Genomic DNA, 248,880 nt, shown 5'->3' with positions numbered 1-248,880 from the left:
GATGTGCAGCAACAAAGGGAATTCTGTGACTCAGCAAGAAAGACAAGAAGCAGGAATCCAGTAAATATGAGTCTTTAAGGATAATAGATTCCACTGTTCAGCTGTTCTTCTCAGGTTCCTTATCTAAAACCTCTGTGGCAGTCACTGAGGAGAGAGAATTCAGCCCACAGAGCCTCACAAGAGAAAAGGATGTACACTGTGAGCTCACTTTTCAACCACTCAACAATTATAAATGCCTTTTCTTGATCATTTAGATTAGAAATCAAGGGAACAAGACTTTCCTACCTGGCAGCAAGGTTCTGATTTACAGTATTTCTGCTTATGGAACCTATCTTTCCTGTTTAAGATTGTTCAAGTGTGTGTCAAGGTTAGTTTTCTGGGGCCAACAATGCGAAATTTGTGCTTGCATGATTTTGTGTGATTGTGAAATCCTCTTGCTGCTCTCAGAAACTGCAGCACAGGCAATCATTCCTGCTTTGTTCTGTCCCATTTAAGTGCCTGTGAAACACTCCACGAAATACAAATGCAGATCCCCCTGCTTCCTGCCTCACAGCAGCTTACAAAACTGATGGGGAATCTCTCCCCAACTCTGCTTTATTTTGGTTTTCCCACCCCCAGGCATCCTTTAAATGACGGCGAGTCTATCTTTCTCTGGGAAAGATAAGAATTCCTGCCTGCCTTGGTAAAGCTCAGCTTAGGGAGCAAAGCCCAGCACCAGCAAAGCCCCTGCAGTTTGCTGCCTCCACCTCCCAGAAGAACACGCCATCCACACACCCAGGAGGGGAAAACACGCCATCCACACACCCAGGAGGGGAGAACACGCCATCCACACACCCAGGAGGGGACAACACGCCATCCACACACCCAGGAGGGGACAACACGCCATCCACACACCCAGGAGGGGACAACACGCCATCCACACACCCAGGAGGGGACAACACGCCATCCACACACCCAGGAGGGACCAATCCTCCCCTTTTCCTCATGGTCAAAGAGGTTTTATGACAGCAGGAGCTGCTACCTGGGGCTTGAAGCAGCAGAACAACAATCCCAAGCTCAGATGGCTTTGGAGGCCACCACAATCCAGTGTTGTGTGTAAAATACAGGAAAGTCAGAGAAAACACAGACATGTTGAAATAAAACACCTTTTTCTAGAGTGAACAAGATAATTTTATCCAAGAGCTGAAGGAGGAGATCACTTATTGCAGTCTGGTGTCTGCAGAGAGCTACAGTTTCATCTGAATGGTGCTCTGGCACTCACATTTCAGCCCTCAGCAAGCACTCACAATTAACATAAAAAGGGGGCTACTCATGCATCAGCTTCTGTATTTGACTTGAAGAGGCAAGTGAATAAAACTAAATAAAGGTAAACTTTTAGACCAAGGGACTTAATGTGGTTTTGGAAACAGGGGATGGAAGTTTTAATTGCAGACAGAAGGGCTTTGAGATCATTGAGATGGCTTCCATCCGACACTAATGGCTGTGGTTTCCCAAATCAAAGCCCAGAATTTACAGCCAGGCTCAGCACCCACTTTGCTCAGATCCTTTTCTACCAGCAGTAATGACCACTAATGAAACAGCCAAAAGCCCAGGTGGCTCTCCTGCAAATGTACATTTCAGAGCCTGGAGACCTGATCCTGCAGCTGCCAGCTTCACCCTGGGAAAACCATTAGCAGCTGGCTTCACGTCTAGGAAAAGAAAATGAAATATGTTGCATTTTCACAGCCATCAATCAGCAGATGCAGTGCCAGGAAAGCTCCATAACGATGTAGATATCACCAACTGACTTTGCAAAAAAGAAAAAAAAGGTACTTTTCAGGGGGAAACATGCACAAAGAACCCAGTGGATGGTGTGAGTGCACACTTGTTTGTGTGGTGTGATCCCTTCCTTGTTTAGGAAGAGGGGACTGAGGTCAGAAAGGATCCCAAGGATGGCAGCAGCAGGGCACATTTCTCTTCAGCCCTCAGCTCCACCTCCCTGGAGCCATGGCAGGGGGCTCAGCCCCAACCTTACATGAGTAAATGAGTGTCTTTTCCTGCCCTGCTGAGCTTTCTATTATTCTCTGCAGAAGAAAGTTCTGAGAGCAGAAGACCTTAAAATGAAAAACTGGATGGGGCTTTATAGTTGCACAATGATGCAAGTAAACCCATAAATAAATATATTTTTTTAAAAAATCAATGAATAAAATGTCACTTTTGGCATTTGATTGGGTTTTCTTTTCCTTAATGTTCTGCAAAATGGCTGAAAATTATCAGCAGCATCATTGCTCCTGAGTGTTGTATTTCCAAATGTTTTTATGCTTTTACCCCTTTTTATTATCTTTGCCGTTTTCCTGAGAGAGAGACTGAAATGCCTGGCATGACTCACGCTGTGAGCAATCCTTCTGTGAGAACTGAATGAAAACAGGCTGATAACAAGGGTGATTTCATTAAAAAGAGCTCAGCCCGGTGACTGGTTACACAGGATGTTATTGAAATTATGCAAGCAGAACTCCAGCTCTGTCATATTGGTTTAGCTCATGCTCTCCAAGGCACGGGAGAAAGCACCTTTGTCAGTTCAGTGGAGAAAGGTTGGAGATGATTGAGGTAAAACAGCAGGAGGAGACCGATGTGATTAAGTCACACAGCCAACGGCCCATGTATAACACAGTCACGGAGGGGAAAGGAGAGGGCAAACTAAAATTAAGCCAAAAGGACACAGGAGACAAGAGGCTGCACACACAGGACATGGGGAGGATGTACAGTGAGCTGAGCTGGGCAGCAGGCAGGGTGCAGATTTTTCATGCCCTGTATTCAGATATTTCCTGTTAATATTGAGCTAACTCTGCACTATCTAATGCTGGAATGGACAGTCTGTTTAGCGAACATGCACGGAGAGAGGCATGTTGAATTAATTTTACAGTTATGGGCAGCAAGGTCAGATGACAGCCTGAGAGCAAAATCCCCAGCAGCCAGATTGGACAAGAGAATAAAAATAAGTACAAGGGGGAAAAAAAAGTATTTGAGAGAAAAGCAAGGTCAAGTCTGGACTCACTCTGGGGTTGTTCACACCTCTTCAGCAGAAAATAAAGTCTTAATTTTTGCTGCAGGTCACCAGGTAAGAACAGCCTTATTGCAGGAAATCCTGGCCGCTTCAGAGACAACATAAATAAAGTGAACTCACTTTAATTGGTTCCCTCTGGGTGGAACAGTGTGGATACAAGTCACAAAGGAGATGCTCAGTGAGACACAGGGCAGGCAGGGTACCAGCACTGAGGGCAGCAGCACCGCCTGGTGCAGTCACCCATCTCACACTGCAGCACAGGAAATGTCTACAGAAGCACGTGTGCACCAAGAGTTTAGTTATTATTCTGTCCTTTTCCAGTGGATAAGGATCCATGAAAGCCTGGAACAGCAACAGGTGCAAGTTACAATCCCAGGCAGGAGGGAAAGACCCAACTCCTTCCAAGGCAAGGAAGCACTCAGCGCCCTGCAGAACCTGACAGACACTGCCAGGGCAGAGCAAACATCTCCCCTTCCATCTCTGCACACCAGGTCACAGTGGGAGTGCTCCCCAGCCAGGGAAGCCCGAAGCTGCAGCTCTCTGCACCCCTGCAATCCACCCCTCCTGCCTGTGGATGTGAGCCAGCCTCTGTGGCATCCCCATGCCCTGATTTCCTCGAGGGCTGGTGCTGCCTGCAGCTCCCAGGATGGATGGCACTCCACTGCAGAGCAGTGAGCCACTATTTCATGTCACTCTCATTGTGAGCACACGGCTTTTATGTATGCATTGCTCTGAGTAGCAAAAAACAACCCCAAACATCTTGGAAATGGCCTTGATTTCCAGACTGGATTTTTGCTTCTTTATTATACTATCTAGGCACCTAATTTGCAGTCATTAATTTACTTTCATAGCCTTTGAAGGGTGAAGACAAAATAATATCAATGTTAAAGGCAAAGGAAAGCAGCACAGATCCATTAACAGGGAAGAGGAGCAAGTAATAGAAAGGGAATATAAATGCATTCAAAATCCTTTTTTGCTTCATTTTTCTCAGAGACATTTCATTACAATCAGATATTTAGCAGGTTATTTCAAGGCCTTAATAAGAACACAAGGCACAAAATAGAGAGAAAGAGCTAAAAATGGGTATACCACCATGAGTAAAAAACCAAATCATTAGAAACAAAAGTTGCCTTCAGAAAAGAACGCAGAACTTCTGACATCAAAAGGGCAAAACCAGTGGCAGAACCTCAGTGCTTAACAAGAAAAAGTGAAAAAAAAAAGATGGTTTGAGACACTACAAAGCAGCCAGACTGCCTCCATGCAGGTTCCTAATGATTTGCAACTTGCAGAGTTATTAGGAAAAATTAAGAATGGAATTTGTTACTGAGCATGGTGCACATAAAACACAGCAACTCATTAGACCTGTGCACATGGATCTGAGCAGCCACAGCTGGACTACTGTGACTAATTTTGATCACCCTCCTGAAATAAAGCTGGACAAATTAGAGGCAGTTCAGAAAGCGAGCTGCAATGCTAACAAGGGACCTGGAAATGTGACCTGAAAGGAAAGTGAGAAGGAAATAGGCTTACCTTAGAGAAGGAGCACTGGAAGGGGCTGTGTTTATTCTTCTTACACGTGGAGCAGAGAGGCAGCAGTGGGCTGCTCCTCACAGCCAAGGATGGAGGAGAAAGAGGGTTAGCCTTGATTTAAGTGGTGAGACACCTTTTCTGGGAGATCATTGTCCACAAAACGCCCTTCACCTGGGACTGGAGGTAGGGCAGACAAACCCCACAGGTGCATGGCTTAGCAACCTTAAATCCTCCCTCAGAATACAGGGAAGTAAGGAAAAAGCTGGTGTGGGCTATTAAGGGCCAATGGCACCATGTGAGCCAAGTCTCTTATCTTATAGCATTTCTGTGGGGTATCCTGCCTGCACCACCATCTCCAATTAACAACTTAATTGTTGCAGAGACAGGGAAATGGGGCTGAGGTGTCTGATCCCTGAACCCAGAGCTGCCCAAAGCAGAGGCAGCCACAGAGCTGCTCTTCCCTTTCATGAAAAGCACAGAGCCTTTTTTTCAATCTTTCACACTGAAATGAAACAAATTCTTTTGAAATGTTTAGTAAGAGCAAATAAAAAGAGAGGGGAAAGGAGACAGATCCTCTTCTCCTCCCCTTTCCCCACATCCACAACCCCTTAGCAGCTATGGGACCAGGAGACAGTGACATCAATTTGGGAAGTTTTGCTCAGGCAGAGCCCAAGCCCCTCGTTTTGTGGTTTCTCATGTGCTTTGATTATGCCAAAGGGCAGAGCTTCCTCCTTTTTCTCTTTTCCCTTTTTCCCCTCCAGCAATTCTGTACTAAAAACCACACAACAAAAACTTCAGTGGAGAAACACGCTCTGTGAAAATCTCCGCTGTGGCGAGTCAACATTTTCCAACAGACAAAAAAAAAAGATTTTCCTCAGAAGGCTCACAGCCAGCCCCAACATCAAGATTTCAGAGGCAGCTCAGCTTTAAGTGCCTCATATTTCTGCATATCAGGGTCGTCAGTCAGGCACCCAGGGCACGAGGAGCACAGAGTGATGATCACCTCTGACACGGCTGGAGTGACTTATCCAGCTCGGCACGGCCCCCATGGCAGCCCCATCCATCACCTCCCCGGGCCAGCATTCCTGGAGTCATTGTTTTTCCTCCAAAACATCAATACCAGCTAACATTTTTTAAACACTGTCATCCATTTCGGTCAATCTTGTTCTTCATAATTTCAGTTTCTCTCTGCTGGGAAATTGGAGTGTATTTCACAGTGTGAAGTGTCAGGAGAACAACTGCGCCGAGGAACAACTTCCTTTCCCCTGCCACTTATATTTGTTTGCTCCAGCAAAATGTCCACAATCACCCCAGCAAGAGATTAACTGTTCTGCTGCACCACCACAGCCTGAGCATCTCTTAGACATACTAAAAACCTCTACACTCAAAACCTCTGCATGACCAGAAATCAGATTTTTAGGTAGTTTGATCTTGCTACCCAGCCTTCTGCTGCTTTTTTTCTTCCTTCATAACATTGGATCACTCAGATAAAATCTTAATGGTGAAGCTTGGCTGGGTTCTCCATGCCATTGCCTCAGCTTATTTACATGCAATAATCTCCCCAAGAGCTTATACTTTTCACTTTTATCAGCCAAAAACGCATACTGGAATTAACACATCAGTATCTCACTCTATTTACTTGCAACTGAATCTAAATACTCAGGGGCAGGTTTTTAGCAGGGAGAGAGCAAAACCAGCACAGAAAATCCATGCCAAGCCCTAAAAAGACAGGGGTGTGAACAAGCCCCCCCTTGTTGCTGAGCAGCAGGGGACTGCTTGGAGCCCTCTCCTCAGAGGGACCTGCAGATATTCCCCCAGGGCAGCACTGGAGGCGCTAGAAAAATGAATTTGCAGCATGTTTTAGGGAATTTCTGGGAGCTGCTCAAGGAGAAAAGTCCTGCACCAAAACAACAAAGTAATGCTCTCTGCTAAGAGCACACACCCAGCAATTCAGCATCCCTGAGGTGATCTCAGGTGTGACCCACGGGACTGTGCACCCCTGGGGTTTGTTATTGCATGCAGGGGGGTTGAATGACCTTCCCCAGTCCTTTACTGCCCTGTTTGCTTTGACCTTCCATTGCAGTGCCCAAGTGTCCTGTGGTTCCTGCTCCTGGCTTGGCCTGGACCTCAGGGCAGCAGGGACAGGCAGTCTGTCCCCAGAGCATCCCTCTCTTTCTCCTTCTAGCGAGGTTTTCCCTTTTAGACAGGGATTTTTCCCCTCTCTCAGTGTAAGAGGTGCTAACTCAGCTGTAGTGTTAATTCTACCTGGGCCAGAAGAAGTGATTAATTGGTCTGTTTATTCTTTTTAATCTTGACGTTGTTAACAGGTCCAACTTCTGCTTGATCTGGCAGGAAAACATCAACACTTATTTTAGTTATTATACACATAAAATAACTATATAATATAGATATTTTACACCTGTCTTTTTAAAATGGTGAAAAACAGTCTCCTGCATATTTCATGTGCACACACATGTGATCACATGTCAGTTTTTACGTCCTCCTCTCAGGGGAAAGGGGATTTAGCTTAATGACTGTTTGCAGAGGCTTTTGCACAAAGAGCTGGACTGTCATTTCTCATGTAATCACAGCCAAAATAACCTGCTGTTGTAAGAAATCTTGGAAAGGACTGTGGTGAGGCAAAAATACTGCAAATCATTGTTGTCAATGAGATTTAATCTGTATAAAAATCTATGTCATTCTTGGCACATACCCACAAAGCTTATGTCCTAAGAAAAGGTATGCCTTGAAAGAGAAAAGGTAATTTTTGCTACCTTAGAAGAGCATTTTAAATGATGGGACACATTCCAAGAATATGTCTGAGAAGAGACTATGGAGACTGCAATCCTATGATCAGAGTGATAATGTTTTTGGTCCCTGATTAAAGGGAAAAATTCCACTTTGATGTGCTCTCTGTAGTCAGGAGTCATCATGAATAAGCAACAAATAGCAAGAAAGGAGTTTGAGAGAAGCACAGAAGTGAACTGGTTCTGGTGGCCTCCTGGAGTCAGACCTGCCCTGCATTGTCCATGTCAACACCAACAAATTTTCATTGTGACCATGAAGAATTGCAACCCAAAAGGTCCAAAACTGCAGCGAGGGCAGCTGTCTCTCAGGATGGATAAAGACTGCCGTGCCGTTGAAGAAATATGTAAAAATCTTGCAGGAGTATCTAGGGGAGGTGTTCATTTCGGTGCTTGATCACTCCTGTATGGGAGATAAATTAGAACTGGACATCCTTGCTAGAGGTGATTTGCATTTTGGACCTGGCTGTCCCACAGCCAGAATTATGATTAAAAAAAGAAAAGAAAAAAAAAAGAAAGAAAAAAAAAAGAGCTCATCCTACAAAGCAATTCATGATAAAGAAAACAAAAACACAGGGATAATGCTCCTTGAAGCGAACCCAACTCTGAGCAGCCTTGGGAGAGAAATTTGGGTTAACACAGGGTTAAAGTGGCATCAGTGACACTTTTCCCCTCGTCAGCAAGATCTATCATAATTTCATTTTGAATGTGACAAGCTATATAGCCTAGAGAAAAAGAGCTATATTTTTTTGAAAGTTTAATTTTTTTTCCTTTCAATGTCTTTGCAAACTAAATGCCTCAATGCCTCCTGCTTCCAAGATGTTTAATTTTATGTTGAAGAGGAGTTTAGCTTGAATTTCAATATTATCAATCATCCTTTGTGATTTTAAAGATTTTATTTCTCTGGGAAAATGGAGAGATTTTACTTTAGATTGAAAAAAAGTGACTTTTCCTCAGCGGACCAGAGAATTGCAAATCATCTGCACACTAAATCTTCTGTATGCTGGTAACATCTGTTCAACAGTTGCCTTTTTTCAAAATTTACAGCAGCACACCACGATAGCCATGCCTTTCTGTCCCTCCCACATGCAATCTTTCACTTTCTGCTTCGCTCTGGGTGCTGTCTGTACTTCTGTTATTGCAGCAGAAAAATGTAGAGCATTAACATCTGTTAATCCTTTTATACCTCACACGTTTGTCCAACTCTGCTTTTCATTGTGCCTTCATGTCTCTGGAACAGCCTCAAAATTCCAGATACAGCAAAATAATCCACAAGTGTGTCCTGGCCCTGTGGGGCTGCTGGAAGGCTGTTTTAGAATTAAGATAATTCAGTGGTTTGAATGTGTTTGCTGGATCCCTAGGAGCAAACTTTTACCCCCCTTTGCAGGGATCTAGCCATTCAGATCTTACTGATATCAAACCATGCTGCTGAATCTCCATGTCCTGTAAGGGAATAACCTGGATTTGAGTGCCTCTGCTTTGCACCAGACATTTATTTCAGCAAATAATGGAAAGGATGAAATGGAACTTGACTTTAGCCTGCACTGTGACTGTGGCATGACAGAGGAGGAGTGAGAGGCTAAGGAAAATCTAGCAAAGATCTTCACAGTAAATTTGGACCCTGGATTTTCTTCCACACACCATTTTAAAGCTTTTGTGGTTTGAAAATAGAATCCTAGAATGGCCTGAATTGGAAGGGACCCACAAGGATCATTGAGGGAGAGCTGAGACATCATCACAGAGAGCTGCAGCTCATGGCAAAAAAGTGAGTTTGCTTAAGTTACATGGGGTGAGAATGAGAGTCCAGCAAGGAGGCAGCAGAACATTTTGGTATTAGACCTGTAGGATTTCTTCAAGATTTATGCATTTCATAAACAGAATTGAATATGCATCAGTACAAAGAAAATTTCAGATAAGGATAGAATCACAGCATCACTAAGGTTGGGAAAAGCCTCTGAGATGACTGAGTCCAACCTTTGGCCAAACACCACCTTTTCAACTAGACCAGAGCACTGTGTGCCACATCCAGCCAATTCTTAAACACCTGCAGGGATGGTGACTCCAGCACTTCCCTGGGAAGTCCATTCCAATGCTTAACAACCTTTTCAGAGAATAAATTTTTCTGATTTCCAACCTGAACCTCCCCTGGCACAGCTTGAGGTTACATCCTTTTGTCATAAAACAACTCATAAAACACAACACAGAAATGACCAAAGCCTGACACTCACCACGTTTCACATAATCAAATTTTACAAGTTTCAAAAGCAACTCAGCAATGACTGCAAATTGCTAAAGAATAAAGTAGCAAAAGATAAATTGATTGCCTGCTGTTTCTTTGTGCATTAATTTGTGTTATGGCTTTCCAATCTGAAATTGCTTGAGCAGATTTTTGCCGATTGTTTTTTATTTTTAGCTCAAATTGCAGAAGAAATGAGTGTGGTAACCTAAACGCATCAAGTCTAATGAAGAATTGATCAATTGTCATGTTGTAGGGTTTTTCTGAGCACTGGTTTCTGGCCTATCTTCTCAGGATGAAAATTACAGTTATTAGCCAATTACCAACTAAGAATGCAAAACTGAGTCTTGTTTTGATAACAGAAAGATGGAAAAAAACCTGAAGTACTGCCTGTCTGTAATCACCTTGTCTACCCAGGGATGGAGATGCACAGATAACATTTTTGGTTGAATTATTCCCAAGCAAAAGAGTTGATGTCTGGTTGCTTCCTCCTTCAGTTCAGTAATGCTATTTTTTAAACCATGCATTTCAATAAAAGGCATAACTTTGTTTTATAATCCAAAAGCATGTTCTGGCTGTTATCAGGCAAGAAGGAGGTGGAAGAGTAGAATGAAAAGCTCAGCATGGAAATGGCTCCATGGAAATAAAAAAATTGCTGGGGCTCATCTCATCTGGAGAGAAGCTGTACTGCATTGTCAGTGTCTGAGGAGGAGAGTGGTTCCCATAGAGAATACTCCATCTGGGAACCTGATTTTCTTTTCTTTTCTTTCTAAAGAACAAAAAGTGCCAGTGCTATACTTCCTGCAAGAAATGCCATGTTGAGTGTGGTGGAAGAAATCCCCATCCCATTTCAACCCATCCCTGCATGGGAAACCCTCCCACAGCCCCATCAGCCATGGAGGGGCAGAGCTCATTTCTGCTCATTTCCTCCCTTCTGAGGACACAGACCTCCCCAGCACACTTTTAAGACAGCAGAAGCTTTAAAACACACAAACCTACACCGTGATCAAAGTCAATTCAGTGTAAATGAGAAGAAATCAGTGGGTTTGCCTTCTGCATGGCTGATCCTGATGGAGGCACAGCTGCCTGTAATGCACACCATATGGGGCAGAAATTGTCTCCTGTTCCCTCCTGTGCCTCCCCAGCCCCCGTGTCCCCCTGAGCCTGCAGATCTGTACCTGCAGCTCCGGCTGGGTGGCCACAGAAAGGTGTTTGGCTTTACATACCTGTAATTATGGAGATGTTTTTTCTCATTATGGTAATTAGGTCCCAAAAGGTTGCACAGGTAGCAGCTGTAAATGTGGTGAAGACTCAGCTGATACCAGCTGAGCTGCTTTTTCTTTTACATCAAAAAGCAGATTATAGTTTAAGAATTTATAGGTTCCTGAACCCTTGGTATTTTTATTGACGGTCCTACAACACCTGGTAACTAAGCAGAGATCTGTGGAGCAGCCAAAACAGAGATGATCCTAAACAAAAAAGGAAAATCAGTGCTTGTTAGAAGTGGGAACTAAATTCAACTAAATAAAAGTAGCAAATTATTTATCTGGAGGTTTTTGTATATAGGAACTGAAAGTCTTGCTGTTTCATGGCATTAATTGGCATTACCAGACCTGTCAGGTTCTAGACACACAACCAGGAATGAGATTCCCTGGAATACCATCATGGCTCAGGGAAAATGCTGGCTGGAACTGATACAATCCTGTTTCTATGGGAGGAAGGCACTGATTTATTTGAGGTTTGAAGATACCATGACTATATGTATGGAATCTGTGCCTTTTGAAAGCTGAAGAAACAAACACTTAGGATTGCTGAGAAATTTGGATTTTAGAAATCTATTAGGCTTAATGTCGCAATTCCATGGTTGGGAGTACACAGCTTTATCTTATCACAGTGGCCAGGCAGGCTGCTGGCTACTTCTAGCTGATGACCTTTTATTTCAATATTTTTTGAATCCATCCAGAGTGCTATAATGCATGAGAAGAACTTTTTGCCTCCACAGCAGGAGCTGCTATGTTCTTGAGCCTGTTTCATATCAAGTCTCCCCAAGTTTCACACAGCAGGCAGCCCACAAGGACAGGGTCAAAAAAACCCTAAATTTTGGTAGGATGGTGGAGAGGTCCTTCCAGGCTTGTGCATTAGCTGGGAAGTGGAGCATGTCTGTGTGCATTATTGCAGCACTGTAACAAATAAAGCCTTACTCCAAAGGCAAGAGGGAACGCCGCCATTCATCCTAAATGTCACAGCCCTGACAGAAAAGCCCATTATAAACAAGTGAGGAGCTGAAGCCACCCTTGTGCCAGTGAATGGGATGAATAGCAGCAATGAATAATAGCAAAACAATAGCAGGAAAAATTGCCTGGTCACCCTGCATCGGGCAGGAGCTAAATCACAGCCGGGACACGCGTGCGGGCCTGGGATTTGGCAGCGCCCGCTCTCGGAGTCCCTTATCTGCCCACCAGCCTTGCTGCAGCCTGCAAGCACTGGCAGCAGGGCAGTGGTGACACTTTCCCCAGCACAGTATCACCCACACACAGCACTGCATGGAGGAAGTGCAGGAAAATGTGGCCAAAATTCAGCATTGTCCATGGGAGCAGTCTGGAAAAACGTGTGGCTCGCAATGGTAATTAGCGAGCGTTGTGGCCGAGGCACAGAAACAACTCCAGCTCTCAAGGGGATAAACCATGGAAATCAAATTTCCATCTGAATAGAGCCCAGTGGCTTCTAAAAGCAAAACCTGTGGGTTTGTTTTTGCTGCTTCTATTTAGGAGAGCTACATTTGTGACTGTATGCTCAACTGAGATTAGGAGGTAAGAAAGACCCTTTTCATTTGATTTCACTTTTTCATTCTGAGGGATGAGAGCAAAATAGACCAATCAATAACAATAATTATAATTTTCTTTTTATTGATTGTTCAGAAGCCCTTAAAGACATCATCATTAACTTAGAGATAACTTGAGGAAATTTATGAGGTTTTGAAGTCTGTTGTGACACAGCAATAGAAAGTGATTTCTATATTCAGATTCTCAGCCCTCCTGGCTCTAGGGCTGAGCCAGAATGGATGAGGAGGAGACTTGGTCAAACAGAATAGAGCTATTGACACAATTTGGCTTTGCTGTTTTTTCTAACTGGCTCATTCAATAGATGAGGCTGCATTTTGCAAAGCAGGTGTACTGACTTCACCTGGCCTGTACAACTGCCCACTGCTATTTATCCATGTGAGGCTTCCTGTCCTTTTTGTGTCCACCACATGATCCATGAGCGATTTTCATCACACTGATGGGTGATGTCAGACAGTGACTCTTGGAGATTGAAACATTTTAAAGGAAAATTCTTCTGCTGGACAATTCTTGGCTCATTTACTTCAGTTGGCCACACATGCATTGCCCCTGAAAATAAAAAGTTCCTCCATCTTCTCTATTTATGGAGCACTGAAGAAAGTGCTGTCCATCCCATCTGCTGTGACAGTTCTCCAGACTCCACTGTAACCTGCCAGGAAGTTCCTCAGATTTTGCTCACACTCTTCACAGTGACCTCCTGTTCTCACCTATTTGGTCAGCCCCTCTTGACCCCTCCTCTGGCCCCACACAAAATGCTTCTCTGCCCGTCTCTGCCTCCTCCTGCGTGAGCTGTATGCAGCTCATTACTCTGCAGATTACTCAGAGGATACACAAACTGGAAGAAAAGCCTCACGTAATCAGTCCCTCCTTTTTAAACCACAAGTTAAAAATAGAAATGCAAGTCAAGATACGAGACACGAGCATGAATAAATAATTGTTTGCTCTGGAGCTGAGCGTTGGCCCTTGGTTTGTCAATAGTTTGTTGCTTTATTCCACAGAAGACCAGGATGACAAGTGACCTTGTTCCCAGACAAATGAAACTCAGATGCATTATAAAGCAACACCTTCAGATTGTAGGAGGGTTTTTTCTCAGATCTGCCTGTTATTCAGTACAAATAACATCTATTAAATGTCATATTCTTTTCAGCAGGTGCTCAGCCTCTTGCCTCTTTCTGGGTCAAAATTTCTATAATTACATTAATTTTGCACAATGGTTCATTTATCTCTATCAATTTTGCCTTATGAATGCTTTGTGGCTTGTTCAAGACCTGACCATTATGAGTGTGTGGTGTTTGTACAATGGGCTTCCTTATCATTTCAGTTCAGTAGGAGGTTCTTCTGCTTATGCAATCACTGAAAATAGCTTTATTTATTAGCTATCAAGGTATTTTAATATAGTTATTGTGTTTTATCTACCAGAGGAGCACTCACAGTTCAAGCATTTTAATGTAGTGATCACTGTCACATTCACAACAAATTTCTGCCTCTGAATATCATTAAGAATGAAAATTTCTGTCATCAGCAGGCAGAAGAATTGAAGCAAAATCTTTAAAGTATTGTGAAATAAGGCAGGAACTTTTATCTTGAATAAACTGCCAGATGTTCCTTAACTACAAATATCTATTAATAAATGTTTGTTCACCTGGAAGGTGCACCCACCAAAAGGAATTTTTAAATGTTGTCAGATCAGTTGCATTCTACTGTTATTTTGTACACATCCAGGAAAAGTGGGAAGAATTTCCCTTTTCCAACATTTGCCTTTCCTTCTCTGCATAAACTCTCTTTCAATGTGTGGTAAATCATAACATGGGGAAGTGATGGCACTGACGTGCTGAAAGCTTCAGAAACTCTTACCTGAGCTTTCCTACCTCACTGCAATCCAGCCCCTGAGCATGGAAGTGGCTGGCAATTAAAAAGTTTCCTTGTGTTTCTAAAAGAGAAAGAGAAGAAAGGGAACACATCCTTTGTCTGCAATTAATTTGGAGTTATGGATTATTAGCCTGAGCATTTCAGACTGATTTTTCCAAATGAAAATGTTTCATCATTTTCCTGTGAAGAGAAAGTCAAACATGCTGGAAGAGGTTCTGTTCCACTGTGGACTGTAAGAAACAAAAAGCAGAAATCTGAAAATCTGCCACAGAGGGAGAGATTTCAAAAATTTACTGTATGTCATACAAATATCAAAAATACAAGTACTCATACATCATTTGAAACAATTTTTTTTCATATATATGTATGCACATGAATTTTTGGGGGAAACTCCAGATTGAGTTCCCACAATATGGGAGATGATGGCAAGAAGGAAATCTGCATGTAGGGACACACCTTTCCTGGGCAAAGAGCAATCACAGCCAGTCACCAAATGCTGCTGTTGGCTGGCATTGCCTGCATCAGTCACTGCCTTCTCATTCACCCTCCACACAAAAGTTATTTTACAATTTGCCAGCTGTTTCCAGAGGCTTTAGAGTACCCTTTAGATATATTGTGTGGCTTTGCCCAGAGCAAACATGCACCTCAGGCTTGTGGACTATATTTCTTTCAGGGTTCCCTGGCTGCCATCACCTATTGATATTATTTGATTTGCAGCCTCTGTTCAAAGCAAACAAACAAAATCTTACAACTTCTTAAACCTTTCTCCACGTAAGCCACTGATATTTACTGGGAGCAAGAGGGACAGGTAAAGCTCTATTACAGTTGCACTCACCTGTCTTTAGAAATGAAAGCTAAGGTTTAGCAAGTTATTTCCTTATGGTTTTTCAGCCTGCCACTCTTAAGTTTCCTGGCTTTATCTCTGATACGGCTGATGCTTCTTCCCATGGCCATGAGCACCAGACAGGAGGGACAGACCCTCAGCAAATCCCTGGTGGTCCCAAAGCAGCATTTTTTCCACCAATACTTCTGCCCAAGGAGTGTACAGGTGACTCAGGTGTTTGCAGAGCTTGCAGCTACCAACCTGCTTGAAACAAGCTGCAGCCAGGGGTGTCTGAGGTGTTAAATGTGTGGGTGGGGGGCAGTATCCCAAAGTGTGAGGCATCCCAAAGTCATTCCCTAAAAACACCTTTCCAGATTCTTGTTTGACTGTCCCTGATCCAGCCCTGTGGAGTCTCACTGCCCCCTGGTACAACATGGCCAGCACAGAAGGGGTTTCCAGGCTATCCCCAGAACCTGCTGACACAAATTCTCTTCCTCCAGCTGTGATCACATCCATTTTTCCTTTAGCTGAGAGCCAACCCCCCATGCACAGCAGCGTATTCAGTTCAGATATCCACCCCCTGCTCATCTTCCATGGGACATTTCTGGATGTTTCTGCCTTCTGCAGGAGGCTCTCCTCTCCCCAGGAAGCCCAAGGCTGCCCCTCCTTTCCACACATTAACAGGTGGCTCTCAACATCCAGGCATTAACAGCAGCGATCCTCATGGCTTGGATGGAGACAGGCTTTTCCCCAGGGAAAACCTGCACCAGAGTTACTCAAATGTCATTCTCACTTAGCAAATACAGCAGGTATTGTTATTTGTTTGCTTTCAGTGCCAAAAAGGAGCTACTCAGTGTCTCTTTGCCACAACTTTCTGACAAAAAATTGTTACATTTAAAAAAAAAAGCTTTTAAGTCTAGTAAAGCAAACAAATCCTTATGTCTTAGCAACAGCTCCCTGCCTGTATTGAGTTGCTGGTAGCTCAAGAAGCAGCTCTTTGCAGGAGACTAAAGCACCAGGTACATACAGCATTTAATTCCAACAATTCTGGATAAAGAGAGACAAAATCTCACTGCAATGTTTAATTTATTCCTGAAGGAGAGCAGAATGGTCATCATGACCAGTTCCCTAAAAAACCATATTTTTTTCTTTTTTTATAGGCCCCTTAAATACAATAGTAGGAATAGAGCTGGATTAAATTTAATTTGTTAACTTAATAAAATAAATATTTCCTTTTTAAGACAAGCTAATCTGTGTAGCCCAGAGTAGCAGTGGTTCCATTCTGGGCATGAATGTGGACGTGAAGGGGGACAACTGGGATGTTGAGCACTTCATGACTGTCCATAAGCTTGGCACCTGCACCTGAATTAAAAATGAACAGGAAGGTTTCACCTGATTTGAATGATTTGACTGTACCTGCAGCCACCATGAGGTACCAGTGGACATCTCTCAGATGAAGAACAACAGGGCTCCGCTGTGCCTTCTTGTTGTTTTCTTTTAAATAACATTTTTATAACAAAGTCTGATTACAGTGATGCCTTTATTCATTTATTTCTGCGGGAAAGCCAGTGGTAATTAACTTGCACCACAGCCTGCAATTTGCATGTTAAAGTTTACAATCATCCTGTCACGGGGCTATAATAAGCACCACTTTACAGGGGGAACTCAGTAATTGAGGGTTTGTTTTGCTCACAGCTCGCTGCAAAACCTGGGTGAGGCTTTTTGTGCCACCGGCTCCGCGTGCCTGGGTCTGATCTGCGTCAGGCAGGGAACAAAATCCATCAGGCTGGCTCCAGGGGAGCTGACAGCAGATCAATTTGCCATCCTGCCTCCTCGGTGACAGCCTGCCAGCATAGCTAAACCCAGGCACAGGTACAGAAACACACTCTGGCTGTGAATTCAGGGGGAAATACACCTTCAGAGGTGGCTGTTTGAGCCAGGGCTCCTTTGGGACCAAACACGTGGCTTTTGTCCCAATTCCCATTAAATTTACTGGATGAGCACCCCTCTCCTCGGGGACCTTGCATGTCTCCCCCATGTGCTCCCCCTGGTTCCTCCCAGGCCATCTGCAGAGTTCAGCTCCTCTGGTGCTAATGGGAGAAAAGCCTTTCCTAAACTTCTGCAAACAAAACCACGCAAGGGATGAAAAATAATTAGCCATGTGTCAGTGTCTGATATATTTGCATTGTTTGGACAGGGTAGTTAATCACTGGTAAGACCACAACATGTGGTGTGAATTTGGATTATAACTAATACGTATCAAGCAGAAGGATATTAGTTACATCTAAAGGCACTATTTGATATTGTTATTATTGAGAAGTGAATGCAATTAATTATATTACAACGTCCTTGCAAGACTCCTGTGGCAATACCGTGCAAAAAGCTGTTTGCTTTTAGATTCCTTTTCCTTTGGTTCAGACAGGAACTAATTCAGGCAAGCAAAAGGCATCAGGAGCCAGGATTCTGTTCCCATTAACACTCCTGAAGCCCTGAGTGGTACTGGAGGGGTCAGCAAGGGCCTGCATTTTTTTAAGGAATTTTAAATATAGGGTAAACTTTTCATTTTTGTATAATAGTTGGTCTGCTGAAATGTCACTTCTTCCCTTGGGCTGGGAATTAGCAAAGGACAGTCTCCATGTGGTCTCCAGAAAGGACTTCTGAGGGAAGGAAATGGATCCCAGATTTAATTACAGGTGCAATATTTTCAAGTGCTCCCTCTCTGAAATGTCTCTTACCTATAGGAAAGAAAAGCTTAGGGCACTTCTTTTTTATTTAAAAGGACAATTGTATTAATTCAGCTGAATTTTGCATTGGAATTGCAATGGCTTTGACAGTTTAGTTCCCTGAAAATTGCAATAAAACCTTCGTTACGCTACATTTTGTCCCCATTTGTCTTGTATACCACTGCCTTGCCTTTGGCACAATCAAAATAATCTTTAAAAATACTGCCATAAATGGATTGGCTTTGACCTTCTGGGTATCTTGTCAATAAAATAAAAATGATAAATGTGTGTTCAGAGTGCCACTGGCGTAATATTAAAGCAGAGTTACAATCTGGAAAGTGACATTTGAAAAGTTAAGTTGTGGGGAGGGGTCTTATTCTCTGTCAAAGGTGCCACACAAATAATCTCTATTTACAGTAAAAAGAGGTGGTTTTCTAACTGCCAGGTTGTGGAATTCCTGTGATGTGGCCTCTGCCTCTTACATCATCATTAACAATTAAAGATTACTGCAGCAAGAAATTAGCTGAGCCTTCTGCTGCTGAGGCACAGGGCAGAGCAGCTGCACCTCGTCCCCTCCTGTGACCACTCTGCAGTGGTGAAAAGGGACCTGGCCTCATCAAGGAATGGCTCAGATAACCAAGAAAAGGCCATTTTTGCCACGTGATCAGCTCTTTGGAGATAAACAACTTCTAACAGAATCACCACAAAGCTTCTTTTTATTAGGTGAGAAGAAAAGAACTGAGTGTTTTGTAAAAAAGTCAAGAGATGTATGAAAATAAACAGGGCAGGCAGGTAAACAAACACACGTCAAGAGGCAGCAGGTTTGACTCACACTTTGAGATGCACACACACAAGCCCTGATGTGTTTGCCTCAAGTGAGTCTGACCTGTGGCTTCAATATTTGCAAGCCTAACTTGAGCTGATTTCTCAAATCCCTTTACTGTTGTTTTTATACCATTTCTTGCTTTTTTTGGCTTTTTTAACAGTTCTTTTTCTGAATCTCCTCAGCACCTATTTAAAAGCATGTGAAGTGCACTTTATACTTGAGCATCAATTTATATTACGACTAAATTTCTCATGCAAGTAGTAAATTAAATTAAAACCCTACATATTTTCAAAGGTCACAAGGCTTTGGAACCTGGAAACACTACTTGATTTCTGAGGAGCAGTGACTCAGATGTTAATCCCTAAAATTAGGCTGAAATCACGTTAAAAGGTGAACGAGTTGGGCCTTGATTCAGATATGATGAAAATCAAGATAACTAAAATCTTTATGTTACTAAGCTTGCACCTTTATATATTTAAATCTGGATTTGTTTGCTTGAAAATGAGCCCAATGCCAAAATGAATCAGAACATAAAAGCATATAGGATTTAGGTGTTGGATATTAAATATTTACAAATAACAGGATGGGACTGCTGGGAGACATTTCCATGAGCTTTATTGCTGTATCAGCCTCAGAACAGGGTGAGACAATTGAAAGATGGCAACAGCTCACGTCCTGCCAGCAGCAGCCAAAATTCTCTATGTTACGAGATCTTTTAAAAGTTTTTTAAATAACAGCAAATTGTTAAGAGTTTACAGACATCTGCATAAACCAATCATTAAAACCACACATATACCCTATATCTAAACAGCAGGTGCTTGTTTCATATTTTTCACTATTCAGAAACTTTTATACTCTTCTATAAACAAAGCATGGAGCCTTATTATTTAACTTTTTTATTATCTTGCTTAAGATATTTTTCTACTTGCTAAGGCCTCCTCTACACAGCACAAGAACACAGTCTTATGTCCTTAACCTGGTATCGTTTGGGCTCTAGGCCTTACAAACCGATTGAATGATGGTAATAACGGTAATTATAGTAATTAATGACGTTAATAACGGCAACAGCAATAAAACCGACAGTGACAAAGCCACCATCACCACCATCAAAACCAACAACACTGCTGTCATGAATGAGTCAGAGACCAGGATCCCAAAGGAACAGCAATATTCAGCCAGGCTAGGAAATATTCCAACATAAAACCAGGTGTTTTCCAGCTCTACTGAGAGATTTTTAGGAAACCGTGTCTGTCACCTCAAGCTGTGTTTGTTCCAAGTGACTTTTCCAAATATGGCTTTAAACATGGATTCTGCAACCTGACCCTTTTCCCACATAAATTATCATGAGGTTTCTTCTGCTGATGAAATCAGAAGAGAGAAATCAGAAAAATAATATTTAAAGCGATCTTTGAGGAAACTGAAGGAAAAGTTGAATCTTTTTCTTGGATCTTTTTCTGCATTGAGTCCTTTCTTGCACTCTTTACTTTCATAAGTATGCTAATGGTTTTGTGGAGCAAAAAACCCTCCACCGCATAAAACTACTCTGTAAAAGAGACAAAGCAATAATTATCTGGTTTTATGTGCATTTAATATGTATGACAATAGTGTTCAACTTGCTATCATTGTTGCCAGAGCAACTTGAGCCCCTCACTAAAGTCATTGCCACCTCAAATATCCCAGCTGCAGGAGGTTAGCATAATTTCAGGCATAAAGTTAAACAAAATTATTCAGAAAATAATAAACTAATTACCATAAATTACTTAAAAGATGAAATATTCAACCTAGAGTGCCAAGACGTTTGGTATTGGGTGATTCTACCCTAGCTGGAGAACCCTCTCAAAATTAGCAAAAATCTTTTGTATCCATTCAAACTGGACCTTTGAACTCATCACAGCTGAAATTTATCTTAATAATTTACCATTTAATGAAATGTTAAGCGACAGTTGTTTTTTCTGAAGAATTTCTAACACTTTGTGTATATAAACTATAAATCTTACTAACATGAATAAATTGGCAGTATTATTATAGAAAGATTAATTGCATGGCATCCTCAAATATCCCAATGCACCATGAACTTTTCCAGGTTGCCCTATAAGCATACATACATATTCTGTAATATTATTTAATTTTTCATTGTATTTCAGCAATTTTGAGTATGTAGCAATGCTCAAATGCATAAGATTGCTTTCTCACAATGCATGCTTTGTTTCTTTTAATCTCTTCTCTGGAGTTTTTCGTTCAGGTTTGTGAAGGTTTATTCATTAGTTTAGTTTCTTATCTTGTAACATAATTCTTGCCATTGGTTTCTTCATTATCCTCTGAATGACAGTAAATCTCTGCTTTGCCATGCTGATGAAGGATTACATCTGTTAGATGTCAAAACTGGAAGAATACGCTTCTCTTAGATCTTCACCTTCTAAATCTGCCTTTACATTCTATCTCTTCCACTTAATTAAATCACTGTTTGATTTGGTCTTCCATTTAATTTCAGCAAAACCTCTGGAACAAAATAATTTAAATTAATAACTGTGCAGTTTCCACTCCTTAATAAGCAGTTATTATTGGACATTCCGGTCTGGCTGGAGCGAGCTGATTTTAATTAAAAAAGTCAAAGACAAAACCCTGAACAGACAGAAGAGAAAAGAGACCAAATAAAGCCTGACAATAGGGCTGCAGAATTAAAAAGTACATTACTCCAGCACCTTGTAAAATATATGCCTGGTGTTATCATGTTGATGCTGGCCAGATACAATTAGCTGCTTATCAATGGATGAGATTAACTTCTTAATTCCAAGCGCTGCTAGGTTAGGATTGCTGTCACCCAGCTGGGCTCAGGAGGGATTTGAGCTGTGATGGAGATTTGGAGGTCCTGCCCAGTGTGGGGGAGAAATGTGGGAGGACAAATGGCACGTGCTGGGGGACACGAGGAGGGGAGCTCCCCCAGCCTGCCTCCCAAGGCCTGTGCTCCGAATCTTGCCACGAAATAAACCTCCACAACAAAAATATGTCCCTGCCTGAATGTTGTCCCATAACCATAGGGAGGTTTATATTCAACAGGGAGGAGAAGCAGATCACACACAGGGGTGTGAGAGCCCCAGATTGCAACTGTGCCAATGCTCAGGGCACAGCAAACTCTGCAATGAAAAACCAGCAGCAGCTCTTAAGGAGCTGCTTCTCATCCCTTCATTTAATAGAAAAAGGAGGGGAAAAGGAGAAAAAACAGAAGAAAATGCCACAAGCTGCAAAGGGGGAAAAAAAAGAAGAAAAACCCAAAAGCTTTTATGTCAGAGAAAGTGAAAATATTAATTGCGTTCCTGAACTTGCCATCCCTTGAATCCAACTGCTGTCCATCGCCTGATTCCTCCAGTGGCAAAGTGGTTTTGATTGAAAGAGCTTTCCAATTTAGGCTTTGCCTGCTGAATTTCTCAGGGCAGGTAACAAATGATCCTGACCTTCCTCCCTCTATTTCTTCCCTGCCTTTCCCCCGTGCTCCCGAAGGAGGCACAGCAATTACCGGATCCTGGACATGCACTCCTGGCCACAGCCACTTCCCTGTCCAAAAATAGATTGTAGTAGAAGTCCAAGAAAAATTTGCAAATTTTGGATCCTCAGGTATTGAGGCTGCTGCTACAGATCATGGTTTGTTCTTCAAGAACTGCCAAATTTTCTGTGAAAGGCAAAACCATGACATGAATAAAAAGATAGTGTAGCTTTTACTAAGATTAAGGCAGTATATTAAGAAGCAAGAAACAATGCACAGACATGGCCAGACCATAGTAAAATGACCTTCAGAGGAAGAACAAAAGATGGAAAAATTAAAGCTCAGTGGAAAACCTATTAAAAATACAGAGAAACACTTAACAGCCAGTATGGGAAAATATATATCAAATACAGAAATTCCAGCTTTTGAATTAAAACAACACAGGGTATACACGTACATCTGGATACATCTACATGTGGGCAAGCCCCATGGGGGGCACAAACACTAAAAAGAAATGTGAGGGAACATCATACACTAATGTTATTGAGGATCTGCTCCATAGTCAGATAAAAGATCAATCTGTGGATTACAGCAGAGCCGTGCATGCTGCTGCCTGTAATAGAAATTCAAATGCCACACCAAGCTCACAGCAAAGCCAGAAATGGGCTGAAAATTCTCTTCTTCCTGTGGAGAAGCTCCACTGGCTGCAGGTGCTTGTCCTCACCAGCAGCTGAATGTCTTTTTCTGGAGGGAATGGCAGGAAAGGGGAATAATTTCATTTTTGCACATTAACAGCAACCCCTGGTTCAGAGACATCTGTGTTCAGACATGAATTGTTCAATTTTCTTGTGAGGGCAAGAGGAGGGGACGATCCTGATCTCTTCTTTGTGGTGACAGTGACAGGACCTGAGGGAATGGCTCAAAATTGTGTCAGGGGAGGTTTAGGTTGGATATTAGAACAAGGTCTTTCCCCCAGAGGTGGTTGGGCACTGAATAGGAGCCCCAGGGAAGTGGTCACAGCTTCAAGAACTCCAAGAAAGTGATCCACAGATCTCAGCAGAACTCAAGAAGTGTTTGAACAGTGCTCTCAGGCCCTTGGTGTGACTCTCGGGGTTGTCCTGTGCACAGCTAGGATTTGGACTTGATGATCCTTGTGGGTCCCTTCCAACTCCACAGCTTCTGTGATTTTGTGATTTAAATTAATTTCTCTCCCATGAGCCAGCTCCATAACTGCAATTTTTGGCACACACAGTTCTGTAGCAAGCTTTTCTACAGGCTACTCATGGATGTGAGACTCTGGGAAATGCCCAGTCATACCTGCCTGTGATGGAGTATCAAGATAAATTCCAACACCCTTCTTCAAAAATTTCATCCTCTAAATGAACAAACCCCTCTCCAAATCTGAGTATGCTCTACAGTCATGTACAACTGTCAATGTGCACGTGTAAATGAAGGACATGTTATGCAGTAAGGGTTAGTATTTCTCAATAGTTTCATTTTTAGCAATATAGGTTCAATTTTGTGCATGTATACTAGGATCAAACATAGGTTTAAATGTTAATCTTTGGTGTATAAAACAAGGTCATGTTAAAGTGTGTCAAATCTAACCTGGTCATGATGCTTAATATGTCAGTCCCTAGAGAAGAAGAATTATTTTTCCATACTTATTTTCATTTCCTCCTCTTTAACTTCTTCTAGAACATTTTATACTCACAATCAAGGCACAGTACCTCAGCTGCATACCATTAATTTTTTTTTTTCAATTATTATTTTGCTTTGAATCCAGCCCCACTTTGATTTGCAATTGTTCTATGAATTTAAAAGCAAGTGACACTTTCAAGGTATTATTTCATCTGTAATTCTTTCTTGAACATATAAGTGAATATTCCAAATCATAATGGTAGGTATGAAGAGCCTTTGTTTTTCCTGTTTGTTTTTCAGACATGCAAAAGCCCTTCTGTAGAAATTACAATTACAGCCTTTATTGTTCAGAGGCATGTGCTTAAAAGAAAAACAAGACAGGCACCGGTTTAATTGCTACTACAGATATTCCTGACGTAAACTGATTTCTGTGGAGTTTGGCCCCAGACTGAAATAAAAAAACCCAAAAAACAAAAAACACAAACTTATTTACTTTAACTAACTACAAAGAAATAATAAAAAAAAGCTAAAGTAAACTTTTGAGTGGTTAACAGATGCAAAATCACAATGCTTTAACTGCCAAGCAGCAGCACACCAAAAAGCCTTCCATCTCCATCCAACTAAAACAATGCATTCCTCACATATGGTGCTACTTATTTTTAACAGCATAATTTCAGCAATACCCAAGTGACAAGAACAATTGAGCTTGATTTCTTTGTGCAGTTATGAAGAACCTCAGTGTTCAATCAATCAAACTGGTTGATACTCCAAACCCCAAGCAAATGGAAGGAGACATCATTGGATTAAATAATAAGGGCTTGTTCCTTTCTTTTGGCAATTTTTTTTTATTGCTTATGTTTTCTAAATGGGATTATTTAAATTATTATCTGGTGCCTAATTAGGAATCAAAAATAGTGAATGCTTACCTGCCACATAGAGGTGTTGCAAAGATTAGTTGGGTAAGGTTTATAAAATGCTTTGAAGATTAAAAACACTACTTGATTACAATACGATGAAGTATGGAAAGATACTAAAGAAGGCTGTGAACAGCCTAAAGTGTCCCTTTTGTGTTGGAGAAGTTCTCCTTTGTGCAAGCTGTGCCATGGGTGCCTAAACCTGAGGAGTTTGCTCTCCTATAGAGGCAGATGTGTAATTCCTCACTTTTGGAGATGCTGCTGGGTGGGGGTGTGAGACTCCCACGTCTCTCCAATTCCCTTAGAGCAGCAGTGACTGGAGGCACTGCAGGTAAATGCTCTGTCTTAAATGCCAATCATTTGCTGCCTCTGTATTCAATTTTCTGGTTACTCTTCCAAATGACAGCTACAAAATTCAATGCAAATTATGCCACAGTGGGGACTTGAAAATTTTGGCTTTTTGAAGCTTCTTCTCCTAGATTGTTCTTCTAAGTTTCTTTGACTTTTTTTCCCCCCTTCTTTCCTGTTCTTATCTCTACTATGAATATGCATTTGCCCTTGCCTTCCCAGATCTGTCTTCTAATTCACAGAGGCCTCATGCAGCAAATCCTTTTGGCTAGTGTGGCAACTTGCCTGACTCAGAAGGACCACATGCAGCTCACAAGAGAAAATAAATTCACGTGTGTCATAGAGCTGCCAGGAAAACAGAAATACTTGATTTATACCAAAATCCTTCTTTGGCCAGCCTGTAATCCTGTCTTACAGTTTGGTACAATGACTTGCTGTCTCACAGTCTGATTTTTTTACCCTCCTAGGGGTTGGTCATTGCTTGCAGTCTGTGTCTGTTACATAACAAACTGTCTCGCTCAAGAGGTTTCAGTGCAAGGGTGGCCAGGGCAGCAGCAGGAGATCCCAGTGGGGGTTTATCAGAAAGCTGCACGCTGATGTCAGCAATGCTAATCCACACTTTCTCCAGCACTGAAATGGCTCATGGACTTCTGGTGAGGATAAAAACAGAGGGGGACAATCACCATCCTCTTATTCCAGCATTTCAGTTTTCCTCCGTGTGTTAACAAGAGCTCCAGGCCCATTTTTATGTATGGATAACTTTCTGTCTTTTTTCACAGGATGCACTCACATCTATTTATCTGCATGGCCCCCAGCACAGCAGAGAGATGGGTGTCTCATTAATGAAATTTATCTTCCCAGCACTGCTGCAAGGCACCAAAGTGCTATCACCATCTCAGCCACCTCCACCTCTGGCTGAGAGATAAGGAAGTGAGGTACACAGAGAGTCAGTGGTTTGTTATTTGCCCAAGGTCAAGCAGCCAGGGAAACTGAGGCACTGTGTGTGCCTGGCCAGAGGCAGCCCAGCAGCTGCACTCCCAGTGGAGCAGCGCTGACGTGTTGGCACCACTCACATTGGTAAAGGCAGCATCGGATGGATGCTACAGCTCATTTTCAGCAGCAGAAGTTCTTTTACAGAGAATTGTAAGAGTATTTTTTCAGTTGGGATGGGTAGTGCTGTGTCTCCTCACCAAACCATTTCCTACAAGACTCCCTGAGTTTACACACATCCATTGAAATCCAGTGCTCACTCATCCCTGCTGCTCTGCTCCCCATAACTAATTCTTCCCAGCTTGTGTGGTTCCAAACACCTCCAAGGTGAACTCACTGATACCTGCACTTTAGTGTAATTTCAAAAAGAATGTTCCACTCCAGCAATCTTTGCTCACCCATGCAGAGGCACTGAAGTTTGCAGTTTCCTTGTGTAAGAGGAAATTCAGGTTGCAGGTATCACATCCAGAGGAGTATGGAGCAGAGACACTGAGTTCCAGTTTCCATCCTTCTCTCTTCTCCCATGCTGCTTCTCTAGATGTTTTTCCACTCTCCCAGGTCATTACAAGTGTATGCTCATAAACTTGCTTTGGAAACATGTTTCTTCACACCACATCTTGCAGTCTAGGTCAGAAGTTCACCAGGACGCAACAAACTCCCATCATCTGTATTTTTACCAACACAGAAAACACCTATGTCCCTTACAGCTGTAACTAAACAAACAGAACAAACCTCTTAAAAGTTACACACAACGTGGCTTTTCAAGAAAGGAAGGGAAGGGATTGGTCTAAAATTCCACCTAGAAGAATTTTTATGTTGGTCCCCTCTTGTCCTTTGCACAGTGCTGGAGGGCTGCTCCTCCCCAGGGAGCTGCTGCACTGTGCGAGCTCCAGTGCCACCTGCAAGGCCACCAGGACACCAGCCAGGGAAGGCAGGGTCAGCCTCTCTGCTTGGCTGCTGCCACTTTTCAGGGAAAAAAAACCAACAACCTTGGACAATTTCAGTGGTGTCTCTCTGGAATCCTTGCTTCCAGAAGCCTGACAATAACTAGCTCCAAATGGAAATCAGACTGTCACATCACATTGTTGGTTATTTTTCAACTATCCTTGCTTTCCTGTGTGTGCACCCCTTCTCCCCTGGTGCTGCTTTCTGGCTTGAGTAGCTCCCAGGTACAACTCAAACTGCAGGAGGGCACTGGTGCATGACTTAATAAATTTATCCTTTGACTTTCACCTCTTCCCCTGCTGTCACAAATAACTTTCGATCTCGAAAGTGAAGCAGCAAACCGGGACCAGTGGGAAAAAATGGTGGGTTTGGGTTGTTTGTTTTATTTTCCCCAATGTGATTTATAGCCAAACACTCACTGGGAGGAATCACGTTCCCCAAGCTGGACTTGTGGAGAGGGTTCACTGTCACTGCCTGAAGAAACACAAATTGACGGCAGCAGTCACGCTGTGCTGAATATGACTGATATCTGAGAGCAAATTATTGTCAGTGTTTGGTAATAATTTCCAAACTCTAGCTCAAATATCTCTGTGCTTTGCATATTGGCAAATGCTAGGTAATGGTGCAGAAAAATGAGTCACCATTGTAATTGGCTTTGTATATTTAATAAGGCCCTGATTACACCTAATCTCCTCACTGAGGTGCTTAAATTAAAGACAGCTTTAGAGAACCATGTTCCTCCAGTCAGGGGAGAGAGCCTGACAGGTACAGAGGGCAGCTCAGATCTGAGACTCCTGAACACACACCCCTAAGTTGGGAAATGGAAATCAGTCTCTCCTGGCCATGACTCAACATGCTGCCATTTAAATCATTTAGAACCAATGTCTTCTGCTTTGGGATTTCCTGTGTTTGGGGTATTCAGGGAAATTGTTAATAGATAAAAGCCTGAAAGCAAAAATAAAATTTAAAAAAAATTAGAAGTTAAGTCATAAATATCCTGCACATGTTTTATCCATTCTTCATATTCTCATCAAGAATGAGGGAGAGGTACAGGCCTCACAAACATGTCCAGTGTGTGCTGGAAGGGCAGGAGCTGTCAGGAGCAGGGCAGCAGGTGATCTAGCCTGCTTTCATGCTCTCATCTTCTTCATGCAAACCAAGCAAAACCAGGGGAAAATACTTTGGAATTCTGTTATTGTGCTCTTCAAGCATTTTATCTGTATAGAGCCATCTCTCAAAGAGCAAGACATTTTCATCCCCACCTGCAAGGCTTTGTCACTGAGCCTCCAGGTTCACCACACTCAGGCTCTTGGGTTTCAGTGATCTCCACGGGGTCTTACCGCACGGTTCCTTTTGTGTGCACCTCAGATGAACAAATGCGGGACACAAGCCCCAGTGTGGCTGTCACTGAGGTCTGAACCCCTGCCAGCTCCTGGGGAGAGCAAGAGGCTGACGGGCTGTGCCACCTGGCAGGCCTTCGGGGGCACCAGGGACTGCTGCCTGTTCCGCATCCCCATCGCCGTCAGGAACTGCGGCGCCTTCTTCGTGTATCACCTGCAGCCCGCTCCAGGATGCATGGGCTACTGTGCAGAAGGTGAGCCCCAGCAAAGCATTTATCAATAAGATTGCTTATGCCTCTCAGGCTGGGTGTTCAAAGGCCCTGGTGTTGCGATGTACATCTCGGTGACCTTGCGAGTCAAGCGTCACTCCCGCCGAGGCGCAGAGCGTGTAGAAAATAAATCAGTGGCAGTCCAAGGTGTTCCTGAAGAATAGCTCCTGTTACCAGTGCAAAATGTAATCTGGTGTGTATTGCTGGAGTGTTCTTTGCTTGGTTACAGCTCACATGTAACCTTTCCCACTGTCTTTGGCTCCACTTTGGCTTGAAGTTGCAAAGCGAGTGAGCAGAGGCTGTACCCAGGCACTGTATCCAGGATACTGTCTCTAGGGCCTCTTCTCATCTTTAATAATCCAGTATCCCCCCTCAAAAAGGGAATTCTGAACCTCTGCAAGGAAAAAAAAAACCCAAACTAAATTGATAACATCTTTTTCATGACATTTATATAATTGTTCTCTTCAGAAATAATTTTCAGCCTGCTACGAGCGATGTAACCCCTGTTCGGTAGCTAGGAAACAAAGGGAGAGCAGAAAGCAATTGCTCATTCAGTTAAACCTCTGAACTTTGGAGCATGGCCAGGTGCATATAGATTTCATCAGAAAACATGCTTCTTTCTCAAAATGAAAAAATTACCTTTATACTTTCCCTTTAGTGTTCTTGGACAGAAACAACAACACTCAGAAACTAGGGTTATCAGCTTTTCAATCGGGCAAAATCCAAGCTAAATTAATTTTAAAGGGAAAGATAAATATTTTCTTATCTTTATCAATATTTTAACATTTGTACTTGAAGAAGAGGAAGGAAGAAAGGCTCAAAGAATATGAGATTAATTCACTATTTGAAATAAAAAAAATCCATTAAAATAAATGAAACCCATTCTTACTCAGAAATTACTTTTTAACTGAATAGAGTCATTTTTCAGTTTAAGCTTAGCTTTTTTATAAACTATAAGATTTCCACTACTCTTGTTCAAAGAATTTTTTTGCCAGTTCATTTTGGGTGAATAATTTTGTCCTATTTGATGATTCATACCTGTTCAGTGATGTAAAGCTGCCTGCATTTGTAATTAAATAAAGCTCATCCCTTCCCATGTATCCCAATCTCATTTTCAGTGAGGTCGAGCCTTCACAGTCTTTAATTTCTTGCATTTGGCATGTTTCTGCAGTCACATGCATTGAACAGAAAACACCCAAAGCTGGAATTTTTTTACCTCACTGGCTTAAATTCAGCTGTAAATGTTGCACCCCAGGAGGCTCAGCTGGGTCCAGCTGGCATGGCCGGGGCTTTGTGTCAGGGTCAATTCCCCAGCCCCTTCTGCTGGAGGTTCAGGAGCAGGGCACCAGTCAGCGCTTCTGAGCTGCAAAACAAAATGAATTTCAAACTCCAGAACTTGGCAGAAAGGACACAGCTGGGAAAAGCAGCGTTCGTTCTTGCAATTCCACTCACATCCTCCCGTGAGCTGATCACCTAACTCTGTCCTTCTGGGATGATTTCCTGCACACAGCCGTGATGTGAGCCACAGTTTGAGGCAGCTGCTCTAAGAGACGAAATAGAAAATGGTATAAACAACTGGTCTTTATTCATCTTTTAAGTAACTTGTTTCTTTTTCTTACCTCTTGCTGATTTCTCTGGACAGATGTTAACACGTTGGTTCTCTGTTCTGCTGGAACAGCTTCATATTTTATTCTCTTGGGTTCCCACATATTATATTTTCTACACTCCTCCAAAAAAGTTACTTAATTTATCCTTTCAAAGCATCTGAACCAACTTCATGTTTTGTTTGAGTCTGGGTCTCTAGAGATGAAAAACATGCCCTTACACCATTATACCTCTCTTTGTTTCTACTTTCTAGGTGAGTTTAACAGGAAGAAAGGTTTCAGACTTTATTACTTGTTGGAGCCCACAGAAAGCAAGCTATATTTTTAGAGCAATGGCATTATTCTGGGCAGAGGGAGACTATATTGAGCAGACCTAGCCTAGATACATCCTCAAGCAGCCTGGAAAGGATCTTCACCATAAGGCAATAGGGGCTGGCTGCTTTCTGGGAGTCAGTTTACCTCTGCAACATAATTTCTCTTATCTCTTCTGTGCTTATTGCAGCACTTGGATCAAAAGGCTGTGCTCCAGGGAAACGCAAAGCTGATGACCTTTGCCAGAGTAATTAATTTGTATTAATCTGAGTGCTTCATTTAAATAATGTTTCTCTCACTGCAAAATAATAAAAAGAAAATGCATTCAAAACCAGCGGGTCAGATGGTGTAACAGCAATAGGTAGTCAGTACACAATTAGATATTTTTGCATTTCACATGAAACACACCTTCTTGCTTGCACGGTTACTAATTAAACCCCAGGAACATAAAATGTTGTGCTTCTCTCCATGTTTAATCACACTGACTTCTTGTTAGGTGAACACGTGCAACATCAAAACAGCATTTTGTGCCTCATCCCTCTTTTGCTTTCCTCCTCCAGACAAGCTCACGGTCCTGGCTCTGCGTCCGGCCATCACCCCCGAGCTGGTGCAAGGCCGGCTCCGCCTGAGGTGCAGCTTCAGCCCCCGTTCCCCGGAGCCCCCCGGGCAGTACAGGGTGCTCTGGTCCCGCCTCTCCAGCGCTGGGAAGAGGGAGCAGATCCACCAGGAGACAACCCCACGGCCCTTCTCCCACGTGGAGATGGACGGCGCCAACCTGCGCTTGGGAGACACGGTAACCACGGGTCACACACCCACAGGGCATCAAACCCTCCTCCTGAATCTTTGTGGTGTTTTTATTAGGGCTGCTCCTCACTCCCCGTGCTTAGGGCTACTGCCCAAAAGAGACCTGAAAGTGTTTCACGACGAGATTATTCAATAATGTTAACCCGGTTCAGGACCTGTAACATTTCTTTGAATTGCAGTGAGCTCTTGGTAGGTATTTTACCACATTCTAAAGGCAAATTGAATATTTGCAGTTACATTACACCTTGAATGCTGTGAGGTTTGTATAAGTGGTGGGTACATGTGCCTGAGCCAATTTTTGCTTAGTACTTTTTGTATCTTGCGGCAGTGAGATTTTGCAGCAGAGGCAAGCTCAGCTGCATGCACTCAGTAATTTTTATATCCATGGATCAGAGACACAATAACATCTTTTCACAGAAAAAAAAATGGTACATTTTAAAATAGAGAGAGATTCATTTTATGGGATTTTTTTCACATTGTTCTGCCTCTCTGATTCCAAATTCCTGGTTCAATAGCATACTGAAAGACAGAGTTCATTACAAAACAATCTTTAAGAAGTATATTTGATGGCTTACACAGCAACAATGATCTGCTCTCAACAACAACAACAAAACAGAAACCAATACAGACAGGAAAAAAATTGGCTTGTGTATGAATTCATAGCCTTTTATGGTACAGAAACAAGATTCTTAAAGTTAAATTAGGTTCATAACTTTTATAGGCAGAGGGACATTAGTGATGCTACAGCAAACAAAGAATAAATAGGGATAACGGCTTGCTGTTAAAAGTAGGTTGGAAACAGTCTTGGCATTTTGCAGCTCCTCTTTGAGATCATAGAATCACAGAATACCAGCCCAAACAGAGGGTTCAAGGTTCATCTGGTCTAAATTTTCTTGGCAAAAGCACAGTCTAGACAAGATAGCCCAGCACCCTTTCCTGCTGAACCCAAAGTGTCCAGTGTTGGGAAATCCACCACTGCTGAGATTATTCCAATGGATAAGGGTCCTCATTGTGAAAAAAATCCTTTTTGTGTTGAATCTGAGTTTTGCCTCATCTTTTCCATTGTGATACTTGTGAAAAGGACCCTCCATCTTCTTTATATCCACTCTTTAAAAACTGGAACATGGTGATGAGGTTTCCCCTAAGCCCTCTTCTATCAAGGTTGAATGAACGCAGTTCACTCAACCTTTCATCACATGGCAGCTTCCCAGGCCCTGGCTCCTCTTTGTGGCCTTTCTCTGGCCCCTCTCCAGCCTGCCCAGATGTTTTTGTGTTGTGACCCAAAGTGAAAAGAGCATTCCAGATGTGGCCTGAGAAATGCTGACCGAGGTGATGATTTCTTTAGCCCTGTTCAGAATCTGACTGATGGTGCCCTCACATGTTATAACTCAAGGCAGATAATTCTGCCAGTTTAAAACAATTTTGTGCTATGAGAAGATATTGTCATCAAAATAATTTTGCTTGCAATCACTTCAAATCTTGTTTTAACAATCCTGAGGGATTCAGAGAAAATATGTTTCTGTTAAAAAGTAGCATTGCCAAATCTTTATAAGACTATTTGATTGTATTAAGTTTCCAGTGAGCCCTTCTTTGTCCTCTGCTGAAACTACGTGTTTAATTTAGTGGGTTTAGTGAGACTAAAGTGTTCTCTTCTTTGTTAGGCTTCTTTAAAGGTCTTCATGCCCTATTTTAGTAATTATAATTATCCATAAATCATCATGGGTGAAAACCAAGCTATGAAGCTTCAGCTGTAACAGAGAATTCAGTTTTACAAAATAAAGATTTTAAGAAAGCATTTCACTGTGTTTGCCATCCCAGTCTGGGTGTCTAACGGAATTCAAAAAGAAGAAGACTCTCACCACCAGTAGAGCAAATCTGAAGAAATTTGGCATTTGTAGAGAAAAGGTGATGCCAATAAAAGGAGAATCAAACCCTGGGCATCAAACTCTGCCACACAGACGCAGTGGGTAACTCTCACCTGCCCAAGAATGATGCAGGTGGAAGAATATTCTCTCAGGCAGCATTAAAGGGAGGCCAGACTCACACTGAAAAAAGCTATATGAGAGAGGAGACAGAAAATCAGGAGCATTCCCCTTCCCCATGCAGAGCCTAGTGGTAGCATCCCCAAGGCTGTGCACTGCCAGGGTGCACAAGAGGCATTAAAGGCAGAATTTGTCCCCCAGGACAGAGAATTTGCAGCATTTTGAAAACTACTTGTCTTTCTTGAACCTTTTCAGCTGATTATTTCTACCTGCACAATAACCTGCATTTGGTTCCACACATTCATGGCCTGAAATCAGCATCTTCTCTGTTCTTTTCTGGACAAAAAACTACAGCCAAGCAAGACAATTTTTTTTTACATCACTTTTTGGGTGGTTGATGTGAATCCATTCTTTGTCTGTAAAAAAGTCTCCAGGTAATAGGTCAGTCACATAATGGAATAGCTATTGATATATTTTAATACACAGTCAAACCTTAGAGAAGAGTTGAGATTTACCAGCCAACATTCCTGAACTTGTATCGACTAAACAGCCAGTTATTTTTTAATAGCCATCATGTGTCCTTTCTTCCCCCCGTCTTTGGGTTCCAATTTTGTTATTTCAGACAGTAATGCTGGCAGCCTAATGTTCATGAAACTATTGCAGTCTTAAATAAATCTATAACATGCCACTATTTCTCTATAAGCTCTGAAAGAAGCCTACTCCATCTGATATGAAAATCCTGGCATTCCTAAACCTTATTTATGTGATAGTGACAGAGGTCATTTCATTCCTCGAGGCACAGCCATCTATAAATTATAGCAGCACACTGTGAGTAATGAGTTATGCTAAGAAAGAAAGGTGTTTAGAAGAAAACTGTGCAGATTTTGCTCAGCACAGCAATCCAAAAGTTCACATGGTGAGGAGCAATTGTCACCCTACATAAACCACGGTGCTCGTTGCAAAATAAGAAAGTTTAAGCAAAACCAGCCTTTCTGAGCTCTGTGACAGAAGTGGCTCCTTTGCGTGGCACTCTGCAACAGAGGAGATTTTGCCCCAGCCAAAAACATAGCAAATTATCACCTCAATATATAAAATAACAATTTTTTCTCTCACAAGGGAAAAAACATGAAATTTCATAGAGCGGTTTGGATTGGAAGGGACCCCAAAGATCATCCGGTTCCAACCCCCTTCCATGGGCAGGGGCACCTTCTGCTAGGCCAGGTTGGTCCAAACTGGTCTTACCTCCAGTGATGAGGCAAGAGGTCTCACAGTCCTGTTGTTCTTGGTGCTGAAGAAAGCCAAATCTTGCAGAGCACTTACAATTCAGCTCCCAAGGAAGTAGGATTTTTGTCTGATCCTTAAAGCCAGTGCTTTAAGAGATGTCCCAGCTCAGCTCAGGTGAGAGAAGCAGCTCATACTAGATGATGGATCCACTGCATTTATTGCACTTAGACAGAAAATCCTGGGCATGTGGTGCATAAATGTTAAATAATGTTAGGTCGATACCTATGGAAATACTCAAGTGCTTAGAAGGCCATCATGAGGATTTGCCCCTTCTCCTCTCCCAGAAAGAGTAAGGTCCCATCTCACAGACCCCCAGTCAGCATTGACACTCAGCATCTCCCCTTTGGGGCACTTCATGCCCGTGGCTCAGCTCTCACTGACTCAGACTGTCACTGCCCAGTCCAGAGGTCTGCACCAGCACCTGGACTCCAAAGTGACAAAGTGGCATTTCTGCAACTTAAGAACTAATCCTCTCCCAGCCACTGGATTTGTCAAAATCAACAGGAATAGGAAGACCTGCCTGTTTGTAGGTCACAGCTGAGTTTTCAATTTCTTCCTCAACCTTCAGGTAGAAAATGAGAAGCATCCCCTCAGAAACAGAACTCTGGGTGAACTTGAACAGACATTTTAAAGCAGAAAGGGTCAGAGAGTTGATGAGCAAAACTCTGCAGATGATAAAACACCTTACTACTACCCTGGGAAAATTTCCTTCCTTAGCAGAATAATGACCTAGAGTCAGCTTCCACACACTGCCTGGCCACTTGACAAGTGGGAAGAGCTGCCTTGCTCCTGCACAGCCAGCAGCAAAGTGAGCAGAGCTGGGCTACCCGCAGTGCCAGGTCACACAGCTGCACCTGCTCCCTCCTTTGCACAGCCAACAGCCCCTCACAGGCAGTGATTTGTGTTCTAAAGCTGGAAGGTCTAGTTCATTAATTAAATCAAAGACAGATTCTCCCTGCTCTCCCCTTCCTGGTAACCCTTCTGGAAAGCCTGCCCAGAGACTTTGTTCCTACCCCTCTCTGCAAATACCTACAGCCAGACCATTTTCTTGAGCTAATGAGACCTATTTTTCTTTTCTTCTGGCTTCCCTGCAAATGTCATCCCTCAGTTCTGCTCATCCTTTGCTCTTTTCATCAAGGCTGTAAACCACAGCTCCCTCCCACACCCGCTCCCAGCTCCCACAGTGGTGACTCCAGGTTTTTCTGACCCTAGCCCATTAGTGTTTAATGGAGAAGGCAATGGAAGCTGCAGTGCCCTGACAGACACCAGGAGATACTTTTCACCTGGCATGGAATTCCTCCTCCTTCCCTCCAGGAGTGTCACCTGGGGCTCTGAGCCCTGCAGCCCCAGCCTGCTCTCTGACACGGGGGATGCCCCTGCAGGAGGCTGGATCCAGCCCCAGAGCTAACAACCAACCTCACACCAGGCTCCTGCACCTCCAGCAGCACCCAGATCTCCCTGCTGGGGGAATGGCAGCAGTAGGAACCCCTAAATGTTTCCTCTTGTTGAGAAGGGAGCTTCCCACAGCTGCCTTTGCCAACTGAACCCCTTGTGTGAGCACAGGGCTGATGCAGAGGGGACAGGGCAAAGCTGGATCTGCTGGCAAACGTCCCCTCCATGCCCCGGCCTGGACTCCCCACATCCAGAAATAGTTAGGGGAAAAGGTGGAATTGAAGACACTATTATCATCAAAATAAGTAGAAACAAATGATTTGGAGGAAACTTGAATTCTGAAAGCTATAGGGGAAAAGAGCAAGTTATCAGGGAGAAATTTTCTGGAGATGGTGACAGGTCCTAGGATTAAAATGTTCCTCTAAATTGTTTCACAGAACTAGCTGACCCTACCAAACTAATGGCTGAGTTCTGCTTTTAGCTAAAGAAGCTGCTCATGGGGTTCATGTCAAAATGGGTACAACTCTGTTTGAGTCCATGGGAGGGGGAAATCTGCTCCACAATAAACAAGGAGAGACACTTCTCAGCTAAAAGACCCTTTTTTGAGAAGAGTTTTGTGCCTACAAGAAGATTTCTGCACTATAGGAAGTTTTGCCAGCACACAGGAAAAATAAAACATCCCATGTTAAGAAACAATCCAGTCATCCTGTCCAAGGGCCCCTGTCCCTTTAAAAGAGATGATGAAAAAATAGAATTTGACTTTTTTTTTTTTAACAGATCCAATGAGTTTGTGGAAAAATACTTCCTAACTTGTCACGGCCATCAGCATACTGCTGTCAGTGGTGCTTTTATCTCTTTGCTTTAAAAAGGCTGCATCCTGAGATGGGTGTAGGGGGGGAAGAGAAAAAGAGAAAGAAAAAGTTGATTACTGAAGTGCAGAAAAAAAGGGTTAGTATTTAGCTGAAGGCAAAAAAACCCTCCTCCTTGGAGTGACTATCATAATTATGTGACAAACTGTCAACCTGTAGCTCAGCAGCTGATGAACATATCTGCTGACTGTGAGGTGTGCACCCAACAAGGAAGAGGCAATACGAGGGAAGGAATGGTATAAAAGACAGAAATGAAACCTAAATTGTGCTGGCTGTCCATACATTTTGGATTTTTAAAGTTTGTGCTGACCTCCAAAAGCACTGAAGACTGAGCTGGGATGGACTGACAGTCCACAGATATCTCAGGGTATCATTAGGGAGTAAATTTTTATTAGAGTGCTTGGTGCTTTATCAATAAAATATACCTCTAAAATATATATGAGAGGGCATACAAGGAGGCTGGGTGCTGATGCTTGCCAGAATATCACTGTGGGGAAGATCACCAGGCAATGCCTCTGTCAATGCTGGGCATCCCCGTGCCTGTCCCTGCTGCCTCCCTGGCACACACACTGCTCGTGCTGTGCTCACAGGGAGTCTCAGTGTGAACAGCTCTGGTGAAAAGCACTGAAGCCAAAAGTGCAAACAGCCCAGTGAGTGCAAACAACCATCTGCAATGTGGGTGCCTGTGATGTGCTCAGTGAGCTCTGCACGGGGGTCAGTGCTGGTTATTTTCCAGTAGGGGGAATATGAATTATCTGAATTATTTCTCTGTTTCTATTTCTCTGTTGTCACCGCCTTGTCAGATCCTGATTTTGCAGACTCTCCCTGTGGCAGCAGCAGGAGAAGCTGCAGGAGCATGATCAACACTCACTTGCTGCCTTCCTAGCAGAAGAAGTGTTTTGAAAAGTCTGTAGGCTGAACACGAGCCTTAAGGGAAGGATTGGAGATAATAAATATCTAATGATAACAGGGGCTTATTACCTTGAGGAGACAACAACTTGCTCTCCTTCAGAGGCAAACTGGATAACTATGAAATATCTGAGGAATTTAACTGTAAAGTATCTCTGAGAGGTGAGATCCGTGCCTGTTTTCCCCCAGTACACCCAGTAAAACCTCAAGGCTTCCATCTTGTTAATGTAACAAATGACACCATTTTCACTGGGCCCAACTGTCTGGAGCTGTCTGCCAGAGACCGAGAAAAATTGTGGAGGTAAAAACATCCCAAAAGGCACATAAGCCTGGGACTGAGCTGAACTGGAAATAATCCACTTGAAGAGCACAGAAAACACTTGTTTTTCCCCACAGCCCTACAAACAACCCTGTATCGCTGGTGGGGAATTTCCACCGTGCACAAATGAGGTAGGGAAGAAGATTCTTCAGTTTGGAGCAAACTCATGACTTGATGGTAACGAGGAGGGATTTTTAGGGTGCTAAATGAAATTTTGCAGGCTGTTATGCAGCTTGTGCCCATATCACTACATGAATCTGGGCATATCCTGGTGTGGAACCTGCTTTGCAGCCAGTGGTCATGAGGGTCGTGCCTGAGCCAGCAGGTGAGAGCTACAAGCATCAGCATGGCCAGTGAGTGATGCTGGAAAATCTATCCAGAGGTTTTTGTTATAATGGAAAATAAATTGGATTGGTCCAGTTCTTCCTCGTGGGTTAGTTGAGGCTTAAAAAAGGCAGCAACTATAAATATGTCCTCTGAGTAACTGGAATTTGATTTAATATGTCACAATCTGTTACTCCATTTCCAAGAAGACTAAAAAAAATATTCAGAACTACAGTTTCCGAGTCTATTGTCATTTGCTTTAAGGAAAATTTCTGCCTTTTAATCTTATGATCTTAGAAATGATTTTTGCAATTTGGTTTTTCTGAAACCAATGAAACATTAAGTTGGCAGATGGTGTGCGGGCTCAGCAGAGATAAAAGTTGTGTGGCTGTGCTAAGAATACAACATAAGTGTCCTGGCACATTGTGTTCGGGGGAGTTTTTGTTTGGGTGAATTTTCTTTTTTTTAAATACAATATAAACCCTATAGGCACATCTGCATCATCTTTTATATAACAATAAGGGAAAAAAAGGAGCTTCTCTTATTGCTGACACAGTTTCTGGGATTGGATGACTGTCAAACTAATTTAAATTTTAAAATAAAATGCTTACAAACGTGGTACAGAGAGAAGATACTTGATCCAGTGGACAGGCTGGAGACAGGGATCCCAAGAGCAAATGTCTGAATTCTGACAGTAACACCTATGAACAATTCTTCCTTAGTAAAAGGAGTTAAAATGACAAACCAAAGTGTTTAAAAACTGCAGAAGAAAATACATTGTAAGCATAAAGCGTTATTAATTTATGACAAAAGTCATATTTCTTTGCTTATTAAATGCATCAAAAATTCTTCCAAATCTCAAAATTTACACATAAATATTCTCAAAGCCTAAATCCCCAAAATATAATTCAGCAGTAGAATGAAAGCTTAAAAACTCTGAGCAACAGGACGATGCATAATTATATGAATGCTATTAAGAAATGCTCTAGCATGTGCTGTTTATTTATTTCTTACAGGTCTTTTGCACTGTCACAGCTTTTAGGAGGGGCCCTCCTGAGCAGCAGTCACTGCCTGAGGACAGCCAAGGTTTCTATGCTGGGATTAAGGTAATGCCCACGGCCCTGAGTCACTGACTTGGGAATATTTGAAAATCATGGTGAGGAAACAAGTCCTGATCATCACAAGCAGTTCTGCTTCCATGTTCATTTTGAGAAAATGGCTTTCAGTTTGTGTGTAAAACACCCTGAAGCACCCACTGGCACCGTGGGCATGTGTGGACACTGATGTGCCACGGAGCAGGAGCAAAGCTACGTGTCCTTGTAAATGTGCCCTGAGCAGCTCTGGGGGTTTTATGTGATGGGAGGACACACCCACAAACCTGCAAGGATGCACACTTCTGTTGGAACTAAACCTGAACAAAGGGAAGGCAAAATATGGGGGTTTTTACCCATCATCTTGTTACGGTCAGGCATTACAAAAGAGAAGCAGCCGTAGATAAATTCACACTGAGTGCAAGGACCAGGTCTAACCCCACTCAAGGGTCAGGCTGTCAGCCTGGCAGCCCAGGAGATTTTGGGATCTCCTGAGTATCTGAGTTTCATGCCTCCATGAAAGGGGTTTCAAAAATCAGGCAGCCCATTCTGTGTGGTGTGTGAAGAACAGTTTCTGAGGATTTTTTTTTAAAGACAGAATTTTCCAGGGAGTGGAAATTCCCATTTCTGACTAGTCCTGAGTACTGTTCCTGCTCTTTTCCCAGGACAACGAGCAGACAGAAAAGGCACAACCCAAGCTCTCTCCCTGGGGCAGGGGTCTCCAAACCTGTAATATTTTATGAACAGAGCAATTCTTCTTCCTGCCATAGCAGGGAAGGGGAATTGGTCAAAAATTGCAAGTATTTTGCACCTGGTGCAAACTACATAGAGTCCATGACCGTGAGGTTATCCCAGACTTTATGCCATGGTACTTCTCCTTTGAACCAGGAGTATTTAAAAATGAAATAATTCTACAGTATTATTCTCAGGCTCAATAAAAGCCAGCTTTCAGATTTGGAGATGAGAAGCAATTACACATTATATGTGGGTACTGAAAATATTTTCTTAATTGCCAAAACTGTTAAAGTATGTTAAGAGCAATTTTAGCTTATAAAGTTGAAGATCACTATTGCAAAATTTAATATTATTAGGGAGATTATGATAAAGATTATTATTATTTTGCAGGTAATTATATATCTTAATAACTGATTAAAACCACTTAAGACTTCATAGATGTCAGCATTGCCTGAATAATCTGTCATTTCTCTTGCCTGTCAAAATGATCTAAAAATTGTTTTCTTTTTTCCAGTTTTCACCAGAGTCACTAGAAATTGCAGAGGATGGCAAGGAGCACGTTTTGACTGTCCTGAGCACAGTACCCATTGCATGTCCTGGGCAGGACGATTCCTGTAAAATTACTTTGCAACTAAGTACTGAGGACCTGGGTAAGAGTTTTAAATACTGACATCAAATCAATGTGATTATTTTATCCAGTATTTAAGTTACCATGAATTCTAATAGAAAATATAATATCTAAATAATACCAAAGGGCAGAAGCCATAAAATCAGCCAACTAGGCCATATTTTTATCTGCAAAATAAAACAGCTGATAATACCTGACAGGTTTTTGAGAAAAAAAAAAACCTCATAGCCATAAATCTGACTAGCAATAACCTAAATAGTAGTCTGTTGAGATTTATGGATGAAATAACTGAGAGTAAAAGAACTTATTTTAAATTCCAGGAGTGTAAAATTCCATTTTAAGGGTTTTTTTTTTGTAGCAGGAATGTTCTTAGGTAGAATAATTTCATTAATTATCAATAAAAAGCTCCCCTGCAGATTTATTATTCAGTAAATGCATAGTGAAGCCTTTTTCCTTTCTTTTGCTGGCTTATAGTTTTTGTCTAACTTAATGTAGAAGGAAAAATCATTCTTGTGCTTATGTATTATTCTCTTTCTAAACATTTAGGGTATTTTTTATTTTATTAACTTGAAAACATTGACAATGTCACTGAGAAAACTCTTGCCCTTTTATTCAGTAAATGCTGTCTTCAGGTCAGTCAGCTGGAATACCCTTCCTGCCTAAGGGTGGCATGAAGGTATTTACTTTGCATTTGCACTAAATAAAACACCCAAGCCTGTTTCTAACAAGTCACTTCTTTCTCTCCCGTAAGAGACTCAGTGAGAAAAATGTTTAGAGATAAGATTACAGCTGCAATTTCTCTACCCACAAAAAGCCAGCTCTAAAAATTGTTGGCAAAGCCCAGATATTTTTCCCTTTTTAATTCCCTTTCCTGGCTCTCCTCACCATCAGCCAAGTGCTTAGACAGAAGAAAGAAAAATAATTTAAATGACATCATAACACAATGATCTTAAACTGAGCAGCACCTTATGGTTCCAGCAGCTGTGTTGGCTCTGGTACGTGGAGTACTTTGCATTTCTGCATGGCTCAGTGCTGCTCTGCTCTGCACATGGCTCTGGGCTTGGAGTTGTGCTGCTCCATCGGAAAAACATCCTCTGAGCTCCTGGGAAAGGATTTCCCTGGGCAGCAGGGCAGAGGAGAGGCTGCCTCACTCTGAGGGATTGGGGGATTGGGGTTGGTGTGTGCTGGGACATCCCCACACACCCCCAGCAACTCAGACACCGACTGCCCTGAGGATCAGACAGGAATTAGTCCCAGCCAAGGCCGTGTGTTTAACTCTCATTTTCTTAGCATGGATCAAAGCTTTCAGAATCTCCCTGATGTTGAGAGTGTGGGCCAGGAGCTGTGCAGTGGGGGAGGCTGAGCTCAGCACATCGGGCTGAGGCTGACCCCTCAGCAAGGTCTCCTCCAGTCCCACACTGTGCACTTGACTGGAAGAAAGAGAGGATACAAGACTTGCAGAAGCAATCCTATTTTCAAGCTGTCAATGGGCTTGATGTGTTGGTGCCAAGAGGTGCCAGGAGGAAGGCACAACTCGTCCAATTAACTCAAATTTGAAGGAAGTTGTCAGTGAAGTGGAAAATCTCTGTTACTTTCCATCAACTCATTTCTGCAGCTTAAACTAAAGGCAGCTCTCGCCCGTGGTTGCTCCATCCTGAGGCTATTTCCTCAGAGGACACTGGGCTCTTATCTATTGAGCTATCTATATGTACTTAAGGCTGAGGATCTGCTGCTGGGTGTCTGCACAGCCACGTTTGCTCTGAGCCTTTATTGTCTTTAGGGTCCATTAGTTTATCTGAAGGAACACTGCGGGCTTCTGAAAAATGTGTGCTGGCCACAGTGCTGGAAATTAAAAATAAAAACCATTTTAGCTGCGATTCATTTATACCGAATAAATTAACTGACAAGCTCCTTGTCGGACTGAATCCATATAACTACACTGTTGTGCTAATTACGTAGGGAATAAGTGATAAGAAAGCTAATTACAAGCACAGAAATATCTCTCCAAGTTCAGACAATATCATAATGAATGCCAAGGCACAGCAGAGCCACTGGAGTTCGGCTCCTGTTAAGTTTATCGCTACTATTTTGACAAGATGATTTTCTTTGATTTTAAACTTTTGTTCTGGGCTGTGAGCACAGCTCATGGGGCTGGAATGGCAATAACTATTCCTCATGGAACCCTCCAATTTAATTGAATCAAGAACCTTGAAAATGAGCCAGGACTTTTCTATAAGATGTGAGGTGAGACAGCCTTTAAGGATTTGATATGAGAGATAAAATGTCATTAATATCTGTAGGTTTTAGTTCAGTTTCCACAGTACTGCACAGGGTTAATTTACATTATATTTGATGAGATTTTTCCATAAGGAATAAGACACTAATTATTTGATTGTGTTAGAAATACATCTTAAAATACTTTAATGCCATCTCTATAAATTATCAAACAATTGTACAAATGGGAAGAATGGTACGAAAATCATGTATTTTAATATCAGAAAATCACTTATTTTCATCTCAGATTAATTTTATGGCCACCATTTCTAAAACTTTATTCTTATCTGATGATAATTAGTGATCTGGGACAGAAAACTAAGTATTCTTCAAGAAACCCTGTAAGTCCTGAAATCAGCAGTTAGATTCTGACTGGCTTCAGTGGGACCAGTTTCATTTTCTATCAGCCAAAGGATTCATGAGAGCTTGAGTGGCTTCTCGAGAAGAAAATGCACCCTGTATTTAGTGCAGACCAGATGGCTCAGAACTAAATGCTATCGTAATTCAGTATGTGGAAGGGAAAACACACCTATGGAAATAAAAATTCAGGTTTGCCCTTTATCTGAGACCTCAGCAGAAAGGGTCAGGACCTGAGAGAAGAGGACACTGCCGTTCTGGCTGTGTGTAGAGGTCTCTTTAGGAAAGATGATGTGCAGTGCCATTGTCACACTGATTTTGTCACCACACATCATTTCTCTACCCACCACAGATGCTGACATAGCCAGTATCTCCACAGCTTATTATTTTTCCTCACTTTTTAGTGAATTTACCACAACATTTCTGTGAAGGAAACGAATAAAACTACCATCATTTTACAGACTGGGAAGCAAAACACCATAACCTAACTAAAGCCAAAATATACAAAAATAGACCTGCTACATTTGCCTTGCTGTTGTGGATCCATAGTTCACCAAAAACTTGCTCAAGAACCCTCCCTTTTCACACAAAAACACCTGTTTATTTTAAATTAAATAACTCCCAACAGAGACCTCCTTATACTCCAGACCGTGAAAGAGAAATGTTTTCCAGAAACACAGATTCATCTCTTTCTTGGTCATGAGAACTACTTGTCTTCATTCCCTGGGCATGGACCCGTAAAGATAGCACTGTCATCCCAGAAATATTAGCACCTGTGGAAAAACAGACACCACGGAGTTTTTAGAAAATTTTAGGGATAAAAAAACAGCGTAGAGAAGAGTGCAGAGGGATGCCAGGTTCAGTCAGTCACAACTGCCTTCGTGCAAAGCCCATCTGGTTCCAAGGACGCGTGTGCCGGAATGAGAAGCACAAACACAACGTTTGTGTTGAGCAGAGCACAGGGTTTGTGTTCCCTTGTCAGACTCTGTGCTGGTGCTCACTGCAGGCAGCCGGGTGCCAGGGCCCCCAGACATCGCCCTCTCGGCCTGCCGGGTGTCTCTGAGGCCAGGGCCCTGCTCGGGGAGCAGCTGTGCAGCAGCCACGGTGACAGTGACAGCGGTGACAGACTTTGCGCAGGACGGGAGCCGCGCCAGCCGCCTCCGTGCCCGGCCGCTCGCGCCGGGGGATTGGCTCTGGAGGGCTCACACGCCCAGGGATGTGAAGGTAAGGTCCTGAAATCAGGGGGAAAATGTGGGAAATTGAAATGAGAGGCTTTTCTTTTCTTTTTCTCTTTCCTTTTTTTTTTCTCTTTTTTTACTTTTTTTATTCTTTTTTTTCTAAAGAAAATAAAATTTTAGAGATGGTTGTCATAATGGTTTGGGTTGGAAGGGACCTTAAAGACCATCCAGATCCACTCCCTGCCATGGGCAGTGACACTTTCCACTGTCCCAGGTTGCTCCAAGCCTCATCCAACCTGGCCTTGAACACTTCCAGGGAAGGGGCAGTCACACTTCTCTGAGCAACCTGTGCCAGGGCCTTACCACCCCCAAACTAAAGAATTTTTTCCTAATATCTGATATAACCATGAGCTCTGTCAGCAGAGTAAAGCAAAACAGTCGCTTTATGCACCAAGAAAATTAACATGGAATTCCTTGAGCTTTGACAGAATTACATTTTACAGCACATCAGTAAGGACAAGAGCTGGAATACAGAGGTAGCCAGGAGTGCTTCTGTCCTCTGGAAAAGGAGAGAGGGAACATGGGTTAGGGAACAAGCACCTTCTTGAGAAGGAGGGAGAGGAAACCGAGGATTTGGAGAACATTTCTGAAAAAGCAGAGGAAAGGCAGAGCCTCAGAAAGGAGAGAGCAGAAGGGGATTCAGCAGTGCCATGTTCAATTTGTGACTGTGTCACGAATTTCCAGGAAACCTTTGATAACACACATGGCTGCTCTGTTTCTTCATCCTAAAATGTCCAAAATAAAAATAATGAGCAGTCAGGAAGGCAAGCCACACTTTCCCTCTAGAAAGCCTGGCCAAAGAAAAGTGGTGAACAAGGACCAGCCCTTTGCCTGTGAAGCTATTTCAGGCCTGCAGGTGGGAGGTTTGAGAGCTGTAATCCCACTGCCCCAGAGAATTAACCAGAGCACAGATCTGGCTGAGCTGAATTTCTCAGAGCAGGGGCACATCGAAGCTGGCATATCTTAAGTAACTGAAAACAGATATGCCCCCCAGTGAAATCCACAAATTGCCTGCCCTATTTTTTATGGGTTTTGTCATGAGAGAATGAGATTAAACAGGACCAAAAAGAATTTTTGTCTTCAAAGGTAAAATGCCTAGCATGGATGTATAACATTTCATCTCCAGAACTGGCTTCTTTTAAACTTTTTAAAGATTCTTAAACCAGAAATTACAGCTAATTCAGCATAGTGCACTCACACACTCCTATTTTTGGTTGAAATTACAAATGCTTTCATTAAAATATGAAGATATCAAGTGTGAAATTGAATTAATCAATTTTAATAATAAATTCCATTTATCTTAATTAAAACTTGATCTATGGAAACATAATAGACAATACCTTCCCTCCCCACTATTTTCCCATTGCTGCTTTGTAGTTAATTAGAGGTCTTAATGTTCTTACAACATAGCAAGAAAAAGTCCATGTATTAAAATCCACATAATCTTTAACGCTTCTGGCTTGTTCAGACATTTTTGATTTATCTGAAAACTTAACAGCAACGGTGGGCAGAGCATCCTGTATCTAGATATCCATAAACAGGATATTCTCAGCAAACTACTCCTGCCTGCAACCAGGAATTGTGTATTCTGCTGACATCATGCAAGAAAGCAGAGCAGGAAGGGCCACATGGACTTGTTTGTGCTAAATTTTACTTAGGGAGTGTGAGGCTGTGGAGAAAACGGAAAAATTCTGAAACGCTTGATATCACACAGTAAATTCAAAGGATACAACTGATCCCAGATCAAAAAGTTGTTCAAAGAGGGGCTCATTTTTTCACTCCTCAAAACCATCATTCTAAAAGTGTGGTGTGCCAGACACAGTGGGCATCTAAGTGTTCCTGTGTCATGGTTAAGGGGCATTTTGAAATACAGATGATGAATTTCTGCAGGTGAGGAACGTTGTCAGGTTCTATCTTCACCCTCTAATTCATTTATTTCATTTCACCCCTGTTCCCAAAAGCCAAGTTCTGCTTTGCCTCTGAAAGGCTGCACAGGGATATAGCAGCCATCCTTCTTCCCCGCTCCGTGGATCCTGGTAGAACTAACTCAAGTGCACCTCTGGACTCCTCATGGGCAAGGAGGGGGCAAAGAATTAACAGCCCTGGCCACGAAATCAGTCTGTCAGGATGGGTAATGGAAAACCATAACCCTCCATCACTGCCACCAGTATGACTGGGAGCTCTTTATATCACAAATCACCACACAACCCAGTCCTGAATTTTTGGGAAGTGGACAGCAGAGCACTCAGCCATTCAAAAACACCCTTTTGTGCAGAGCTGGCCCAACAGGGCCTGAGATTCAGGTGTTACAGCTCCAGAGCCCTGCCTCTGGCTGCTGCAGGCACATCTGCTCCCTGCAGGGCTCTCACAGCTCCTCTGTGCTCCAGCTGGTGCCCAAAGAATCAAGGGCTGATGCAGGTGAAGATCTCTGTAGTAGCTGCAGTAGATCCTTCCCTGTTTCACCCACATACTTAAAGCAGTGTGAGCTTCCTCATCAATATCTGATCAATATCCACATCAAAGAGATAAATCAGGCATTCAGATGCCACAACAGGAAATCTGAGGTCAGATTAGGGGACAGGCAGCCACCACTAAAACATGCTAATGTTACTTAATCACAGCATACCTTTTTAGCATACTTCAGGCATTAAAATTAGTACAATTTAATGAGCACTCTATTCTCGTGGTAATTTCAGTGAATGATCTTCTCCTCAGCAGAAAGTTTTTTTAGTAAAAAAACTTCATCTTTTACCAGATAAGGGAACACATTACATCAGATGAACAGGAACACTTTGAATTCCTTTATTTGCTATGATTATACTCTGTTGTTTGAAAGCAAAGCCTATTTTGTCCCCATCTGCAATCATATTTCAGAAGTCAGACTGTAGTTTGTACTTAACCCACGAATCCTAATGTTTTGTGAAGAACAGTAATGAAGAAAAACTGCTGTGTAGACTGTATTCATTACACATTTCATTTTAACCAGGTCACAGTCCGAGACCTCCCAACAGGGAACTGCTACTCTTTCACTGATCCACACATTATCACATTTGATGGATGGTGAGTATTCCACTTTGAAATAATTTGGCTCAATTACTGCAGTTATCAGTTTCTGGATGTGGCATGCATTTGGGTTTACATTAGAATATCAAAAAAGCATTGAACAAGCTTGCTTACAATGAGGAATGTACTCCTTCAACAGCACACGTGGTTTTCTTCCAGCTGTGTACTCCTTTTAACAATAGGACTAGAAACTGATTAATCTTTGAGAAGCAATGGGTTGGAGTCTGAATAATTTTTACCAGACAAAGGTGAGGTTCCAAAATGTTCTTCAAATAGAACCATCACTAGTGGTTTTGAGAGGGTGCCTACACCATGTGTCATAGTGTTAGTGCCACCCCAGTGCCACCCAAGTGACACTTTATGGCACCAGAGCAGCACAGCACACAGGGGCAGCCTGGTCCTTCCCAGGAGTTTAGCAACATCAGGTGCAAAGTCACTCATCAGCAGGATGCTCTTGATTTCTTCTACTTCCAGAGCTGGTTTGTGTCCAGCTGGAGTTGACAATCATAAACACAACCAAGAAACCCCATAAAGATGGCTCTAATGTCTCAGATAAAAGGTCCAGAAATTATAAGTGTCAAATATCATAGAAGAATGCAAAACTAAAATTGTACACCCTCCCTTAGTGTCCAAATGTTCTTCTGGATTACCCAGCAATAAGCAGCTTAAAGAGTTACTGAGCCAAAGTGGTGCCTTTGTGTTTGACAGCCTGAACTGTACAGAACTTTTCTACATTTACCTCCCCTAATCATTCATGAATCTATTTATCCCAGCTAATGGGTATCACTGAAAGTTTTAAAGCTGGCACATTTGATGCAGTGTGGCAAACCTTTCACAGGACATTCCAAGTTTGTCATTCCACTGTTAACCTCCTGCTGGCACAGGGAGTGACTCTGGGTGCACAGCATCCACAAGGGCTTGGCAGGTGTGAATTTCTGCTGTCCTGAAATCCCAGTTTCAGTCCAACATGCTCTGGTGGTGCCATCTGAAATGATGTCAAAGCTGGAGAAATCTGCTGATGAAATGTGAGTAAGAAAGGCAGTGACTCCATTAAAGGTTACACATCTGCTTCTAACAAAGGTTTCACATAAATTGGGCAGTCTGAGACAGGAGATTAGCTCTGCCTATCCCTGGTTTCCCAATCCCCCTTCTGCTTTGCTGAACAGCATTTAAATGTGGTCAGGAACTTGTTTCATACAAGTTTGGGTGCTTTTCTTGCTTTGGAAGCTTCATTAGAGCTGCAAGAGGTTCACAGATATTCCCATGCCTCATGTAGCTGCAATTATTTCAACTCTGGGATATTAAACCAGATCAGAGTATTATTTCAAACCTCTCTATACATTTATATTCTAAAATACTCCCTTTTGATTAAGGGCTGGGAGCAGACAGTGATCTGTCAGACTGTTGTGTTTAGGGAGTTATAAATAGCTGAAAAATACCTCTTTGAATAGGGACACTCTTCCAGCCATGTAGCACATTTTTACATTGCTTCCGTGGAAATAAAAGGTCTAAAACTAAATAAAGCAATTTTATTTGAATAACTCATTTTTTAATCCTATTGTTGATAGCACACAGAAATGCTTCTAAGCAATTTATGTTCTATTTTGGCACAGGGAGTTTGGAAAAACCCATCCTTCTGTGTCATCCTGCCTCAGACACACACAGACTTGAAAGAGGAAAAACCCAGGAGCAGCTTGGCCCCTCAGAAACTGCAGGTTTTTCCTTGTGGACAGACATTCATCACTGCTGTCCAGTGCAGCTTTAAATGAGCCACGCTGATGGGGCTTTGTCCATCTCAATAACTAGGTTATTTCCCTAAGATGTATCACTTCTTGATATTCAGCCAACTTTCTTACCCATCATTTCACAGTCCCATTACTCCTACTTATATTCCCATTTATTACTGTAAATAATTTCTCTTTCAATTATTATAATGATTAGGCTATGTTATTACACATCAGTTAAGCAACTTCTCTGACTGCCTATCCAAAAAAAATTTTACCACGTTAGCAAATGGTTTTAAAACTCTGCATTTAAGGAGTGAGGAATGCAATTCCTGCTTCTGTCCTGTTACAAAACTATTATCTGAAGGCAAAGGCTGACACAGATCTGGAAGTGAAGCATTCCCATTTTTTCATGGAAGAGAATGTGGTAGGAAAAGTGTATTTGAAATAAGAACCTTTTTGTGGTTTCAAAATTTAAATGAAAATCATAAAAAATGGAAAATTTAACTTCAATAAAAATAATTATTTGAATAGATTTGGAAGATTGAAAAATGGTGTAAAAATCAAAAGACTGAATTCTTATTGGCTGTAAAATTTTCTTACTGAAATGGCCACTCACAATGTATTTTTGAACTTCCATTGTGCTGTTTCCAATGTTTCTATTCTGACATAGTGAGCTCACATTACATCTGAGGTAGTTAGATATTCATTAGACGACTGAAATACCCAACTCCCACTCCTTAATAACACTCTCCTTTGCTCTGCCTCCTGCTAATATATGTCTGCAGGAATATTTATCTTGTAATCTTTTCATTCTTTTCACCAAAGTCTGTGACTGAAAATCAAAGAAGAATGTGTCATATTTTACAGCATAAGCACAATCAATTTGTGTATATTGGAGCGTAGATGTGAAATAACGTTAATTATACCAGCTAAAATCCAGAGAGAGCACTTCCTTTTATAGCAAAGTACCTTCTAAATTAAACAAATGTGAAAGCCTGGTAAAGCAAAAGTATAGCCCTCATTACTGGTTATGGCACATTATAAATATAAAAGCTTTTCATGCCATAAATTGCAGATTCTTAAATATGAAGTACTAGCTTAAAACTAAATATGCAGAAAATCCTTTTAGGGCAAAGTAAAAAAGGGAATATTTTTTGATTGGGGAACTATATACATCATTTATGTTACTTTGCATTTTACCTTACCAAAAAAAAAAAAAAAAAGAAAAAGGTTAAAAGATTTTTCATATTTCTCAAAAGTTTACACTAATCCATATAATCCCATCAATATTATCACCAAGGAAATGGCACCATTTGTTGGTTGGCTTTAGTGACTTTCATCACAGGAGCCCACAGCTAAGTCCTGGGCAGGAGGAGCCCTGCCAGGTGCTGGGGCTTTGATAGTCTGCAGCAGTTTAGTTGTCCCCAGGCATGCAGTGCCTGCTGAATATAACCCAACATCTGCTCTGAACAACGTGCTGGGATGAACACTCTGAAAGCAGAGAATGTCCTTCAGCATCACCCAGCTCTTCATAGGGTCAAGCCTACCACGAAATAGTTCTTAGTAGCAAGGAAAGAAGGATCCTGAAGGGTCATGTCAACAAATCAAATCGTTTGGTGGCAAAGCTGTGGTGGAAATGACCACAAAAAACATTGAATTATTACAAAGGTGCAGCGCAGCTTGGTGAAGAGGAAGTGCAGGGTGAGTTAGTTGAACATTACTAGGTAGTAGTTGTTTACATATGTCTATACCCCCTCAGTCCTTCTTTTATGATTTACCAACAGAAATTATTCCTATAGAATCTCACTGCCCTAAACAAACACTCAGGAGTGTTTTATAATTATTGGATAAAGAGCATAACTCGATATGTGACTTCGTACCAGGACAAGAACTTCCTTCTGCCCTTGGAAAACAATCTCAGCACACGGAGGGGGAGGGAGGAACCCCTTTTCACCCAGTCTGTCCTTGCTGCAGACTACCAGGGAAGCAGGATGGGGAAGTGCTCTGTGGAGGGAGATTTAGACACAAAGAGTGGTGCCCGGTCCACAAGGAAGAAGCAGAATTCCCTCAGGCAAGAGCTGCTCTAAGTCTGCTTCAGGCAACCTCTCCAACCTTGTCCAAAGAATCATTATCACAATTACAGTTGTATAAACACCGCAAAAGTTTACCTGACTACATCCAATTATCCATTCTGAAAGCTCTAATTTGGGCACGGTGCATGTTCGTTATGTGCTGCGCAATCTTCGCCATGACTTAATTGAAGGACTCGGAGTGACTTCCAGGAGGGTTGGACTGCATCCACTGTCAATGATTATTAAACAATAAATAGCTCCCCTGACTGCAATGGCACTTATATGCACATGCAAAACCAGCCCTCTTTACCAGACAGAGATGATTAGCCTGGGTACAGCCGACCTGATGCCTTAGTTCCCATCATCTCCTTCAACACCCTTCCTTCTACGCTGATCCTATGGAAGGAAACTGTGGAAGGTGCTCTCCTAAAATATCCTCTCTCCTCTTTCTCCACCACAAACACGTCCAAATGGAACAAGTACTTGATGTTTAAGGAGATTATCTGGGTTTTATACTGTCCTTAGCTCTGATCAATCTTGGCAGCAGCATCTATGCACTGTGCTGCAGGATTTATGTATCTGCTTAGAAAATAGGATGAGACAGAACCATTCAAAATCTTATCACTTTATGGCCAACCTGATTAAGTCTTTCCAGATGAAAGATAAAGTCAGATGTGTTTTCTATCAGTGAAAACAAGCTGGAGTTTAAATTTTTTACTGCATTTTAAACTACAAAGTTATCTATAGTTTTTACTCTGAAGAGGAACAAAACGTAGAAATATACATGTGAAAAAGTCACAGCTCTCAAGCCATTTGTTCCTCTGCATCAAAGAAACATTAATGGCTTGAAAAAATGTGGATGTTTGTACGGCACTGCTTAAAAAATAATCCTGTTATTTAGAAGCATTTTATACATTCCTTTTTATGTTTTACGTCTTGTAGAAAGAATAAAGCTTATTATTATAAGCTTATAGTTTAGTTTCCATATTACTTAATTTCATAAAAATCATGTTTAAAACTAATCACAGTGCCTTAAAAGAAAGCAGAATAATCCATTGTTTTTAAAGACAAAAGCTGTTGGCTTATAAGAAGAAAATATCAACAACATATATTAAGTATATGGCTACTATTTCCTTTTATATAATACAATAGAGTGAGAATGAGACAAGTTTATGGAGTGAGAGCACAAACAACAAGCAGAGGAGGGTCCACTCACAGGCCTCTGTTGTGGAAACCCCAGCGATTACAGATGGTTCATGTGGAGGGCAAACACCTGCAAAGTTATTAAAGTTATCGTGCTCTTGGCCTCACCCAGATGGAGCAGGGACTTGCCTTACACAAAAGGATGAAAGTCCTAAATTGTCCTCCGTGCTGGCTTGTGCTGGTTGCCAATCCATTGAGTGTGAAAGTTGTGCTTGCGGCAAACTCATTGAGGGGGAAGAACAAACTTCATTTTAGCAGGCTTTCAGTAGAATCCAGATTTCCACAGGAAGCTGATACGTAGCCACAGCCAGACTTGTAAAATTTGGTGACTAGTCACAGAAGAGGTTATTTGAGCACTGATGTCCCTTTGAAGAACATCGCACTCTAAGAGCATCCGGTTAGAACCAAAATATATTTAAGACCCAGAGGCAGGAAACTTCTTCCCATTTGCTTTATATCAAATGTTTACCCTTTTTATCCATGCCCATTGCCATGGCAGCAGCTGGGACATGGGACACAACTCCTGCTTTTCACAGGAATTCTTAGGCACTTCCAGCTAAGAACTGCTGCTGCATTCCCTTGGATACACAGCCAGAGAAACTCTTCCCCATGTGTGGATGGCTCCCTCTTCCAAGGCCAACCACCACGCTGCTGTAATTAGGGAGTTCTCCTGCACGGGTGCCAACAAACACCCAGCACGGGTGCATGCTGAGGGTCTCTAACCCTCTCTGTTTCTGTTTCTTTGGGGCTGTTTAGGCGCTATGACAGCCATAAAGTCGGGACGTTCGTGCTGTGCCGCAGCGACTCGCGCGCGTTCGAGGTGCACGTCCGGCAGCGGGGCTGCGGCGGCCACCGCTCCAACACCGCCTGCAACTGCGGCGTGGCTGCACGGGAGGAGGGTGACACCGTGCTGCTGGACACCTGCAATGGACACTTTCAGGACAGCAGGCCCCAGCTGACCATCAAAAGCACCGAGGCGTCACCACGAGTCAAGATCCTGAAGTCTTACGGAGGCAGGAAAATAACAGTATGTGTCTTGATGGTTTGTCACTATGAGATCTTCCTAGTTAGCTGAGTGTTCATACTAAAGTAGAAGTGTGCACCTTCTCACGCTCATTCATGTAAACAGGAGATCGTGTTTTGTAAATATTGCCATTGTTTTGAATACTTTCTCCAAGAGAAGGGGAAGTTGAATGACAGCCTCCTTGACCAATGTAGGTGAGAGGTGGCAATGCCACTCTCCAGTCCATGATCACTTTGCTAGAAGTATATAATAGAAAGTAATAAACAAAACAGGAGGGTTTCTCCGCTGCTACTCTGATCTCCCCAAACTCCAGACTCTGTGTGTCTTTCTAGCGAGACTCACAGTGACAATGGTTGAGCGCTTTTGTGCTGACTGTGCTTTGAAAACACACATTTAATATTTCTGGCTTATCAATGAAGTTGCTAAGAAAATATCTGAAGCCATAAGAGCACCTGCAGCCAAACATATCACAAAACAAGAGCCAGGGAAGTAACTGGTTAAAGTGTTGGTGTAACAAACTGTAAAACAAAACAAAACAAAAACCTCTGGAAATTTCTTGGCGACACAGCAGAGCTCTGATAGCACTACTTACTCTCTGCAGCACGGCAGCCCTCTCCCTGTTTGCTTATGCCAGGCACTATCCAACCACATCACATAAAGCAAATTTCTTTGCAGAGCTCAAGATATAAATATTCAAGGAAAGATCGCAGGTAGCAGAATAATGGAGTTTTTCAGTGGAGCAGTAAGACACTATTAGTCAGATCCAGAGAGCCCCCAAAAGCTATGAAAATGGGTTGTAAATGTGCAACATTTGTTGTAACATAAAGCATTTGCCTAAACAAATATATGGCCACAATTTACTTTGTATAAGTATCGTTTATCCACACTAATCCACTGAAATCACTGGAAAAATAAGAGCAGGCTGCACCAGGGGTTTTGGTGAGAAAAAGAGCCACAAATTATGGCCAAGAAGATAATTTTATCCTAGAGTTGTATCATCAAGATTTATTGCCATGAAATGTTTTGGATGAAGGTCGGTCCACAGCAGAGCCAGAATGACGCAGGAAGTGCCTGTGCTTGGCTCTCCTTGTGATCTCACTTGGAATAGATCTCAGGAAGGTAGTAATTGAAAGTCTGTTAATTATAGAATAGAGAAAAAGCAGGAATCAAGCTGTCATTTCACTTTGCAACTGAATGCAATATAATTACTGTTTTATTACTGGGATAATCTTAGCAAGGAATCCCTATTCTCATTTACACCTGAGGTAAAACTCAGGGAAACAAATCAGGGCAGGGTGGGGACACGATATAGGAATCCTGCTGTGATGTGAGTGGGAGCCTACAGGAACTGTGCAGCTGTGAGCAGGATCCCTGAGCACTCCTCCGAGTGGTGTGCATCCCAATTCTCCCAGCACTTGCCATCATTTTCCTCCTGCAGCTCAGGAACTGGCTCCCACTGTCTCCCACAACGTTCCAGGCAGGTTGGAATGGGGTTAGGTCATGCTAAAGTGGCAGCTTCCAGCAGCCAGTCACTAAATAACTCTGCAAACTGAGGGCTCAAAAAACCTTCTTTGAAGGCTCAATTAGCAGCACTAAATCCAGGTGAGATGCATTGCCCAGGGCAGCAGGAAAGGAGAGGGTTAGAGCCCTCCAAACTCGCAAAATAAATTCACACCTGGAAATATTAATCTGGACAGCACAGAAAAGTGAACAGCTCATACAGTGCTGACTGCAAGGGTTCTTCACACAGCCCTCTAGAAAAAGCCTGAAGTAATGGGGAATTAAAATGGGTGGAATTATAATTCAGTGAAGCCAAACTCTGAGTAAACTCTGAATTCAAGCAGAAGAATAAAAATGTGAGCTTGTTACTCCTTACAGCTATGAGTAGATTTGATAGGGAGGAACTTAAAGAGACCAGAAAATCCCCACCCAAAAGAAAGAAAAACAAAGGACATTATTTGGATGAATAAATTATATTTAGGCAGGGACCACTTAAAAAAGGAAAATAATTATTTCAAAACTATTATAATGAGGGGTTTGCAACTCTAATGTTTTTTTTATGATTAACTGAAAATGTTTAATTTTGGATAAAAAGAAAGTATTAAGGTGACTTATCAGGATAGCATGTTCTGCTCCCTCTACAGGCCCTGATAATTTTCAAATAATTTTCTTTTTACCTGTAAAAGCAAAACAAATTAAAAAAATACATTTCAGTTGAAAAGATATTTTCTTTTTGCTTTTTTTCCCTTTTATTATTTGGTTAGTAAACCAATCTGAAAAATCCATTATTCACACAGTTACTTCTTGTTTTGAACCCTGCCAGGTTTTCTTTCCTTTTTAAAGGTCAGTGTAATCCTACCACTAGTCCTTTAATGAGAAAATTGCTTTATCCACTTTAAAACACAATCATTTTCTGAATAATCCAGCTTTAGAAAATGAAATGATTGTTCAGAAGGAAGAAAGATGTTTCTCAATCTTGGCAGTTTCTCTAAAATAGTTATTATTATAAAATTACTAATATAAAAGACACAGGGGTGGCCTTATTGTCATGGAAGTCGCTTCAAAAATTAGCTGGTAACTTACCACTGGGAAAACTTCGGTGGATGCAAATAGTAATTTAAGAAGAAAGTACTCACGCAGTTATATATTTATGTAATGCTATCAGATATTAATGCCATGGAATCTGAAAGCAAGCTAAATAATGGCATAAATAAATATTTATAGTGTTTCTAAGTGATCTTAAATTACCTCTGCCATCACTAACATCCTGCTTTGATATTTTCATTTATGGAAAGAGATGTTTTTTATCGCATAAAAAGCTTGGTAAGAGCTTCAATTCACTGGGGCTTTTTTTTTTTTTTTTTTTTCCTGCCTCTTCAGATCCTGTTCCCTTCGGGAGCGTTTGTCCGAGCGGACCTGAGCGCGTGGGGAATGGGTGTGACAGTGAGGACACCGGGCAGGGACTTCAACAGCACCCGCGGGTTGTGCGGCCTCTTTGACGGGACCGCTCACAACGACCTCGGCAACGCGCCCGAGGAAGACTTCATAGAGCAGTGGAGGTACAAAGCCAGAGACATCCCACCAGGAGAGGCTCCTAGCACTGTTTTAAACAGCCTTGGCGGGTTTATTTCATTGCAGACTCCCCTAAAGAACTGACAGAGAGATGTGCTTCACCCAAGGGAGAAGCCTGAAGACCCATCTCCATCCCAGCAGCACAGGGGCTTAATTTTCAGTCAGCACAAAACACATCAGTAGTTACCAAGAGAGAAGTTTTATATTCACAAGTGATGTCATGTTAGCAGCTGTGATAAGATCCCTCTCAGCTATTAAAAAAAAATACAGTTCTCACCCACACTTGAAAACGTAGACAGCTGACAATAGGGATTAATTAAGGGGTTCATATTTCTCTTGTTCTTTTATTCCTGAACACTAATTACAATATGTGAGTATAGATTAAATGTTACATTTTGACAAAGTCTGGTAATGTATGTACCATGCTAAAACTTTATGTCAAGTCTACTAACGATGACAGTGAGTTCTGCAAACTTGTATTTTTTGGGGCAGATGGTCTGCAAACAGAGCCAGGAGTTTGACTTCTCCCTGTCACAGTCCCTGTCTCTATGCCTACTCTGTCTCTGCCCCTATCCCACATTTTAATCCCTGTTGCTGAACTTCAAACATGCCTAATAGGTGTTCCTAAAACCAAAGTGGGATTGCTTGTGTAGCCTGGTTTGTGAAGTCAGGAAAAAGAAGGCAAAACTCTGTAACATAGCACTTAATCTGTACATGGGTGCTCAGCACAACCCTATGGGAACAATGAATTTTTAGACTTCTTACACTTCAGAAAATAAAGACCTCAGTGGGCCTAGGTAACAGCTTTGTAATGTCAATTTTGGCCTGTCATTATAAATTCTACCATTTAGAATTCAGCAACCATCATTCACATCCTAAAAATGTGGTGATCAGTCAGAGATTGCTTCTGGGAAGGCAGATGGAGAATTAACTTGGTGTAAGAACCAACCAAAAAAAGGGCTAAAAAGGTCCTGAGGACAATTTGGTTGAAAGAGCTGAAGCCAAAGCGCAGTGCAAAGGAATTTACTCACAAAACACTGAGGAGTTTTCTAGGGTAATATGATGGAGATGCTTCAGGGAAGGCAGAAGCTCCAGCTGAGTGAGAAGGGCAGGAGGGGTGTTGAGTTTCATCCTGCAGTACTCCCAAGGATGGATTCTCAAGGACCCCTCAGAACATGATTAGAAAAACAAGCCAATAAAGAAACTAATTCAGCTCCAGAGGAGCTTCTCCTTCTCCGATCCACTCACAGAGAAACGGCCCAGTAAAAAACAAAAGGTAGAGGGTGATTTTTCTGCTGCTGTTTTTAATTTCATTTTCAATAACCGTGAAAGTGTGCTAGGTTTTCTCCAGCACCTGAAGCTAGTCTGAGCGCCCACCATCTGGCAGTTCAGAGCTTTCCCTGGCTCCCACCTCTCTCAAGCAGCTGCAGGGCTCTGCATGCACAGATCATTTTTACACGCCAGCTTTCCCACACAACTTTTAAACAATAAAACAACATCAGAGCTTCCCAGACACTAAACAGCAACCAGAGAAGAGATTAATTTTAAAACATGTGATTTAAGCAGGCAAAATAAAATTTTCAAACATTTAAACGTATACCAAGAAACCAACAGAAATGCTGTTAAATTCTGCACATTTTCTTTATAATAGCATCCAACTCAATTTGAAAAACTTTAGTTCTTCGCGGATTATGATGAGTGGCTCAGAGGAATGATATTCTGGTCATGTCATGCAGGGGACAGAGGGCACATGTGAGCTCACTGAGGAGCTGCTGGTATGTGCCTGGCTGTGAGGAATGATGGGGTTTCCATTCTTTCCACACTTTCCACACTATTATTTCCCCTGTTCATTGCCAGGGGCTGACCAAAAGGAGGTAATTGGTTTCATGTAGGATTAACAGAGGGTTTTGTTTCAGTAAGATATCAAGGCAAAAGAGTTTCATTCTACTGAAATTTTTACTTGTGTGTTAAGTTTCTGTCCTGATTCTGGACCAGTTTATGTGGTTGATTTATTGTTTTTAATAAATAAATTATATTTACAATAGGCTCTAGTTTATGTAGTATTATATCAAAGGAGGATCTGCTGCTGCCTTAGTCTAGGTTTGAATTTACTTGATGCTGAGTCAGGGAAGCTTCAGGGACAGATAACCCCTCTGTTAGAACCAGAGGAATGGAGCGTGAAGGACACTCATTCAGACACTAAAATGTGTTGTCTAAAGGACAAGTCTCTCCATCATCAAAAATGCTATATTTTCCTAGACTACAGGGAAGTGCAGAACAGCCTGTGCATTTCCATGAGCATGAAAACCACCCTTTTGTCTCATACTGACTCCTGCTGAGCCCACACTTTGGGCAAAACGGTTCCATAAATGTTTGTGCTTGTGTTTCACGAGGAGAAATAGGTTCATTTTGCCAGTGTCACCGAGGCGTTCTATTTAAAAGTTATGATTGTGTCAATGATCCAAATAGCAATATAGATATGCCATTTTAAATGTATTTTTAAAAAATTGGATAAAGGCAATGATGGTTTCCAACAAGAGTATCTAGTGTTTGGCTGCAATATGTTGGCAAATGCTTTCACTTTCCTGAAACCCCGGCATTCTGGCTGCAAGACAAAATTAATGCCAAAATAATTTAAATTTTTGTTGCTATTTCAAATTTGTCTGGTAATGACACAGGCTGCCAAATATTGAGACGAGAAACATATCCTTTTCTATGAAGCTCTTTTGTGCTGCACAAATAAGATCAATAAGAGAGATGAGATTTCTGAAGAAACTTGAATCATCACTGTTTATTCAAACTGAAGTCTCTAGAAGTTCATCCATCATTAAAGACTAAATTTAAAAGGGAGAAGAGAATCATCTCAGCTTATATGAGAGCCTAGCCCTATGATCAATAAAAAACTGCTTTGTGTTGAAAGAAAAAAAATCAAAGAAAATGCTAGTAGAAGTAAAACATGAAATACAGTATGAAAAAAAAAATGGGGGAAGGCATTTAAAAGAAAAAAGTTAGCAATCTACATCTTAGAGGAAACTGTTGATAAGGAGAGAAAAGGCCCACAGATAAAAATTATTTTCATAATATAGTATTTGAAACAAATACAAATTTTTAGTCATTCTCCAAGAGTTAGCTGGATCACTCAGGGACAAATCCAAGGCCTTATTTCATGTATAATACACAAAAGGCAACCTCAGAGGAAGTCCTGCAAAGAGAGGTCAAGCAGTTAGGCAATGCTCCAGCAAACCACTTAAACATCTGGTACTCAAAAGTCTCCACGAAGTGCTAGAAAACACACAGGACAACTCGAGAAGGGCAGTGTAAAGGTGACTACAGAAAACAAAGATTAAACTTAAGCATTTTCTCAAGTTCTTTTGTAGATTTGAATTTATGGTTGCCCTAGCCTCGCCGAAGGACAGTTTCCTTGTATGATAGACTAATTTGTTGAAAGTTTTCTCCTTCTAATCCCTTTCTATTTTTAAATCAGAATTCCTCCAGGGAAGAGTTTATTTGACAAGACTCCAGCACCCTCTGAGAGGAAGCAAAGGAAAAGTTTCTGCAGGTGCCAGAAGGGGAACACCAAGCCTGTGCCCGTGGTAAACACAAAAAATGCCTTTCAGAGTCCTTCCCCTCAGCCCTCTGGTTGCTACCATGACCATGTGGATCACAGCTCTGCAATCCCATACCTGGATGTTACATCTGAATTTGTCACTCACACAGAAACAGAATCAACTTTGAGAAAGGATGAGAAACTACCGACCATGACTTTTGGTCAAAGATATTTTTCTAAATCAGTCCAAAAGCGAAAAAGCCCTGAGGTTCCACTAAAGCCCTTCCCACACAATGTTTCCATGAACAGCAACAGTTCCATTGACTCTACCAAACCAACAGGAGACCTAAGAAAAGCGAAAAGGCAAGACAAGTATTATGAATACTTATCCTTTCACCCATTGCATGGCCCAGCCCAGAGAGATTCAAAGAGCTTTGCATATTTTTTCCCCGAGGACTACTTTGAAGGAGTTCAGATGAAATTTCCACTGTCATGGCCCACTCCCAATGGCCTGACTGCCACCAAAGCTCAGGAGATTTGCCACCAAGTTCTTGCAAACTCCACCATTGGCTTGGCGTGTAAAGACCTCCTGGCAAAATACCTGGATGAGGCAATTGATATTTGCCTTTTGGACCTGCAGCTCAAAGATGACGTGGCTTGGGTGAGGGCACTGACAGCCCTTTTGGAGAATGAGTGTGAAAGGAGAGTGCTGGGGAACGGGAAGGGAGAGCTCCACATTGGAAACCAGCCTTCTGCTGCCCGGGAGGAAATCCTCGCTGCTCTCCGGTGCCCCGCGCTGTGCAGCGGCCGCGGACACTGCACGGAACGGGGCTGCCAGTGCCGTGAAGGCCACGGCTCCTACGACTGCAGCACTGCCAAAAGTAAGTAAAGCATTCTTTCCATACTGGAATTATTAGGTAGAACATCTGCACGGAGTTGTTTGTTCTCCAAGCAGTGTTACCAGTAAGGTATTTGATGAATTAGTAATCAGGTTTTGACCTTGAAGGGCCGATCAAAATATCTGGTTGGCTGGTCCTTCACTTTTTTGCCTCAGTAACTTTTTAAAAATGGATTTTACAAGCCCCTTAGCAAATTGGTTTTGCAGAAGTGATTTTCTTTACATCTGATCTATCACTGGCATGCTGACAAGCGGGCTTCTCACAAAAAAAAAAAGAAGAGCGTCCTGCTCACCTTGTGGTCAATATTCATGTAAACAGTGTAGAGATACATCTTTCTCTTTTTTTCCTGGTCAACAGAGAGTAAAGTTTGAACATTAATTTCAAACACTGTACTAGTAACAAAACAAAATTAAAAGTGACAAAATGAACAAGTAACCCTGCCAAAACCATCAAATAGCTACAGGACATACTCGAACCTGCAGACCTGATTGTGCACATATTCCTGAATTACGTTTAGGCAGAAGACTGTCCCACTGGGTTTGCTTCTCCTTTACAGCTCAGCCTCTCAAAGGGTGACTCCACGTGCAGGGTGAGTGCTGAGAGTGCTTTGAATCAAGCTTAAGGAGCCAGAGCATTTCAGCTAAGCTGAAATGATGAGGTGTGCACTCTTGAGCCATCCCAAATGTGGGGGAAAGCCTTTCTCTGTCATACACAGGCTGGTCTGTATTTAGGACAGGTAAAGGTTACATCCAGGGTCAGTCACCAAGGCTTAGCTGAGACATCCAAATCTCCAGCCAGCCCCAGGAGCCCATGGCACATCTGATACCCCGATGCATTTATTGTCAGCGATGGTATCACCAGCGTTCCTCACATTAAATGTGACTTTCATGGGTTTAAAGCAGTTAAAACATACCCTGACATCTGGGGTTTTTGTTAATGACAGACTAAAATTCGCAGAATAACTTCCCAAATATGGAGGAATTAATTCTCTTTCACGTACAGAATAACTGACACCAAGGACTGAAAAGTGAGTTGAGCAATTTTGAAGCTATTGTCCAACACACAATTCAATGTTTAACTTCATTTCTCTGTGATACAGAGGGGTTAGGGGGCTTGCTTAGGCCAGATTTTAAAATTTTTGTTTTTCTGTGGCTGAATCCTCTCAGATTAGAGAAAAATAGCTTCAATATGACCTTTCAAGTAAAAGCTAATGGCACCTTGTCTTCTTGCTGTGACATCAAATAGAAACAAGGACAGAGAGCAGAGCTCAGCCTGAGATTGCACAGGGAGGTGAGAACTGGAAAACAAACACACATCAGCTGTGGCAAACACCCCCAAAGTCAGCGCCTTCCTCTGCCCCAGCTGCTTTCTCTGTCTCCTGCTGCCTTTGCATTGTACACTTCTAAGGTTCAGCTGCACGGGGTGCTGGGCTATCTTGTCTACACAATGCTTTTTCCTGAGTTAGAGAAAAATTGAGAAAACCCAGAAAAATTAAAACCAAGGTAACAACTGGAATGCTTAATTTTCAGGATATTCTCCCTTGTCTTTGGTATCAATTCAGAGAAGCTAGGAGAAAACTTCACACAATAAATTTGTTTCAACATTAACTATGGAGGGGAAAAAGTACTGCCACAGTCGAGTGAATTAATGGAATGAACTGCAATGAGGTCCATTCTTAAAGATTGTTTATGAATCTATTTATTAGTGACTTAGAATATTTTTCTATATCTACAAAAATAGAGAAGCTGTTTATATATATATTTATACATATATATATATATATGTGTGTGTGTGTAAAAATAGATATAAAATTACCTGATCTTGTGGATGCAATATAAAGCAGATCTATACATACAGTCAGAAGTCAGATCCTCTATAAGGAGAAATAAAATCTTAGTTCTGGCATGCCAATCACCCTGACATTATAATACTTAGAAAAGTTCATCTAGATGATTTGGTACAGTGAATCAAGACAAGCCTCCATGGGAGCTTCACCTTTAGCTCTTCCTGATTTTTGAATTTCATTCAGACAATGTTTGCTTGTTTTTGCATTTCACATGCAGAAATGTTCTACATAGACAGCACAGAATCATTTAGATTGGAAAGGACCTGGGAGATTGAGGAATCCAGCCCTTAACCCAGCAGTGCCATCTTCACCACTAAACCATGTCCCCAAGTGTCACACCTTAGGTGGTTCTTTGAACACTTACAGGCATGGTGACTGCACCACTTCCCTGGGCTGCCTGACCACCTTTTCAGTGAATACATTTTCCCTAATGTCCAATCTAAACATCTCTTGTTGATGACAGCAACAAGATCCTCTTATCCTTTTGCTTTTTACCTGGGAGGAGAGACCAATTCCCACCCAGTACAACCTCTTTCCCAGGTAGTGCAGTGAGGAATAAAGTCCCCCCTGAGCCTCCTTTTCTCCAGGCTAAACACCCCCAGGGCTGTTTCCCTACATATCCCAAGGTACAGGTGGGATGGGACACCTCTTTCCAGGGAAAAGCCCAGCAGTTCCACACAGCACCATCAGCCTCTCAAATGTCACTTCAAAGGACTGGAAGTGCTCAGCACCGAGGTCTTGCTGGCATCACTAAAGCCTGGCTTTCACACCAGAACAGGTTATTAGAGAAGAAGAATTAAGACCAATCTCAGAAATAAATCAATCTCAGAATCTCAGATCAATCTCAGAAATAAAGCTGTTCAAGCCAGAGTAGCTTGAGCCCCGTCACTAAGAGCTCAGGAATCCTGGCCTGGCTGGCAGGAAATCAGCACTGTGCAAGCACAGGCGGGATAAGCCCCTGGGCTTTGTGACTAATAAGCAGAGGTTCTGCAGGAAGGGAAAGAAAGGAGGAGAAATTAAGAATTGAATTAGGTTCCTGCAGGACATATAAAAGTGCTGTCTCTTTCACTTTCTTTTCAAAAAGTCAGGAGAGAAGAAACAGGAGAATATGTGTTGATCTCAGAAATGCTGAGTTTTAAGTGCTATTGCTAGGGAAAAGTTATTTTCCAGGAGAAGCTACATGAGTAATGAAGGAGAAGGCAACTCCTTTTGCTGGCTATATATTTTCCCATCAGTTCCGAAACAAATCTCCGTCTAATTTTCTCGGGCTGGAATTATAGATGTGAATTAAAACTCCCCCAAGGAGGCCATCAACATAATTCAAATATCTTTTTCAAGGTCACCCAACCTCAGTTACTCTGTCAGTACATAACAATATATTCTGCCACTGGTTTTGGCCAGCAAACACACAAAAACACGGCCCTGCAGTACTTTTTAGGAATCCGAATACAGGCCATAATATATTTGGAGTAATTTTAAATGAAAACACAATTAAAGAGAGAAGACGTGAAGTGTGGCTTGCAGACAGGCTTACTCCTCTGCTGTGCCTGACTCCAACAGGAGCAGTCCAGGTGGTCAGAGCTATAATTATCCTCACATGAAAATCGCTATTTGGAGTTGAAAGGCACCTCTGAAATCTGGCAGCACTCCAGAAGCTTCCAATTTCTTAATGTTGCTTAACATTTTATAACCCCCACCCCCCCCAACACCTGTATAAGGTGCTTAAAATGTCATTACCACCTGTAATTAAAGGCAGAATCCAATTACAGCAGATAGCAAATCAGGTTGGTGCTCTACCATTTGTATATATTGACCATGTTGCTTATTAAAAAAAATCAAGACTAGTAAAGCACACATAGAGCAATGTAATATGCAGATTGTATGAAGCTCTGAAGAGCAATTACAAGATAAAAGGTAATGAGGAATAATAAGGACAAATTAGTTTCAGTGAAGTAATGACACTCGAAGTTTAAATTTCTATGTGGAAAGTTCTGGGGAGAAAAATATTAACCAGCAAAGAAATCAAAGTGAGCAAAAAAGGATGGTGAGAAGATGAGATGGGAACACTGACCTACCACACTCACAGATACCCCATTTTTGTATCAATACATTTCATTGGTGTTATTAAGAGTGACTGTGAACCCAACTGCATTTTCAGAGCTGTGAACCACAACCACACAGGTCCCCCAGACCCATCTGCCACAGCAGCTACATCAAATACACCCTGTTATTTTTAGAGTGGTTATATAGACCTTCCTGAATTCAGCAGTCTGCTCTGGGCCCCGTTCATGTGCTGTGATTAAAGAATATGAATTACAGCATACTTTTTTTTTAAAATATATATATAATGAGCAAAAGTATGAGGTCAGCCATTGCAGTTCCTCAGGCTGGGTCTTCCAATGGAAAATGTCTCTCCCCCTTGGAAGAATAAGCTCAGAGTTTTGATCAGACCAGCAATGCAAGGTCAGGTACACATTACAGAAATCTCACTCTTTATGTAATTATGATCTATTTTTAAGCTTAATTCTCATTTTCAAAGACATCGAATGAGGAAGATATTAAAGGAAAATACATTTTTTCAGGATTCCCAGTTGAAAGGGGACAGCATATTTCAGTTGCCTACATCAAACTCCAATCTGCTTTGGAGACTTTGTATGGGAGGATACTGACTGAAATAAATACTTTTCTCCCACTTGAATCAATTCAGTGATCTTTAAATTCCAGATCATAATGATTATAAAAGGGCTGTTAGGAAGTCAACTAAATGAATACTTTTTGACATTTTCAATATGTGTTTTGCTGATGTGATGCAGAGGGAGCCATCAGGGGGTACTGGCTCAATAGATGCTGTCCTTGCATAAATTAGACTACACAAAGTAAAAAATGCATCTTAGACTTCTCAAAGGAAATATAATCCATTTCCCAAATCTCCAGGATATCTACAATGAAAATATTACTCACTGTGTGTAAGGCTGGTGTTCTCTGTGGCTGGGACCAGCTTGTGGTGACCAGACCTTCAAGGGAGAATTCCATTTAATAGCACCACAAGGGCCCCACAAACAGAGTTATCAGAAACTGTGACCCTTTCCACAGGAATGGATCATTTTTTCAAATCGTTTGGGTTATTAAACAGAGAAAAATCAACCAAGATTTTTGTTATTATGGCAAAACATGTTCTATGGCAGAGAGGATGCAGTACACTTTAGCAATTCCGTTGATTTTTCAAAACTGTATTTCATAAGAAGAGTCAAATGTGCGTGTGAGAACAGCAAAAACCATGTCACCGTTTTAAACTTTTCTCACTAAACAGAGTACTATTGCTATTAAAAAAAAAGTTAAATTGCATTATTCCCTAAACAGCTCTTCTTCTTTTCAAGTAGTAAGTCATTAGTATTAATTCTACTCTTCATTATAATAATTCCATTGACTCTGGTGGACTTTGTATAAACAAAGTCACAGTTCCTATCACTTTGATGGAGTTAAACTGTCAAGACAAAAACCAGGTCTCTTTTACACAAACGTTCTTTTCTTTTTCCCTTTTTCTCATGCTAATTGTTGACTTTTACATTCCACAACATTGAATTTTCCTGTCTATCCAGCTCAGGGAGGTTTCACACTTTCCACTGCCTGTAGCCTCCCCTCCCATGTGTACAGGTTCACTTGACAGCAGATGGGTGTGAGGCAGAGTTCTTGTGCTAAAGTTTAGAAGCTGGGGCATCAGTTTCCATCAAATACATTTTTCCTCAGTAATGAATTCTGCAAGGCAGGGAACATTTCGAGCAGATCTCTATGTACCATTGCAGTATAAACCACAATTTAATACACAGCTCCCATCCCACTGGGATTGTGTTCTTTACAGTGGGCTTAAAGATTTTAAGGATATATTCTTATTTCCTTTAAGCTGACATTAAAGAAGTCTAAGATATCAATACTCCATAAAAGAGGTTCTATACAACTTGAAAATGAAAACTTTTCTTTTGAGACCTGTTATCTCCACTTACTATGAATTTTTTCCCTAAGCTTACCAAATAATATTGAAAAGTAGATAAAGAATAAATATGAAGATACATATTATGCAATTCAAGATTACATTGTGTTCAGTTAGTCAGCTTTTTCCCAGTTAAAACAATTTATGATTTAATACTGAAAGAACAGTGGGGAAAATATTTTTAAATGTTTATTTACAAAACACACTTTCCTTCTCCCAGCCATCTACAGAGGAGTGCTCCTCATCATCACTGAGGTCTTGGCACAGGTTGCCAAGAAAAGCTGTGGATCTCCCATCCCTGGAAGTGTTCAAGGCCAGGTTGGATGGGGCTTGGAGCATCCTACATGAATAAAATTATTCTATAGTGTCTTCAGGTCTGGACCATAAAAATTTACACAAATATATTCTTCTCAGGCTAAAAACAGAGCTATATTAGCAGACATCATTAAAAAAGTATAATGATTAAATATCAAGCTTTGAGAATACTTGTCAAAACATCAATATTTGAACACAGGACTTGTCACCTTTTGAAAACAACACTCTTGATCTTTAAGAGGACTGAACGCCTCCAACCACAAAAGTTTTAGTAAGAACTACAACATTTAGAAAAGAAAAATAGTTTAGAATCAAAAGAGAAAAAAGCATGAACTGTAACTACCACTGATGCATCCTCACTGACACCCACACACTCTTCTTGGAGAAACATTTTTCTCAGTCACATCAAACATATTTGTGGGCAATTCTTAGGGACTGGGAACTTCTTGCTAGTTTTGAAGCCTTTCTTCTTTTCACAGCAGTTTTACTTTAGTTTTTGCTGGTGCAAATGCAATGAACAAGCATCTGAAAAGGCAAACATCAATACCAGCTTTAATCTACTGTTTTAAGTCCCAGCTTTTCCATTCGAGGCACAGACCTGGCTGAGCAGGAAGGGACTATTAGCTTTATAGTTACAAAGTCAATAGAAAATGAATTTTAAAAGGATATCAAATCCTCATGATGAGGGGCATGGAAGGTTGCATGCTCAGTGATCCATACTATTCCTGCAAACCAGATCAGGGAGATTAGTGTTTTCTGCAGATTAATGTATTTGCTTTAACACAAAGCAATGAAAACAGTCCAGTGAAACATGTAGCTAAACAAAAACATTTTCTGAAGAACATAGAATTAAATTGCTAGAAAAGTTTAAAGAATTATAAGTCTGATTCAAACTGACCAAAGCCAGACACCCCAGAAGCACACCTATAACTCCTTAACATCAAGCTGTTTACAGGTACCGCAGGAAATTTCAGCCTTAAATCTTGTTAAATCCAAAGGAAAACAAAAAGCCCTGAAAAAACAACTTTCTTCTGCAAATACTCACAATGCACATACAAGATAAACAACAAATTCACAACAGTCTATAAACTAGAATTAAAACTTGAAAACCATTCAAAGGGCTGCTTTAAGTTGACAAAAGCTAAAAATTCAGAACAAACCTTTAAGGCTTTTACATGATATTTTATGTTGTGTAAAGAACCCACAATCCTCCAGATACAGAACATTCAACCAATTGTGAACAAAACCCTGAGCGTAATAACCAGATTTAATCTAATCCAGCAACTTTAAACATGAGCAAATTACTAAAACCAACTAATTGGCACTAGAGTGGACATAAGGACCAAGATGACACCACAATGATGCTTTTTTGTGGCATCACTGCACTCACTCATAGGAAACCTCAAGATGCTGTCAGGGGTTCTGCCCTAAAGTGCCACTGAGAGACAAAAATTGAGACCTGCTTTGGTGTGCCAGTGAGCACCATGAATGCACAACCAGAACCTTACATGAGGTCACCTCTCCAGGCCATCTGGAAAAGAAAAAATATTCTGTAGTCAACAGCACAATCCTCTTCTTTTCTATTGCTGAAGTACATTGCTAGCCAGCCCTTTAAAAATAGAAGGATTAAATAAACCTAAAATGTCATAGTGAGATATCTAAAGCAAAAAATAATCTACCATATTGTTACAGCACACAGATGCTTTCAGTATGAAACTGAGCCAGGCCATTTCTCACATGCAGAGAGTTCTTGCAAAATGGTTTTCCCCCACACCCTCCCAGGGCTCGTTTCTGCAATCCATACTGGATACCAGAGACCCTCAAAGCAGAAATCCAGATTCACTCCATGCCAGCAAAAGGTCACAGATCTAGAGGTTGGTACTATGGAAACAGAGTTGTTTAGCTTGGAAAAAATCCCTAAGGTTGGTGAGTCCAACTGTTAACCCAGCAACACCAAGCCCAGCACTAAACCCTGTCCACACGTGCCACATCTACACAGCTTTTAAATACCCCCAGGGATGGTGACTCCACCACTTCCCTGGGAAGCCCATTCCAGTGCCTGACCACCCTTTAAATGCAGAAAGTTTTCATAATATTCCATCTAAACCTCCCCTGCTGCACTTTGAGTCCATTTTCTCTTCTCCTGTCACTTGCTAGTTGGGATAAGAGACCAACCCACACTTTGCCACAACCTCCTCTCTGGGAGGTGTAGAGGGATGGTCCCCATGAGCCCCCTTTTCTCCAGACTAAACACCCCCAGCTCCTTCAATTGCTCTGAAACTCTGAGACTAGATTAGGAAGCAGAGAAAAACACAGTTTTCATTTAGAAGCCAGGGAGGTCACTGATGTGCCAGACTTTGGCAAAGAGCATATGGCTGCTGATAGTTTTTTCTTAGGGAGGATTATCAAATGAGCTTTGGGTCATGGATAGCACGAGTTCCAGCATAATGCATTTGATGACAGTATCTTTGAATACCAAAATAATGTTATATACAAAATAAATACAATATTTGTGCAAACATTTGAATGGAGGCAGACTCAGACTTGCTCTGTCCTGGATGTAGAGTTAATCAAGCATCAATTTGCTTTGATACAGAACCCTCATACCTATGGTAGCTGCAGGTTCATTTCCACACCAGGAAGCTCTGGCATGGAAAATTCTTCAATTAGCTACCTGATTCCAAGGAAGGGGCAACTGGACATCATGGGTCATTTACTTTTGCACTTCAGCAAAGATTTAACCCAACCCAGCATTTATGATCAGGTTCTTGAATTGCTTTTCATGGCTTAGATTTTCATCCCCTTTAAGAAAAGCAGGGCATTTCCCTTCCTTCTCTTTATTCAAAAATTCTTGCTGGTTTCAATTTCAGGTGTGCTGCTCCAGCCCAAAGCCTCATGTATAGTTTTCAAGCATAGCATGAGGAAAGTTTATTTGTGGTGCAATATTTTTCTAATCAAGTGTGTAAATCCAACATGAACCATTTCAATCCATCAGTAAGACTTCAATAAGTGTAGTTTTCTAATATTCTTGATTTTGTGTCAATTTTCTTCATTTTACTTCTGCAACAGTGCATATTATTTACATAATGCACTACAAAAAATACCTGTAAAACCAACCATGTATTTATGTGGGGGTGGGGGGTTCAGTCTATTATTCAGCCTGTGCTCCTTGTCAGGTTTGATTCATGTAAATGATTACAGAATGAAACTGCACCGTCAGCAACTCTGAATTTACTGTTCTTTTCTGGAAAATCCTGCTGGAGAGGGGAGGAGAAGGAAGGGAAGGCAGGGGAGGTGCTGTGCCTTGAGGGGGCCACAACACCAGCATTGCAAACCAAAGAGGAGAGATCCCTTATTCTGCCACCTGAGGTCTGGAGGCCTTTGAGATTCCACCTTCAACTCCAGACCCTTCTCTCCATTTTATCTCAAGACAGTTTCATTAAAACACAAGATTTTTTTTTTTACTTTTTCCCCCCCAATGTTCCCTGCTGTTCATCACTGTCCCAGTGCAGTGTTCTGCCAGGTGATAGATGCAATTTTTTTGCATTTACTTGCTGTGTATACAGATGGGCACTGGAAATGCAGTGGGATGGCCATGCCTGAGCCCGTGGATGTGAACACACAGCTCCTTAAATCCTCCTCTATGACTGCTGCTCCCTGTCACACCTCTGAGCCCCAGGTGCCACCCTGAGCTTCAGTTTTTAATCTACTAGTAAAAGTCAAAGCACATTTTTGGCCTATAGGCCATACAAAGAAAAGAAGGAGGATGTTCTGCCCTGGATTTTGTTGTATTTTGACATTCACACTCCCTAAACATAAATTATTCATGTTCAAATATATCATGCTTTTTACAAGCTCCTGCCAGGAACTGGCTGATTACCTACAGATTTCTCTCCTCTCTAACTTGCCCCTGTACAGACATCAGACATCCACCCCAGGTCTCCACAGCCTTTGCTTGCTCTGCATATCCGCACTTTTGCCCTCACTCTCATCTTTGTGATGTTTCCCAGCTCTTTTTATTGCTCCTGTCCTTTTTCCCTCCATTCTTTAGCTGAACTGCTTGCAGCTCTTTTACTGAGATTTTTTGGATTCTCCAGTATTTCCTTCTGATGTCAGCACCTCTCTGGACTTACCAACCAGCCCTGCACGACCACGGAGCACTGAACACACCTTGATCCCTGTACCCCCAGCAAGAACAGGGTCTGGATGTTTGAGTGCCCAGCTGACGACTGCCAGGAGACTTTTCCAAAGCCAGTGGCATGGAGATTCCACCTCCCCTGCTTGGTTGAAACTGGCTAATATGCAACAACACTAGAAGGGAGAGGGGAAGGCAGAAACTCTCATTAAAACCAAATGCCTAAAATTCCTACCCCCATTACACGTGACAGCTAATTTTAAAAAACATATAAAAATAACAATCCCTGTCAATATTTATGTACTACTGTCTGTCTAAAAGCTGAACTCTAGTACCCATTTCTTTTAAAAAGAGACATTATAATTACTTTTCCATCAGACTTCAAGTTGGTAAGACGCTGATGGTTTTAGTTGTTGCTAAGTAGTATTTGAATTAAGGACAGGACTTTCCAGGTTCTCATGCCCTGCCAGTGAGTAGTCTGGGGATGCACAGAGAGCTGGGAGGGGACCCCAGCATGACAGCTGACCCCCACTGACCAAAAGGATATCCCATTCCATATGGCATCACTCTCAGTACAGAAATTGGGGTGAAAGCTGGCCGGGGATCACTGCTCAGGTACTGCTGGGCAGCCCTTGGCAAGCAGTGAGCAATTACACTGTGCATCACTTGTATATTCTAAATATTTTACCATGATTATTATCATTACTGCATTTTCTTCCTTTTGTCTCCCACTGAGCTGCCCTTAAGTCAACTCACACATTTTCTCATTCCATTTTGATTATCTCCCTGATCCTGCCAGGAGGGACAGCGAGCATGTGCCTGTGTGATATTCAGCTCCTGGCTGGGGTTAAACCTGACCAAGAATGGTTTGAGAGAAATAAATACAAAATGCTGAGCTGATTCTGTAAGGCACTGGGCAAAGCACTGGGGCTGGGTAATCTTGCCCTGACCCTGACACTGGAGCGTGGCCATAACGATGTAAGGAAAGCCTTGGGGAAGTGCAGGGGTTTAATCAACAAGCAACTGAGCTGGGAGAGCTTTCGTGGAACAGGAAGGGCTGCAGGAGCTCATTCCTGTGCCCCACTCCCTCCCAGGCTCTGAGATTCTACTTCACCCACAGAAGCCTGAAAATCTGCAGTGATAATGAAAACATTAATGCAATCCAAGCTACCTCAGTACTAGTGGGGCTAACTATTAAAATCTCATGAAAAACATAATGAAGCATTTTTTTTTTAACATTTTATGCACTAACCACAGAAGGCGGCAATTTATCAAAACCAGTCACCACATCTGACTAATAGTTTTGTACATTACAGGAATCCACCAGTAACTGATGAAAGCTGATAAGCTGTAAACGATTTCTCTTCTTGTAAATATTGCAAAGTGTCCAGCAGTGTTGGTAATACTGCTGCAATAAAATCAATTAAAAAAAAATGAAAGAAAAGCTAAAAGCATTTCAGAAGTGCAGGGGGAAAAAAAGTCTTCTCATTATTTTTCATGCTTATGTTGCTTTCCTTCCTTCTTTTCTCTGGAAAAACACGAGTCATGCAGCTCTGTTGTTACAGGCTGCAATCTGGTGGGATGGCAGTGTTTAAACAGCATTTTTCCTAATTACAGCCCAAATGGCAGAGCCCTAAAGGAACAGCGCTGTGCTGGGGAAAGTTATCAACTCTGCTCAGGGCATTTTGCCCCTCAAATCAGAGCTGAACTAAGCTACCATTAAAATATTAGGTGATGGAGAGCTTCTGTTTTAGCCAAGCTGCATCTCAGAGAAAATTGATGGGCAATATTGCTTTGCCAGGGCAGTGGTGATGGGGCAGGGAAGAGGAAGCTAAGCAGGGATAACAACTGGGGCTCCACTCTGCTGGTGAGCAACATCTCCCAGGGCTCCTGGTCATGCCCTGCTATTAAGTGTTGCTCAGGAGACAAAAAGAAAATGTTCTGCTTTGTGTTACTTGTCATCAGAGTGGCTTCTCCTGACCACTAGATCCACAAACAGTATAAGTGAAAATATGTAGCCATGATCCCAACCAACTGATATTATTTATATATGATATCGGAGCCATTCTGAGTGTTGTGCTACCCAAGGGCTGGTGCAAATATCTACCAAATTATAATTTTTCTTAATTAAAGATGTGAATTCTGACATCCAATGGACTTGCATTTCTCCTCTGTAGAAATAATGTGAAAGCAATGAGCAATTTTAAAAGGTGAATACTCAAACTACAACAGAACCCAAATGAAACTTTACCTGAGAACCATAAAACATTTTAACAACAGTTATGGGTCAGCCTTGTAAGAGGGCCAGCACAGGCTGTACATCACTTAAGCTCTACTTAAAACCTCAGTGTAGGATTTAAGTGAAACTTGGCTGGTGCATGACCTTTGTGCTGACACAGTACAGAGCTGAGTGCTACCATTAACGATTTAACCCTCTCAAGAAAGCTTTACTTTGAGGGGTAAAACTGCCAAAACTTGAGGGGAAACAAACAAACAAACAAACAGCAAAACAAAAACACAGGAGTGGCTTTTACCCTGCTTTTTAACACTCCCGGGATCTTGGTGGCATGGTCATCTCTTGTTCCCATGTTTTTCTATGCTTTGGGATGAGGCCTTGTCCTCTCAGCTGTGCTCCCATGCTGTTGCCTGGGTCAGCAGAAGTGTTACCCCCTCACCTGGGTCAGCAGAAGTACTGCCACTGGATACTTAGGTCAACAGAGGTTTTACCCCTGGAGACCTTTCAACACGAAGCCACAGCTTCAGTGAATGGATTCAGGAGCTAATACATCTTGCAGCACTGGGTGCACAGGACAATATTTAATGGAGGTTTGCTGCTTCCCCTTCTATCAACTGCTGCTTCTCTGCTCAAGAGAAATCCACAGGGAGGAAAGGAAGACCCTAAGGAGAAGTATTAAACCACAACAACCAGGAACAACTACAGCAAAATCTCTGGAGAAGCAGAACAGAACAGCGTGTGAGTGCTGCTCTCTAAAGCTTTGTATCTGTCTCACCCTTGCAGAGCAAGCTCTGGAAATCACGGGCTTGGAGAACGGGGGCCTCTGTGATGTCCGTGCCTCGGACTGCAGCAGGATCCGCGTGTTTGGCCTCGGATTCAAGGAGTCTCCCAGCCTGCACTGCCAGCTCACCAGGTTAATCGTAAGCAGCCTCTTGTTGGTTCCTAAAATATTGATGATACAGTCAAACTTTGATATGTTTATATAGAAATCCTTTGCTCTGATCTGTGCTATCTTCCCCCACTGCTTCAGCAGGTTACAAGCACCTTCCAAATGCAATGCCAATGTGTTTGCTACAACTGAGGGGAGATGAAGAGGCTGAGACCTTTCCAGGACTGGTTCCCTGGAAATGCACAGCCATGAGTGCTTGTTCATTATCTCTGTGGAGTTTTGTTTGACTCCTGTTTGGTTCAGCTGCTCTGTAGTCCACTGAAGCCTGAAATCACAATATTATTTCTCATTTAGTGCATCTGGAATCACTATACTTGATTGTTTTCCTAAACACATTTAAATGCTAAATTTTGTGGTTGAATATAGGATTTCCTCAGCAGAGTAACAGAGGCTCTTATTTGAATTTCCTTAGTCATACTTCAACACCAAATCTGGAGTTTTGATGAGCATCAAACCCATCTCTTATGCTAGCACTGTAATTTTATCATAAACAACTATACACAGGCAACACTGCAACTGAGTTATTTGGTGGATCAGCATCCTTAGATATGGAATGTTTGATTAAACTCATAAATCCACCTCAGAACAGACACTCAGCCTGACTCCCAGTCGGTGCTGGCACACTCACAAGGCACAGATGAGCTTTGCTGTGCCCCCTTAGGGCTCCGTAGGCTCCTACCAAGCTGGAATGTTTTGTGCAGCTGATCAGGAGGAGCAGCTGACATCACCTTCAAGGAGCCACGAGCTGGCTGCTGAGCTCCAGGAGAAACACAAAGTTACTCCATTACATCATCCTATCTTATCCCAGCTGCTCATCCCAAGAGCAGACCACAGCACTTCCTAAATCAATGGACCACCTGCATGCCTAGCTGAGCGTGGCTTCCCCTTTACTGTAGCTATAGTAACAGCATGTTTCCTTTTAAATACACCACCTAGGAAGGCCTTATATTATTGATTAGAAATATAAACATACATTGACAACGGGAATCTCTTTATGAGCCTTCAGTTTCCGCACTCCCCCTCTGTTTTTACTGTAGCATCTCGATGGCAAATGGATATCAAGAGAACAAGAAAGCACAAGAGCAGATTTTCTGAGCTCTGAGGCTGTTGAGTGTCAGATCCCACTCCTGAGCATCACGGAGGCCGTGCACTTCGTGGCCGGTGACGAGCCGTTCGCAAGATGGCAAGTGAAAGTAGGAATTTTATTATGTTTCTAAAAAACCTTTTAGAAAGAGAAAATCAGTTGTCATGGTAAATTAAAATGCAAAGCACAATTTGCTTCCTTTCAGAAATGAAAATGCCTGTAGAAATACTCACACTAATGTCATGTAGAGAAAAGAAAAAAACACCCCACCAACCAAAACAATGAGCTAAGCCCAAGTGTCTCTGCGGCCAATCCAAAAGGGCAAATTACAACCACTTCTAGAGGTAATCACCTGAGATTGATGCAGTTGTGCTAATCAATTGTTAATCATTAGTACTCCATTTCTGAAAACACCAGCTCAAACTCCTGATTAGGCAGCAAGTGTCAGAGAGCTTTGACTCCCTGGATGTGTGAGCAGTGCGTGCACAGGGTGGCTGCTGGGCAGGCTGGAGCTGGGATGTCACAGCCATGGTCTGAATGGCTGCAGGAAGAAGCATCTATCTGCTTGTTCTGGGTTCTCTGCTGCAGTTTCAGCCCCTTTTTTTCACAAAATGGCACCTATTTTCTAAATATTACTGACCCTACATGCCTGCTGCCCTTGCTCTCACTCTAGGCCTGGATGGTTATTTTCTGCAGATCAGTTGTTTTTTCCAGGACTGAGATCTTTTAAAGGCCCTGAAGCTGAGAAGAATATATTGCCATTGTAGGGAGACTGCAGATGTGCTCTGAAAATTGAATCATGCAAAATGAAACACGTAAAACACTCCTCTCACCACAGTGTCACTGCCTGTCCTGCACCCTGCAGCCACCTGCACCCCAGCTGGGGACACGTGCTGCCACTGCGCTCGGGGAAACAGAAAAATGTTTGGCAGGGAATATATTCTAGGCAGTCATTTATTTTAAAAAGATAGGGATTTGGGAGTTTAGAACACTAGGGTAAAACCCTGTGGGTGCAGAACCTGACTATTTCCTGTTGGGGTGGACCTTGAACCTTCCTTGTGGCACACACCAGGGCTGAACCCGGAGGGAAGGTCCTCTGCTCAGGGCTCCAAAATTTCTCAAAAAAGGTATTGAACTCTGCCAGCTGTAAGATAAAATGCTGCCTCATGGTGGAAGGATCTCAGAGGGAGACACCCTGGGCATTCCTGGCCTAAGAGGACAGCTAAAATCCTGGTATGTGCACAGGAAAGTTTCTCCAGTGCTCCCAGGACAGTGTCCTCACAGCACAGGTCACAATTCTGATTGCATTCAAGTGCTTCCTTTCAGCCCTGAGGAGGTCTGCACAATTTTCCTCATTCTTTCCCCTCAAATACAGCTACAAAAACTCTTTCCATGCACTAAAGTTCCAGAAAATCTCTGCACCTGTAAGCTTCCTGCCCTTTCCCTCTCCTTCAAACCCTGCAGAGGAACCAGGCTGACGGCTGCGCAGCGAATGCTCAATTAAATCATCTCAGTCTGCACGTGAATCTGGTAGTCCTGTGGATCTTTTGATGAACAAATTGGGAAGGCAGAGCCCAGTGCTCAGTTTCAAAGGCAGCTGGCCTTACATGGCAGCACAGAGTACAAAATCATAGAGCTTTTCAAGATAAAAAATTACTTTCAATTAATTCCACAGGTGTTCAAAAATTCATGTTCCAGAAAATTCCTCTTAAGACTTACTGCAGCTCATAAGACTTATTGATGATCTGGGTTGTGTATCTATGTATCTGCTTTTCAAAACATAGCTAAAAGATTTTTCAGAATGCAAAAGTCAACACGAGTCTTTCTGGAAATATCACTGCTCAATATTTTTAGAATCTCTCCCCCTTCCCAAATCAAATTTCAAAGGAATCAGAAAAAATTCGCTACAGCTTTTTTCACTACCAGCATTGGGGGAGGAGGAGCTCTTCTCAGTGCTCTTTCATTTAATCTCCTCTCGTATTCAAGTTTCAGATTTTGCCCATTGTTTCCATGACATGCTGCTGAATGCAGATAAGAAAGCACATGTGGCTACACCAGGGTGTTTGGCATAATTAATTGAGATATCAAAATACAAACCCATGCTTGGGCAGCAGATGACTTGATCTGTCCAGGCAGATGCCTGGGTGAAGAGGTGAAGGAGCTTGGCAGGCACTTATCTAATTTGGGAAGCAGCTCTCATCCTTTTCATTAAGTTATTGTTGCTGTATTTGTCTAGAATAGGAAAAAATCACAAAAAAATCAGCAAGGAAAAAACTGAATTTGAACTCACCACAGTTTTACACCTTTCATTGGTTTTTTTTGGAAAGTTTCATACAATGTCTACATAGGTAGAGTGATGCTAATAGCCAAGATCATTTCATGATGGATTAAAAACCTGAGGCAGAAACAAAAGAATTCCTGATCATCCTTTGCATTTATGCAGAAGCAGCTCCTTCTTTCCACATGATACCTATGCCCAAGCAAACAAGGCCCAACTCTAAGTGGGATTTTTGCCTCTTAAGGTCCAAACAAATTGAAGGTTTGCTCAGCTTAGTTCTCATCAAAATGTTTGTTCCACATCACTTAAGATGACTAATGAAAAAGCAATTAAAATAACTATAAACCAGCCCAATTCTAAAAGAGACTGAAATAGATGTTTATAATAGAATGTAGAAAAAAATACAGATTTAAAAAATAGTCAAATTACAGGAATTACATTTCACTCACAATGCTCACTTCAGACAGAACAATTAGTACAATTTTACAGCTTTTTTTATTTTCCCCTGTCTAGCCGTTTTTTCACCCATTATCAGTGCATCAGTATTGAGACAACATTGGACACTCTGGTAAAATAATTAAATTAATTTAAATTTAAATTGCATTAGGAATAATAAATTCTTATTGGAAGTCTTGCTGCCAGAATCTTTCAGTGAAGAGTAGGTCTACAGGGGAATCACTTATTTCAGTTTTTTCTCAAAATGAAGGAGAAATTCTTTATTTCTTTCAAAAGCATTTTTACCTGTAGTACAACACACTATAGTCTAAAAGTCTAATATTTTCCTTAAACTGATGAATTTTTCTAGATCAATGGATTTTACTGATTTTTTTTCAACCAATTTTTATGGTGCAAAGAAGCTGTTTCACCTCCACAAGTTGAAATTGTGCATATCCATGAATCCTGCCTGTTCCTCTCCTTGTGGAGGTTTCTGCAGACACAAACACTCAGCTCTCAGAGCATTTTGAGTTGTGAACCATCCCATGTGACTTTGAGGGAGAATCTGCTCTATTATCTTCCATGAACTTTCAACCAATTCATGATAATTGCTGCTTTTTATGAAACTTAGTGATTTTTGCTCTCTGTATACTTCTGTTTATCTTGGTTCAATTTAGCTTAACATTATTTCTGTGAACTGAAAGAGTTTATTGATTGATGAAAAACTTTATGGCCTCAATCTTGTAAAAATCCCCGGCACAGGGACTGAGGATGTTTCAGCTTTGTGGTCTCAGGAGAGAAGGAGGAGGGCTGGGGATTGGTTTTTGATAGCAAGAAAACACAGGAGTACCTGATGAATCCAAAGCAAACCCTGTTAGATTTGCTAAACAGCAGCTTTATTTTGACTGTAAGAAGACAAAACCTGAAAAATACCTGACAAAATGGCTTTGCTTTCCTGCTGGTTGTCACCAGTGTCTACAGCGTGGCCTTCCCCAGGGTTTGGGTGCTCTTTAAGGTTCACACCACTCAAGACATCTCACAAAGCATTCTCAAAAGCTAACCACTTATCCACACTTCTCTGGTATCTCTTCCTTTTTACTGTGGAAAAATTTAAATATAAATATACTCAACTCTTCTGTATTGTTTAGGCATTCTTTCATAAAAAAAGGGCATGTTCAAGGCTTTCTGAATTATCCACATGTACCCATTATGAGCTGAGACAGGTGACTGCTGTAATGTACCTTCCCCAGAAATGAGACTGTTTCCTTCTCATATTGTCCATCCTTGAATATTTTATAAGGTTAATTTCAAATAAACCTGTATAATACACATTCTTCTCTTTTTTTAAAATTTCTTTTTTCACTTTCAGGCCAAGAATTTTACTTACTGATTTGCTATTAGTAAAAAAAGTGGTTCTGGGTTCCAGCCAAAAATGTTAATTGTGTTTCACTACCCCTTGAAATCCCCCTTGAAGTACTTGAGTACAGCTCCCATAAGGGTATCAGGAAAAAAAAAAAAAAAAGAACCTTCAGGATAAAACCTAATAAGAATCAGAAAGCTGAATGCCAGCTGAGCCAAAAGATCTTTTGGTTATTAATGAAGAGTTTCCAGTTTGGAGCATTAAGCAATTTGTTAGCTCGCAGAGCCACTCACAAGTGGTTTAATTTATCTTGCTGGCACGCATCCAGTTCAGGGGGCAGTGGTATATGCTCCACGATGAGCAGACAGTCTCCATATGGAACATTATTACTTATAAAGATGATTTTTGTATCATTTAGATCACTAACGATGGCTTCCAGTACAGTAATTCCCGAGTGCTGACCCTGTACGACGCGGCCTGCCAGGTCTGCCAATTCCATCCGACCGGACTTTGTAAATTAAAGGTAATTTAAAGATCATAAAGGTTTAATACGGATCGTTCATCTCTTCCTTAGCCCTCTCCCTCCCTCTGATGTGCTGTGTGTAATAACTGCTCTGGAAGGGGAAAACCTATTTCACAGATCAGCTGCACAGCCCAACACTTTGCTATTCTCTTTCACAGCCTCACGTCTGTGATATTTTATTTCTTTTTCATATTTACGTGGGGCATGAACACCTGACAGAGCATGCTTTATGATGAACCCTCCTCACACAAACACCTCAGGAAAGCCCATGGCTGGCAATATTTATCCTTTGCAGCTGTTAGTGCTAGTAAATAAGTGAGGAGCCTGCCCTGAGAGGCTTAACTTCACTTCTGAAGTGTCTCTGCTATTTTCCCTCTCCCAGCCTGTTTGGGGAGGGTGTATCATTTCTATTCCCATTTTCTGCCTCAGCAAAAGGCACACAAAGATGCATGTTATACAGTTTTTGTCATGTGAGAACACCCTTGAGAGAACATAAACCATTCTTGCTTGCATTAAACACTGCTAAGTACAAACATATAGTATTTTGACAGTTTCAAAACCGTAACCAAAACTCTAGAGCTACAGTTTAAACTGCCAATGTGTTAGAACCTGCCTGCAGAGCACTATAACTCTCTGTTTTCCTGTGGAATCATTGGTGTAACATCCCTTAAAAAGATCTTCCCTTCCCTTTTTTCCAGGGATCTGCATTAAGCAAATTACCTGGTTTGCAGTGGGGCCTCAAAAAGAATTTGGAGGGTATTAGGTGGGCTATTTGAATGTGCTGATCCTGCTTCCCTGCCCTGAGGCAAGTATGAATTAATAGGAAGCCACCAGTCTGCTTTTTTATAAAATGAAGATTAATCAGGTACATCTTAACTCATTTGCCTCACTGTTCTCATTAATGCTAATGAGAAAATACAGTTTTGAAACCTGCACTGATTGTGAGCACATACCAGTTACCAACATTTTTTAAAAGTTCACTTATTTTTCAAGTAAGTGCATGAACAGAAGTTACTTTATAGGCCTGTCTGGTGGTTTGGCCCTGACTGGATGTCCAAAGTCCCTGTCACTGCCCTCAGAGACATAAGGGCAGGGAAACCCAAAACAGCCCAACTGAGGGCAAAACCACTTTTGTTTCAGATTAAAATAATTGTGTCAGAATCATTTCACTTAAAGCTAAGGTGAGGGCTTTTTTGTCAAAGGCTTTCCTTATTCTTACGTTTTTGGATCTCAGAAATGTTTTTGGTCTCTCAATATGGTGCTCCCTAGGGATTACAGTCATTTCTATTCTAAGATGCTTCAAGGGAATATTTCAGCTAGGCTTCCAACTGCATCAGACCACAGCCTAATTACCCCTTCTACATTACTCTGCAACACCTAAATTGCTTTCAGAAAAGGTGTTTCAATTAGGGGACACTTTATATCAGCCCATTTCACATTCTGTGTTCTTTTATGGAGCCCATTCTGTACCACATTGTATCACGTCAGAAAAAAAGCATCTTTTTTTTTCTCATCAGAGCATCAATCCCTTGAAAAGAGCAATGTAATAAAATCTAATTAACATCCAGGTTTTAATGCTGGAGATCTGTCATGTTCTATCATGTTGTGGTCATTATGAGAATGCTTTTTGTTTCTCTACCTTACCCATTACCCTAAAGTGGTATTATTTAAAATATTGACTAATGCAGTTTACAAAAGAAGTTTGGGACACCAATAAAGCAGCAGACAGAAAACACAGGGCTAGTAACAGGACACATATCAGTCTCAGAAAAACAAAGGAAGGAAAAGGAAAAATGTGTTTGGTAGCTTGTCTGTCCTGCTGTCCCACTGGCAAGGATACCCCTCGTGTTCCCAGAAGTATTCCGTGTTTTTCAAGGAATCTGCATGGTCAGGTAAAGTCCCACCTGCCTGTAGCTCAACAGTGGCTACAAGGCCTAACTCATCTCCAGGACCTTTCCATGAGATTGATCTTTAACTACAGCTGTTAATTATGTCCCTGTGCTCCCTTCTTAGATAACTCAAATGCCTTCAACTCACGTGGCCTCTCTGGCCCTGGTGGGGTCCCCAGCTGGGAGAGCAGCAGCTCACCCAAAGGCTGCTGTGCCCACAGAGCATCCCCTCACAAGGGTCTTTTGGGATGTTCTGCTCCACCAGGGCTCCCTGGATGTGCTCAGCTCTTACTTACAGCTCCCTCATGGCAGCCTCAACTCTAAAGCACTTCTTTATTCTGCTTTTATAGCATTGTTTTTGCAAATGTTGATGAAGAGCAGCATTCCAACATTTCAAATGGAGCTTTTGTCTAGTTTGGGGTTTTGTGAGTCTCGTGGAGTTTGCTTTCCATGGATAATGGATACTCATCATATCAACAGTCACAGCTGGGAATAGTGACCACATACACCCCATGAGTGTGGAAAGGGGAAAAGAGTCACATTCTGCTGCATCCATCACCCATCTGTGACAAAGCAACACCCCACTGCCTAAGCTAAAACATTTAAAGCTACAAGGATCCCAAGCTGGAACTGGAAAACTTCCACAGTTTCCTCGCTGTAAACAGAAAGCTCCAACATTTAAATTGTTGCTGTTTCCTTGTTTCAAGACAACTGAATTTCTGGTTATATCCAGAAATTATTAATTGCTAATTTCTTATCTTTCTTATTACATTTTTTTCATTGACTTCACCTCTCACCCATTTTTATTTCCTTTTTTTGGCAGGAAAATACATGCAACATAGATGGACTTTGCTATGGTGAAGGAGAGTCAAGCCCTACAAGCCCTTGTCTTCTCTGTGAACCTGGCATCTCTAAGTTCACCTGGTCCATTAATGAAAGTAAGACAGGAGATTCTTTTCTAGAATTTAGAAGCACTTATCTGGGAATTTATGACTCATTTTGTTAAATTTGTCCTTCTTCCATTTAGCTAACCTGAGTCTCTCCTGTGCACTGTACGTGGACAGTTTGCAGTGGGAATCACTGGGTACATCAGAAATGCAGACTCCACTGCATGCACTGTGCACCTTGTTCTGTCTGAAACCTGATAAATCTCAGATTAAGAAATGAAAAAAATGCCTGAAAATTAAAATTTGATATGCCAGTGTCCCATGCAGTGCCCAAGTCTGTCAGCTAAAGGTGATGAACCCTAAATATCTCTGTCAGCATCTCGCAGGTACAAATCCTTATGGAGGCAATTTGGGGAAAATACTGTTTTTAAAACACTAGCGTATATTTCTGGTGTCTGGAAGAATTGCTTCCTTTAGCTGAGCCAAATCCTATGAAATGCCCCATAACAGGGCTTGGCTTGGCAGGGAGTCCAAGTGATAGGGATCAGCCACTCATTACCTTCACTGCCACAGAGCCCAAAGGCTCATTGTGCAGCCCCTCGAGGCAGGGGTCGTGGAGAAGGCTGCCTTTTGAAGCATCTCCTCAAGGATGAAGAATAAATCATAGGTTTTTCATGGGCACATGCCCAGTGTAAACAACCACCATTGCTCACCCCACACTTTACAGACAATCGGTGTTTCCAGCAGCATCATCCCCACAGCCCAGCTCCTCCCTTAATGAGCATGGTTGCATCTGGTCAGTCTAAAGATTATATTACTGTTTTTATGTAAATCCATGTGGTGCTTCTAGAAAGAGTTTCTCTGCATTTTAGGCGTTGTAAACACAAGCACATTACAGAAAGGTGTGTGAGTCACAGAACCAGCCTGCTTCCCTCGTTTGCAGGTTTATAACTTCCCAAAAGTTGGCCAACTAAAAATCCATTTGGATGTCGCTTGGATGAGTAGTTACAATGCCTAAGGGTGAGTCAGATCTGGAAGAGAGCCTGCACACTTGAAAACTGTATGTTTTCCCCCAGAAAAAAAATTAAGTCCAATGAGGGCTATTACCTGTGACTCACAAACCTTTCCTCCTTTCTGTCATAGAATCATAGAATGACAAAGTTTAGAAGGGTTTGAAATGAGCCTCAAAGATCATCTGGTCCCACCTCCTGCCATGGGCAGGGACACCTTCCACTAGAGCAGGTTGCTCAGAGCCACATCCAGCCTGGCCTTCCATCGTGTTGGCCAGAGCAGCAGCATCCCTAGGGATGAGCTGATCCTGAGTATTGCACAGACAGACTCATAACTAATACCAAGAGAGCTCAATTTCAAAATTCAGGAAATGGTTTATAAAGTAAAAACTGCATTTGTTTTGAAATTTATAAAACTAGAAGGGATTTGGGAACTCTGAAACATATCATGGTTCACTTTAAAATGATGTCAAAATTTAAAAATGTTTAGAAGAAAGGATATGTCAGACCTGTTTTCAAAAGTGTGAGAACTTCTTTGAAAGTTCTGCAGTAATATGGGAAGTGTATATATGTATTTACTGGATGGCAAGCAGATCTCTGTAGGATTAGAAACACTCCTCCACAGACTCCTTTCAGAACATCTGATTTTATGTTATTTTGTGCCTACCACTTCCACTTACCATCCATTCAGTTAACACCTTTGTGTTTATCCATAAATGCATACCCTGCATCAATATTTCATTGATTACTTTGGGCACAACTTTTATGGGCTCCATGGCTTTAGTGTTTGGGAAATAAAAGGTAAATGAATAGATGGAAGCTTTCAACAGTTATGCCAGGACAATCTGCTGGACAAGCATTTTAGAAAGCTCTCATAGCACAGCAGCAATAAAGGAGACACATATTTAAATAATTACATTTAAGCTGTGCTATGGAAAGCTAAGTTGGATAAAAATTATATGCACCACAAAAAGACCCCTAATGATGATTTCCCATGAGCATAATGCAGGGAGTCCTTACGAGAACACGTATATAGTTCATAATGTTAGAGCATGGCTTGAAATTAATCCTGGGTATTAGAAATGTACTTTAAGTTAAACATAACTATGGTCAAATTACATTGTGAGAAGATTCCTTTAAATATCAATACCTGTCAATTTGCACTACTGGCTAAAGAGGAAAGATGTCTTGAGACTGAGGAGGTTTAGGACATGGAGATGAAATTCCTGGCCCTGAAAAGAGCTCCTGTCACCTCAGGGTACTCATCTGATCTTACTTCTCCTTGGTTTCTAATTATAAAATGTAATCATTTTCTATACCTTTTCCTCCTTACCTGTGTACATTGAAAGTACATTCAGGTAGCATTTCTCTTCTGCTGTTAAATAGCCTTGTAAAATTAGGGGGTTTTATCTTCATTAAGGAAATACTGACGGTAAACAGCAGCCCTAGAAACAACAGTGCCAGTGGTGACATGATGCACACCACTGTCTCTGGGGATGGCCAGTCCCAGCATCACTGATGGATCTCTGCTGGCACTGAAAAGTCCTTTGTTCCTGATGAACTGTCCAACTGAATTCACTCACACTGCTCATTTAATTGCTCCTCATGGGTAAAGGCAGGAGACTCTAGTCCATGGAAGAGTTACAATTTATTTTTCCTTCTGGTTTGCCTGCCCAATTCGTCATTCAACATTGTGGGATTTATTTTACTTATTTTTAAATGGATGGATGGTAGGTAGATTAAATATGTATATAAGTATCAGAAATATAACTAATTACAATTTTAGGAAGAACTGGGACTAGGGGGAGGTTATAGAAATCATGCATTTAGTCCCATGTATCAGATCATCAAAGTGCAGGATGGAAGAAAAATTCAACATAGGGCACAAAAAAAGGGTAAGGAAAAAGGTATTCTTTTTTGTAAAGCTACTGGCTGCCTCTGACACCCACATCTCTTCCTCCACCAGCCTCTGGGTATGATCTGAATGTTTTCTTTGAGAGCGTTCCTTCAAAGACCCGCTCTGAGAATCTTCATGTGGGAGAAACCGGTGTTTATGTAATCATGCTTTCATTTTTGCTGTTTAGACAACCTGCCTCCTGTGTTCCAGGCCCCCTCCAGCCAGCTGCTGACATTTCTTGGTGAGAATTTTGTTTACCAGCTAATGGCAGTGGATCCAGAAGGGTCAGCTGTGCTTTTCATCTTGGAGGCTGGGCCACGGGGTGCCAGGCTCTCTCCTGCTGGCCTTCTCCTCTGGAAAGTGGACTCAGAAGAAACTCAGATCTTTGAATTCACTGTGGCAGACGAGTGCAATGCACAGAGCAGATACTCTATTGAGGTAAGGGAAAGAACACTTGAAAGGAAAAGCAAAACAAACCTGTTTGTCATGTCAATGCAACAGTGCAATTGTCATCACAGCTAATAATTAGTTACTGTCTCGAAAAGCAAGGCTTCAGCTATTTCCTTGTAAGTGTATCATATCCAGCACAGCAATAATGATCAATTAATGGAATAAATATCTCTGAGAACATAGAAACTATATATACAGGGAACAAGAGAGAGTGCTATTGATTGCTGTTTGAAAGAACATTCTTGCAGAGCCTTTTAATGGTTCATTAATCTGCTTTAAAATTCACATTCTGCATCTGGATTGCACAAAAAAAAGCATATAACATAAAAGACCAGGCTTTAGCTATAAAAGGGAGATTATAACTCATTCTCAATGATATTTTTAGAGGATGTGTTGCTCCTATGTCATTACTCCACACTCTAAGTTTCTTGGCAGAGCTTGTGCATGGCTTTGTCTTTATTGTATAGGCTAACATTAATCCTCTGATCAGATGAGCTAATAAAGCAGAATGCAGACTCTTGATATAAGAACAGTTTTGTGAAGAAAAGATTTTTATTCCCAGAGATTCCTATTTTTACTCATTCAAACCTCAAAATACCAATCTGCTGAACCCACACAGCAGAGGGGAAACTGTAGCCTAGATATGGCTTTAATGGAAATATTTCAAACTAGACCCGTGTTATCTGGGGGAGATAATGCAGAGCTTTGAATCTGTAGAAATGCAGTTCTTGTACATACATAAAATATAACCATGGATCTCCCCTCCCTGAAGAGAGAGACCAGATAAGGAATGCCACAGTCATGTTCCTGCCTGGGAGCCATTTGTAATGTGAAAGAGGAAGGTGGGCAGGCAGGCAAAGAGAAAAGATTTCTCCTTTCTTCTTTGAAGAATAAGGAACAAATTCTGCCCTCAGATATGATGTGAAATCTGCTGTTATAGCAAATAAAGTTGGGTTTTTTTCCTTATAAGAAGTCAGAATGTGCCCCTAAATGATGAAAAAAGAAATCCCTTTGAAATCGAGCTCTCAGTCAAATAAATAAGTACAGTGAGTATAAGACCATCTATCTAGACAAAGGAAATTGGTTAGAAATAGGTCTCCATAATACTGGATAACATGTTTACAGTACAAATCTCTCCCTTCCTAAAGGGTAACCATACACCTCCCAGGCGTGATTATTCAGAACCTTACCACAATTCCCTTTTGCCTTCCCCAGGTCGGAGTGAAGCCCTGCAGCTGCCTCAGCGGTGGCACATGTGTCACCAATATTAAATACCCTCCAGGCCTGGGTGAATACCTGTGCTTGTGTCCAAATGGATTTGATGGAGAATTCTGCCAGGAAGACCTCAGGGACTGCAAATCAAACCCCTGTGGCAGCGGAACCTGTGTGGACAGCGTGGAGAGCTACTTTTGTAAATGCCCCCCTGGTTTGGGAGGTAACACCTCTCTGCTGGCACCTCTGGTTTAACTGCAGTGAGCTGCAGGATTTTTTGAGTGTAGCATGACCACAATATCTGCCAAATGGGCTGCAAACATAACCCTGCTCTTCTGCTGCCATGGCTTAGCTGTAGACATAGAGAGATGAACTCTCTTTATCTAATGATAAGGAAAAATGACCTAAAGCTCTGTTGTGCTGAAATGATCACTCAAGGATGATGCGAACCTCCCAGATCTCTGATGCTTCCTCTTCATTTCCCACGGATTTTTCTACCCATGAGATGAGTTAGGACAGACTGGGTGAAAGAGAGAAAAGGCAAAGATCCAGGGCCCTTTCGCACTCAACAGGATTTCAGTTAATTAAGCTGAGGAAAGAAGTAGGATTAAATGAGGTTTCTCAGGTTTAGGAAGAAGTAGATGTAGAAAACATGGGCAAATAAATTTTCCTTTAGTCCTGCTTGAAGCTTCATTAAATTTAAGCATTAGAAAATCACAAGCCCAGTGAGTTGTCAGACACAATGATGAAACAAAATCTAGCCCCTGAAACTCTTCAAGGCTGGTGCTCTGGTTTCAAAATTCTATCCAAGCCAAAACAGAACAGCTGGCCAAAATGTGATTTTAAGAAATTAAGGGAAGAAAAATGATCACTTAACCCCTGCTCTGTTCACATTCTTGAGACCCATAATGTTGGCTGCTGCCAGAGTTATAGGTTTGAAAAATAAAGTAGAAGTAACATCAAATGCATATAATTATTACTGCTTCTTGTGCATAAATAAAGAAAACCCCTCATTTTTAAACAAAAGCAGTGAACAGATTTTATTCAGTGGGCAAGGTACCCTTCCTGCCTGTCAGCAGCTCGTGAAACCTTTATTGCTTTGGTCATGTGGGACTGCAAGCCCAGATTTCATTTCTATAAAATTCTAGCAGAAATGAAAAATAAAAATCATTCCAAAGTCCATAAAAATGGCCTAAAAGATCTGTGACACCTAATCTGTGTTGACTCCAGGTAATGCTACCTAATGGCCAAAGCCTGCTGCTATCCAAAGTTTTTACACCACCAGACTCCACTGAGGCAAGAACACACAAGCCTAAGCATGGAGAATAAAGCTCTAATGTAGAAGTTTGATCAAAATATAAAAATCCCTAAGCCAACCAAACATATGCAGAATGTCTTTAATCCCCTGGAAAGAACATTCCTATGAGCACAGGAAAATTTGGGAACTTTTTATGGTGTAATTTATGGAGATATACAATGAGAAAAAAGTTTTGATTACCTGTAAGAAGTTGGATTAAATGAATAAAATCAATATAATTCCATGAGTTAATAACTTCAGTGGACCTGCTGACTGGAGAGATAAGGGCACACAGCATCTTGACGGCCAGAGAAAAAACAGATTTTCCTGCAACTTTATTCTTGCAAGTTAACAGTGCAAGGGTTTTGCTGTTCTTCCCTGTTCTTTCCAAAATGTCAAAACACATGCAACAAAATAAAATAAAATAAAATATGATTGAGTGAAAAAAGAATACATCTCAAAGTTTTAATAGCAGGTGAAAAATTATAAACAAGTAGAGCTGCAAGCCAGCTGGGAAGCAGATGATTTTACTTCAGGGCAGGTTCAGTGACAACAATAAAAGCTCATTCTTGATGCTATGTTTATGCCTCAATTCCCCAGAAAACCATCAATAATCTAATGAGAAGGCAACGTTATGCAGCTCAAGTGACAGCACCACTTCACCATCACATCTTTACAAATGACAGCAAACAGGCAGTAGAAACAAGAGGGGAACTTGTGAGAGCTTCCCAAACACCCCTGCAAGGGAAGCAGCAGCTCAGGCACATCAGTGTGAGGGTAAAATGTAAGAATGGGAACAAGGCAGGGAGAAAAGCCAGTAGAAAATCTGAGAAGGCTGACTCCAGAATTATTACTGGAATCTGAGTGTTCAAAGTTCATTCATTTTTCATCTGCACTGACAACAAGATAACAAGGATCCCTGATGTTTATTCTTTTGGCCACAGAAAGCAAGAATATCACCCACCTGAGAACAGAACTCATCCTTGAAAACCTGAAAACCATCCCAATCACAAAATCATTATTTCTTTCCCCATATACCAGAGATTAGTGCAAAGTTGGGGGTGGGATGGGGAGCAAGATGGAATGATAATTTCATTTCATATTTCAGGAAACTGAAGAAACTCACAGGATTTTTTTATGGTTTCTAATAACCGTAGAGACCCTAAATGAGATTTTTCTGTTCCCTTAGAGCCAGCTTAATGTGAACACAGTCAAAAAATCTTTCTTTGCATCTACAGGTGGTCGGCTCCTATGGAGGCATAAAAGGACTTTATTTTCTCAAACAACTTCCCATGCAGGGATGGAGGAACACAGCTGGCACACAGACAGATGGTTCAGCCTAGGAATTTGATGAACTTCTATTCCTATTATTTTTATTTGTACTGTAGCAGTGCCAAGACAGTTGAGACTCCCCTGTGCTACAGAGCACAAGAGGTTGTGTAAACAGAATAATTGACACTTCTTGGTGCAGACAGTTTCCTGTCCATTTCTGCTGCTTCTTCAGCATCATTCAGCCAAATGTTTGTCTTTGCAAACATTTCTCCTTGGATTCATCAGGATTATCATTATTTCCAAACTGGTCAGGCATTGTTTAAAATCAAATCTCTCTGTGTGAAAAGCAGCGTTTGCAGAGTTTCACCTTTATATCATAAAAATCAGCCAAGCAGCCAAGTTTCATGATTTATCTTGTTACTTACAGTATTCCTTTGATTTCTGTAATTCCCTTTTCTTTGAGGTTTGAAAGACAGCCCTTTGCAGTGAAAATAGAGTATTTAAAGGTGAGAAGGAGAGTATGAGAGGACCAGGGGAGAAGTGATTGTTGTTACTGAAATTGGGAACTTTGATCCTACTCTCATTATTTATGGTAGCATGTTTAGCCTTTGTATGATACTCAGAGAAAGAAAGCAATTACTAATCTAATCAGAGGGCTACTCATTCAATATTTTCCATGTGATGTCTAATAATTTCCCAATGCATCACCAGAAATCAGCATCAGAAAAAAGCTGCCTGATGCCAGGAATGTGATAATTGAGTAGTGAAATATAAGCAGACAGCCAAAATTTAACAAGGGAAGGAAAAAGGTAAGCCTAGCCCTGCGACACTGTGTGATGTCCAGTTTCAATAAATGAAGCAAGAAGCATGAAAACCATAACAAATTAGCTTGAGATGGCACAGGAAAAGGAATGTGGCTTTTGTGCTGCTGTTCTTTTTTCCTCAAGAAGAAGCAGGCATGGGAAGGTGATGGCACTGGCTTTTTAGGCAGCTCAATCTAGAAAGAGACTTCAATTTGAGTTTTCTACACTGAAATGCTATTTTAACTTGAAAGGACCAGTGGAAGCTGTCTGCAATGCTGAAGCAATGAGAGATTATGTTGTAGGAGATGAATAATAATGCTCTGTTTTTATCATCCTGCAATTCATTCCTCTGTGACAAATTCCTTTTTTAAAGGAAAAAAAAGAAGATTCCCTTCTCTTAGACCTTTTGTCACAATAAAGCTGGTTATCTGATATGGATCAAACCTTTCTGCACCTGATGCTATGTCTTGGGGCATGTCCCTGGATTCTCCAGAAGCTATCCCAATCTTCTTGTATATTCCTACAGGGATAAAGGGATTGCCTTAATAACTAGCCCAGTGGTCTGGGCTAGTGTGTGACTGCCCTCATCCTGTCCATCCTGTGAGCAGCTGTAGCCAAGCAAGTTTGCCCAAGTGCACAGAGAGCAGCACCTGGAGCTTGGAGGAGTTTTCAACAACATTATACTTGATTACTCATTGCTGTTCAGACAGTAATTTTATCTTTTGGGTCACCCTCCCCTAGAGGTATTCATTAAATCACTCAATTTTGTGAATTTGAATAGAAGTTAAGGGATTTTTATGGGATCTAAAATCAGCAATAGTCAAGTGATATTGTTCATGATTCAGACCCTGTGGCAGCCTGTCCTCTGAATACCAGTTCTGTGGCTCAGTGACACTTTCAGAATGTTTCTTCAAATTTTGAGTTTAAATAGAAAAACTTGGGTTGTTTTAAAAACTCTGATCATTTTGCAAGGTTTACCTCCAACCAGACTCTACCAGGCTAGTTCACAGTTATGTGAGGTTCACACAGAAACAGAAAGTACAACAGAGGTCAGTGATGGCTCCTCATATCCTAAAGCCAAAATGGTAAAATTCACGGGGTTCTTCAGTACATGACAAAGATCTCGCATTAACAGAATGTGACAACAAAAGCAGCAGCAAAGATGTGAAATGCAGGGACAATATTAATTTCATTTATGTGCATTTTTATTTAACATGCCCAGCTTTCCATGAGCAGGAGTCTCAAATTCAGCACTTCTGGTGCCAATAACGATGGTAATAAACAGTGTGATAAAAGCAGGTTTAAGTGAGACAGTGGGGAATTTGGCTGGAACATGAGTGACATACCCTGTAATGAGTTTGCAGCTGAGAAGTGAGCCTTTGTCTGCTTCAACATTTGAGCTGAACTATAAACAGGGAACCTTTCCTGATTATTAACTTCTCCTTTGCTTTGCCACAGGGCTTACTTGTCAGGAAGACAAGAATGAATGTGAAGAGAGCCTTTGTTTTCCTGGAGTGTCTTGTATGAATACCTTTGGATCTTATGTGTGTGGAATTTGCCCCACTGGGATGGAGGGAAATGGTAAAACTTGCAAAGTGTTTTACATGATTTATTTTAATAGATTAGGGGAAGGGTGGGGGGAAATGGGTTCAGTTCTACTACTATTATCCCTAATTGAGTATTTTGCCACTCATTTCAAGTACAGAACCTTAAATGTACAAACCAGACTATTGTCATGTTATATTTATGGGGATATTTGCAAATTGCTCTGCTACTTTTCATTTTGGTTGATAACAAACCCCACAGCATACAAAAAAGTACTTTACAGATAGATAATCTGCCAAGGACACTCTGCACATTCTCCACTATTTCACTCCTGAATACACATCCATGAGTGAGTATTTGGGGGGCACCTCCAGGGCTGATTTTGTTTTGGTAGGAGAGTAAGGGAAAGGTCAATGTGCAAATCCTTTCCATGCTTTCACCTCTTTCCAAGGTGTGTTTTCATTAGAGGACACAGCCCAGATATGCTTGGCATGAAGTCATTCCTCAGATCCCAGCTAGTGAAGAAAAGGGCCATGAACAGTTTTAGAACTGCTCAATATTTGCTTTTAGAGAACAGAGTCTTAACTGGGGAGCCTACGGTGATTTTGTCCTCTGAGACCTTCCCAGTGCACTTGACATGACTCAAACACTCTGCTTGTTTCAGTCACATAGACAAAAGCCTTCTCCAAAACATTTTTTTTTTTTAACCAGAAGGAGATAAATCAACACTTGAAGACTTTTTAACTTGTTTGTTGGTATTTCCAAAGAAATCTAAGAAGTGAAAGATAGAGATATTTATTGTGCAGCCATTGACGTTTCCTCATCTTGACTACAAAAAGGAAAAAAAAAATCCATTGTAAACAGACTGAGTGGTAACTGCAGGACCCTGGCACCAGCAGCACTGCCTTTGCCAGATGTACCAAACATCCCTTCAATGATATTGCCAAACATCTGTATATCAAGTTTTCTGTGCTGTATCATTTGGCCACATTGGTTATTTCAAAGTGATTCTGCATCTGCTTCACAAATGCATATTTTAGTGGTTAATTTGACCTGCAAAGGAAAGATGTACCAAATAATGTGCTTTTGAAAAATATAATATTTCTTACTTTGCATTTTTTAATTACAGAAAAAAAATCTGTTTCTGAAATGCACATTTATTAGAATGAATAAACCTGAGGGCTTATCTGTTCACCCAGGATAGGATAGACATTATTATTTTTAGCTCTGATTCAGAGACTTAACATTCCTGCTCATACTTCTCTTGCTTAAGTGAGTATTAAGGGAAGGAGGACTGAGTAATTCTATAGCTCCTAAAGTGAGCAACAGCTCACTGCATTGTTTGATATATATATATATATATAAAGTCAGAGTTTCAGGTTCTATTAAGAGTAGAGAATATTCAAGAGACCCAAGGCAACAATTGTTTAACTTGCAGTACTATCCATGTAGATTTTACCCCTAATTCATTACCTTAAAATTATGCAGAAAATGGGATATTTCGGAGTCTCCTCACTGCATCCACATGCACTTTTTACAGGTATTTTGACATACACAAAGCTGGCAGCACAAACACTCAGCAGAGTTTCAGAGAGAAGGAGAGGCTTTCAAGGAGAGGCAAAGCTCAGGCAGAGCACAGCTCCCAGGGTGAGGAGCAGCATCCCCATCCAAGGAGCAGTGCTGTCAAACACTGCTTGACCTGAGGCTTTCCAAGAGCCCTGAGCCCAGTGTAAGACCACAGTGCATGTTAAGACTCCCAGACAAGCAAAGTTCAGAAAGCTTGGGCATAATAATTTTTCCTATACTTGGTTCAAGCTTTGCTGCATGTCAGCAGCTGGACCCACCTGATCTGTCTTTATTTGCTTGTTGGCTTCCAGAGTAAATTTGTGTCAGGTTACCTGATTTGCTGCTGCTGTGGCTTTTTATCATCAATCACAGCCCAGTTCTAGCATCTTGTTTCTTGTCTCTGTGATATTTTCCACAGCTGTGCTTGCTGCTGACGTTACAGAAGCTTTAAGCAATGGCAAAGGTGAATGGAACAGGACTAAGGTTAAGCAGCCACTGCAATCCTTAGAGGCCCAGGATTCTCCTGTAATTAAGAATTTTAACATAAGTGATAGACACGGTAGGTATACAAGGATATGAAATCTTTTTCATTTGGGGCAGTTTATGTATTCAGAAATCATTAATTTTAACACTTTAACAGTAAATACAAACTGGTGGTTTATAACACAAGAAAATTTGAGTTAGAAAAAAACACTCTTAATAAATCAGACTGTGGAATGCTGCTAAACAATTTGACATGGAAGGGAGACATTACAACAACATTCAGGCTTAATTAGAAATCACACCACTTCTGAGGTAGGACAAAACCACTCTTAATTGTAGTGATCAATGGAAAGCAAGTTGATAAAAGTGCCAGCTTATGCCAGTTTGCCATGACCAAGTGGTGCTGGTGTTTTATTTCAGTATTTAATGGGCAGCCACCAAATTGCACTGAGATTTAAGCATAAGTGAAGATCAGCTCGAGGAATGAACTTGCCTGTGGCAGTAACTTTTCCCAGAGGAGCAGCACTCTCTGACATGGGTCTGCACCTGCACAATGCTTGTGTTGGTCCTGCTCTAATGAGTGGTGCATTTTTAATTGATTTTCCAATGAAAGCAGGCAGCAAAAAACTGAGATTGGTCATATCTGTTGTGTTGAGGCATACATAAAATAAAAGGGTTTTTTTTCCTTACCCTCATTTTTTTCAATATCTGAACTAGGCCAGCCAACCCCTAAGCAGAATTTGCCTCCTGCAGTATCTTATCTCATGATGCTGTAGGTAAAATGCAAGAATAATGCAGAAAACACTCGAGAATAATGATGGAGACCTCACTGGAAGCAATTAAAAAAGATCTACAATCATCATTAAGATTGTATTCATCATCTGTTCTCTGTCTTGACACTATTAAATACTTCACAGGCAGTTCATATACACTTGCCATTCAGTGACATCATAAGTGGTAAAATATTATATACTACCAGAGTGTTAAATTTTGCACATAGTTCTAGGATAATTAAAGAAGTTTTCTGTAATACAAGGTTTGACACATTAAGGATGATTTCCAGATCAGAAACATATGTACTTCACAGTGTAATTTTGAAAGTAGGGTATAGGTGCTGTAATGTTTGATCATTACCTTCCAATTATAGAAGACCAAAAGATGTCAAATAATACCTTTTCTCACTCAGTTAATCTTTCACTTACACTGAAAATTACAGTTTCTATATTTTACATGATAAACGCCAAACAACTTCGAGTAATAAACCTGAGAACACGTAATTAGAGGACTAATAAATCTTGCTTTAATGAGAAACAGCTGTTCTGCTACACTGTGCCTACAGGACATTCTCATGCTTGGCTCAAGGTTTGGGAACACTTTGCATTAATTAGAACTTAAAAGAACAAAAGCAGTTATAAAGCTTTAACCAGGCTCAGGCAGCCACTGTTAAATGTTAGATAAGGGTTTCATCTGATAAAGTTTGAGTGAGATGCTGGGAGTGCCTTGTTTTTGGCCGTGCAGTGCCCGTGCCAGCCGTGCCCAGCTGTGCCCACAGGCCGTGTTTCCCCGGGGTGCCCTGCGTTGACCGGAGGCCGCCTCACCTGGGCTACGTCTGCGGCCGCTGCCCGGCGGGGCTGCTCGGGAATGGACGAACCTGCACCAGAGCCCCCCGACCAGGTATGTAGGAAACACTGAAAGGAAAAGGATCTGTAGGGGCTGAAAAAGCAGGCCTCAGTCCTGTCACCATGAGGTCCTCCTGGTTTTCTGAGCGTTCGTATTAAAGTAGAAGTTTTAGCCTTCTCACGCTCTCTCATGCAAACAGGAGATTGTGAATTGTAAATATTACCATTGTTTTCACATTCCTCTCCAAGGAGAGGAGAGGTTGTGTGACAGTCCCTTTGACCAATGTGGTTGAGAGGTGGGAATACCATCCTCCAATCCATGGTCACCTTTGAAAAATTATATAATAAGAAGTAATAAACAAAGGGCAGAGATTTTTCTCTGCTGCCGCTGCTCTCCCAAATTCTGACTCCATGTGTTGAGGGTGGTGAACAGCGACACAGACAAAGCTGAGAACTCAGAATCTGCTATGACTGGAAAGTTTGAAACTAGGAATGATACAGTAGTTTGTACCTCAGCAAACAAAGACTGAGATTCTAAGTTTGGCCTGAATAAATCTTAACACTGCAGAAATATACGCCTAACAAGATGGTAGAAGATCTTAAGCTTAATAAAGGCATTGTGTATTGTTAATAGAAAGGCATACAAGCCAGCATTGTTTGAAGCAGGTGTACCTGTGCTGTAATTGATTGGCTGAAACAACTGTCTGTAAGCTTTAGCAAGATGCTATTGGCTGGAAAGTTTTTAAGATGCTCTGTAACAAAGAAATTTGCGGCTGCAGCTGGCAGGCTGTGAGCTCTTGCTTTTTCCCAATTGTCTCAACCCCTGTAATGAGAGTGATGCTTCATTAAAGATTGAGAACAGCTACCCCAGCAGTCCCATCCTGTTCCTGCCCTTGCCAACAGACAGGTACCTTCTATTATTTTGAATTTTAAAAGGTTTCTCATTGAAAGGCTGTGAGAGCGTGTGAGCTAGCATGGCATTACAACACACTGCACTCTGGAACCAAATACTGACGGCTGTGTTCTGTCACTCGTACCTGAGGAGCAGCTGGCAGGATTTATTTCAGGAATACTTGGCTCCAGGAGTTGAAATCCAATAGATGAACCACCTCCTTTGCTACTAGGGGGAATTCTTCATGTCAGGACTTGTTCAGTGGCATGAATCACCACGTCTGTATTTCTGCCACAGCACTGGCACAGGAAGGCAGGGCTCGTTTCCTCCTCAGTAAGATCAGAACATGACACATGCCAGTATCACTCAGCCCTGGTCTCCTAATTCTTCTGCTGCAAGGCATCTGCTCTGCAAGGTGACCTGTGAAGACAATAATAAACAAAGTTTTGTGCAAGAACTGCTGTACCACCGGCTAAAGGCAACAGATAATTAAAGAATTTCTATAGTATTGTTCATAGCCTGAGCAGTAATCCTCCTTGGGGAGCTCTGAAAATCAGCTCCCTTTAATCTCTGAGGGCTGAAGAGAAGGCCTCATTAAAGGAGGTCTTCTGCTGAGGTGAAAGAAAAGCTGGGTCCTGACCTCAGGCACAAAGTGGCAATGGCACAGCAACCACTGTGCTGTGATCCTGCTCTCCCTCAATGATATTCCCAAAATTCAATGTATGGTTCTACATATAGGGACAGTCTGGATGATTGTCCCCTTTTTACTGCACAGACTGCACTGCCAGGAGTAGTCATGTTTATTCCTTAATAACAGTAGTTGCCAGGTTGGATTCCTTGAAATCTTTTTCGTAAGTATTCAAGACAGAGTGAGAAACCTGTCAAATTGTTCCCTGACCTCCCATACTTGACCAGCCCCCCTTCACTTCCCATTCTGTATCCAAATCAATGATTGTTACCTTGGTGTTGTATTTTAACACACTCTATCAAAGTGGAAGCAATTTTACTGCTTACTGTAGGTATCATCCAATCTCTTGGAACTATAAATTGATTTTAGCCAGTTCTCAGAATCTAAAGGTCACAAAAATAAACTCAACATGTTTCTCTCCCCAGCAATGAGTATGTACAAAGTATTACTTAGTCTGCCAGCACCACTAAGCCAGCTATTGACTCTTCTATAACTTGGGGAAGCTGTAAAAGTGGTTGAGGAAGAAAAAAAATCATTGTGCATATAAATAACTTTTCTGTTATTGCCCAAAGCTGCGCCTTGTCATTAACGGGATAATGGGATCCACATTGTGCACCCCAAAGGTCCTTTAAATGCTGCTGAGTAGAACAGGCATTCTACAGCTGCAGGTATTGGTACAGTAAATCAGGCACACTTACTGTGCTTATATAAACATTAACCAATAAATTTGTCTGTATTCTAGAAAGGGGAATGCAGGGAGAAGCTGCCATTTGCTGTGATTCATACCTGTCATCTACAACTCCAGGCAAAGATTTAAGAAATATCCCAGGTATCAGGATCTGAAACAAGTACATGCTTCCTTCAAAAGTGAGCTGTGTATCAGAGGCAGGGGGATTGTTTCACATTTTTCTCTTGAACGTGCAAATCCTGAGCCAGGATTTCATGCTGCAAATGATGCCAGCTTGAACTCTTCAGGAAGGGAATGAAGAGGAATTATTTTTTTTGTTCCAACAGAATCTTATATTCACTCCTGTGAATTATATCACAATACGAGAGATGAGAATCTTGTGCCTCAAGGTTAAATGAGAGTAGTCATTTGTTTTAATACTTAAAAATGAAAGCAATAGTTGCAGCTGTGTGAGTGTCCTAATTTATGGCCAAAATGGTGGGTTTAACTTTCCTTCCCAAGTGCTTGCCAGTAGAAGTATTGTATATCATTGATGATAAAAGATATCAGACGAAAAAGAATTAACTCTCAATTAAATTCACGTACAGCTGTGGATTATGATTTTTGTGAAATCCTCCCTGTTGGAATAATAACTTCTCTCCCTTGTAACTTATGCCATCAAATGAAACAGAACAAATCCTCTTCAGCTTGCTACAGTGCTCGTGAAGGTACTGAGATTATGTGCCACTTCTTTCCAACTCTAGTAATTTTAATCTAAAAATACTCCTGCTAATCCCTATTTTGTACTTTTATTGGCTGCTTTTGACATGAAATTATACTCAATTGCAGTGATTTAAGGATTAAAGGATTTCTTCACACTGAAACCACAAAAATTACCCAATGCCTTTGTAGGCTACCGAGGAGAAAAATATTCCAGAAGAAAATTGTTTCCTAAGTCAGTGTTTGATGAGCTGCACCCAAAAAGTCCTTCAGTTTTGATTTATAATCAACAAAGTACCATTTCCTCAGCATTGATATGTGATGGGTATTCATCTCTTGAAGTGCTTGACTTACTGCAAACTATGTAACTCTAAAAATAAGTTTCTGAGCTACATTTATCTGCTCTAAAAATGCAGGGCCTCATTCTGTTCTCACTTACATATTTTACCTGGTTTATATCTGTAGTTTGTACCACTTTAAACTGACCAGACTGGGTTGCCATTTTTCTTGAAATACAGCAGAACAGTCTTAAGGAAAAGCCAGTATGGAATTTCACATTAAAAAGGATTTTTTTTTTTAACAGATTCTCCTATCAGAAACAAAAAGCTATTCCTGCCCCTTTCAGACCCATAAAACAGGTATCCCACACTTATTTTAAAATTTACTAGTAGGGTCAAAAGTCCCTTAAGTCTGCTGGCATTGCAATAAAGAGGAAAGCCTAAAGAATTTAAATCTGTCCAGGCTTCCCTGGGCACATTTCTCTTTTGTATAAAATATCTGTTGCTTTTTTTCTAGAAGAGGCAGATCTATTAAATCAAACCACCCAGTATCATTGGTCATATTTTTGGCACAAAGAAAATGAATATATCCTAATGGGGCTGCTGGTGATGTTCCTGCCTGCTGCAATATCAGTTCTCGTCAGGCGCTGTGGGTATTTCTCCAGACTGGTTTCATCACTCACAGTCACACAGATACCCATCTGTTTGCACTTTCTTTAGCAGGTTAGAGAGGTTGGTGTCACCACAAAGGATTTATTTCTTAACTATTAGTAAATCAGCAATTTTACTGGACAAAGCAGTGCCATATCCATCACCCATAAAAAATTGTTTGTTCAGAGCCAGCTCTTTCTGCCTCTCCTGGTTTAGGCAGCTGAAGATAAGGGAGAGGGTGATTTTATGATCTCTGTAATCGAGTTCTGCTTTCCCATTCAGAACACCACTGCAGGATCTCCTGTCATAGCAGTTAATTTGCAGCATTGTAGACATTTGGCACTTGCTATACTTTTGCATGTGCAGCTATTTGTTATGTTTACGTGCTCTGTGCTTCACACTCCTCCAGTATCTGCACTGTGCATCTGAATTCACTTTGATTTTACATCAGAGAGACCTCTGTCACCTTCTCATTTGCACCACTGTCAGATCGACATCAAGGTGTGGATTTAAAAGGAGAATAAAAGATTTCAAAGTAAAGGAATGTGTGTGTCTTTAAACACATACTGCTCATCAAACACCAGAGGAACATATTAACTCTAAGTTTTGCATTCTTAAATTTTAACTTGGAAATCACTTCTGTCATTATTAACACTCATCATCAATCACTATCCATGAAAAATAAATATCTCCAGTAAGAGCTTTGGTCACTAACCCAAGGTTTCATGTCTGGAGCTAACTGCACGAGTGGGGACTTCTTACTGCCTGGAACCAATCAAATGATTTAGTTTCAAGAGATGACTGAAGAATGTAATAGATTCCTTTCATCTTTTATCTAACAGAATTGATGAATTTGCATTAAAAAGATCAAGGCCCAGATTCCAGTCTCACTTACCCCAGCGTAAATCATAAGTGACTCCACTGAACGAGCATTACCCTAATGGACTGAGCTGAGCACAGTTCCTGGAAGACACAAAAAAACCCTGTTAAGGCCAGCCCATCACACACAGGATTTTTAAATACGAGATCTGTGTGTACCAGTAGGTGCAGATAAAAGGCAAGCACTGCTCAGCATTCAGAGAGTGCTTTGCAAAGAGTAACTAACCCATCCTGACATGGTTTATGCAATGAGTTACGAAGCCTAAGTGAAGGCAGAGGTGTAGATGCTGCAGCCATGAGCTGCCATGAGCCTGAGACCCTTGCAAAGAGGAAACAGAAACACCAAACAGTAAAGGACACTCTGCTTTGCCTCTATGTGGTAACAGCTCTCAGCTCTGCCTCCAAAGTGAGTGCCTTCCCAGTTTGGAGTGCGTTCCAAAACTGGGAAGTGTTGAATGTCACTGGCTTCCAGCTCCTACTGACTCAGGCCACAGAAACTGTCCACAATTCGTCTTTGGAATGCACGGCGGGAGCTGCTGATCCCTTTCACAAACACTGGTTCAGTGTATCTCAGGACAAAATGCACATTTTTTTCAGGTGGACCACTTATGATACAATGATGTCTCCTTCAAGGGATATGTGATGAAATGGCAGCTGAAATGGGGTTAGAAGTGCCACACAAAGACATTCCACATAAATTTGGTCTTATGAAAGAGTCAGTTTTGCAAATGGCATACCACTAATCTTCACATGAGGCCTGGATCAGCCTGGCATTTTGGACATAAGCTCTGACCCTTTCCTGCCCTCTGAGTCTGTAATTGCCAGCAGAAATCCACTCCTGTACTTGTCAAGACAGAAAGGGAAACGGAGAGAGTCCTTCTGATGTCTTTCTCCTCCTTAAGGATACCTCATAAAATATTAAGTATTTTCAGAAAAATACCAAGAGACCTGTACAGTATATGCTATGACCCAAACATAACAACCAAAGTAGGCACAGTGGGAAGAATATGTTTAGATAATTTAGAAGATAAATGGTCTCCAGCTTCACTGATCCATACACTCTGTCAATCCAGAACTTGTTAAGTGCTTCCAATACAGATGATATATTTAGGAAATGATGTAGCTCAGCAATAGAAGACCAATGAAGCCCAAGCCATAAAACCACTAGGGAAGAGGACTCAGCTCTATGCCATGAATAATATTTACATTCAATCAGAATATCAAGCACAGATTACATTTCTCTCCTATCAAGAATGTGCCACCTTTTGCTTAAGCAATCACTGGGCCATCATGACTTTTAAGTGATAATAACAACTCAGTCTCCAACAAATAATCTGCACAGGATACAGGCTCAGTAGTTTTTTACATTGACAGAGCAGAGCAAGATTATCTTCTCTTAGAATTTCCAGGCTCATTGAATCATCCAGCTATAATAGCACACAGCTTTTAAAGGGAGCCAACCCTGTTTGCACAAATTTGACAAGATTGCTGTTTTGTTAAAGGCACTTAAAGGCCCCTTTAGAACTGGAAGTAACTCAGACTGGACCAATATCCTGGCCCCATTAAAGCAACACAAGAGTCTGTCCACTAAGGGATAAAGCAAAGAAGGATTTGAAGAGAAAGGGCTTGTGACCAACAGAAAACACAACACAGTACAGGAGGGTGAAAATAAGTGTGAAATATACCTTTTTATCATGGTCAGGACAAATTTAGGACCAGTTCCTAAACACCTTGCTGGTTTTGAACAGGTATATAAAAGTAACATCCACTTCACAATATTTCTTGCAGAACCAGGGGATGTCCACTGCCAAATCCTGTGAATTTTGCCCCAAATATTACACATCACATGAATAGGGTAGGTTCATTCCTGAAGGGAAACAGCAACAGCCTATAGCTAACACAAAGCAACTGATCCTCTGGGATGGAGGAGAAAATCATTGCCCATGCTGATAATAGATTTAGAATTTCAGAGAATCAGAATAACAATGTTGGACAGGACCTCAAAAGATATCTGGTCCAACCTTTGTTTTCTCAAAAAGAACTCGCTAAGTTCCTCTGTGCCATGCCATCTGAAAACTTATTATTGTAATTCCTTGCCTTCTGTTTTCTAAATTGAGAAGAAAGTATAGGTACTTGTCAACCTAATCAGTTGAAATTGTGGAGAATTCCATAAAATCATGATTTCACTGAGAGTATTTATACATGTCAACATGATTCTTAAACAGATGCATTACTGGTTCCCAATAAGGTATAGTTTGTTTTGTGTCTTGGCTTTCATATGTAAAATAACTCATTTTTTTATATGTTTACAGCCCAAAACAACATAATTATTGGTTTAGACCATTTATTTCTTGAATTGAATAAAATAAGTATTTCAGTAATTTATTCTTTGTTATTTCTTTGCTGAAATGCTTTGAACTATTTCAGCTATTTTTTCTTTGAATAAATATTATGTCTTTCCTTTTGAAGAAATGAACTTTCTTTATAATCTATTATTACTCTTCTAAAGGGTTCTACATAGATATTTCAGAGAATTAGACAGGGATGCTTCAGAAAAGATCTGCCTTAATTTAGCTTATTTTGTACATATCTATCAACCTGTTCATGCCATGAGAGAGCCTGAAGACCCATGAGGCATCAGCAGATAAGAACACAGTTTCTATTAATTTTTCCATCTATCTCAGTTCTGAGAACTAAAATATACTGTCAATTCTTGAATAGAAAATATAATTTGATTCCATGAACTCTATCTTAACACCATCTTTGTAGCTGCTAAAATAATGCAGTTTCAGGCTCCAATAATTGGAGGAGGCAGAACACAAAAGAGGAGAGGTAAGAGTTCAGACCTGAGAGATGGACAAGGGATAATGAAAGGAAGGGTGATAAAACAGCTGCGAGGGGATTAAGTGGGTGATCCAGGGTGGTTTGAAACACAACCACAATTCTCCTCCGCTTCCTGTTTTCTTGGCTGGGTATTCAGAGAAAAGCACAGGAAGAGCACTTCTGAAAACAGCAGCAGAGAAGGGGAAAGACCTGAGGAATATAAAAGCACGGAAGGAGATCTGGCAACAAAGCAGAGAGAGGAGCACGGCTCTGTGCGAGGGGGGAGAGCACATCAAACGTTCTGCGTGTTTCCCAACCCACATGAGGGAAGTTTTCAATTAAACCTTGAAATAAACTGGAAGGTAGAAGATGTGTTTGAGAAAATATTGCTTGTAAAAACATAGCAGGTTTATAAACCTCCATAGGCAGTCCAAAAAAAGAAAAGATACCGATAAAGGAAATGGTTGGTAGAGAAGGGAAAAAAAGAATCCATGTGTGGGGAGCATGCTCTTATCTTTGCAATCAGTAATTCTTACCCCATTTTAAAAACCCTGTCTCTGGTGACCCTGATGGTAAAATTTATATTGAAAATGTACAGAAGAAAATCACAAAAGAAATAAAGAAAACCCCCCAACAAACAGAGTCTGAAAACCAAATGCTCAAAACACATTATTTTCCTCGAAAGCCATTTTTCTGTCATTGTGTTAATCACCTTCCTGCACTTTGCCTGTTTATGATGCCTTGTCCCAAGAACCTTACTTGGAAAGCAGATCCACATAAAAGGGGGAAATATAAAGTATTAGGATAAATTTCATTTTTAAAGTTGTTTTATCAGTTTCAGACTCGAGTGTCATTCTAGGACTCCTGCTCATGGCCTAATAGTACTCTTACTACCCAAGAGACCAAAAAAGGAGCTGATCATTTAAATCCATGAGAATTCTGGCTTAAATGAATATAAACTATGGCAGTATCAGTGCCCCACCTCTTCTTAGTTTTTCTGTCAGGTAATCTTCATAATTACTCTTTAATCGTCACATTATCTTAAATGTCAGGAAAGGGTTTTTTTGTTTCTTAAACTCTAAATCAAAATGCTTTCTATTGATAATGTTTTACAAATAGAAAAATATTCTCTACAAAAAAGGAGCTTTACATTAGCAAAACCTTTCTAACAATTGTTTTGTATTTGTTCAGTATGAACGGGATAATCTTTATGTATTCCTTGACATATCCTAAATAAGACTGAAAACTTTGTCAAATAGTCAATAATATCATTTGTATTTTCATGAACTGTTTCTTTCCTGGCCAGCCATCTCAGAATCCCCATTTTCTTTAAAGACAGCAGTTAACGAATTGAGATGTCAATTATATTGTTGTGAAAACCTTGAAGCAAATGAACTGCACAGTGATGCAAAAATTATAAATGACCTTTAAGGTGACATAGCCAAATTCACTACCTCACACTCAGGTAATATTTTCTTGTATACTCACATAGGTTCCAACACCCCAGAATTGGAAAAGGACCTCCTTGAGAGCAGGGTCCAGAGCCCCTTCCATTTGTGGGAATCATTTACCCTGGACACAGAAAGACTCACAAACAAGTCTGAGTGGGTTAGCTGACTGAAGACCCCAGGTTTTCTACTCCCCAAAAAGTGTTGTGTTAGGGCAGAATGAGTTGGTATTTCATTGACACAAGACAAATTTGCCTTGCAAATTCTGAAAGGTGCTAGAGAATTGTGTATGTGCAGCTGCAGCCACATTGGCAAACAGAGTCTGAGGCAGAGGAGTTGTTCTAATCAGAAGTGGCTGAGTGATGCAGAGCCCACGGACTGTTCCCTGTTGCTCATGATTTTGGTAGGTGAAGGGGAAGAAAATTGCTCACTAGACAGCAACATCGGTGGCACAATCTCATTTTCTATCAGGCTGAAAGAGCTCAGGGACAGTGAACTAGACGTTCACCTTTTAATTTCATCATTAAAGCATCAAGTGAGTAAATTTACCCGTCACAGAAGTGGTGGTTTGAGAGCACAAGGACTGAATATCCTGTACAGATGGAGAGAGAGTCGTGTGACTGCTTTGCCCTGTGCTGAGCTGTGTGGATGTGAGGCATGCCAGGTTTACAACACATTTGACTTTCCACTTTTTTTTACATGAAAAATTACATAAAAGATTATTAGGTCAACAATTAAGCTTCTATCTAAATTTACACTACACTAATATCCCAGTCAATGAGCCTTTAAAATGCTTTTGATGCTACAAAAATAATCCTGGAAGTAACTTTCTGTAAAACTTGGGAGGTTGAAGAGGTATTTCACTTAAAGGTGGTGAGGAATTTATTCTGGGAGTTACTGCTTGTGATTGTAGGAGAAGGGATATGGTGACTGGGAATTCCATCCAGCATCTAATGTGGGGAACTTCTGGATGCTTAAGTGGAAGGAAGGCAGAATCAAAACTATATTATTGAATATTTAGGAGAGGGAAGACATTGGGGTATGACTGGTTGGCAAAACAAGATATTTAGGAATTAAAGACACTCTGAGAAGAAAGTAATACCAGAACATAATAATATAAAAAATGAAACTAAGAATTGATGAAAAAAACATAATTTCTCTGGAGCATCCTATTGACAGCTGCTCTTGTTTCCCTTTCCTCACTCAGTAAATATAGCAAAAATATTAACATGGAAACATACAGAGGGAAATGGGAATATCCTTAGCACTTTGGTAACAAGACTTCTTAGACCAGTGTAATTTTTCTGTTCTCTCTTGACATTTTAAATAAGATTTATGTGCTGGTAGATATTTCAAATTTTAAATGATGACCCACACAGTGTAATATGTCAAAAGAGCATTTCTCTGCCAACATTCTTCTGAATGAGAAATGGGCTGGACAGCAGGTACTACTAAATGTTAATAGCTCTAAAACTACACAAATTGTAAATTTATTGAATTGTGTTAATAATGAATCCTTTAACTGTTCTCAGAATTCTGAAGGAGCTGCAGCTCGAGCAGAATTAAAGGTACCCATAATCCTCTGAAGAGACAGGCAGAAGTGGCCACAGCCAGAGGAGTTTTTTCAGGAGAAGGAGCCAATCTTCACCTGAAGAGTAAACTGGTTTGGGGCATTTTATTAGATTAAAAGAGAAGCCCTTGAGATTACATGGTGATGCTCAAGTCATTACATAAATAAAAAGTTACACTCCTATTTAAAACCCAAAAGGTGAGTTTCTAACTCTGATAGCTGCAAAGAGAAGCATGCCAATGGAAAGGTGATAAATACTGATATCTGCAGGCAGCTTAAGCAAGGGTTTGCAGTGTCAGGTGCCAGTTTTGGTCAGGATGGGGCTGTCTCCAAGGCACACGGCTTGGGAAGAACAGTGTGAAGGTGTGTAAGTCTAAGCCCAGCAAAGACATGGGGCAACAGTACCAAGGAATATGGTAACCAGCCTGGTGCACCCTGTTCTAGGCAGGGTGTGAAATGTGTGCTGCTTCACAGGGAGCAGAAATAGTTGGGGTCAGAAGGGGACATGACTTCTCTTAATTCAAGTTTGGATCTGATCTTTTTCTGAAAGACTGTAAAAGTAAAAAAACCTCCAGCCAAATAAATCATAAACTCAGAAGAGAAAAAATATATTGGATTTCTTTTGCTGTTTCACAACGCTGATATCTCACCCTGGGTTTAAGAGATGTCGAGTACCTTCTCTGTGAATGGCTGTTTTCACCAGCTCTAGTAACTTTTATTCCCTCAGGAATGACCTCGATCCTCTTCAACCACAGATTTGCTGTGCCTTAGCAACACCGTGATGGCACTGGAGAACCAGGGGCTGGTTGTGATTTGTGAGTTTAGTGTGAAGCCCTGGGAGAACCAGAGGCTGGAGGGTCACAGCCTGGGGGACTCCTGCACCACGAGGATGGAAAGTGTCCTGGTGTCGAGTTGGATGAGGGATGCTAAATGTGTGTCTCAGAAATTTGCTCTCTGTCACCCTTGCTCTAATCTTCCCCAGACAGGGGACAACAGAGGAATCTCTCTTTTTGGGACCTGATCCATACAGGAATGATGCTCTCTTATAGTGGGGCACTCCATCAATAAGAACAGAGGTCCTGCCATGCACAGCTGGAGCAGAGCAGCAGCATCTCCGTCTCTTATCTACTTCTGTGAAAAATAAACTCAATTATCCTACTGCTGCACATTTCCCCATTAGTATGGGCAGAAATAGTGACAGGTAGTGAAAAGGTGGGTTTGTTCCATCCCATAACCTTGAGCACTTTGTCCTGTTGGGCTTTTTTTGGTGATTTCACCTAATTCAATATGCAATCATATGCTGGCATAGCAGGGAAAAACAGATTCATACACTCACAGTTTGCATTGATAATGGGTTATACATTTGAAGATATTGATCAACAGCAAGGAAAATAAATTGAAGTAATGCAGGATTTGAGAAAGCTGCTGACTACAGACAACTTAGTCTGCATTCTTTTGGTTTGCTTTCTTTGTTTTAGCTTATTTAGATACTTGGAAGGCCATAGAAAGACATTTTCAGATATTCCAGAAAAAACCTATCGTGTTCTTATCTGAACTAAATTGCACACTATCAATATAAGCAAAAATCTGAAACAATGAAAGCTGAGAGGACACTCTGGTCAACACCCTTGAATGACATCAACAACTTATGAAGTTTAGTCACCTCTAGAGAGTGGCTGAAGGACTTTTATCAGTCCCTCATATCATAATGAATAACCAACACAAATGTGGCACTACTCTTCATTGGTGGTATTTGAGATGTAAAAGTTACCTTACCACAGAAATACTCCAAAAAGATGCTGCCCCATACAGGGAAAGATGAAGTTTATTTGAAGGATGGGTATCTCACCTCTATCATCTGTTAAAGAAATAAAAGATTTCCCTTTCTCAGGTAGTCAGTATGATCCCCTTACTAGTTACTCAAATTTAATTGAGAGGAAAACCCATTTAATTATGACACAGTGGAAGGAGCTCAAAGCTATAATCAGGGCTCATTTTGGAAATTTGTCAGAGAGGTCATTCAGCCCTTCACTGTCATTCCTGTTGATTTCTGGTCCCTGAATCAAATTTTCCAGGGACTATAATGATCATCCACTACTGATAATTTTCTGTGGAGATATTTCTTTCATCTTTCTCTCATTCATTCATTTTTAAAAATCCTTTGACTTCTCCCATCCTCACTTGCTCTTTTTGCTGACATCCTCCTGCTTCATCATCTCTCTTCTTCCATTCTGTGTCCCCCATCATTCACAGCCTTACTTTGGATATTGAAATCCATGTATTTGCCTTCTGCTCCACTAAATACCATGTATTTACCTGCTGATGGCCACAGCTCGATCCAGTACCGTTGTAAATCTCCAAAGTATTGTGCTCCAGGGCAATAGAAACTCATCAGCTGCCAGCAGAATGACACTATTTATCAGCCAAATAAACACTACTTTGGCTGCCAGGATTTACTTTGCTCCAGTCAATGCCCTAACTTTCATCTGACCCTTGCCAAGCATCCGAATCTCTTTCCTTGCTAACTATGGTTAAGATCTCCATCAATGGGAATTTTTAGAAAGTGATTAATATTTATATTTAAAAGAAAGAGGTGCATCCTGCATGGGGTTAACCCCAGAACCAAGCGAGGTTTTTTGTTCAGGATCCAATATATTCCATATCCTACAGAGTGAGTGTGCCAGAACTGGTTAAAAATAGCCTCTTCCATTCATTAGCGTCAGCAGATGGCCATTAATCTTCCTGAAAGTATTGATTCAAACTACTCGTCTCCACTTTCAAGGCCCTTCACAGAGTCCCCTCTGCCCATCTATCATCCCTCCTTACACAGCTGAAAAGGTGGCTGGCTTTGGGACAGTGGGTGACAGTAACAAACCAGCCACCTCCCTCACACGCTGCCCCTCGTGTCTGGAGGGAGCTGGACACAGCGCCAGCAAAGCTCTTCCATCTGTCTCCTTTAAAAGCTTTCCTAAAACTCCCCTCTGCCATCAGGGCTACAGAAGCAGTCCAGGGTCACCCTCTGGTGTGATGGCACTGGAGCCTCTCCATGTTGACACTGTGTGTTTCTCCATCTCCAGCATCTGTCTGTGCCAAACTGCAGTGTTGTGTCTCCTTGGCTCAAAGAGCTGGAATGAAAACTCTCTGGCAGGTAATAAGAAGCAAATCTTGGCTCAGGAGGTCAAGAACTGGAAGATTCACCACAAAAAAAACCAAAAAAAAAAACCAAACAAAACAAAACCAAAAAAAAAAAAAAAAAAAAAAAAAAAAAAAAAAAAAAAAAAAAGGTGCACAGTACCAAAACCTCAAGGACTAGTGTAAACCAGAACATCTAAACCAGCATGGGAAGTTTTTGCTTGGGTGCAATTTAACCCCTGCATGCCAGCCCAGTGCTGCAACTCAAATGCCTGACCTTCCCTTGAAAAATATATTTCGTTCATGAATGCCACCCTTCCAGTGTCATCACTGCAGTTCCCTGTGCATCAGGGCTGCTGTCACCCACAGCAGACAGCCCCATGTAATTTCTAAGACACTTGGCATAAACCTCCCTGTAGCATATTTGATAATTAACTCTTTTACTTCTAGAACTGATGTTTTGATGTTTACTCCAAACCCAAAGGTTCACTGTGGTCCTTTCAACTCCAGACCAGCAAATTTAACTAATATATATATATATCTTCCTTTTGCCCTAGTTTCAAGGCCTTTCCAAAGCCATGTGGATTTTCCTGGAGGAAATATTGAAGATGCTAGAGGCTCTCACAAAGAAGACATATCTAAGATATCAAGAAATGTATTTTCCCTTCTTTCCCATCCCAAAATTCCAAGACAAGATATTACATTCCTTCTGGAAAGAAACCCCACAGTCATTCACATTCCATCCCTTGCAATGGAAAAGAAGACTTCCCAAGCTCAGACATTGCCAGAAAAACAACCTGACATGGAGTTCACAGCAGGTGAGAAACAACCTTTTCCTGAGAAAGGAAGTGACACACTCACACCCCTTCTGCATGAGGAGCCAGAGCCCAGAGCCCCAGCTGTGACCTCCCACCCTGCTCCCCCTTTGAAGCAGCACAAAGAAACTACAGCACAGACTGTTCCTCCTCATCCCAACACCAACGCAGGTTCATTCTCTGCAAGGTCCCAGACTCCTTCCAGGCATGGTTATTCTCCCAGGAAATGGGCCAGTCGAGTGGCAGTCTGGAGGAATAAACCAGCCCAGGGTTTCCCAACAGAGCAGCCCGGAGCATCTCCTTTGGCAATGCACTTCTCCATCCCTCACGGCTGGTTAAATCCTTCCCTGGATGCTGCACCCCCGAGCGTTGGTGCCCCAGCAGGGTCTGCCCCCAGAGCAAGGCTTGCAGCACCCACCACAGCGGGCAGGAACTTGTTCAGCAGAGCCAGGGCTGGTGTGGAGCTGCCAAAATCCAGCGGTGGGGCGCACCACAAAGCGCTGTGCGCTGATCTGCCGTGTTTCACTGGTGTCCCGTGCCAGCCAGCTGAAGATGGAGAGTTTAAATGTGGCCCTTGTCCCCCTGGCTACAGCAGTGATGGAATTACGTGTGAAGGTAAGGGAGAAAATCCTCTCTAAAATGCTCTTATAAATCCAAGTCTAATAATTCTCCAAAGCCAAAAAAAAAAAAAAAAAATTTGGAGATTTTTGTGGTTGGGACCATTCTGTTTTCAAAACCAATTATATTTCAAAATAACAAATAAAACCTATAACTTTGAAACAGCTCTTTCTGCTTACAAAAAAATGACATATTTATTTGATACCATCCAATCTATTAAAACCAGGGACAGATTGTGATCTTGCTTAATGCCAGATTCATTCTACGAAAGTCATCACATTCAGAACCATATAAAATTTCTGTGAGAAAGAGTAAAATTGATTCTACTTCTCTATACAACACATTCTAGGAAAAATTAATTTTTCTAATATCTTAAAAAATACTTGTAAATATCTATCTAATATCTTAAATATGAAACTGAACTTGTCATCTGAAATGTGTAGCACCAGAAGGGCTTTCACAATATTTTGAGTTATTTATCAGGCACTTGAGAATCCCTCCATAAAACAATAGGATTATGCACTTTGTTGAAGCCATGAATTCCCTGACTTTGCTATCATTAATCACACCTTTTGCTGACATCCCTCTGATAAGCTGATATCTTAACCGGCCTTCCACCACACAAAGCAAAAGTATTTGTATCATTCATTCCCCTCTCTCTCTTGTCTGGTCTCTCATCCTTCATGCACAGAGCAGTGAGCGCTGCTGGAGATACAGTACAAAATGTACAAGGAAAGGTTACTGTAATCTTGGACACTCCATTTTTTTGCCTATTTGCACATTTCTGAAATGCCCCCCTAAAGGATTTGGAGTTACTTGGCACAAAGGAGTTTGTCTTTAACTTCTGTTTTAGACCTAGAGGTGGAAAAACACCAAACAGGTTCTGGTACTGGGAAGCTCAAAGCAAGTCTGGCCACAGAAAGGCCATGCCCACATAGATATGAATATTTACAGTATGGACATAAGGCTGCTGTGTGCTTAGTAGACCCATCAGTATAGTCCTTAAAACAAAAATCTACCTTAAAATAAATCTGCCTCTGCCTTTTCTTGCAAGATATTTTCATCAGTTACTGGTATTACTGAAAATCTCCCCGGAGAGTCCTTAGGATGAAATACTTTATTACCAACATCACTCTGCATCTTGGGGCTTGATGACACGATGAACAAACATCTTTTTTTTTGTCTCTTGTCACTGAGCATGACACCTGACTCAATAATTAGCCTGTCCCTTCCCTTTTCTTCTCCATCCTGAGCCCACCCTCCTGCACACCTGTGCCCTGGAGCAGAGCCAGCGCTGTGAACAGCGCCCATTGTGCCTCCAGCCGTGGATGTCTCTTCCCATGTCAGATGAAGGTGATTCATCACGACAAAAGAGGCTGAAAAATGAGGGTAATTTCTTGGATTAAGGCCTGTCACAACCTCAGCTATCAGCACCTTGCGATGCCCACACTACACCAACTCCCCTCAAGGCAGCAGTGCCCTCTGAGAACAGAGGCACAAATATTGGGCAAAAAATCAAAGCTTAGATGAGACCAACATTTGAAAAATCTCCAGGCTTCAACGTAACATCCTTGGCAAGTGAGCAAAAATGTCAAGAGACTCAGATGCTATTGATAGTTGTCACCATCTTATTTCATATCAAAATTTGAGATAAAAGAACCAGCCCGCTGATAGCAAGTTTTAATACCTTTAGATCTTCAGGGGATGTGACCTTTGTTTAATAAGAATGTCTGAAAATAATCTAAAATAAGGAGTACTTTACAAAGTGGTATGTATGTTATGATAGAATACAATTTATTTTTTTCCAAATATGCAGATTCAAAACCAGGCTTGGAGGACTAGTAGGAAAAAACCACAAGCAGCATCCTGAAAACTAATATCTTTCCTAAAGTATACCATAACACATTTTATATTCTTAATATTATTATCCCTCTGGACAAGCCCCTCAGTCTCCCTGTCACAGTTCAGTTGGAAGTCCTCTCCCTCTGCTTTGTCACCCTGCACTGGGGGTCACAGACTCACAGGATCACAGGATGGGAGAAACCCCTGGGGACCATCAGGTGTAACCTCCTACCTTCTCTTGGAAGAACACAGCTAAATGTCACTGTGTTTGGCTCTTATCAGACATCTAATCTGAGATACTTTCAGATTATTTTAGCAATTTCCATTTAGATCATTCCCTTTGCTACTGACATCTGTTTTGTCTGTCAGAAGTAGAACCCTGCTTTTGCTCGTCCTGCTTTCATGTAATAAGAATTACAGATTATTTTCCTTTTGTTAGCAGTTATGTACTCTGCAGGTGAGGGGAGATGAAACAGTTCCTCAAGGCTCCACAGCTCTTTCTCCTTCCTGCACAAAGGCAATAAAACCTTTATTAGTAGCCTAATGTTAAAACTTCCCAGGCAAACAGGCCAGCTTTAAAAGCTTCGTTTCAGAGCAGTATTTTGGAGACAGTCAGCATCACCTATACAAAAATAAAAAATAAGTAGGGGAGGTAAGGCCTGCTGTAATCCACTGGATTCTCCCCATTTCCTCCTGCAGAAGATGCTCTCTGGCATTTATGGAGTAAGCTTAGCCAAGCATTCCTCCGGTGCTGAGGGAGGTTGCTAAATACCTAATTTTCACTCTGAGTGCCATTTCCAAGCATATATGCAATAAAAACCAAAGCATTGTCACAGTCTCCTTCAAGCACTTTTCGGGACAGCACAAATCACCTGCCAAAGAGCACTGCAAGAGCTTTACACATTTCAGTTCCATGTGCCAGGTGAATAAAAAGCTAGCCCTGTAATAATGAAGGACGAGCCCAAACAGGATTGCCACCAGAGCGTTTATGACATTTTGTTTGGTGTGTTACAAGTGGCCCCTGTGCTGCAGTGATTTGTAACATTTGGGGCTAACACTCTGAGACATTTGTTAGTGTTAGTAGTCATGCTAGAGCAGGTCCTTGTCACCCTGCCTCTGTTCCCCTCTCTACCACTGTGCACAGGTCATCACTTGCAAAGACACTGCATCCACTGGACAATTAAAAGGGAAACATGCTGTAATTTCTCTGGGCTCAGCTCATTCCCCAGTGCCCCATATGGCACTGCCTGAGAGCAGCTGTTGTACTCCTGGAGCTCCTTAGGGTGCCCTAAGGTGGAACACTTCCTTTCCATTTGATAACAGGATCGAATTTAATGAAAAATTCTGCTTTGGGTGTCATTGTTGGGCTTCTTTCTGAGAAACTGATGAAACATAAGAACTTAAACCAAATTTCTGGTCATCCCTTTTTTTTCTTGTTTTCCTGACTCCAAACTCCTCTGATAGGGAGTGTCTGGTAACTAAAACTGTACATTGAAAAGTCAGTCTCCATTTCATAGACTACAGACAATTATTTAAAACCATTTTGGATTAGGTTGACAGTTAAGAGCTGGTATCTTTCTGGTATTTCATCAGTCATAAAAGAGCCCCAGCATTCCTGTGAAAGATAAAGGGATAATACTTTAGAAAAATATTCCTAGGATGAAGTCAGGAACAGTCTGGAATAATCAGAAAAAAAAAAAAGTCTGGAATATTTCATTGGCTTTGTATAGCATTTTCTAAGAGAAGGGGAAGTCTAGAACAGTGGGAAGTCTAGAACAGTGGGAAGTCTAGAACAGTGGAGTTGTGTTTTCTGCTCAAGAGTTAAAAACACAGCATTGCCTTGACATTACAAAATCACTTTTCAAACCAACATATTTTCAAAATAGCAAGAGAGATGGAGTAGTTGGGACAGCATTATAACTTCACCATGTACAGCTGCATGAAATGAGGAAAAAAAATTGGGTAGCTCACTTTTTTTTTTTTTTTTTTTTTTTTTTTTTGATATTTTACACCCAAAAAGATCATATCAAACCAGAAGTCCTTTCCCTATCTCCAAGAGTTGCCAACTGCATTTGTCTGGCAATAAGTGGGAAAGATATAGGGATACTGTCTGGAATAACATCTCAGCAGTTATGGATCATGTGCTCCAAAACACCAAGGTGATGCCTTAGAACTTCATCCTGTTCACCATTTCCAGGTCACATCTGATGTCACAGTTTTCTATCCTTGTCATATTTTCCCCAAGGACCTTGTTCTTTGTACAAAAGCTGTTCTATAACTTTGTTTATTTATCCTTGCATCTTTTTCTGCATCTTTTCCACTTTTATCGTAGCTTTTCTGAGCTGAGGCACCAGACCTGCCCATGGTATTTAAGATGGAGCTCACCATGGACACTGGCCATAATGAAGTCTGGCATTTTGTGCTCTGCTCCTTTCTTAACAATTCCTACCCAAACAATTATTGGGTTTTTTTGGCTGCAGATGAGCACTCAGCTGCCATTTCACAAAACAAAATGCATTGGTACAACCTAACCAGCACTGGTGTCTGCATTTGTATTCCCAATTTATTCAGTTAAGTTTCTCTTGCTAATTCTCTGATTGCTATGATGGACATTTCCCTCACAAGCAGGCTCCAGACTGCTGGACTATTTAAATATGCAATGAGTTCATTTAATTGCAGTAGCACATGCTTTAATCCTATGCTTCATTTCATTTATCTGTGTATCTTACATGCAAAAGAAATGCTCCAGTCCTCAGCTTTCCAACAGGAAAAACAACAACCTAGGAACTTTCTTTTCCTTTTTTTCACCCACCCTCATGCTGAACACATTAAAACTTCATCTGCACATTTAGGAAGTTAGGCTAATGTATCTTTGAAAGGAAATAAATAATGTACAATGGAACAAGGTAGACTATGCTCCCCTTCAGTGAAGTCTGTCCTGATCTGACTTTGTGCAGAATTCTAAGCAGGAAAAGCTCTCACAGCTCCAAGCCTGGCTTTACTTGCACAGCCCAGGGCCTCACGTGTGGATGGCACTGGGAATTCCTCACTGTGGAGATGCCAAGCAATAACTCTGTCCTGGAAGACATTTGCTGATTAGGCTATGGAAAATCAGGGAAACTACACAGCATCTTGTATTCCTGAGTGCCCCTGAAGTTATTGCAGAGAAACTTATAAAAACTGTATGATCTCATTTTAATGGCAAATAGAAGTTTGGGGATATTTCCCAAAAAGCCTTTTCAAAGAAAACAATAATGCACTTCTCCATTTCCACCTCCAGATTTTAAATTGTAAACATAAACATACGTACACTTGACAGCAAGATTGACCATTTGCAGCAATGTTTTCCTCTTTGCTGTTATTTTTTCCTATCTAAAAATGCTTAGTATAAAAACACTGAAATACCTTCCTATAATTTAGCAAATGCTCGTGGAAAAAATATTCATTTCAGAAGATGAAAGATAGAAGTTTGGGGAAAGAATTTGACATAAGCAGTATATTTCTATTACAGTGGGAAATGTCTTTTAAGTGAATATTACTCTCACTCTTACAGAGAAGACAGCATTCAGTTTTTATCTTTTGCTATTCACCAGTAATAGAACAGTTTTAAACACGTTACTATTAAATGTCACCGTAAGAGCTAAATGTTTTAATATCCAAAATACCATGTTCTTGCCTGACAGTTCAGATGCATCTCAGGATGTGCAAAGGGCAGATGGAAAGTGTTCTATTCACACGGACACGCTTGCTTTGAGTGCTGCACACAAACCACGCTGAAATAAAGCGTAATGTGCTTGAATGTCACCGTGCTTGGCACAGCACTGAGGCACCTGGGGGCTGCATCCATCACCCTACAGGAAAGGCAATCACACTTCATGTACTTTAAAAAGAGTGGTACATTTCCCCCCAGGTTTTGTAACCCCCTTACCTCCACACAGGCATTATTGACCAATTCTACCTGCTTTAATTTCTAATTGGAAAGAAATCACTATCCCAGGTTGCTCCAAACCCCATCCAACCCGACCTTGGACACTTCCAAGGATGGAGCAGCCACAGCTTCTCTGGGCAACCTGTGCCAATGTCTTACCTTTGTCACAGCTAATAATTTCTTCCTAATACCTTATCTAAACTATCTAAACCTACTTAGTTGTCAAAAAAAGATGATTTGGGTTTAACCCTTCTTTTTTTTTTTTTTTTTTTTTTTTTTTTTAATTGCACAGATGTATACTGTGGAATTTCAGCTAAGCACATGTTGATTTGCAAATGTCTAAACCTTATAGCTCATCCCATTAAAACTAAATTTACCTTAATGACGTTCTCAGCATATACAGTATGGGTCTAAAATACACCTTGTAACTTTTTTATTCTCAGGAAGGTCAAATCCTAAAGTTATATAATGCAGCAGTGAAAATTTCACCATTAAATACCAAATACATTTCTTCAATGCAATCTTTGTCAAAATGGCTTATTTAAAAGCCCCTTCTTGGAGTTCGTCTTTTTTACTGCAATTAGAAAATATGTGAAGAATTTCATTATATTTTTGGATGGCAAAGTTCATATCCCATGGCTTGGTGACAATCACAAGAGGTGAGGAGGTGTTCAACACAATAACTGCATTTAAATTATGTGGCACCCAAAGAGTTACTCCTTCATTTAGCTTTCCATTTCCACAGCCCCTTTTCCAGCTTTAAGAACAAAATGTGGTGCATTAAGGTTCTCTTCCTTTTAACAATACTTAAAATGAAAGATGCTTTGTTTCAGGTCTCGTTAGCTTCATTTTGCCTTTTCCTTGGAATAACCTTGCTTAGCTTCATATCCTTCATAAAAGACAAAACTCTGTCAGCGAAGTGAGCCAAAGTACAACATTTTTCTCTGTATTCACTTCCCACACACAAGGGAAGATATTTTTCATTCTGCTATGTGAGGTGTCTTTTTTTTTTCCTGAGGCACTCATTTCTTGCTCTGCTCCCTCCACAGAGCTTCTCCTTTGAGTGTCAGTGGTCATTCCTGTCCCTTCTGTGACTGTTTTGTCCCTTCAGTGATCATTCTGTCCCTCCAATGATCTTCCTCCTCCTCTTTCGAGTTTGCCATGCGCAATTACCTCTTATTAGAGGGTTACAAACAGAACTGTAAGATACCTGCTTTAGATCTTAGGTGTAAGGGTCCATAATTTCCAGGTTCACTGTACAATAAAGGTTTTAGATTCAAAATTATCAACATTTGAAAAACAAGCATGCCTTCAGCAAATAGCCTGTTTCAGGAGTCCTCCCCACACTCATCCTCTCTCTTCCACAGAATTACATTGCATGCGGCAACAAGTCAAGAAATCTTTATCTAATTTGCTGCTTTGTCTGCAGAGCTCATGCTACTCATTAAATATTAACATTTTTGCTTAAATGTTTGCCATTTTGCTGACAAATCCACACACAACTCTTTTCTACAAGGAACACCTGATCTCTGCCTTATTGTGAGTTCTGATACCTGTTAAGCCTTACTGATCATCCACAAGGCAAATTTGTAGAGAGGGATGGGCAAGGTCTTGAGTTGTACCTGCATTTGCACTTCATCCATCACCAGCCCTCAAAATATCTACTTAAAAATGTGCATGCTCCGAAGTTAAATATGATTATGTTAAAACCATTCCCTTGCAGACTTTATACAACTGCTCATTAGTGCTGTATTGCTAATGTGATACCTACTGCTATCCTGCAGTGTTTCCCTCAGCCAAATTACTCACTGGATTAATAAAATGGGATGGGGAAAGAGGTAACCTGTGCTGTGCTCGTAACCACAGAGAATGCAATATTTGAAGTGTATTTTTTCCCTCATGTTTCACTCTTGCAGCGCAGTGTGAGCCGCCCTGTGAGCATGGAGGAACTTGCCTGCCTCAGAACACCTGCTCCTGTGCTTATGGATTTGTAGGGCCTCGATGTGAAACAAGTATGTACGAACTCACTCAGGCTTTCTTCATTAGCAATTAGCAGAAGTTACAAGAGAAAAAAAAAAGCTTTTTTCTTTTTTTTGCCTATATTTCCTCTTAAAGTGATTATTGAATACAAAGGATAACACATTGAAGTAATACAGTGGCTATTTCAGAGGATATATTTACCAGCAGCATTGTTGTATTATGTAAAAATATGCACATCTAAATCAACGTTTGCTTCGTAAAATTCCTTCTTGAAAAATAAACAAAAAGAAGAAAAAAAAAGGTGCATGTTATTTACAGTAATATTTATGAAATTGAAGATTGTGAGTGAATGTAGTAATGCTAATTTTGAGAACACAAAATACCAGCCATACCTATTAGGAGTAATGCTACTCTGCAATACAAGTATAAAAAGAGGTTGAATACAGAGAATATCTGAAAATCAGCCTTCAAACCCTTCTGTATCAGCAAAACACTCTCATTTCCACCATTACTGACCTTGCTGCTTATTTAAATATCAGGTTGCCCTTGAGAGGAATATAATTTTATCTATGATCCAAGTAGCTGGAATACTTAAAAAGCACAGAATTTTATGTGTATACCTTCTAATAGAGAAAGTAAATCAAGGAAAGGGACAGATTCCACCCTCAGTTTACCTCCTGGACTAGCACTATCCATTGTTGGCTGTAATAGAGCAGCTTTAGGATGTGCAGTGGTGGTAGTGATAAGGGATTTTGATCTTTTGTGTGTTTTCCAGTGGTGTGCAACAGGCACTGTCACAACGGGGGTGTGTGTGTGTCACCAGATGAGTGCCAGTGCAGGCGTGGGTGGAGCAGCCCCTCCTGTGACACAGGTGAGTGCCTGGCAAGGACTGACCCTGCCCTTTGCTGCCCAAAACCCCTCTGGTTCCCCACAGCTCAGAACTCAAACTGGGAATTGCTGCTGAAAGAATTAAAGCCTAAGAAGAGGAGACCAAGCACAGGGCAAAACCTCAGAAGGCCTGGAGTTTATGTAACTATTCATAAGTTTAGATGTTTATGTAAGTGTGCCTAAGTTTAGATGTTTACCTACATCTCAAGGTTTTATAGAGGGAACCTACAAACGAATTCTTTTTGCAGCTTTCTAAGCTTGTGTGATTCTGGAGCTACTTCTTAGCATGCTGTGCTGCCAGAATTCACACTGCTCCTCCTGCCTGCATCTCTCACTTGCAGAGCACCTACAAAAAGCATCCACAGAAGTGTGGGAGCTCAGGAAAAAAGCCACCTCCACCCATCAGTACAAAATGACAAGGTGTAGACTGGAACTAGGTACTTATTTCTAGTCAGGGCTCAAAGTTTTAAACAGACACAGCTCAGACTCCCCTCTCAGGAGCAAAGTCCTAAAAGCTGGGGTGGATATTTTCTCCAAAGGCACAGAAACTACAGCACTCACCTGGGACATGCAAAAGAGTGAAATATTAAAACCTGAATAAACTACCTGAATTAGTGCCAGACCTCAAGGCTCCAGAGGCAGTCTGCCTCTGCCACGGTGAATATTAAATGACTGACACCTTCAGCCTACATTCCCTTTCCTGGAAGGTGAGAGATGTCATTTTAACCTCCATCTCCTGGAGACTGCTCTTCCTGTAAGTGTTAAAATGACAGACCTACTGAGGACACATAAATCAGCCCAGCTGTGATCCACAGGAAATGACTGGGATTGTCACTGCTGGTCTGGTTCCCACTAGCTCCTCTTTTTCTTCTCACGGAGTTCTGCAATTTCATTTTGGGGTGGCTTTAAGCAGAACCATTGCAAGAGAAGGACAGAAAATAAGCAAAAGTAGTAGTAACTTCCAGCAGCAGGATTTTTTTGTCTGCTGACAGTTTTGGTGAAAGGCTGCCAGACTCACCTCTCTGGCACTGTTTTGTGTGAACTGCACAGAATATTTTGTGGGCACTGCTGGGGTTTCCCACCTCAAGCGTTATAATAGGAATCTTGGGAAGAATACAGGTATAAAAATGAAAAAAAAGAGGAGTTTACCACTGGAAATATAAACATTGACAGACTGACAAGATTATGGACATCTATGAACTATCCAGGACAATGAGAGGACTAAACCAAATTCCCCTTGAGCAATGAATTAAATTCATTTTGACTAAATAAGTGGCTGCTCCTTAGTCAGAAAAACCTCTCATCTAGACTACAATTTCACTTTTTTTTCTCTTTCCAAATTGACATTTTATTTCTTCTTTAGTGCATCTGAAACATTTTAGTGACCCTTAATTTATTTAAGCTCAAATGCATTTAATTTATTTAATGGGCTATTCTGCAAGATACCAAAAGACAAAGAGAATAGAAGGAAAAAGGCTGGTTTAAAGTGTCACTCTGCTTTACAATGAAAACCTTATCAGATTCCTTGTTCTTCACACACTGACTTCCCATCTAAATCAATTTGAAATTCAAATAGTTTGGGTTTTTTAACAGTCTGGTTCTTGCCACATAGAAATATGCAAGACAGTTTTTAATTCCTAATGCCTGTTGTATCATCTAGAGTAATAACAGATACATAAAGAGGCAAAGGGAGCTCAGCCAGTGGCTTTGTTGGTGATGAATGAGCCAATGTGTTGTGGGAACTGGCATTTAAATGAGGCAGAACAAACAGGTTTTTTGGTGCACACCTATTCAAGTCCACGGAAATGCCACAGTGCTCTGCTGAATTCAGACAAAGCAGCAAACAATTAATAGCTCATCTCCAGGTTATCCAGGGCGTATTTCATTTGACTACATTTACTACCTTGGGATCGTGCTTGGTGAGAATACTGGAATAGAAATAAATGAACTGTGTGAATCAAAGGAATACCTCTGAAATAAATTAAATTATTACATTAAATTATAGTCTATTTCATCTGCCAAGCTATGCTAAAACACCACTGAAATGCTCCCACTGTGTCGACCATGAATAAATGTTGCAGCACAACTGACCTGCAAGGGTTGCATTAAACTTTCCACAGTATCACTAGAAATATTAATTGTAATGACACGTGCAGCAGTAAAAGAGTGCCTGCTCCAAAAAGTTCATTATCAGAGATTCATAAAGTTATGTTCTATTCCCATCCAGCTGTGTGCAATCCTGTGTGCCTGAATGGGGGAGTCTGTGTACGGCCAAACGTGTGCTCGTGTCCTTCTGGTTTCTACGGGCCACAGTGCCAGAGAGGTAAGAAAGTTCTATTTATCATCTTGATAGAGGGCCCAGGCTCAAAATATAAATATCATCTATAATATTACCTGCCCCCACATGAAATATATCCAGAGACTCTCCTTGTCATAACTATGTGTGCTCCTTTGTTGTTATAGCCTGTCATAAATCCACATTTTATTGTTCCTGTTGGTATTGGGAAGAAGTAAGAACTTATTGGTGGCATCATTAATGGTAACTAAATAATTACTTGAAAACTACCTGAGCCAGTGATATCATTAATTAGCAACTATTCAATTAACTGTTAAAGCATGGCAGTGCTTTGCTCAGTTTGGTACCCTGTGGTGTGTACTATACTGTGTTTCAGAGCCAGGTGATAATTTACCTTCAAATGGGGCTCACAGTGTCACCTACTTGACCATCCTTAAGTATTGTGGATGGGAGACTTCTGTAGGACTTCATCAGATCCTTGCTCAAAAATAGGATCCAATATTGCTCTGATTGAGCAGGGCCTGATTTTGAATCCCTGTCCTAGCTGTAAACTGAGGCTAACACTCCTGGGCTTCTCACTCCCTCTGTGCTGCAGAAGTCAAATTATTGAATCCTTTAATGACCCAGTATCTACGGCAGAACACACAAGAAAGAGAACTTGGGGCTCAAGCATCTGGAATACCCCTGTGCTAAGACCACTCCCTTTTCTTTTTTCAGTATGTGATATTTCAGTATGTAGTAGGATCTAGTAACTCCTCCTGAATCTGGCAATATAAATGCACTCTTACCAAAACTACTTCAACATTAAAATTCTTTGCTCTTTCTCTTTTGTTTCCCTGAGCCTCCTAAATGAATGTGATCCTGATGTATATTTTTGCAAGTGAAACATTCACACAGAAAAATCTAATTGCAAATGGAGCTTGCTGGAAACTCTTTGTTTTCATGATGTTGGGAGTTAAGGAGAGTGAAAATGATACAGACTGTAACGTGATGATTTTGTTCTTGAACACAGAAGGTGATTTTCATCATCTAGGTGATTTGAAATTTTTGCTCTTAAGTGTTCTGGTTTAGACAGAGCTAAAACTTGAAAATAAGTATCCACATTGATGGGATCTGAAATTGATAGGAGTATATAATGGAGGGATGCTGAAGGAAAGCAAAGCCCTTCCTTCTGCTTCCTTGAGAAAGGGGGAAGAAACAGCACCAAGGCCAAGCTAGCAAATGTCAAACACCGATCATGGGGAGAAGCCCTTGAGGAAGCTCTTTGACAGAGACTTTAAAATCTGACACCATTGGGAATATTCTGACTGCAAGTATCTAAGAGACCCTTGGGTGCTTGGAATCATGTTCCACATTTTTCCACAAACCACACAGAATCAGAGTCTCCATTCAGGATCACCCTTTGGGGAGACACCTTCCCTACCCCAGCTTAAAAAATACCTCTGCGAGCTGCTCTCCCAACAGAGGCACCTGAATAAGGAGCCTGTGTTTTGGCAGTGTTGATCCCCCACGTGATTTTGGCTCACAGAACATTTCCTTTCCTTGCCCCAGCTGTTTGCATTCCCCCCTGTAAGAACGGTGGTCACTGTGTCCGGACCAATGTCTGCTCCTGTGCCGAGGGCTACACTGGAAGGAGGTGCCAGAAAAGTGAGTTACACCTTTCCCTTTTTTTCCCAACAATTCTCTGACTCCTAAACAGCTTTTCTCCTTTTTGCGCATGTTCCACAGAACATTTAGCCTGTATTTATGCTGGGATCAACTATACTTCTATCAGAGCCCATAAAGCTCAATGTTATACTCAAAACCAACTTGTTAATTAGAATAAGTCAAGTCGAAGTTAGGAGGAGAATATTTGGCTGGAATCCTCTCTAAATATTTCATGCATTCAAAATGAGTAACATTCATTTTTGGAGATTAATTAATTATTTTGCATGGAAGATTTTCTGGGGGAAAAAATTAAAGCCAAAGGCCAAGAAGCTGACTAAGATCCTTAAAAATATTAGAACCTTGAAGTTCCAGCTTAATTAAGGTAATTGGTTAACAGCATTTCATTCCTGAATTTTTTCTTGTCACTGAAAATTCCCTTTCCACATTACCATTAGTATTAATATTTGATTCTTCAATTCTTCTGGGGAAAAAGGTTATTTTGGCTCCTTTACAGACTCAATTGCTCAACAATATTTGTCATCCAGGGACTTTAGGATATGTATGTTAAAACTTTCTCTTTTTTTTAATATTATTTCTTAATCAGTTTGAAATTGGCAAGAGGGGAGCTGTGAAAACAACCATTCTTGGCAGGAAGAATCTGTACATTTCCAGAGCATTTTATGTCTCTCACACACAGAGGAAAAAAAGCCAGTAAAAAATTCCCTGCAGCAACAAAAGCCCTCTCATTCCCCACACTGCCGCCCTCCCCTCCTTCAGCAGGGAGGGTCGTGACGCACAGTGCACAATTGAATAGTCTGCTCTGGCAGGAATGTGCTGGAGGGAGAAAAAAGGAGCAAAGAACCTTATGTTTGGCATCCTGTTTTTGAGGTTAGAGAACATTAGAAAAGTGCTGTTTCCAGCTTTAAACACTCTGCCACATCTCCAGGCAGATCAAAGGGAAGCGCGCTGATGATGATGCAGCCGAGCGAAGCGCTCCCTGCAATCCTCCAAACTCCACCAACTCACAGCAGGTTTCTTTCCACCTTCCAAAAGCTTCTGAGGTTTTGTTGTCCATCTTGGTGTAACCTTTTGCAAAAATGTTTTTTGAGATGATGAAAACATTTCTGTTCTGTCTGATCCAAGCCTTCATTCTATTTCAATAACTGCTATTTTGTCTTGTTTGTTTAGCCTAGCATTATAAAAATTTAAATAAGGGGCCTGTGAGTGTGATGAATGAAGAGAAAATTAAGTGGGAGGAAAACACTACTTTTTCCTGATTATTACTGGCCACTGGCCATTGGTAAAAAATGTTGAGTAATGCTTCTTTTTTCTTGCCTAAAATCAAGAGCCTGTGGGACAAGTAACAAGATCCAGCAGAAGAAGTCCTTAATTCATAAGATTTTATAACAAGCTGTTTCTTACTGTTGTTATATAAAACAGCTTCTCTCTCCTCTGGCAGAGGTTCCAGATTTTGCAGCTCCTCTGGAGCAGAAGCCTGCAGAAGTCAGCCTGAGAGCAGAAGTCATTCTCAGCTGACCTTTGCAAACTTTCCTCCACAGAAAATGGAGAAAACCAGTGCTCCCAGCAGTGGGAGGCTGCTCTCTGTCCCATAAACCTCTCAGAGTTCAAATGCACAACAAATCTCATTTTGCCTTTTTTAGGCATGATTTCACATGATTTTTCATCAGGCATGGACTAATTGGGGGATATGTGGCATACACTGAAAGGCTGGAAGTGTAAACACAGGCACGTGTTCCTAACTCACACACAAATGACAAATGAAAAAGAGGAGAATAAATCCCTGGTGTGCAGAATTCCTACTACACAACCCCTTTTTTTCTTAAATAAAACATGTAAAAACTACCATAATATCCATTTGAATTCCAAAAAGAGCTGAGTATCATGCAGCTCAGACTGCAGTGTCACTAGCAGTAAACGTACCTGTATTTATACATCTATCAAGTTAATTTTGATAATCCTGAGGCTTCCTGGGGACTGTGCAGAGGTGAGAGAGCCCCATGGGCTGCGTGCCTGAGTGCTCAGAGATCCAGCTGGGAGTGCAGTGCTTCTGCTGACCTTCTTGGGAAGGGTATGGCAAGAAGGAATCAGGGGAAAACAGTAGATTTCTGCTTTACAGAGGGGGGTTTTTTTCTGCATTTGAGCATCTTTTATGGCTTTAAACCTGACTTTAAGAACTCCATGTAAGGTAGCTGAGCTCCGAGTTACACAGAACATTTCAGCTTGCACAGGGTTGTAAAATCCAACAAAGAGTGAGGAAAAAAATACACATACCATGATAGCAAAGCTGTGATCAGATGTGAAGTTTACTGCAAGTTTAACACTGCATCATGTCTCATTTCCATGTCAGCAGGATAATGTCAGAGAGACTGCTAAAGGTGAACCTGTGCCCAAACCACAGCTCAGTGGTGTCCCCTGTTGCTGCCAGGTGACCTCACACTGAGAAATGCATGGGTGGCTTAGCCACAACGATGGATGTGACAATTCTGAGAAAAAAATCCTTTTGAAGGACTTTATTTCAGTTGTTCTTTGCACTCTGAAAATGAAAATGCTGTGTCCTTATGCACTTTTACACTTCTAGTTTCAAACACTTCTGACAGCAAATCAGCTTTGCTATGTACTTACATTGAGTCTATAATCTTAGAAATTTGGGGTGGATTATTGCCTGACTAATAAAACCAAGAAAGAGTGAGTAAGCTTAACACTAATACAGACAAATTGCCAGATTATTCAATGTTATCATTGTTTGATACGTTGATATTGTTTCCACTGCTTTTAGACATTTCTCTTGCCTTCTTAACAACTCACCTGCATGGACAGAGGAAGAAAAGCTTCTATTTAATTTCGGCAGCTTCAGATTCTCAATTGAAGGAGATAATAAAGCCACACAATCTATGTGTGGTTATTTTTGAACTGAACCTAAACAGGCTATTGGTTTGTTTTAAATGCATAGAACCATGGCTTAAAATTTTCACATTCATCCCTGTACAGTTTGGAACTTCTTCCTTATGATTTTTCATCCCTGCACAGTTTGGAATTTCTAATACTGTCTGCATGACAGCCAGAAACATTCAGGACAGAGTGGTGGCACCACGTCTTTTCTACTCAGGCTCGCTCTCCTTTGCTTCCTGAGTGCGTGGGGAAAGGCATTCAGCCTGAAAGTTTGTGTTTGGTGTCTAAATAAACATCACTCCAAACCCCCAAAAAGTGTAAATCAGCAAGGTCTGACTGGCTGCCAGCTGCAATAAGTGCCTGGTGATCATGCAAAGCAGACACCCACGGCCCGGGCGCGCGGGTGGCAGCGCTGACAGGGAAATGTGTGGTTGTGCCTCAGCAATCTACAGCCTCGTATCCTCCTTGAGAAGGATTGTTTCCAGGATAATCAGTCTTGTTGAGAGGGAAGAGGCAAATGCTGGCAGCACCTCAAAATAAAATATATTTCTGGATCAACTTTGCATCCAACAAACACACTCGGGCGCTAAAGAAAAATTGTTTGTGCAGTGGTTTGCGTTCCCTTTTGAAAAACACAGGTTTAAAAATCCTGGGATGTCACTGCTTTTCAGGAGGCTTTAAAGCAGGGTTCTGACTGATATTTACTGCATCCTTACAAAAATTATAAACAAAGACAACACAGTAGGTTTCCTTTATTTACTACATGTATTTTCACAGGACTGCTCTAAAAACAACCCTTAAAAATGAAAGCCCATAAAAGTTGAGTTGTCTTATGAAAGTTTGGAATAAAGAAAAGGGGGGAAGAAGAGGGATTCACGGGACCACGTTTATCCTTTCCCTTGCTGTCTCCTTCCTGTGAGTGCATCTCTGAGCGAAAAAAGGCGAGCCACAGCTCCCTCTGGAGCTCATCAGCAAGCAGAGGTCACGGCAAGCAGCATCCTCGTCCTGCCTTTTCCCGCACACCAGGCACACCTGGAGCTGAGCTCAGCCCCTCTTTTGGCATTTCCTCCTGGCCATGCAACACAGCCAGAGACCTGGGGTTTGGTCCCCGTTTAAAACAGAGAACAACTTTCTGTGTGCATCTGTTTTTTCGGACTCAGTCCTGATGGCTTTGTATCACATAAATCACCACACCGACGCTGGGGCTTTGCAGATTGGATCTCAGAGTTAGGAGATAACTATTTCTCCATTTCAGTAATTCCTGCAGCCAGGATTTATAGCCAATTCACAGTGTGCAATATAACTCACAGTCATTCCTCCAGCTCTGCTTGCTCCTCTTTCCCTCCTCCTTTCTTTTCCCTTCCCGGTAGCATGAGGACTTTCTTTGCATGAGAGCTAGAGGCAAACTAATTGGAAATGTGAACACTGGGCTTCAAAGGCAGCTTTTTGCTAAGCAATGTCATATTGTGAAAGTCAGTGATTTCCCACATTCCAGCCTTCCCATGTAATGTTTCTGTACATTACTGCCTCGCCAGCTGCATAAGCAGGAAGTTTTACTGCTCAACAAATCAGACTCCCACCGAGTTGTCATCTTGACACTGTGTGATATATTCTCTGGAATGTCTTCACTGAGTAGCCAGATTGACTTAAGCTATCAAAAATCAGCCAGTTTGCAAGCCAAAGGTCCAGCAAAACCTCCCACACAAACAAGCAGGGAACAAACCACATATCTCATCCAAATGGATGGAGGAATCATTCACATCAGACTTGCTTTCCATATGGCAAGGATGTGCTGAAAAGCAACAAGTGTTTGTCTAAGATTCCTGGATGGCAAATATGCCTGAACAGTGGGTGTTTGGAAGTAAATGAGCAGCTGCTTATAGCAAACAGACCCGTAACTTCCTGTTCAAAGCATTATCTGTGCAACAAAATTTCAAAGGTTTGCAGGCTGGCTTGTCCCTTGGGTGGTGCCCAGTCTGGAGACACAGGAAAAGGAAACACTGGTCTCAATCCTTGATTTTCCAGTCTGTGTCACAGAACAGGTTCATATTAGATGTCATCTTCCTCCCCTGGGCAGGAAATGCAATGGAGGATGAACAGGAAAAATAAAATTAAAAAATAAAATAAAAAATAAAAAAAAATAGAAAAGGGTACTGCTGTCTTTCCTACTCAACAGAACAAAATGTGATCCGTGCATTTTGCCTGGGGGGAACAGGGAGAGCTGTGACTTCCCAACAGGGGACACTGACTCAGGGCACAACCTGGTTTTTGGTCTGCTCTCAGAGCAGAGCTCCTCACTGCTCACTCTTAGTAAGGATTTGTGACAAAACCATTAGTCGGCCTTTCTTAAAAAATAATTTTTTTTCATATATATGTAGCTGATGCATTTATTTTAATAAAGGGTTTGAGCACATGCATCTGTCTAAATTTATTTTTCAAGAAGGGAACAAGAATACATCTGGGTAGGAACTGAATATATTTCCTAAATAAGCCCAAAAGCCTTATTAAATTTTTTATTCATTCCATAAGCAGAACATTCCCAGACTAAAGCATGAATTTTACTACAGTAGAACACCTAAATTTTAATATTCTTTACCTGTATCTTATGCACAGAAGAAATGTGCCAGATCTGCTGCCGTATGTAAAAGCATGCCTAAAGCAAAAGAAAAAGGATTCCTGAATTACTTCATCTCTCTTTGCAGTGGGCTTTTGTATGAGAATAAGTGGGTTTTGCCCACTAATTGATTTAAGAAACAACATTTTGGGGGTCTATTTTTTGATTAAAATATTTTTTAAATGTCTCTTACAAAAGGAGCAATGGATCTATCACTTGAAAAGCCCAGAGGACAGATGGTCATGGAGATTAATGTTGTCTGTTTATCCACAAAAAGACACAGGCAAGACAATCCTCTCCAGCACTGATTTCCATGTAAGCTCAAGATTATTTCCGAGGCAGATAAGAACAGGGTGATGAACGGATCAGTGCAGTGCCAGTGCAGGCAGCACTCCTATTCCAAACTTCCTGACCAGGTCCTTGTTTTTGGCTGGGTTGTCAGCCAGACCACTGCAGCCCATGGCTGCTCTCCTTGTCTTGAGACTGGAATCTCCCTTTTCTCTTGCATAGATAAAAATGAACCAAGTGGCACCAAGCACAGGCAGTGCCTTAGCCAGGGTAAGGGGAATGTGCCCAAATGGCCAAATTGCAGGTCATCCTCAAGCACAGAGCTGCAAAAACACAGGACAAACTGTGTGTATGAGTCCTCTTTCACTTCTCATTCAGGCATGACAAGAAAGCAGCTCAACAGAACAATTTATACATGGGCTGGAGTGGTTCACTGACCTAATAAAACACAGAGCATTCTTCAATGAAGAGAAAACGTTACCAAACTCAAGCCCCTAACAAGTTGGGAATATGACTTGTGCTGAGAGTATACTTTGCAATTCCCCACATTAATTATACACTAACTGTTGCAAAGATGAGAATAAAGCAGAGCTGTAGTCTTTTTCAAATTAATAGTGTTGAAATCAGACTAAAACCAGCCCGTAAATGAGACAAAGGATTTACTAATGATCTCAAAATCTCACAGTTCCTAGCAGAATATTCCCCAAACATCCAAACGTGCACCTACACGTGCTTATTTTGTTTATGGTGGTTTCATTGTGGAAGATGCTGAAGAATTCCACAGCTATCCCGACATGATGCTATTGCATGTGCAGAGTTTCACCTGGCAACAGACAATAGGCAAAATTAAGATCATGAAAACAAGAGGGAGAGACATTTCAGTCCAAGGAGAGTGAGGAGTCCCCTGCCTGTACTGCAGTGACAATCCCCCACTGGTTTCCTGATGTTTAGGAGCCTTGCCTACCACTCACTCCCAGGGAATCTTTGGGAGGTACAGATGGAGAGATCAGGATCCTCCTTGGCTGACAGAAAATGTTATCAGCTGCTGAGAGCAATGTGAGAGCAAACAGGAATGCAGTGCATCACACACTGACTCTAGGAGTGCAGTCTAAAAGCTCAGTAGTTTTTTCCATATAGTAGTAATTATTTTTCTCATTTTTACTGAACTAATAACTAAATTAGATTTATTTCCTGCTTTAATATCTCTAAAAGGCCCCATAAGTATATCAGAGTACACATCAGAATGAAGACCTAGACATAATTAGGCAAAGCACTGACATTGCACTGCTATCTATATGGTTTATAATTTTTCTGACCATTTTTTCTTCTGAAATGTGTGCTAGGTCATGCAAACTAACTCTTATTGCTAGAGCTCTGTGGTAAAGTGAATATATTAGAAATGCAAACTGTCACCACAACCATCACAATTACATTTACAGCTCCCTCTGTGTCTTGTAGTAATTTGTTCTCCCGCACTGCATCCCTCAGAGGTTTCTACGAGATTATTTTTTTACTATTGAGAAAGGTAATTTATTGAAGAAGTGCTTTGCATCTCCGCCAGAGGTACGTGAAGCGAGAAATAGGGATGAGCAAACCTCAAAATGATTGGTAGTTTGATATGGATAAGGATCCAAATTTTAGAGCATTGCACAAAATTTGCAATTCTGTTACATGACAAGTATTCTTTCTCCCTAAAATTTAATCTGTGGCTATAATTACTGGCATTCAGTGGATCACACATCTGAGGTTACTCAGAAAGAGCTTGCAGAGAAAGTTATTTCTTTATTTACAAACCCAAATCAACACAGATGAGAAATTTCAGATAAAATCAAGCTGTGGAGAAACATATGTGCCTAAAACTCAGCATGGGCAAAACTATTTCCTCACTGCCCTTGGAAGCAGAAAAAAAAAAGGGGACTAGAGATTGCTGGTGTCCCGAATCCATAACGTGTTTTTCAGAGCTGTGTGCATTTGGGACCTTCACAGCAGCAGATATATTGGTACATCCATCTCGCTAATGATCTGTTGAGCATCAGTTATACCCTCTAAAGGGGTGAATGACATTTTTTACCTCCACTGGTTTCTGCCAGTAGAATCCAAACAATGGTGCCCTTTGCTAGAAACATCTTTTTTGGCCAGAACACACCCATTTGGGGATTTTTTTAATTTTTTATTTTAGAGGATTGGAGATCACTCAGCAAGATGAAATCTTTATTTGGAGCCTAGAAGCATCCAAGCAGTTGTTCTCTTTCTGCAGTCAGGATAATGTTTCATCTGAGCAGTGCTGCCTGGGTGCATAATGCACCCAGAGAGATGGAGAACCTTCTTCCAGTCCATCAATTGAACTGTGTTATTTTGTGAAACTGCTGGTCTGACCTTCCAGTTCGTGTCCTGTGAAAAGGATCAGCAACCTCCCTACACTTTAAGGCTGTAGTGTCATGATTGTGCCATTCCTGGCACAGAGCTTCTCCACATTCATTTTGTTTGATCAATAGGTGATACATTTTATCTACAAACACTTGAAAGGGCTAGAAGTGCAAGCTTTAACACAAAATCCACTTCTTTCCCATTTGCTGGCTTCATTTTTGTCCACAGCTCAACTTCTGTCAGCTGTATTTGCCTGACAAGACCAGTCAGTGATATTTTTAAATCTATCCCATGCTCTGTGTTCGTACTGGGTTGTATCTCCCCAGCTACAGCTCTTTGCTTTTGAGAACGTCACACCAGATCAAGGTAACCACCAAGCAGCAAGAAGGAAATAAACATTAAAACAACATGTACCCACCGAAAAAAAACCCAAAAAAACAAACCTGAGACTGCCCAAACTCCCTGCTCTACAAGTTGAAATATGCATTGGACCCACAGAGAAGTCATCAGTTCAAAACCAACACCAGCCAGAAATAAAAGCAGTGCCTGTGAATCACCCAGAAGTGTCAGCACAGGGATGGTGACTTAAGGAATAAGTTGAAGTATGTATCTACCAGTGGGTGTTCCTTTGGCTGTGTTTCTGTGTTCTTTGTCAGCAAGATACAGCCTGATGCATTGCCTTAGCTGGCCCACACAGATGTTACTGCTCGAGGCTATTTTCTCTCTTCCATCCAAAGGCAGGATGCACCCAGAAGCAGGTCAATTTACTCAGCTTCTGCAGTAAAAAAAAAAAAAAAAAAAAAAAACAAAAAACCAACAAAAAAACCCACAACTATTTTGAAAACTACATCTTCTAATCAGCACTGCAGCATGATGCACTGTCTCCCTGTTGCCTCATCAGAGCCATGGCCCATGGCTCAGGATATGTGACGACAGGTAATTTTTGATTCAGAAAGATCCAGTCTCTGCAGTCTCATGGCCAGGAAAGGGCATGGATGTCTCAGTTCCTGAAACATTGCAGGGGATCTCTTTCTTCTAAGATTGCAGGGCCATGGTGTAATATTCCATCTCTTTTTTCTTTTGACTTTATGAAGGTGACAGTATGTCTTATTTGAACAAAATAAAAGCTTTTCACTACTTATTATGTCCTTCCAGTGAGAAAAGGTGTAATGAGGTCTTTTTGTCTAAAGGTGGCTTAGGTTAAACGAGGAAAGTTTTTGCCTGATAATCCCCAGAAGCAGTGGAAGTCTGGAGGACATGTCTGGCCGTTTCTGATCCCTGGTCAGCACATGCTGCTGGTTAATATCTGACTCTTCAATAGAGTCAGTTCTAGCATCCACAGCCCAGCAAAGCATGTCCAGTGCTTAACTTCATCCCAGTCCCCTCCGGCTTTGTATAACTGGGATATTTTGCTCAATACTGTGTACATCTTAGTAGGAATGTTACTGCAGATCAATGGGAACAAAGGCAGGCAGCAGAAGTCACTGAAATTGTGGCTGTCCATGGCTGGTGGTACTTACATCAGGAGGACAGGCTTCACTTCACACACAACATTTAATAATCTCCAGAAATATTTATTTTACAGATAAATTCCTTGCTTTGGCTGCTAAAACAGAAGGTCTGACTACCTTAAGGATTTTAGGGCTGAAGCTTTTGGTATGGAGCTTCGTGGAGGTTGATAAAAAGAGTTGCAAGAAGCACTTCACTGGGTCAAGTGAGCCTAGAGGGGATAAGCTATGAAAAGGGTCACAGGAAATTTTAAGTGATTGTAAGGTCAAAATGCATTAAAGCCATCAAAGAGAAATAGCTGCTGCATTAAACAGAAAAGTCAGCAAGTTGTGAATGCCTTTCAGTGTGTGGGAGGACTGTGCACATTTTATGTGATGTTCTGTGCAACACCTGTGTTTTATCTTAACACCTGCAGCTGCTTGTTACCTTATCAAAATCACCCCTCATCTGAAACACAACACAGAGCCACGCTTCTTCTTCAACCTGCATTACCACCCTCAGCAGAGGCTTGCCTTATCTAACCCTCAATTCAGGGGAACATGAGATCGTGGAAGTGCTTCCAAGCTGAGAATGGTAGCCTTGCAAAATTGTGGCACATTACAGACTCGAGTAACCATTGCATATGAAATCCTGTGCTTTGGTTCTTGCTGAGGAGCATGGAAATGACAGCACTGGCAGCCAGGGAATGATGAAGAGAGAGACTCACTGACTGCACCCAGGAGCTGTGGATAGCACAGGAGTCCCCCTGGTCCCACTGGTATATCCTACCTAACTGCAACAGAGGGAAGACACAAATGTGTTTATATCCATGGCATTAGGACTAGTCCCCAAGAGAGATGGAAAAGTTATCAAACCACTGCTGTCTCTGGGTCAAGATGCCACGGCTTTCTTAAAAGGAGGGAAGAAAAAAAAAAGTGACTCTTTTCAAAGTCATGCCAGTACCTGGGAGGATTGCAATAATTTGATTTGCTCTCCTAGTGTCTGATAATTTATTTAGTTTTCCTGTGAGAGGCTTGAACATTTTTGTTTGCTATTTTGAAATTGGAACTCGTCCACAGAGGCCAAGGAGTGGGACTAGAAAGGATCCGAACTAGTTATCATTAACAAATGTTGAAATCTGCCTGATGGGTATTGAGATGGAGTTGTGTTTAAGAAAGTTAAAGAAAGGGAGGACAAGGTGAAGATGTCAGGAAGGAAAAGAGGAGAGATAACACTGCATGCATTTACCTAAAGGTGCTTGTGAATTCCTTGGCAAAAACAGAGTTTCTTCCCCAAAGGGCAGGCAGGCAGAAGTGCTCCTCCAGTTCAGAACGGGTTTGGTACTGAACCATCATGAACTGTAAGGATAAATCCTTTGGATTTATCTCTGAAGTCAGAGATGCCATAATTAATGAAGGCAGTTCATGCTATATTTTTATAGCTACTTGATTATTTGTAAGGCAACTGAACAAACATAAGGGAGAAATGGAAAGCTGAAAGTCAGTTTGAACGTATGTGTTTTATTCAGATCAAGACTGGACCCCACCTGTTGCTGAAATCTTTGCTGGATTACTAATCTGACTCCCTGCAGCTGAGTCTGCTGTCAGGACAAAAAGAATAAAAAACAATAGGAATGTTATTGTTTGTGCAAGGTTAAAAATACACAGAAGATGGAAGCAACAAATGAAAGAAAAAAGGTGAACCTTTTCTTGATTTTACTTTCTAAGAGGTGATGGGAAGATGTCCAAATTTCATATGATCTCAAAACAAAATCTATAGATTTTCAACTGATTTTAGGAGAGCAGGTTACTGCTGGGGACACTGTGGTCCATGAATATCAAAACCACTAAATGATTTTAAATCTAGAACAAACTTTATATTTTGGGCTCATCTTTTCTAAATTCTGAATATCTGAGCTGTTTTGAAAATGAAATATGAAGTCAAATACAACACAACATAAGACTGCGGATCAAAAATCTCTTATTGGAGATGTGAGATCAGAAGGGAAAGAAAAAGGAAGAGGGAAAACAAGAGATTAAATGATTTCAGAGTTATGGATGCCATGACCCTTTGAACTCATCTAGGTTTTAACCAGTGGTGGCAGCATTTTTGTAACAGCTCAGCAAGAACTGTGGATCCCTGTTAGCCTCAGCAAGCAGAGGCCAAGATTGCAGCATGGATCAGGAGAGGTGGAGAAAGAAGGAAATGGAGGATGACAGCTTGAGGGCTGGGGTCCAAGCAGCCCCTACAATCATGGCCATGTCTGCCCTGCCTAAGGGCAGGTCACGCTGCTGAGGGATCCAGGAGGCTTGGCACACAACGAAATGCAAATGTAGCAGCCAAGCAAGAGCAGCAATACAGCTCTAAAAGCTGCCAGGGCAGCAGCATCTGGGCTGAAGGCAGAGACCAGCACACAAAGTGCCACAAAAGCAATATCTCACTACATCAGATGAATAATTAGGGAACCTAAATCTACCTACTTAAAAATGCCTGATCGTCCCTGAGAGAGGAACAAAAGGTTATCCTCTCATCAAATAAAAGCTGCAGCACTTTTGCATGCTGTCTTTTAGTAATCATCCCTATTTTGAGGCTCTTTTCAGGATTCCAGCTCCTACAGTAGAGGTCTGAGGGGGACTGTGGTCACTCAGGGTCCTGTAGGCAGTGACACCTCAGCAGGCAGGATTGTCGCAGCATTGGCGATCGCGTTCTGCTCCTGCTGCCGATGTGCTGAAAGGCAGCACAGCCTCGGGGCTGATGGAGGCACTGCCGTGGTTGAGCTGTCACCCCTCGAGTCCCTGCTGAGGAGGCGAGGGGTGTCCCACAGCCACCCATCCCTGCAGGCAGGGAGGAACGACACCGAGTACCACGGATGGGAAGGAGTCACTGGCAGTTCCACCGTGCCTGTAAAGTTCTGGATATGGCAGGAGCCTTCGGGCATAAATGTGAGCTCACACCTTGACTGCCAAACTCCTCCTGACTTGGCTCTCCTACCCCAGTCCAGCCGCTTGCTGTGTTACATGGCTTTTTGTACTCCACCCAATTATCCAATGCCTCCTTCCATGTAAGATGCAAATCATTCCCACTCCACCACACTGGCACTGCCATGTTTCTGAATTACCCTGCCTCTGATGGGTGCTTCCCACATTTACCTTAGCAGGCAGGGAGAGAAGAGACAAGAGGAATTTGGGTACCTGCTATGGCATCTCCCTACATCACAGCACTCTGGGACTGCAGATATTCGAATTCCCAGAAATGTGAGATTTTAATGCTGGATGTTCTAAAACAGCACTGATAAATACAGCTTAATCAGTCAGAGACACAAAAACCAGCTATTCTATTTTTAATGAAATCAACAAAAAAAACCCCATCTGGCTTCTTGTGTTTGAAAGAACAACTCAGCTCTCACATCTTATTTGCACAAAAGAATAAAGTAAAAAGGTAAGTACTTTAACAGGTAATGGTTCAAAAGTGCAATGGAAGAATAGATTTTTCAGGATTTATGCTTGGTTGAATGCAAAATCATACCCAAAACCGTGCGAAAACAATCCATCCTCATCAAGGCTTTTCTTATCCAAATGGACATCTGAGAACGTGAAGGAGGAATTTTGCCATATGGAAGTGAAAGCTCTAACAATCTAAGCCTGTCCACTTGCTTTTCTGAGAATCTTTGTAATCAGCCCCTCTGCTCTTGCTGGTGAGGCAGTTCTTACTAGAACTTCCACTAAAGAGTTCCAACACATAGCACGGCATTTCCCGTAAGGATTTATGGGACCTATCAAACCTCTGTGTTTCACATCCTCAATTCCAAATTACTTTTTTTTAAATTACAAGCCAGCTAACCTTCTGCAGCCTCCATGACAGTCCTCCCTCATTTCCCAGCTCCCACGTTCTTCCTTTGCTGTGTTCCTGCAGGTGTTTGTGATCTCACGTGCATGAACGGGGGGAAATGTGTCCGCCCAAATGTCTGTGACTGTCCCTCTGGCTGGAGGGGAAAGCACTGCAGCAAACGTAAGCACCTCTGCTCCCATCCCAAACTGCTCCCATCACATTAATTAGTCCAGTCGACACCAATTTGCAATCCTTTAATACTAAAAGCCGACATAGAATCTGGTTTGCTGCTTCAGCAGTTTGAGGAAAAGCAGTTTTAAGTACAGGTAATACAAAATGCTATAAACACTTGATGCTTGCAAAGGAGAAAAAGCAGTGTGGGGGAACCCTGGTTCTGCTTCATGCAGCTCTGTTATACATCTTGTTATGGAAATTCATTTTTATAGTATTAAACTTGAAACATTGATTTTATGTTTTACCAGCTTCACATATTTTGTTATATTCTTCAGAGAAATGTCATGTATTTCAAAGTACAGAACCATCTAAAGCCTGCTCTAAAGCTTTCCAAACTGATGTAGTGTCAAGGTCATTGGTGCATAATTTGAGAATGACGTGTTCTTACTCTGTAACTCTGACTACAGTTACATAAAAATGTAATTAAAAAAAACCCCCTCTCACCCCAAAATATTTTCAAGGAATATTCTTCCGTACATGGCTATTCATTACCATGAAGTTGACAGATAAACTGAATAAATTTATAATCAAGATGACATACTGTATGCAAACCAGATTAAAATGTTGGCTTTTTACCCTTTGGGTCCTGCTAGTAAATATGATTTCAGAACCAGAGTGAATTTATAATAATAATAATAATTTATTCAGAAATAATGAAGGAAGGGTCTCTCATGCATAAACACCAGATCACTCTTTCAGGATCTCTGAACAAATAGCATAGGCAAAATATTAAACTTTACTATGGAGATATCTGGTTTTTACATGGAACACGTAGTAGGCATAGAACGTGCATGAATGCATCATAGAGAGATTATTCTTAGCTGATGATGAGCTAACCATTAGAAATGCCAAGTCTCCCGGCAGACAGTTATCAAAGATAAATTTCTTTAGAAGAAAATAGCCAAGAATACTGATGATGTGAGGAACAGAACGCACCCATTCCTTTGGAAGTCGGCCATATGGACTGAAGCCCAGCAGGTCACCTCAGACAGCTCCTGAGCACACAGCTCCATCACGTACATCCTCTCTCTTGTTCCATGTCGTTCTGTTCAGCTGCCTGCCTGCAGAAATGTCTCAATGGAGGGGAGTGCGTCGGCCCCAACACCTGCGAGTGCTCCGGAGGATGGGTGGGAACGCTGTGCCAGACCCGTGAGTGCTCCCTCAATTACTTTGTAGCCACTGCAGATTTTTACACGTGGGGTTTTCTGCTGTGTGTATACTGTGTTAGGTTTATGCTTGGACTCAATCATCTTAAAGGTCATTTCCAGCCTAAAAGATTCCATGATTCTATTACGTGTAAAAGTCAACTATAACATGATTAGCACCTAAATTCTTCCTCTTGTTTGTCAGAATTGTCCTATGCTGCCAGTAAAACTGGTACTTTCAAAGACATTTCCAGACTCAACATAAGAGGCCTGACTCATCTTTTTCTCACATGGAAGCTGACATCAACCTGCCAGGCAAAATAAGTACTTTTAAATTAAATAATCTGAAATACAAGGTAAAAAAGAGAGGTCAAGGAGAAAAGGAAATGGAGTACCCATTCTCTATACCCAAGTGGCATTAAGTACAGAAATTCTGTGTGTCTGCTGACCTTAGAGCCTGACCCTCTAAGTTCTACTTGTTCAGACTGACCAAGGTGACTGGAAGTATTTGCATTTGTGGGGATTGGAAGACCTGCAATGGGAAGAGATCTGTTATTGCCAATTACATCCAGGGTCACTTCAGTTTGTGTCTGCCATTAGCTTTACAGCAAAAGGGTATGAGGAAAATATCAAGGCATTATCCCCTTTAAAGGGCATTATCTCCTTTATCTTCCTTTCTCCTCACACTCACAGAGCATAATTACTTATGAAAATCTTCTGTCAGCTAACTCCCAATGGCTTTGTAATTGTTTCTTTGTGCCAGCTGCCTTCTAGTTCAAACATGAGAATGTTTAAAGTTATTGATGGCATATTCTTGACTCACTTTATAAAATAAATAAACAAATTGTGCTCACTCCTGTGAAAGGCAAGTAAGACTAACATTAACAATTTCTGCTGTCCTGTGCAGGCACACAAGCCCAGGAAATTTTTTATAGATTTATCCAAACTTTGAAACTCTGCTCCAAATCCCTTCATTTGCTAGTCATTCTGGTTTTACTATTTCTTCCCATAGTGGGAGGTCAAATCTTTTTTTTTTTGTCCAAAAGGATCTGGCTGAAACTCCCAGGTCCCACAGCAACTCCAAATTTCTGGTTTTTTGAAGAGAAAGAGAGAACACTATTGTCAGAGAGCAGATGGTGAGGTCTCACTATGTTGCTCCAGGGTATTCACAGTGAGGCAGGGACAAAGCAAGGGAACAGGAAAGTTTTCATCCTCACAGATGTCAGGTGTAAGTTTTGCATAGAAGTGTAACCCTGAAAGTAAGTCGTGTTTCGTGTTTTAATAGGAGGCTATTCCCTCAAACCCTGGACTCAGTGAAACAAATACATTTATCTGTCTAAAGGTGAAAAGCCTCCTGAGTGCCTCCCTTGCTCACCTTCTCCTCAGCTCTGGCAGAGCCTCTCCAGCTGCAGCAGCACCGAGGGCTGACTCCAACCCCTGGTTTCCCTTTTTGTTGCTCTTGTACTGCTTTGGCCTCTGTCCCATCTCCCAGCAGCACAGGGACAGTGGGCCAAACCCACGGGGTCTTCCAGGACCTGTGAGCTTCTGGCAAAAAGATCTTTAGTTCATCACTCCATTCCCCTGTGCAAAACTGCTTTGTCACATTTAAGCTCCTGAGGTTTCCCTGAGCTCAGCACCCCCATCTTGCTTGGATGTGGATTCGCAAATTCTGTGTTCCACTGTTGTATGAATGAAACAAATTGAATTCCACCTAGATTTGCACTACTTTAACTACAGACCTTGGCTATTAAACTCAACAACAGAGCAAAACACTCACATTGTAAGATAAGAAAGTAGTAGCTGCCACATATTTTTCATTATATGAAAATATTATTTCAGATTTATATTCATTCTATGGCATTATATTAAGTCAAAACCACATTTTGTTATACTATAGTTGAATATAGTAATTCATACTATGTATTAATTCTATGTTTTTATATGATTATTCTCAATTGTTTCCATTTTGTTAATCTCAATAGTTTCCATTTCATAATGCAAATATTCCAATTCCACTCTACAAGTAACAGTTCAGAGGCTAGGGTTTTTCAACAGTCATTCTGTAATCCAGCATCCATTAGGGCAGGATTGTTTCTCAGGGGCTTTTTCAAGGGTAGGAGATGATTAGATAATCCCAGCTTCATTCTTTGTTTTCAGCCTGTGAATTCACTCAACTGCCTTTATTGGGATGGTGGTGGTGGAAATGCAGATACAGGTTTCATCTACACCCTGAATCTCATTTTTTCCTCACTGACTTCCTAACATATGGAGGATGGTAACTAAACCACAGGACAAACAGAGACTTCCACTTCTATTTTCTGGACATTTCCCAGATGGAACAGATTGTTGCAAGTCCTTTTTACTGAGATAGCCAGAGCAGGTCCTTAAGCCAATGAAAGGGACAATGGATAAATACTAAGAAATCATCTTGGACATCTACTTGGACATCTACATTTTGACTTATCTTTCATAAGAAGTCACAGATCAACTCCAGCTTTTCAGTTTCTAACTCACAAAGGCCTGAGCCCACATGGACCATTCACAAAGATGTTTGGAGGCAGCAGCTGCCACAATAATTCCTCTCTAAACACTTCCTTGCTTCTGTCTTCTCCTAAACCAGAAAAGGCAAAACATTCTCCACTTTTAGGTCTCTAACTATTTACAGCCTCAAATTCTGATGTCTCAGGTTTTCTTGTCACCTTTCACCAGGAACAAAGACATAGATCTTTATCACAAGTGATAACCCAAAAGACTTCAACATTTCAGCAGACAAACTCATTGACAGTACTAGAACAGAGCTTCCATTCTGCTGAAATTATGACTGGCAATGTCTAAGGCAGAATAATTTCATGTCCAAAATATTTTGAAAATGCCACAGAGAGCTAGAATGGGCTGTAATATCAGAGGTATGCACTGTATGTTAAGGAGATTATAACTAAGTTGGAACAGCTCTGCTACATTTTGGAGATGGAAAGGCAAAACCTCTGCCTCTTTTGCAATGATGCACAATGGAATTGCACATCCATGTCCTGCAGTGAATTATGATTCCTTAACGCTGCAATCATTCAAACTCACTTCGACATTCCAGAGCCATCTGTGCAGGAAAGTTTATTTACAGTTTCACTGGTCCGTGGCTGCAACTAGAGAACTTGGCAAGAGCAAAGAGACTTTCAGTAGACATTGATAATGGATAAAACACAATAGCCCTCTTTATCAGACTGTAAATAAAGAGGTCAGTCAAAAGAGTAGTTTTCTTCCCCATTCATCTGTAACTGAACAGAACAGCTTCTGAAAGAGAATCGATAAAATAGGTCATTTGTCCCAACAAATAAGGTGTATGGTGGAATACACACGTTACCCTTGATAAATACCTATGACTTTGAGGGGCATAGTTTAAGGAAAAATGGTCAATTTTCAGACTGTACTGCAAATGTAGGGAAATGACCTTTTGGAAAAACAAGTTAAAAAACTAATTTGAAATATTCAATTCGTCTGAACTATAGAAAAGAGCAACTTTATAGATGAGGGTTCTTCCATTAGAAGCTTTTTGGTCTAACTTTTTTTTTAGCTTTCATGACTGCAAAAATATCCAAAACCTTGCCTTTCTAAAAAGAAAGAAATGGTATCCCAGGGTCACCACGTTTTCTCATCAGTGATTTCCTCCCTATTCCGTATTAGACACGCAGTTTAAAGCTCCATGCTCTAAAGGCAAGGCTTCCCCTTGCCACCTGTGCTGCTAACTCACATTTCTCTTTTTCTTGGGCTCAGAAAGAAACATTGGGCCAAAGAAATGAGCATCTGGCAGCAGAATCTGATCACCCTGACAGACACACCCAAAATACAACCCCGTCAAGTCAGAAGGCCTCTGCCCAGGGGTACAGGTCTGTTGTTTAAGGCTCTGAATGCAGGATCTAGGTATAATTCTAACAATTAATTATAAAGTATAAGAAGGTTATAGTTGTGAAGGATATTCATCATTAAAATTCATGCTGCTGTCTTCTGTTCTAATATTATTGAACCCATACTGGCTCCTCATTGCCCTTCAGAATAACTTCTCTTTATTTGCATGTTATAAGTGTCAAGCTTATGGCTTTATAATTTCCTCAATATTCTTCCCATTCTCTCTCTCTGCCTGGAACAACATCCCAGGCAGGATTTCTTCAAGCTTTCCTCTGTAACCCTTCCAAACCTTAAAAAAGGCAAATAATTTTGAAAAGAATGTCATTCGCATGCAAATTATAGCTCTGTTCTTTTAAAATGCAGGGATAAAACTCTTTCTGTAATTGGCATTTATTGATTATAATTTTAACATAAGCTTAGCTTGTTAAATGACTTTTCTGAATCTGTACAGGATAATGCATACATAGCTGGTGTCATTTTTAGTGTTTAGTGGCTTAGCATCCCTTGTAAATACATTTATGAAATATTCATTTGAACTTCAGCTCTGTTATTATCCTCTGTGATGTCAATTCCAATTTTCCTCCAAAATGTTTTTAACTTTTCTCCTAACTGAGCTCTTGTTTTTCTGAGCCCTACAGAAAGAAGATGGGGGGTGAACAGAGAGAGATAGACAGGAAGAAAATGGAAAAAGGATGGAAACAGGAGTAAATATTTTCCCTTTTTAAAATTTATTTGCATCCACTGAGAATCAGGGAAACCACAGACAGAAAAAAAATCCTAGTACCTTATCTGATGCCTATGTGTACCAGAACACCCCTAGATGCTATAGGGATGTGCAGAAAATGCACTTCTCTTTGCATTACCTGTTCCTATTTTATCCACCACCAAGAGGAAAGGAAGACCAGCTTCCATTTTTCTCCAGCCCATATTTATATCAAACAAATAATTGAAATATACACGGTTCTTTCTCTAATAATATTATCACACACAGTTCTCTCTCTTCCTGCTTACCATACAGTGGAACAAAACTTGCTTGGGCACAAGGAGCCTTTTCTGCTGACAATGCAATCCCTGTTGGGAAATGGTTTTGTTCCAGTGAGCAAAACTCTAAGAATTTTCCAATTGTAAATCTGTCCTTTCAAGGTTCATGGAGGAGCTGGAGCAGCACTCCAGAGATTATAAGCTCCCTCTTCTAGCTTGAGTGTGATTTCATTCCTCCTCTGCCCCCTCCACACCCAGAGTTCAAACTTGCCTCTTGCCCTCTCAGAAAAAGGAGAAATTCTGAGGTTTGCGGTTCAGACTACCAACAAAACCAAGTTTCTTCCTTAAAATTAGTTTCAAGAAAACTGCACTTTTACCTCTTCAAAGTGGCAGGAATACATCAACAAGCTCATAGGCCAGGAAGGCAAGTTCCTAGCTCCAGGTCACAGGAGTCCTACAGCAGCTAGCCACTGACACAGGTGGCTTTTCCAAGGGAGCACCTGAAGGTCACCAGCACACGCAGGTCTGTGTGTGTTCCCATTCTGGACATGGCCTGGGCCCGTGGTTTTCACACACCATGAGCTCTCACTACCTGATTATAAAAATAATTTTGCCAAGCTGGTTACAGTGTGTCCTCTTTCAGGTGTGTAGAGTGGCAGCAAGTCTGGTTCTTTGCTTCTCTGCCCCATAGCTGTGAGGTTTGTTATTGATATTTAGATTTTAATATTCCTCACTCTGTCAAAACCTCAGCCTCCTCTCTGGTAGAGCAAACCCAATACAAATTCCAGTGATTCCAATTCCAATGATGCCATTCCAAGGTCATTATAACAGTTACTATAACTCTGGGAATCACTTTTGGATGCCTTAGGGCCCCAAAATATGTGTCCTAAAGAAGTTCGCCCTGGTCCATCTCGGAGATTTCAGATCTCAACACAAAGACTTTGCACAAACTTAAATCTGTGTCAGAATCAGAACCTAAGTGCAACAAACTGAAATTGTGGAATTTGATCCTTCAGCCTTTTAATTTTTTAAGTTGATTTTCTGCTAGAAGAAGAATAAGCTCTCATGGGAAAGCAGCAATTTCATTCAAATCTGATGGAACATCCTGCTCCTTTATGAAGGAGATTGGTCACAGACTTGTGTCTACTTTATTTTCAGCTCTGTCTCAATGGTGCATGGTTGGCAGCTTCCTGTACTCCTCTGCCACACAAGAAAATGTAAGAAAACACTTGTTGAGTCACATCTGACCAGTTTTTAAGGCATTCAGTTTGACTGCCTGTAACTAGGATACAATATTCTGGCAATATTTATAGAAGGTTTAGCTCATGAGATCTAATTAAAACACTGTGACATGTGTGTTCTTCTTGAATTGGTGCCCTCTGAATTGGCTGTTCTTTTTCCTCTATGCCAAAACAATGTCATAACAATGGAAACTGCTAATGAGGATGAAAAACCAGCTGAAATTTGACTAATTGCTTTTTTCTCTCTTAAAAAAGAATAAAACACTGATTCTTTTATTAACAGAATATCTTCAAATTGATGGGCCTTTATAAATGCAGTGACACTCTAGATAAAACATTTCTCTGATTTTTTTTTCCTTGGGATAAGTAGTTCATTGCTGATTCTCTATGACCATGAAATCACATATTCTTATTTGGTTTCCAGAGGTGTAAAGTGTGAAGTTCGCCAAATTCCCCTATTTATTTATTTATTGTGATAGCACCACCTTTGGGAGTACATATTTAACATATTCTTTCATCTCAGCTCGAGGTCAGCTCTTTTAACAGCTGGTATTTATTTTAACTGGAACAAAAGAAAATCAATTTTGGCACAAATCTTGCCCAACCATCAATGCCCAGAATATATCCCAGCTTTCAATATTAGGCCATGTACTGATCCATTTCCAGCTTAGCCAAGGTCATTACGTTGTCAATCTTCTCTTCCCCCCATCATTGGGGAAAAAAAGGAAAAACTAAAAATTGTAAACATAACACAGAGGCATGAGAAGCCTATGACAAAACATTTTTAATTTTCAATATTTCTAAATATTCACATTCATGATCATGAGACTTAGAATAAATTCTAAAGAACTTTATCTCTCATTTGTAGCACTTTGTGAGCAAAAGTGTCAGTTTGGAAGCAAATGCATCAGACCAAATGTCTGTGCTTGCAGAAGTGCCTGTGCTGGTTCAGCATGGGAGAAGAAGGTGAGGCCCAAACCCACTGATCCTTATGGAAACAACAAAAAACACCAGATGTAACTGAAATAGTCTACAGGTAAATGAATAAAGCCTTGTCAACCTTATGGAAGATGAAAATAAGGTCATAGAATATTTGAAAGGAAGTTTAATGCCTACTCAGCTGGAAACTAGGCCTGTATTCAAATCCTAGCTATTTTTTTCCCTTTTTTATTCCTTACCCTCAATAAGGCGTGTCTGACCAGAGTGGTTTGCAAGGCTGCAGCACATCTGGCAGCTGGGCCTGACCTGAGCATCACAGCAGGGCAGGTCTTTGAGTCCAGCTCATGCCCTGCACCACCACTAAGACAAACCAGTTTGGGGTTTTTTCAGGCACAGGCATTGCCCATACCACAAACAATATTCCTGTCAGATGTGCTGGCTGGCCCAACCTCCAGCTCTCAAAACTGGAGGCTGCCCCATCATTTACCTGCACAGGAAGGTCAGGGGTAAAAATCGATGTGTTTTCATTTCAATTACATAACATATTAAGGGAAATCATGAAATGCTATTCAGCTAGTCACTTAATTTTGTTAATGATAATTAGAATTTAATATCTCAATTAAAGTTCTGTATAGACTTTTTTAACAAGTACATTCTCCTACTAAACTACAGCTCCTACATCAATACTGAAATCATCTGATGGAGATGAGTAAGTGATGTAATTTTCTATATACAATAAAATCGATTCAACAGGTTGGCCATAGCCTAGGAGAGTGAGGTGCATATTTTCTCAAAAAATTAATGGAAAAAGTCTAAATGAAGGCAGGGATATGACAAGATAAACTGGAATTATCCTCTGCAGGTGCTTCCATTTAGGAAACTTCCCTTGCTAGGTCAAGAGTTGATCTTTTGGATCCATCAGACCAAGATTACCAGGACTGTTCTAAAGAATTATTCTAGTTATGAATGTGCAAAGTATGATATTTGTCATTTCACAAATGAAGTGGAAGTCTATTACACTTAGAAGAAAATATTAAATAATAATAATAAAAAAGAAAATCGAGCTTCCTTTTCCATATGAGTAGTCTGTTACACACTAAATCAGTCCTAACAGAAAAATAAAGTAGAAAAATTTGCAAATTAAGTATGTCCAAAATGCCAAGTCACCAGTGACAAGTACAAACACAAGTGTCTCTCTAGCAATGATTCATCTCATGGTTTTTAAGACTGTTTGAAGCACTCTTCATTTTCAGGGCTTATTCTGCAGAAATCCTGATTGGCTGCTCTGATATGGACATGTATTGCTTTGATGTGAAGAAGGAAATATTCTGAATAAAAGGGACTTAACAGGTTTCCTTCAGTCTGTGAGCCTTGCTGAAAGCTAAATTCAGTTAGTAATTAAAATTATGGATTTCATGGAGTCTAATATAAATTACATGGCTTCTGTTATATGAAAGCAAATGAGCTACTCCTCCAAAAAGTCAAAATTAGGAGAGATATGGAAATGAAAAGCTAACTTACTAGCATGGATTACAGTAAACTGTACACATACCCATATTTCTGTAAAGAACCAGGGATGAGAAGCCTCCCAAGAGTTCATTTATCAGACTGGATTGGGTGTAAGTGAACAATCTGTATAAGCTTTAATCAACTTCTCCAAGCCTGTCATTCATGGAAACCTCACAGTTTATCAGAGGAATTGTTCAAGTATTAACTGCATTATTAGAGCACAGGTTTGACTTTCCTAACACTGAACGTAAAGTCTGCTGTGAGTAAAACTGATAATTCTTGGTGCCACCCTGGTGGGTGCAGGGAAAATTTAGCTCAGGTCTGTCAGTGGCAGCCTTTACACTTGTGAAGGAAACTCGAGTCTGGTCCCTGATTTTATCCCATTTTCCTGAGCCAAACCAACCAAGTTACAAACCCTGTTCTCTGTCTAAACTCCAGTTTCCCCATGTCCTTCCTGGTGTGCTGTGGCTGCGTCCAGCCCCAGCAGCTGCCTCCCCAAGTGGCTCCTGTCTCTGATTTATACATTTAAAGGAAGAAATTTACATTTTTCTGCACAAGTCCTCTCTTTCCCACAGCTCTGACACCTCATCTCTTATTTCCCATTTGGCATTAGTGCAGTTGAATTTTCCTCTGGTGCCGTTGACTTTTCCTCTGAAAGCACCATCTTTATCATTTTCACTTAATTTTGTCTTATGGATTTCAAGCTGTTTCACCCATTAATCAAAAAGATTTTTAATACTAAGCCTGCTTGCACTGCCTCCAAGTGTGACATTGTTCAAAAATGTGACATCTCATTGCCTGAGACATTAAGGAAAGCGATGAATAGCAGAATTCAGGACTACAGACTATTGATAAAATGATTCCTTGATAATGTTTTCTCAAACAGGCCTTGCTCCTTACTGATTTATTATGAATCATACTTACTGGCATGACTGTCTGAGTCATATCAGAAGTCTCCCTAAAGTGAAAAACATCTGTTCTTTGTGGGCAGAGTGACTTCTTCCCTCACTAAGCTTGAGGAGCTTATAAATTGATTGTTTAATAATTTATGTTAGCATCTCCCCAGATACCAACTTAGTCTGAATCTTTGGCTGTCATTCCTCTTTTTTCTCATCTAAAGATATGTACTATGCTTCTTGGGACTATTTATACCCTTTGGGAGTTCTCAAAGCAAATCACTGCTGGTTTAGAAACGGCATCTTTACATAACTCTGAGGATCTCTTGACCTGGAAAAGCTGCTTCATGTAAAGACCCTCTTAATTGCTGAGATGTTCCATATGGGGAATTAGCACACAGCAGATAGTGTGCCATAAATGCAAATCCCACTTTATTGCCCAGCCATTTAACCTTGTAAACAGACCTTAAATCTGACTTTTCAAATCTAAATACTCAGTTCCTTCCCTGTTCTCCCTTGCATTCATGTTCCCTTGCTAATTCTGATCATGTCAAACCTTTTGTCACATCCAACCCTTCTGTGAAGAGTGAAGAAGAGGCACTGAGCACATCAGCCTTGCCTGTGCCATCTGCAACCTTCTCTCCTCCCTGCTGGATTTACCACTGCCTTTTGCTGTGGGAGTTAAAACTCAGGCTTTGCTCTGTTTCTGTTATGAATCTTTGAATAATGGGAACAATACAGCAGCAGTGACACGTAAAATTTCTCAAAAAACACCTGGATTAAATTGGAGAGGAGCAGCCTCTTCCCTCCCTCCAGCAGCAGCTGACAAGGGATGCTCTAGGTGACTGCACCTGAAGTTAACTGGGGAAAAGAATGCAAGGTAATTGCTTCTTATCCAGTTTAGGACACTGATTTCCTCCTTTAAACTTAATTTTTGGTCTTCAACTTATTCTCATAAAATTAAAGTTAAACATTCATTTTCAGCATTATTTTTTCAGAGTACAGACTGAAAACACTAAGGAAATAGAATCATGGACTCACAGAATGGTTCAGGTTGGAAGGGACCTTAAAGATCACCTAGTTCCATCCTCCCTGTTCTTTTTTTTTTCTTTCCTTTGCACCAACCATCTGCAGGGCAAGAATTATTTACTGTGGAAATACTGAAAATGTCACAAATTCAGTCAAATTGTCTGATGTGAATAGAAGCAGAGAGCTGGAAAAAAATAAACCTCACTGAAGAACTGTTTTTTTCTTTTTTTTCCCACAAAGTAAATAGTGCCTGGAGTCTGGGTTTGCCAGTGTATTTGGAAAAGCTGGATGGCCCATATTTGTTTAATCAAGTTACTCCCCTTTCTCTGCTGTAATCTTATCATTGTTCCCATTCGTGCAGTTAAGATTCCTGGAGGAACAATACACATTTCCCTAAATTATTCATCATCTACATCCTATTTCTCACATTTATATTGCCAATTGATTTGCAATTCATTCTGTGACATTTTTGGTTTACTTTGTTTTGGACTTCTGCTAAACAAAGCCTGCCAACAGCATTCCTCAGAAGGCTAATGAACTTGCTAGAATAGCAATCACTCTCTTAGAAACCTTGTGCGTATTTTTAATTTGTATTGACTCTGAGAGATCCAGATAATTTAGAAAGTTCCATGGCAGACATGAAGACAAATGCTCGTGCTGACTTTTACATTCAAACCTGCCATCCGAGCACATTTGTTCAGGGCTGCAAGGGGTGACCCAAACAAACCAGGCTAAACAAACCTCGTTTCCAATGGGAGCACAGTTTAAAACTTTGGCATGAGTCCCAACAGAGACTGGGACAATCTCTGCATCGTTTGTACAACAGGGAATTCTGTGGGAAGTTGAAACTGATATTGTATCTGTTGTCCTAACTGATACCATCACGCTTTCCCTGTTGTTTTTGCCTTCCGAAATGGATTAAAGTAATAGCATTAATTAAGCCAACAGAATTAATTTAAGCTAAACAGTGTTATCTAGTTAGATATAAATGGTACATAATACTACATTACAAGCTATCATGATGGTGTATTTCCCCAACAAGAATTTAAATATTAATGTGCTAAACTTGTCCATCTCATGAATATTTATTCTAAGGGAGAAAGGTATTGAGAAGTATGGCCTGTTGCAGAAAACAACTGCAATTAGTTAATTTAATATTAATTAATTAAATTTAATGAAAAATATTTTAATTTAAATTTAGTTTCATTAATCCTTATTAATACTAATTAACAAAGGGTAAAGAAGTTATAGAAATTATTTTTAACTTTGGAATTTACCAGTGAATGGAACAGTAACTGGCCATCTATTCCCCAGGAATGAACCCAGTGAGCAGCTCCCAAAGATTAAACTCACTATTGATTTCAGTACAGCCTGAAAATACCCAGTGTCTTTAATAAACTATTTCTCATATTAAGGCACTCCTTTGCTGCAGCTAGTGACCTTCACATCACTATTACTTACTTCATTTATACATTAAGAGACATTAAACCACAAATCAAGGGTGCTCAAGTTATCCAAGCTGCATTCAGCATCAGTCAATGCACAGGTCGGTCATCTGTGGAGTTTTCTTAAAATACAGCTTGTCTCTTTGTAAATTATTTGACAATTAAACAGAAGTAATACAAGATTAGAAAGGGAAACTCAAATACAAGCAGCATCGAGTTGCACATGTCTGCTGGTCAGACTGTGCATATATATACATATATTTATAAACACACATATAAACTTACACATAAAAATATGCACATCCAAAATCCAGACAGACATTTCAGTACAAATGTGTATATACATATACGGAAATATGTAATATGACACGGATATGCACACAAATTTTTATTCCACCTCAATAAACATATATCACTCTTCAAGGTGTTACACACTTTTTTCTTTTTCAAATCCTTAATCTAATTGAACCTGTCTAAATCCCAGTAGGCATTGTAGGAGTCCTTTAATATAAAATAAATGTGTCACGTACTATTCAAAAATAGTGCCTGGATCCAAAAGTAAAGAAGGGTATTTTAGAGTCAAACTGGGAAGAAAAATGTGGATACATGATGCTAATATCAAGGTTAACCTGTCATATCAAATACAGATATATCAAGATTAAGAAACACCTTTCTTCTTGTCCTGAAGAATAAAATAACATCAACCTCTTTATGTGCTTTGTCATAGAGATTTCTATAAAAATGCCCTTCAGAACGGGTTCTTAAATGTATATGCTAGCATAAAATAAAGCTTTTCATATCGTCTATTATCTTGCTTTGGGATAAAGCAAATTCGCTCATGTATTTAAAATGGGATGATATTCATGGACAACTTCTGCTGTATGAAAATGGGATAAGTGCCCTGAAACGCTTTCAGGCAAGAAGCCAACAATCTCCCTGCCTCATACAGAAGTGGCAGAGTGATTTTTTTTTTTTTAAGGCGCACCTGCTTTAGATGAAAGAAATTGAATTCCAACTCCATAACTGTCAAGCGCCACAGCAAATAATAGAGCCTAAGCGGAATGATTCCAGCAATATTGCTATTTTCCTGTTGGGGCGATGGAGCAGAAACCAGCCTCAGCTCGGCGATAGCACTTTACCTGCACGCTCTGGGAGCAGTTCCATTCATCATCCCACTGCTTAAGCCCTTTCAAACACATGCTCTTCATTCCTGGGTTAATAAAACCTTTGGTTAGCTAAGTCAAAAGTGTTGGGAGGGAAAAAAAAGGTGGATTGTGATTTTGCCAGAATTACATAAATTCCAAAGAAAATACAGCAACTACAATAAATCATTTGAGCACTTGCATGTAATGTTTCTTACATGACACCCCATGCATAAGGCTGTTTATTCTGCTGTGCCATAAGTACATAATTTCTTTTTTGCAGCTCCCAATGGGCTAAAGAGAACAGCAGGACAATGAAGACAATCATTTGGGTATTGATAACCCGACCAAGCACATTTTTGTTTGGGAAGATGCAGTGTGAAGAAATTGCTAGTTCTCTCCCTTTTACCCTTGTATAATCACAGAATAAAGGAAAAAGCCCAAATCTTTTTCTTATGTCAGTAAACCAACATTCATTTTCAACTCTATGACAAGACTCAAATTTATGATCTGCAGCTGCAGTGACACCGTCACCACTGCTCCTGACAAGATTTTACAACGGTACTGACCACTTATAATGAAAGTTTAGTACCATGTTATTCTGCTTTCATTAATATATGATAGTGCAGATGAATTCCCTCTTTTTTTTTTTATTTTTTAATAAATATGTATGTTTACCCACAGTCTAGACAAAAATTAATAAATACGATCCTGATTTTACTGAGATATTTCAGTGACTACCAGTGAAAAGACCCCCATCATGTTTAATTAACACAAACTCAGAGTCTTTCTGCTGAGTAGAAGCAGCAGAAAGACACTGAGCTCTTTCAGCTCTTTCTGCTAAAGCCAAATTTTTTCATTTTCTGAGATCTTAGAGTGTCAGCATTTATTTGGGGAGGTATCAATGCAACACCTGAGGAAACAAAGGCTTTTCCTGGGTCACTCAACCATTGATATCCTAAGGACACATAAATCCCAGTAGAAAAACAGTCTAAATCCCTGGAAGCATTTTAGAAAACCATCCTTCTGATCATACAATTGGGAAAATCTAGGTGGGCTCAAAAATTTGCAGCTTAATCTGCAAAACTCAGATTTACAGAAACCTACCATTGTCTCACCCACACCTGGCCATGTGTTTCATCACAAGCAGAGGTACTGATGTGGAAAAATGTGGGAGAGGAGAAGGGAGTGTGAAGAAGGGAACAAAAACATCAAGTATAAATTCAACTGGAAAAAAAATGAGTCCTAAACAGCCACCTTGAATAAATCAGGTTCAGTGAGGTAAATCCTAAACATCCTGGGTATCCACCCTCTCCTTTTGTTTGTCTCACTGGAAGGATTAGGGCAAATATCGACTGAAATCTTGGATGCCTTGATTGAGGAATGCAGGAGTTTGGATACTCCCTCATTCTTCCTGAAGAAATGCAGGGGAACAATGATACAAGCAAGGATTTTTTGATTCAACTGTAACAGTAACTAGGTGTAATATTTGATCTGACCCTTGTGTCAATTTATAAGGAAAAAAAGCCTGACTGTGACATGCTTGAATACTTCAAATTAAGTGTTTTTAAAAAGCTTGGAAAAACTGTAGCAACTACAATTCACTGAAACACTTATGCTTCCTTTCACTCTGCTTCCAAGAGTAGCATTTTTGCCCCACATTTAACTAATAAAGCAAATTGGTTTTAAATCTATTTATTCTGCTCCCCAATAGATGATTTTCTGTTCTTTATTTTGTACATTTCATTTTATGTTACCAACTGCTCCAGCATAAAAAGTATCCCAAATGCAAACGATTAAAAAAGCAAATTACGCTTGACACTCCTTGAAAGTTTCCTACAAACACTTAGACAAAGGACCAGACTTCAAAACCCCTTCCTATATTTTACTAATACACACTGATCTAGACCTCAATCAGTAATGTTAATATGAAGTGAAGCTTTTTAGCCATTCCAGGAAGACGTTAATGCTAAAAGAGAACACTGGCACCCGATGTGTATCTACAAGATTAAATTTAGGGTGGCAATTACACCTTTCTTCAAGTACAGTCCCAATCAATAAAAAAGATTTCTATTACTTTGCCTCCCTGCCTACCAGAGACAATGCTAATGATCAAAACTGCGTGCCAAGATTGGATTTGAAAATCTAAACCAGCTTTCCACGCCTTGCAGTCTCTCACTGTATTTCTAGAAGGGACAATTTGAGACAACCTTCATCCCCATCTATTTTTAGACAATTCAGAAATGGTTTTGGGTCACTGAGGGTTGTTCATGGTGGTTAGAAAAGAAACAATTGCTAATAAACAGCAACACTCGAGCTCCAGTATCTGATACCAAACTATGGGTAACCCACAGTTGCTGTGGCTCACAGGCCATGTCAGCGTACCTCTCCTTTCTGAAGGATGAATTTGATCCTTTTCTCACAGTCTCTTCAGCATTTAACTGATTTGTTTCCCTTGATTGTTCAATGTACTTTGCTAGAAACTTCCTAGATATGACAACTGCTTTACTCCCTGATTATGTTTTAAACAATCAGATAAGAGAAAAATTCTTCTTTAGAATTTTGTACGTTTTACACCTTATTGAAAGCTACCTAATAAGGACATTTTCTTGAGAAAAAAAATAAAAGGTCTTATTTTCCTAAACCTTGTCTTATAAGCCACTAATTCTGTTATGTGTCAAAAAAATACAGCAAGGGGCTAAAGGCAGAAGCCTTAGTAACTGCATTCTATCAAAAAATTGTACCAGCTCAGTACAGTTACTTGAAGTTATGAGTTACTTAGTTTTAACTTCCAATTGTCATTATGACTTCCAATATTCTTTGTCTGCTGAAGACTTGTTTCAAAATCCTATTAAACCCAGAATAAATAGGGTACAATAAATCATTATCTCTTTTTATGGGAATAGCAAACAGAACCATTAGGAAGAAGAGCTTTTTTGCTTAATATAAACCTTTTTATGAGCACAGTAATTGATAGTTTTAACTCATGGCTTATAATATTCATTCATGTAGATGTTTAAACATTAAGTCACTGCCTCTATTCTTTTAGCATTTTCTTAGGGTTTGTGTTGTTTTCAAGGCAAAAAGTGGCCCCCACACTTTTTCTTCCTAGAAAGCAGGAGACTGCAAAATTTATAAAGAAGTTATTTTGGGGGGCCTACTTGGCCACTATTAACCTTTGCCAAAAAATGGGACAGGTAACAAGCTCCATTGAATGTGGGTATGTGTGCACACATGTGCATCACCAGACACATCAGATCAAAACCTCAGCTCAAAGTAGACATTGCTTTGAAGAAAAAAAAAAAAAAAAAAAAAAAAGGAAAATAGCCATGTTATTCAGCATTTCAGAAGGGAAAGTACCATTTAATTTTAAAAGGGTTTTTTCCTGTCATGTTATGAAGTGGCAATTAAGTTTAAAGATGTGCATGTTCTCCCTGTAGAATAGATAGATACATCTCCACTCTTTTTAAAATAAGCAGTTTTGCATCAGAAAGGTCCCACTTTCGAATGCCTGCAGATCTCATTCATTGATTTAATCACAAATAAACACAACAGCAGAACCCACTAATTCTGACTGAGACCACCCCTAGGGAGAGGAGCATGATATGGTCTCTGTGTATTTAATGCTCAGCCTTCCTGCCAGAAAACCCTGTTCCCCATGGTCCCTGACATGGATTGACACGAGGAAAATTTGGGGCTCATTTCAAGCTGATGACAACTTGAGAGGATCTGCCAAGTCATATACCACATCCTAAATAAGAAAGACTTTGAAATACTACATATACATATACATAAACAAAGGAACATGGAATTATGCATAGAATTGTTTTCCTTTTTAATTATGTAACTACAAAAGCTGTAGCTGATGATATGCTCTGTGGACCTTATACTACATCTTTATGCTCAATTAATTTTTTAACATTAATATCATTTGGGGAAGGAGCAGGACTTACCAGAATGTACAAAATATGCACAACAATATGTATCTCCAAGATTACTGCTCATACTTGGGCAAACTAATTCATGCTCAGGAGCTCTAGGTAGGAGCTGCCACATGCAAAATTAATGATCATTATTCAGAAAAAGTTGTCACTGTGCTTGAGAACAGGAGCTCAGGGGCAGGTTTGGACAGGAAGGAGATCTCTGCTTTTCAGGACACAGACATTCCTCTGTCCTCTATATTGCTGCCTATCTATTTCTGCTGAGGTTTGGGAGATTTTATCCAGTTTCTCCCAGGAAGAGGAACACACAGATGCTCTGTGCAGTTCTTTTATAAAAGCTCCAGGCCCTGCACTGTCAGCAGAGGTGCAGGAGCTCCTCCTGCAGAGGTGAAGTGTGGCTCCAGCAGCCCAGCCGTGCCTGTCTTCTCTCCATGCCCACTCCTATATCCAAGAGGATGTGTTCTGTCTCTGCTCCTAAAATAAGACACAAATTGCCTTTCTTTTCTGCCTCTGCCTGAGTCCCAGGCAACTCAGTTCCAAATTGACATCTTAGTTGACCTCTTTGGAGTTCAAAGAATTACATCTTTCTCTCTCTTCTCTGTGTCAGAGCCAGTTCTGTTATTACTTTCCAGTTTGACAGGTAACTCAACATCTTCCCAAACTCTGCAGCTAACCTGGCTTGGTTAAGCTTCTCTATTAAAACTGGAAAGTGACTCCAAGGAAAAACCCTAGCTTGACAAACTCTCAGTCTGAACCAGAAAGAAATTTTATCCTGAGGATCATAATTTTGTCAAATTTCTTTTGTCCTAACTTTGCTCTTGAATTTTTATTCTGTCATGACAGTGTTTTGGGTGGAATCAGCCAATTTCCAGATGATTTCTTTGCCCCCTGGCTGGATTTCTTTTCCCTTTGTTTAGAAATAATTTGAATCTAGACATGCAGCTTGCTGGCATTTGTACTGCATCAGGAAGATGGGAATAACTTACAATGAGTTTACTAAGGGAACACAGAGACTTTTAATCAGTTTGCCTTACAGCCATGGGAAGAAAGAAACCTGCTCCTGATTTGCTCTCAAGTCCCTGCCTTTCTCCTTTCTTTTTTTTTTTCCCTGAAGCAGCTTTCAGCATGCATTACCCATGACTGATTTATTAGATTGTCAGTGCTGTTAGAGTCCATGTCAGGTGTACGACAGATTTGTCATAAGGGTGCAGCAAACCCAGATTACCCTGTTCAAAAGCTGCATGCCTTCCTATACTCTGTGTCAAGCTTCTGAGAAGCAACAAAGGGTTTGTCACTAACATGAATGTCTCAGAGAATGAAGATCCAAACCTTTGTGATTATCTAGCCTGTTTATTTCACATTTTAACTAAGTCTGCTGGACTGAAATAGAATTTCAAGGTGCACAAGATGAAGCAGCCTATCTGTTTAATACCACAAGCCACTATCAACCTCATATGTTCATTTGCCCTTTAATACAGGGACCATTTCAAAATCTTTCTCCTGCTATTAAAACACTTTTAAAAGCTTATGCCCTTATAAACCAAGCAATCATTTTCCCCTCGACAGCTACGACCTGCCATCACTTTACCAGACCAAATTACTGAAGAAGATCGGAGGTTCATGAAGGCAAGAGGCAGAGATTTCCTTCAGGAGATAAAAATGACCAAAGTTCTATTCACATACAAAAGGAAATTCAAACCTGTTTCTAGTCACTATTTCTTCACACAGAACAAAAACTATTTTTGCAACTTCTACTTGGAAACACCTGAGAATAAAGATACAAGTCCAGGCATAAGAAATGAGCTAAATAAAATTGTTTTAGACTGTAGCTGGAAATATCAATAAGGAAGAGCATCAGTTATTTAAATTATGCAAGGTTTAGGACATTATAAATTTAAAAAATGGAATAAGTAGGATGGTATCTGAACAAGACGAGCAGGATTAACAATGTCATAAGGATATACAGACATTGCAAAGTAATCCCAGAATACTAATTTGCCTTTCCTTAAAAATATCCAGAATAGGAGGAGATAAATGAATTCAAAATAAACAGAGGAAAGCCAGGCCTAATCTCTCAAGGTAACAAAAGCTGAAGGTGAAATTTTTGGGTCACAAGGGCTGGGGAAAAAAAACAAACAAACACACACACATCAACAAAACACTGGGAAACATTACAGCAGCAGTTAAAAAAAGCTGGGAGTAGACAGGATCTGAATTAGAAATTATTATATTAAAGACTACCTGGATTAGAAAAGAAAGTTAAAGAATGTTTACATGAAATAGAAGGAAACTATTCAAGGATTACAGTCGAAACAGCAAGAACATTTACATGTGAAGAGTCTTTAAAGTGTGTCTTGTAAAGAAAATGAACACTCCCTTTTCATGAGGAGTCGTTTGAAAAGACAGGAGGTGATGGGTACAAGTTAATCCTGGGAGATTCTGATTAGAGATATGAGGAAAATATTTCACAATGAAAACAATCAGGTATTTGAATGATATCCCCAGGCAAGGGGTAGATTCCCTCATATTGGACACTTTTAAGATCCATCTGGACATGGTGCATATGTGCAACACTACTCAAAAGTCATAACTCTTTCAAAGTCTATGATCAGTTTAAGGGCACAGAGCAGCATGAAGACAAGATAAAACTATAACAAATGAAAATCAAGGCAAATGTTTCCAAGGCCTGGCTGCCACTGTTCAGTACACAGCTCAGCTGCAACAAACTTTAGCAAGCAAATTTTAAACAGATTTTAATAGCTAAGTTATAGCATGAATCTAAATGCACTTGTACACTCATCTCAGTTAATCAGCAATCTGCAAACTAATAAATATTCCGTAGACGGGGAAAAAATGTCCCTGTCCTTAAAAAGAAAAGTTTTGTGCCAGCAGCCCAGTACCACAAAGTGCTTCCAATACTTGTGTGGTGTTTTGTGCCCATGAAAAGAAGTCTTAGTCTGCAATTTTAATACTTTACTGAGAGTACAGAACTGCAATCTGTTACTGCCTGAGTGCTGGAGAGTGCTTTGCCTGGATGCTCTAGGCTAAGTCCTGTCCTTGGGTGCAAGGGCACAGCAAAATGCATCTGTGTACTTGAGGGCTAAATTTAGATGAAGGAGACAAGGCCACATGAGATAGAGTTTCATTTTGGATCATTTCATGCTTGGATTTGCAGTCAGTAGCTTTAAATTTTCCTGGTTAAGAGAGGGCACCTGCACTACATTTGGTTTTATCCAAGTTAGGGGTGCTCACAGATTTGTAGTACCCTGCTGAAGTAGCTCTTACCTGAACAAAGTTTGTATAAAATTAATAGCAGAATTGAGGGGGGAGGACTTAAAACAGATTAGGCATGGGTTTAGAAAGTTTTCTGGCTAATTTTGAGGTTGAACTCACAGACCTTATGTGAATAAAGCTCCCTGTAGTTTCTCCACAAGCTTTCCAACACCACTTTATCTCTGCTGGATTTCCAGCTACAGATTCTCTTGCCCCAGGAAGAATCTGCAGAATTCTCTCTTTATCTCTCAGCGGAGGTGGGTCACACCAAGCAAACATTCAATGTGCATGCATTGACCCACCCAAAAACCATCCACATTTCCTCCTTGGAACACACAGGGAACAGGAGCTATCCCATGTCCCAGCTCAAGAGCTGCAGTGAACTAATAGGGCACTGAACCCTCACAAAAAAAAACTTCTTTGACTTCAAAGGTTAGTTCTTTATAGAACTCAAAACCCACATAACTGAAATCTGGAGAAAAGAAGAGCTTGTAACTAAGTTCTATGCTGTAACAGGAAAATAAAAGCCTGAAATTATTTGCAAATTAGAAAGATGTCTAGTAGGCACTGGGATTTGAAACCATTCCTCAGTGTATCTTTATTGAAAAGCATATTGTCATTGTTTAATATGTCATACAAACTAATCAGAGATTACTTTACGTTAACAAAATTACAGCAAGAGTTACTGAAGACAAAAGCCAAAACATTATTAAATAATACACTTCCATTAAAAATTATAAAATGATTGTTTACTTCTCTTTGATAGGAGTAACTACTAGGGAACACAAATCCAACAGGACATTTATTGAGCACAATGCACTTAGGTTTTAATTAGCAGTTTATACGTAAAATAATGTATAACTCAAGGAGACAGAATCAGACCAAGACTGGCTGTTAGATTTTTGAAAAATTAATTTAATATTCCTGGGTCTCATCATTATTTTATAAAATTACCACCAAGATAATGAAAATATTTACATTTTATCTTTCCAATCAGGCAAACAATTTCTAGTGAGGAAAATATGCCTGCTCAGAGCAGCAAAACTTTGAATGGACTTGGATGAGAATATATAATGAAAAGGAGGGGGAAATCGCATAGTCCATCTCTAAAAGTAGAAGAATAAATAATTTTTTTCAGCCAATCTGAGATCTCAAAATATAAAGCCTGATACATGGGTAAAATTACTCATTTCCTATTTTTGTGTTTGTATTATCACTAACTGCATCTCAGTTGCTATTTCCATGCTTTTATAAACTGTTCATATAAGCAGAAAAAAGCTAGAACTATAGTTTGGGGCTCAGGAAGGGATTAACAGTTAAAATTGGAGTTAACCAGTACTTTATAACAAAGAGAGGAATTATTTCTGAAAAATCTTTTAGGTTGTCACCAGATACAGGGCACAACCAGTGGAGCCTCACTGGCAAAATGTGCCCACACCGGTGCTGTGAACCACCAGGAGCTCCTCAAATTTGCTCCCTCCTCTCCCCACTGCAAATCCAGCTGGACCAAATCCTTTCCTCAACTGATTTAAGGAAAGAATTCTGACACGGCTACAAAAGGCTTTGAAGTCCAGGCACACAGCTTTCCACAGAAAACTATTTGTTGGACATGAATTCTTCTTAATAAATTCATTTTGACTATTATTCATGTTATTGTTAGTGTGTCCTCTGTACATATAGACAAAAACCTCTCCATCAACCTGCTCCTCTTTTTTCCCTTCCTTCCTTTAAGTAGCTCTCGTTGCAACTCAAAGCCCTAAAGACAGAAGATACTCCTTATCTTTGGTTTCAAAATAGAAGTATGATGGATATTCTGACAGAAATGAGAATAGACATTAGGCTATAATAATCCTGTGCTCTCAAATAACTTAAGGCACTAGTTCAGCTTCACTCATTCAGCAACACAAAATATTATTTATTGGCTTTTAAAGAAAAATATGGTAGCTCTTCATGGCAAATTCATCCTCGTTCTTAAACATATGTTATCAGTGCTTAGACGGGAGCTGTAAGCATAGGTTCTAAAATAGTCCTGCAAAGACATTAACTTCGAAAAATTGAAGGCAAAACTGATGGAATTCACTTTGCTCCCATTTTGACAGTCAGAGAGTCATGGAATTACAGCATCACAGAATGGTTTGGGTTAGGAGGGACCTTAAAGCTCATCCTGTTCTGCCCCTGCCATGGGCAGAGACACCTTCCACTATCCCAGGTTGCTCCAAGCCCCATCCAACCTGGCCTTGGACACTTCCAGGGATGGGCACCCTGTGCTGGGACCTCACCACCCTCACAGCAGAGAATTTATTCATAATGTCAGATCCAAACCCACTCTGTCTCAGTTTAAAGCCATTCTTCCTTGTCCCTTCTCCTCAGGGCTGCTCTCAATCCATCCTCCTCCCAGCCACTCCTTGTGTTTGTGATTTTCCTGACAGAGGTGCATGACGTTCCACTTGGCCCTGTTGACATTCAAGATGCACACAGTGCATCACAGATCTTGAGGGAGCTCTCAAGATCCCTCTGGATGCCATCCCTCCCTTCCTGAGGCCTGACCACACCACACAGCTCAGTGCTGTGAGCAAATTTGTCTGCAGTGCTGTCCCAGTAGCACATTGCCCATACTTCCAGCAAAATGTCTAAAACACAAGTGGAGGCACAGAAAAGTGATGGGGAAAGGCAGCACTCACTCAGGCTGCTCTCCTCCCACACATCCCCTGCCACTGCACACACACAGCACAGGCTGCAGACATGTGGGACAACTCACAGCCCGAAATTGGAGCATTTTTAATCCTCCAGACACTGTAATAGAGGTCAAATACCATTTACAGTGTTTAATATTTTATTTTTAGGAAGACTGATGACATTACACTCATTGGATATTTATGAAGAGACAGTAGTCTCATTTTCATGGGTAGCAAACTCTGCAGACAGAAAGGTTCACACAGAACCCAGCTGTTGGTGAGCTGCATTGGGAATTTTTTGCTATCTTGCACATACTACCCACAACACTGACATTCTTGCAACTGCCAAGCCTTTTTTTGAGCAAAGCAGCCTGTTTGGCTGGTGATTTCATAGAGCAGAAGGCATTCTGAGAAAAGAGAGGCAGGGAGCGTTCAGGAGCACAGGTTCATTAAGTCATTGCAGCACAACTTAATTTGGCTGTGGGATGTTATTTTCAATGGAGACTCTGGTTTGTGCTAACACAGTTCTACAGGAGGCCTAATCAGAGAAGTCTGATGTATTTAGTGGGAGCAAAGGGAGAAGGGCCTCACTGTGTCCTGTGAGGCCTCAGCTGCCAGGACTGCATTTTGTGGGAGCAGAAAAGTCTTTAGGTTTTTCTCCAACTTCCCAAAATGCTGGAATCCCTCAAGGTCCTGGAACACAGCTGCAGGAGCAGCAAGGGCAAACTGCTTCTGGCAAAGGTTGGGACATTGGGATGGCTAAAAGGTCGTGCAGAAGCATTCTGCATGGCAAGAATAACCTCACAAAGAGTCAGTCTGTGTCTGCAAAGCCACTGTGGATGCTCGGGAAGCAGCAGGTCCCATAAACCCTTTATTCCCCACCCCAGGCACCCACACAGTGGGATTGCCAGATAATGTCCCTGATCCTGCAATGGCACCAGGAGAATGAGGACTGCAAGTGCAACAGGCTCTACCAATATCTTCTGTAGCCACGCTCAAAGGCTGGTTTCTCCTAAAACCAGGCCATTTATCTTTAACAATTTCTGTGTCAGGCTGTCGTTGTCAGATAATGCCAGACCAATATTTGTCCTGTAAACCTTGACAAAATCTCAGAAATGGAGTGATATGGGCTTTAATTGCAAGGACACACTTTTTGTAGGATCCTGCTTGATCCAGTGCACTATAGCATACAGGAAGGGGTCAGACCCGGATTGCACACAGTGCCACAAATCTGGCATTTCTCACCTCTCAGCACAGAGCAGATTTCCTTCTCTTTGCTCAGGCACCATCCCTGATTAAATACTGATAACTAAAAGAAACTGGCACTAACTCTATCAGCAGGATGAGAAAAGATTGTGGAAATAACCTCCTCTGGAGATATTGGGGGGTGAGAATGAAATGTAGATAAAGCAAACAAGGAAGAGGTGAGGAACATTACAAACTTCAGTGCCTTCAGGCTTCACTTAGAAATATATAAATAAAATATAGAGTTATGATGATCAGGCTGGAATAATAAAGTGTTATTTACTAATCTTTTGAATTTTAAGTGCAGCTATCGGCTCCACACAAGCAGGACTTGTTACCTTTTAGCATCCCCTAGAGACATTCAGCCACCTTGACTGTTTTCTGTTCCATTAAATCACAGGAAGAGTTTTCCCATTAGCTGGGATATTTGATAGAAGTTTTTCCCCTTAAAAATAAAGTCAATTTTACAAGCAAGGAAAGCTTTAAGAGTGAGGTGGCCTTTTACCAGTTTAGTACATAACTTTCATTAACTGAACTTCATCTATTATGTGAAAGAAACCAGTTAAATATAGATAGATAGATAGATAGATAGATAGATAGATAGATAGATAGATAACTTATAAAATTTAAGTTCTAGAGCTATGCTGGTTAAAATCTAATTATTTTCTAATAGTTGGACAACTTTATTATTTTAAAAGTAAAAGATTATGTTGAAGGTAAATACTGTTGCCATGACAGCATTCAGTGTTCATCTCACAGGATATGCATGCCACAATAATGAATACTTGTTCAATTTACTGATTATATTCACATTAAAATACCTCCTTTTATTTCTAAATAATTTTTATAGGCTGAACAATCTATTCCACTATTGTTATCTTTTGCAAAGTTGATCTGCAACAAACTACTTCTTTTAAGTTTAAAAGCAAGAATTAAGGGGAAAGGTTTAAATAAATGATATTTCAGGTGGTAGCTTACCAAAAAGAATTATTATTATTATTATTATTATTATTATTTCTTCTTTTAATCCTACTGTGTTTCAAATTGATGAAAACACTTTTAATTCTACTTTAGATGACATCTACATAGATAATGAGTTCACACATCTTTTAACTTCTCTAAGTGCCACTTGCTTTCTACCTGAGCTGAAGAAAAGAGGTATCAGTAAACCCTGAGTTCATGGCAACTTAGTGTGGTTTTTATGTCTAATATAACAGAAAGAGAAGATTCCACTGATATATAAAATTCACTAATCCTCCAAAACTTTTTCACCTGGAAGTTGGCAACTAGTATCAATGTTAAAATAAAACACTATAATGCAGCAATAGTCTGAAATATCAAAAAATACATGTAACAAAGCTTACTCTTCTCCCAAAGTATTAGAAAATTTTTACCTCTAAAACAGAAAAAATCCTATAGGTTTATTTCTCTAATATTTCTCATCTTTGTGAACGTTGGTTTAGCTCCACTGGTTTGGAGCAAATTGAAGTCTGGAACTTCACAAAGCTCCAATAAAATTCATAATGTTCAATTTCCCCCTTTCTGAAGCTCTGTGTCCATTACCATAATGGACTTAAATACCTATCACTCAATTTTCAAACTACGTGTTGAATACACAGAACAGACACACATTAAACACAGGTACAGGCTTATGACAAACAATTCAGGAAAAAATGTGCTAAAAGCATTCTGAAATCTGCTGGTATTGCCATTATTAACATACCTCACAGCTACAAGATGCTTTTCCACTTATATTTTAATATAAATGTTCTGACCTTGGATAAATAAATAAACAAATATAACTTTAGTAAGGTTGGTTTATTTTATTATGAATCTTAAGGCGCTTACAGATAGACCATGAAAATACACTCTAGTTACAGCACTTTTTAAAAATGTAGGCTGTGACATATTCTCCAACCATTCTGGGGAAAGCAGTAACAATTATGAACAAGCCCCTTGAGGTTATAAACAGATTTTCCATAAACTATCATCTCTTCCCAGCTATTATACTAATTTCCTTCTTACTGCCACCACCAGCTTCACCAATAATAACTTTTCAGCCTATTTATGCAATAGCTAAGTAATACTCCATGTAGCTGAATATTTATTTATTTCTGAGAGATCAAGCTCAAGGCTCAGCTGAAGGAACCTATTGGAAAACACTCTTGAAGTGGATGCATTCTTCTACTTGGCCTTCTAATAGAGAATTTTATGCATTAGTGACCTTCTGACAATATCTTGCTTGCACCAAGGGTCAGAAAGTGATTGTTTTGTTGATATTTAAGTTGTTCTCCTCCAAATTTTTTTTTCTTTTCTATTTGAAGATTATCATCCATTCTTCCATTTCCCAATATATGTGGTTAGGTTTTGTTTACCACAGGAAGGAGCAGATCACATTGTAGGAATGAGTTGGCAGTTCATAGTTTTTGGAAGATCCTGCCAGACAGAACTGAGTCAGAAAGACTCTGTTAAGTCTGTGTGAGACTGTGTTTAGAACTAGGGGGAGAGAAAATATCAATTTTAATCCCAAATCTGCCACTCAGCAAAGGCATTAAAATGTTTCATACTTCAGTAACTTCCATTATTGAGATGTATAAAGAGCTCCCCTTGCTTTGAAAATCTTCCCTTTAAAAGGATAACCGCATGGAAAGGATTAATGGGGACTAAATCCCTAGTGGCCCCCCAGTCCTCTAGGCATATCTCACCATTACCTGCTGCTGCCAGAAGCACCACACACATGTGAGGGTCAGCAGGGAACACATCTGCTTCCCCCTATTCCTCAATTTCCTTCCACCCTCTTCACCACCCCAGTATTTGGATTCTCCATGTCTTGTGATGCATCAGCCTCACCAATGAAACCCCTGAGAGCCCCTGTGCCTTTAGACCACATAAGCAGCACAGTCTTGTTTTTACACTCAAATTGAGTAATGCCATGAGTAGAAATTCATTCTTGGCACATGATAATCCACTCTGGCAACAGCTCTCCTCCCTGTTATTTTTGATAGTGCTCCAGCAAAACAAATAACATCTGTAGCCTGGAATAATTTTTTTGAGATTGCCCGAATTATTGTTTACCAATATGTGAGCTGCCATGAGGTACTTGGCACAAAGAACCCCTGGCATGAATATTTGTGCAAGAACCCAGGAAAGGAGAGATCCTTCCTTATTGCTTCAGCCCACCTGGCCATCATTTGCAGTGGTGAGGATGGAGGAGGTGGACACACCAAATCAGAGGTGTGAGAAGGGAAGGGAACAGGCTGAGCAAGGAGATGGGTGAGGAAAAGTTTTTTCTGGTGATGACAGGATAGAAAGGGAAGAAGAGAAAAAAAAGGAAAAGCAGCAGTTGCAAAGATCACCTAAGGGACAGGTAATTATTTCTATTTAATTGCAGCTTCTCTCCTCCGATAAGCTGAGTCCTTGGGTGAGCTTCCTCAAAATCTCACATCCAATCGATAAACATCAAATTAGCACATCATTACCCGTGCTTTTTTTAGGGATGCTAGGTCCATGGAACAAAAATTCAGGTCTGTTTCAGACTAAATTCATGCTGAATTTTGACTCATTTCAAATAACTGGCACCCATCAGAGATGAGTCCTGAGTTTCTGAAAGCTCAGCTGTGATTTGAGCCTTGCTGCAGTTTTCTCTGGGCTGATGAGAATTGTGGTGACTATTTCCAAAGCATGTGACAAGCCTCAGAGGAGACTCAGCTTCAAGGGAGAAAGAAGGAAACTTAATTAAAAGCAAACTAAAATCATTGCACTGAATCCTTTGGGAGATTTTCACCTAGTTAGTTCTCTGTTTTTAAATACTGCTGTAGCAGGACACACTGCAAGCAAAGACAAAACTTTCTGGAAACTTTTGTATGGAGTTCTGGCATAACATTTCACAGCCAATAAAAAGTAAAATGCATCACATAAGTAAAGACTATCAGGCAGGAATTCATGCTGTTGACCAAGATCAAGTTCAAAAAGACATTAAATTCAGTATGGCTAAATTATCAAGGAGGATTCTGAGACAAAAGGATTTAACCAGACTTCATAAAGGCCAAAAAAAAAACAGAGAGGAAAGTTAAAAGGAGGCAATTTTCTTCCTGCTGTTTTTATAGATTCTGTAAAAAAATTGGATAAGACAGGCTGTCACCTTCCACAAATAACTGCTCTGTATTGTGTAACCATTCTCCAGTTGCTATTTCAGACTTTTGCCTGGGATGATGCAAGGGATCCCACCAGAGAACACTAAAGCCTGAAGATAAAACCTGATTAATTGATAGAAGAGGCCTTTCTCTCTCTGTCCAGATAACTGAGGCAGTGCCCAGCCATAGACTCCATTGTGCAGTGGAGCCTTATGAACTCATCTCCTGGGAAGGTGAGTGGTGAGGGAGCAGGACTGACAATTCCCTGGATCCAAGGAGCTGCAGCTCCCCTGTCGTGGGGTCCTGCCTCAGCTTGGTCATGATTTCTGAGCTTCCTGAGAAGCAGTTAAGTCATTATAAACATGTTTTTCATTCTACTGGGACAGATGTTCCTCCACTGTAGTGTGCAGTTGTAAACTCTATTTAATACATTAAGCTTCCAAGCTAAATTGCATTGGTAATTTTATCCCCTTTCCTTCCTGACCTTCATAGGTTTGAAAATCAGGTACTTAACCTTGCATTAATGGCAGGGGTTTTATTGCACAAGATTACACATTTAAAGCCATTATTATAACCTCTGCTCCCAGGTATAAAAGGCTGAGAGACATCCAAATACATGTCACGGAAATGACTGGTAAGGAAAAATAGAAAACCTTTCTGACACCATAATTTTCTTCTTTTTTAACACTGCTATGAAAAATGGGTCTTCCAGTTACTACACCGAAATCTGCCAACCATGACAAAATTACATGAATATTTCTAGTATTTTAAAGAGTGACCTGTGCAATGTTAATTGTAATTTAGGAGTTAGGCCTTGTTTTCACATGGAAAACATTTGGCATTTGCCAATTACACATAAAATTCTAGTAAAAGAAAAATTAGTCTCATACTAACATGAGTTTTCTGACTCAGTTAAAGAAGAACCTAATCATAAAACTTCATTTTCCAAACATTATTTTTACCTGTCCACAAAAACTCCTCTCAGTCAAGCACTGTGCTATTGAAAATCCGAGTTGCTGGAGGTGTAGGATGCAGCTTGCAAACTCCTCCCGGGCTGAATTTCTCATGGGCACAATGAACCCCCCTTGTGCTCAGTCTCTCATCGCTGCCTGCTTCCTGTAGGATTTGACTTTGACTTTTTACAAGGGTCTGGAGTGACAGGACAAGGGGCAATGGCTTCAAACTGACAGAGAGCAGGGTCAGATTGGATATGGGGAAGAAATTGTTCCCTGTGAGGGCGGTGAGGCCCAGGGTGCCCAGAGAAGCCGTGGTTGTCCCATCCCTGGAAGTGTCCAAGGCCAGGCTGGATGGGGTCTAGTGAAATGTGTCCCTGCCCACGGAAAATAAGTTGTAACAAGATGGTCTTAAAGGTTTCTTCCAACACAAACCATTCCACAATTCCATGATTAAACCTGTGGCACTGCTGCTGATGTCCCAGCCTTGCCACGCTGCTGCAGAGGTCCAGTGCACGGGCCAGGTCTGACAGTCAGTCAGACATCCCACAAGCCAGACCTATTTGTGCACATACTGTCCCTTAGTTTTTCAGGGTTTTTATCTCAAATAAGCATTTTGGTTGCAGAATTTCAATTTCCAAGTCTTTGGAGCAAAGTAGAAAGACTCTAACTGCAAAGGCCAAGTGCCCAGAAATGTTACACAAAATGTCTGCAATTTTGCATTCAGGTGGAACAATCCAGTAGTTACCAGACCTTATCAATACACAATAAAAAGTGGCAGCTCTTGTTCATGTTATCCCTGGGAATGCCAGATGGCTTTTTCTGGCTCACGACCCAGAGAGATTGCTGGTTATGTTGTTAGTTTACTTCAAATATCTATTTACTTTAATTGCCACAGTGCTATGTTTTCTAATGATAATTCTTGAAGAGGCATCAATTTATTTGTTTCACCAGCCATTTCTCTCATAAAATGTGATACTAAATACAAACTGAGATAATACTGGCAGGATGGAAGTTACTTCTGGTTTTTTTTTTTTAAGAATAAAACCAACAAACTTGGAAAAACAAAAACTTTAAATTTCATTGTATCCATAGGTCTTTATGGTTCACCTTAGATTTACTAGTATCCTGTGGAGACCTTTTATATGCAGTAAAATGTCTGCCCCAGGTAAAATTGCCAGCACTTTAGAACAAAGGTTTTGTAAGTGGTGGTTTATAATGCGTGTGGGATTTGAAAAGTACATTCTTTCTTGTCTTGAAGATAAGTCTTATTAAGATGGCATACCACCTTGGAGGCAATAATGGGTTCTCTCCATACCTCAAGTTTGCAATAATACTGTTTCTTGTAAGAAAGGCAAAGAGTGGGGTTTTATCCTACATGAGGTTGATGCTTTCTGACCTGATATTGTTACAGTAAGATACAGATTTAAAGGAACTCTTGAACTTCCAAGCTCAGAAATCACAACTGTCAATATAAATCAACAATATTCAATCTATGGCTGGATTGAAATCTTCAATTTTTCACCCTGTGTTTCCTTCACATCCTCACAAGTAAATCCATTTGGTGTGTATAGCTCAATTTTGAAATAAAATAAATTCTAGAGTCAATAGAAGTCTACTATGTCAGTAAATCTGAATCAGGATTTTTAGTGCAGTTCTAATTATACTTCTAAGTGGGTATATTTTCTAAATGCTTTCACGAATCACACTTCAGGGCTCACCTTGCACCTCTGAACCTCACCAGGCCCCAGCTGTGCCATCACCCCAGCACCAAACTGGGCTCCAGAACTGTTTTAAAGGCAGTGGTCAGGCTTGGGAAGCACACACCTTGTCACTCTGTTAGCCTGCACTTTGTTTACTTGACTTGCCAAAGAGTTACAGCACTTAGAGCTGCAGGTTGTTCTGAAATGTTCTATTATATGATGCTGGGTATTAAGGTAAATCTTGCTGAATGTGTGCAAAGGCAGGTGAATCACTTTAAACAGCATAATAGGCAGCACACTTCAATTATTCTGCTGTCTCACCTGTATTGTTTCAAGCAAACCAGATTTAACAGAACATTGGCTTTATAGTAGCATCAATTTGTCAACTAAACTAGAACAATAAATATAAAACAAATCTTGCAGTAGACCTGCATTTTTAATCTGGCTAAAACAATATAGAAAACTACTACCAACACAAAATCTCTCATAAATGACTTCTGAGGGCATGGTGGGATCAGATCATGCCCAGCTGAGGTCCTGTTGGACATCCCAGTTAGCTGCCAGCTTTCCATGGGTACCTCAAACTTCTGTTGGGCTACACTGGAGTTTGGCAACAACATGTGCAGTCTTTAACCACAACCTACTTCTCAGCTCCACTCTGAAATTCTCATTATTCTCAATTAATCCTTCAGATTGTTCCCTCTCTCCCTGCTCACCCTGTTTCTCTGCACTTCCTCCTTCAGCAACAACCAGATCCTTGGGCCATTTCAAAAATCTCAGGAAAATGGAGTTCCTCCTGCTAGAAGCAGGGCCAGATTCCCAGGGAGCTCAGTGTGCCCAGAGATGCATCCACTCGAGTTTAGAAAATCTGCACAGCCCCTGTGGGCTCCTGTGCTGGTGTTTAACCCTGCTCACTGTGCCATTTTTATTTCTGCATGTCCAATTTGAATGTCCCTTTCTCCTCTCCAGGCCAGGCAAGCCATCACCCCAGCCTCTCCTCACAGCAGAGGAGGTGCTCCCAGCCAGCTCAGCAGCCTCCACAGCAATCCTCCTTTTTGTGTACATTGCCTGAAATGAGACACCATTGTGGTTTCAGCTGCCCCAGTGCCACCACCAGGAGGGGCATCCCCATCCCCAGGTACTGAACTTCAGGCTGGCCTTTGCTGGGCACTGGGAGTTTCCCACTGGCCAATCTTTCCAGCCTGTTCAGATCCCTCTAGGAGACTTGCTCCATGCTTTCCTCAGGCACTGGAGTGAGACTTAAACCCCTCTAACTCCCTAAGTCCCCGTTCTTGCATTTTTTAATTATTTCAGATGCAGAAAGCAACATTAAAATATGATATTTTTCTCAATCTTATCTTATAATTCTGAAATTTCCTTCTCAGATTTCTTTCCAGTAAACCCTATTGCATTAGAGCTTAAGGGAAAGTTTAATAAGCAAAAAGACAACAACTTTACTTCATATTATTTCATTAGTTCCAGAACCAACCTCACTAACTCCTCTGCCCCTTCTATTTACATTCTGTATTTGCAGGCAACTACTGTGTCCTTTGCTTTAGTAGTCGTTAAGCCATGCCATGCATATTTAACTCTTAATCATTTCTCATTAGTTCATCTTTCCTGTCCCTGACTCACTTTTGTGAATATTAATTAGCTTGTTAAGAGCTTTGTGCCTCTGTTGGCCTTGGTCCTGCCTTTATGGAAACCGAGGGAAAATTCCAATTCAGGGGACCAGGCAGTTCCTAATCCAACTGTGACATCTCTGTAGGAAGAAGAATAATATCTTCCTTTCTTGTCTTTGCTCGGGGCATTTCTGTCACTTTTCCAGGCCCCAACTGCTATCGACTCCCCATAGATTTCCAGCTGTGGGAGGATGACTTTTATTACTGAAGAAACACAGTAACTTATTCTCTCAATAAACTGGAGATGCAAAGGAGCAATTTATAGAAAGGAGAAAGAAATATTTTAGTTCAGTATTGGAACAGACAGGTCGTTATAAAACTGCTTGGTTAATGGCATAAATATTGATCAATAGCACCAAGTCATATTAAAATATATGTTCTTTCTCATAGAGAAGTAAAGCTACACAAACAAATTTGCACCCAAAATTTAAATAAAAATTGTTATTGATAACATGGAATTAAGAAATAGAAGAAAAACGTACAACAAACGGGAGAAACACACAAGCTTCTTACCTTTTAAATAGAGTCTCTTGATTCTGCTCTCTTTTTAAATTATTCCTTTCATAGTTCCTTCACTGAGCTTTTCTTTAATAAGGTGGAAACATAAACATCTTTTTTGATTGGAGAAAAGATTTTAACAGCTTTCGATTTGGAAAAGCACTTGCTTTCATTCTCAGATTTTAAAAGTCAAATGAAGAAATCCATTTCTATCTAAGTTTGATTTCGTTTTCCCACCAAACAAATCAGTAAACAATATTTGATAGCTAAAAGACAGTCCATTAAGATGCTCAATTATCTATTACTGTTTAAATGTGTATGCTTTGAATACTACACAGCCCCTAAATCATGGGAGGAAATGTTATCTAGAATAAATAAAACCTAGGGAGGAATGCTTTCATCTTAAAAAAAGTTTGTGCCAGTTATTACCGTAGGTCACCTTCAACTTCTGTATTAAAGAAAACACTTATTTTTATGCAGAGTTCTATCTGACAGAGGGGGTTGTATTTTCCTTTAGGATAAAAAACAAATGGTACTGAAACTCCTGCAAGTCCCTGAGCTCATTCATTATGTTGAGAGAACTGGAATATTAGTGCAGGAAACAAAGCATCTGAAGAAGAAAATGGAGGTGGTTACGGTAGAAAAATATCATTAGTGTATCCCTCATCCTCCCAGGGCTCCCCACGCAGGAGGGGGACATGGATCCTTGAGCAGAATGCAAGGTCTGCTGCTCTCTCATGGATTCAGCCTTCCTTTTTTTTTATAAACAAAATAGGAGAAAATATGAGAAATGCTGAGCTCGTGTTGCAAATAAATTAATCAGCGTGCTGACATCTTTCATGGTGTTGCTACACATTTAAAATAGTGGCATCAGCCTGGGGTTTATTTAAAATAATTTGCATAGTTCTATATGAATGGTTTTATAAAAGAAACAGAGGGAGAGAGAAAACAGGGTGATTTGCAGGAGTTATTTTTCAAATCCAGCTGTAAGACATACTCATTGTCATGACTTAAAAATGCATTTTCCATTATAGAAATGGAGTAAGGAATATGTGGTCTAAAATCTTTGAGGCTGCCTTAGACTTCCAAAGAAGGGATCCACAACTGACCAGCTATCCTTGGAATCATCACCTTCTGCAGAGCAGACAAGGACTTCCCTGAGAGCTGAATGTGTGTTATTCAGTAATCCATTATCTAAATTTAAAAAATATGGAATCATAGCCTGGAAGGGACCTTAGAGATCATCTAGGGACACTCTGTTCCAGCAGGGACACCTTCCACTATCCCAGGTTGCTCCAAGCCCTGTCCAACCTGGCCTTGAACACTTCCAGGCATGGGGCAGCCACAGCTTCTCTGGGCACCCTGTGCCAGAGCATCATCCCCCAGGGAAGGATTTCTTCCTAATATCCAATCTAAACCTGCCTTCAGCAGTTTGAATCCATTGCCCCTTGTTCTGTCCCTCCAGACTCCTGTCCAAAGCCTCTCTTCAGCTCTCAGGTACCCCCTCTAGGCACTGGAAGGTGTTCTGAGGTCTTCCCTGGCTGAGCAACCCCAACTGTCTCAGCCTGTCTCCACAGCAGAGGTACTGCAGCCCTTGGATCACCTCTGTGACCTTCAGCCATTGCCATCAACACATCCAGCACATCTTCTGCAAGGACACACCAAATATTACAGCAAGAGCTGTGCAAGAGCCACAAGTCTCATTCTCCAGCAAAAGACATCTAGATGTTCCACCACCTGTATTTCAACAGTCCTCACCTCCCAAGGAAGCAATAAAAAACACTTTGGCATATTTCTGCCCATTTCCAAGATTTAGATGTTCCTGATAATTTGCATAAGAAACAAAATCTTATTACCCACAACCCACTGTGTATCCATCACAAAAATACTATTTACACAGTAAACTAATATCCAGAACACACCAATAGCTGTCCCTGGCTTAGGTGGTCTAAACAGGCTGTGATGGACAAATGCAGCCCCCCTTGGGCTGTGTGGGCAAGCTGTAGCCTGGCTGTAGCTGTGCTGGGTAACAAGGCACCATCACTCACACAATGACAAACTTGCCAAAACAATTAACAGCATGTAATCTCCCTTCATCCCTCGTGCCAGACCTGAACTGATTATTCCTCACAGCCATATTTTTCAAAAATAGCCACTTGATGTAATCAGTCATTGCTACATCCCCACTTGGTGAGGGGTGTAATGTGGGTAATGTGCAGGTAATAAAATGCTTGCTCTGCAAACAAGCAGACCCTGCATTCAGCAGTGAATGAAGTTCCCATATTGGATTTAATTACTTCTACTTTAAAATATTATCCCTCCTTGTAGAATAAAACTTCTATTTGTGTAAATCACCGTGTCAGGGAACATGCATCATCATCATTCAACTTGCAGTAGAATAATTGAATGTGGGGGTTTTCATCATGATCGTGCAAGAGATCCAGAAGATATTTCTCAACAGCAGTAAAGTAACTCCAGGGAGTGCAGTTATCATGATTATCATCAGGCAATTACAGTCTAGCTACTGAAGGATAAGAGACCTTGGGTTGCATTACTTGCATCATAACACTGACATTACGGGTTCAATTATCACATAATTCCTGCTTGTTTACCCTGTTTTACTATTTAACTTTTGAGGATGCATAAAGGGAGACAGGCAACAGTGAACACACACAAAAGGCAAAGACAAAAATAAGAACCTGCATGGAGGTTCTGAAGGAATGCCTAAATATCAAGATGATTTAAAAAATTAAAATAAGAAGAAAATCATAAATCTGTAGAGAGGAATACCCAAAGCTCTTTTTGGAAAGCTTCTGCAACATTTTCTCTGGATTTTAACTTAATAAAACACAAAGAGCTACTCGTAATCAGACAGCTAATCCCACCACGAATCCCTAAGGCCGTGATCCAGCAAAGTGCTGCTCCTTCTGACTCACTCCAGTAAAACACTTAACTCCTGCTTAGTTTTGAGCACTTGAGAATCCCTCTTTGACCTCAGTAAGATTTAAATCTGATTAAAACAAAGCATATCTTTCACTTGCTGTGGGATTTGGGGTTCAAGCAACAAGGAGGTTAATTTTATATTTGGTCTGGGAAGAAGAAAAAACAATGGATCTGTAAAATATAGTGACAGCAATATATTCTAAAATATTCTGAGGAAGCTAAAGTCCTCTAAGAAACCACTCCATGCCTGTATTACTTTGTGCTGTCAATTAAATGCACATCTGGCAACACACAAAATGTATTGTCTCTGCCTACTTCCACATGCCTATGGAATTTTGCTTTCCAACATTTTATCTGTAATTATGCTTTAATTGTGAACAGGACAACCATTGACACAATTTGAAACTGCAGCACTTGCATGGCTGATTTGTCTGGATCATCGGGCCTGCAGTTTGGGTTTTTTTCCCAGGAAGATCTCAATTTAATTTTATTCAGCTTTAATGGAAGGTTTTACTTAGGAAAAAAAGGATTTTTGTGGTTGACATCATGATTGCGACAGTTCAGAGGAAATGCAGTGTCATACAAATATGGAAGTATAGGCAATTTATTACATTTACTGAATCTTTAAGAAACATTGTAAGAGTTTAACAGTCATTGTCACTTTTTTCCCCATAACGATCCAAAGAAATAACCAAAAATAACAGGGAGGGAATATGTCTTTAGGCAAACGTATACCCAGCATAGGACAGATGTGAGGATATTTAACATCACAGATTTCGATTTCATAGTTTTAATTGAGTTTTTCATTATCTTACAGTGTTATGTGTGACCCAACATTTCAGATATGTGTATAACTAGATATTAATAGCACTTGCTATTTATAACAATCATAATTGACTTTAATATGTTCAAAGTCTAAAAAATCATCATCTCCAGGAAATGCTTAACTTCTAAGACAAAAAGAACTGGGGTTGAAAGGGAAAAAAAAAAAAGAAAAATATTGGTGAAGTAAATCCAGAAGCAAGAAGGATTGGAAAGTTAAGAGTCATGTTTAGGCAAGCCCTGTTACTCCTCGTCTCTTGGCCCTTGTGGCAGCCACATGGATAGTTTATATTGCAGTTTCTTATTGCTAATCCAACTGGCACATCAAGTTCAAAGGATTTACAGAGATTTTTTTTCAAAGCCAGTTAATTTGCTGTGGCCTGCACTTCATTCCTAGCGGACATCCAGCGGTGCTCCCTGGGCTGATAGGTAGCAGCAGGCTAGGGAGATGTTTACACGGCTTTTAAAACTAAAAGGCAGCCTTGCCACATTCGGTGACCTCCAAAGTGAGTAGAATTGCAAATGGCAAGGACTGAATTTAATTCAGTACCCAGCATGCCACTAATGTTTTACATGCATGATCAATGAGCAGAGCCGGGATGAGAAAAGTGCTGAATATTCATGGAAATGAAATTCTCGAACCCTAATTTCAAAGATAAAATACCATTTTCACTTTGACAAGACAGTTCTGGGTGTTTTCCAAGAATATTGATGCACAAAGAGCTCATTAGAACCTTTAAACTGAATGAACAACCACTGCCCTTTGTCAGGCCTGGCATTACTCAGGGTGGAATTGGTTGTGTTCACATGACTTATCGGCCGTGGTAACACAACGAGCTATCCATGCCAAATCATCCTGAGGAGCTTCCACGTTGTGATTGTAACCTTCACACTTCCCCTGCCACCCCTGCAGCTTTGTTCCTGCTCTTTGAGGTTCTCAGAAGTCCTTGGACTTTCTGGGTTTGTCTGAATCAGTCCACTGGAAATCTTTGTGGCTTGAGTTCTACAGACACGAATGCATCAGGCACAGACACACAGAGCTCTAGGAACAGCCAAATATAGATTAAACAGTCTCCAGTAGGGATCACTGCAATCGGGCAATTAGATGGACTCTGTGTGATGCCACCTATGTGAGTTATGGCAGGGAAGATGAATTTCAGTCCCTCCTCCACCTATCTTCACCGGCAATTCATCACATGCTCACGTCAGGCTGCTGGCCCTTAAGACAAGAGCTGTAGAGCAGTTGATGAAAAGAGGTGTCATAACCTGTGAAATTCCTATCATTCTCTGTCCCAAAACCAGCATGAGATCCCACCGGCCTGTGTTCAGGTTCAGTGTAAGTATTGACCTATTCAATCTACTTACAGCATATCCATAAATTCAAACCACATTAACTGAAGATCAAACTTCTAAGCTTCTGCAGAGAGTGCCAAGAGTCTACCAGACTGAAGGGCAGTTATGACCAGACAGAAGATCCTTTCTTGATAATCATGAACCATTCACTCAGCACACCCATTGATTCAGTTTGACCATATCAGGAGCAAGATGTTGCACTCCACCAGGGAATAAATGACATCTCTGGTGGCACTGGGGCACATCTTGTGCTATTCCTTCCACCAATTTTTACTTTGAGCCAACCACTGTAAGAAATCTCAAATTAGTTTAATTTTCAATCTGTTTCTATACAATCTTTTATTGCTCTAAATTTACAGTAGATATTTTTCTAGGGACTTATCTAGCTACAGTCATGGGGCTTTTCTCCAAACAGTTTCAATTTTCCTCTAAAGTCCATATTTAAATTCCATTTTTATTACTATGATTCCATTGAATGCTAACAAGTGTGTTGGCAGTTGTAGGCATGGAGCATTCTAATATTACCTAGCAAGCAAAATTCCCTTTTTCTATACAGATAAAAAGCCCTTTCCTATTGACACGATTCTTTTTCTACATCACAATATCCTGCAATATTAGACGAAGATGCAACACATGCTGTTTTCTCAGAGATCTGTTACCACGACTACATATTAATAAAAGATTTCAGGGACAGCCCTCCCTTCTTTAGAAATTCCACACTGCAAATGTAGCGGGTTAAGCTCTTATCTGGAAGGTTGGAGGCACGTATATCTGGGAGCACCAATAATGCAGAAAAGAGATTTGTGAAGATACAGAGCAAAGACACAGGGTCTGGTGACACACATTTTGGAGAAGTAAATGGAGCTGTAATTTTACTGCGTCACCTGCCAGAGCAGATTTTTAGGGTTTTTTTTTTGCTGGTTTCATTATGCACTTTTTCCCTCCGGCTCTAATAAAGGAACATTCAATATTTGAACTCCAGACTGGGAAAATAGGGATTTAATTTATTGGAATTCGTGGTATTTTCACACATGGCAAGAAAGGCAACAATTATCTCCTGAACTTAAGATATCATTATGATAAAATTGGAACTGGAAACTACTTGTTTGTTTTGAAAATTGCCTTCTGCAAACAGAAATAGCAATTTAGAACAGAAAGACAGGTGGTCAATTAATCCAAAGCATAACCAGAGAATTAGGTGAGGTTCCTCAGCAAGAATATTCCAAACCAGACCTGGAGACATTCAGACATTTGCAAGCAGTGACAAAAGTTTGGTTGCCAAGCATTAGAACAGCAGAATCATGCTGGGACACCAAGTCCTGTGAGTTTTTATCCTATTAATTAAAGCTCCCCTTTGCGAGAAGCAGCACCCAAAAACCTGCTCTGACACACTGAAATATTGCTGAAAGGAATCAGATGTATTTGGGATGTGCAGTGAGGGTTACACTTGCACATATGGAATGAGGTCCTGCAAAGCTCAGATCCCAAATGAGAGCCAATAGCCACAAGTTTGAATTTATTTGAATTTACTATTTATTTAAAACTCTGCGTGGAAGTATTTTCAAAGTAAATTCATTTGCAAATTCAAGATGACATCCACAGCAAGAGAAAAACCTACAACAGGTCACTTACATTTACCCATCTATTCCTCTTATGATTTTTAATACCTTCTGAATTCCTAATTAGAAAGACATATCTGACAGTTAAATATTGCAGGATATTATATAAAAATTATTGCCTCCTAGTATTTTGCCAAAAATATAATTAGAAGCACATTAAGTGAAAGAAAAGCTAGTTTTTCAGCTATTCATGCCTGTGCATATATTTACCTCGTGTCTGTAATGAAATTTATAAATGCAAATGATTCTCAGGAAAATTTTACATAATTCACATAGATTTCCAGGTAGAAATGTAGAAATGTAAGTTTTCAGGGAGAAATAGATTTTTCAGACCGGTAGAAGTGTACTTCTCCTCTTTGTTCTTTATTTCTGCATCCCCTGAACAGAAGTGCTGTGTATTTGTTTTCTGTCTTTGGCATGACTGGAGGACAAGAGGCAGCAACACATCCCAGCCCCTTCCTTTCCCTCTCTGTGCACAGAGATCCTCAAGACAATGAGTAATGTGAACAGGGTTGTGGCTAAATTGCTCTGGAGATGACTATTCAGCAAAGAGGATTATCTAGAGGCAGATTACACAGGCAAGATAAAGTTCATCGTGTAAAAAAATGGCTTTTTGTCTAATTAACCTGTGCTGATCATGTTCCTGGGCTGATTTACACATCCATCCTTTGGGGTTTAGGCTGGAGGCCGGGTTACACAGAGCCCAGCTCTGCCATTTCAAGGCCATTGGCTCTCTGCTCTGAGACCCAGCATCCCTGTGCAGCCACAACAGGGCACTTCTGCTGTGTTTTTTGAGTGGCAATTATTAAATTGTATCAAATTCATCATTAAACCACCTCTCACGGGGATGGAGTTGAACACTCACTTGTTACCTTGAAGCAAGACTGTATTTTACATAAGTATTTTAAGGCATGAGCTTCTTTAATCTCAGTGGTGTGTGACAGCTGCATTTCAGGTGTCTGTCCTGATTACAGTGCAACTTTTTAAGTCATATGGTGTTTAAAATCATATTTTTCTGAGGATATTTTTTGTACTTTCATATTGTGCAAGGAAATTAAATATGTAATGAGATTTAAACTCCCTTCCTTTGATACAGGTAGAGTTGAGGGGCCACAGTAATATGAGCTGGCTTTACTCCAGTTGAGGAAGAAGGAAAATGGAATAAAAAGTAGGTAAGACCCCTTTTTGCTACAGTTCTATAAGTAGCTGAATAAATTTCAAGTTCATGACACCTGGTAGCAGTGAAAATGGAGAAAAGCCATAAAGATCATGCTATTATTATCACATGTACCATTAGGATTAAGGTGAGTTGTAGACATGCCAAAAAGCTGAAAGTGCAGGAATTTCTGGGGGACAGATTATATACAGCACAAGTACCCACACCGAGGCTCGCAGATAGGATTGCACATTCACTTTTCATGACAATTTGATATAATTTTCACAAGTGATAGACAGAAAAGAAGTGAACAAATTCTAAACTGTTTGTGATGCATGAAAATGAACTTTGAATGGAGGAGCAAGGATTTCTCACCCTGTAGGTCCATGCAAGTGAAAATGGGAGAGCAAGAATCAAAGGGCAGGTATTGCCACTGGCCAGTAACCTTCAAGAGGGGTACAGTTTACTAAAAGGTGTTTTGAAGCAGGAAAGTTAAGAATCTTGAGGACAAATCTAAAAATAAGGAACAAAATAAAATTTGAACAAATATTTGAGTCCTTGAGAAGTTGGGTGTTTCATCAGAGTCCTGTTCTTAAAAAACAACACATGAATTCCAAGGCATCTGCCAAAATAAATATGAGGATGTAGTTCATCACTTAAAATAATCTTCACTTGGACAGTTTTATCCACAGGAGAGGTTCTAGGAAAAAAGCTTTCCCTAGTAATCTATACTTAAATAAATTATTATTCTCTGATGGACTAAGCTGATGTGACACATTGTGTGCTACAATCAGAAAAGAAAACATTAGTTAGAAGAAACAGGCTATTTGCATTCAGAGAGAACAGAGGAGAAAGAAGGTTCAAAAAGAGAAAGAAAAAAGGGGGCGGATGAGGGGACAAAAAAAGTATGAACGAGAAAGTGGAAAAATTTTAAGAACCTTGATTGTTGATCCTCTCAGATTCCAGAGCATCAGTTTTAGGGAACCCACATGGACAAATCCTTTCATGTCCGAAAATAATGAAAAAGGCTTCTAGTGAAAATCTCACTTAAGAATTTGAAAATAAGAAAACATCTGAATGTACATATGGGGATGAAGGTGAGAAAAACAATGTTACCCACACCACCACTATGGGTAAATTAGTACAGCCTGAGCAGGAAAAGAGAGAGTGGCAAGAACAGACACAGCCACAGTGACGTTTCTTTCAGTCACGGATGTACCAAAGCACAAACTCCCTCTGGAGACAATGTCCCAGCAGGGCTGTCCCCAGAAGCCTCATCCTGGACTCCTGGAACTCAAAATCAGAGGGGATGATGCAGGACAGGGCAGTGAACTGGTTTTGCCAAAGCTTTGTCACCAGCTGGGAGAGGAACCACGGCACAAGCGGGGCTGTGGTGCTGCATGTGAGAACAAGATGCTGCTCCTCATGCCAGTGGCTCTGGGATTTGGGTGTGATGGTTTTTAACACACTGAGCCAAACCTGTTCCTGCTGCAGATTCACTAAGGGCAGCAGGATTCCATCGCAGATCAGTTTGAAGCAGATCTGTCCAGAAGTTTCTGGGACAAGGGAGGAATCTTCCTCTTGTTGCCACAGGCAGGCTGAAACTCATTGCTCAGTTCAATCAATGTATGCACTGAACTTCAAAAGTCTCACTTGGCAGAATATGTGATGAAAATAATAATAAATTCTTTTTTTTCAAACAAAAAATAGGAAAGGTTTTGCTACATAGTTCCCAACACGACAAAATACTGTTATTAAAAATGATCTGACCACAAAATTATTCCTGTGAAGAAGCAATACTCCATTGCTGGCGGATTTCTCCAGCAATATCTTTTCCACCTGGTGGGTTCCTTTTTTAATACAGAAACTATCCACACTACGGGATTTAAAACTAATCAGTTTGCAAGATGTTCTTAAACATCTACAGCACTATGAGTCTAAAAATAATGTTCAGCCATACATTCTCTATCTATATCATATCATATCATTCTCTAATTACATTTCACCACAAGGGCATAAAAGAGGAAGACATCCTCCTTTAGCATTGCAAAGGTGGGTAAAATTGTCATCTCAATATTCAAGGTCACTTAGCATTAAAGTTTCTTCAGTACTGATGTTTATTTTTAATTGCATGGGCCTCCATGCCAGCATGTGAACCTCCTCCACATTTCTTTCCAGGAGCATTCTACCAATTATTTGATCTTCTCCCTCTCCCATGTAGTGAGTTAAGATGAAACTGACACAAAAAAAATTTTAACAGGTCCCCATCTTTAGATTTTTCCAATTTAAAAAAAAAAAAAAAAAAAGAGAAGAAAAGGTATTTGGGAAAAGAATGAAAAGAATTACATTTACTGACAAAAAATAAACCAAACAAATGAGGGATGAAAATTATCATCTGATTTTAACTATTATTGCTGTAGCTTGAGAAAAAAATCCATTTTTTGTGAAAGAGATGCAAAAATATGAAAAATTAAGACCTATATTTTGTGTTATAAAGGAGAATAACTATCTTGTGTTAGAAGGCAGTTACCCTTCTCTTTCTCAGTAAGCCAGAATACAAACAAAGCAATAATCTGAAACATGCACTGCTTTGATTGCCTGCACTGCCTTCTTTGGGCTTGTGCCCCCCATTTACTGAGCTCTCACAGAACCAGATGTGGATCCTTCTCCTGGCACCTCTCTCCCAGAACACTCAGAGTTTGAGCAATAGGCTTGTGAGGTTGATCTCATTCAAACTCTGTGTCTTTTCCAGGTTAAGAGACCCAAATTTCCTCTTTGTCGTGGATCAAGCACTCATTAAAAAAACCACCCCAGTGCCCTCAGTGGCACTTGAACCCATTTGCCTTGGAAGCCACAGCTCCCGGGGCACAACAAGACACTCGAAGAAGCAGAATCCTGGGAAAGTGCAGCAGGACCCATCTGCCGTGTTGGATGCCCACACCAGCTCCAAAGCCAAGAGGGAACTTCAGCCCAGAGGTCACCTGTGCTGTGTTCATTCAGCATGTCTGCAAAGATTTCAGCTGGCAAAGAGCTGATAAAAAGCATCGCAGATAAAGCAGCTCAGCAGAGAGCTATCAGCGGGAAAACTCGGTGATTTATCTATAAATGTACAATCACTTTGTCAATTTAAAATACTTGAGTAAGGTATCTAAATAGTCAGCATTTATTCACTATTTACAGACAATATGTTGTTTAATATCTCCATAAGTGATATGGAAGGTGAGGTCAAGTGTACCCTGACAGAGTTTGCTGAGGATACCAAACGGGGAGCGGGGAAATGGACATTTCAGAAGGGAGATCCAGCCTGCAGGAGGTCCTGGGTGGGCTGGAAGACAAAGGACATGTAAGTGTTAATCATTAAAAAGGATTTATTCTGTGCCTAGGTCACACTATTTAACAGCTGAGTGAAGTATGTGGCTAAGATCAGAGCACGTGTAAGTACAACAGAGTATTGTGGCTCACCCCCAAACAACGCCCTAACAGTCCAAACCAGGTCTATGCTCCATTAGAATCCCTCTTGTCACTGTGTCTTCATTTTTGTCTGGCTGGATTACACATGATTAGATTCATTCACACTAGAGCAGTTTATTCCAAGGGAGCCCAGCCCATTACTTGCTCTCTGTACAAACCAACTGAAAACACTGAGTGCTAAAGAAAATGACTCTGCATATTTTAACAGAAAAGCAGGATTCTGATGAAGGAAGAACACAGCTTTCCTTTTCATGTACAAGTTTCCCAGGGAAGTTTCTGGTCTTTACTGTCATTTAGCAGAGAGGAAAAAAGAAACAAAAAAAGAAAAACCAGCATGTAGCTGTGATTTAAAGAATTGGCTCACATTTCCCAAGCTCCTGCCTTTCAAGGCCCCTGTCCTTCCACTCCTGTGCAGAGGTGAGATTTGTGATCAAAGCACTTCTTTGCAATCATTGTAAATGCCCATATTTACAGTGGGCTGTTAAAACAGCCCATGGCCTTTAGAATCAGAGTTTAAGTGCAAGGGAGAGTCTGCTAAAAGACCTCCTAGCCCAGCACAAAATGGATCCCATTGACACGATGTAAACCTACACTGACCCTGTTTGTAAGAAACTCAAGAATGATTTTCAACACAGGCTGTTACAGTTACCAAAGCTTTTACAAGTTCCTTCAAAACATTCCACCACTGAGATTTCCAGAAATTAAAAACAATATTAATTCTGCTGTGATCAAAGTACACAAGAGTTGCCAAATAAAACCAATATTTTCACATTTTTCCCTGAGTTTTAAATATGTATTTTTAGATTCCTATATTTCAAAACATTACTTCCTAGGAGATGGTTATTATTTTTCCCCTGGCTAAGCACAAAGCAATATTAGCATTTCTAGCAGAAAGCCCCGGTAATTGGTTTGACAATTAAAAATACAAATATCAAACCACTGAGGGAAGATTACCCAGGACCAGTAATTTGCAGTTTTGTTTAGCAGGACAGGAAGCTTAAGGGCATTCAACAAAGAGTATAAAATGTACTGTATAATGGTAGTGACATTTTCAGTTATCATTACTGTAAAAGGCAACAAAATACATATTGTCAGCCAACATACCTGCAATGGCTCGTGACCTTGGAGCATTTGTTCACAGAAGACATTTTTAGAATTGTCCCAGATATTTGGGACACAATTTCCTTTACTGGAGAAAATTCAAAGCTATACTTGAATCCTGACTTTCCAGAAGTCTTCATCCTGTTTTGATCACAGTAATACCCTAAAATAAGGAAATGGCAACCCCAGGGGCTGAAGAGCCACAATCTGTGCTACCACCTCCAGCTTCTCCAGAGATACATCAGCATATCAAAATACCATGGGTGCAAAGAGTGCCTTGGCACATGCCATAAAAACCAGTTCAGAATGGGTGTTTCCTTCCTTGGGCTTCTAAATATTGAAGATTTCAGTACCTGCAATACCTTTGCAATGATTTTATCTCTAGGAGAAAGTAATTCAAATTAATATAAAGAAAAAGGGTGAGATGCAGTCAGAACCATACCTGCAAACAGTTAATGTAAAAAGACAGCCTAGCCAGCTGCTCCATCACATTTTCCTCAGGAAGAAATAACTTTCAAATAACAGCAGCAACAGAATAAAGATTTCACAGGGAAAAATCTAAGGAACCCAGCTAAGAACATTGCACATAAAAGAAAGATATTTTCTTTGTTTCCACCATTTTGACAGAACCAGACAGTGCCTGACAGAAACAAGCACTCAGCTCAGTCTCTAAAGAACGTAAAGCAGGCCAAGATTTCCAGTTTACCTTTTTCCCCATTCCAAAATGGAAAATAAATAAAACCATTTTTGTCTCTTATAGGTGCTATTGTGGGTGACTAAAAACACTTTTGCATTTGCTTTTTGGAGTACAGATATACATTTCTTGATTTGGTTCCTCTTTGGAATGTCATTGAAAATCTTTTTACTGCATCTTTTTTGCTCTGCTACTCTTTTCCTCATATTGGCCTTGTAAGCTTGATATTCTGTGTGGTGGTAGAGGCTTTTTTATATTCTTTCCTGGTGTTCTACCTTTAAATAATAAAACACTGGCATTGTGAGGTGCCTGGAAAGCCAAAACAGAACCGTGGCATTCCACACCCGCTGCTGTGGGGAACCAGAGCCATCTCCCTCCCTCTCACCAGAGCAGCATTTTGGTTAATTCTGCCTAAGGATCCGGCCCTCAGTTCATATCTGATACAAAGTAAGTCTCACTGCTGAGATCTTCCTGGGCTAATGAAAACAATCTCATTTGGTTTGTGCTGTGAGATTGAGTTTCCTAAATACCAGCTCAGCCCAAGGAGAGAGTGCAGGGGGAGTGTGGAGCATCCTCTGCGTGGTCTATTCATCCGTGCTCCAGCCCCCTGAGCCTCTGCAGCTCGAGGCAGGACACAGCGCCAGCCTCGGGCACCAGGGCTGATTAAGGAGCCTGACTGCTGCTCTTATGAGAAACACTTAGGGAAGAAATTGGGCAAAGGATGTCAGAAGCTTGAGGGAAAAAAAAAAAAAAAAAGGGGAATGAAAGAATAGAAAATGAAGTGTGAAAATAGCGGACAAAGATATAAAGGGGCAAAGACAGTGATGAGTCAGGTGAGCTACAAGGATGAAAATTACCTTGAAAAGGATTAAAAGGGCATTAGAGATTGGAACAGGAGCACATTTTTAAAGTTCACAGTCTCACTTTCATTTGGGAGAGTCTGGTTTTGAAGAGAGAGAAAGAGATTAGGAGTAAGAAGAGTAAATAATGAGTCCACATCTAATTTACTCATAAATTAAAGGCAATTGCAAATCCAAGTAAACAACTTAGAATTCAGTTGGGATCCTCTATAAGGATACTGTAAAAATGAAAAAGGGGCATTTGGGACTTATATTTCACTTACCAAATTCTTAATTATCCTTGCCTTGACTCTATCTATGCAGCAGATCACTGACATGAGCATTTACACTGCTCTCCACCTGGAGGCTCTACAGCAGCTGCTACCCTACACAGTCCACAGGCAATTCATCCATCACTTGTGGTACCCTATTTAGACATCAGCAAGATGGTTGATGATTTGAGGTCTGCTCGTTAAGACATAGATGTAAAGGCCTGGGTTGCAAATTTTAGGTTCTGAATGTGAGGTGCTGCACACACAGAGGTTGTATCACACAGATTGTTGAAGGCTGACTAATAATAATTGCAGTAACTTGGTGAAAAATCTTGCAAGGCACAGGTAAAATTGTGCCTTTCCAACTCAACCTTTTTCTCCTACTCACACTCTCAAAATAAGAGCACTCATCTCCCTGAGAGAACTGAAACTGTCATGGAATGAGAACCACAACCTGCCAGCCACAGGGATCAAAGGTGAGAAAGAAAGAAATGGTAATGAACTGCAGACAGGAGATGACGAGAATTCTCTGAGAGACCTATTACTCCACTGCTGGCTGGCCTACAAGGAGACCTGCTCTGCTGACACCTCCAAGGGCAGCCAAGAATGTCAAGCCCAGCACTCCTGCCAGCTCTCCTCCTTCCTCAGCTGCCCAGGAGACACCAGCCCACACTTTCCTGCAGCTATCATGCAACATCCCCACCAGACACTTCCAGTACTGCTCCCACAAAAAAACCACATGTTGGTCATCAAGGCCTCTGCACCACCAGCGTCCTTCACAAATATGTATTTACTCAACTCATTTGGAAAACAGACAATTCATTTTGTTTTTAAGAAACAGCTCTGAGGAACAAGTTTAATAGGAAGTTGGTAGAGGCAGGGTTTGATGAGGGATTCCTCCGGGCTCTGATAGGATTTAAACCATATTAACACTGTTGCTCAAAGGTAATAAGCTCTCTAAAGCAGGCACTCTGCCTTGCTGCATTAAGAATAATATTCTGCACATCCCAGGGATTATCTAGCACTAAGAAAACAGTTATTAAAAATCTATACTAAATCATTCAGACCTTACATTATGCTCATTTTGCAAGACAAATTGCATTTTTGTGTGAAAATTAAAAGTATTTTAGCCTACCCAGAGCAAGGTTTCAGTTGGAACCTCCATCATAAATAACAGTTAGAAATGAAAAGCCATTGCTTTTCAGCTAGGCCAAGTGAGATATTGGCCTAAAAAGCCATCGTCAGGGTCTGCAGCCAAATCCCTGCAATTGTGTTTGGGGAAGTGCAATTTTCAATTGGCCAAATCCCTACTAAAAGTGGCTTCTGCTGCCTTGTCTTATTTGTTTGTCCTTCCCCTTGTTCCTTGCCCGTCATTTAGGTGCTTACTTTCTGCAGCCTGCAGAACACTCATCCTCTTTTCTGAACCCTGGTGCAACGTGACATTTTCAGCTCTGAAGGCGGCCTACAGGTTGTTCTACTTCTGAAACTGATACATTTTTAGTAGTCACATTTCCTTTTCTCCCTTCCTGATTTATTTCTCTCCTTGATTTTGTTCCTCCACCCTCTTCTATATGACCTGCTTTTATATGGGTGGCATCTGTGGATGCAAGAAACCCTCAGCAGCTTTGGTGCCTGGAAGCAGAGACTCCTATTTGTCAGGATCACAAGCTGTCTTCTCCATTAGAAGTAGAAACTTACATTTCAGGCAAACAAAGTCTTTTCTCCCTTCAACACAGGTAAAAGATGTCACATAGAGGCTAAAATAATCATTCATTCTTTCTCCTTTCTTATCATTGACACCAAAAATATGGGAACTTAAACTCCCCATAGAAATATTCCTATTAACTACTTTATTTCTCAAATATTTGTTGTTGCAGCATTTAAACTTGATCAGTCCCTTCTTTCAGCAACTCAGCAAACTCACTAAAGCAAAACTCAAATATGAGATCAAGATCTCATATCTCAAACAAAACCTTCACAGATCAAAGCTAAACTCCTAAATTAGGACACTGAAGACCCACTACCTTACTGACAATAAAAAAAATCTCCAAAACAAAAGGTCAACATTTCACTCTGCAAAAGTGATATCACTGCCATCAAGAGTTATGATTTTGGATTTGATGTGAGCTTCTTTGAAAAATTAGTAATTGATTTTATCATTAAAATTGCTTTCATTGAGGTTACAATGTGCTTTAAGAACTGTTTGCAATGATTCAGATGAGAAATTCAATGACGGTATACCAAATTGGTATGTAAGAATTAAAATAAAATATTATACTCCAACCCCAAAGAGAATTCAGACAAACAGAATTTAACCATACCAGGTGGAACTTAAGTAGAATTCATTTAGGCTGGAACCTCCTCTGCTGTAAAAATAATTTTTAAAGTATCCTGTCCTCTTAGCTCAACACTGTTAACTTGCACAAAGGTCACGCACCTTGCAAATCTCTATCAATTAAAATCTACTTTAGATCACAGCAGGTTTGAGCCGGCCAATTATCATTTGAGCTCCTCATTACTGAAATGTGCTACCTGTGTCTTCATTTATAATTCACATACGTACTCGGAAATCTTGCGTATTCCCTTTGGAAATCATCGCCTTCGCTGAGGTGAACTCAGCCCTGATAGATAACAGCTCTGTTAGCACTTAGTAATCTAGATCAGATTATTAGATTAGGGCTGAACGTGCATTAGGATAATAAGACAGAAATCTATTTCAAATAGAGTGCAAACAAGCCCTACTTTAGAAAATAAATGAGCGCAACTCATCTTTGAGCACTCCATTCAGTAGAAAACAAAGATGATCTGCTGAGAAAGCCTGGAGGAGAATGTGATTTGTGGAATGGGCAGAGGTCCAGAAAACATTATATCTTGCTGGTCCTTTCCTCCTTTCTTTATAATGAGATCACCCCTGAAAGCAAACATCCACATATACACTAATTATAAACAAAAAGAAGCCGCCTGAATTTTTGCTATCATGCTGGAAAAAGATCCCAACTCTGCTTTGAACACAGTGTATAAACACTTGTCCAAATTTTTCAGTTTTTTGGAGTCATTCTTTCATAAATTTATGCAAGAAAAAGACATGCATCTTACTCTAACTCTTTCCCCAAAACTGTTTCTAGGGGGGTTTGCTTTGGGATCTTCTTGTTCCATTCTATAATCTCCTCTGCCCCAAAGGGACTCTTCAACTCTTTATCCTTGCTCAAGTTAATGGGGCTCTGAGGATTTAGCAGAATAATTTTTCATCTCCAGGAAGGGCTCAACAGTTTCAAAATGTGATGACTTAACAATACACCTTTATCCACCGACAGATTTCTTGCATTTCTCCCTCTCCTACACGAAAACAGAAAATTCAGCTCAATCCATTCTATTTCCTAGATCCATTTTTCAGTTCTACAAACTACCAAGGGAAGCTACTGAGCTGCAGTGTCTTAGGCTGAGATGTATGACAGGATTCTCCTCAACCCTCTTTTTTGGTTCATCATTGGGATTAGAGGTCTCTTCTTCCTGTGTCTTGATTTCTCTGGACAGGAGCTGCTGGAGGAGAGCCATGGAATACTCTTGCATTGTTCAAGCAAAAGAGCTCAGCTATGAAACCTCTGTCCTGTGGTCTAAGTATAACCTCTGACCACATAAATCAGGTATAACATCAAATATTCTTTGAATATTTAATATATATTATATATATATAATGTCTTGATTTGATGATAGATGAAGACTGAAGATAAAAAGAGAAATGGATCTCCAGGCTGCCTCTCCTGGTGAGCACGCAGAATTCAAACTCACTCAAATATCTTACCCTGCACTGGAAATGGGAGGGTTGCAGAGCTGATGTGACTTCAGTGCCTCCTTAACTTTATACAATTTAAATAAAATTGGAATATAATGAAAAAATAATACAGATATAACTTTATTTTATTTGAATTCCTAATATTCTTAATTTTCTAGGAATCCCTGCTAGTCAAGAGGTCTGCTTTTCTAATTTTATAAAACTCTTTGTGCTTTGAGGCTTCATTCAGATGGATTACAAACTTCTACTCTTCTGCTTGCAATTCTGCTGGAGTTTTACAAGGAAATCGAAACCAGAGTTGAAAAAAATATTTCAACTGCCAATTAAACGTTGTGAAAAGATAGTTTAATCTCAACACACCTCGAAGTTGACAAAGTCATTGTTTAATGTGTTTAGATACAAAGCTAAAAGAAATTTGATAACAGCAATAAGGCACTTCCAACAATATCGTTACCATGAAATAATTACATCCCAATAGGATTAGGGGTAATCAGCCACACTGTGCCTCAGTACACCTCAGGGGGTGATTATCTTACCATAACAACACCACCCATTGTGCTGCACTGCTTAAATGTGTTCTGATAAAATAACATACTTTTAAAGTTTGTGTAGCTGTTTGTGTCAGCAGAGGAGCGTTATTATGGTCAAATTACAGTCATTGTGTATTTTCTTTTCCCTGGTAAATTTGTACTTGAAAAAATTTAAATCCCACTGGAAATTTGCAAACATATTCATTACAAAAATATGTTCAGTGTTTAGACTGCAGCATAAATAATCAGAATTAGGACATTCACATTTATCTTGGCAGCCTGTACTTCTTTTACGCTGTGGTGGCTTTAACTTGTGCCACCATTTTAATGTTATTTAAATATGGAATTGTACATAACGCATTTATAAATTGCTAGAATGAAAGAAAATAAAGAAATGATTCATAGAAGATTATGAGCCACACAGAATATTATTTATTTACTTAAATGACCAAAAAATAAAGCAATAAATCTTAGTCCCTCCAATAAATGAAACTATTATGCCTGATTGAATGTATTTATTTACACTAATAAAAAATAATACCTCCACAGGTATTACTTGGCTGTTATTTGTTATGTGCTGTCAGTGTGTTAGGAAATACAAAATCAAATAAAAATGCATGCAAGGACAAGAGTTTGATGCATTATTTTGTACAGCAGAGTATTGGGGCACCATTTGGGTTCTGCTGATTTCCCAGATCTGTCCATGGCAATGCAGAGCTTGGGTCAGCTCTGAGAATGGACCATTACAGGCACCATTTCTGCAGCCACAGGTAAGAGATTCTGCCTCATTTACCAACCACCCCTGACTGATCTGCTGGTGGCAGTTTATTTGTTCTGGGAGTATTCATGGAATTCATGACATCAAACCAACTTGTCCCAATTCCTTCATTACCCAAACATACCACTGGCACTTGAGTTTGCACACTCAGCTTAAGGAAAAACAACTTATCCCAGGCACATGAGAAGCCTTGGCATCAGAGAGACACAGAGAGTGCAAAAAAAATAAATTAGAAATGAAAAGAGATTTATCAAGAGCAGCGACTACTCAGAGAAAGATCATGTTTTGGTCTTCTTGACCTTTCTGAAGACTGATTTCTTGGCTTATTACCAAGAACTTTAAAGACTGTTACAAATGGTTGATTCAGCTATTCTTGAAATTAATTATGCAGGCTAGAGAGGGAACTTAGCTGACCACATATACTACCATCTTTTGAATGACTATTTTGCTTTGAAGGAAAAGTCAAAGGGAAATTAAAATGGTTCTTTTTATGACTGTTTTAAGGAGTTTTAAGCCCATGATTGAAAGATAAATATAAAATATGCATTTTTATAGTGCATTACTCAAGAGTCCCAAAAAACAGTTAAGGAATGGGATCTCCATCTTACAGATAAAACTGAGGCAAGGAGACAATAAAGAGCAAGTGCACCCAGAAAAATACTGCCTTTTCCTAACAGGATCTTCCATTAACACATCCCAACACTGTGTTCCATTAGTAATTACTACATCATGTCATTTTTACACCACTTTTCTGCTAGAAAAACTTACCTTTCAAGCACATTAACATTTCAATGTTCAGGATGCCAAACTAAGAATAAATAATGAAAACATCCTTCTCCCATATGCACTGTCTTCTTTCATAGGACCCCTCTGAATTCACCGATTTTCTGTTCATCCTGAGAACATCTAAATAAAGGTGCTAATGCTGCATGTTTGAAGAGAATCAAAGCTGAAATCAAAGAGCAAAATGTCTTACTGTGAAGGCACCCTTCAATTTGTTCTGTGCCATTTTGCAGACAAAGAAATAAAAGCCTCTGCACCATCAATAGGGCTTTGTTTAAACTCTGCATCACAGACTAGTAAATCTACTGCTCCAAAATTTCTCCTACAGTCAGCCAAAATCAATGATCAAATTAGAGGTTTCCAAAGGACTTTTTTTTTCAAATTCTGAAAATTATTTATTTTGAGGGTTAATCATTGCTGTTTAAGTCTCACAGTGCAACTAGTACATACACATGAAAGCAAGGAAAAATGTTGCTTTAGCTATTTGGTTTTTTCTAATACCTGCAACTGCCTGAAATCAACAGCTATTTTGGGCTCTGTGTGCTTTTCATCAAATTGCAGTCGGTAGAAATTTTTTCCCTTGTGATCTTCAAAACTCTGATATACGTGTCATAAAAATCTATTCATAATTCAATATCCACATTAGCACCAGTGCCATTTGGGAATACATCATTTCGACAAGAACTCAAAACACTTACATAAGGATGAGTGGATGAGAAAGATTTCCTTTCTAGTTAGGCACAACAGGGCAGATCTTAGTCTGCTTCACATCTCCTCACAACAGGCACAAAGCCAAAAAATACCAAGCAAGCAAACAGAATAAAAGAAAAACAAAGAAAGCCAGTGTAATTAACTACCTTGAAATCCCTTGTAGGGTCTGGAAATACTGGGTACCCAAGGAGAAAATTGATGTTTGGGAAGATCCTGAGCCCAGCCACTTCTGGGTTCCACAATTAAAAGGTCATAACACCAGTTCAGAAATTGAGGGTGAACTGAAGAAAATATCAGAGGGTCAAATCCTACCCTCTGTATCTGTAGGCAACCACAGTGCATGAGTTTCTTCATGAACCAGGCAACCTCTGCATCACCTGACTGTGGACTGGTCCTGCACTGCTCCTGCTGGAGTGTTCTCCTGTTATCACCCTAAATTCAGTGTATTACATTGACCCCTCTTTGTTTACACCAGAGTTCTCACCTTTGGGCCCCTTTATTAAATAAAAAAATTTAAAATCCCCCTTAGCAGACAAAAGGAACTCGGTGAAAGAGGGATTCTTACAGCCCTGCTGACACCATATTTTACTTTGCAGAGCCAGGCTCAAGTCTCTCCTTTTCCATGCCAGAGGTGCAGAAGTTATTCTGTTAATCCTCTCTTCAGCTTGTCCATCCCAGCTTTTGATCTCCCTCTGGCTGTTTGCACTTTCTCCTCTCTCCTTTTCTTCTAGTCATACCTATGGAGCTGTCATGTCCTCCTGTACAAACCAGTGAGAGTTTCACTTTCACTAGTCCCACTGATTCTCAGCTGATCATCTTTCTAAGTTTGTTGAAGTTTTTGCCCACAACAGTTGATTAGTTGTTCTTTTCTTGTCTCAAACTAGAGCCAGTTCAATCTAGCTCTTAGCTGCCATTAACTTAGCCTTAATGTATTCTCTAAAAATCTGAATTAGCTTCCATTCTTCATTTGTGTCTCTGTCCTGCAACCAGCCTGTCACTTGAATTTTTGTCTTCCTTTGACTCTCTCTGTCACCTCCCAGTTTTCATTCCTTCTCCTTTTTACTTTTTAATGAACATTTCTACCCTTCTTCCAGCTCCTAGGTGGTTCCAGGGAGCTGCAGCCATTCTCATCCTTTTTGCTCCTATCTCACTATTTATTTGGATAATGCCATCAAAACCACAAACTCTGTCACTGCCTTCAGGCTAACACTTCACAGAACTGCTTCCCAGCTTAGGCAGGTCTGCCCAGGCTCTCTCTTTCAGCTTCCTCCACAAGCCAAGAAGTCATGCAAAGGCCAGGAAGTTTTGAGTTGAGTCCCAGAGGACCCTTACATCCAGCACAGACACAAGCAGCATCCTCACATGCCCAGCCCATGTGCACCATCTCCGACTCAAACCTTAGCCCTGCGTCTCACATCCAGGCTGATTCCAGGAGGTCCTTTCTCTTATCTCAAAGCTTTCTTGTGCCTCCACATGGCCAGGCTTTCATCTGGGATCCCAGTGAGGAATAAAATCAGCTGGTGCTCTGGAGCAGCCTCATTGTCTGAAGCATCAGCTGCAGGCTGTGCTCCTGGTGGAGGAGTGATGCAGTTTTTTAAGGTATACATTTTGTTTGTGTATAATAAAGCTTGTCAAATCAGCAGATGCCCCAGACACCTCAATGATCTCTCTGCTGAGGTATTTCAAAGCTGTGTCTTGTTACAAAAATTTTATTTTAGTGTTTTATCTCTTGCTAGATATTTCTTCACATGATGCAAAAAAAGAAATGAAGCTTTAAGAGTGAAAACACAGTTTCCCTAAAATCAGAAGTTTCCCAAAAGATTCCACAACTGCTAACAGCAACAGTGGCTACATTTTTTTTTCCTCATTTCATCCAGCATGGCTCTCTTTCCAATGCCTGTATATTTCTTCTCAAAAAAAAAAATTTAAAAAAATAAAAAATAAATTTAAAAAACCACCAAAACTTGTTTTGAAGTAAAGAAGCACTTAGAACTGCTGTTAGCATTTCTTCAGTAATCTAATGAACTTAATAAGCTCCCATGATGCTCCTTATAATGCAGAGAAACCTTCAAAAATATTCCAGTGACTTTGTTTACTCCAGCAATAAGGAATCTTCCAGGTGACTGGGGCAATGCATCAATATTACACATGTTCCTAATGCTGGAAAGGAGCTCACCAGAGGAAACAATTATTCACTTTGAAGCTTTTTAATATTTCTGAATGTGACTCAATTACATAATTTTGCCTGTACATGTATTTTTTGTCTCACCTGAAATGTCACTTGATTTATGATGAAGTCATATTTTCTCACCCAGTTCTAATTTCATTTATACCTCACTTACAAGTTCTCTATAACTCAGTAGAAGTTGCAGTTTGACACCATTCCTCTGACACCAAAACGAGCTCCATGAGCTAATTAAGTCCCCTGACTCTTCTAAGAGTTTTGAGATAAAGAAATCTTATTTTTAAATATTATTTTTCCTACACGGGATGTAGACCCTCAAGAAATTATTTTAAATATTTTAAACAAATAAAAGCAAATTATGTAAATTATTAGAGTAAATTCATAATAATCCTCATATCCTATTTTCAAAAAATATCCTTGTGTAGAATCCACGTGATATATAAAATTTCACAGCATACACTCGAGTAATTCTTAAATAATCATCACATATATGACATTAAATATTATATATGTAATATATTCATTACATATAATTGTCTGAAGTATTCCTAGCGCTGCATAAGTAATTATTTGAGGCAATAATGAGTTTGTTTTCACCATCAGAGCAACAGATGGGGCTTGGCAAGGCTCGGTGTGCTCCAGTTCTGCCGGTGGTTTGCAGGTTGCTTTGATGAGTGAATCACCTCACTTCCCCATCCAGAAACAGCAAATGCCTTACAGCCCCCTCAGTGAGGCATTTTGAAATCCAATGATTATGCAAGTAAATATTTCACATATCAGTCTTGTGGTTAATTGAATGTTTGAACTGTAAGGGTATATGAATTTGTATAAGTAGCTGTTTATTGAATGTAACTGAATTGGAATTAAGCACCGACCTCAGATACACTTCAAATAACTTTTAGAGAGGTAAATTATTTTGAGGCTGAATTTTCGAGGTGAGAGAATCAAACATCTTGCTAAAAGGAATTACTATAAACTGCCTGTTTCCCTCAAAATCTGTAGAAATGATGAGAGAAATTAAAATGTTGAAATGGGCACATTAGCAGTAACAAGAGACTTCAATTTACAAACTAATTGGGATGGAGGGGAAAAATAAACATCAAAAGAAGCAGTTTGTAGACTGAGTTGTTCCTAAGAAGGAATCCTGGATGAAGCTGGAGCATGGGACAGCTGAAGAAAGGGCACCTGAGCCACGGTCACACCTCAATCCCACGGGACAACTCAGCCACACTGCCCGGGAGCAAAGGGCTGATCACAGGGAGCAATGAAATTGCGCTGTCATTTTGCCCATCATTAGGAGATCTCATGCAAGAAACAATGCACTTTACTGGCTCAAGACTCAACAAGTCTGGAAATCAGCACTGACCTCCTTCTTCCCGGGATCAGGCCATCAGCAAGGCTGTCCTTGCTTCTGTCACTCCCAATCATCAGTGGGACACAAGGAATCACCATTATCCTCTCCACACACAGGATCTGCTCTTCTGCACTGTTTATTCTGCACCTCCTTTACAGACATCCCTCCCAAAAATACTAAATTACAAGTTTTAATAAACCTCCAGGAACAATTAAGAAGCTTGGTTAGGAAGTGTCACATGTTATAGGAATACATCAGCTGCAGTGTAATCACACCAGATGGATCTTGCTCTGCCTTTCCACAGGGACTGATGTTTCCCACTATGATCTTGTGTTTTGGAAATTAATAATATTAAGCTGGAAAAATAAATATACTTAGTTAATAGCCTATTTGGTGATTCATTTATTGATAGCTCAGTTGTATGGATGATTGCTTACATTTGTATAACAGCAGATTATGGTCTCAAACCTTAAAATTCCAACAGGCAGCATTTTCACAATGTCAAAAAGAAATTTAAAAAAATAAATTTGAGGAAGATCAAAAAAAGATGTACATCATCCATTGGCATGGAAATGTTACAACAGAAAAGGGCTTGCCTTGCTACCTTAGCAGTATCATGTGCTCAGGAAAAGACAAGCTTTGGGAAGTAGAAGACCACTTTGAAAAGATATACTCACATATTCCTCTTTTGCTAAAATGGGCCTACACCCCTGGAAAGTATTTCTTCTGAAATTAGCTAAAGCATCAGTCCTTACTAACTGCAGATTTTGATATTCTGTTTTCTATGCTTCAGCTTCATAATCTTCTAAAACTCTTAAAGGAAGAGGTTATAGATTATCATGCAATCAAAGCCAGAATGTTTTTATATTTCCATCTGCTTCCACTATACTCTCATTTTATAGAAAATCATTTTCATTGCACCTTCTTTCTTTAATTTTACTGTCTATTTATTTCTGCAAAATAAACTGGGAAAAAAAAAACCCTAAATGTTCCACAAAATTCTTATTTAAGAAAAGTGCCTGAAGCACCAGAGAACCATGCTTGGGAACTCACATGAAGGATGAGCAAGCATTTAAGTCACTGAAACTGCAGCTAGGGAGATGCAGTGGCAGCTCCAGTTTCCTTTCTTAAAGGAATTTCAGCAGAACAATCCTTATTTTTACATGTTAACAAATCTGAACTGCCACATTTTTATACAAATTATGTACAGAAGTAAGGAAGGCATAACAGGGGAAGCAAGTTATTCAGCAAAGTGAGTGCACCAGTGATTTAGTAGAGACATAAAGCTGAGATTCTTTAAGAAGAAACAAAGAGTCAAACTCTTTGAGGCATAAAGACATTCGAAAGGAAGGAGAGAAGGAAAATGTTACAAAGGATATGTAACTTTCTATGACATACATAAAATTGACCAAGAAACTTGGACTAAGAAAGACCAGGCAGAAAGGGATTTAGGACAAACATTTTTTTTTTCCAGCAAGGACATAAAAATTTAAGCTAAAAAAAACCCCAAATAAATGGCTTGCAATGAGAACAAGCAGTAAACATTATGAATTTTTAAAATGTGTTTGAAGGATGAGAATCCTGCCTGAGAACAGAGAGAGGAGAGTGGCTAATTAAAGCTGCCAAGCAAATGCAGCGTCTGGGCTGTTTCCTCATGCCGGTCTCAGACATCCCACGTTCCTGTATCCAGTACAGCAGGCAGGTTGCTCGGTTTTACTCAAAATATTCTTTATTCTGGTAACACAGAACACGTTTCCATCAGAGCTGGGTGTTTGCACCCTGCAGCCCTGTTACAGATCAGCTGCAAAGCCCCATCCAGTCGTGCTGCACACACAGCACCGCTCCCTCAGAGCTCTGCAGCACAAGCACAGCTTTGAGGAGCTGCTGAAGTTTCATTTGCTGTTTGTTGCCAAACAGCAATCTTCTAGTTCTAAAAAATTTCCCACTGAATTTTTCTGTGAACGGATTTTTTTTTGTTCTGAGTGCAGATGGAAACAGCCAGTGTGGGTAAGCTTGGAGAAATATTTTCCAACGCAGCGGGCAACTTTTCATTCATGGATGACTTTTGAAAAACCCACAAAATTTACAGAAATTTGCCATTTTTTCCTCTAAGGATAATTGGGATTATCTTTTACCAGTTTGAGGGTGAAAAAAAGTAGGAATAAAATCTAAAATCCCAGCTCCAGTGTTTCTTTATTTTTCTAAGGAAAGAAAATCTACTGCATACCATGTCACACATTCAGTTGGCATGAATATCATAAATATACTTGTAATATTCCTACAAGTTCATAATTTTAATGTCCCAAGCATCTGAATTTTGGAGACTGAGTACTTGGGCTTTTGAAGTCAATTGGGAAAATCATCAAAGAATTCAATTAGGAAAAAAAGAACTGTAATTGTTGCTTCTGGCATTCACTCTGGATTTAGTTCCCTGCATTCACTAGACCACAAAAGACTACCTAAAATTGGCTAAGTTTGATCATAATAAAAAAAAAATCTTTCTTTTCTGGTTCCATTAAGCAATCTCAATTTTGCAGGATGTAACACTGAAGTTTGCACATTACGTTCCTGGAAGCTCAATTTCCTATTCGCTATGGGGAAAAAAAAAAAAAAAAAAGAGGAGCAAAGTAGTTTTCACTTGGAAAAGAAATAACCAAATGACACCTTCATGTACAAATGTATGCTACAAAATGTAATTTTTGGGTGGCTTGACTACAGGAAGAAGGGAGGTCAGAGATGCTATTAAAGAAAAAGAGGAACTATCTCTAGGCCATTTAAATAATAATGTGCAATTGCTTCTCGTGGTGTATTTTCTAACGTCTCATTTGTAAGAGTTTGAAGTAATGAGATTTTCACAGTTATCTTTTGAAGAATATTCTGTAATCCAGTGACTGAATTCAGACTTGAGTCAAGGTCCTGAAGGAGTTATACACCCCCTGAAATAAGAGAGAACTGGGAAATGCAAGACTTTACAGGATTAGCCCCTGGTACCTCATTCCCAGCTAAAAGGGAGGAAATACCAAAAGAGTAACATAGGGAGAGAATGCAAAGTATATTAATTCATTAATGTTAATTTATCTTTTTCTCTGGAGTGTAGGTATGCCACGAAAGAGAATCATCTTTAAGCAATCATCACTTCCAAAGGAAGCAGATTTTGGTTGGCTGGGGAAGAGTTATGCAAGATCAGGAAAAAAACAAAACAAGCCAAACAAACAAACAAACAAAACCCCACAAAAAATAAAGACAAAAAGGTCACGCTTCAACTCATCTGTGTTTTGTGAATGTTTGGAGAAGCTAAAGAGGGAAATGGTGGCCTGAGCAGCCTGAGGCCAGCAGAAATATGGATATGCTGCTGGAAGTGCAGTAAGAACTCCAGGCTGTCCCTTGGCATGATCCATAGCTGGAGTGTGAGATTTTAAAGATAATTCAAGAGGAAATGGAATCTCTCAGAAGCATTGCAGGGTACATAACTGGAGGGTTTTTTGGGGGAAGAAAAGTAAGAGGAAATCTGGCACATTTGCAATTTTTGCATGTTATTGTAGTATTCAAATGTGACCTAAAAATTTGCATCTGACCCAAAGGAAGGTCTTTACATTGGCTTCAGAATTATTGATGCCTGTAGTTAAGCATATTTAGGATTTTCTCTTCACTGTCCAGTTTTTCCTTGCACCTAAATCTCTCTCCGAGTAACAAGAGAAAATTTCCAAATGGGATGTTTAGTTTTGGGCCTTGGTTGATTTTTTTTTCATCTTGACAAAAGCAGCTGAGCTGTTTTATTGGAAAGAACTCTGGTGGAACAGTGCTTTTTTGCCTGTTAACATTTGGGACAGTCTTATCTAAAACTTTCAAGCTCGGAAGCAGAGACTGAATTTTTAGCAGAGGGGCAAATCACACAGAAGGAAAATCCTGTTGCCATATCATTAAACTATTCAAATCTGGCCGCATTTTCAGGCTCTGAAAATATTTGCTCAGTTAGGAACCCACTAGAATTTCATAGCTAATTTCTCAGCTCACTGCCCTATACCCTCACAGCTCCTTCAGCCTGAGTGGACACTGCCTGCAGAGCCTCTTGCCCACGCTCGGGTGTGTTCTTCCATGCAGCTGTTCTTTGGAGAAGACAAATTCTCCTGTCAACAACTCTCACACAGTTGGATGGAAAGCAGTCAGTTCAGCTCTTCTCTACAATTAGTGCTTCCACCCTGCCCAAGGGGAAAGGGGTCAAAGCCATTCTGGGTTGGGATGCTGAGTGGAATTGTATATATATGTGTTTTAAATACATAAATACAAATAATTTCTAGCTTTTAATATATATACATTTAATACATACTATACACACATATATATAAATACATTTGAGAGCTCCATTAAAAGACACTATGTCAAAAAAATTATTAGGGTTGTAAAAATCAATTTCTCCAAAAGTAAAAATGTTAAAATGAGAACTGCCCTTGGACATTTCTTTAGCTCCCATAGACATAGAGCTCCTGATACAACTTCTATGTACATGAGTGTATTAATTTTTAAAGACAGGAGTTCCACCTCGTTCAGAAGATAAGGTTGTGAATTCAAGCATAGACAGATGGGGTTTGATTTGCAAACAAGCAAACACTCACCTCTGTAACTGAGACCAGCAGAAACACTAGAAGACTATTTATTTGATTTGTTGATGCAAGGCTTCAGTAGTACTCAGTAAATAACCAAAGAAAAAGAACAAAAATAACTACTAACCAAGTACTTATTCAATAGGAACTCTGTATGCTGAGCAAAGCAAAGCTTATCTGGAACTGGGAAAGGGGTGATTTAAAGTTTCATAGGTGACTTTGATCATGGGATTTCTAAGTGCTTGACTTACTTGACTTTGTACTCTGAGCTTTTTTTTTCCCCCTTAGTATTAGTATTGGTTTGGCAAGGTCAGTTTTATGTAAATTGGACTAATTTAATGATACTGGGTGGAATTCAGACTGGAGTGTAGAAAGCCCCCTACAATACAGATGAAAATTAAAGGGTTCCTTGTTGTAATTAAAGATGTGCTAAATTGATATAGAAGAAAATCTGTCTGGAGGGAGCATAATGACTGCCCTTGTAATGAGTCACTCCAGGCAGAGAAATGCTCAGACCCATAATGTCAAAGTCACCTGCCCACACAGGCAAAAGAGTAAGAAAGACAACCACACATGTATTTGACATCTCCATTTTCTTGGTGAGCTCTATTCTATCAGCAATCAGTGTTCCAAGTGTCATCATCACTCAGAAATAATCGGAACTGTTGCCACTTCTTCTAGAAACAAAGTCCAAAATTCAGAATCTGAAAAATCAGTGCAAGAGGTGTGCTGTTGCCTTGGTGGGTAACATTTGCCTGAGAATCTCCTGCCATACACAAAGGAACACTGCAGAATAAGTCCAGCTGAAGCATACACAGCAGCTGCCATTCAAAACACAGAGTCCAAATGGATTTAGTCATCTTGCAGGGTTTGCTCAGATAGAAATCTGAACGCTGAATTTCTTGAAGAGAACATTCCAGGTCTCTCTCTGTCCCAGTTTTGGTGCCCGTGTCATCTTTCTGGGGCTGCCTGGGGCATGGGTTGTTCATGATAATACAGAGTGATGATGGGTGAAATTTCCCTGTTCTGCTGGGTGCCAACACGAGAAGGAAACTCCTGTGTTTGTGGGAGCAGGTACCTGCCCCTTTTCAGATTCTCCACCAGACCCCCGAGTGCATCTCTCCGGCGCCTCCCTGAAGTGGTTTGTGTTTGACATCAGCTCCCAGGACCTCTCTGCTATGGATCTCTAAATCATATCCCTTGGCTGGGAATTGCTGCTGCAGCCTGCCAGACTCCCCTCCAACCGAGTTTTTTTCTTGTGGAAGACAAGAAGCACTACTAAAAGGCTGTGATGCAGAAAACAAATTCTTCAAAACAAAGTTTGATTTATTTTGTCAAAAGGTGTACAGCACTCAGAGAAATGCAGTTAAAATGGCAGAGCCCAAGGCAATACTGTTACTGCTTGGCATCACCGTCAGCCCCCAGGGAGAGGTGATTTAACCTTGATGTCCACGGCTCCCTCAGGGACCTTGTCACAGCCGCCCCGGCCCGTGGCTCTCAATCACCTCCAGCAGCCTGTGGCAGCTGCCTGCTCCTCTCTCCACCAGGTTACAACGCTCCAGCCTTGTTCCACATCAGGGTCTTCGTGCCTCCTCCTGCTCTTTCTCAGCAAGACAGCCCTGCTGCTGCTACTAAAACTCTGCAGCTGCAGCTCATGGATATAAATATGACCACTCTGTTCAAGTACTTCTGAAGGGCTCTTTTTTAGCTCCTTATTTTGCTCTTCTTGACTGTTTTTTTTTTTCTCTTCTTTGTTCCCCTATCTCCCTCTTACATATTTCACTTCACGTGATGGAACTGACTCCACAGAACCATACAGAACCTATAATCATGGAAAATAGTTCCAAGATAGAGGAGTGGAAGTACTGAACAGAAAGAGAAGACCTTGAATTTATATCTGCTCCCACAGAAGTGTCAAAAGCAAATCCTAGCAAGTGTAAAGCCCTTGCATTCGGCTCAGGGCTATTTCCATCCCTCCTAACCCCAAAGCTGGAAATTGTGAACTTTATTACCCACTCTGAGATACCTTCTTCTCCATCTTCCTCCAAGATACAGAATTCCAATCAGAAATCATACTTAAATGTATACTTTAAGCAAAGACATCAATCTTATCCTTCTTCTGTGGTACTCTCCCTACTGCAAGTTTCCTTAGGAACCCTATGGAAATGCCATTTTCTCTCCCATAGAAACCTGTAACTGTGTGGTAAACATTCAACAGAGAGGTGGAAAAGGAGAGCAAGACAGCACAAGACACACAGCAGCATTCAAGAGTAACTGGCCATGAAATGACATGGCTGAAGATCATGAAAGGAATTACTTTAATGTCTACACCTTGTCTGCACTTGGATTTTCAGATTCAGCATTTAGTGATATTTGCTCCTATGTTAGCCAAGTCTTATCTTACAAAGTAATTTTCACTTTCTCACAAGCCAGGGGAGTGGAGTTAACACAGACTAAATGAAATGCCATGGCATTTTTTCCATCTTTCTCAAATGCTGGGGGTGTGAAAGTCCAGAGAACGAGCCATAAACAGCAAAAATCACACAGTAGGTGGGAAAAAAATGGGGAGGAGGGAGTGACTGGATGAACCCTCCATGGCTGATTGAACAGGACAGCACATTTGGATAAAATTAAATTTCAGTGTTGAAATTATGTTGCAGCAGTGACGATCAGAGGAAAATATTGATAGTAATAAAACGAAATTCTAAAGAAAGTGGCACTACATCAGAAGACAGCACGTTGACACGATTTATGTTAATTTCTTCAGGTTTCATCCCCATCTGCATTAATGTTGACACCTCATGTAACCAAGCAAATAACTCTCAAAGAGCCAGGGAGCGAAAGTAAATGATTGCAGCTGCCATTAGGCTCCTATATATTGTAGTAAGCAAATGCACCAACTCATTATGACCTTGATCTACTAACCCCAGGAGATGGCTCATCGAGCACTACGTTTCTAAACGTTATTTCACAGAGAATGTTTTAAAAAAGCTACGTTTCTCTTACCAGTTTTCAATCATAATAAGCAAAAGACAATGGCAGAGAAGAGAGGGAAAGTAAAAGTGAGAACACAGCAGGAAATCAGAGGCAATTGAATCACAAGCAATAAACAAACGTCTCTCTACAGTCAGGTGTGTTTTCAAAACTATTTAACAGGTCATAGATAGTAGGGGACATTTTCTTGGGTTACCTTAGCATTATGTTAGCAAGTATCCTATCCAATCCCATCACTCCAGAACCTGACTCTCTAAGCAGACTCTCAGCCATGAAAATAACTTGAAATAAATTACAGGAAAGTCCTGTTGCCCTGTAATTCAGTCCTGTGAAGCTTCTTGTAGGAGCTCTTTTCACTGGGAAAGAGGATATACTGAGTCATAAACTCTTATTTATTCAAAGCAGTGAAGTCCTGATTTGGGCAATTGAAGTCAATAGAAAAATTCCCACTTACTTCAATGGACTTTGACTCCTCTGCTAAGCTCTCAACAGGTGTTTGCCTTGGCTTTACTTCAGTTGTTGTCCCCTCTCCTTCAGGTGGGGTTGCCATTTGGTCAAATTAACTGTTGTCAGATTCAGAAGATAGATGGGATTTTGGATCTGACTGTGTGGCTGCCTCTGTTACCTTTTCATTTTATAAACCTGCCGCTCCTGTTTTAATTTGAAATTACTTTGTTACACTTAAATTACTTTCAAAGGCAGTCTGTCCAGGCCAGCAAATGCACTAGTGAGGGTTCTTTATCTTTAAAATGTGCAAAGGGTAATTTTCTTTTTTCATTTAATTTTAAAAATATTTTATTCTGTTATTTTTTGGTTCACATTTAATTCCAGAAAGAAGGACAGAAACATAAGATGTTTTGTTGTAATCCTTAATGGATTAGTGGTATTGATCAAAGCTTTGGGTGCTGATGTGAATTTGTCACTTAATCTTATAGGCATGTTTATCTATTTACCAAGAATTCAGAGTGCCAGGCCAGCAGTGCTATGAGGCCAAGGGCCAGCCCATCTGCTTCTGTAGTTGGATACACTTGCTGAGGAAAAGAAATAAATGGTCGAATTATATCTTTGTTTTTTAGGGTGGGGATTGCTGTTTCTTTTGCTAACTCACAATTTCCCTTCATCTAAACAGGGCAGTTTCATCAAGAACGGAGCAAAGCAAGACAACATTTGGTATTAAATTAGGTAGTAACCTGTGCAATGCATGTTAATGGGAAGAAAAGCTGCATCGCTGGTATTTCTTTCTTTTTTAATTAGATACAATCAGTTTGACAAAAGGACATTGAGTGGTCTTGATTTTCATTTCAGAGAGATGTGATCATACTTACAATATATTTGTACGGCAGTTTTTTAAAATGCCATATTGGATTATTAAATTAACTCTTCAAATGTATCATATTGGTAAATTAAATCTGAAGTGACATTGAAGAAATAAAAGTCTCAGATTTTTAAAAGAGAAGTTTTTGGAGGAGAAAAAAAAGAAGTGGAAGAGGATTTATCCCAGCACTGGCGGGGCTGAGCAGGATGAGGTGGGGAAATTGGGCCAGCGTAGCTGCCAGCTGCACAAAGGCAAAGGGCAGAGAGGACTTACTATGGTGCCAGGGAAAGAAAATCCATGATGAAAATGAAGATGGGAAAACTGAAAAACACTGTTTATGCAACAGGTGTTGAGATGGTGCAGCATTTGTAGTCATGTGTCAGAAAAGGTGTGTCAGTAAAAGCATTGCAACACTGTAAGAACCAGTGCTGATATGGAAAACAGTCCTGCAAAGTAACTGAGCTGCCAAATGGGCCAGAGAGGGCGCAAAGCACCCCTGTGAACCATGGGCTCCTCATAATCCCACAGGATGGACAGCCATCCTCCATGAGGTGTGTTCTAGCAGTCTGCAAGCTGAACCCACATGCAGTGCTGCCTTTCCATCCTCCAGATCTTCATGTAATATTTGCCCCTGCAAATTAAAATTCATAGCATTTTGCATGAGGTATTTGCATATAATAACCACTGATCTCTTTGATCTTTCTTGCTGCCTGGCTCCTGGTTCCTAATTCCTACACCAACTCCAGTCTCAACCTGTACTTTCCGTCAGTCCTGTTCCTTTACCTGAATGTGATGCTGCTACTTATTCACAGCAACTTCCAGCTAAACTGATCTTCTCCTGCAGATTCAGGAGGCTCTAACATTTTTTAGCATTGGCACAGCTGAAATGTGTCAGCTGGGGTCGATTCTGTTTCCATATGCCTGAAATTTTTCTTCTGTGGATATAATGGTTACTCTAGTTATAAATGATTATAATGGTTCTATGGTTATAAAGGTTATACTTTAATCTAAAATACTTTCTGCTCCTTTCCTACCCAGAACAATTGCACACATTTCAAAAGCTGCGGACGATAACTACAAAAGCCTGGCAGCACTGACTGGAGAGTTTTTCTGAAGTACTGATATGAACCACTCTCATCAGTGATTTTGTAAGAAGACCATTAACCCTGATCTTTAGGAGCCACCTTCAGCTGTATCAAAAGTATGCCACTAAAACAGACCTCCAGGTCCTTCAGGATATCCTCAGCTCAGCTGTACCCTCTTATCACTTTGGGTTAGTGAAAACATGCGTAGACTGTAAATAACTATTTGCATCTCTGTTTGCAAGTGAAGTGAAGCAATGAGACTTCTGCAATTTATGTTTCTATCAGTGTAGGCTTCCATGTACCAACACCTTAATTTTCTCTATTGAAGATATATTCCCATAAAACTCCTGTGAGTTGCAATGACACAGCTCAGCAAAGTTTCTTAGCAGCACATAATTCACAACCTTTCCTTCCACCTGCTTCAGGCTGGGCAGAGTCTCAAGCACAGACAGAATGAGAAGATCTATAGAAGGTCTATAAAGGACATTATCTCTGGAAAGAGACACTGGGATTTATAACCTATTCTCTCTGGGCCAATGCTTTAATGCAAGTAAAGGCCTACAGCTATAAACATTCTGCCAACAGTACAATGAGAGTGACATCCCCTAGAAGTTAAGCATTGATAAAATCATAATCATTGCTTATATTTTTTTTTTTAATTTTTTTTTTACCAGAATAATTCCAAGTATCATAGAATCACAGAATGGTCTAATTTGGAAGGGACCTTAAAATCATCTGGTTCCAACCCCCCTGCAGTGGGCAGGGCCATCTTCCACCAAACCTGATTGCCCAGAGAACCATCCAACTTGGCCTTGAGGACTCTGAGTGATGGAGCATCCACAGCTTCTCTGGGCAACCTGTCCAGTGTCTCACCACTGACACAGTAAGGAATTTTTCTGCTAATATCCAATCTAAATCGACTCTCTTTCAGTTTGCAGCAATTCCCCTTGTCCTGTCACTATATGCACTTGCAAGATGACTCCATGGTTCTTGTAGGCTTCCTTTATGTACTGGAAATATCATGGAGAAATAAATCAAACTCTTGTCCTGCGAGTTATCTTTCCTCTGGTTTGAACTGAGGAAAAAGTCACAAAACAAAACCTACCCTATATGTTCTGACCTGAAACAGCAAAAAAACTATCAAATGTCCCTGCAGAATGGGTCCCCATGCACTGAGCTGGATGCACATGGAATCAGGTGCAAAGGCTCTTTGCCTGATGCTCCCACTCACACTGCACTTGATGCTTTACCATTTTTTCCCCATGTGGAGGGGATTCAGGCCTGGCAGCCTACAGAGCTGTCCCATTTCTGCATAAGCAGCACAGGTTGTTTATAAGAAATGTAAGCCATTAAAAAAAGATGCTGAGGAAACTTTAGAAATGGAGCTGTTGTCAGCAGAGATTAAATTGTATACCAACAGCACGACATTTATGCACTGCTACTTAAACTGTGACAAATGGTTGCAAACATGATAGTTTCAAGATCTTTAAGCTAAATGAATGGTGCTTTTAGCCTACCTCTGACTGGAATTCATTTTGGAAATAAAGAAGCATTTCCTACTCATCTGTGTACAGAACTACACCGGCAATGAAGGGCAGGAGCTGCAGCTCTCCACAGCACTGTGGAGCTTTGAAAGGATTGGAACAGGCTGTCTCTATGTATTTATTCCCTTCTCAGTCCCAAGCAATGCTTGCAATGTAAATTAAGACTTTATCTACCTGTCAGGCTTAGAGAAATTGTTTTCAAGGAGCTTTTTTCTCTTCTTTCATTTTTCTTGTTACAACAACGCACATGATGTAAGTTCACATAAGACAGCAAAGATCACATTAAAATGTAATTTTTTAAGTTGCAAATACCTCAAATAGCATTTTGTTCAAAAAATAATTTCCATAATTATCAGTTTAAATGTAATATTAACTACTGGAGAAAACTGATGGCATAGGGAGTTTTTCCTACTTGCACTGAATTTATTCCTGTGTTATCCTCAGACACTCAACCGAAGGAATTAAACACACGATTCTTACAAACAAGTATTTACAAAGTGATTATTTTAGTGTTTATAGTCTTGTAATATAACATTTATAAAATAATCTAATTTCAAACATTCCAAGGTGTTCTTCAGTTGATACAACATAAGAAGAAATAACTCTTTTATCCTGCCCTCACTACCCACCCCATCCCCACTCCTGTTCTCAACCAGAGACTTGACTGTACCCCTTAGAGATTTTGGAATTCAAGAAAAAGAAAGAAAAAGGTAGAAGAAAAGAAACAGGAAGAGATGTTAAGTGAAAAACGTTTCTTCAAAAGGAAATAATTCATCATAATTACAAAAACTGTGAATTTGGCATACAACCAAGTGACCAGATTCTAATGCTTGCGTGACATTTTCAGCCCCCTTGCACAACTGCAAGACTTGCAGCTACGGGGTGACCTGAGGTGGTGAACTGGGTGACACACTAAGAAAAACATCAAGTTGCCCCTTTAAACTCTGAAGTTTCCAGCGGCTTCTTTTACAACCGCTATATATTTTTTTTAAAAAGAAAAAAAAAAGACAATAAAAACAATCTACCCCGTTCCGTTTTTTGAGGGAAAATAAAATCTTTGCTGAGAAGAAATCCTTCTGATGAAATACTTAACTTGGAGCAAGGTTAAACTAAAGTTGAAGCTGCTGTGAAGCGCAGGAACGCAGTGCCATCTCGTGGTGCCCGTGCTGGGAGCGCCGCAGCCCGGCTGGCGCTGGGGATGAAGAGCATCCCGCCCATCGTCATCCTCTGCGCACACACAGTGGGAAAAGTAAGCCCAGGCAGCTTTGGAAGCTATAAAAATTTCCCTAAGGAAATAAATCTGAGCAAGAAAGATAAAAGACCTTTAAAAATTCATCCAATGCAGAGATCAGGGTGAAATCCTGCGCTGCGCTGCCTCGAGGCTGCCTCTATACGGGGAGGTTCCAGCCCGCTGCAGGAACCCGCGGCGGCACAGCGGCAGCTTGGGCAGGGAGCGCTGCTCTGTCTGCTGATGGAGCAGCAGCATCTGCCACCAAAACACCCCCTCGAACAGCAGAGCAGGGGTTTGAGGCACACCCAGAGCTCCTGTGGGCACGGGGAGTGACCCCTGCCCGCGGGCGAGGCGCTGGCAGAGCTCCGCAGTCATCCGGCCGTCCCTGAGGGAAATCGCCCGGGTAGAACTGAGCATCACCCTCTCATTTTTTTTATATCAGTGCCTGTTATTTCAATGTATTAGAGCTGAGATATTCAAAGCTGCCTGAGGGTTTGGAGAATTAGATTCAAAATGTTCTAGGCAATTCTGAATATTCCTAAGAGAGTGATTTTACAATGCTATGAGTCTGATCCTTCAATCCCTCCTTGTGTAAGGAGCACTTACTTAGAGAAATAGTTTAAGTAGTATTGTCTTAGAGCCAAATTTTGACATTTAGCTGCTGGCCATGCCAGCAGCACATTTTTTTTCATGCTCTCCAATCTACGAGTAAACTCAGAGTGAAACTGAACTCAGTAAAAGCTGCCATCTTGCCTTTGGGCAAGGTGCACTCCCGGACATGCACCAAGAGAAGAGAGCCCGTAATTCGGAGATGATGTAATGATGAGAGACAAATTCAGCACATGGAAGTGGAAAATATGTTCCTTACATGCTGTGTTAGAAGTGAGAAAGAATATTTTTATTTTATTTTTATTTTTATTTTTATTTCATTTTATATTTATTTTATTTAAATATTTTGCAGAAAAATATGTCTTGATTTGCTTGCCTGCTGTTGTGTTGTGCGTTTCTGGTGAGCTTAAATCCAGCAAAGGCCAACAGGCCCAGGGATAGGAAGAATGGGCCCACACATTGTACCAGGATGGATCCACCCTTAATGGAAAGATGCAGCAGAGAAATGGTGCTTCAAGGCCAAAACCAGAGCCAAAACCGATGCTGAAGGTGTAGAAAGCAGCTGGGAGCAGTTTCAAAGCCCCAGGACAGGCAGAGGCTGTGTGGCTCTAAGTCAGACTGATGACTGATGTCAGTCAGATCGATGGAGCAAAGGCAGAGCAAGCTTAGCTCCAGCTTTAAAGGGATGTCAGGGACAAACAGGGCTTATGGAAAGTGTACAGTTCAGGGAAGGGTGAGGTGAGCTAGGCTTTTTGCATGGATTTGCAGGGGGAAAAAACATATACAAGCAGCCTGCTTGTGTGCCTGTGTCTGGCAGTCCACTCAGTGATTGTTAAACCTTTAAGCTTAGTTTAACCAGCAGAGACTCAAAGGCCCTGGACCCCTAACATAGTTTATCAGTACAAACACTTAGACAGCGATCATAAACTTCACACCCCCATCAAGAAAAAACTGCAGCATGAATGAGAGCTCAGTCATACCCAACTCCAAAACAGGCACAAAATCACAAGAATCCAGAATCCAGGAGTTCTGCATTTTGTAGGACTAATGTTTACTCTAACACATTTCTCTCCATCACTACATTTAGTGGCTGTTTTTCCTTCCCAAAGCATTTAAATTATTACATCTCAGGGGGCAAAAAGGAGATGGGGTGGAATGCTGATTTGATTTGAAAACAGGATGAGCAGTGGGATTTCATTTGGAAAGGAGCACAGAGATAGGCCCATATTTTGAGAGAAACAGCCAGGAGAAAATGAAAAACAGGTCATAGCTCACCCTGAAAACATAATGCCTGAGAAAAAGTCTGGCCCAAGTAAAGGGTGGAAGTAAATATTCTCCATTCATGTCTAAAATAGCACTTCCAGGCAATTTACTCTCTACCCACTGCATCAGAATGGGTATTCACACCCCACAAAGTAACCTTGACCAAGGTGTAAAAAATGCTGTGCATAAGAAGCTGGCCTGAGATTCTAAAATGCCCTGAGTGTCTGGTTTGATCCAGTGAAGGGTTATGAACTGAGGACAAGCTGAGGTTTTTCCACTTCACTCTCAGCTGGTAATTGCACTCATCATTCTTACTGTATGTAGGAGACCATGGCACACTGTGTGAGGAAATATTTTGTTATGCAAGATAGAGATGAAGAACACAGTATCAGCAAAAGCCTGGCAGGCATCAGCATCACAAAATTCAAACTGATAACTATGGAGAGCTCAGATCTGTGTTACCCTTTATTGAATTCACTAAACCTTGGAGGGTTCAGAGGTTCGGTTACCCATGTTCCCTAACACAGTCACTGGATTTCAGTATCTCTTTTCTTCTGTCCATATCTTTTAAAGTCTTCTCTTTAGTGCTTGATGTTACTCAAAATACGCACAGATGAGCATCAGAGGATTTTTGTGCAACACATTTGGCAAACTCCACAATGCTGAGTTAGAAAACACACTGCACCAATAAAAATAAAGTCATAGAATTATAGAATGGTTTGGGTTGGAAAAGACCTTAAAGCTCATCCTATTCCACTCCCTGCCATGGGCAGGGACACCTTCCACTACCCCAGGTTGCTCCAAAACCTGTCCAATCTGGCCTTGAACAATTCCAGGGATGGGTCAACCACAGCTTCTCTGGACCACCTGTGCCAGGGCCTCCCCACCCTCACAGGGAAGAATTTCTTCCTAAGTAATTGCTTCCTATTAATCCCTTCAAAGTCTTTGATGAAAACCTGAGGTTTCTACATTTTCTTCAATAAACTTTGATGTTTCAAATGTACTATTCAAATTATTCCTCAAACATATTTAGACTGGTAACTCGCCACCTATTATCAATAGATACATATGTAAAAGCACATCATTTTATTATAAACATTTCCAGGTCTTATAGAAAGCAAGATATGAACACAGATAAGAATGGTCTCAGTCCTGCTGATCAAAAGTTACCCCAGTTAGTGGCACATGGCACCAGGACATCTGGTGATTTGCAACAGTCTCGGCCTGGTTTATGAACAACAAAGTAACCCTGATTAATTACAGGTTGGGGAAGTGATTGGACACAGCTATGTCCCATAAAGGTAGAATTTAAATAAATATCCTACACCCAAATATCATACCCAGTTTCATTACATTTTAGCATTTACAGCTTCTTATTTGTAACTGGGCATTTGCTCCCCTCTCAGCACCCAACTCTCATCTCATGAGCAGGTCCTGCTTTTCAGCTCCACCTCACCCGTGTGTGATGGAGAGGTCTCTGTTGCCATTTGGCTCCTTTGAAACTGTGAATGTTGTCAACGCTGCATCCGACTGTTGTGGCAATACCCAAAGGTCCAGTCCGGTCACCACTGCACTAAGTATAGTCCTTGCCTCCGAGGAGCTATTTCACAATGAATAATTTAGCTGACAAACTTAGTCTGCTTGAGAAATACCCATGAGCAGATTTCAATTTCTTCAGCCACAATCATTAGTCAAAATATGCTGGAATAAAGATGGGGTGAAAGAGGTTGAGGGAAAGAAAGATGAGGAAAAAAACAAAGGGGATCATACCTGTGTTTCTGGATATCACAGCATGACTTCAGGCTCCTAATTTCTATTCCTCACGCCCAATGGGTGAAATTAATTTGGGCAGAAGAGGGAGAAGAAAGCCTTTCTGTACTATGAAACTAGCCTAGATCAGAATTAAAGCACTAATCTAAAATTCACTGCTTTCCTTTCCAAGTACAAGATTGTCTTTTTTAATCATGTTTCTTCTATGACACAGAGGCACCAGAGTGCCTATAAGGAGAGGGGAAATAGCTTCCTTGTTCCCCAGCCCACGTGTGGAATTGTGCAGCAGAAATCCATATTCCCTGCATCCAGGGGTAGGATACAAATCACACTGGGCCAGCCCCAAGCTGGGAACAGCGTGCACTGGGCATGTGTCTCCCTACAGCTCCTGCATTCTGCCCGAGGGTGGCCACACAAAGTGCACCACCCCTAAGTGCTCTTCATGCAGAGAGCCCCAGCTGAGAGATTGGAGGGGACTGAAAGAGAGAGAAATTATCCCTGACAGCAGATATTAGTCCAGAACTGAACTGGATCAGACTACAGGAAGAAACAGAGTAGGACCAACAGGTACAGCAGTGCCTACCGTGAGCTGCTGCATTTCCTGTGTTAATGCAATGTTTTCCAAACACACGGGATGTGTCACACGGTACACAGGACTAACAGATCTAAAGGAAAATTCCTGCATCCTCCACAAAACACAAGCAGAACTAAAATAAGAGCCTAATTTTGGGCTCATTCCATGCCTGCCAGAGTGATTATAACTGACTGCAACAAAGCTACTCCAAAATTACACTGATACACTTACACAACAATATTGCACCAAACATAAAAATGCTTAATATCTGATCTATCCTTTATCAGGTGACTTAACTGCTGCTGGTTTATGGCCTTGAGGTATATGAATTTTTTTTCTCAAGTCTAATATCTGACTTGCAATCTCAATTTCTCTAAGAAAGAAAAAGAAACTAAATTGGATTTTACAGTTAACTAATAATTACTCTCTTTTTTTCAAGTAAAATAAAGCATTTCTTTGATTAGAAATGAGCATGTAGCACTTATAATGTTTTATAAGTGATTGAGAACTGGATCCCTGAAATAATAATTAGATGCCATTTTTAAGATGAACATGGAAATACAGTGTCCACCTTCCCTTCAGTCCTTCAACACAGCATAGTAATTTTGAATTTTTTTAAAGAAGTCTCCCTACTCGTTTCCTTCCCTTCAGCAAGCTTGGCAGCCTGATTACTGCTGTAGAAACCAGCATGTGCAAGCTCTGTGCTACATTAGCAGAAATTTTTGACAAGTTCTTTATTTTATTTTTCCAAGTGTGGGAGAGGGATGTTTGTTACAGTCCTTACACCTGGGAGGTTAATAGAGAACACCAGACACAGTGATCAGTCAGAACTAAACACATTTGCAAGTTCACACTGTAAGTGTCCCTTTTGGAGAGATGCTGTTTGGGGTGACTAATTGCTCAGGATTTTCTGGAAGGAAGATGATCAGTGTGAGCACCTCCCAGGCAGGCAGCAGCCAGTCCGCTAAGGACACACAGCTCTGTGTGGAGCTGCTTCAAAGACAGCAGAGATAACTAGACAGATCTGCCTTGGAGGCAGGTTATCAACAAAGGGCTGTCTCCCAGACAAGTGCCTGTTCTTGTCTGCCTGGAAAGTGAGTTATGAGCCTTTGTACAGCACCTTTCAGGCAAGCAACTTATTCAGGTCTGCCTGGGAGGCAGGTCAGCATGCAGATATGTGCCTAACAGCACAGAACTGTGCACGTCTGCCTCTCCACACCTTCAAAGATCCCAAGACAAGTCAAGAATTTCATTTTAATGATCTCAGCAGAAAGCCATTATTTCCTGTATGAAATAATTTTCAACATAGTTGATGGACATATCAAACTGCAGTTTCTTTAACCACACTTTCTTAATGCCAGACACAAGAACAGAATTCCTTTTTACAAGGTTCTGGTAGTATCCTTGATATAAAAGGAAATGTGTTTTTATAAGATTTGGCAGTGGGTTACTACAGAGAGCAAAGTGTCCAAAAGAACCAGCAAATACTGCTGGAAAAATGAGAACTGACAATGGACTCGTCAAGAAATTTTATGTACTCTACCCATACAAACACAGTTGGCTTACTGCTCTGTCTCCCTGTAAATAACATCACTGACTGCAGTGGAGGTTTAGATAGAATTGACAAAAGCAATAAATGAATTTAAGTGTCATTCATTTCAAAAGCATTACATTTTTTTAAAATCTCCATTCAGGAAAGGCTTCAATAAAGCCGTAAGTTTAATCACTCATCTAGAGAGCTTTTTAACAAAGATGCAGGGCTTACTTTGCACATAACAGAGGTGAGGTGTTGTGTATTTGTGAATCCAGGCAGCTCTCCATCAGGCATCTCAATTCAGGAACTCTTTTCCTTCTCTCCTGTATTATCTGCATGTTCACTGTTCCCATGAAAGCTGAGATCACACACAAGCTGTTGTTCTGGGACAGTGTTTGAAACACTTTGGCCCAGAGTGAAGCAGGAATCTTGGGCAGAGAGCAGGCAGTGAGAGTCTTCAGTGAGAAAGGACAGCCTGTGACATGAGTCAGTATTCCCAGCAAGGAAAGGCTGCGAGGGAGGAGCACTGGTTTGGACAGTGGGCAGTGATCCATTCCAGACTAAGGGGACCCCACAAGGCAGCTTGGAAACTCTGATTGTCTTAAACTAAAGAGAAGCACAAAAGAAGAGTTCTGCAAGACTCCAAAATGTGCTGCAAGGTCCAGAGCAAATTCCAGGGAGGCAGCAGGGCATGTGCAGGAAACACAAGGTAAACAGCCCTTGCTGAAACTAAAACAAAGAGTTTGGTTTCATTCAGAGCACCAAAAAGCCACTTCATACCTGCACAGTCCTTAAAGACTCAGGATGAGAGACCCTGTGCTTGTCTGTCTCGTGTTCTGCAGGACCACCTGGTCTGCCAGTTGTCAGCAGGGATCTTAATGAGAATTATTTATCTTTCCCAAGTGATATCCCCATAGGCACCCCAAGAAAGGTCAAATAATCTTTGTAATGGGTTTTCTGTGTCTGAGCTTGATCTTTGGTGTGCAATCTCTAATATGTGTAAAAGACTTACTATATAACAGGATCAAGATAAAGATTCTATAGGTATAAACCATAAAAAAATAAAGATTCATTCATATACTTGCAGTACACATGAGATTGTTTTGGTCTGCACAGATCTCTAATCTAGCTAGCTTAGTTAGACTTATTTTACATGATATTATCTACTCTGACAGAGCTAGAAACTGATTCCAAAAGCATAATACTGGCATCATTCCATGTTTGTTTGGCGTAACAGAATATTCTTTTAAGCTTTCAGACTGTAAACTCTTTGTTTGCTGTAATTCACCTATTATTCATTAAACTGTATTAGTTCAGCTTCAAAGACCCAGTGAATACATCTTCACCAACAGCTGTGGATTTAGTGGATTTAGGCTTCCAAAACGCTCTTTTCAATTACAATATTTTAGAGTAAATTCTATTTTAAGTAGATCATTGCTTTGGTTTTATTTTTTCCAACTTGTGAAATTATCACATTAAAACTTTCGGGTTTAATTAGTGACTGATTAAAGGAACTTTTTAGAAAACTTCCCACATCACTGTCTGAAGATAAAAGTATCTACTCCCACTGCCTCAAGTGTGAGTAGAAGGTCAGGGATGAGACAATTTTATTATAAGGACTTAATTTTTATTTTAATTTTATGGTAGGATTGCATGGCCCTGAAAAGTTGGCTGTCTTCTTTACAACACATATTTGAAACTGAAGCAGCTTTATATTTTATGCACGTACATATATTCCACTTCAACTTGTCTGGCAAAAATTGAGAACAAAAATTGAGAAGGAATTTACCTTCATACAGCCTCTAATATCAATAAAATATTTCCAACAGGAGCTTAAAGCTTGTTGTTGTTGTGATGATGCCACCAGCTACACTGGTGCAGGGACAGATTAACTCAACTGGTGGCAGTGGAGTCACTTCTGACCTGAACCTGAGTGGCTGAAATTGAATCTGTCTTTTAATCTAATTTGAACTATGGAATCATGATCAGAGGTGTCTTTGCTAACAGAAATGCTCGTGTGGAATGGAAGCACTAAGGAGAACAAAGTGAAGTGTCTAAAGAATGTCAGATTTTGAGTATCTTCATAGGAGGAGACTCTAGAAGCAGAGAAGGGGGATGGAAACCATGCAAACAACTTCTGTTGCAGTGATATTGCAGAAGCTGTGGTAATTATACAATCAATTATATTTCTTTCATGGGCTTTGGGATATCTTTGGATTAGTCAGCTCTAAGTACTTTAAAGATATTGTTGGAAATACATTCTTTAAAGTACCTACAAAATCTTGTGCAGTATAGTGCTCTTCATAAAAAGATATTGTAAAAGTAGAAGTATGGGGTGAAAAAAGCTTTTATTTGGCAGATGTAACTATGATTGGAGGGGAAGATGGAACAAATGAAATTGCAATAAGCATTTTGAAGTGTCTGCAATAGTTGTTCCACACAACTGGATGATTCTACATCTCATGTTCCTCTTCATTATTACAGTAGCTGAGTATCTTTTATAACTAAAATTCAGTTGCATTTCTACAGCAGCATTCCACCTTTATTTAAAAAAAAAAAAAAAAAAAAAAAGGAAAAAGAAAGAAAAAAAAACCAAGCAAAGACAAGTCTGTGTGAAAATTGAATAGCTATTTAATACTACACATTCTGCTTCTCAGTAACCTAGAAAACTCCAGAAAAGCTGGATTTCCATCAGTGAGCCAGGCTGGTAAGCCTGGATCATGACACTGCAAAACAGACTAGCAACGCTTAGTCTCTGAAAAAGCTAAAACATGGGATGTGGGGTAGTAAAACATTACACAGTGTGACCATCATGTGACAGCATCAGAAGTGGACAGAGAACACGAGTTGTTGGTGCTTTGTCATGAGAAGGGTTTGAAGAGCAGGACACCTTGCTGGGTGGTGCTCCCAGTCCCTCTTCCCTATAAACCAAGCTGAACACACTTCTGCAGTGCACGTTTGAGGCATGGATTAACGCTTGAGGCATGGATTAATGCTTGAGGCATGGATTAATGCTTGAGGCATGGATTAACGCTTGAGGCATGGATTAATGCTTGAGGCAAAGTGCAGGAGAGCTGGAGAGCCCCTCCTGGCCAGCCAGCCAGCTACACAAAGAGATCCAATCTACCTCAGCTTCATTTCAGGTCTGGGTTCTCACCAACACAGGGATTTCCAAATGGATTAGCAAAGAATCTCAGCTCCTAAACCATGCAAAACAGCTGAATGTTCTAGACAACATCTTCCCAAACACTAACCAAGCTCTGCCAGGATGGATTTACAAAGCAGTGAAATAAGGCAGCAGGCAAGGGAGGGCTCTGGCAGCTTTAATGAACAAAACAGACTCTGCAGAAACACTGCTTCCAAAACATTTTGTTTCCAAGGGCAGGTGTATTGTCCTTACATCGCTTCAGCCTGACAGAGAAAAGAACATGCCTTGTCATCTTTCTGCTGAATGCAACCACAATCAAAAATTACTCTGAGGCAGTTAATAACAACTTGGAGAGTATCAACACAATGGTGTAAAACACCACTTAGACTTGGCAAGTTTAAATGGGTTTGAAAGAGCAGGTGAATAATATATTTGGATTTGCCTCTGTGGGCAGCCAGAACAGAGAAAATTACTGTAAGACAAATTTTTTGTCAAAAAACTTGAAGATAAACAACTCAGCTTCTTTTTGTCAAGAGTTACAGAGTGGGTGTATAAATAAAATGCAGTAGGCAGGATGTCCCTGGTGTTTAACAAGGCCTCTAGCACTCCACCACACAGAAAACTCATTAACACACCGGAGAATCATGGCACAGATCAATTCAGATGAAGAACGGAGATTGTAAGGGAAGAGATTGCAAGTGAAGAGATAAGTGTCATGCTAAATCTGGCTGGCTGGAATATCAAGAAGGGACTTGTTAGATCCCACATTAATCAACTACCAGCAGTGCAGGGCAGAGCTGCTTCTGCTCCTCCTCTGCCTGGGAACTTGCACTGCAGTAGCAGACTGAGAGCTCAAAATGTGTGCAGGATGTTTATTACAATCTGGAAGGTTCACCATCTCACCTGACAGGATTTTAACACATGAAGCCTTAAGTCCACCTCTTGATTAACCTTTCCTCATTTAACACGCTCTATGCAAGTCCTCCTTCTCCAAAAAATTCTCCTGCACCATCCCATATTTTGACTACTCCTCAATCTTTTCTCCTTAAAATCACTCCCTTAAAGAACTTGTACAGAGTAAAATGCTATCTGAATCAACAGGTATTTTATGGCAGTCACATTTATTAAAAATTGCAATAAAATGACAACTCCATCACCCAGGTTTGTGAAGGACAGCAGTAGTTGTCACAGCCAGCCAAAGTCTGAGACAGACACAAAATTGATAACATTTTGTCAAATATATTATTTGCAGCTCTGTGGACATTTCCAGCCATCAACGTCCTGTATTTGTTTCTCTTTGTTAGAGCTGGACTCTCCCTTCTGTCAAGTGGGATTGAAGTACAGCATGCACCTGCTTCATCAGGTAAAAACTGCAGAAACATCCTGGTTAATAAAACAGTTCATAACAGTGGTTTGGAAATCTGTACAGTTTTGGAAATCTTTACAGTTTTTGCCTACCACAGATCTATCTTCTCATATGTGTGAGCAATATGGTATGCAGAAATAAAAATACATGTGTATGCGTAATGGCTTTGATGGAGAAGGCAGACAGAGTATAATCCTTCAAAAAACACAGCGTGTGGCAAGAAGCACCATGGAGTGAGGAGAAAAATGTGAACAGTTGGGGAAAAAAACCCAGAAGTTTTGTCCATAGGATACTGGCATATTTCTGCTCTTGAATAAACAAGTGTCTCTCTGAAGCCAGGGTGACCTGCAGGCACAGAATGAGACTGCAAACATTCAAGTACTTCTTTTTAAAGGCATTTTTGTCTCTGAATGTCTTTTTTTTTTTTTTAACAAGTGAACAATTTTGTGTTGTACTTCCTATTTAATGGAAATACATTTGGAAGGCTTCTTGGCTGTGACCAGAGACATTCAGCGTTGCTAATTTAGATTTGTTTCTTTTGTTATCCTCTAAATAACTTGCTCTTTTCATAGGTATAGCTTTTCCAAATTGCCTTCGTCTGAATTCTTCTTTTTTTTTTTATTTCCTATTAACACTGTTCTTCAAAAAATAAAGGCAAATTAAAGAAATACCAGCCACTAGACTGCAACTAATCAGTGAGATACTTCATATTTCCAGTCTTTTGAATACTGTTGAATGCTTCCTTACAATGGATATCAGATAATGTTCTCCATGTAGCACGAAGGCAAATTTCAGGCAAAAGCTTATCACTGCACATAAAATATTGCCCACTCTTCTGTTTTGCATTCATGCAGCCCCATTCTTGCTCACTATTAGCGATTCAGCAAATTGTAAAATAACAGCAATGCTGCACCTTCCTTGAGGAATACGCTCCTCCTAGCACTTGCATAAATATTATCCCAATCAATAACCTAGTAATTAAAGTCACCAGCATTTTGGCCTTTTTACAAGACTCCTTATCTAACAACAAAAAAAAAACCCCAAAACATTTCTTGCATTACTATTTCCAACTGCCTTGGAAACAGAACAAGAATTATTCAGCCACCCCTTTGTCCTTAACCCCCAAATTAGCTATTGCTGTAAAGTCACAGAAAATCCTTCTGGTTTTCTCTGCAGACACAGCATCATCTCCTTACTGAGTATCACTTTTTCCTTTTCTTCATTCTTGGTTTATCAAATAAGCCAGAAATTCTGACTTTGAGAATACCAGTTTTAGTTTTGTCTCGGGGTTCTTCTTGTTGAAGGGGATTGATTTTGTTTTGGTTTACCTTCAGTAATAAAAAAAAGAAAGAAAAAACAAAGAAACTGAGATGCTAAGGACAGGAAAATGCTGGTAAGCAAATGAGTGAGTGTGACAAAGAATCAATTATCTCCACTGCTCAGCTACCAGAACATATCAAGGGTGAAATCTTGCCTCCACTAAAGTCAGTGGAAGTTTTTTCATTGACTTTGGTCAGGAAATTCATTCTAGAAATATTGGAGGTGGCAAAAAGGAAGAAACCTGCATGGAGGACAGAGCAGGCTTACCTGAAGACTTCAAAAAAGCAGCACTTCTAAGGATTGAAATTCAGCTCCAGAACTTTCTAGATCATTTACTTTTTGCATGGTTAAGCAGACAGAATATCCTGCTGTGAGAGTAGGACATGTTATATTCACAAACTTGAGGAAAACCGCACGACTTTGAGCACAGCTTTCCCCAGCATGTGACAATGAAGGGCCACATCCTGCTTTCACCCCAAAGGGATTCCTTTGGATCAACACCATGGCACACATCTGCTCATCCAGCCTTGCCTTTCTTCAGCCTTTGCTATCAAACACCTCAACCTCAAGCTAATTTTATTGCAGCAAAATTTTGCTACGGAAATCACGAAAATCTCCAAAACATCATCCAACTGGAAATCAAAAGTCTTTCTCCCTCTTTCTCCCAAGTAATATGAAGGAAAATCTCATGAAAGAGTTACTCATTAATAGGCCAAGGTAGGATACTGCTGCAACTGGCTGACAGAGCTGTTTGTCCATATTTTCTTACAACTTCTGCCCAAACAGAAAGTGCAACCAAAATAAAGCAGCACTTTGCCATCCCAGCAGAGGAAGGTACTGCAGAACTGCAGCCCTGCCTGTTGGTACCAGCTGTATTTTGAGAGGGCACGAGTCCCAGCCAAACATGTCTGCATGCCTACCCTTAATGTGTGCACCCATGATTAGAGAGATATCGCTGCTAATCCAGCCCTGATTTGGGAAGAAGGATTCATATTTAGGCCACGACAAATAAGCTTCCAGGGCCACAGAAAAAGAGTCAGTGTAGGCTGCTTAATCAGAGAGAGATGATTCATTTGAGTAAACCTGTGCCATGACCTTTCATGGGTCTCTGTGCTCAGACAGGATGTCAAATTTTTATGAAGAAAAGAGGTGTAATCAATTAGTGCTTATGATGACCTTTTAATAAGTAAATGATTGAGGCAGACACTCATTCTGAACAGAATGAGAAATTGGATTTGTATGTGTGTCTAGAGTTGCCTGGGGAAGGTGATGAAATCCACCTCCATCTATTTAGCCCACTCCAGCCAAAATCTAACCTCAGAGGAAGTTGTAGCCAGGTGGGAGTCGGCCTCTTCTCCAAGGCAACTAGTGAAGGGACAAGAGGACACAGCCTCCAGGTTCAGGCTGGACATGAGGAAGAATTTTATCACATGAAGAGCTGTCAAGAATTGGAAGGGGATGCCCAGGGGGGTGGTGGAATCACCACCTCTGGAGGTGTTCAAGAAACAGCTGGACATGACATTTAATGCTATGGTTTAGTTGACAAAGTCATCACCTTGTCAACCGGTCAAAGGTTGGACTTCATGATCTCTGAATGATCCTGTGACATACACACACACACACACACAATGCATACACACGGGTGGAACAGACTTGGAATACAAGGGCGCAGAATGGCTAAAAACTGAGGAGGGTTGTCCACCCCACGAGGAGCCAAGGATCGGTCACGGCGGCGGATGCGGGAGCGCTGTTCCCGCGGGAGCCGCAGACGAGCCCCCCCGGCAGCGGGAGGAGGAGGAGCGGGGGGTTTCCGCGGAGCCGGTGCCGAGCCCGGGGCCGCGACAGGTGCGGCGGCGGCGGCCCCCGGCCGGGAGCAGCCGCCAAGCGCGGCCGGCGGGACACGGGGCGAGCAGGGGCGAAGCGGCACCTGCCGCGCATAAAAGTGATGGAGCGGCGGGGCGGCGGCGGGAGCGATGCGGGGCGGCGGGGGCGCGGCGGGCCCGGGGCAGGCGCGGGGGGCCGCGGGCGCGGGGCGGCGGCGGCGGGCGCGGGGCGGCGGCGGGCGGCGGGCGGCGGCCAACGCGCGGGAGCGGGACCGCACGCACAGCGTCAACACGGCCTTCGGCGCCCTCCGCAGGCTCATCCCCACCCGCCCGGCCGACCGCCGCCTCTCCAAGGTGGAGACGCTGCGCCTGGCCTCCAGCTACATCTCGCACCTGGCCAACGTGCTGCTGCTGCAGCAGCGCCGGCAGGACGAGGCGGCCGCCGCCGAGCAGCCCTGCCCGCCGCCCTGCCCGCAGCCCTGTCCGCAGCCCTGCTCACAGCCCGGTCCGCAGCCCTGCCCGCAGCCCTGCCCGCAGCCCTCTCAGCCCTCTCAGCCCCCGCAGCCCTGCTCGCCGCCGGGTGCCTCCGCGCCTCGGTCCATCTGCACCTTCTGCCTGAGCGAGCAGCGGCAGCGGGTAAGGGCTGGCTACAGGATGGCGCCCTTGGAGCTCTCTTTTGGGGAGGTTGGTTATTGGTATCCCCCGCGGGTTTGGGATTGACCCAGCCAGGGGTTCAGTGATGTCCTTGGTGCCTCCTAACCTGTGTTTTTATCCATCGAACAGCGCCGAGAAAGAGAGAAACCATCACCTGGTCCAGCCGTAACCGGACTCTGAACAGGCTGAGGGCTCGCACCGCTCCTGCTCTGACTGTGCCACTGCTCTGGGTAACATCGCCTCACTCGTGCTGCATGTTTACATTTAGATAGCACTGTCCTAAAAGAGTTACTTTTTAAGCCTATGCACTTTCTTTCATATTGTGAGGGGTTTTTTCAGGGTGTTTTGCAAATGAAGTTCACTGCCCCTCTTGAGAGGGTTGCACCTGGTGCGGCAGCTATTTTAGCGCGAGAAATGTTAAACCTCAGCAGCCAAGCCCTGATCCTGATGCCTCCTAAACCTGTGTCGCATGATGAAACTTGAACTTGCAAACACACAGTGTCCCCTGTCAGGGGAGGCTGTCATGAACACGCCGTGCCCTCCGCCTCCAGCGCAGCCCGGGCTGCCCGCAGCGCTGCCGCCCACTCCCCCGGCCGCACGCCCGTCCCTGGGGACAGGGGCTGATGCCGACAGCTGACATGCTTGGGAGGTCTCAGCGATGCTGGAAGATTATTTTGAGGCGTTCACAGAAAGTCGGGAAACCTGCAGTGAAAGCAGGGTGCACAGCGGCACGGGACGCGGCCAGCACAGCAGAGGAAAGGGGAGAAGCGCGGTGTAAGCGATGCTCTCATTAGCACCGCGAGTCGTGCCAGCCTTTAAATAGCACGGGGTACTCCTAAATCTGTCTGGCACGGAGGGTTTCCCAAGGGCTTCTACCCATCACCCAGGTTGTTCCATAATTGTGCCCTGTACATCACTGAGGTTGTTTATCTCCTCTCAGTTTGCTAACTTGTATATTTTTTTTTTTCAGAAGTAACTCTAAAAGGCATTTTCTAAAAAGAAAATAAGCATTTTCTCTTTTCAGATTTGGACATTAGTGAAGAAGCAGGCTAAAATCTTAATCCCCAGTAATGCTGGATCCTAAGAAACACAGAGATAGGTTAATTTTGCAATGTTTTTTATAGCTAGTTATAATTAATTAGGTTTTAATTAATCTTAACTTGTTACTTTGGGAGGCACTCTGTGCTCTTTAAGAGCTTGGTAACTGCACCACTCCAAGGAGTTCTGCGAGGAGAACTTGTCTCCTTTTTCCTGCCCTGATGCCATCTGTGCAGTGCTCCTGGCCAGCCTTGCTCCCTGGCCAAGCAGGGCTGAAGAAGCAGCTCTGTGTTGTTCACTTTCTTTTCTGTACAAAGTTTTCTCTCCCTCTCCTCTCCCTCTCCTCTCCCTCTCCTCTCCCCCTCCCCTCCCCTCCCCTCCCCTGCTCTCCCCTCCCCTCCCCTCCTCTCCCCTCCCCTCTTCTCCTCTCCTCTCCCCTCCTCTCCTCTCCTCTCCTCTCCTCTCCTCTCCTCTCCTCTCCTCTCCTCTCCTCTCCTCTCCTCTCCTCTCCTCTCCTCTCCTCTCCTCTCCTCTCCTCTCCTCTCCTCTCCTCTCCTCTCCTCTCCTCTCCTCTCCTCTCCTCTCCTCTCCTCTCCTCTCCTCTCCTCTCCTCTCCTCTCCTCTCCTCTCCTCTCCTCTCCTCTCCTCTCCTCTCCTCTCCTCTCCTCTCCTCTCCTCTCCCTCTCCTCCATGAGTGTAAAGCAAATTCTGGCAGTCATTATGAAGGGCTTGGCAAGAGCAAGGCCGTGGTGTCTCCTCTATAACTTCACCTTTTCAGTTTCCCTTCTCCCCTGCCCAGCACACCGTGGCCACTCTTTCTGTACCTCCAGAAATGCTATAGGCCCTTCCTTTGAATTTAAAGAAAAATACCCCAGTAAAGTCCCAGGGATTCCACATCACACCACTCTCTTCAGTTATTAAAAGCTACAGGCTGTGTTTTTCTGGATTGAGAGGAGGTTTTTGTTTTTAGAAGGTTGCTATCATTAATCTTTTTTTAATAGGGGATTTTCAGTTGCTGCCAGAGCATGGTCTTTGTTTGCTTTGGCACTGATTTGTGAAGCTGGAACTCTTTCCAGCTTTGTACACTGTGTTTTTAAATTTTTGTCTTGTGTTGGCCTCTGTGTGTGGGTACAGAGTTCTACAAACATATCTTCCTGGAATTTTTTAATCAATTTGAAAAAAATTGTCTTTTAAAAAGTTATTTGCTCTACAATTAAAGATGACCCTACATTCTTATGAACACATTAAACCACAGCATCTGACCTCTTTATAGACAACACTAATTTATTCATTTAGCTGTATCATTTCATATGATACCCTAAAATGGCAAAACATAATACGGTTTCAAACAATTTTAGGAAAATTTTGCACTGAGTATGCTCTGAATTTTGAAATTTGTAGGAAAGACAGTAAAATTATTTATTTCGGGTTTTCAAAATGCTCTGATTTTACTGCAGTTTGAAGAGTTTTTAGTGTAGCTCTTGGCAAATGAAGTATATTTAGATTTAATATCTTTATACTTAGTTATTAAAGGAAATAAGTACAACATGTGAGGTCCACTTTTGTACCAAAGTGTGAGCTGAAATCTCATAACTTGACACTCTCATGAGTAATTCCTACAATCCTATAGGAATTTGGCTTTCTCCCTCTAAATGGGATTTTATCTCCTTAGTTTTGTAAAGGGTTTATACTTTTCAATGACAAAAGCAGGAGCAGGCCCTAACAACTTAGCCTTCTCTCCTGTTTAATGTGGCTCAGTGTAACATTAAATTCTTCTCTCTTTACTCAGGATAAACTGTTGAATTCAACTGAGCTTGAAGAGTTTCTCAGGGTTTCAATTACTACATAATACAGGAATTTCAATAACACTGATTGATTGTGGCAGAAATTAGACCCCAGAGCACTGTGGCTCAAATATTTATGGTATAGACAGATAACGTCTATCCAAAGCAATTATAAGAGTGATTTCTCTGAGGAACGTTTATATATGTGTAATTCTATGTATTTAAATTAGGAAAACTGGGGACAAATCCTTCACTTTGCTGAAATTTATTTGTAATGTAAAACTTCTCTAACCCCAGGAGCCAAAAAAAAAAAAAAAAAAAGAAAAGAAAAAAGATACAGGAATACAGGATTGAGCTGTTACTCTGTAATGGGTTTTCTATAAATCAAGGGGGAAAGAATTTAATTTCTGGAGACACAGATGAATTGAGGGCTCAGATTGCACACATAAAGAGCTCATCACCATTAGGTGTTTTACCGAGTTTTTACTGTATGAGATTCTGTGTCTTATCAGTCTTATTTTTTGAATCGTGGAGCAGCATTGTTTGTGGCATGCACAAATGTACAAGTCAAAATCTTGAGGGTGTCTGAGAACAAGTGCCTTACTTGATGGTGAGGCATTGGAATGATGTGAGTTTTTCCAGAGGTGCCAAACAGCCTCTTGTTCTGCAGATATTTGGTGTTTGACTTATTTGTGAGTGCATTCTGTTCTGTATGTATGAACAGAGGCATGCCTGATGTCAATCCCGGCTTTGTTTTCCTCTAAACACTTGGATATTCAATTTACATGATGCATGAATAAGGCAGAAACAGTGAGATATACACCATTTGATCTCAGATCCTATTAAATTATTGTTAAAATAATCCAAGCGTAGTACTTTGTATAAATCATTGTACTTAGGCTGCTACATCACTGTATAAAAACAGCACCAAGCAAAGTGAATAAATCATGTTGTTTGACTTTACTGGTTAAGTTTAAAGAAGCATTTGAACATAGTTCTTGGTTATTTATGAATTAATCATAATGTAAGTCAAAGTAGTTTCATATGTTAGCTTCTATTTTCATTTCTGTTCTACAAAACAGAAGTTTTCTTTCTTGGAAAATCTGCTTCTTTACAAAAATCTGTATTTGTTTGCAAAATGTGATTATATTTGCTAAAATAAACAGTATTTTTGTTACTAATTTAAACAATAAACTGCAAAAACTAAGATGGAAGTTCTCTTCTATAGCCCTCTCAAGATATAAGTATTTAATCCTTTTCTTTACTGTTTTCAAATCTATCTCTCCAAGGTTTCAGCAGCACGCTGACATGTGTATGAATGCACCATGTGTGTGCATTGGCAGGAGAGAAGGGAGGTGGGTGGAAAGCTCGGGAAAAATGAGAAGTGAGCTCCTCTGCTCAGGGCCTGTACAAGATCCTAAATGCCAAACACAGGAGGGATGGAGGGAGGGAAAGGATGGGGCAAAATGGAGGGAGAAGAAAGGAAGAGGTTGATTCATCAGTGGAAGTTCATCAGGGCAGACAATTCTTTAATTTTTAAATTTAATTCTTTAAGCCCAGGGTGTGAGCAGTCCCTGCCATGTTTCTGTGCTTTGGCCTGTTACACTGAGATTGTTGACACTGCACTGACAGAATATCAACAAAATTTATATAAAACCTAAAGTGACTGCCTAAATAACACCTCCGAAAAGAGAGAATGACTTCTTGATTAATAACAGTAAGAGCTCCTGGATAATACAAGGTGAGGAGAAAGAATTTATATAAAATTAGCTAAAATAGACAGCGTTCTGCAAGACATCTGGGAGATCTCTTACACCAGGAATCCTTTGAAGGTTGAAAAAAAGTTTTTCTAACAAATCAACATGAGGATTGTGAGGGACGAAAAGAAAATTATTACTGGGATAAAAAATACCATAGAGCTTCATGAAAGCTTAGGGGGGAAAGGCCATTTCTTAATAGTGAAAATGACTAAACTGGCTGCTCTGGACATATTTCTTCAAAAACCTTCTCAAAATTTGAATATACATTCATACCCAGGTAACCCAGGTTCTTATTTCAAGTGAAATCCTTTAGCTGTTACAACATAATAGAAAGTCTTAGAAACCTTGAAGATTCATCCCACTTTTGATGCTGTACAGCAAGGAACACAGGCTTCCTCAGAAAAGGAAGGAGAAAGAGAAGGCGTGGATGAATAAAGAAGAGTAACCAGTAGCCCACCATGGAGGATATTCCCTGTGATGCCAAGAAATCTCCCTCTTTGCAAGGATTTGACATCTTGATACACGTAAACTATGGTGCACCAAAGAAAGTGATCCCTGTTTTGGTGACAGAGAAAATATAACAAAATACTTAAGACAAAAGTTGCTTTAGAAAGGCATTATCTTCCCTCTTTCATTTACTACATTCATATCACAGTAGTGTTGTGAGGTTTTAATTAAACATTTGGAAATTGCTGTTTTCTTCCAAAGGAGAAGCCAATACAAATAAGACAATTACACTGAAATGGGTGATGGAACAAGGAAGTGATAAAAGTAATTCTACTTGTTAGGGCATCGCTCTCCAACATCTTATTGTATTTCCTTCACATTATTAAAATAAGCCCTACTTTCCAAGCATATGTATGCAGATCATTTTTAAATGCAAAGATTGCAGAAACAGGTAATTCTTTCAAAAAGACAGTGGAGCTTGGTGGGAAGGAAAGGCATCTGTCAGGCCCAGATAAGATCAGACAGCTGTGCTCTATCCTGAAAGGGTGCCACAAAGCTCAGTTTTCCTAGGGAAGTAACATCTTTGGTGGAAAAAGCAGCAAAATGAAGTCTCCAAACAAATAACTAGACAAAATATGAACTCTCAGAGCTCATTTTAATCTAAAATACCAATTCTATATCCAGTGAAAAGATGCAGGATGAGAGAAGGATAACAACATCTTTACCAAACAGTAAAAAACGAGGGGCAGGAGTCTCAAATTAATCCCTTATATTAGAGACAAAGGTGACTTTAGCAACAAAAATCACTGCAGAGAGCCACTGGGACAGTAAGAGGGTTGGAACACCGGACATCCAGGACAGGCTGTGGGAAAAGAAGAGGTTAAAATGGAGACAAGAAAGCCAAGAAGGTGGAAATCCAACAGCAGCCTCACAACAGCTGCACGGGATGGCAGAGCCAGGCTATTCAAGGGACACACAATGACAGCACAAGCGGCAAAAATCACAAGTTGCAATGATTGAATCTTTATCTTCTTTTACTTAAGGAAGAAAGCTTCTCACCACAAGCACGGTTAAGCACTGGAACAGGTCATCCAGGGAGGCTGTGGAAGCCTCTTCCTTGGAGAGCCTCAGAACTTGGCAGAGCGAGGGCCCAGTTGGGTCTAACTTTAAAGTCAGCCTTGCTTTGAAAATGGAAGATGTATCAAATAACTCAAAAGGTCCTTTTCAATCTAATTTTTCCTGTGATTTTATGAAGCGATGAGTTTAGGGCTCTCTGGAAACAAAGTTTGTAGAATAGAATAAAAAGAAAAATGCAAGGACTTCTCAGGAAAACCCCATAATTTTAGTCTGCCAAAATCTATCATGCCAGATAAGACAAGACAAGGGGCATCCAGATATGCATATCAAGAGGGGAGCAAAAAAAATTCCTGGAGAAAGTAGGAACTCAACAAGCCTATAAAGAGGATTTCCAAAAATAGAAACAGTCATAGGTAGGGGTCTTTTTCTATCAGAAGGACCTCTCAGGTCTGAATTAGTAAAACATTTTTAATTATTTATTTGGATGATGGTTAAATTTACATGTGATAACTTTGGAGGGCTGGTTATAATCTGGGATTAACTCATAGAAAAATCAAACAAGAAATGTTCTTAAAAAGATGTGTTTCAGTGTAGAAACATTGGTAGTGCCACACCCAGCAGGAATAATGCACTGCACAAACATATGATGGAAAATGACAAGCAGAAAATTATTTTTGATGGGTTGCTTATCACAGACATGACAAGCCTTTACAAGAAAAGCAAGCCCCACACTAGATGCAAATTTCACAAAGATCCCTTTTGGCAACATTTTCTATGATTATTAGAACTTCCCTGAATTTTGTCTGAAACATCTGGCTGGATGGAAAATCTGTTAAAAGCTGTAATTAAGAAGGATATTACCAGTAGAGAAGTACACAGTCTTAACTAATGTGTCTGTGCAAATGAAATGATGGAGAGGGACTTGAGATTGTGAATGCCAAACTAGGTAAGAGTGAAAGATTATATCTGTACCTTATTAACTAATAAATGTCTCTCAAAGGCACCAGCAGCAGTATAAAAAAAAGTTATGAAACCCTGAAGTTTTCAAGGGTAACATTTAAAGAACCTGTACTGCTGCTAGTGATTGGAGCCTGGGAACATGCTAAATACATGCATGTACAACAACTGGAGTATCAGAAATGCACAATAGAAGTTTTAGCATTGTGGTAAGAGGTGTAACAAAGGTGATTCAAGATATATCCATGGGAAACAGCACCAGGCTGCAGGGAGCAAGGTCCTTCTGTGTGTTGTTTTGTTACCACTGCAACCGATTATTTTTATTTGCCACACTGCTCAAAGAAAACCTGAGTGGAAAAGACAGGCTTTAATAACAGGTGCTGTGAAAGATAACAGCGTAAGTGAGAGTTTGTGGCTGATGTAAGAGGCAGCCTCTGGAACGCTCAGTATCTCCAGCAGTGTGAAACACCAACCCTGCAGCAGCCAAGCATAGGTCAGGCCCATGAAGCATGAGCAGCAGCCAGCAAGGCAGACCCAAAGAGAAACAGCCAAGAGCAGCAACCCACAACGTTCCTGCACCACACAAAACAGAGCTGAAACCAGCCAGAGGCAGGGGGAAAATCAAAGATCACTTTTCTGCTAATAAAACATGTTAGTGCTTATTTTAGCCTCTGCAATGGGATGGAGCAGAAACAAAATGTGCATTATGGGGAGCCCCAGCATTCCAGCAAACATTGCCGTGTCCTCCATCGCACCAGACAATCCTTTGGCACATGGCAGCTGTCACCAACACACTGCAAATGAGCAGATCCTCTTCTCTGCAGGAACTGTTTCTCTCCCATCTTGGTGTGTTTGCCTCTCCTCAACTGGCCCAGCTTTCCCCAGGATGGGAAATACACAGGAAAAACTACTTGAAATACCACTACTGTTAGGAAAACACTGCTGTTCTAGAAATGTTTTAATTAGGATGGTTAAACTGCTTAATTAAAACTATTTAAAAGGTCTGTTCTCATTTCCATTATGGACTTTAGAGATCTTATGGCCTCAAAGAGTGCAAAGGGGTCCAAAAGTCTCCATAATGTAAATAAGAATTCGTTAATTTATTTTCACCAGCATTATTTATAGTTAGTGATCTTCTCATGTTGGCTTAATTATCATCTGATTCTAAAAGGCTAATAATTTCACTCCATTACCCTCCAGATCTGCTTCTCTTTCACTAGTAGTTTAACAGATGTCAAAAACAACAACAACGAAAAAAATTAAAAAAAAAATATTAAGAGTCAAAGTAATGCAGAAATTCAAAGCTGTTAAAACACAAGGTTGGGAAAATGCTGAACCAGTGATTCAGAATTTGTTGCTCACCACCTCCATCTGCTGAAAGTTTCTGTCTCTACCAGCAGAAACGGATCAAATCCTGTAGGTATCACTGCTCCTGGACTGAGAAAACAGCTTAAAATATACCAATAGCAGATTCAAAGAATGCATTAAACAGTTGGCTCTGCTGGATAAGGCTCTGGTTCCTTTTGCCAGCTCTGCTAGTCCCTTACTCTGCCACAGGCAAAGACAATACCCTCTAAAACTGTACAGTCAGGAATTGATGGAACTTAAATATCCAAACTCATCTGATTTTCAACAAGATTTGGGTCTTTGAAAATGAAACTAAGGCTTTATGGGGGAAAATTTGCTAGGATTGAGATGTTGACTAAAAATCATAATGCATACAAAGATCAACATGACACACACACAAACCCCTTTCTGTTCATGTACTTCCAGATCAACCAGGACCTGAACCACACAAGAACTGACCAGCGTGGAAAGGAGCAGAGGGACCATCTTTGTGTATTCCAATTAGAGATAATGATCAAAATAATGCGGATTTATTTGAAATGGTGGACATCAGCTGAGAAGTGATGAACAGAGAATATGTTTGCTACCAGCTTACTTCCACAAAGACAGAGAGAGAGTATCCTTCTCCATCCCTGCTGAGCAAGACCAGCCATGCACAGGGAGGAGGAGCTGGGAAAGGAGCTGAGCTCTGCTCAGTGTCTTTGTTCCTTTTTGCACTCCCAAAAAGAATTGAAATGCTGTTTCAGTAACTGAAAACAGCACACTCTGCAATTTCCACCAAGCAGGTCCCCAACGCACAACTGCTGCTCCACAAGCAAATGTCAGCAGAGCAGCTGAGCCACACACAGGCCTGGGAGGGAAAGGGAGAGCTGAGGAGCCTGGAAGGAAAAGGAAAATCTCAGTGCTGACCAAGGAACATAACAAAACCTTCTCCTCTTTGGCTACTTGATGACATATGGTACATGGTTTGAGCTTCCTTGTGAATCCCTGTCAAGTCAACTACCAAGCAGAATTGGAATATGACACCAGATAATGTCCCAATCCCAATTTTTTTTCAGGACTGGTACTCCATTATGCTCCCACTTTAGGAGGAAACGAAACCTACAGCCCACTTTGCCTCAATACGTAAGGATAGGTTTCGAATAACTCTGTGTCACCTTGGAAAATTAAAATAGCACCTCTCGTTCTGATTGTATATGAAAGTATAGCTAAAACAAATTTCATGGCACTGATTAAGTGTCGTGCTCACTAAACTTTCCAATCCCATTATGGATCTTTCTATATTGGTGTTTGCGGAGGCTGCACGGGGAGTAAGAAAAATCAGATTTCAGGTGCTCACAAGCATGACAAATAGGCACTGAAGTGGCCTTGAGCACTGCGATGTAGTAACAGAGAGGAAATTGCAGCATTCAATATTCTGAGGTGCCTGAGCCCTCTGCAGATGGCTCTTGGATAGTTGTTCGGAATCTAGCAAAAAGAAATCATCCAGTTTTGTGAGGGCTTGTTTTTGTTTTGCTTTGACACTGCCAAAGTAAATAATTTTAATGCAGACAGCATTAAAATATGAGCAACAATAACACACACACTAACTTGCAGCTCTTACTTTAGGTGCTCATCTCTAAATGAAATTAATGCAAGATTTAGCAGTCCTTCATAGAGTAACAAATCTCCAGTTCCAGGAGGCTACTGTACATTTCTGTGTTAATTAGGAGCTTTGTGGAATTTAATTCAAGGTTGCTGACAGAAAGGCTTGTGATGAGGAGTATTTTAAACCCATGACTGACAGTAACAGCAGTGCTGCAGTCTATTGCCTTAGTTGGACTATGTGTTCTGCCCATCTTCCTATCCCACCATTTCATGAAATAACTTGATGCTTAACAACTCATGAAAAAAACATATATTTCTGTATGTTAATCTTTGTATCATTCTGCATTTTATAATTGGATGTATAATTAAAATGCAGAAAATCAATTATAAGCTTTTATTTAGGGGGCTTTTATTTCTATGTGGCAAGTGGACCTGTGGAAAGAAGTAAATTCAAAGTTGAATAGATGATCTGAAAATATTTATATATTATATAATCCATTTAAACATTCACTTTCAGTGAATGAAGACAATATCAGCAGGTATCTGAAAATTAGGTGTCACTAGGACATGCACAAAGATAAATTTTAATCTGTTATACTGCACTGAAATTATCAAGGTTTAATATTTTTAAATTAAGAGCTTCACTGTTTTAGATTTTCATATATATGGAGGTGCTGCAATTCTGAAATAAATTTTAGTATTTAAAAAGTCACAAAATAATAGAATAGTGATATTTCCTCTTTAAATTGTCAAGCACAGCAATTGTGGGTCCCAGCAAAAATTTCTGCTTTATTAACACAAATCTTCCTGAACTTCCAACAAAAATAATTCTGTATCTTCAAATAACATTAACTCAGATTAGCTTGTAGGTTTAATCAAACATGTAGAACACAGATCAGAGCAACAAATTGGCTATTACTCAGTAATATGCACAGGTGTGACCCTGCAAAGGTCAACAGCCAGGCACTTTGTTCAAGTATGGAAAGTTAAAAATAGCCTGTGTGAGTGTAGTTTATATAAATTGGTGATGTACAGTAGCCTTTGAAGGCGAGTAAGAGTGAAAAAGTGTATTTAATTACCTAAAATTTAATTGACCTGTACAGGAGAAAAATATGAAAGATGAACAATCCAGCAGCTTTATGAAAGAAATGAAGTGGTACTTTATAAGACTGTTAGAATTTCTATTGATTTTGTGAATAATCGTGTCCTTGATTATTTTATCTCTCTTTCCACACATTCAGCCATCCCCTGCAAATGAAATTTAATTATTGTTTAGACAGAATCTGAGCACATCCTCAAGCAAAATAGTACAACCAGCTATGGCACAACAATTCAACAGCTCCCTGCAGCAGTACACAGAATCCATCCAAAATTGGATTGTGTCCCAGCGTGCTGCCAAACTCCAGTTCCCTGCCTCTCCTTGTGTTATCAAAGCCAAGTTAGCCAAAGGATGAAATTAGGTAGCTGCTGGTGGAATTCCTGTTTCTCCCTCAAAGCCAGCACTACAGAGCCTCAGGACCAAGCCTGGCTCCCTGCTGGTGGCCCTCTCCATCGGGAGCACAGAGGGAGGACAGGTCTGTGTCCCTCCTCACCGAGGGAGAACTGAATTGACTGCCAGAGGGAAAGCAGCACGAGGGGGATCAGTGTCATGGTAGCAACCAGGACACCCCAACATCACAGGGCTCTGCAACGCAGGTCACAGCACCCAGCTGATGCTTCAGACTGGCTGGAGACTCAGGCAGGAATCACAGCACCAGTTAGGCCAAGATCTGGTCTAAAGTTGCGAAATCCACTTAATTTTGTGATATTCTTCACGCCCCCTTTCAGAGGAAGAAGAGTTCTTTCAAATGCACCAAACACTGTGCCCAGCCGTGACATTTCTGTAAAGGTTGCAGGAGTACAAACAAGAGCTGGACTCAGCAGCTGCCTGTCATCTACGCCAGTTCTGGATGCCAGCATAGAAGACTGATTTAAAATTGCATGATGTGGTACATTTAAAATGTACATCAAAAACCTGAATTTTTACAGGCAGGATTCATCTCTAATTTTATAAGTACATCTTGTCATATTTTCCAGGCAGCTTAACCTTTTGAAAGTATTACCTATTAGTGGGCCAAAACCATCTTTTAGGTTTAGAAGGGGTTTAAATTCAAAATATACTTGGCACTTCTGTTTCAAGTAAAGATTAAAAGCTGGTAAAAAAGAGCCTCACACTGAGCTAAACCCACTCCAGAATGGTGTTATAAATATGCAGAGGCTACAGGGAATAAAAACAACAAAAAAAACCCCTTTCTTTCAGAAAGAAAGCTTCTTCCTTCTCAGGATCAAATGTGATCCAAGAGAAAATGGTGAAAACTATAAATTTTACACAGAATGAGAGTCTGCAGCAAAATATAGAAATATTCTTTAGTAATATGCAAGAGAACAAGGAAATAAGCATCAGTTTATGGCTCTAGATTGAGACACCCAAGTTAATCTCTGAATACTCACCAAGATGACCACACTCAAGTTCTGAGTAAAGACATTGAACTGCAGTGAGACTGAAGAATGGCTATTGCTGAACCCAAAGGGAAAGTAAAGCTTGATGTTCTCAATTTGAACATGTCCAACAGTCACCACTAATAAAGTCTGATAGCATGATTTCTCTAACAAACCTAATTCAGGCTTGACAAGTGAAAATGCAAGTGTGTGTTTTAAAAGGCTGAACGTAGTCACTTGAGAACTACAAATTCACAAGTTTAACCTTGGTAGTTTGTGATTCTTTAGAACACTCTTGGAAAGGTTTGATATAATGCAGATATAATCCAGATAAATGGAGATAAAAAGGATGGTCCTGTACAATGACCAGAAGAGCTTTTACTTGTACATTTTCTCAAGAGAGAAAATACAAAGGAGAAAAAAAAAAAAAAGAAGAAGAAGAAAAGAGAAAACCAGAACAAGACTCTACCCATATTTGCAGGCCAATGAGCATATGCAAGTGGAAGCTGGAGCCCTGGAGTTTTCTGTAATATTCCATGTGCAGCTGTGAATGCTTGCACTAATGCCAGCTAATCTGCAGAGCTGTGGGCTGAGGGAAGGCAGTGTTGGCCACAGCACTGGAGTCATCTACTACTCTTCAAACACTGAAACCGAACCCTTCGCATCCTCCTGGGCTCCAGCAGAAGGGAGCAGATGGAGCCTCACTAAGCTGCTCGTTCAAACACAAATGCATAATAAAGCAGTAAACATTAGGGGTTTGACACAATACCAAAGCACAGGAACAGCAATGGTTTTATTAAAAGTGCTTCTCACTTAAAACTTTCTCTGATGCTTCCAGTAGAGGGAGGGTTCATGGCTTAAACCAGAACTAGCAGCATATAATTAAACCTGAGTAAACCTGGTTTATTTAAAAAAAAATAAAACTAAAGAAAAGACCCTTTGCAATGGCACAGTCTGACTCTGCTTTTATTTGATGCACCAATTGCAAGCAGCTCTGCAATTTGTTGTTTGCATCCATGCAATGAAGGCTCATCCTTGACATCCTGCACTAGGAAAATGCCTTTCAGTTTGCTTTTGGTTTGGTTTTTTTGGAAAGGTCTGACAATTTTTTCATTCCTACTCCAGATGAAATATGGAAGTTTTTTTTCTCTTTCCAGCAGTAAAAGCTTTAGAGAACAAATAAAATGAAGATGAAAAGTTCTTCTTGCTCAGCTTTTTAATTTAAAGATTTTTCTGCTTTAATTTTCTTTCTTTTAAAAAAAATCACTGAAATCTTGAGGTCAGTAGTAAATGTGCCATTCAAGTATCTCTTTTTCCTGAAACCATGGCAGAAATCATGCATCCCTTTGGGATAAACAAGCTGAAAGAAGACCTTCTTTCCCATGTTCTTTCCCAAGTTCTCTTTCCCATGATTGAAGTGAAATTGCTTTTGCCACTGGATTATAACTTCACTTTAAATGAGTTTTCTTAATAAATGCAAAGCAGGATTTTGACTACACATAAAGATAGACAGATAAGGGATCCACAAGAAGAATAAACCTCAAAAGAGTTTTCTCCTTCTTTGTGGATGTCTTATTCTAATTCTGACATCTTTCCCCCTCACGGAGCAATTCTGACTGCAAACCTTTCCAAACCATCTCTTCGAGGTCAGGAACATTTTCACACCATTTTGTGATCTGATGCATTCCAGCCACTCACATTTGGCCTTACTGTTTTGTCAGGTTGCATTCCTGTCTCACTGTACTAAATACCTTGAGGATAATATGTGTTCCAATACAGTTGGGCAAAGGAGAGAATGTGAAACAAAGTCTTGATTCTGAATTCCCTGACCAATCTTGTCATTCAAATAAAAATAAAGAGTATGGAATAAATCCAAAGAGAAGAAAGAGAACACAGTTTCCTGTGCTTATTCAAAGGATAATGATGTCCTAGGGGAGAAAATAAATGAAAATGAAACTGTATGAAGGACACCTCCAGTACATCTGGTGAACCTTGTAGGAAAACACAACAACAAAATCAATAATAGAAAACTATTTGTGAGGTTGCTAAACAAAGCAAGCTAGGAACAAGACCTTTGAAATTCATCTATTGTAAACTGACTTCTAATACTTCAAAATAATTATTCATAATCCAGGTTGAGATTCAATAAGGATATTTACCCAGTGCTTACCTCTTCTTTTGTGCAACCTGACTTCCTATAAATGATCAGAGAAAGAGAAACATGGCAAAGCTCCTCAGCACAGTGCACACCTTGTACTGTTCTGCTCAAAACAGTGCCTGCATGTGCCCAAAAGTTGTGTGAGTGTTTGAAGAAGTCCATCCATGTGCTGTTTTGTTCTGCATGGATGGTTACTCCTGTTTAACCTTGTTGATTTTTATGTAAGAGGAACAGCAAAATTAAAGTGCAGAATACCAGAGTCTCATGCTGCACTGTTTCACAAATGTACTGGCTACACAAAGTCCAGCAACATTCCAAAATCAACCTTTTGTAGCAGGTATAATAGTGTATTTCATAAATTCTACTCATTTAAAAGGGATAATAAGATTTTCATCTGATTGTAACAATTATCTCTTTGTGCTGAAACTAAGCACAATGAAAATAGTCTGAATGGATTTTGGAAAGAGTGGGATAAAGTCACTGAGTGAACTGGAGTAATGCTTGACAGAATGGCAGAAACAAATCCACAGGTTTGCTATAAATAATTGTATTAAAAAGAAAAAACCCAACAAACCAACCAGAATGCACACATACTTCTAGCCCAATGCTTCAGCACATAACTTATATTCATTAATGATCACAATCCACCCCTCTCAGTTTTAAGAGACAAGTTCCCAAATCCTTATGCAGTGCTTTGAACTCTGAAAGTCTTTTAATTGAAAGAGACCTGCACACTTCAGCAGTATCTAAATGTTTCATGTAATCCAAAATTCATCTGAAAGTTCAAAGAGATTCATGTATAAAGTATTGGCATTTCAAGTGACCAACTCTTAACCTGTCAAATGATATATCTTAAAAACTACAGCAAAAATCTCTTTTTAGAATACTTTGGTCTGGTCATATCAATAGCAGTAAAGCTTGGCAAACACAGAGGCTGTGGTTGAAGTTCGTGTCAATATAGCACAAGGTCCAGGAAAGACTTGCTGTCTCACTAAAAGCTTTTCTAAAGATTGAACTAGAAAAATGCTAATGCTATTGTAAGATTTCTCTGCACTGCAGCCACATTCACCCTGCAAGAGCTTCCCGCACATTGTCAAAGGCATTAAACATAAATGTAAGTCATGAATATAAAACAAAAAGTCCTTTTGCACTACTACAATAGGCATAGCATTTACATTTCAGGAACTGCTGAATGATAACGATCATAACTCTGAAATTATTTACTGCAAAATTTGGGCCACTAAAATAACTCAAAATATGCAATTTGCAAGTACAAGAAGAGCTGAAGGAGAAAAACCCTTGGTTCTTATTCTTGCATCATATATTATAAATTAAAAATTAGCTCTATCCAAGTCTTAGAACATTTAATAATTACATTTCCATCTTCTATTTTCCCCTGAGGTGTGCTTCATTACACAGGTGCACAACTGAGTAGGGATGCTCTGACTGACCTCTCTGTTCTCTTAAAAGTCCAAGATGAATTCCCACTTACTATAAATGATCAAAGTTTTATAGACTAATGACAGTTTAAAATACTTTTTCCCCCACTTTTACTGCAGTCCTGTCATTAAGACTAACAATCTAAAGTAGCTAAGAGAATGAGTAAGCAAGATGATTTACACAGATGATAGTGCAATGGTAAGAAGTGGGGAAAGATCCTTTCAGATTTTTTTTGTAGCTGAAGCATTAAAAAGATTTACACCAAGGTCTTTAAGTGAAAAGAGAGCATTGCCAAAGAGGTCTGGCAAGCTCTTCTATCAATAAAATACTCTGCCCCATAAATTTAACCAAACTCTCAGCTTAAAACCTGATTAGCACTACAAGGAGTTGACCTGTTACCAGAGAAGCCCACCAGCCCAGTATCCAAAGGGTCTGATAAAAATCAGACAAGACAGCAACACTTCTATAAAATTTTCATGGCACCTCTCATACTTTTTATTTTCCCATGATGCTACATACAAAAGTTGAGGAAATATTTAGCATGAGAAAGCACAGGCTCTAATACAGAACAAAGTCATACTGAAATTATTTAGGGCTGGGCACAGCAGTAAAATCTTGTATGTCTCTGTACCTGGCTGATCTGTACCTTTATAGCAAGACTTACAAAAATCATGGCACAGGGTTTAAGTTCTTTCAGAATGTTCTTCAGTAAGAGGTCAATTTAGAACAAGCCTGTATCTTTTTCATAATCCAACTCCTACTGTTTTTGTTCATCAGAAATAGCCTGAATCAGACCTGAGTTCAGGTGTAGGGCAGGTTCAGATCAAAGCTTAATTTTATGACTGTATCAGTACATGCATTTGACATTTGAAAGCAGCAGTATTTGACAGAGTTCACAAGAAAATTTCAAGACAAAATCACAGAAAGAAAACAGGAGGTTTGCTGTTGCTCAGTATAACATTGTTTGTTTGGTGCTAAAAATGGGCTTAAGGTTGTGAGCCATGAGTGTTTTGACAGTCCTTGCTTCCAGATCAGCTGTTCATGACATTTCCATCAGCTATCAGCTTGGATTGCAGCCCATCAAGATCTAGAAAACAGGTGCCACCCAGTTTTGGACTTCACCCAGAAAGAGTAGGGAAGATACTCATATGTCCTTACCCTCACCCTGAAAGTCTGGATAAAGTGATAAACTTTATATAGGGAACTCCAACAGTCAGATTGTAGCAGGAAGAAAAGCAAAGAGGTGGACAAGCAAAAGGCTCTGCAGGCTGCTTGGTCTTTTTATGCCACAGCAGTGCAGGAATCTCTGCTGAGGGCAGCAGGTTGCCCCCAATTCAAATATCTCTGAGCCAAATTCTTTAACTTCCAAACAAATACAAACAAATACATAGAAATCCACTCAGATGGAAGCCAGGTTTGCCTACTGACCAGTCCACACATCCTGTGCAGTTCTGCTTTGATTCTGAATCAGGACACAGCCTTGGGTAACTGGTCCATCATAGTAGTGCTGAGTTTCCATGGAAAAGTTTGATAAGCAGCTGGGTATCATTCAGGAATTGTTGTGCTCCTTTAGCTAAACCAGGGTGGAAGAGAAAGCCACCAAAAAGGGAGGAGCCTTCCACAACCAAGACCTTTCCCGGATCACTGCTGTGATTTGGCAGTCTACAGGCAGCCAGAAGTGTCAGGAATTGAAACAATTCTGGTTACACAAAGTTTACAAACCTTGCTGGCAGCATTTACAAACACAGAAAGAGGCAGATCCCATTCCTCTTTCTGCTCAGCATTTCCTCAACCAAACTTTGAGCACTTGCATGTCCAGTTTGCAATTCTCCAACTTTCACCCAGGTGTCAGACTACATACTGGACACTATCAACACCCAGCTGTAAAGTAGTGTCACAAAATCCAGGTATTGGCATGCTAAAATAACACCAAAAAATTAACAGGGAGCCAACATGCATCAAAGGAAAGTCAGCCTACAAGTTTTATTCCTAATCTTTTATCTGCATCGAAGAATTTACTTCTCTATCCAACCACAGATATTATCTACTGCTGTCTAAAATACAGTTAGTGTTTCTAACGGTATTCTGGTTGAGATAAAGAAAAAAAACCTGAAGGTTACTCATGAATGTGGTTGTCAGTGTTTCTTGTTGGTCAGAATTATAATTTTTACCAAATAAATTCACTGTTTCAAATTATAGGAGAACCTGTGCCAGCATTGCTTGTACCCATTCAGAAACATATATTCACATGTACATAGGAAGCTCCAAAAATGAATATGTGCTAAACAAGAAACAGGACAGAATGTGACCTTCATGCCAACAGATATTCAACTGAAAACAGAGATTTTAAGCTGTTTTAGGAAAATGCTTGTGTCACATCCACCAGTTTGGAGAGGGAATCCTCTTCTGCAAATGCAGCTACATCAGCTCTCCAATGGCAGATGGCAGGAGTGATCATAAACAGAATGATTTTACTTTCTGGTCAACATCCAGTTGTCAGGATTTTTATTTAGGTTCCTTGTTCATTGAAATTAAGGAAGAGCTGCATCTATTTTTTCATTCAAATACAAAATATTTAGGAAAAATTAGCAGGAAACTCATAGAAACACAGCACCTTCCCTCCCACTCCCTGCCTTAGCATCTTGTACAGCAGCCTGGGAAACCAAAACAGGTCATGCATTGAAAAACAGTTTTCAGAACAATTCATTAAAAGCACTGAAGAGTGCTTGTTGCTCTCATGTTCTCCCCAGATGATGTGTTGACTGCACATCATATATACAAGCACTCGTTCCTCACAGATCTGGTCCCAAGAGAGAGTTAAAAGTGGGAAGACACATTACTCATCCAGGTATGAGGAGTTAAAAACGTTCAGAGGGGATTACAAATGTCATTTTTCCCACTGAATCTCTTTCACGCTAAATCCTGTTCACTGGACATGTTCTCACAACCGTCCCCTTTGGCTGCACAATTGTAGAACTATCTCAATTTCAAGTATCTTCCTTGAGGGAAATGTAGACTATTTCTCTTGTTTTCAGTGCATTGGGAAAGACATGAAACTTATTAATAAAAAAATGTTATTTCTCTCCCATATTTTTACTCTCACGTAAAATACAACTTTTTCATCCTGCATATACAGGAGTTGTGTAGAATTGTGATTTATAGCACTTGTTTCACCCACTTTCATTACAGTTTTTGTACTCCAAACAATTTTCTTTTTGTTTTGTTCGACTTTGTATTTCAATTACTGGGTTTTCTCCTACAGTGTATGAATTTAAAGAAGTTATGGAATTTGTTGCAGAGGCCTTTTGTCAGTAGATGGCAGCATGTGGCTGCTTAGTGCACAGACTCTGCCAAAATTCTTACAGGGGAAACAAACTCCCAGACAGAAAGAGCTGGGTCTTTGTGAACCCCTATTCCTACACCACTTTCCCAGCAAAATACTGCAGTCATGTCTCTGACAAAATCCTTCAGGGCCTGAGTCAAACTGGGAAGCTTTCCTTGGTTCTCAGTTTGGTGTTTATTTGAGAATTTTTTTTTCCCAAACAGAAGTGCAGCAGAAATTAAAAGATTTCTGCAAAGCAGAGATAATCTGGGTGAAGTCTCTTGGTACAGATACTCAGAAAGGCTTGTAAATTTGGAACTCCAGCCTTGTATCTGAAGTTCAAAACATCAATTCTAGCAACAAAACCAATCCTTGTATCCCTGTCTCTTCACAGTTCTTGACTACACAGGGTACTTTCCTGCTATCAGACTATACACACACATATATAATAATTTTTCTTTCTTTCCTACCTGTATAAAATGATGCAGCTTTGTATCCAGGAGTATACATCTAAAAAACTTTGAAATAATGCATTCCAAAATTTCACTCCTCTCTCAACTGGTTTTCATATGATAATTTAAATGGAAGCAAATCCCAACTTAGCACCATGTACATATTTCATTCATTCCAAAGTCCCAATTCTTTACATTCCCAAAACCAAAATGGGCTTGAGAAAATGTACACAGCTATTTGCACTTGCAATCTACAGTTTGCTTCTCTGAGTAAGTAATTATATTAAATGCTGTGGGCAACATAAAAAAGTGTATTTGTGTATGCAAGGTTTATTTCAATTTACATGATGTGGTTCTTTCAGGTTAGGAAGTTTAGGGTTTATTTATAACAGAGTTTTCACAGTGGATAGAAACCTCCTCTCTCCTACCTCTCACTTTCACTTTCTGACAATATAGAAGCTAAACAGAGTATTTTTCTGAAAATTTTATAAAAGTGCTAAGAATCCACAAACAGCTTACATGCATCCCCTGTGTCATGTTGGTTCTACAGCCAGAATTACTTGGTCATTTCAAAATAAATGCTAAAGAAACAAGAATCTCTTTTAGGTTGCTGGTGTGTTTTTCTTACCTGACATGATTTCATTAGCCTTATTCTGTCCCTCAGAAGCAGCTGAAAATCCACTTTTCCCTCATTGCAAGTAGGAGCTGATTCAGCACTGTGGGGAAAGAAAACCCTTTTGTCAACCAACATAGTGCTTTTAAATTACAACATATCACACAATTGATCTTCATCAAGCAAGGCCTCAGAAGGGCCTTCTGACACGTGAGAGCTCATGGATGTTTTTAAAGCAGCAAGTCCATTTGTTTTGGGCCTGGGAGGGTGGTGGAGATGGTTCCATGCCAGAGGGAGGATAGTGGAGTGCCCAGCACTGATGGAGGCACTGCTGTGAATCCTGGGGGTGCTCCTGTGCCTGAGCCACAGGCTCCTCCAAGCCCCTGAGCCCTGGGCACCCAGATCAGGGCACTCCCTGCCCAGCCCTGCTGCCCCAGGGCTCCCAGTGCCTGTCAGGAGGAGCATGTGTTACCCCAGCTTCCCCCGGCAGCTCCTCAGATTATTTAATCTCCAAAAGTCCATCTGTCAAGGAACAGAAGTTGAAACCAGCTGCTCATCCATGGGGATTTTTTCATCCAATTATTGCCACAGACTAGCTCAAAAAGCCCAAATTTCAATATGCCTTTGAAATTCGGTGTGCTTTGAGTTGCAACAGATGAACTACAAAGAAGGCTGCAAAAATCCTTTGTATTGCTAAGCAGTATTAATGGAGAAAAATTATGATGGGATTTAAAGATCCCAAGGTAATGACAATTAAAATAGCATCAATTATAACGAAGAATGGCAGTAAAAGGTCTGCATCAACCTAATACTGTAAATACAGGGAAACACAGGATATTTTCCATTTCTCCAGGTTCTTATGCTGTCACAACATTTCCTACCTGCAACTATTGCTTTGCAGTTTCTGAGCACACCTTACAAGCAACATGGCAACTGACAACACAATTCTTTATGTTTTTATAAATATTCTTCCCATCCTTTGATTTCTTTTTGATGACCTCTTTTTCCTTATTACCTTACCATTAATCTCTATTTCCTCCCCGACTTCTCTCTCCAGGTGTTTTCTCCTGTACTTCTTCAGATCTTAATAAATTTGATGTATAATAACACTGGGGGAAGGGAAGGATCTTCTCTAAAGCAGCATTTAACAAAGATAAGGTTAAAAGAGGGGCAACAGGATCTAATGTCATTATATATTTAAATAGTGCTAATAGTGCATGAGCAGGCATGCCAGAACTCACCAGCTGTCCCTAAAGGTACAAGCCAGCTTTCTGCCTCCTCACATTAGAGCCCAGTTTAACCTCTGCTGGGACATATCTCAGCACAAATAGATTGTAAAACCTCCTTCACTACAACCGGTCTGATTTATCTGCCTTCAGAAATGTTCAGAGTTTCTCTGTAGAGTTAGAAAGTCAAAGATTACACTAAAAGTTACATAAAATTAACATAACAAAATTTTAATAGTAGAGTTAAAGCAGAGTGGATGAAGTAGCATAACAAAAGATTCTTCATAGATATCTGTATGTATATGGAATATATATCTGTATATTTGTATACCTTATCTAAATATGATAGGTATTTATACAGATATATACACATATGCCTATATAATAAAACTGATATATAAATAATATTTTCTGAGTGGACAAACTACGATACCATCAAAATAAGCAGAATTTGGCATAAATTTGAATGGGAATTCATACATGGGAAATAGTTCTGGATATAGAAACATGCAAGAAATTAAGGCACAATTTAGCAGAGGCAATGAGGTAATTGTGCTGTGTGCAGCTAAAGGAACAGCCATTGAGTTGCAGGTAATGATATCTGATCCAGACAGTTTCAAATGTTTAGGTTAATTGGCACTTAAATGCAGCTAGAAAACAACAGATCAAAATTTATAAGGAAACACATTCTCACTCTCTGACCTCACTATTAAGAAGCAAATATAGGACCTATACATGAGAAAGAGAATGAATTTCTAGAGAAGTGTGTGAATAGGAAGAATATATTTAATTTTGGCAATGTTCACATGGATGTGTAACTTTTAGTGTTTGCAATCAGCTTTTTCAGGCCACAACATGAAACACTTTTCTTGATTGAGTGTGTTTCTGGAAAGGATTTACTCTTGTCTTGGATAATCTTCTGGGACAAAATGCTCTATGGCAGCCTGCTGTGCCTGTATCTCCCAGTTTTCCTTCAGAGATTTTGCAAAAGGAGTTTGGTATCATAAAAATTTTCTCTTAAATTCTAGTCAGACAAGCTGGTATTCAGTTAGGGCTTTTATCACCCAAGAGAAATTATATGACTGCTCATTTATAAGTGTCCTTTAGCTCCAGATCCCTTATAATTTCCCCAGGTTAATAAAACATATCATGTATCACACCTTCAGCGAGCTTCCATAGCTGTGCCAGGTGCCATCAGTGGAAGATTTTGGCAATGAAGCACCCTCAGTTCAGCAATCCAACCAGACTCAGTAGTGAGCACTGCCCTGATGAAGTCTCTGCTACAGACACAGAAACCTCAGGCAGGATTTAACTTTGGAAAATTGTCAGAAACCTGATTTGTGTGGCAGAGCTGGAGGTGGAAATGCACTTTACACTTCGTACACTATACAGCCAACATTACCACAGCTAGAAGGTTAGAGCTGCTCCACATCAAGAACAAAATACTTCACATTTCTGTTTAAGCCTTCATAATTTTACAGTTCAATAAAATGTCTCAGGTTTCACTCAGTCTTTCATAGTGTATTTTCTGACACTGCCTGCACTAGGCAGTGCTTGTCCTTATGCAAGTTCCTGTAAATAGTTTTCCTACAAAACTATTTCATTTAACTGTTTATAAAACAGCTTTTCAGTTCTGACATTGCCAGAACAGTTTCAAATAGAGCATCTGTCCCTCTAGTACCTTCCCTGCATTCACCAATGCTTTGGAAATGAAGCCACATCTCAGAAATCAGGCCTGGATTACAAAGAGGTAGTGCAGCTGCAGAAGCAGTGATGCACTGAGCCTCAAAAGCACAAAAGGTCTGAAGATTATTTTTAATAACCTGGCCTCATCTTGAAGGAGAAGAAGGAATTTAAAAGGTGAAAAAAGATGAGGCATGAGATAATCAGTTTAGATAAACCAAAGGCATGATTTGATGCAGTTTGTCCTGCAGTCAAATTATTGGCTACATAACACTCACACTCTGGGTCACTTTAGGCAACTTCTAACAGGCACAAAGAGATTGGGGAAGCAGGGGACACACCATGTAAAAGTACAAACCACTTAATTAATGTCCAATACACAAAAGCAATTGCTAGGAATAATGAGCTACCAATCCAATCCTTGAGAAGTTCACTGCTCCAGAGGTGACTCCAGATGACTGCTCCAAACAGATTTGCCAGCCTGGAAGATTATGTGAGGAGGCTTTTCTCTGTTTATCCTTGGGACAGGTTGAACCTTGGTGCTGTAGAGCTGCCATCTTAGCTTTTGTTTGCTTCTTAGAACTGTGTATTTTTCTATGGTTTTTTTCCTTTTGAATCTTTGAGCTGCCAATTCTGCCCTTCTCACCAACCTTATCTCTGCAATTTCACCTTGTTTCTTTGCACAGCTCTATTCTGTGTAAGCTTTTCCTACACAGGCCAGCAGGTTTCTCAGAAGTCTGAGCTGAGGCTGCACAAACATTGCTGGATCTCGGATCACAGACAGCTGAAGCACTGGGAGGAGGGTTACAGGGACAACAGGCTATTCTGGAAAACTATTGGCGTTCTCTAGTGAAGAGCCATCGCTTTTATTGTCAGATCACGTTGCTGCGAGGGAGCAGAACACTTCATAAAATAAAAGAACCTCTTTGCATCTCATTCAACTCTGACACAGCAGTGAGAGCAGCAGAGGATTCACACAAACGCAGACAGAAGTACATAACAGTCCTCTTCATTTGCACTAAGAAGTTAAGCAACAATAAGCCTACTTAGGCCTGCAGATGGTTCAGTGCCTATAATGCTTGGCTTGGGTTTTAATGCAGAAATATCAAAAGCTGTTAGTGGCAATGCTGAATGACCTCCTGCCTACAGTCAGTGATTTGCTTTTAATACTGAACACGATCTACAGAGTGACTGATCATATTTTGAGTCTCATTAGGCAGTCACAAATGGAGGGGAAGAGACACTAGCTAACTCTCTGTGCCCTGCTGAGCAATAGCAGGATAAAGCACTGCCAGCCCTCACAGATAAGAACCTGCACGCTCTGGGAATGCAGCAGCAAGAAAAGTTTGGTGTGTGCAAACAGTCTAAGCAACATGTGCCAGATGTGACACTGCAGGAAAAGCACAGGAAATAAAAAAGTCATCATGGATATAACAACCTGATGTGTGGCACTCTGCCTCTCTTGTGAGATGAAGAAATTTCCATATCCTACCAGGCAATCACATCTAACTGCATGACCCCACTGCTTTGTTCAGCTGAACAGATAAATAAGTATTTTCCATCTTTTCTCAGATGGAAGGCTCTTAAAATATCACAGTATTCCAATACTGCAGATGTAAGTCAACTTATAAATAGTATGTTATCCAAGCTATTCTTCTTGACCCCTGAAAAGAAATCCATGAACCTCTGGACAACAGGTTAGACAAACAGATCAGACATAATCCTACTCACTGTAACTGTTTTTTCTCTTTTTAATGTCCCAGCACCCATCTACTCCCTACAGTAAGGGTTGTCTTGCAAAACCTAGTCTGTGAAGCACTTTGATCTTATCCTGAATATTGGTTATCATAGAAAATTAACTAGGGTAAGTGCTTCTAGAAAACTGTCACAAATGCTGCCAGCATGTGGAAATTGCAATCACTAAACAAGGATCCTTGGTAACTTTAAAGCTTTTGGGCATAACTTTGAAGAAGCCTGTGTATGTCAGATTTCACCTGTCTACATTTATGTCCACTACAGCCCTGA

At 40.6% G+C, this 248,880-nt stretch overlaps 2 protein-coding genes and 2 long non-coding RNA genes across 4 annotated transcripts; 2 read left to right on the top strand and 2 right to left on the bottom strand.

The window, feature by feature from the left end:
• Window positions 1-28,006: 28,006 nt before the first annotated feature.
• On the bottom strand, window positions 28,007-31,795 carry LOC134552377 (uncharacterized). The gene is made up of 3 exons (XR_010080847.1): window positions 30,075-31,795; window positions 29,839-29,985; window positions 28,007-29,016 (listed from the first exon to the last, which is right to left on the bottom strand). It is a non-coding gene; the product is annotated as an uncharacterized LOC134552377 (long non-coding RNA).
• A 4,183-nt stretch (window positions 31,796-35,978) lies between these two features.
• Window positions 35,979-146,208, top strand: LOC134552441 (von Willebrand factor D and EGF domain-containing protein-like). The gene is made up of 25 exons (XM_063401155.1): window positions 35,979-36,086; window positions 39,438-39,527; window positions 40,762-40,897; window positions 44,513-44,730; window positions 47,731-47,804; window positions 53,566-53,836; window positions 56,714-56,892; window positions 60,390-61,333; window positions 74,655-74,791; window positions 75,858-76,013; window positions 80,396-80,500; window positions 83,213-83,327; window positions 86,371-86,621; window positions 87,849-88,068; window positions 92,676-93,034; window positions 96,330-96,485; window positions 97,210-97,337; window positions 110,515-111,608; window positions 119,298-119,393; window positions 120,137-120,232; window positions 122,477-122,572; window positions 124,097-124,192; window positions 137,772-137,867; window positions 138,975-139,070; window positions 146,057-146,208. The coding sequence occupies exons 1-25, from the start codon at window positions 35,979-35,981 to the stop codon at window positions 146,206-146,208; spliced, it is 5,469 nt and encodes a 1,822-aa protein (XP_063257225.1).
• Window positions 94,122-99,035, bottom strand: LOC134552376 (uncharacterized). Its single transcript, XR_010080846.1, has 4 exons — window positions 98,797-99,035; window positions 97,468-97,742; window positions 95,502-95,581; window positions 94,122-94,851 (listed from the first exon to the last, which is right to left on the bottom strand). It is a non-coding gene; the product is annotated as an uncharacterized LOC134552376 (long non-coding RNA).
• Window positions 146,209-222,690: 76,482 nt separating the features above from the next.
• Window positions 222,691-227,620, top strand: LOC134552440 (basic helix-loop-helix transcription factor scleraxis-like; the record flags this gene model as incomplete). Its single annotated transcript, XM_063401154.1, has 4 exons — window positions 222,691-222,854; window positions 223,147-223,468; window positions 223,616-223,716; window positions 227,598-227,620. Coding segments are annotated over 3 exons (537 nt in total), but the record flags the coding sequence as incomplete, so codon positions are not given.
• Between the last annotated feature and the right edge of the window lie 21,260 nt (window positions 227,621-248,880).

This window comes from Prinia subflava, chromosome 6, assembly GCF_021018805.1.
Source record: "Prinia subflava isolate CZ2003 ecotype Zambia chromosome 6, Cam_Psub_1.2, whole genome shotgun sequence".
Taxonomy (NCBI): domain Eukaryota; kingdom Metazoa; phylum Chordata; class Aves; order Passeriformes; family Cisticolidae; genus Prinia; species Prinia subflava.
The sequence above is the reverse complement of the archived record's forward strand: the minus strand, read 5'-3'. Positions and strand labels throughout refer to the sequence as shown.

Excerpts from the sequence above, each read along its gene's own strand:
- LOC134552441 (XM_063401155.1), top strand. The coding sequence starts at position 35,979 with ATGCCCCTGCAGGAGGCTGGATCCAGCCCCAGAGCTAACAACCAACCT. Across the intron at positions 80,501-83,212 it reads CCGGACTTTGTAAATTAAAG|GAAAATACATGCAACATAGA; the intron begins GTAATTTAAAGA and ends TTTTTTTGGCAG. Across the intron at positions 88,069-92,675 it reads ATGCCCCCCTGGTTTGGGAG|GGCTTACTTGTCAGGAAGAC; the intron begins GTAACACCTCTC and ends GCTTTGCCACAG.